This window comes from Motacilla alba, chromosome 6, assembly GCF_015832195.1.
Source record: "Motacilla alba alba isolate MOTALB_02 chromosome 6, Motacilla_alba_V1.0_pri, whole genome shotgun sequence".
Taxonomy (NCBI): Eukaryota; Metazoa; Chordata; class Aves; order Passeriformes; family Motacillidae; genus Motacilla; species Motacilla alba.
Window position 1 is genome coordinate 19,790,241 of NC_052021.1, and position 242,553 is coordinate 20,032,793.

At 38.4% G+C, this 242,553-nt stretch overlaps 5 protein-coding genes across 9 annotated transcripts; 2 read left to right on the forward strand and 3 right to left on the reverse strand.

Moving 5' to 3' along the window:
* Window positions 1-1,631: 1,631 nt before the first annotated feature.
* On the reverse strand, window positions 1,632-4,602 carry LOC119702881 (D(1)-like dopamine receptor). Its single transcript, XM_038141544.1, has one exon. The coding sequence runs from the start codon at window positions 4,452-4,454 to the stop codon at window positions 3,054-3,056; it is 1,401 nt and encodes a 466-aa protein (XP_037997472.1). The 5' UTR covers window positions 4,455-4,602; the 3' UTR covers window positions 1,632-3,053.
* A 10,140-nt stretch (window positions 4,603-14,742) lies between these two features.
* TBC1D12 (TBC1 domain family member 12) lies at window positions 14,743-56,136 on the forward strand. Of its 2 annotated transcripts, XM_038141651.1 has the most exons (14): window positions 14,743-15,726; window positions 31,777-31,900; window positions 38,410-38,466; window positions 43,274-43,389; window positions 45,102-45,184; window positions 46,777-46,894; window positions 47,232-47,338; window positions 47,935-48,015; window positions 49,542-49,636; window positions 50,349-50,420; window positions 52,271-52,399; window positions 52,721-52,830; window positions 53,950-54,208; window positions 54,468-56,136. In XM_038141651.1, exons 1-14 carry the CDS (start codon window positions 14,909-14,911, stop codon window positions 54,534-54,536), a joined length of 2,238 nt encoding a protein of 745 aa, XP_037997579.1. In that variant the 5' UTR covers window positions 14,743-14,908; the 3' UTR covers window positions 54,537-56,136. The 2 variants fall into 2 exon arrangements, with proteins under 2 accessions (XP_037997579.1, XP_037997580.1); XM_038141652.1 differs by lacking the exon at window positions 38,410-38,466.
* A 78-nt stretch (window positions 56,137-56,214) lies between these two features.
* On the forward strand, window positions 56,215-72,205 carry NOC3L (NOC3 like DNA replication regulator). Of its 3 annotated transcripts, none has more exons than XM_038141649.1 (21): window positions 56,215-56,293; window positions 57,499-57,706; window positions 58,091-58,217; window positions 59,897-60,054; window positions 60,166-60,222; window positions 61,197-61,327; window positions 61,779-61,940; window positions 62,672-62,765; window positions 62,955-63,130; window positions 63,349-63,477; window positions 63,861-63,992; window positions 64,357-64,437; window positions 64,997-65,097; window positions 65,565-65,637; window positions 65,710-65,773; window positions 65,861-65,932; window positions 66,940-67,121; window positions 67,367-67,495; window positions 68,074-68,171; window positions 69,926-70,010; window positions 71,069-72,205. In XM_038141649.1, exons 1-21 carry the CDS (start codon window positions 56,285-56,287, stop codon window positions 71,126-71,128), a joined length of 2,328 nt encoding a protein of 775 aa, XP_037997577.1. In that variant the 5' UTR covers window positions 56,215-56,284; the 3' UTR covers window positions 71,129-72,205. The 3 variants fall into 3 exon arrangements, with proteins under 3 accessions (XP_037997577.1, XP_037997575.1, XP_037997578.1); XM_038141647.1 differs by having other exon boundaries at window positions 56,285-56,293; window positions 71,681-72,205; XM_038141650.1 differs by lacking the exon at window positions 56,215-56,293 and adding an exon at window positions 56,415-56,813 and having other exon boundaries at window positions 71,681-71,812.
* A 524-nt stretch (window positions 72,206-72,729) lies between these two features.
* Window positions 72,730-208,924, reverse strand: PLCE1 (phospholipase C epsilon 1). 2 transcript variants are annotated; one of them, XM_038141645.1, is made up of 34 exons: window positions 208,753-208,924; window positions 185,920-187,518; window positions 148,572-148,863; window positions 123,625-123,941; window positions 115,280-115,425; window positions 113,247-113,505; window positions 112,352-112,560; window positions 109,758-109,799; window positions 107,504-108,170; window positions 106,823-107,005; window positions 105,836-105,953; window positions 105,291-105,450; window positions 102,069-102,191; window positions 101,850-101,986; window positions 100,724-100,962; window positions 99,655-99,716; window positions 99,335-99,500; window positions 97,442-97,549; window positions 96,922-97,038; window positions 96,631-96,789; window positions 95,499-95,622; window positions 93,252-93,376; window positions 92,484-92,601; window positions 88,082-88,213; window positions 86,673-86,963; window positions 85,712-85,875; window positions 84,556-84,817; window positions 83,555-83,673; window positions 82,264-82,392; window positions 81,326-81,535; window positions 79,579-79,740; window positions 79,206-79,424; window positions 78,253-78,455; window positions 72,730-77,191 (listed from the first exon to the last, which is right to left on the reverse strand). In XM_038141645.1, exons 2-33 carry the CDS (start codon window positions 187,171-187,173, stop codon window positions 78,285-78,287), a joined length of 6,984 nt encoding a protein of 2,327 aa, XP_037997573.1. In that variant the 5' UTR covers window positions 187,174-187,518; window positions 208,753-208,924; the 3' UTR covers window positions 72,730-77,191; window positions 78,253-78,284. The 2 variants fall into 2 exon arrangements, with proteins under 2 accessions (XP_037997573.1, XP_037997574.1); XM_038141646.1 differs by lacking the exon at window positions 109,758-109,799.
* Window positions 208,925-223,441: 14,517 nt separating this feature from the next.
* SLC35G1 (solute carrier family 35 member G1) lies at window positions 223,442-233,175 on the reverse strand. The gene is made up of 4 exons (XM_038140868.1): window positions 233,100-233,175; window positions 231,144-231,800; window positions 227,122-227,305; window positions 223,442-226,612 (listed from the first exon to the last, which is right to left on the reverse strand). Exons 1-4 carry the CDS (start codon window positions 233,173-233,175, stop codon window positions 225,853-225,855), a joined length of 1,677 nt encoding a protein of 558 aa, XP_037996796.1. The 3' UTR covers window positions 223,442-225,852.
* Between the last annotated feature and the right edge of the window lie 9,378 nt (window positions 233,176-242,553).

Below are 242,553 nucleotides of genomic sequence, written 5' to 3' on the forward strand. Positions count from 1 at the left end.
TGAGGAATACCCATAGATCTCCCTAAAAAAAAAAACCCTTTACTTTTACTTACTAAAAAAATACCTTTATTTTGCCCTGCCAAAACCAAGAAAGTTGAGGCCCAGAAATAGATAACAAAGCCCTGCCAAGTTTTTGCTTTGAAAGATACTTCTTTTGAGTGGCTGCAATAGTGTAAATAAGAAATAATTTTGCCTCTTAATTTCTGCTGAAGTAAACCTTGGCTTATTGTAATAATTTAAATATTTCTTATCACACTCGAACCTAACAGTATTAATTTAATCTTGTGTAATCTAACACAGGAGCTTGCCCTGTCATGAGAAAAATGTCAGTAAGAAATCAGTTAATCATTACAAAAAATATTAGGAAAAATGAGTCTTGCTCATTTGCTATTCACAGAAGTGGGTGATCTGTAGAATGCTTCCCAGTCTAGGAAAATAAAACTACATAGAGTGTCAATATTTATATGCTATTAAATCAGCAACAGCAGATGTAGTCTGAATAGCTATGTGGTGTAGTTTCGTATGAAGTACCTTCAGTAATGTGCTACTGAAAATGAGAATAAAGAGTTTATAATATGCAGTTTCTAAAATTTATTGCAGTATTGATCATTACACTGCACTTACTGCAGCAGACCTCACTACTGTAAACTACTGTAATGTGTATCATTTGCACATCAGTAATAATCATTAGCAATTAGCTATAACCAATTCCTTCCAACATCCCTTACAAAAAACAATTCCAAGTTGTCACTGTAAAAAGATGCAGTAAAGACCAGGAGTTTTTCTTCAGGAAAAATGTACATTTATTTTCAAGTACAATCTGACCTATTAATGAAGCATATTTAAACTCTGACCACAAGCACTGACACAAATAGCTTTTTCCATTCTTAACACAAATATAGTTTCATAGATTGAATCTGCCATGCATTTTTGTTTGTTCTTAAGAGAAAACATTATTCAAATATATCCATTGCTTAATTTCTGCTACCCAGTCTGCCCTTCACCATTTTCATCACCACTCTAAATAGCAAATCCAGCCTAATTCCTGGGTGAGACAGCTCCCATAGCAGGGCAAACCTTGGGAGAAGGTAAATCTTTCTCTTCCATTAATTAACATCTTTTATCACTAATAATGAGACTGTACACATGCTAAAAAAAATCCCTGCTGTGCATAATAATTTCATGTGTGGCCTCGACTGCCAGAGGAGTGCCTGCCCATGAGCTGGAAGGTGTGAGGGCAGAGACAGTTCCCTCTCTGAGGGATGGAGCCAGCTGAAGCTCATGCAACAGAAACAGAAGGGTAGCAGGCAGCTGGGAAGTCACACTTCAGGGTAGTATCTTGTCAGGTTTATCAGTATCTCCCCAGGATGGGTTTTAGTGTGGAGAGTGTGGAATGAGATGTCTCTTAGAGCTTGAATATATAAATTTGGTTGGTTGGTTGGTTGACTTTTTTTTTTAAGGAGTTAGACTCTGGCATTCTAATGTGTTTCTGGTTCAAGTCAGAAGAAAGAAATGTATCAAGGAAAATAAAAATTGAATCTTTTGACATTTAAATCCATGTACAGTTCATATATGATCACCTATAAACTAAGCAAAGGGAATCAAAACAGAAAAGAACCCCATCTTGTATCTTTAAGGCCACAGCAGGTTTATTTCAGGGTTGCTCTCCAGCAGAGGCACTAGGCATGCTGAATGATAGTTGTTAAATGCTCAGAAACATGGATAATCACAAAAAGAAAGGAAGAATACCAATGGCATCTCGAAGTTCTTGTCTGTATCTTTTTTGCCTTCAAGAAAATATCTAAGGATAGTTGCATGCAAAAAAAACCCACAGCCAAACATCTTAAGCTCAATGCTTCTTAAAGAGACACATTGTCATAGTGAAGCAGGACAGAGAGTATCTCAAGAGACCATTACTGTGTGCCTCTGCCCCAAGGCAGGATCAACATTGTCACTGTCATATCTGACAGAAGCTTACAGTCATTTTACTGAGAGAGATGCCATAATTACCTAGGCAATCTACTCCAGCGCCTAATTATCCTAATTCTTAGAAAATTTACAAATTCTTGCCTTGGTCTTACTTACAGCCCATTAGCTCTTGTCCTGCCAGTGTAGGCCATGAAGAACAGATACCAGTCACACCCAAAGTGTTCCCCAAGGACACATTCCTGAAAAGAGCGGAGTAGCATGAGCATATTTTCCCAAAAGAACTAATGATGGGGGAAAATGCATACAGGGATTTAAGAACTACACATTACTTAAAATCACAGGGAGCAGGATCATTGGGAGGAGTGTCTCTTTGCTGCTGCTGTCCTTTCAGCATAGATCACTGTTCTGAAAAGTATCATTTCTACCACCTATGAGACAATGCCCAAGAAAGCTCTTGCAGTGTAAGCATTCTTCATGTCTCTTTCTGGACAGTTGCATCTTCATCATCTTCCTGAGATAAATCAGAGCAAATCCATCATTGGTGGGAGAGAGAAAAAAATGGGACAAGGATGGTGGCGAGTGGAGCACCACCATGGTCAGCAGCAGAACCTTTGGACAGAGTAACAGAGGACAATGAGATGCCACTGTATTGCCTTAATGTCTGCTGAATCCTTCTACCCAGTTAGAAACAATCATAGTTTTCCCAGTATTCTCTCTCCTGCAAGCCATCCAACACCTATTTGCTCTGCTTTTTGTTGACCTTTATATTTACCAGCAGTGAAATGGGTTGACAGAGATGACCTGGCCACTCTTTATTTTGTGGATCATATTATATTTCTACTTTCTGAAGAGACTGGCTGCCTGAACGATGAGGTTTTTTTACTTTGATCTAATTATCTCACTATTCTTAATATATACCTCACATTTGATTGCAGAATGGGGATGAACAAATGAATGGGAGATGTCTAATGACTGTGAGAGTAAGGGGTGAAGGTGGCCATGGAAAGAGGTAAATGTGTGGCTGCTATGTGCTTTTGGAATGGACTCCATATACCTATCACCCCTGTGTGGTAAGAGCAGTGTTTTCCCATCCCTCTGGCATGGGACTTTTGTTGCTGGGGAGCTTACATGGAGACAGGGAGAGCTCTCCCTGTGTGGTGGCTGTGTGTGTGAGAAGTGAGCTCACACTGACCAAGTCCTGTGCAGGGGGCAGCAGTTTCCAGGGATGGCTTTGCCTTGCAATCCAATTGCAAAATAGCTGGCACTTGACCACTGCTGGGGCTGCTGCCAAGGGCAGTCTGTGTCTGAGAAGTCACAACCCTCTTCTCCATAGACATCTCCTCACTGCTGTGCTCTCCCTGGAGGTTTATGGCATGGGGCACGGGCTGCACCCAGGCAATGGTGGCAGCAGGAGGCACTGATGATGGGACAGCCCCTTCCTTCTGGCAGGTGGTGTCATGGTGATAGGAAACCAGCTCATTGCTGAAGTTGACCCTCTCCACAGGTGATTCGGGTGTGCCACAGCAGCAGCACCAGCGGCCCAAGAGATTGCTGAAAGCCCTCCTGAAGTCTGCATTGAAAGCATAGATCACTGGATTCACTGAAGAGTTGGCCCAGCCAAACCACACAAAGACGTTGAAGGTGGTTTGGCCAATACAGAGTGACTGTCCTGCAGGGTCCTCCTCGAGGCTGGGCTGGCAGAAAGGCAGCAGGCAGTTCAGCAGGAAGAAGGGCAGCCAGCAGCAAACAAAGACTCCCATTATGATAGAAAGGGTCTGCAGCACCCTGGTCTCCTTGTGCAAGGAACTCCGCAAAGAGGAGGCGGGCTCCTTGCCAGGAGCTGGCCATTGCCCCCCTGCTCTCTCAAGGGTGGAGATGCGGCGGATCTGGGCCTGGGCAATTCTGTAGATCCTGGTATAGGTGATGATCATTATGGCCACAGGGATGTAGAAGCTGATAAGGGACGAAGTGATGGCATAAGTGCGGTTCAACCTGACATCACAGCGGGGTGTCCCAGGTAGCCAGGAGCCTGGATCTCTACTGTCCTTGGCTTTATGCCAGTGTAGCTGCACGGGGATGAAGGAGATGAGGATGGAGAGAGCCCAGGCCATGGCTATCATGGCACAAGCAAGGCGCTGCGTCATCCTGCGCTCATAGCGGAAGGGGCTGGCGATGGCCCAGTACCGGTCCAGGCTGATGATGCAGAGGTGGAGGATGGAGGCGGTGGAGCACATGATGTCGAAAGCCACCCAGGTGTCACAAAAGTGGCGGCCAAAGAGCCAGGAGCCTCCAGCCACCTCAGTGACCGCCTTCCAGGGCATCACCAAAAGGGCCACGCAGAGGTCCGAGATGGCCAGCGACAGCACGAACCAGTTGGTGACCTTGTTGCGGAGGTGGCGGAAGCGCAGGACGGCGAGGCATACGAGCGCATTGCCCAGCAGCGTGCTCAGCACCAGGGCGCCCAGCAGGCACCCCGTCAGTGCCCGCAGCACCCACGGGCCGCCCCCCAGCGCCGCGTTCCCCATCGGGGGCGCTGCCCCGGCCCCTCCCGGCCGGTCCTGCCGGCGGGACAGCGCCCGAGGCGGCGGCGGGACCCCCCCGGCCAGCGCCGCCCGCGGCTGTGCGAGCGGCCGCCCGCGGGGGCATCTCCGCCCGCCGCCCTCGCTGTGCCCCGCGGCGGCTCGGGCTGTCCCGGGCTACTCACCCTCCGGCTGCCGGGCCTCGCCTCCCGCCTCCCGGCTCGCCGCCGCCGCTCCCGGGGGCCGGAGGGAGGGGCCGTCCCGCCGCGGCGCGGGGGCTCCGGGCGGCGCCGGCCCCTCGGCGGCGGAGCGGGGCCGCGCTGGGGCGCAGCGGAGCGGCAGCAGCCCCGGGCAGTGCCGGGGCCGTGCGGCTGCGGCCCCCGCGCTGCCGGACCGAGCGGGGGCCGCCCGGGAAGGGAGCGAGCGCTCTTCCCAGCCGCGCCGCGGGAGCTTTCCCCACAGCATGGCCCTGGGAAGAGCCCTTTGCCAGTCCTCAACCTGTACTTGTCCAAGTGTCCGGGGCGAGGCGGGACTCGGCGCTTTCCGAGCGTCTCGTTTTGGAGACAGCGATCACATAGCTTGGTTAGCGAGCAGGATGTCACTTCGTGTCGTTCACATCCACTAGGAATGCGCTCAGATCTGGCTGTCAGAATCTGTTTTCACCAAAATAGTATTGTGCCGTTTATTTTTTGGTTTGAAATTTTATGTAATGAAATCAAAAGCACAGAAACCTAAGATCTCTAGTTTGGATCTGCTGCACTTTGGCAATAAGTTGTTCAAAGCACCCAAACCCTGCCTCTTTATTTTTCAGCCAAAGGTGTCTTCTGATGTATTTCAACAGTCTTCTATTTGTTATTATAATAATATGCATATTGTCATATAAATGTATATAATTACAGCACATATTTACAGCCTACATTCAATAAAGTATCCTAATGCAAATAGGGCATAGTCCTTAATTTTCAAAGAATTTGTATGGTAATCATGTCATGAGAAAAAAGAGATTAGGACGTGAATAGAAAATATCAATTAATGCAATTAATTCAGATGGGAAGCAGGTATTTATTTTTACATTAGTTATTTTTTTACTTCTTTGCCTCTTAATTAAAACTACTCCAGCCACTAGTTCTAATACAAATGATTTTCAAGCAGTATCTGATTTCCATTGTATTCTTATGACATTTCTGGTAATTAGTAGAGAGAGTGGAAATTTTTAAAATAAACCTTGAACAGCATAGCTGGCAGCTTACCCTGTAAAAAAAATCAGCATATTTAAGCTCAACTAGTTGGATTGTACCATTTCATAACAGATTGTTAACACTTGGTCCTGTTTTTTAAGATCCTATTTTCTTTGTGACTTGGACATCACAGTCTTCATTAATCAGCCCACTGTGTTATTCCTGCTATGATACTGAAAATTGGAATACATTTCTTGTTAATATGTTTATCTGTAAGACTAACTCATAATTCAAACAACTGCTGGAGAATCTTCTCTAATTAAATATATTTTTTGTTAAAGCAGTAGGAGCTGTAAAAATAACATAGGCTGGCATATAAGAGCCAACTGCACTTTTGTCTTATTTGGAACCATCTGTAGTTCCATGTACATGGCTTTTGCCAACATCTGCAAACCACAGTAGGTCTCTGATGTTCATTCCAATAGTAAGGACTAAATCTTAGTTTCTAAGAATTATCTACACACTTGCTGATTTGACTTGATACATTTACTTTTCAGTAGCAATCAATAAAACCACCCCAAAGGACAGAATATATTTGTGAAGGATTGTAAGTGGGACAGTAGCTGGACCTGAGGCAATACAGCACTGAAAAGGAAAGAGCAATGCTTTTGCATATTCAGCAGACAGTAGTGCTGCAGGGCTCTGTAGCACAAGGTATCCAGCATTCTCCATATTAAAATGACTCTGTGTATCTCCTGTTCCCAGGATCACATTATGCTCTGTGGGTATCTCTGGCTCCTTTTTTGGCATGCATTATAAAGGAGAGTGTATATGATGATGCTGGTTTTTTGTGCACATCTGTGAGTGCCTCACCTCAAAATTTTGTGGCTGTTGGTTGAAGTAAAATCTGACTGACCAATCTCAAAAGACACATTTCTGATTGTTGCAATTAAAGTAGGCATCTAGGCTGCAGTCAGAACCCCTACTAATATCCTCACTGATAGGAAGGTTGTAGTGTGGACTCAACCCTTACTAAACATAATAGAATCTGCACTGAGAGAGACATTGTGAGTGCTCTTACCATGAAGAAAACATCAACAGACACATTCATCTTCTTAGATACCAGAGGATCCAAGTGGAAAATGTAAATGCTTAAGAAACTATACGGTGAGTCAGTGGCAAAGGCAGAAATAGAAACATTGGCCTGCTTTTATTCCTATATTGGGTTGGAAGGAGTGAAGTGTAAGCTTATGGGAGAGGGAGGAAAGAAAAACACAGGGGAAAACACAACACTGTGAAAATTAGTGTGTGAAGTGAGTTGCAAATGCTGTAAGCTTTGATTTTAACTATTTCTTGAATTTAACTTACTTGGGATAGAACAGGAAAGTTCTGGGCAAAATAATGGAAAAAATACTGATGGAATGGGTAAATCAGCCTCTCATGACTTCAGAAAATTTGCGAGCTTGTTCCATCTGTGAAAAATATAAACTTATCCAGAGAATATATGTAAGACATATTGCAATATGTATATAATAGCTTGATACTGTATGTATTTTAAATGCAATCACTGCATTTAAAATCTCTCTCCCTCCAATAAGAGATTTATATAAGAAACCAAAATCAGTTTCCTTCTTCTTCCTCTTTCTTTCTCCCTTTCTCCCTTATAAAATTACCTCATCCTAGACTAAGTGCTCATATGTTTTATAGCACATATGATTAAAAGGAGCCCCAATTCAGAAATTAAAACTGAGCCTTTCACAGTTTACTATGACTGCATTTGGAGCTCATTCCTCAGTCTAGCTCACTTACATGCTGGCTGGACAACCGAGGTTAAAACTCAGTGCTCAAACAGGATATGATAATTCAACCCAAGCCTCAAGGTGCCTCCTGGAAGGGCACTGCCTCTGTCATGACCTGTGCTGTGGTGCCACAGCTGCCTGGGGGGAATGGCAGGGTCTGCTTTCTGCAGGGTTAGTGCCAAGTGCCACTGATGCTGTGCGCAGGGGTAGTGCCAAGCGCCGCTGATGCTGTGTGTGCTCATACAGGCAGTGACTGGAGGCTGCAGCCACATTGATCCAGTGTCAGCATTTCTGCTTTGTCAAGTGGATGCAATACCAAAGTGGTTAATTAAATAGTTAATCCAATTTTGAGATCTTGTCCAAATGGGGAAGGATTATTACAAACTTTGGGAAGTGGTGTCAATTTTTAGTATGTGGTCAGAATTTCAGACAGCCACAACATTGTGTCTTGTTTTGTGTTCATTTATTTCAGAGATTAAGTGAAACAGAGCCTATGAGAAAGCTGGCTAGCTTTCTAGCACCTGGGACATGTGATAGGCTGAATTTGAGTGTCTCATAAGGAGCATTTCAGTCTCTCATCTTGTTACAAGGGTGCACACAGCCCGTGCCAGAACAGCTTTGACCGCACAGTCACACTGCATGAGCATGGAGCACAATTCCTTCCTGAAGCCTTACTGCCACTAGTAAGGCTTGGTGCTTGGAAAGCCTATGTTTGAGGATTAGCAGTGGTTCAGTACAGAGAATATGAGCAGGGCAGAAGTGATGCCGGGAGGCAGATAAAAGTCCTTTGAAGGGTTCACAGCCCTATATTCACTCTTCTTTCTCCGCAGATTTCGCATGCCCATAATCTATCCAACACATATTTTAGAGCAATCTTTGGATTCCTCTCACTCATTTGACAGCACAAATTTTCTCTTACCAAAGTTAGGGCATGAGCCCGTACTGGCAAGCCTAATTTACCCACTTAGGGCAAGCTCGTGGCTGGACCCAAGCACGTAAAGTAACTGGGCATTGACACTCAAGGACACTTACAGACTTGCAGGCACAACAGATAAGATTCCACAGCCTACACTTACTACTTTGGAAATTGATTCAGATTCAACTTCTTGTTCTTGATACGCAAACTAATCTGGATTTCCCCAGGCTTCATGCTGGTAAAGACCACAGAAAATGCTCACAGTAAAGATCACAGTATCTACCATAGTATATACCAATATATATACACCAGAGTATCTACCAGTATATACCAATAACTACTTGGTAATTATCCCTGGTCAGAAACAAACTCATCCTGCAGGAGTCCCTTGGTTACAATCTTTGCCCCAGAAGTTGCAACAGCTCACACACCTTGCCACCAAGTGCTCCATGTTCCTTCTCCAGCAAGGGCTGAGCAAATTTGTGTTTGAATAAAAAACAGATAACAAAAGCCCTTTTTTTTTAGTATATGCTTCTTTTCCTGTGGTAGAACATGGCAAATATCAGGTGCACTGGTTATAGCTTGATTGCATGATAGGTACTTTCCTGGAGACACTGGGAACAGGTCTCTTTCAGGTCTTCCTTGATGCTTCATCTATGGAAACAATTACACGGAGAAGTGGAGGCAGTGTGTATGATTGGTTCTTAAGACTGAGTCAGGATAAAATAAGTATAATGTACATAACGCCCTTGGAACTGAAAAATGAGAGAGTTCCACTGTCACACTGTTCAGCCACAGCCATCATCTAATAGCTCCATTTACAGCAGTGTTGGATTGGGACACTTCACTGATAAGAATAACATGAAAAACTTTATAGAATAATTCAGTAACACAAGCCCTCAGTGCTGTCTGGAAAATAGCTCAGGATATGTGTAGGATGCAACACTGCATAATTAGAAGGTGATATTTCTGTGTAGTAAATATACACCTCTTTTTTTTTCTCTCATTTCCCTCATTCCTGTCCATCCATGATGCCAAATGTTGCATATTGGTTTGTACAAATAGACAAACATTTCTCAGCAAATATAATTAAAAAATGTCCTTCATAAATAATACACTTTAAAAGTTTCTCCCCTTTTGCACTGCCTGTGATTAGTCCTACTCCTACTGGTTGTGCCTGGCTGCAGCATTTCCTGAGGGATTGTCTGCCAGTTAAGCGCAGCTTAAACACACACGCAGCAAATTGAACCTTACCCTTTCCAACTTTCCAACCACTCCCTCTTATTCTGTTTGCCCAAGATAAGGGAGACTTGGTTTTTTAAGGATAAACTCCTTTTGTACTATTATTTGGGACCTGGTTCAACAGTCACAAGCAGTGCTTTGTAAACTGAGGTAGGCAGCTCTTGCTTCCAGCTATTTATTCCTGTATCTGTATCTTCCAGCTTCATGTGCTGTGAAAGCAACAGAATTGCTAAGACAGTAATGTCAAAAAAAGGCAAAAAAATTAGCTTATTTTTCATCCATAAGACTAATTCATACCAATATTGTCACTGAAAACTGTTCACTCATTTATTTGCTCTTGCACATTCTGTAACAATTTCTTCAACTTTCTATGAAAGGTTTGAAAGCTTCTATGCTGGTCATATCTCAAGAAAATAATGTATAATAAAATCCAATTAAAAGTTTTCATCTGCAAATAGTCCTAAGCCCCTTTCAGTTCTCACTGAGTTCAGGAAGAAAGACTCAAGTTTCATTTTAGTGGACTTTTTTTCTTAGAGGACTTCTCCTGAGACTAAATTTATCAGACAGAATCCAAAAGCACCCAGGTCCTGATACTCAGTCTTGGCAACAATTTAGAATCATGCTGTATAATAATACACACCATCTGTAGGTTCAGGGCAAATTAAAATCAGATCAACTAAATTATTCCTAAATATTTAATGTGAATTTACCTTATGAAGAGGATGTGTTTGGAGAATGCAAAGACAGACTCCTGTTCTCATAGCCCCCAATGTGTATTACAACATAATTTAAAAATTTTATTACAGAGTATAAATGAAATATGACTTGGCAAAAAAAAAAAAAAAGAATAATTCCCATGTATTACTTTTCTTCCTGCTTTTGCTTTATCAGCCGTAGAAGTGATTTTATCTGTATTAATGACACAGTAAGCAAACAGCACAAGACTGAGACAGGAATTTGTTGTAATCACCACATGGGAGAACTAACAAATGTTTATTAACAACATATTAACTTTAGAAAAGTAAACACTCTCATTGCACGTGACCATATATGTTGGTAGAAAAAATGCAAAGTGAAATCCCTGCAGTTGAATGACCTCTCACAAAAAATAGGTACTGCTGTAGGCTAAGAACCAGGCTGCTATCCTGCCTAAAAACCAGAAAGTTTTTAAAACCTTCAAAACCAGTTGAGACTGAATATATGTGATTCAAAATTAGTGGATGAAATATGTGAGAGAATAATTGTTCTTGGTGCTCTAAACCCCTTAAAGAAACCCAAAAGAGGTAGGTGGAGAACAACTGGCCAAAATGTTCTCAGGGACAGGAGAAATGGGCTCAGATCTCCTCCTCATTATGGTGACCCCCTTTTCACTTCATCTCAAAAATATACCTCCCCTAACAACACAGAGCTACTGCCTGAGCGAGTGACAATCTCAGGCTGAGAACCATGAGGTCCTGTGTTTCCTGTTGACACTTGTTCCTTTTCTTCTGCTTCATCTGTGTCTGTCCTCTGCCATTTTTGTGCATCTCAAAGGGTGAATTTGTAACAAAAAGGAAGAGAAAACTTGATGTCTCTGTGAACACATCATGAGGTATCTGGCAGACATGGACAGAGACTGTGGATCAGGTGAGTAAATGTCTAATTGGTTAACTGGATAGAGAGAGGAAAGCAGAAGAGTTTTGGATCATAACAGAAGTGCATTTTAAATTTCTTTCATTAATATCTTCTCCACTGTTCAGAACCTGTGTGATTACAAATCTGTTTTGGATGTGGTTATAAGAACTTCTCTTTGTTTCTATTTTAACCTGGTTTCAGATAAGAGCGATGTCTAGGTAACTCTCTGTCCATATGGATTTAATGACATTTAAACCAGGAGCATTTGGATACATTGGAGTCTTTGGCTTTTCTGTATTTTGATGATGATAGCCAGAAGGAAACAGAAGTCTATATATAGGTATATAATCTAATTAGCCCTGTCTGGCCATGGGAAACATGGAGGTTACATGGAAGGAGAGTCTTCCAGTGACTGTCAATAACCTGGAAAGGCTCCTGGTGCCTAACAGAGCAATGACAACTACAGCTTAGCCCATAGCAGTGCTCAGGGTGTTTTTGGCACTTTTTGAACCACCACAAGCATAAACATACACAAGCAAAGTAATACAGACTGAACTGCCTTAATACAGGTATACGGAGTGTTTGATCCACAGGCAGTGTAATTTAATTCTAGGACTGCAGCAGGACTGGGAGTGTGCCAAGGAGAAGCTTTCAGTGTGCAGGAGTCTGCCAAACAACTTAATTAATTGTTAGTTACACTCTGCGATGAGATCTTGTCCAGAGGGCTTTGTATTAAAAGCGCAAACTGCTATTAGTGGGGTGCAAGATGTTCTATCCAAAGCAGCATTTCCAAAGAAGTGAAAGCCTTGGGAGTGAACTGCCAGAGATCACAACTATTTTGCAAATAGAAGAACATCTGATGTTTTGGGAGCCCTAGGGTAAGCTCTTCCTATACATTGATTTGAGGAAGTCATTCCATATTTTAATTACAGAAGTAATGAAACAGCTCTAAGAAACCATCAGCTGCATATTGGTTATGGTGTACCTGTTAAATGGGTATTTCAGTTAGCAGCATTGATTGCACAAGAGTTAGAGTAATATTTGAATCCTTGTTATGTTGTCCTTTTGATAATGAGAAGTTAATAATGGGCATTGGCTTATTAGTTATACAGTTTGTTGTTTGGGTTTTTTTACAGACTAGTGTTGTTTCTCAGTCTTTAGGAGAAATGATAAATTACAGTTTCCTCATTTATAATCTGCTATTTAGTCACACTTCTTCCCTGTGAATTGCTCACAACATTCTGCAGACTACCTGCTCATCCTTGCTCATTCAGATCAGACTAAGCTGAACTGGCTGAACATTTGCCTGATGATGGGAAGTGCTGAATTAATTCCCTGCTTTGTTTTGCTTGTGTGCACAGCTTTTGCTTTACCTGTTAAACTGTCTTTATCTCAACCTATGGATTTCCTCATTTTTACACACCCCCATCCCACGGGAAGACTGAATGAATGGCTGTGTGGGCCTTAGTTGCTGTCTGGGATCAAACCACAGCAGTCCTGGAGGTGGAAATCAATGCAAATCAAATGAACAAAGTGGTCTAATTTTGTGCAACACTATGTGCTATCCTTTGGAACCCCTGGCATAATTACCAGCTACTGGCTGAAATCGGTTCACCATAAGCCAGCCCGGCGTTACACCCTCAGGGCAGTCTCCATTCTGCTCAGCTTGTTCAACATCTGGTACGGCTTTGCTGCTGCTGCATTAATGAAATCACTGAGGTCTGTTCAAGGGTGCCATGGAGCATCCCAGGTAAACAACGAACACTGCTGAGAATGAGCACACACACTCTCTGGATCTGAGTGTTTCCTTAAAGCTGAACTTCTCCTTGGTAAAAGCAAGAGAGCCTCTGAAGCACCCAGGATGTATGTTCACTCAGCAGGCAGAGTGATCAGCCTCCACGTGTCTGAGATGACCCGAATCACAGTGGAGAACAAAAAGCCTACCATTTTAGTTACAGCAAAACCTTAATTAGAAAGCTTTAGCTAACAAAAGAGCTTAATTAGTTCATCTTTGTTAATGGTTTCTTTTGAGCGAAGTAGCACACAAAGTGTTCCCACAAGCAGTTCAGCTGGCATATTCAAAGGATAGGCAATCCTGGAGAGATTTATTGGGCATTTTTGCAAGCAGCTGAGGTCAACGCAATGGTCCTTTATATTTGGCACAGCTGCAGCTGGATGAAGCTGCATGCTTGCTATCAAGATAGTCAAATCAGATTTGAGATCCCAAATATTAGCCAGTTACTCAAGTCAAAAGAGGTGAGATCAGACTTCCTTGTTGCATGTGTAACACCAGTGTTGCACATCTGACCTCAAAAGTACAGTTACAAGATGACAAGAAAAAAAAGAAATCACTATTTTTTTAACTTGAGCAAAGCCCAGACTTTATATTGCAAATTGCTAAGAAGTCACAACACAATGAAATGGATCAACTTTTTATTTAGGCAGAGAATCCCAGTCTCAACCTTTCTTTCCAAAATGCTCACAATTTTTAAGGAAAAAAAAAAAAGAGAAAACTAAAGAGAGGTTGTTCCTTCCCCGTGGTGGGTCACGCCTCCCCCTGCCATGCTCCACTTGCCTGCCTTTAAAAGCAAGGCCCTCCACCACACTGGGGCACCTTAGAAGGTGGGGTTATTAAACGGAGAACTTCTTTAGCCAAGGATTTCCAGGGCAATGGCACTTGCCTTGCTACAAACTGTATTTACTGTGAGCTGGAATACCTAAGTAACCTGGTGGGTTGGGGCGGTTTTTGTGTTTGTCTAGGATGAGGGGTAGCCTACAAGAGCAAGCATGGGACCTTTTGCTGTTACTGCTTTTCCGGGCACTTGAAGCCCCTTTACCTCTGCTGTTGTATGTGATTTGTGGCCTTGCTCTCCTGCCAGGCCGAAGGGACTGTGGTAATTTGGTTTTCCTCTGAGAAATGTAGTGGGAAACATAGCTGATGTTTCCTGTACATGCTCTCCATCCGCCTCTCCAGCGTTAACCTGAGGAGTTATGACATCCCATCCCTGGCTCAGGAGAGGATTCACCCCAGGATTTCGAAGTGCCGATCTCACTTCCCTTTTCTCCCCGTCCCGTTTCCCCCAAAGCTCAGGTAGGTCCCGTCTCCTCCAACAAGCGACGCTGCCCTGCCCTGCCCTGCCCGTAGCTCCGCCGCCGCGGGGGCAGCGGTGCCGGGGCTCCCTGGGCCCTCCGCCGCGCCGCTCGGAGCCCGCCTGTGTGCAGCGTGTGTGGCCGGCTGCCGGCGAGCGGGGACGGTTCGCTCAATCCCAGCCCGGGCGGCTGTGGAGCAGGGACGGAGGGATGAGGCGGCCGGGCTGCGCTGGCGGAGCCGCGGCACAGCGGCGGGGCGCGGGACGTGCCGCGCGCCGCGAGCCTCTAGGTGGCGCGCGGCACCGGGGGGCGGGCGCGGCCCGCACAGCGCCGCCGGCGGCCCAGGGCCGGGCTGGGTGCCATCTCTATGGTTCCGGGTGCGGCCCTGCCGGGAGGGCGAGCGGGCGGGCGCTTCCTGCCCGGCCTCTCTATGGTGACTTTCCGGGGGGAAGGGCCGCCGCCGGCGCCGCGCGCCTGCGTGTGCCGGGCCCGCCCGCCCCCCGCCGAGGCCGCTGCCCGACGCGCGGAGCGGCGCCGGCTGCCAGCACTCGCGGCGCCGCCGGTGCGGAGGAAGGCGCACGCCCCGGCCCCCGCCGCGCCCCCGGGGCTCCGCGGCGGCAAATGGTGGGGCCGGACGATGCCGGAGCTCCGGGCGGCGCAGCCGTGTTTCCCGCGGGCCGGCAGGAGGCGGCGGAGGAGGAGGCGGCGGAGGAAGAGGAGGACGGGGAGCGGGATGGGAGCCGGGGCTCGAGCCGGCGGAGCGGCGGGCCGGGGCAGGAGCGGCTGCTGCAGCGGTACCTGGCGGCGCTCGGCCCCGCCGCGGCGGCGAGTGGGAAGCGCTGCCCGGAGAAGCCCGCGAACGGAGCCGCCTGCGCCGTGGGCCCCTGCGGGAGGATGACCAACGGGGACGTCGGCTTCCTGCTGCCGCCGCAGGAACCGCCGCCACCCCCTCGGGCAAGACGGGATGAGCCGGGGCCGGAGGAGGAGGAGGAGGAAGCGAAACTGCAGAACGGGGGCTTCCTCCCTTGCCCGGCGGGAGGCGTCCCCTTGGGAACCACCTTGGAAGAGCCGCTGAGGAGCTGCCGGCTGCGGAGCGAGGCGGAGCGGCGCGGGGGGGCGGCGGCCGAGAGTCCCTCGCCGCCCCGCAGCCCGGGGGGCGACGCCGGCAGCCGGGTGCTCGCTGCCCCCTGTGCGCGGACCTGCCGGGACCGGGCAGAGCCCGCTGCCCTGGCCCCGGCGCCCCTCGGCTTCACGGACGTGAACCTGAACTCCCGCAACACGTACGAGGTGAGCCGCCGCCGCAGCGCCCCGGAGCACCTGGCCCACGGAGGGACCGCGCCCGCCGAGCCGGCCCTGCCGCCGCAGGAGCCCGCGGAGAGGGCCCGGCACCGGGTGGGCATCGCCGGCGCCGGCAGCAGCTTCGCCGAGTTCTTCACCAGGTAAAGGAGCCGGCGGCGGGGCCCGTGAGGCCGTCCCCGGCAGAGCCTGGGGCGAGGGGGATGCGGGTCTGCCGGCCCGGGCCGCGGGCGCCCGAGGGCTGCTCCGCAGGAGCGGGTCTCGGGTCAGCAGGGTCTTACTGCGGGTCACACGGGGAAGAGCGGCTCCGACCCTGACGGGCTCTTTCGCTAGCAAGCAGATACTGTTAGGGCAGGATAGAGGCTTTGAACGTGACAGTAAGATGATAAAGGCCCTTTTACTACTACGGACTACATGGACTTCAAACTGGAATTTGCTTCCTGTATCAGGACATATCGCTGTCTGAACGATCACAGTGGTACTCATTAAACTGCTTGGAGAATAAAGTGAAAGTTGTTGGTGTTGGAAACGCCTTTCAAATCGTCGTGGAAGTTGCTAAGTGTTATAAAGCATTTCCTACTTGTTGACGGTGTAGATAGAGTTTACTTATTTAGTTCTAAGTGTGGTGTTGAAAACTTCAAGGACTGTGCTTTGTGCTTGAATTGACTTCTGTTAAGTTTCTAGCACAAAACCGAAAGCTGTGTCATCCAGCTTTGTCGCCTAGGATCTCTGTTGCATTACTCACACAGGAGGTGCATCTGGACTATAATAAATTTATAGCACTCTATACTTATAGCACCTTTATTATGTTTGAAGTGAGGAATTTAATTTCCAGCAGGTTTACGTCTGCCAAACCGAGAGGTTATAGTTGTTGTTCAAGTCACTCTGGTAGGACAGTAGGTCTCTAAGTGTTTTAAGATGACAGAATAAAATTAATCTATTAACTGAAGATTTGAGACGGGAGAGGTTTGATCTCAAAGTGGGATCCCAAATTGAGAAATGGGCTCCCTCTGCCAACTCTCAGCAGAGGGGGAGATGGATTCTTGAGGATAAGGATAGAAGCAGTTGAAGAATAAGTTTGGTGCATCCACTTTGTTTCAGGGATGGACTGAGAGATTCCTGCTATTCCATATTAGTGTTCTTCTGTCCCATGGTTTTTTTTTGGTTTTTTTTTTGTTTCTCATCATGTTATGTGGACTGCAGTATATTGTATGAGAGTAGCTCAGTTGGCTGGAGAACGGTGCTAATAAGGCCAAGGTTGTGAATTCAGTCCCTGTCTGAGCCATTCACTTTTGATGATCCTTGTGGGTCCCTTTCAAGTCAGAATATTCTGTGATATTACCTTCCTTTTTGCCTCCCTTCTTGAACACATCGACCAGTAACACTTGTATTGTTGCTTTTTGCCCCGGATCAATAATTGATTGAAATTCTGGAGCATTTTCCTCATAGATTCTGAGTTTAACCCCAGGCAGTAACTAAGCACTACACAGCTTCTTGTTTTCCACTCCCTTCACCCCTGGCCCCAGTGAAATGGGAAGGAGAATCAAAAGTAAAACTTGTAGGTCGAGATAAGAAAAATTTGGTAATTTAACCAAAGTAAAATATAATTATAATAGTAAAAATATAACGATAATATAAAGAAAAACCCAAGTGATGCACAACACAATTGCTCACCAGCCATTGATTAATGCCAGACCCTTTCCCCACACACTGATCAGCCCCTTCTGGGTAACTCCCCCAGTTTGTGTTCTGTGCATTAGGTTTTATAGTGTGGAATCCTTTTGGTTTGGATCACCTGTCCCAGCTATACTCCCTCTCAGCTTTTTGTGTACTTCCTCACTGGCAGAGCATGAGACACAGTCCTTGACTTAGGATAAGCACAACTTAGCAACAAACAAAACATCAATGTGTTATCAGCATTGTTCCGGTACTGAATCCAAAACAGAGCTCTGTACCGGCTACTGGGAAGAAATTAACTCTATCCCAGATAAAACCAGGACAATAGAAAAGTTTGAACTTGGTGTGCAATAGACGTTGTCAATATACATTGATATTTGCTGGTTTTAGTAAAGGCTTGGGTAATAGATGAAAAAGTGTAATTGCTTCTATCTTGACAAAAGCTATAGTACAGACACCTCAGTGGAAGAGTGGCTCTCAGGAAATCCTATTTCACAGTGCCTGACTGGCCCAGCTGGCTGTGCCTCTGGTGCATTTGGCCTGGTGAGCAATACCGGCTACCTTCAGTTCTGCCTATACATTAATAAAAGAGCCTTAGTTACAGCTGATTTAATCTCATGAGCCAAAATGAAATTGACTAATGAAAACTTCCAGTGATTTTCTTTAAAAACACATTCAAACTTGTCTTGCTTGATAGATTTGTCTCTAGATAAATAAATACTAGAGTGGGTAATATCCGTTACGAAAAGTGGTAATAAAATTTCTATAACTTTTTCAGTAGTTAGTTCTTGTCTTCTGAACCTGTATTTCAAAAGCTTAGACTTCTTACTTTTATTTTAAACTGTCCAGATTCATTCAAAGCTGACAGTTGCCAATGTAAGTGGGTTATCCTATAGTTCTTAAAAAGAGGATGTCAGTAATGAGAACTGATATGGTATAAAAAATTGTCCTGTGTTTGAATGTTTGTATCAATTCTGCTTCCTTGTGAAGTTCTCAGGAAAGGTTGCTTGTATTTTTGAATATGCACAGGCTCATAAATGATGTTGCTCCCTGAGTTTGAGTTGTACCAAGTGACTGTGTACTTGAGAGAGAGCAACTCATTTTTGTTTTGTCTGTGTGTAGCTGCTCCCACAATGTAAAAAAAAACCAAAAAAACAAAACAACCAAACCAAAAGATACTGGATATGCTACATATGTAGCCCAGCAACCTAGAGTATCTTATGTAGCATGTTTTGTGCTTGTAATGCTCTTTGTTGAGTTTACAAACTGTCTAAAATTTGGTATTTCCCATTGTGTTTTTCTAATAGCCATAATTATATGGAAATGATTCTAAAAGCTGGACATTTCTTGCAGATACTTAAAAAAGAGAAGGCAAAGGAAGTCCTGCTGCCTTCAGCTTTATTGTTGTAATTGCTGTGACCGAACAGTTTGATCAGACAGATCTGGGTTAGGAGGCTGCTGTTTCCCGCTGTTCCAGCTTGTTTCCAGCTCTTCAGTTATCAGATTGACCTGCTTCATAGTTCTTTGAAATAATCCATGGTAATTGTCTGTCTTCATTCACTGAACCAGAGATAAAATTGATGAGGTGAGGTGGGGGAAAAAGCAAGCAGCTGTCATCAGATGCATCTTATCCAAACTCTGTGACAGGGAGAGTGGCTGTGCCCTTGAGATTGTCATTAATAATTACTTTAAGATCCTGGGAAAGTTTGCATTGATGACTATGACCTTTTTTAAAGTATTAAGTATGATATACAGCCTTGGAATCTTAAGTTGTATTTGTGCCAAATCATTAAGCCTGTCAAATCAATACTCACAACTTATAACAGAAAAATAATTGGTTTTGCTGTACATCTTATTTCTCTTCACATGTGAAGTGGGATGTCACAAGTAGATTGGTATGTGGAGCAGAGTGTCATGGCGAGGAAAATTGCATGGCTATGGTCAACTTGTGTCCACTGTGCAACTGTTTTGGTCAGAGCAATAAATGGCTTCTTGGAAGTCACCTGTCACTGCTTTGTAGTCCTGCATATGATTCATAATGCAGTCATATACAGGCATTGTTCTTATGGTTTGTGGTCCTACACAGCAGCTTACAAGGGCAATGCTCTGCTCTTGGGTTACTGGATTGCTATTGGGTGTAGAATGCTTCAGTGAGCAGGAACATTGCATGGACAGTTGAATTAAAGCCATGATTATTACCTTGACTGCGCTATACTCTAAATGTGCTGCTTTGGGGGACAGAGCAAAACAGTAAACCAAAAAGGTCAAGCAGCAGCAGGTAATCCAGGGCTGAGATAAAGACTCGATTCTGAACCTCTTCTAAAGATGAGTTCTACTTCATAGTTCTATAGGTAGGTACCAGACATCTTTTCAGCATGTGTAGGTATTGTACCTTTCTGAATTGTGTATTTGCTAGACAAATTTAGGTATCTGGTAGTTGGTGAAGTTTCTTATACCTTGATTCAAAGCTTACTGTTGACAACAGTGATATTTGCTTTTTTAGTAGTAGAGCACCATTTTCCCAAGTACTTGTGTTCCAGCACTTGGAACACCTAAGATTCAAAATGAGATTAATTCTAACTGCCACTTCTTGTAGGTGTTTGGAGTGAGCTGTGAGAAATAGGTGCATGTATGGTTAGTTGGTGCACATATTCTTATGGAAAATGTCTTTAGGCTCATACTTACTTCCTTCATTGCCCAGAGTGATTGTGTTTGTTGTCCAGAAGTTTTGAAAAATATTCACTTGAGGAGATAATGGAGAGTTGAAAGAAGTCAGTATTTGTAGGCACAAAGCACTAAGAAATCACGTCTTTGTGATGCATTGAAGCTCACGTCTTTGTCTCCCTCATTGTAGACACAGCCTTGTGGTTCCATGAGGAGGTAGTCCTTCAAAAGCTGCTAATCTTGCCTTTACAGATGTCCTTGGCAGAGACTGGAGGGTTGCAGGGAGGTTCACTGAGTATTGTACTCAGTACACAGTCGTGTCTCTAGCTATGAAGTTTATATTTCAGTTTATTACTAATTACCACTTGCAGCTTCTTGCACTACCTAAGCATCTGCCTAGATGGGTCTTGTGAAGGTTTAGTACCAGAATCAACATTTCTCTTAGAGAAAAGCTCTGCATACATAAATCATCATGAAACTTCAGGGGATGTACTGTGCACCTATGGAGGAGAAATACGTTTAGTGGACTTTGATCAAAAATGAATCAAGGGGAATGGGCTGTCCTAGTTGTGACAGGTCTTCTAAACCTTACGTTCATGTAAAGATAAGAAAACAGATTGATGGGGTCACTTCACAGTGCCTAATTTCTATTCTGTTATTGCCCGTGCCTATATCTTGGTCAGATCTTACTGAAAAAAAACTTGTTTTATTTTTTATTTTGGTGTTGTTTTTACATTGTCCAGATTAAAACAAGTCAAATGAAAAAAAAAGTACAGCTATATTGTCAATATATTGGAAAGATAATTAGAGAGAAGAGTTAAGGGAATACATAGAAGCTTCCCTGAGAAACCATGAGGGCACCCTTCACCCTTCTGTTTTTGGGTGCAGTTGTTTCTGCTTTCTGTAAGTAATTTTGTAACCAAAGTGAAGAAATGGATACATATAATTGCTTTTAATTAAAGCTGACTGGAGAAAGTAAGCAAGAGTACCTAGACCCTAATCTGTGGGCGACTTCAAACAGTACTCTTTTTTTCCTGAGTTAGAGACATAAGTGACTTGATTAAAATAGGAAATGGCATTCATATTATCAAGTTAAGAAGCTCCTCTGTGGATTCTTCCTTGACGTTTGTGAAGAATGATTTGTTGTGATTTTGTTGAATGAATGTTGACGTTGTGTTGACATGTTGACCAGTTTCTGACTTTCAATGAGTGTTTCACCATAGATAAGATGCTGTGCTCCCATAGAATCAATTTGGTTAGGATGTCTGTTGACTAGCAAATCAAAGTGAAATTTCAGGAGCTAAAGCCGAAGAATGTTATGTTGATTTAATTCTGGATAGGTTTCAGAAGGCCACGTTGCTCCAGCTTCTGTCTGCAGCCAGTCTTTTCTCAGCTACCCCCTCAAGGAAAAAAAGCTGACTGAATAGATGTCAATTCTGAAACCTTAGATGTATAGTCTTCATCAATCTGTAATGCCTAAAGTATTGTTAGCAATTTTTCTACTCTCCTTGGACAATAGTGTAATGGACAGTGTTATATTCTACATTGGTACATATATTTGCACTAGGAGTTTTATAATCCTAGTATGAGTTTTCATGAAGTAAGTTCTCATTAAACTAATGCTGTAGGGTTTTTTTTTGGGGGGGGAGGGGCTGTGTGGGTTTTTTTAAAGCCAAACAGCTTAAATTGCTGTTTTGTGTGCAGCAAACTGTTGTAATCATAGCTTTTTTTGTTCAGGAGTGTTCTACAGAGGCATTTAAACTTAATCTGAAAGCATCTTCTCTTCTCCCCCCCCTTCATTTTGCAGAAGGCCTTTTCATTCATTGGTCTCATCTGCTTATTTTGGTCACAGGGTTTCTTACAGAGTATATTGAGAGTACTGACAAAGTGAATGGAACATCTCTTCTGAATAGGCTATGACTAAAAGAAGAATGTTTTACATAGGAAATAACAACCAAAGGAGATCACTTAAATCACAGCTGGCCTCTAAGAAAATGATAGTTTTATGTTTTTGCTCTCTTGGCTGTTCCAGTTATTCATTAGGTTATTTTGTCCTGATTGCTTTAGAATAAAAAAGGAGTTTAAGGGTTTTTGGTCACATTTCATTCACGTGAATGCAAAAATTGTTACTGCTCTCTTCAATTTCTTAGAACTACTGAGATGTTTACAATATAAACATCTGTCCTTTTTTATTTATCCTTTTATAATTGGTCTTCTTTGTTGTTCAGTTGGGAAGGGACTAGGTTTGTTGAAGTTGGTAGTTGGCATTGTTTTAAACTTTGCAGCCTCTGTGTGTGCATCTTTTTATTATTGCTTTCTAAGGAAGTGAAGCACAGTTTCTGCTTCATCTCTCTAGTACTGCAGCCTGCTTCTGAGGCTCAGTCAAACCTCTCAGAGTGTGAGAGAGCTCCAGCATAAAAATCCTACAGATTTTTGAATGAAGTCTGAACACAAGGAGAGCCTGCAAAAGAGACTGAGAATTTATTTGCCTCTGTATTTTTGGAAACCAGTCAGCTGTGCAAGCCACCTGCAGAGCATTTTGCTTCTGGCTCGATATTGGGGTAACAGTCTGAAGAAGAGCATGGCTGCTGTGTGGGTGAACTTATGACTTCAATTAGTAGAAAACTAGTTTTCATGGTCATAGATGAGTTTATTCTTTCAGAACTTCTGAAAGCCAAACACTGAGACTGGTGTTCTTCTGAACTCCTTTCCTGCTTTCTTATGGCCTGACTGAAAAGCTGTAGCCTAGAGGAGTACTTTCCTACAATTTTCTCCCTTCTCCAAGGTACTCCTTTATTAAGAAGAAGCCATGTTCAGTTTCCATTGTTATGTTGGGAAGTTTTATTTAATTTGCTCTTGGGTAAGTGAAAGAGTGTCTTTTGATCATGTAGAGTAATAAAAGCTTCCTTGTTGGATCCCCTTGCCTGTGACATTTGTTGGTCTAAACTTCCTGACGGCCAGCTATAGAAGAGGCAGTCTAAGCTTGGCTGTGGTCAGGCCTCAGACCTTGCAAAGCTCTCTCCTGTCTGCGTTGCTTCAGTTGTCTAATGCATTCATTAATGTAGGATCTTGTCTGTCTGCTGCTGGGCAGTAATGAAGCAGTTTGAATGCTGGTTGCTAGAATGCTTTAAAACTCCAGCAATCCACTTGCTATCAAAGGCATTTGTGTGGTTGGCATCTGCCTGCCTTAGGTAGCTGAGGGAACTGGAGTGGTTTGGACAACAGGAGGCTGAAGGGAGACCTTGTCACTCTACAAATACCTGAGGGGAGGTTGTAGTGACATGGGCGTGAGTTTCTTTTTCCACTTATCAAGTGATAGGATGAGAGGAAACAGCCTCAAGTTGTGGCAAGGGAGGTTTAGGTTGGATATTGGGAAAAGCATCATCACTGAAAGGCTAGTCAAGCATTGGAACAGGCTGCCCAAGGAAGTGGTTGAGTCACCACCCCTGGAGGTGTTTAAAAGTCATGTAGGTGTGACACTTGGGGGCATGGTTTAGTGGTGATCTTAACAGTGCTGGGTTAATTGTTGGACTCAACTATCTTAGTGGTCTTTTCCAACTTAAATGATTCTATTATTCTTGCTTTTTCTTGTTGTAAACTGTGTTTTGCAAATTGCTTGCTGTTCCTCAAATTCTGTAAGTAGTGGAGTGGTAGATTGGAAAATTTCTTCCTCATTTTTAGAAAAGTTGTCAGGCAAAACTGAATTAAATCAGTCCTCTGCCTTCTTATATCAGCTAATAGATAAAAAAATTAAGTCTTGTGTTTTGTAGTGTTTCTGCAATTGGTCACTGAAGCAATGACACAAAATATATTGTGACTTCTAGTTGCAGCTGAAACCCAATGCACTGAGTGACTGCAAAAGTGCTGCAGTGCTTGTAGTGCTACATTGTGCAATCAAGTGGTTGACAGGCACTCTGTCAGGCACCAGAAAGGAAAAATATTAACTGGGGCTTAACCAGGCTGGTCAGAGTTGCAATCGCCCCTGGGACAGTCTTCAAAATAAAACTCTGCCCTGTGTTTGAACTTCCAGTTCACAGACTTGTAGGCCATGTCAAAGACTGGAAATCTTTATCACCTTTGTTTTGAAAGTATACATTGTACAGAAACATTTGAACTATAGGTATAGTGACTGCCCTGATAAAGCTGGTGAGTTTTGCCTTAACTGAAAGTGAGTCACATCTAGAACAATTTCAGGTGTTTTGTTTAATTGATTTGCACTTTGTGAGATATCTTGGTGAGCTGACTGAAGAATTTGCTATTGTCAGGAAACAAAGGAAATGTTTCATCCCTGCTTCTGGTATTTATATGATCCTCTGTGAGCTGCTGTTGCTCATTAAGCTGGAGAGTGAAAAAGTGTTGATGGTTTTCTGCGGGACTAGTGAGTTGAATTGACTTGCAAGGTATAGAGGGTGGAAGCTGATGCAGCAGAAGGGATTGTAGGACATTACTTATGTAAGGAGGAAAAACGGGCTTCCCTATTATGTGGGTTCGTGGAAGGAAGGGCTCTTGTTCCTCTAGCACTGTTTTGCTTGGAGTATGTTGCTCATTAAGTAGCTGTGACTTTGATGGAGTAGATATTCTTGGCTGTACAAAAAATACCAGAGAATACAGATACACAAAATATCTGTAGTCAGCTGGTAAAAATTCTCCACTTCTCACAGCTTTGATCTAAGACTTTGTTTTAGATGCTGTGGGTAAGTGACCTTTGATCATTATTAGGGAAGATTGACCGTAGTGTTTGGTGTAGTGTCAAAATAGCCTTACAACTGCCTGATCAAATATGAAAATGATAGAACAGTCTGGCATAAAGCTCTGTTTTGCTACTTCACTCTGAAAAGTAAAGGCTGATTCTCTTCCTTTATTTGTATTAAACCAATCTGAAATTTAACCCCGTCAGTTACTTTGCTTATGTGTCTGCTTGTTTGTGTATGTTTCTGCATGCTTGAGCTGCTTCTAAAGCTGACCTGTGCAACAGCTCTTTGTTAGGAGTAGAATGAAGTCTGGTAAAATACAGTTTATCAGTGAGTGTTCTGTACAAAGTGTTCTGTAATACTGCTAAACACTTTCAACTCTTGAAACTTCCCAAGTGTTTGTGTACCTGTAGTAAAACTGTTCTGCCAGCAGAGTTTGTAAAGCCACTTTGGGACTGGTATCCACTAGGAGCTTGATAAGAGAGTTGATCTAATTTAGTCTCATCAGTGCAGCTCCATGATAGTTCTGTCAATCTTTGTCTTCTCCAAGGTGCCAGAAGCCACCTCCTTCCCAGCTTCTCAGTCCTTAGCAGCTAGTCCCTGATAGTTCATTATATTTCAGGTATACCTAACTGTAGCCAAGGCTTTAGTGGATCACTAATATAAATGGAGAAAACATATTTAATTTAAAAAATACTACAAGCTTGGTCTTGCTGAGGATGGTTGTTTTTCTGGGTAGGATTTTTTGTTTCCTTATATTATTTGTTTTTGTTGGAGGGTTGGGGAGGAGAGAGAGGCCAAAAGCTTGCTTTGTGTAGCATCTAAGACTGCATCTAAGCATCTAAGGTTTAGAATATTGCAAACACTGAAGTTCCTTTGGAGAGGGTAGTTTGGAATATTCTTTGAGTTGTCTTGGTGCAGAGACAAAGATGAGATCTTTACATCTAGAAGGTGCTAAAACTAGGAACCTGTAACTAATCTGTGGTTGGGGTAATAAAATTAAAAGAGAATCTTGTATCTAGCTGCTGCTTGTAGCAAAGTGGTGCAAAATGTAAACTGTAAAATTGGTTGCGTCACATCTCTTCCAATATAGGGCACAACTTTGGAACTTGTGCTTAGAGCAGTCACAAATGTGTTGGACCAAAATGGTCTGACACTTGAAGCTATTGAAATTAAAAATGTAGAATGCCTGTTGCTGTGCAGGCTTTGTAAGTGGCTAACCAAAAAGGTTTTATTTCCTTTCAATGATTCATTATTTACGCTTAGAGTTGAGTTACCTTTGTTTCTGCATGTAAATTATTGAAAAGTCTTGTTTAAAGCAGAGGGGCTAATTCTGCTTAATAAAGCAATGTTTTTTTTTGTCTGCTGTTATTTCCAAATTATTTCACATGAGAGCATAACAGAATGGCCAAGACTTGAGTATGGAGAAGAATTCTGCTGTGTTCTTAAGTAGCTTTTGTGTGTTATGCCTGGTAAAGAGATGCCCATATGAATGTAGCAGTTCTTGTTATGTGTTTAGCTATGGAATATTCCATATAGAATATGGAATTGCAGGCATGTAGAGGTTTCCAGAATTTGTTCTAAAAGTATGGTTTTAAGTAAAAGCAACTAATTTTACGGTTTTCTATCTGTGAAAATGTATCTGTAGCAATTCCTGGAACATGCCTCTTCTAACTCCTTACTGATAGAACTCTCTGGGTAAAGATTGTTGGGTAAATAAATAATTTCCTTATCAGCTCATCTTTCAGCTAATTCAAATTTCAACACGTTTCAAACATACACCTATTTTGTATGCCTATGAAGCTTATTAAGAAATTAGTATGGGGTGGAGCAAGAGCAGATGGCATGTACAAGCAGAACTCTGTTCTTTGTGGGGATGCAAAATCAGTTGTTTTGTAATACAAATGCAGTTTTTACAGAATTTTGCTACTTCATTCCTTTTACACGCTCTGAGGTTTTATTGGAATCAGTAGATTTTTAATGTTATTTCAGAGAAATTTAACTTCAGGGCTTTTAACTGTATTTTTGTAACTATTTTAAAAACACAAAGAAAATGTACTGGTTTTTTTTTGGTCCAACTTGGTGCTCATTTGTAGCATTACTTCTGTGCTGGACTTCCCTTCTATGCCTTTGTGATTAGGTAAGGAAAAGCTATGTATGATAAAGTGAGGATGTTCTTGATGGGATTCTGATTCCTTCCTGTTTGTATGTTGTTTCCCTGGATTTAAAATGGTGCAGTTGTCTTATGCAGTGTTTGCTAACAGGTACTAGGTGCTTAATCAAAAGGAAAATCTAATCAGCCCACATTTCCTCTGTCAGTTCTCGTGGCTTTCAAATCTTATTTTCTCAGCACAACAACTTCCCTGTTATCAAAGCTCTTGAAAGATGGATGCAATGAGAAGAAATGATTGATGATGGAAAATGGCAGTAAACCAGATTGTTGTGTGTAACGTAAAAGTCAGAAAAATATTTTGTCAGTTAGCTTTTTTTATCTAAAAAGAGTAACTTTTACTATGCTAGTATAACTTGAGGTCTCTTTTTGTAAATTAATGGGTAAACATTTTGAGCAAGCTCAAAGTTATCTTGTAAGATGAGAAATAGTATGAGAAAGAGAGTAGTAGTTTACCTTTCAGCATTGAGATATAAACACAGCATGAATTTATTGGGAAAATAATCCTAAATTATGAATATTTTATTTGGAAAGAGGATTTTTTTTGGTGTCTCACTGTACATTTGCCAAGGGTGCCCATAGTTTAGTGGTTTTGTTTTGGGTTTTTTTTGGTAGGTTGTTTTTTTTCTGGTTTTTTTTTGTTTGTGTTGGGTTTTTGTGTGTGTGTGTGTGTGTTTTTTGTGTTGTTTGGGTTTTTTTTGTCAAACGTAATGCAGCATTTCAAATTAAATTTATTTTTATATTAAAGTGAACTGTAAGGAAGTATACTTTCCTCATGTATAACAGTATTGATGATCACATGGTTTATGCTCTCCTCTGAGACCACTTGATTTTGCCATTTTTGTGTAGTGCAAGATAAATAAATTAAAGACCAGTAGTCTCATCTTTAGTATGCTTTATACTGATATTCATCCTAAAAGGCTCAGGTGTAACTCCAGCCTTCCTCTATGCCTGAAATCTGTGTATAGATTGTTAAAAGTATCAGAATAGGTGAAGCTTGAGCCTGTATTTGGAGTTCTAATGATTAAATGATTGGGAAGGAAAGCTGCTTAAGGTGTTGCTGGGATGCACAAAGCAGTGGAATACTGCTAGCCTGTTGTTTGTGGCACACAGTGGAGTTGTACAAAGGGAAGATCCATAGAAGTTATCTTTGTTGAAAGAACTGTAACAAAATGATGTGAAGCCTGAAAGGAGGTTAGTTTGACATTTTTGGTCAAACAAAAGATTTTTGTCAGACTCTTGTTCTTGTGGAGAGGTGACTCAATTATACCTAGAGGCAGAGTGCTGGAGATGGACCTACCCTGGATCCATTCCTACCTGCTGCTGCTCAAAGCACTTCAGCTTTATTTGAGTGGCTGCTGTGCAAATACAGCACTGTCTGGCTTTGGATAAAGTTTAAGATCAAGGTTGAAGTAATTGTCTCATATTTTCCAGTAAGTGCCTCTAAATCTTGGAAATCTGTCATCCTCTTGACCTGTAGCTACTTGGAAATCAAAAAGAAGTTTTTTGTGTTGAGATTTTTTTTGGGGGGGAGGGGAAGTCAAAACTCCAAAGTAAATTTAAAGAAATCACTAAAGTATCAAGTTCCACCTATCCCCTTCTGAGACTTAATTCTAATTGCATTTAGACTGCACTAATTAATCTTAAATAGCATCAAAAAAGTTATCTCAATAGCAAAAGTGGAATGGAAGCAAGCAATTTCATTAGTGAACATAGTGCTAATGTCACCTGTAGAAATGGTTAACAGTTTTGAATTGCTGTACCACCAGTATGGTGAAACTTGCATAGACTATCCTGGGCACAGGCAGGAATAGTTGAAGCATCACTGCTAAAAATAAGGGGGAAAACCACCAGTTATAGCTGTCATTACAGCTGTTGTAGTTGTGTGATCACAGCCCACAGGTTTTTGTTTAGTGTAATCCAAACCATGTTGGCAATAATGTCTTGGTCTGTCCCAATAACTTCTCATTCTGCGGCACTTCATTTAGCTTTCGAGCCCTTCAAGGCACCTACTGAAACATTGTGGAGTGTCATTTGAGGGTGTTAATATGTGTTATATAAAAGAAGCAGGGAAAAAAAACCCTTGCAACTTTCCCCTGGGCTTTTGTAAACCAGAGCTTAAATCGATGAACTAATTTAATACTTCTATCCCATGGGTCCTTGCAACAGAAAGAATTGTTCAGTTCAAAAGTGTAGGCTCTCTTTTAAGGAATATTGAGGTTTTCAAATGGATTTTGAGATTCTGTACCAAAATGCTATTGTCTTTTCAGCAATTTCAGTAGTTGACTCTTCCCGGGATCTGTGAGACTCATGAATATTCTAAGCAGCAACAAATACATCAAATCTAGTACACTTCCTGCAGTTCAGTGAATGCAACTTGTAAGCTTTTACAGATGCTGTTTCTTAACAAGGCTTTTGCAGGGCTTTTGTAAGGCTTTGCTGCTGTCAAGAACACCTCAGATGTGATACTGTTAGTTGCCAAAACAATGTATTAAGAAGTGTCCTTCCATCTTCAGCAAAGCTTATTTGTAATCTCTCATTAATTTCTTTCACATTAGAATTCCTGTGTGAAGTTTATTCTGACATGATACAAAGTTTTACCAGCTTTTAGCCTTCACAAGAAACAGACTTCATTGAATATGTGCTCAATAAAAGTAAAACTTCTTTCCTTCCAGACTACATTAAGGAAGGGGTTTTTTTTAATGTTTTGTTTGTTTAAAAAACCTGAAAAATTAAATCTTGTAAAAGCCATGAGCATGCCTAAATATTTTTGTAGTAATTAACAAAATCTGTATGTTTACACATTTTTTTCCTTTTAAAAATCTACCAGCTACCTGGTTAATAATGAACCAGCTTTTGATGCAGTGACATATTGCCATCAATATTAAATGCATCTTTCAGCTTCTACATATGCTAGAGGCAGTGGAGTTCAACTGCCAAGTAACCCTGGTGGTATTCCATAGTATGTACAGGGACTGGATGGTTATTGCTACCCATGAAATCAAGAAAGATACTCCAGAATGTACTTTCCTGCATACCTGCTTTTCAGGGAAAAAGTATTCTCTAATGAAGTTCAAATACAGCTGTTGCAGATTTAAGAGCAAGGCTGTGGGGCAGTGCAGAGTGACACGTTGTCTTTAGAAAACTTTTGTCTAGTTTTGTTGTTTATTCTTTGAATGCTCCTCCCTCCCTCCTGAAGACAATGTAAAGCACTGTGAAAAGTGTCCTTATGAAATGAGCCTTTGTTATTTATGTAAGCACACTTTTTTTTTTGTCTTACAGAGTGGATCTGTTTATTTCACTAAGAGTGTGCAGTCCTGGGATTGACTGAGGATGGTTTTTTGCAAAAGCATGGGTACCATGGCTAGTCTTTTCACTGTTCCTCCTTTCCAGGCTGTATATCAGAAACCAAAGTCTTGAAGCTTCTGAGCACTAACTTGGCTTCCACAGGGATGGATGAAGATATTGCAAGTTTAAATGCAGTCTTTTAAATTTTTTTTGACAAGCTGTTGATGATGGTAGTGTGTGGCAGTGGCCTCAAATGGAGTGGAGAGAGTCTTGGTGTTTTGGTTTCTTGATTTTTTCTGTGTTACACGGGACCACCAGTCTTGAGCTTACTAGCTTTTGGAAGGCTTCCATGTTCTACTATCAGCACCTACTTCTTCATCTCTCCAGCCTGCTGTTTGCTGGTGGCTAGACCCTCAACTACACACAAGTTCACAGGCTGTAGAGTTCATTCACACAAACGTGCACTAAAGGGATTTTTCACAGGCATTTGTTTGTTTCCCAGATAACAAAAAACATTCTGGGAACAAAAAAGATAGTTTGTGTATGAAGACCATGCAAGGTCTTACAAACAATAATAGTTCCTAATTGTAAAACTCTGCTGTCTGGCCAGAAACCCTGGCAGCACTGGAATTTAAGAGCCCTGAGCACTTTTCAGACAGATTGTGGTTGTTGAAGCATGCTCCTTTTATCTGGGCAAAGCGAAGAGACTGTTTGCTGTGTACAAACATGACTGCTTCCAATTTGAAAAGGAGTTGTATTTTAAAATACAGCAAATTCATTAAATGAAGAATAAATCTGGGGATCTCTTTCCAGAAGAAGAGTGTGAAGTTAGCTAGTTAACACTACAAAAACATCTTCCACCAAAAGTACTCCCATATTCTGCTCTCTGAGGTCAGCTGGTAGGCTTCCTGAGAAATAACCTTACAGGCTACTGAGCTTTTAATGCCTTTGTGTAAAGAGTTTCTGAAAAGTAACTTTCCAGTATTCAGAATAAATACACTTCTTTCATTTTTAAAGCACTTGTACATAACATGCTCAGTGGGAACTTGTGATTGGAGTCAAACAGTATAGCTGAGTATCTGACAAGTGGTCACTAACACAGTCTTGTGATGGTTGGCTTTCTAAGAAGTAAGAGCAATGCAGTCATCTGCCTCTTTGGGTGTAATTGCTTTAGGCACTGGGAAGCGTTGTCTGCGAAACTGGAGCTGTGTGATTGTTTCCTGGTTTTCTAGTCCATGCTGTGAAAGTTCAAGGTGTGAAGATGGGTAGAAGTAATAATTCACCTGTTCTTTTTTTCTTTTTTTAATCTCCTAAGTTACAGGGTGTTTTCCAGCTGTTGTCATTTCAGTCTCCAGATAAGTGAGGAAGAAACACTTTAAGCAAACCCAAAATAAAAATTTGAGAGTCTGCTGTGTGCTGTTTATATATAAGTGCCTGCCATTACTAAAAAAAGCTCTGATATTGCATAAAGTAAAGTTGAGTGTTAAGTACAAAGATTAGCATCAAAGCACTTGTAATGAAAGATGCTCCACTTCTAATTAATTATTTGAAAATAGAATGCACTATGCATTTGCTCAGCAGTAAATCTCTACAGTTCACCCAACTGGTAAACTGGTGGAGAAATGGAAGAAATGTGAGTAGGCACAATATACTTGGTTTGTATGCTTATAACAAACAAAACAAAATCCTTCCTCTCTTTTCAGAAACTTCTTCACTAAAAGGACAAAGGAGCTCAAACCTGCTGTCCAAAGCGCTCCTGGTTGGAAGTTGTTTGGAAAAGTCCCACCCAGAGAAAACCTCCCAAAAGATTCCAAAATTATTCAGCAGGTGAGTAAACATCACACAACTCAAGGTAGGAAAATTGTAAAAATAACACACAGGTACTGCATTTCTCTGCTCTTATATCCACATTGGTGTTCTATGACCATAGGGTACTCTGAGAACATTCTTTTGGGGCTTTGTTTAAGTAATAGTAGTTACTAAGGAATTTGAATTTTATGATTATTTTGTACATTCTTCAGTACATCTCAGTACTTATAAAAAGTACTTACAAAAAGGTGGTATGTGTTCAAAAAGCACTTAAGCTGTTTTTGTCAAGACATTAGAGTTTTAATCTCACTCACAATACTTTGTTGCAAATTAATACTGTAAATTAAACTTGGTTTTGAGCTACTGGAATTCTTCACAAAGATACCTCTGATTTCCTTCCTCTGTCACAAAATTGCACTTCCTGTGGAATCTGTCTTTGATAAAATAATACTTCTGATAAAAATAATACTAAAATGTCAGTCTTCAAAGGGGAGCAATTGGTAATGTATCATTAACATAATGTTAGTTTGCAAACCAGAAGCTGAAAGATTTGTTGACATAAGAAATACGAATGTCCCCTGTGTTGGTGAAAACAGTAACTTGAATCTCTTGAGGGCTGCTTTCTCTGTCTCCTTTCTTAAATTCCAAATAAGCTGATGTGTTTGGCAGGTGTAAATGGCTGTGCATGAGGCAGTGTTCAGTTGTCTCCTAGAAGGGCTTTGTGGCAAAGAGGGCCTTTTGGGAGCAACCAAAGTAAAAAATGAGAGGATCTTTTTGAAGGACTTTAATGCAATGTGACTTGTGACAATGTATTGAAACTATGTGACCTTTAAAGATCCCTTCCAACCCAAATTATTCTGTGCTTTGTACTGTGAAGTAAACGGAATGCTTTTTCTACATTTTCAAATACAATTTTCTTATTTAAGTGGTTTTCCTCTTTGGATGGGAGAGGGCAAGCATTCTTGCTTTGCTTGCAGGTGCATGCTGTTGGCCTTGTGCTGTGAAAATGCTGTGTTAGAATCCAGATGTCTCTTCCATCCTGAGAAATGGAGAATCTCCACAGTGTTACCTGTCATCTGCATACTGTTTTTTTAGTAATGAAGATATTTGGTTCTGGAGACCATGTTATAATAGAATTGTTTGGGTTGGAAGGGAGTCCTGCTCTCTCTGCTATGGGCAGACACCTTCCAATAGACCAGGTTGCTCAAAGCCCTGTCCAACCTGACTTTGAACACTTTAAAGGATGGGGCATCCACAACTTTCCTGGGCAACCTGTTAAAGATGATGATCTGAAGAAATAGTCCTACTTTCTTATTCTGTTTGCCCTCAGTGATTATGTTTGTTTTAAATGGTAGTGTTCCTATTTTTTAACTCCTCCAAAGTGTCAGGAAAGCAAATGTGTTACAACAATGTATTATCTTTAGCCATGATTGAGTTGTTCCTAATCATGTTGTTTGTGCTATAAAGTTTTCCAGATTAGAGTCACTGTTGGATATACATGATCTTGAGTAAAGTACCAGTAATAGCTAATAGTTATAGCTTCTATTTGGCTAAAGCATGCATGGTCTTTATCTAAAACCTCATGAGCTAAAAGATACAGTTACCAAAGAGGGAACCAGCTTGGCAGTGTGCTCTACACACAGTTAGAGCTACATACCTAAGGAAATTTGATTTTAAATTGTGAAATGACCCCAGTGTCTCCGTAATTAGCATATGTCAAATGTCTTGCATGTGTGTTTAAAATTTACTATATAGCTCCTTGTGCATATGCCTTTGAAGAAAAGCTGATGGTTTCTTTTCTCAAAAAATGTTCCAATTTGCTAAGCTGGTGTGATGGGTTAGAATGAATGTTGGCACACTTGGTTCTTGAAGATCAGTGGAGAATAGCATCTTCACTTCAAATGGCTGACTGTAGTCTCTAGACTAATTCCTCACTAGGCTGGAGATGTGAGTGAAAAGAATATAAGGCCTTCAAGAAGTTGACAGAAGTATGATTAAAGCTTAATGTGTTTTGTCCGCATGCAGTTCTGTGAATCTGTCAGGTTACTTCATAACCTACATGGAATGTTTCTCCAAACTTGCACTTTGACTTTTTACATCTGAGTGGAGGGATCAAATATGATTGAAACAGAAACCCCTTGTTTTCCCCCAATTTTTTAGCTCTTTGTGGCCGGAACCATGGTTATTCCTATTAGCCAGCTTTTGTAAAATGAACCTTAGGTGTAAGACTACAAGAAGGTAGGAAAGCTGCCTGTGAGGGAGTTTATAGTAGTTTATTATTAGCCACAAATCTTGCCATTCCTGAACATTATTTTTAATGGTTGGACACGGTCCTTTCACTTTACTAATGTCAGTGGTCAGCTTTGGGAGGGTGCAAATAAACCTTTGATTAAGGAAACTCAGTAATGAGTCAGCATCCTGCATGTAAAAGATGAGATCTTAAGAACCCCTGTTGCAAGAAAAATTAACTCACGACAGGAAAAACTTTGCAATTAATAGGTGGAGGAAGTCTTTTGGATAAGGATACATCAAAGTTTTATGGCAGTATCATGAAGCATGAAGTACTTTCCTATTAGTAAAACTGAGAAATACTGCATCATTGTAGATGTATAGCCAAAAGACTGGTAGGGCTTATGCACCCCTTTTCCATCCTGGCTGGGAGGAAGCCTCCTTTATTGTTTTTGTTATGGTAAGGATGATGTAGTAAATTGCTGATCACATTTAAATGAATTCTTGTGGCTCCCAGTCACTATCTATCAAGTAGACACTGCTATATGACAACTTCACTTCCAGAAAAGTCAGGTAGTGCTTGTAATATCTTGTATAACCTCCAAGAAAATCTGGAAACTTAATTGAGGATACTGTTTCAGACATTTTTCAGATGACGATGCCAGCCAGCTGTGCCTTCAGAGACTGCCTAATGAACATGATTGTAAATAATTTCTTTGCAAGCCTCTTAGGCCGTGTAGAAGATGATGAATGTTTCTGTGGCACGGCAGCCTGCGGGGTTTGCCGGCACCGTCCGTGCAGCTGCGCCGCCTCGGGCGAGATGCGCTCCCTCAAACTGGGTCAGAGGTTGAAAGTTCTTGGCAGCTGCACCTCCCCACTCGCAGCTGCTGGCACACTCATCTCTCCTTGGAATTTAGAGCTGCCCAAGCAGGATGTGATTGAGACCAACTCTTTTGCTGGACATCTCCTTCCTCTGGGCTTCTTTCCTTCACTGTTTTTTTGAAAAGGGAAAACAACTCCCCAGGACTGCAAATGTCAAATGCATTTGATGGTTTTAGGAAGTGTGCCTTTTTTCATGAACTGCTGCTAATAAAACTAGCTATTATAAGAAGCATGTTGTCATTAATGATCAGTTTGGTAAATTCTTTTTAGTCTGTACAGAAATCTGCTTTAAATTAGGCTGTTGAAATACTTTAAATGCAGAAGCATTTAAAGCAGAAACAGACTTGTGGGCTGATATATAACATTTTGGAATGTATTGACTAAAGTCCAGGTTCGGTTTAAAAATGCAAGCACAATTTCAGTTTTTGTGCTTACAGTTAAAGAGCTTTTAATCTACGATAACATATTTTCTGAATATCAAGTCATTAAGTTTACCTTATTTTATTAAGGCAGGCTTGCATACTTTTTATTAATGTGTTTAAAGCAGTATGGTGGATTTTTCATAATATGCCTGAATTAAAGTAAACTCAAAATATGCAATTACACATTGCAATATAAAAAACAAGCAAAACTTAGACCAAAATAGCTTTATCAGCAGTTTTAACAATGCTTCTCTCAATGCCAGCCTTAAATGAAGTGGAAAAACAAAAAGCTTCTTTTCTACTTAAATCTGCCACACCATTAAAAGCTTGCAGTGATTTTAGCAATGACTGCTTGTTCAGAAGTGAAGCCATCTTTTCCAATAGCTGTCACCTTGTGTACGAAATTGAAGGTTTTAATCTTTGACAGTCCATTAACTACTAGCTTTGACCGGGTCACTGTTGTACATCTAACCTCTGAAAATACGTTGAGGTGGCTCTGAAATATTTATAAAAAAGAAATACCTGAGGGCTAAAAAAATGTGTCTTCACTTGAATATTTTTCCAATGTTGTTATCTCCAGTCTGAGATCTAATGGAGAAATTGCAGTCATTGATTCGGCAGAATTCCCGTGGTCTCCCAGGGACAAGGGTTTTCAGAGGCTTCTCTTCAGAGGAACAGATGTGGTTTGAATCAGTTTTCATATGACTCAAACATTTTGGCTTGCAATATTAACTCTTCCCTCCAATCTTGGTTGTTAGAGTTTAAAAGTGCACAAAGCTCTTAATGCTTATAAAATGTGTATGTGTGTGTGTGTGTGTATGTGTGTTTGTAAACAAACCCAAGGACTGGCTATCTCAGAGAAGTTATTGAATGCTTTTTTACAGGAATGGTTCTTAAGCAGATTCAGATTGTTATTTAGAGGCCACATTGGCTCACCTTGCACTACTACAGGAGAAAGAAGAAAGGCAATGCTTCTGCCTGTTTGCCAGATTCAGGGCAGAAATACATGGGTAACAAACTGCCTTGAAATGAGGACTGATAATAAATTGGGCTGTTGGATCTTGCAAGGAACCTGTAACACCTGAATAACAATTTGCCCTACCAGAAGCAGTGGGAAGGCTGGGATGGTTTTCTTTGTAGATGCTGTAGCTGGTCAGATTCTCAAGAAATGTCCCTCATCATTCAATTATCACATCTGTAGTCAGTAAAATATCTATTCTAGAGGTAAACCATAGACATTCCCCAGTGTTTTAGATTTCTTCAGTGATTGTCTTGTCAGTAAAACGGTAGTGAAACTGGTAGGACCTCAGAGTGACAGATGCTTTCTTTTGTTTTGCATAAAGGCCATAAAATACAGTTCAGTTCCTACTGCCAGGATGTCCCAAGTTGCTTTGACAAGGGAAACTTGTTAAGGAGAACTTCTTACGATGTCAGTGCTATCTATGTTGGTGGCACAAATGCATCTTCAGGGGAGCACCTTACAAGGGGGGATGGGATCAGTGTTTTGAAAATAACATGGAAGTATTGACTCTGCTGATGTGAATTCTTCTCATTGCTGTTTTTTTAAAAAACAAAGTCTTTAAGAGCAGCTACAATGAGTATTAAAGCAACTGTTCTCTTCCTAAGGCTTGAAAAAGAAAGCGTAGGCATACACAGGTATGTATTTTCATTCTGTTCCTGAAAGTTGGTGGATTTGGAGGAAACAAATAATATAAATTGAGGTAATAAAAATTATAGAACTTATTTTACTTTGATATGGTGGGACATTATATTTTATTTTTTGGTCTTCTGGATTCTCTCTTTGTGGGTTCCCTCTCCTTCTATTGGGCCTTTGAATTTCTTTAGGCAAGCATGATATGTAGGATTTTTGCTTCTCTCAAAGAACTGAGCATTTGCAGGCTAAGCAGACATGCTGCTGAGCTTGAAGTGCTGAGGAAGCGAAATCATCATCTAAGCAGGCTGCATTGAATTCCAAAAGGATAGGTTCAGGTGGTAAATCTGCTGTCTTTCATGGACATTTATTTCAAGAGTGAGATTGTGGGGTTTTTTTGTTGGTTTGTTTTAATATAAATCTTATCCTTCCAAGGCTGCCATGGTACTTAAGTACGGAAAAGGAAAAATAGTATGGCAAGGGAGAAGAAAGCCTTTAAAATGGTTTCTATTATTCTGAACACTGCAGATAAGTTCTGTTGAATTAATGATAAATTCCTTCTTTTCCTTCTTCCAGGCACTGTAATTCAAGGCTTAAAAGCAGTGGGCTTTGTTTGTCACCTCCCCTACACCCCATCTTTTAGCTTGGCTTATCTTTCCATTATAAAACCAACTTTGACTTTTGGTTGGAAATGTGCAGAGCTGTGGTTGTACAGGGTCTCCTGTAGCTGGGCTTGCTTTTGTACCTGGTTGCCTTGCTGCTTGAGTGGTGCTTAGAATCTTATTTGTAATGGAAGTGACTGTTGCTTGAAGCATTACAAATACATCCTTGTTATCACCAGCAAGGCTGAGGTATAGCCCACTATTGAGCTTTCAGTTCAGAAATACCAGTGATAAATGGCAGGGGACAATGTTTTGTTTTTCCTTTCTAACAGCATGTACCTTCCAAGGCTGTGGTTAAGTCAGTCTAATGCCTGTGAGTGGTGTGTACTAGGGAAACACAGGGTGTATCAGGGACTGCCTTTGTCACGCATCTGAGAAGCACCATCGAAAAAAATCTCCCTTTGGGCAAAGGGGCTGATTATTGAAAATATAAAACATCAATTAAACCAGAAAAACAATCCAGTCGTTGTCTGTACAGATCTTGCACAAGTGGGAAGTCTTTGTATATATGTCTGTTTTGAGAGTTGGGAAAGGAAGAGGAACAGACACATCCATGTTTTTTCAAACATACAAGATAAATACTCTACATGTGAATTTAAATTTTGGATTGCATATTGCTGTTTTGTAATGGTCTTTTCCTTTATTTATTCACTAAGGCTCTGCTTCTGTTTTTCTTATTAGGATGACAGTTCTGGCAGTCTTGCGTCAATATCTGCTCTCAGTCTATTAAACACGGGGGTATGAAATTTAATATATACTTTTTGTAGTTGAATTTATGCCATGCATGGGACTGTGTAGCACTCATTAAAATAGTACAAACATCACATTTTCACAGTAGCATGAATATTTTATGGCACTAACCATCAACTCATTAAAAACCATTAGCAAAATAAACAAGTTTCACATGTGAATCTCACTAACAACATGAAGTGATAGAGAATTATTGTTTATTGTTTATATTGCATGTTCTTGGATAGCAAGAAATAGGTAATCATAGAGCTTGACAGTAATTTACTTTCTATGTTTGCTGTGCCTCATTGCTTAATGGTAAAAGTTTTTGAAAGGCTTAACTTGTAATATTTTTGAACGTCTTATTAAATTTGAAAATTTATGTATTAAAATCTTCTTTCTGTCTCTGAGCCACAGAAGCTATTAGCAGTGGCACTTCAGAACTCCAGATGCTTTTAATCACTATTTCCAATGTGAAATTGGAAAACTAGAAAAGTGTAGCTATCAAAACTTTTGTTACATTTTACATTATCTATTTGTGTGACTGGGATCCTTCTGAAATTGTGCATGCCCACTACTTTGTACACTTTTTATGTAATTCTGCACTCTGTGTTAACCACGAATAGTACGGATTGGCTTTTTAGTTCTGCGGAACTGTGAAACAGAGCAGTCATATAACTGCTGGTTGATTCTGGTGCCCGTGGTTCACATTACATGGCCTGGCCATTCTCTGCATGTCTTTATTGGGCTCAGGGCCGGTGGCTTCTTGTAAACAAAAGAAGATGAAACTAGATGCACCTTATTAAATATCCAATTGAGGAAAAAATACAGCAAACAAAGAATTGAAAATGAATGGTGTTAACTTTGGAAAATTGACTTAGAAACTCTTAAGTGTCTGTTTGGTTGTCCTTTTGTACTGTGTGAAGATTAGTATTTTCTTCTCCATGAATACATCTGTTCTTTCTGTTTCACCTGCAAATCAGGAGAGAATGTACTGTTCTGCCTGTCCTGACAGCATCTGGGATTCTTATTTCTGGGAAAATGTCTAGTTTATGACTCACAGGATTTTTAAGTGACATCTACTCTTGCTATAAACACTTCTTTGTTTATAATCACTTTATAGCCAGTGCTAGCTCAGCAATTTTAACATTTAACCTGGAGGCAACATGCATGGTGATGTAGGATTATTCATTAGCAGGAATTCTTCTTAGATGGATGCACTCCTAGGTGATTCTATTAATGCTTTTATTCTTGGATGAGCAGCCCTGATTCAAATGAAGGCGTGTAATCTTTCTGACGATATATCTAGTTAGCTGTACAACATAATGAAAATAATCAGATAGATGTTTCATAGACCCATCTCCTCCAGTCTTGTGTGTGTAGAAGGGAGAGTGGTTTAAAACCTTTTGCTCAATATCTGGCAATCCCCGTTCTGTTTTGTCAGCAGAAATCACAGTTGATTGAATAAAAACTGTTTTAGGATCAGACTTAGCATTAGAGAGGAGAAAGCATATTAGAGGAAACTGTCATAGTCAGGATGTTTAATTGGAGTATTAGTATGCCTTAACATCTACTTTAAATAGAGACAATCCTTAAGATAGGGGAAGTTTATTCAGTGTTGCATTCTTTAGTTGCATAAATTCTCTACACATCAGATGCCTTTCTCCTCCAGCATACCTACAGCATAACTGGATGTGTGGTGTTTTGTCTGTATAATTGGTACTGTGAGAACTTTCATAGTCCTTGTAACCAAAGGCTTTTATCACTCATTCCCAGGAGTTCAGCTTTTGTTGTTGGATCTTAAATAGATCAAACTTAATTCCAGATTCATGTTGAATTTTATGGTTGGTATTTATTCTTTTACAGCTGTATAGTTTGGGCTCTGTAGATGCAAGTTTGTCTTCTAACACTGAATCCCTGTGTTTCACACTTAGCTAAATACTTTATCCCCACAAGCATACCCTACTTCAGGTCTACTAATGCTTTTGGAATGCTGCAATGCAGCTGGTTTTCCTTTCTCTAAGGCTGTTGGCTTAAGTATTGGGAGAGGAAGCTATGAGCAGTTATTTCTTGTTGCACAGAGCAATCCAGTACTGTTTAGAGGTATTGAAAATAACTCTCAATGGTCTGACTGTCCTTTATGGTACTACAGCAGAAGGATGAATGAAACTTCAGCTTGCATGTTTTCCATGTAGATTACAAAAAGGTGCAAGCAATAAAGACCTCTGTGGGTTTTTTCTTTCTTTTATTATTATTTAGAATACCAGAGCATTTTTTTGGTGTTCTTTGTTGTTGTGGTGGTAGGGGGTGGGGTTTTTTGGGTTTCTGGTTTTGGGGTGGGGTTTTTTTGTTGTTTTAAGAAGAAACTATTTGAGATATCTTTATCTTCTTAAACAAATGCAGTTTATAAGCAAAAGATGTTTTCCCAGGCCCAGTTACCTGTCTGTAGTTTAATAGGCTTATCTGTATCTGTGCAGGAATAAATACCAGAAATGCAAGTCCCTCCACACATTGAAGCACTCTTAAGTATGTTGTCACAGTGCTTTTCAGGAAAAACATGCTTTTAGCTTCTTACTGAGTTAATTATTGGCAGTGGATAACAGGATGCCATTCCAGACTTAGTAAGAAGATAACTTTTTATTAAAGCTGAAATTTGTTTTTCTTTATTTTGGAATTAGAAAGTGTTTTGTAATTTTCAATAAATGCCTGATATATAAACATTTTTTTAAATAACCTTCTTGTGAAACCATACATGTGACGCTTCCAAAATAATTGTTTTGCATATACAGGTTTTACATAGTCTTGAATCTTAGCTGTCAACTGTTCTATCTTCTGGCTCATGCCCTGTATGTTAAGCATTTGACAAGACATTTGACTTTAAATTGTATTTTTACCTTACTGTGGGAGAATATTAGCTCACATCTTTCCAAGTGAAGTTTTATGTCAGTTCAGGCTTTTTAGATTCTGCATCAACTGCACAGTGAAGGAGATTGGATTCTTTACATGTAATCATATAAAGTATTCCAGAAAAAAATGGATACTTGATTTGCAGAAGTTCTCTACACATCTGATGGTTGTGGGATCTAATCTTCAAATGAGTTTCCTAGAGCACAGGCTTCTTAAGGAAAAAAGCATCTTTCTTTGGAAGGTTCTGATACTTTGGAATATATTTCAGTTTGGGTAATGTGCAGCCATGGTAGTTTGAGCCTGAGGCTATTTTGGTCTCTGTATTGACTCTTTCTAGTAACACTTATAGTTTTCCTTCTCTGCCCATGTGATCTCTTGTTACAAAACCCAACTGTCCATGATGTGTACTTTCAGAAACACAGTTGGATGATGAGTTCTGCCTTTTGTGAAAATCTCTGTTGAAGAATTTTTAATTTTTGTTTTTTTCTTTCTCTCAGTTGCCTTGGAAATAGTGTATCAGTTCTTAGAACAGGTGATAGCTGGAAGCACTAGCCATGTTCACATACATTGCTTGTGTTAAAAAATGGCTTAAGAGTGCCTTCATTTCTGATATACATCTTGCAGTGCTTTTTTAATCTTTTTTTTTCCCTTTTTTTTAAGCTTGCATACAAGTTAGATAGGTAGAGATGTTGAAAAGGTTGCTAATGTTTGAGCTTCCTCACCTCTGACCACTAAATGAACTTGGTTTGGTTACTCTTGTTACAAAGGAGAATATGGAAGTAAATCAGAACTCCTACCAAGAATAGGAGGGATGGCATTGCTCTTGTACTGCAGCCTGGATGCTGATCTCTGGGTTTTATCACAGGATGCATTCCTAATTTACAAATGTACTGGAGTGTCCTGAGGTACACAGCGTGACAGGAGTACTGATGTTGTTTCTATTTTTAAGTGGAATGAAATAAATTTTGGCTTGAGAGTATGTGTATTCATTCAAATGGTAAGCATTGATTTTTTGATTTTGCTCGTGTAAATTACAACAGAACTCTACCAATCCTGTGTCCAGTTGTTTAAGGTACTTGTATCAATGTGCTGAATGGTGTTGATGCATTTTATTCCATTAACTTGGCAGTGCATTTTTATTTACAGAGGTGAAAAAGAAGGGGATATGAGATTTGACGTTTTCATCTGGCTCTGTTTAGCTTTTTTCCTAAGGATTATATCATATTTTTGTTTTGTTGAGTTGCTGTTGTGGTCAAAGGATTAGAATTCTTTCCTTCTCAGAATCTTGCGTGTATTTGAGGCAGTTAAATATTTCTTTCTAAGTAGATTGCATGTATTAACCTCAGAAGAAGGAAATTATATGAAACAGACTTGTAGTGATAAATACTGGTATATTGTCACTGAGTGTAGTGTAGGTGGTTCTGGTTTATGTGGGTGTGATGGTGTTGTTCAAGGCCTCAGGAATGTGAGGTGTACTGGATCTTAAGGGGGGCTGGAATCAAGAGGAAGAAATGGAAAAACACACATGTTCTTGATTAGTGGTGGGTTTTTTTTATTGTCAACTTCACATGTTACTTAAATACACTTGTGCACTAGCTAGGCTGGGTAGATTATGCAGATTTCTCTACTACCTGATCCTGGGATGCTCAGTTGAAATATTGGACTAGAATATATCAAAGATTAAGTTGATACAAGAAACTGCTTTCTCATTCATCTTTACTTGGCAGTCCTGGAAAGCTGCACTGTTGCTATCAGCAATTTCAACTTGTAGTGTTTGCCACTTGCTGTCTTATTAAGTAATGTTAAAATATTTCATGTGAAATTATTTATGCATTTAGTAATATCATGCTTACTAATTTGGAGCGAGGCTGAAAGTTGAAATTTAATTTTTATCAATAATGTTGTTTAGGAATATGAAGCACGGACAGGAAGAATGTATAAACCTCCACCCCCATCAGCAAGACGTAAAAATATTGAGTTTGAACCACTTTCAACTACTGCTTTGATTCTGGAGGATCGACCGGCGTAAGTATGATTCTGCTGGGCAACTGAAGCACTGAATTTTAGATACATTTCTGATGGGCTAAAATTCCCAAGTCTTATGTGGAAGAATGGTTGGATTATTCTGTCCTAAATAACAGCCTAACAAACTTCCCGGAAGAGCCTTTAAGTGCATCACAGTCTATATGAGGAATTCTTTCTCACTGTAATGGAGCCACCAGTCTGTAATCTACTGTGTCTCACAGCAGTCTGTGACCATACTCTGGGCATCCTCAAAGTCTTCAGGAATTTTCTTGATTGATTTCTTCATTGCTTTCTCAGTGTGCACTTCCTTCTCCCTTATCCTCCCTTCCCCTATTTTGGAAACTTTAAAACATTTTAGGTAGGTAATTCCTAAAAGTGCAGCTGAAGGCAGGGAAGCAGCAGCTGAAGATGTAACAAAACCCACATAAAGTACAAATGAGAATAGTAATTAAAAATGGGTAATAAATTGGTCAGTATTTTCAGATATACAGTCTTCAGCAATTTGAAGGAAAGAGAAAGGACCTGGTGACTAAGAACATAAGCTTGAGGAAAACAAATGGAGCAACATTTTCAAATTGTGTCATGGAAAAGCTTGTGATGGCACTGTTAAATGTTTGCTCTAATCACTTTCTATTAGGAAATGGAAAATAGAACATATTAGTGTTTCTTTGGATATTCTCTCTGGGAGTATATAAACTCATTCCATGCTAAGAGAGAAATATTCTGAATGGAATTATGGATTACTATGAGTATTTGTTTTCATAAGTGCATTATTCCTTTTACTGTATGGTAGAGGGTAAGATATGCAACAACTGGATTGCTGATGTTTTTCTTTACTTTTATAGTATTAGAATTCACAAGCCATGATAAATATGCTTTTACAAATGACACTTGTTACAAATTGGAGTGCCATCCCAAGCACGTAGTGTGTTGCCACAGCCTAACCTTCAAAAATGCATTCTACTCTCACTTTCATTGAAAATATTAATAAGTGATTTTGTGTGCTTGTATGAGAGAGGAGACAGAAAATTTTTTAAATATTAAAATGACAAAACTGTCTTCTATTTATTTTGGATCAAAGTAAACTAGACATTAGATAAGAGGCTGAGACCAAACGCTGCGTTCTAATTTGCTTTGAAGTGAGTCTTCTTGGTCAAAAGGAAGTGTGTTTAGCAATTAGGGGATCATTATGCAGCCAAAAAACACATTTTTATCTGGTGAATTTTTAGACTGCACCAAGCTTCCTTAGCTTTAGCTCTGACATCAGTGGTTGATCTACCCTTTCTTCCTTTGGCAAACTTACCTTCTTTTGTGAAGAATTTTAAGGGGTTAACTACAATGAATACAAACCTTTACCTTTTATTGAAAATACAAAATCATAAATTTCATATGAACATATGATTAAAATACACATGGCCACAAATGCATTGGAATGAATAACTATATGGTATATCAGTATTTTCTTTTTGTCACTCACTTGAGCATCATTCCAGGTGTTCAACAGCTTTAATAACCTTACTTTGGGGGAAGCTCTAGGAGAACTAAAAAACAGGAGCAGCAAAACATCTAGTAGTTCTCTACAGCTCTTACTGGAACACTGGCAGTATGGCAGCCCCAAAGCTCACCTTTGACAGAAACCGAATTTAATCCTGTTCTGAAATGGTCCAGAATGTCATTTGTGTGTATTGAATTCAGGAACAACTTGTTTTCAGAAATCTTCCTGCCAAATCAGTGGAGGAGGCTTTACGTCATCGACAGGAGTACGACGAGATGGTGGCAGAAGCAAAAAAACGAGGTACGTCAACTGCCAACAATCACTGTGATTCCTCTCAACTCTGCTGCAAAAATAAAGCAAATCCTGGCTTGTAGGCAAGTGGGTACATTAAAGAACCTCTTGTTTTATGTCTGGGTTACTCTCTGGTGCATAGGGGCACAAAGTTTAAAACAGAACTCAGTTTTCAAATTGTTATTCTGCTGCAATGAACATAGCTAAGTTCAGAATGCAACTTAACCTTTCATTTACTTTTTAAGGAAAAACTTAATTTTTTTAAAGATACTTGTGTAGTAGAAACTTTCTGGATACTTTGACTCTTTTTGCAAGCTGTGTTTCTGCAGTTGCCACTACAAGCCAAAGTATAATAAAGCTGACTGCTTTAAGATCTAGTTTCCTAAGAATTTCAGATCAATTTCAATGTGAAGAGAGATGAAAACTTTGGGGTTATTTTCCAATCAGCTGTACCTGTGTGAATCTTCTTATTCCCACTAGGCATGATTAATTTAAAAAACAAATCTGTAGTATCTGGTACTGTGTCAATCTATGAATAGTTGTTGAAAGAACTTCTGTAGTCTTGTGCCTAGTATTCAGGGAATAAGCTATTTTAAGAATCTGTGCTGCATGTTTTACTTGGGCTATTGTCAGGGATACAAGCTTCTGAACTGATAGATCATCTGTGGATCCGTGGCAGCTTACTTTGAAAGATGCAATAACGAATCCACGGCATTTGACAATGCATTTCACTCTGCTCTTGTGGTGTGTTTCTTGTAAGTTGTGATCTGTGGTCTGTGTTCTTTAATAACAGCATTTTTGGAGGTTCAGCCGTGTGTGGTGTTTTCATGTGTGTGCCCTGGTTTATTAACTGTTGCTACACTCTCAAAGCTTCAGTGAAAACTTGATGAAGCTGGTCAGCCATATCTGTTTACCAGGGAGAGCATGTTTACTCTCTTGATGTGACCAGTGCATGCTGAAATAGAAAATGTCTTGCAATTTCACAGTGGTTCTAAGTGATGTCAGGAGAGCATTGGTCTGTCCTTCTTTTAGCCTTTTTGATAAGAGGAATCTGCAAATCATCTTTTTTTAACAGAAGGCAGGACATTGTTCTCTTGTTCAGCATTGTGACTTTGTCTTAGGTCTTTAGGTCCTGTTTCCAGAAAAGAAAATACAGAATCCTTTTGGGTGGAAGATTCAGTAAAATTTGAATAGTTTTAAAATGGATGTAGAATTGCACTTTTAAATAATAAAATTATCCATAAATATTGCTGATTAGTCTAATGAATGAATAAGGCTCAGATAAAATATGGTATGAAAATCGTGAGTGGAAAAAGAGCGCTGCTGATGTGCTTACTTTTTAGTTATCTTGTGTACTGCAGAAGAGAATTATCTGAGTTTTCTAGCCTGATTTTTGCTTGTCTAAATCACTGTATGTGAACAACTTAGCTTAAATTAAAAAAATGTCCAGAGAAATGCACCTACAATCAACAGAAATAGAACATGCAACAGTAATTTACCCTTGATCTTTCAGACATCTAAATACTTGGGTGGTAGCTGAATAATTTACCTAATAATTTGTATACACTAATACAGAATTATTAACATGTTATGCCTAACAGAAATTAAAGAAGCACATAAAAGGAAAAAAATAATGAGAGAGCGTTTCAAGCAAGAAGAGAATATCGCTAGTGCTATGGTGATTTGGGTCAATGAAATACTACCTAACTGGGAAGGCATGTAAGTAAAGTTCTGCTGTATAAATGAGGCAAGCGTGGCTTGTTTCTCCTCTGGAAACTGAGGACCCACATACCTTATTTTCCTTTTCTGTGTTGTCAAGAAGTCAGTTTTTGTTGCCATGGTATAGTGTGAGGTCATTACAGAGCAACATGAAATGTGCTTTCTGGGAGCTGAATGTTTGGGGGATTTTAATGGGGCTTTAGCATCACCAGAGATCTTTGAATATTGATTTGGTAAACAGTGTGTTATTTTGCTTGTAAATTGCCCAGTGATTTTAGAAAACAAGATGTGCAATATGTGCCTTTTTTTTTTTCTTCTCCCTGCTTCTGTATATTAGGCGTGCTACCCGAAGAGTTCGAGAGCTGTGGTGGCAGGGATTGCCCCCAAGTGTACGTGGGAAGGTTTGGAGTCTAGCTGTGGGAAATGAATTAAACATCACTCCTGGTATGTTCCTAAAAGATCACATGTTAATGCTAAATTAAGTTGATTATTTTCCATTGTTAAAAAAAAAAAAAATCAGGGTATATTTCTTTCTGAAGAAATGTATTTTACAAGGTTAGGAACAATTGTGTTTTACAAGTAGACATTGTAGCCTCAAATTATGGAAACAAGGTTCAAAACCTGCTTACAAAAACATTTAGGATTTTAAGAATTAAGGTAGTGCTTCCCCCGAGAAAATAATTTTTATGTTTAAAACTGAGAATTTGTAGCTTTGCTTTCTTAAGGGGGTGAAAAGGGGAATTGCTTTATTTTATAACTAATGATTGATGAATTGTAAGCATTTTATTCACAAAAATAAAAATCTGAATTATGTAAGGCATGATTTCCCATTCAAAATTTGCATGTTCACAGCAGAAATTACAATATGGTGCACACTATAAAACTGTGTGTAGTGGTAACCATCTAACAGACTCTTCTCCTGCCCCCAGTGATGAAACCAAGTAACTAGAGCTAAGAATGCTTAGCATGCTTTTGTCTGGGATGGGTGCTTTTCTTACTACTTCCCTTTTGGTTATTGGTTTTGTTTTGCTTTCTTGAAGAACTTTATGAAATCTTCTTGTCAAGAGCTAAGGAACGATGGAAAAGCTTCAGTGAGACAAGTACTGAGAATGACATAGAAGGTGAGATCTCCCGAGGGCTCAACAACCTCCTATTCACTTTTACAAACCCAGGAAGTATCACAAGTTCCTCTGCATTTTCAGCATTAAGAATACTTGTTAAAAGTTCTCAAAGTCTTCCCTACTTAAATGTTTGCTGTCTTATAACAAGTCAGTGAGTGAGGGGCTTGGCAGTACTTACTGTATCAATAAAAGACAGATTAAAATATTGCATGTGCTACTTTCAAATTAATGTTTCCTTTGACATATCAAGACCCAGCTCTCATGACAATATTAGATGAAATACAAAAAGAAGAAACAGGAAACTCAATTACAATACATGCTCTTGCTTAGCTCTTCTTAGATGGGTTCTCCTCAATTGGTATCACTTCCATGATTTTGGGAAAGAAAAAATAATATCTTCTATTTTTTGGTTCTGAAACTGAGAGGTGAAAAATACAAAACACGACACATTTCAGATCCCACTTGTATTTCCTTGCTTGCCCAGATGGCCTTTCCTTGCAGATTTATTAAGTGGGGATGTTAGCACTCTTTTGTCAAATGCAGTTTTTTCACTGGCATATTGCTGTCTCCTGTGGATGTTCTCTCTGTTAAAAATAGTATCAGTGATGTTTTTAATGTTGGATGTCTCCTTGTTATAAAGGTTAACTCTTTGTGCTGTTGACTGATAATTTTTATGATGCTGCTCTGTGATGGTGTCTTTTCCATTACTTTAGTTGTTTGTGCTTACCATAGCCAGTCCTGACTAATTGCCTACTTTGACTGTAAATTATTTGGGTATTCCTTAGGGATAGCCCTGTGACTCATCTGAAGGTTGTCTTGAGACAAACAATTTATAAAAAAATCTGTGTGTATATGACTGTAAATATGCTTACCCTTGGAAAACATGTTTGCAATGCCTCTTGGTCTGTGGAGTGGCAGTTTTCTTGGTTTTTTGTTGTGGGGGTGTGGGCTGTCTTTGGGGGAAAGCTTAGGTAATCTGGTTTTTTTTGAGAGGTAATAGTTCTGGATGGGAATGAAGGGAGACGGAGCTGTTTTAATTGTGCCAGATGTCCTGGGAAATGGAGTAATAAGGGAAAACTGAAGAGTGATAGAATTTTCATCTCTGAAAAGCAAGCAAGCTGACAGTGCTTATTACTAACTTTGGTAGCAAAGTCTGGAAGACCAACTATGATAGTTTTAGGAAGACTGGAATGAAATGCTGCTTTCCAAGCTTCAGCAGAGCAGGTTCTGTTTAGCCTGTTCATCAAATTGTCATCTTTGCTTTCCAGTTGAAAATCTTGTCTGATTTAAGCCCTCTGAAAGAGCTTTTCCCCCAAGTATTTACCTGTCTTTTTTCCCACATTATCACTAGTGTTTTTATCATGTCCCTGTGGAGAGGATTGGACAGAGATAATTCAAGGGCTAGCAAATTTCTTCTGGAAGTTTTTGGATGAATGTTGCCTTCCTTGTCTTTATGTTCCTACAGGAGTTTTGTTCTGAAGTTTGTCAAATTTATCAGCTTTAATAAGTGTTGGTTTTGCTTGCAGATGCAGGTGCATCTGTTGCTGATCGTGAGGCCAGTCTGGAGCTAATTAAGTTGGATATATCACGCACATTTCCATCCCTGTATATTTTCCAGAAGGTGAGATGCCTTTAACTTCAGTTACGACAGCTTTAAAATTCTGAATAGTTAAACAAGAAACATAACTGGCCAAATATGGAAGAGCTGAATAGTTTTTATAAGTTGTTTGGACTTCTTAAATGTTTTTAAATGAGAATAAAGTAGAAACACTTAGTGATAGACTATGAGGTTTTTTCCTCCTTGAAAAATTTTATGAGATTCCTATTAATGAGAGTCCTAATAATGAATTGATTATTAAATCCTTTTAATTATGAAACTACAGGCAGAAATGAGTATTTTTTCACTGCTACAGAAATCTTGATGCATTCTGGTGCACCTTTTCAGGCTTTATGATTTTTATGTAGCTATAATATGTGCATACATGTGTATAAAATAAGATGCAATATCGTTATGCAGTAACTTGTGCTACTAAGAATTGAAATATCCATTGTCTCTGAAAAGGAAAGACCAACCTTGAATCTGTACCAGATATCCTCATTTTCTATTATCTACTGATTTCTGTTGAATTATTTCATAGGATTATTGTTACTTTTCTTTTAACATCTCAAAAGCATTTGTGGTAATGCTTGGAGTAAAAAATGGCATTACTCTAAATATGAATAAAGCAACAATTCACTGGCTCACTTGCATTTTAAAATATCAGCTTGTTCCTTTCCTGTATTTCTTTGAAAATAAATACTTCTTTTCTCCATCTACCCTCTCCTCTTATTAGGGTGGTCCTTATCATGATCTCCTGCACAGTGTTTTGGGAGCATATACATGTTACAGACCAGACGTGGGATATGTAAGTATATGCTGTAAAATGTTTCTAACGTGACAAGCAAACTTAAGATGTCATGTATTAAAGTAAATTGAATAAATAGGTGTTCTAAACGTTATGCTGCAAGCACTTTAAAAATAATGAAACTTTGGCACTTATTTCGTAGCAGTCACAATGATGGTAGTTCTTAGAGACAGTTAAATAACTGAAAATGTACTGAATGTCAGTGTTGAGTATCTGGATTGCATGGAAAATTTTAAATGCGTGTGTTCATAAGACAGTTCTGACAGAGTATCCACAGGAAAAAACCCTATGAGGTGTTAGTGGACTTCCAGTTAGCACCTCACTTGTTTTGTCTTACTGTTGCTTCCCTTGTTGCCATTTCCATAGTGATACTCCCTGCTTCACTCCTGCACGTCCTAAAATCCAGAAATTCCATCTTAGTGTCTTGCTGACACAGAATAATCACTCCCTCTGAGTTCAGTGAAGATTAGACAGTTTTCAGCAAACATTACTGTGTTTAAAAACAAGCAAAAAATACCCCATTAATAAAACTGTCAAAAACCCCTGCACAAACCAACTAAACCCAATGCCTCTCTGAATGGTGTTAGCTTACAGAAGCATTTAAATAATGAACAGTGATGAAGAAAAGGTGTTTTTTTGTCTTTGTTCCTGGGGATATCTAGGAACATCTTTCACAAGCTCTAATGCTTCGGGGCTCAAAAACACTTGAAGAGTTTTAAGTCTCATTTATGCAACAAAGCATTATTTAGTACAGGGTGTGTCTTCCTCTCTAAATCAGATATGCTTGGGACTCTGCATAAATAACTAGTCGGTTTTTCATGTTCAAATGTTTTAAGGCCTGAATTCTGTCATCTGTGACCTCATTTTTGGAGTCTCTCCCATATTTTTAAAGTGAGATTACAAACCCTGTAGGTTCTGAGACTGCTTGTTCCCAGGGTGGAGTTTCAGAAGGCAAATAAGTAATTTTTTGTGGATAAGTCTTTTCTTTTCCATTAGAATTATAGCTAGTCTTGATATTTCTTATCACTTTTTTTTTATGTTAATATGGCAGTAAATGTAATGAAATCTTATTTCCACACCTATTTATCCCCCAGAAATGAAAGGCTGGTTGACTGTTTCTGGTGCATATCAATACTCTTTTGCCTAGTTGGTTAAAATGCTGACTGCATGGGGTTTTTTTATAATGAGAACAGGCAGCATGAATGTTTAGAGACAGTGGAATAAAGATGATTACAACTGAAATTGGTAAAATTATTGTATTAGCATAATGGGTATTCAGATCATCACTTAACTACAAGAATCATGCTCTTTACTTTTATTGCAGGCTAAAGTGTTTTTGGGAGAGTAATGGTGGAAAAATGTAAACTTGCACTGCAGCTAACCACCTAGAAGTAATTTTATATATGTGAAAAATTATGGTTTGGCAAGTGGAAAGGCATGTATTGACTGTTCTGAAACAGAATTTTGTCTCAGTTCCAACGTATCTGTCTGGGTCTAAACTGTCCCATATGTGAAGTTTTTCTCCATGACTGCTTTTCCCATAGTTTAACAATGAACTTGAGGCCAGGTTTTGTTTCTCATGAGCTCTGCATTCACTCTGTGTGGTTTTAACTTTATTGTATTTCAAGTCTTGAGGACTTGTGATCATGGGGCCTCCCAGAGCGTCTGAACTGCTGGAATCAAATTGATTGCATGCATAAAAATAATTTATCCACGTTGTTTCTATTCATCTGGAAATGTTATGCAATAGTACTTGATAAATTGCAAACTGTAAATATTTCCATTTCCAAAGATGTAAGATCTACTGAACCTACTCACCTTTATTTGCCCGATGCTTTTCCCACTTGAAGGTACAAGGGATGTCCTTCATTGCTGCTGTGCTCATTCTCAATCTGGAAGAGGCAGATGCTTTCATTGCCTTTGCTAACCTTCTAAACAAGCCATGCCAGCTGGCCTTTTTCCGTGTGGATCACAGCATGGTATGCACAGAGTTTTCTGGTTTTGGACCTTAACATTCTTTTGACTTGAAGCATAGTTGTTTTATTGATTTAGGACTTCCTTTTGTCCTATTGAATAATGGAGAACTTTAACCTGTGATTACAAAACTGAGAATACCAGGTACTAATCCATAGAACTCATTCTCATGTTTTGATTTCTCCTCTAGAAACATTTAATCATTTTACTTATCCTAAGGAGTCACATTGTGCTGTGTTGACATCAGTTCTTGGTGGGGTTTGTGTTGGTTTACAACCAAACATTTTTTTGATGACTGCTTATGATGTGCTTTACTATCCCTACAGATGCTGAAATACTTTGCAGCCTTTGAAGTATTTTTTGAAGAAAATCTTCCTAAATTGTTTCTTCATTTCAAATCATACAGTCTGACTCCAGACATATATTTGATAGACTGGTGAGTTCATAGAGCATAGAAAACCTAACCTTAGAACTGTTGCAACACTTTCTACTTTGCTATAGGTCTTTCAACTGGAAATAATTAAAAAAAAGGCATTCAGTAGGTCTTGTGAAATCACGATGAACTGTTTTGTGTAACTGCGGTTCCTCTGGCAGGCTTCAAACTTTATTAAAAGGGATGTATTCAGTTAAAAAATGAGACAAACAGGAGTTCTGTGTGTTCGTTTTCTTGTTGCTGCAGTTATGTGACAATAAGTAGGGGAGAGGAGGCTACTTGCACCTAGTAGTATGGTGTACTGTGATTTTAAGTGACTTGATGAAATGAGCATAGTCAGCTACTGAAGGAAGCATGACTGCAGGAGTAGAGACTTTAAAGCAGAGGGAGTATGAAATTTAAGACCTGGTTTGAAAAGGGATAAACTTGAAAATGCAGTGAACAATTTGAAGGAATGTTCTAAAGCAGATAGTAGCAAGCTCTGTGTGTGTCTGTAATGAAAGGTAGTGGTGCAGGCACCCCTGAAGTGTGGTAGTGCTGTCAAAACCAGAATAACTGTTTGTGTGCTTAAGGATGAGCTTCATCTAGAATTATTATTAGATTTTTGTGATTTTAACATGAAAAATTCAAAAATTTATCACAGAAATGTAGCTGTTGATTTATCATTAGTACATTATTGGGGTGTAGCCCTCTATTGAGATTAGTTGTGGCTTTAGATTTAGTTTAGGAAGCAAATGATGAAGAGAGCTGTTAAACTGTAGGGCTTAAATGGGAAAGGTTAAGTCACATAATTATGAACTTTGTTGCTTAAGTTCTTATATGTTTATTATACTCTGAGTATGAAGAGATTTATCACCTTTCTAGCCAGAGCTTTCTAAAGGAGATGGCATTAAAATGGAGGATTTCCTGTGGCCTCAAAAGAGATGGGTTTCAGAGTACAAGTTCTGACTTCAAGAACTGGAGACTTGTGGATCATTGAAATAGGGGGAAAAATGTGTATAAAATAACTTGTCATCTGCTTACTCTGAACTAATGTAACTGAGGTTTAAAGGAAGTTGTCTTTTCATTTCTCTGAAATAAGTTATAACTCTTCCTTTTTGTTTGTTTTTGACTCATTTGTAGGATTTTTACACTCTACAGCAAGTCATTACCACTTGATCTGGCCTGTCGTGTCTGGGATGTTTTCTGTAGAGATGGAGAAGAATTTTTGTTCAGGACAGGATTAGGAATCCTTCGGTTATATGAAGATATTCTCCTACAGATGGACTTTATTCATATAGCACAGTTTCTAACAAAACTTCCAGAAGATATTACATCAGAAAAGCTTTTTAGTTGTATTGCAGCTATTCAGATGCAGAATAGTAACAAGAAATGGGCACAGGTAAGTTTCTTGGAGATATATATTAAATCTGACATGTCAGCACATGAATATATGGGGGTACCTCTCTTCATGATTGTTTAAACTGCTTGTCTGACTCCTGAGCAATGGGTACTTCCTTTTTAGTGTATCATTCTAGAAATTAATCTCCATGCTAATATTAAACTCCTAATATTGATATTATTGTTATATATAACTGTTAATATTGATATTATTATAACACTGGCAGTCTTCCTATTCTTTAAATGATTTAATTTTCCAGGTGTTTGCCTCATTGATGAAGGACAACAAAGAAGGGGACAAGAACCATAGCCCAGCACCGAAAAGCTAATGTTGAGGTCCATTGGAGACGTGGAAAACCACTTGATGACAAGGAAGTCTTCACATCACTTCTATGTGAAAAAAGCACGATAGAAAATGTGAAAATGAGATGGAAAAAAGACACCGTTCTCAGTGGAGTAACGAACTGATGAAATCTTCACCCTTTTGCCAGTATTAGTTTTTGCCATGGGAAGATCTGATTTCACACAGAATACTAAAACCTATGAAACTGAGAAGCGAGGAGCTCATATTTAATACTTTAAAGAATCAGCTCAATGCAATAAACATTTGTAATAACTTCTGTTGGTACTTTAAACAAATTTTTGAGGCATAACTGTTTTTAAAAATACCACAAAGGCACTTTTTGGAGGGGATGAGGGAAATGCTAAATCTTAAGGCCCCAAAACTGCTATCCAAACCAAATGCTTTGGTACAAACATTACCTCCAAAATTAACAATTTGCAAGTATTGAGGACCAAATAAAGTGGTTTGGTATGTTTATGTGCAAGATGGTTAAGATTTGGGAAGGGGTATTTTCTTATTTACTTGTTGGGGTTTTTTTTTAAGTTGCAGCTTCATTCTTCAGTCTGGGCAAATGTAATTAACTCAGGAACTGTAGACATATTGTGCCCAAACCTAGAGCAAAAATAATCTGAATTTTAAACAGTGGTAAGAACAGGGCTGCTATTTTCACTGTACAGCTTTCAAAGCAATTGGTGTTTAAGCGTTTGTTTTGGTGTATTGATTGTGGAGTAAATGGAGTGGGTATTCTGTGAAAGGGTTTTGCCACCAGAAGTTTTATATTGTTGAGCCATTTCCAACTACAAAATACTTGTATGTAATGGTGAACACTAGAAAATGACGAGGCTATTTAAAGGCTTTTGTGTTCTCAAAGAAGCAGCCACTTTTAACACTTGGAAATAATGCAGACACAGAATTGTTTTTGAAATTGTCTTTTTATTAGTGTGCAATACTGAAATCCAAAAAGCATCTGTTAAGTGATAGTTCTCTAACACCTTTTAACTGTGAGACATAAGGTCATGTTCTATGTGTCACGGCAAATATTTTCAAACATTTCCTGTTCTTGAAGATGCTGTACAACAACCTGTGGTTGTAGGGGACAGAAATTTAAAATGGATAGCACTGCAGGTGCGGAACACTTGCACTCTCCTGATCCATTTTTTGCTAATATTTAATGTAAATAAATTCCTTACATGTGGGTTTTTGTAACTGGTCCCTCTGGAAATCACGTAAAAATTACCATTATGTATTTTAAAGTGCAGGAGGCTTCCAGTTGTCTGGTGTTTTAAAAGCAGAGTCTGCATAATCGGGGTAAAGATTTAGTGTGGTGTAACTTGCGTCGCTATCTGGTTTAAAATCTACATATATGCTACTCATAACATTACAATTTGAAATGTAAATGTCCGATTTTTCTTAACTTATGTATTCACTACTTTAATTGGATCCAATTTGTCTTATATTTTTGTGTTATCTTGTACAGTTTTCTTACTTTTCAACTATAAATCTGTATATAACTGTAAATAGAAGGATCGAGCCTTCCTTTAAGACCACTAGTACCAATTCCTGTGTAAATAAAACTTACAGCAGCCTGGGCCGTGTTCTTTCCGTTCCCGCGGGCCGCCGCCGCCCGGGCCGCTCCGCTCCCGCGGGGAGCGCCTCCGGCCTCCGCCGCCAGGGGCCGCTGTGGCCGCGCCGCGCGGGAGCGCTTCCGCCCGGGAGCACGCGCGGGCCGCCGCCATGAAGCCGGTAGGGGCCGTGAGGGGAGCGGGCCGGGCGGCGCGGGGAGGGGAGCCCGGGGCTAACGGGGCTCACGGGCGGGAGGGAGAGCCGTGGCCGGCAGCGGCCGGTGCCTCCGGGGCTCCGGGAAGGGCAGAGCAGTGCGGGTGTTTTGGGTGGGCGCCGGCGGCGCAGCGCAGGCTCGTCTCTCACCCCGAGACGAACGCTGACCTTTCAGCGGCCTCCCGATAATCCAGCACAGAAAGGGAAGCTAAAGTTGAGCTGACAAAAATTCCGGCTTCACAGATTCGCGGCATGTTCTCAGTTGGAAGGGGCCCGCAAGGATCGTGGAGCCCGTCTCTGAGCGGCCCGTACGGGCAGTGATCACAATCGCGCTGTTACGAGCACCATGCTGCAGCCATGAGCTAAGGGTCCGGGGAGCCCGCACTGATCCAGCCGCTTGTCCCCTTTGTAAAGGGACACATCATCCCTAGCAGCGCTTCGATGCCACTTTCTCTGCACAGCCTTGCCTTCCCATACCCCTCGTAAGGTGACTCCTGCCGTGTCCATTCCCATCCCGAGCACTCTTGGGAGTGTTTTGCGGGTTTGGCACGGGCCGCGTGGATTGACCCGAGCCTCCCGGTTTGCCCCGAGCCCGGTTTCTCACCCCCGGTGCCTCCCCGAGCTCTGGCCCCCGTAACCCTGTTGAGGTACAGCTGCTGTTGTGAGCCTTGCAGCAGGCAGCCTCGCCAGGTCCCTCAGCTGCTGGGCAGGGAGAGTGTCAGGCAGGAGAAAGCCCGAACTCAGCTTGGGGAGGTGTCCTGCAGGAGGACATTTGCCCGAGGCTGTGGCCTTGGACGTTAAAGTCCCCCGAGGTACTTTAGCATGAGCTGGTGAACAGCAGCACCCTGAGAAGAGAACAGAGTGCTTGGGAGCACACAGAGAACTGCGCCCTAACAAGCTGTGTACCATACCTTGAGTGTCTAAAAGGGATGGACATAGGGTTTGATAAAAAAGTTGTCAGAGGATGTTTCTGTAAAACATTTGTCATAGTGCTCTCCTCTTGAGGATGTGACACAGTTGTGTAAATTTGAGGCTAGTTGATGATACTGTTAGCAAGAAACAGATTGTTCAGTCCTAATAGAAATAGGAACTCGGAGATCTTAAACAGTGGAATAAATTTTGTGAAGACTGTTAACATGTCAGTGACTTGTAGCTTTCTGTTTGTTTTCTAGAGAAAAAACACAAAGCGAGTTCCAAGTTTTCGCAAGTTACTGAGAACTAGTCAAATAAAACTTGACAATAAATTAAAGAATAAACAGTTCAAGCAGAAGAGTGCTGCTAAGAAGTATCGTAAAGAACAAAAGAAGCTAAGGGAGGCTGTCAGAGATGCTATTTCTAGAAAGCCTTTTCCATTGGAGGAATGCAAGAAGAAACAAGTTGGTAAGTGTTTGTTCAGGTATGGGGTTACTGAATATCCTCCTGCTTCCTGTTGTAAAATTGGAGAACACAACATTTCATTTTCTGTATACAAATAACTGCTGTTCCTGTTGAAAGAACGAGAGACTTGTGAAAAATACAAAATGTGGCCATTCTGGCACCTAAAACTGTCAGTTAAAAATGGTAGAAATGTGTTTGCACTGATCATTATTGGATATCATAGTAAAGGGGCAGTTTTCTGGGATTAAAAAACCCACATGCATAAAGGTGAGTAGCTCCAGGTAGAAGTAAAGCATAAAATGTTCTCAAAAGTGTAGGCAGGGTTAGGTTTTCATGGGTGACTATACATATGGGATCTTAATCTGTGAACATCATCTTCTAAAATAGCTAAAAAATGGGAAGAAAAAGAAGAAGAAGATGCTCTTCCACTGGACATGATGGATGAAGATGACTTAAAATTAATGGAGGATCTGGCCCAAAAAGCATCCTTTTTAACCAGAGATCTTTCTTCTAAGTGAGTTGCAATGTCTCCTTTTCATACTAATTCAGCCTTGTGTGATTAATATGTAATTAATACGTAAAGTGATGCATTTCTCAGGAAGTCTCTTTCAGTCTGGTGTTTCTTTGCAGCTCTGGTTTAGTGTTTCCTCAGCCTGTCAGTACTTCAGTATTAATGTGTCAGTGTGTACCAGTGCATTCAGGTGCTCTGTGGTGCCTTCAGGATACTGTTTCTGCGGTGTTCCTTCCTGGGAGGTCCCTGGCTGTGAGATAAGTAGCATCCCTCAAATGAAAGAAATGGTTTAATCTGTAAGCAGAGTCTTTTTTCTATATGGAATGTTCAGGAAATTCCCTGAACTGTGGACCACCATATGTATTGCACTGCAAATTGCTGGAAAAAATTAAAAAGGGTTCTGTAAGCCATGTCTGTAAACAAATGCAACACCAAAATATTCATACAAAATATTTGTTACCAGTTTTGTGGACCAAGGCATTGGGTAGAGTTTACAGTGACATGTGTAGAAAGGTAGTGCTCCTAGTTGTAGAATAGTTTTTAGAAATATACTTCTGCAGAGTTGTCTGGTTACATGATTATTTGAAAATCTTAGCTTGCCTTTTTTTGATGGATGTGAAAAGACCTTCTATGCTGCTGTCGTGTGGTTTTAATTTGTTAAAGCTGATTCTGCTTAGTAATTAATTTTTTAGTCTAGTTTCAAAGGAAAGGCGTAAATGGCTTTTATGTACAAAGTTGCAGTTGTGCTGCATAGTCTCTTGTAGCCACACTGCAAGTTCTTGAATTAGAAGAATTTTGTTTTAAACCTTCCCCTTTCCCCAAATTAATTTGGTGTGACATAAGTTCAAAGTCTTGCAAAACTCAAAATTTATTGTGTGGTTTTATTTAGAGATATTTTGCAAAATGTAGTTCTACGTGTCTTACATGCATTGTGCCAGAATGTTTTTAGATTGGTAGGAGAACAGTGGAAGTGGTTGCTCTTTTACCTGTTTCACTGTTAGGGCTTTTAGTTCCTTTCAAAGTGTTCCCTTAAATTGGAGAACTTGTCTTTTCAATCTGCTTTACTCTGGTCATCTACAATCTGTCTTAAAAACTTGTCAGCTATTACAGCACTTGGAAATCGTGTGCTCATATTAGCACAGACGAAATACTTACCCTCTGGTACACTGAGGTGTAGCTCGGGAGCATTCCTGTGAGAGGCTGCCACAGGACGCCGGGTTATTGCTGTTGTCCTTGGAGAGGGGTGTGTGACACAGGCTTTGCCAGTGGGCAGAGCAGAAAAGTGATAGTGATAGTGATAGTGCTAAAAACAGCCATGGAGTGGGGAAGATAAAAATGGTCACTGACCCACTCCTTGTCATGTCCTGGAAGGTCAAGACACAGTGAGGGAGAGAGAGGCTGTGGGACGTGTCAAGGAAGGCTCTGGGCTGGTTGCCCAGCGGGAGGATCCTAGTCCTGCTGTTGCTGGTGGAGTCCTTCGTGGCAGGACTGCTTGGGGTGGTTTAACCCGTCTCAGCCATGCCAGGGCAGCCGCTCTGCTGTGGGGGAGCACAGAAGGGAAGGAAGGACAAGTGAAACAGCACCCTGGCCTGGGTGAGAGGCAGCCACTTAATCCAGCTGGTCAGGCATGGCTCTTGTCTAATTACATGGCTGGTTCATTTAGTTTGCCTTGTATTTTTCAGTGAACCTGTTCACGTCAAAAAACGAAAACATGAAAGTGTAATTGAGAAATATGAGAAGGTGCCAAGACGTTTGCAAACAGAGCCAGAAAAAGAACTCATCCATCTGCTCCCCATCAAAGACAAGAGTGGCATAATTCCTCAAGCTGTGGAAAAGCCAGGTAAGACACAGATTCTGGAACTGTTGTAGTAGCCAAGAAATATATAATTTATTGGTTTAAAATTTCACAGTGTTTATTATGTGCTTGACGCTAGATACTCTGTTTTTGCAGTTCTCAATGTTGCACATGATGAAGAAGAGGACACAGAAGATATGGAGGAAGCAGAGGGTAATAAAATATTTTGTTTGCTTTTTGTTGGTTTTTTTTTTCCAAATCACTTACATACCTGAAAAGTATTGTGCTGTTCCCCAAGGAAGTTTGCAATTGAAGTGTATTTTGTTCAGGATGTTTTTGAATATGTTCATTACCATGTTGCCATTATTCAAAGCTTGCACTCTTAGCTGTTAGAATCTCAGGAATGGATGACTTCACATTCTCTTTCTTCAAAATTATTTTGATTTTTCGCCTAGAACTGCTGCTTGCATGAAGTTCCTTTTATCCTTTGTGTCATAGTTGGCAGTAAGAAGGAAATACTGGTCTTACATAAAGAATATCTATATGGTTCTATTTTGAATACTCTGAAATAATTTTGAAATGCAGTTCAGGACACAGACTTTTGTAGGCTTTAAGTCCCTGTCTTTGTCTTTAATTTTTTTTACTTAAAACATCAATTCCAGGACACTGTGATTTTCATTTGCAGTTGACCATCGAGTTAATGGTCATTTTCAAGTAACTTTGTGACTTCTGGGTCCTTACTGTCTAAATATAAGCTGAAGTTGAGGAAGAAGATACTTGTAGCAAAATAATCCTCAGAAAACACAAACAAAACCAATTGTATTTTTAAGAGAAAAAGTGAATGGTGAATAATTTGATACAAATTGCAGAGCACTGCAGTTTCTTAGGGTGGTTGGGGTAATACATTGAGTTTATATGTTCCCGTTGTACTCAGAGAACACCATGGGCAGATTCAAAAACATTTAGTCCACTTATTTTTGCAAGCAAAAGATTTTGAAGTGGAGCAAAAATGAATCTGTGGGTTAATATAAGATCTAGCAAAGACATTCTTAAAGCTTCTTTGGCTGTGGAACTTCTTGTGTTGGTCTCAAGGGGCCTTACCAGGGTATCTGTTTGAAATGTAGTATCTGCAACTTGGTATTTGTTACGTGACTTCCCATCTTTTCTAACTCTCACATCTGTGCCAGACTTTAATGAGGAACCCCTGCCTGTTCTCACTCCCGAGGAAATGGCTGCTCAAAGGAGACAAAAGCTACAGGAGAGGAAGATGCACATAGCTGCCTTAGCATCTGCCATTCTCTCAGAGCCAGACAGCAATGTAGGTACATTTAATTAACCTGCATGTACAAGTGTGTGTGTTGTTCACTAAGTCAATAAACAAAGATCTGAATGAGCAAACAGTAGCAAAAGCACAAGAATATATGAGTAGAACAAGGAAAAGGTCAATGTTGTATCACTTTTGTTATTTTTCTTATTCCTTAAGCATGACCCTTGTGTAAGCTCTGATTTCAGCGTTGTATCTGATAGTTCTTAATGCTTCAGGATATACTAATAATTTTAATACTTTTCCTGTAATTCTGTGCAACTTTGTAATAGCAGGATATTTTGAACATTCCTGAGACTAAATTTTTGTTGGGATATCTATCATTTCCTGGCTCTTTATGCAGTGCTAAGTAGAGTCTGAGTAACTGCTGAGTTAATGTACGTTGTGCTTGTCCCTTGGTTTGCAGTTGATTTCCATCTGATGTCTGCCTGTTTTCTTCAATCAGATTAAGAAGCTGAAGGAGCTGCGTGCCATGCTGATGGAGCAGGATCCTAACGTGGCTGTGATTGTTAGGAAGCTGGTCATGGTGTCCTTGATGGAGATATTCAAAGATATTGCACCTTCGTACAAAATTCGGCCTCTGACTGAAGCAGAAAAGGCTACCAAGGTGAAATATCAAATCTATTTATAGTGAATGTGAGCAGTTAAGAATGTTTTCAGCTATGCCAGATACTAAGACTTATTTGTTTAATATGAATTTATGGTTTTGAGCAAAGGAGACAAAAACACAAATACTTGTGGAAGCTCTAAAGCTGTGACATTTTCAGGAAGAGAGGTTTTGGTTTTGAGCATTACATTCTTACATACTTCCTTCAATAAGTAGGTGACATGCAGGTGGTAATGGAGGGGAAAAGTAGTGTCTGAAAGTAGTATACAAAACCTGGGTGGCTTTGCTCATGAACCTTGGAATGAGGACCTGCACTAAAGAGAGTTAGAAAGAAAGCAAATTATGCAATGTTGTCACCTAACTGCCATAGATTTCTTTGAAATGTGTTCAACAATTTGCAGAGTAACTTGTTTTCTGGAGCTTGTTTTTAACCAATTTTTAGAAGGTTTTTTGGATACAGGTTTAGTGCAGTTTAGAGTCATGGTTTTAAAATAGCATCTAGTTGATAACACCAAACTCTATAAATGAAATAGGCCTAGTTGGAAAAAGCCCTCTGAACACATCTGTAGAAAAATGCAGATATGTTTTATTTTTAATAAATTTCTAGGAATGTCTGTCTAGAAGAAAAAACTACTTAGATATCTGATATTTGTTTTAAAACTTTTTTTCACCATTGGCTAATTTCCATATCTAGCTCTCCAAAGAAAATCTTATTTCAATTATTTTTACAGGTTAAAAAAGAAACTCAGAAACTGAGAGAATTTGAAGAAGGCCTTGTAAGCCAGTATAAATTTTACTTGGAAAATCTGGAGCAAACAATTAAAGGTACAGTTAACACTTCTCATTTTTCATAGTAAAGGCAAAATTGTTTGCAGCAGTTTCCCTCCTCTGAATGAATTGGTACCCTCTGTCTTTGAGATAGCACTTGCATGAAGTACACATGCAATCACTAAAAATTTAAATATTTGTAAGATCATCATCATTCTGAAGAGTAATCACTAATATTTTGTGCAGATTGGAAGCAAAGGAAATTGAAGAAAAGCAATGTCATCTCATTAAAGGCATATAAAGGTCTAGCAGAGGTAGCAGTGAAGTGTCTGTGTGAGCTGCTTGTGGCCCTACCCCACTTCAACTTCCACAATAACATTATTGTTCTCATTGTTCCACTCATGAATGATCCATCAAAAATGGTGAGTGATTTTCTGATTGGAGAAAGAGTTCTTGTTTTGTGTGAAAAATAATTATTTCTGAGCTTTATTCCACAATACCCAGATCTTTTGGCCATATCTGTTCACTATTTTACTGGCTGTGTGTACTTTGTAGTTAGTAAATATCATTATTATAATCTGTTGCTAGCTGCTGTAGTGGACTTGGCTTTACAGAACAATTTCTGTATTTTGCTTTTCAGATTTCTGAACTGTGTGTTGAGGCAGTTAAGAAGCTCTTTAAACAGGACAAGTTGGGCTATGCTTCACTTGGTGTAGTTAAAGTAATTTCTGGCCTTGTAAGGGGTAGAAATTATGATGTCAGACCTGAGGTAAGAGTCTTTCTGTTATACCTCACAATATTCTTCTGTCAAAAGTTTCAAAAACTCCCACATGTTAAAGTTACTGCAGCTGCTGGCTGCAGACAAGAAGAATTTCCTCACTCTGTCACACCACAGACAGTTCAGGATTAGGCTGAGCCAGAGAATTAGAGAGGTATGGGGCAAGGGAAGAAGACTGGAAGGTAGAGATCAGATTCTTCCAGAGATGTGGTTCAAGTCAGGCGGGGACACTTAAAGTGAGAGGCAAATGGAGGAATGGATAGAAATGGACAGTGCTGGGGAGGGAACTGGGAGCAAGGAATTCAGGATTTCTTACCCTAGTTCCTATCAGGTTGTAGATGACCTTTCATTGTATTAATTTTATTTTACAATAGGTGTTAAAAGTATTTCTTCACTTAAGAATTAAGGAAGTAGAATTACAAAAAGATTCTGAAGACATTGCACCAAAGAAAAAGTTCATGACTTACAAAGAGAAAAGAAAAAATCTTTCCAGAATGCAAAGAAAGGTAGGACATGTGCTTTCTCATGCTCTACTTTTGTTACTTTATGTAGCAATTTGTTCCAGCAATGATTGCACATCTGCTGTTGCCATTGTTAACTCTCAGTGATCAGTTTTTGCATTTTACTTGAAAATTTATGAGGTTGTTGAGGGAATTTAATTATCTTCCTATTTTTTCCTCTTTCCTGTGTTGATAATGCTTTTGATTGGTTGTTTCTGATAGGACAGGGGTTACCCTGTAGAATCACAGGGTGACTTAAGCAACTCACCAAGCATGGACAATTTATTCTCTGGGTATCTTTTCAACCTGGATATCCAGACTGGTTGAAAACATTGGATCTGTTGTCTTAAAATCAATTGTATATTTTCAGTGGAAGAAAGCAGAAGAGAAACTGGAACGAGAACTCCTGGAAGCAGAAGCATCAGAAAGTAAAGAAAAGAAACTGAAGTTGGTAAATAATTTAGACATTATTCCTCTATTTTAGCAGAGTGGCAGCTCCTAACCCTTTTGTAACTAGCGTCTTCCCTCCATCCCAACCTGGCACCATTCCACATCTCTAGATCATGCTGTCAGCTAACAAACACTTTGGCTGTGACAGAGATCTAGGTTTTAGTAAACCACACTCTCAGTTTAGCCAGGAAGGCCAATGTAGCCATTCCTATTCCCTTCTGCTGTCTGCTCAAAATGGTGTTGAATCCATTGACAAATGGCCTCCAGGTGCCCTCCAGGTGTCCTCCAGGTTCCACAGGACACTGTGCAGTGGTGTTACAGCCTCTCAGAGTGGCCTTTAGGCAAAGGAGGAGTGTGGCTGTAGCCAGGAGAGAGCCAGGAGCAGGGGAGCACTGGAGGACTCGAGCTTTTCATTGTAAGAAGAGCAGAGATGGCAGTGCCAGGACTGGTTGGGAAGGCCTGAGTGCAGGCTTGGACAGAGAAAAGCATTTCAGTTGCGTTTAAGTGAAATAGAAATGTCTATTTCACATGATTAAGTATTTTTGTTTTCTTTCCTTCAGCACACAGAGACCTTGAATATTGTATTTGTAACTTACTTCAGGATCTTGAAGAAAGCTCAGAAGTCTCCACTTTTGCCAGCTGTGCTAGAAGGTCTTGCAAAGTAAGAACAGACTACTTTCTTTTGTGTCGTTGGAAAAGACATAAAGCACTAAAGAAATTTTTGTCTCTGAAAGGGATTTAAGCAGTGAGAAAAGATAGTCCCTGACAAATTAGTTGAAATTCTTTTATTTCTCTGCTAAAGTTTTCTGCTGTTTCCAAAATCATTTCAGTGTGATTTGAAATTTCACATGATAGAATTGATGTGGTGCAAACGCCACAGGGTGTGATGTGATTCCATTCTTTTGACTGATGAAGTGCTAAAGGACACAAGCATGTCTTTAATGCTCTAGAAAAGCCATGAATAAATAGCATGTTGGGGGCTGAATTATTCCTTCTTGTGAAGATAGTAAATGTTCAGCATTTGATTTATCCTGCTTTTACGGTGTGGATCTTGGCAATTCAGAACACTTTGAACTGAGTTTAAAGATAATGTCTATAATTTGAAAATTAAAATCTCTTTGATTGCAGGTTTGCTCATCTCATAAATGTGGAATTTTTTGATGACCTATTGATTGTTCTTCATTCTCTTATTGAGTCGGGGGTAAGTTGAATTTTATTACAGTTTTCCTAAAATTACTTTCTTTTGGATACTTATTCAGTTTTGTATTCTTAGGATTTAAGCTATCGAGAGAGTCTTCATTGCGTTCTCAGTGCTTTTCATATACTCTCTGGTCAAGGTAGGAGATTTTTAAAAACAAACTTTTGTTTAATATTTCCTGATAAATCAATGGAGTAAATGTGTTTGTTTGGGATTATGTTTATAGGTGATGTTCTTAACATTGATCCAATGAAATTTTACACACATCTGTACAAGACACTGTTCAGCCTACATGCAGGTAATTCCAGATTCCTGTTGTCACTGTTCACCTAGATAATGTTTATTCTGTTTCCTTGGTATCAAAGCCTTTATGTAGCATTAATAAACTACACTTTTTAAAGATATCTGATTTCTGAGAAGATTATTGTCTGGTTTAACCTACTTTTTTTCTCGAGCTGCACATTGCATTACTGCAATACAAATACTTGAATCATTATTCCGATACATGGTAACAGGTTCTAATCATGTCATTTCATTAGGAAATGCCAAATATTTGATCTTGGCTAAGCCTTTAGTCTGTCCTCAGTTTTTTACTTCCTTATAATTATTTCTTTCAGTTGCAATTTAAAACTTCTTGTCTTGTTTCTCTACTCCTCTCTCCAATAAAGAAAAAACACCTGATTTTTTCCAGTATAATTCTAAAAATAATTTAAATTTATATTCTGCTTTTAAAAATTTTCTAGTATATATTTCTGATTTTTATGATGATAACATTTTTATGTTCTAATCCAAATTTTCCAGCAATTCTGAGAAATTGAAAAATTGATGAAAAAAAGATTTATAAAATTTGAAATTAACATAATTACCTTCAGAAATGTGGATTCACTAGGAATAAACTATTGAGAATAAACATTCTGCTGTTCTGGATGGATAAAAGACTAGATCTTTTCACTTGTTAATAGTTTATAGAAAATCATACAATGAATGCATTTAGGATTAAAACAGTATTTAATTCTAATAAACATCATTTATAACACTAATAAGCAGTGTTTAATGATTAGATACTTTTGATGGAACAAGTATTTTCTTAGAAAGGAGCACAGAAACAATGGTGCATTTTTTCTGTTCAAAGCTGGACTATTTTGACCAAAAAAGGCTGGATGCTTAATGTGTGTATCACATGAGAGGTGTCCGAGCCTCCAGCTTCCATGCTGTTCTCAGCTCCCGTGTCCAGCCCGTAGCAGGGTATACAATGTTTGTCCATGAGGTGGTTCTTTACTCTGTGTATGAAATTCTGCTTTTGAGGTGGCACCAACGAGGACATAGGGATTGTGCTGCAGTGCCTGGATGTCATGTTTGCCAAGAGGAGAAAGCAAGTCTCCCAGCAACGAGCTCTTGCTTTCCTAAAGCGACTTTCCATCCTCGCTCTTCATGTACTTCCAAATTCCAGCGTTGGGATCTTGGCAACAAACAGGGTATTCATGCAAGTAAGTTTTACTTGTTCAGATTTTTAGCTGAATGGCTAAAGGCTATGGAATTTTTTTGTTAAAATGATTTTGTGCAAAATTTTTTAAAGCATCTTTAACAAGAATGATGAAAACAGAGTATGCTTAAATGCTGCTGAAGCTTACTGAAGTGGAATGAATCCTGGAACTGACTCAACCATGTTATAATTGGGTGGGTAATATAAACAGCAGCTCAGTTTCTTTTTTTCCTTTTTTTTGTGTTGTAGACATTCCCAAGGATGGACCTCTTACTAGACAACGAATCTCAAGGCAGTGGAGTTTATCTCCCAGAATTAGATGAACCAGAGCATTGCAATGCACAGAACACAGCACTGTGGGAGCTGCATCTACTGCAGGTTTGTGAGTAACTCAGGGATTTGGGAAGTAACAGCAGTAAATAGTTGCTCAGTGTTTAGGTGCTTTACACAGATGTCAAATCTTGGCCCATATGAGCCTATTCCAACAGAGTGGAAGAGGAAGACCAGCACAGTGGTATGGAAGGATGAGCTCAAAAGAGGATGTTACACATCCCCTATTATAATACATCATTGGTTCTTACTGCAGGTTGCCTTATTAGATTCCTTTGGAGACTTTTCAGATCTGTTAAGTTCCTCTGCAGTCCAGCCCTTCTTCCAAGAAGAACTGACACCTTGATCTGTCATTCCAATCAGGGTTTGGAGAGAGCTTCCTCTGCCCTTTATCCCTGTTTTCTGGCAGTAGGAATTACCTAACTGTGGAGAGTCATGCTTACAGCATGATATGAGGGAATAAATGCATGACATTAATCCCACAAACTGACTGATTTTGAGGTACTCAGTTTCTAAAATAAAAGCAGACCTTCTGTCTTACGAATTGGAAATAAACATGAGATTCTATAGATAAATACATAATCCTTTACTGTCTGTCTACTGCCTTCATTCTTCCTTTCTTTCAGAGACATTATCATCCAACAGTGCAGAAATTTGCATCTCACCTTATTGCTGGTGCTCCAACTGAAGGCTCAGGAGCTCTTCCACTTGATTTGAGCCAAAGGTGAGTAATCAAAGAGTTCCTTTTTTCATAATAGGCCCTGAGAGGAAGCTGTTGCTTATACTATATTAAAGGAATTCCTAAAAATAACTAAGGACTCTGATCTTCAAACTCTTTCTTCTTCTGCCAGTACAGAATGCAGATTGCTGGCTGCCTTTTTTTTTCCCCTTTTTTTCCCCCTTTCTTTTCCTTTTTGAGACTTATTGCCAGGCTGTGACAAGGGTAAATATCTCAAAGTGCAGAGTGTTCTCTTCCCCCGGGAGCAAAATATCTTCAGCAGCAGCCCTGATCTGAATATGGATCAGGATCACTGAACTGGGGCTGCCCAATGGAAACTAGAACCCAAGCTGCAGTGTAAGGTTTGTAGTAGGTTAAAACAGGAGAACAGCCATCCAGGCTCAGACTAAGATCTAATGCAGCATCCTGTCTTTGGCCGTGGCTGGCAGCAGGTGCCTTGTGAAAGGTAAAACCAGGGCATACACGTGAAACATGCCCTGAGCAGGTTTCAGCCTGGTGGATTTCCTGGACCTTACACCATTTTCTGTTGATACCTCTCTCTTCATGGAGTTCTTTTCAAAACTGTTCAATGTCCTAGAGTGAATCAGAGCACACATTCTGCAAATGCAGCATTGTTTGGTAAGGGTTCTGTGAATCCACAGCTCCTTGTGGTAAGATCTGCTTGCTTTTGTTTTGAATCGGGTGCCAGTTTGCTACATTTGACAGCCCCTGGTTCTTTCTCTGGAGCTGAAGTGCACAGCCTGCCCCATCACTCTTCCTGTGCCTCACAGGACTTGGCAGACCTCAGTCATATCGTACCCCCATCTACTGTCTCTGCTGGATGGAGGGATCCATCCACCTCACACAGGAACTGTTCCATATTTTCCATACACTTTACTGTGTGTTCCTGAACATTTGCCAGTTTAAGCATTTCAAGATGAAATTGGAGACTCAGTTGCAATATTTGAGATGTGGATGATCTATGGATTTATACACTGATGTAACTAATTTCTGTTGTGTTCTGTTTCTTTTCAGCTCCAAACAGCACTAAAGTCACAATCCCATAAAAGTATCTGTCACAACAAGAAAATAATTTTTTCTCTAAGTGATAGTGGTCTGCTCAGAGCCTACTGTTTTTATGTAGGGTTGCTTTTTCCAGCACTAAATTTCATTTGCCACTTTACTGATAATCTCATACAGTCTGTCTACAGTAGCTCATTCTTACTACAAATAACTTCGGATTCTCCAGCCCTTTTTTGAGCATGAAGGTGCAAGTCCTGGAAAAAACCTTGTGGAAACCCAGTTCCTTGTGCCATTGCAAGAAATGACCACAGACTCCTTTTTTTCCTGTCTTTTAACCATATTTTTTCTGTGATGGTCCTCCCTGTTCTCCCATGGATTTTTTTTTTCATAAAACCCTTTGGCAAGGAACTGTTGGAAATTCTGGCAGATTGTGTCAGCTAAGACCATCTTTACCTACCCTTCCCCCCCTTTCAAATATGTACATATCAGAGCTCTGGGAAGACAACAGTTTCCTTGTGTGTATTTAGACACATTTTACTTAATTTGACTTGCCTTATTTCCCAGCCATTGGCTCCTGATCTTTTCCAGGTGACACTCATTACTCTGAGGAGCCCTCCTAAAGTGTGATGGAGGGGGAGAGTGGGGTTTTTGTGAGATGATGCTCTTGGATTGGTGGTAGATCAGCTGAAGTTGTATTTATCTAATGCCATTTTTCTCTCACTGTTTATTTACTGTAGGTCTGCTACAGAACTTTTTGAGACGTACTGTATGAAAGGAATGACCTTTAATCCTCCTGTGGCATCAGTAACACCCAGAAGAAAGGTACTGTTCTCATTGCTCTGTGTCCTTCTTTACCCATGTGACACACCAATATAACCTGTATCTGCTGGCTCACTGTGCAGTGCCCAGCCACTGGCACACTCTGTGTGGCTTTCTGGTTTCTGTACTTTTTGCATCAAGTACATTTTTTAAACTGGGATAAGATAGGACTGAGTATAAGGAAGGAAAAAATAGCTGTATAAATAGTCCTACCTCCCACAGCATCAGTTAACATGGCGAGATTAACACAGTAGCTGTTATTTTGCACTTTGCAGTGGTTCAGTGCAGATTTCTTGGCTCTTTTCTGTAATGATGAACTAATGTTTGTTCAAAAAGCAATAATAAAAAGCCAGCTCTTTCCCCGGGGTGGGTAGTTGCCAAGACAGCTGGATTTCCAGAGCATTTGATTCAGTGTGTTGAGGGATACTGATCCCTGTTAGTGTCACTACAGCTTTAAAGTGGAAATTTGAGGGGACAAAGGGTTAATGTAAAAAGAGGAGAAATAATGGAAGTGTGTTTATATCCTCAGTGCTGGATGTGTTCCAGATGCCAGCCTCCATTAAATGTGTAGTTAGTGGTGTGTCCTTTAAAAAGTGATCATTTTCCTTCTTTCTGATGTAAACATTATAACCTATTAACCTTGTCAGTGCTCCACTTTGTAACTCAGTAATGTCAGTTGAAGCCTTGAGAGTGCAATTTTTTTTTCCATTTTAGAGAAGCAACTTCTGAAAATGTGTTTGTACTTAACTTGCTCAGTTTTATAATGACTCCTTGATACGTGTGTCCTGCTGGGGAGTTACATGGGTAGCTCTGACAGAGCAAGGCTGAGAACAGCAGATGGGAGAAAAATAAGGATTGAATAAGGAAATGCACAAGTTCCTTTAGGGAGCAGAAACAATGGAACAACAAGATCACAAAGTGTCCATAGATGGCTATAATGGACCTAAGTGGGAACATTACCTTGGGGTCAGGCCTGCTCTGTGGCTGTTTGGCTCATTTCACAAATGTTGGCAGTTATCTGAGTTTCACCCTCTGTGTTCTGCGTGTCCTTTGTGTGCCAGGCTGCCAGCATCTCCCTGTTCTTGACAGAAGCTCCGAACTGGAGCCCTGTGCACCACTAAAGAGAGGCTCTCATTTCTCCACGAGTGCACAAAGAACTTGGCTCTGGAAATTTTAAGACTTTCACAGGGAAGTTTAAATCACGTGCATGATCATCATTCTTTATTTGAGCACCAGGAAAATGCAGAGCTCCAGGTGTGGCTGGGGGCAGAGGGGTCAGAGGATTCCTTTCTGACTCACAACCTGTGCTGTGAGCATTGTTGCCTTTTGGGCAGAGGTGCTTGATTTCTAATTGTGTGCTGTCACCAGGCTGTGCTTGATTTGTATTTGTAAGGTGTGTTTGACAGGAGGCAGTGTGTGAAACCCCCCTACCCCGAGCTGGAAGCCATGGCTGTGTGTAGTAGGTAATCTTCTAAAGCCCAGCTTAGCACAAACCAGAAAAGCCTCAGCAAACCCATGAGCTCATCAAGGACTGCCTGACACAGTGCTTGCCACTTGAACAGGTCTGGTCTAGATGAGTGGGAGCACGAGAGAGAAACAGGACTGCTAAACTAAGGTAGGCATGGAAAACATGGCCTTGTTCAGTAATAGAACTCATATTTTGTAATTTTCAGGATACCTTCTCGAAAATGGATTCATTTGTAGATGAAGAACTAAACAAACAGCTTCAACAACACATCAGTGAGACTGCTGCTCACAAACCCTTGGATTTCGCTAAGCACTTGAAGGAATCATCCTTGGCATAAATGTACCTATCAATCAAGTTCACTTGGATTCTTAATTATGGAGAAAGATTGGCTGAAAGAAATCACCAGTCATTATAAAAGGAATCCAAGCAGGCTTTGTGTGAATATAGAAACACGTGAAAATGTAACAGCAGTTTTTCACACAGTTACAGGCCCGTCCCCCTAACCACCAAGCCCCTGTTCAGGGGGCTGGGGAATCACAATGAACTGTCATGTCAGTGTTTTAAAAATATACAAACCCAAGTAATTTAAGAATTGTTTGCAACCATGCACAATTGTATTTTTGTTTATGTATTTTTCTAATTTTTATAACAGAATATAGACATACATGTTTCTGCAAACTCACTGGGTTGTGCTGATAACTTAATAAATATTTTGAAAATGTTAACATAATATTGACTTTTTGATGTCTAAGTTACATTTGGAATATGTATTGCATTTTTCCTGTTTTTCTTCTGATGTCTTCTAACCATTTATCTCATCTTGAAATGATTTTAAATTTGGTGGTTTTTTCCCCTCTGATGAATCTTGACACTGGCAAATTAACAGTATTGAATTTCAGTTCTAAGCTGTCATCATGACTGAATGCTCTACTGCAGTGTCTTCAATAAAGCATTCCTGTCAAGAATACTGGACCAATACAAGGTAAGAATGTTTGGATTGGTTTTTTGGGGTTTGTTTTGGTAGGTAATTCTCACCACATTCCCCAAATATTATTTACTGTCTGATTGTTTTAGAATCCATTTTCAGCTGCATGTTGGCTTTGCAAAGAGCAGGTGAAATATGTGAAATAATTTAAAGGTGAATATTGTCTTTATGTGAATTCCATTGTACAGGGGAATGTAGAGGGCTGTCCCTGGCTGACAGCTAATGCACTTCTGTAGTGCTTGATCTGTGATGTGATAATGGTGTGGGTGTAAGTTTTGCAAAGCTTTCCTTTAAGTCACAAAAGATCTTACTTTCTCTAGGGTATTTAGTCCTTTGTCCTGATTTATGGTTCTTAGATAGTTTTACAATTAATTTATTTCTCTTTTAATATGTTTTCAGTATTGATCACACTAGTTCACCAATTTCCAAGTAATTAAACATAAATTTACAACTATTTTTAGAACAGACATCTGTGTATTAAGGGATTAGAAAACACCTATGCATTATATTATACATATAAAATACCTATGTATTATATTTACTATGTGGACTACAAACCTGCATGCATAATACTGGTGGTTATACACGTGTCTGTCTGCTTAGGCTGTCATTCCTGTTCATTTTGAGTAGTTCTTTTTAGTTTAGTTGTTAAGTGTTTGCAAATACAGATGTGATCTAATTCTGCAACATTCCAAGGGGGCCGTTTGTCAGTACCTTTGTCAATTCAGGAAGGCAGAAACAAAGATTCAACATCTTAAACCATTTATTTTTTTACAACATATACAAATACAGTTTATTCAAGTCAGCAGAGAGAAAACAGTCCAGGTGGAAAAGTCACTTTAAAAATTGTTCATTTTACGTAGTTTCCAAACATATAAAGACTGGCACATAGTGATGTTGCATTGTCAGAGTATTTTGACATGCTTGAAGAGGCAGAGGAAGACAACTGTACAAGTCATTCTGAAAGAGCTTATACATCTACTGGAGCAAAATCTATTTACTGCTATTTATTTTTGTGTTTAATTTGCTAACTCTGCCAAATGTCTATCACTATTGAAGTTACAAAATGTTTATCACAGACATGAAAAAATTGCCACCATAGGTACATTTTGTGGGCTACCCTAAAAGTAAACTGAGTTTTACAGTGGAATAGTAACAGTCAGTGATTAAAAACCAGATGTTAATTGAAGCATTTCAAGAACAGAACAGACAGTTGAGTTTCAGAAGCTGCAGACTCAGCCTGTAAAGCTACCAGCAAAGTTTTCTCTTTTTGAAAATAAACTATGAATGTAAGAGAAAGTGTTCTTGAAAAATTTGGATATTTCTGTGTTGAAGTGTTCATCGAAAGCCTGTGAGTTCTAGAACAGACACCTTCCTAAAAGCAGCTACTCTGACACCTCACCTAGTAATATCTGTAAGCAAGGAAAGGAGTGTCACTAGGCTTAAAAACCCAGAAACTGAGACAGTATTTTTTAGTGGTCTGCCTGCTCTTCCTGGGGTCTGTAGGACAGAACCAGGAAGCCCTTTGGGCGGCAGAGGAAGCGGCTCCTGGAGCGCCCCAGTTCCTACAAGCAGGGAGCTCTGCAGGCACACAGGAGCTGGGACTGCCCAGCTTTTGGCCCTTACAGTCACATGCTGCAAGCACCACGCGCTGCACAGGAAAGGGTAAGGAAAGGAGCAGTTTTTAAGTCGTACAGAATAAAATACTTTTGTGGTTTTGCCAATAGGCAATGGAGCAGGAGAAGGAAGAGATTTCCACCTGAAAAGTGTGCAGTGCAAGGCCTGCTACCGCTCAGAGACTGCATGTTTCTGGAAGATGTTGATTATTTACATTCCTTTCTTTCAAACTTTATCCTGGAAGCTGCTTCCTGTAAATAGTTTGTAATGTAAAAATGAATGTATTTTCCTAATTGATGTCCATACTCAGCCAAAAGCATGGAAAAGGACAAAGTTATTTTGTCAGTTTTGTCATAGGAATGTGTGGACAGATTTCTGCAGAAATAAAATCTGTGGCTAAACAGAATAAACATTCCTATTAGCATAACAGCTTAGCACGTGAAAGCTCTTTAACTGGGCTTTCACAAAAGTTTACAACTCCCCCTTGCTCTTTAATGCTTCAAGTGGTATTGTATTTCCACTGCTCGGAACCAGCAAGAGGAAGGGCACTGCAATTCTTTCCCAAATTCACCCCAAAGTGTATCATGTTTCACCAAGAAAAGTTTACCTGGATATTTACCAATACCTAAACTTTAAATTAAGTGATGCATGTATTTTAATGAAAATACTGGAAGAGATTCATTAGTCTTACACAGTTCCAGATGTCTACAGGCCTACAAAGTCAGGGTTTTTAAATGAAAAGCCAAATATTTTGCTGTTCTCTGTCACTGTGATAAACAGTAGACAAAGGAGGTTTTGACTGTGATTGATGATGAAGATACTTATATTAATAAGTTATTCTCACAGCTAGAAAAATTGTGTTAGCAGAAATAGTACAAAACTGCTGATTTTAAACGTCCACAAGACTTCAGGCTAGTGTTAAGCCTGTGGTGCACAATATGACACGACTACTGATGTCCCCTTTGCTTCACCATTTTTTTTAAAATATCTATGTGACAGAAAAGCACTAGGGCAAGACAACATGGGTGTAAGAACTTTCTATGTCGAATCCAACTAATTAGCAAGGGTGTCTGCCAGCCTACTGTGATACTACAGGTGATATTAACAATTTTCAGAGCTGCTAAAGATAAACCCCCCAAAAAACCACACCAACAAAAAGAAAAAAGCTCAGCTGGTAAGGGCAAACTACAGGAGATTCAGCATTTTTAAAATGCCATAAAAACACCAAAAGGAAAAATTTCTCAGTGACATCAAACTGCTACTGTGTTAAAATAACAGAGAGAATGAAGTTAACATTAAAAAAATGGTTGCATTAGTTGAATTGTGCAGCAGGTTGATGTATTTCCCAGTAATTCCAAAGCAGACTATGCAGATAGAACTATGTGTAAATTGTCACTTCTTAACATTTTGCTCGGGCTCAGTCTTTTCCTTGGGCAGGGTGGGGAGGGAGCACATGTCCCTCCCAGGGGCTGCTGCTGTTGGACCTGGTAACGAGTGACAGGCTGAGCTGGCTGGGGGCTTGAGTTGGGTCATGTTGCTGATTGGTAAAATGCTGCTTCAGTACATAAGTTCAAAACTTAACTATTGTGAAAGATCAGCAGTGGGAAGTGCATGGCCTCTGTGGGGATATGCCACTGAGAAATTTGACTTTTTTGTATGTCTGTGGTTATTTTTTCTGAAAGCTGGAAGTGACCTCAAGAGGGCACTTTTTTGCTTTGGTAAATGGCTACTTTATAGGTGTTTTCTGTAGTGTACAGTGAAAGATTTCATAGTTCCTGGTGACAGAATGCAGGTTCTGTCTGCTTGTTTGTATGCCAGTTAATAATTTTGTTTTCTTTTTTTTCACTTTCTTATTCATGGCGGGGGGGGTTAGCTGTCATGAGACGGCTGCCTGTACCTTCTTTCCTCTGTTTAGGGTTTGCTCTAGTGAAACAAAAACACGTGCAGAGCAGTTTGTTCCCCACAGACACATTTCTTGGGGGAGATCAAAGGGATGGCTGATGGCAGCAGTTGTTTAATTTGTGCCCCTGTAATGGATTATTTTAAATAACTGAACACATCAGTAACTCCCATGGAGGGAAAAAAAAAAAAAGAGACTACCGTAACTAAGTTAGATAACAAAAGATGAAAAAAGATGAATTCAGCACACGTAAAACTTCACAACAGTGTTTCTATGTAAACAGAATTGTCAGGAGTTGGAGTGTAAAGTTCTTGACACTCTCTGGGTTTAACAGACAAGTAGAGAGACAGTTCCTGACTACATGGAAAAATGTGGTTTGAATTCAAAATTTTGAAATGTTAATTACACTTATCAATGCATTGTTTTGAATTTGGTCAGTACCGGGTATTAAACATCTTGTGCTGAAAAGAAAGAACCAGAAAAGTTCTAATATTTTTTTCCTCTAAATCCAGAGAAAGATAAAAAAATCTGCATTTTCTAAAAAGTAGTATATGATAAATATACTATACAATGGCATGTACTTTGAAACATGATAATAAATATTCTTTCTTTAAACACAAGCCTGGAAAACTAAAATTTATAAGAAGAAAATGTTGTTTCTTACCAAGGTCTCACTACCAGTAAGGTGTACTCAGCTATTGTACATTATTTTGTTAATGTAGATAAACCATAAATAATTTTGAGTGTTTTGTGTATATTCACCGAAGTTAAACAGATATGCAAAGGAAATTACAGTATATTTAAATCTCTTTACAATCACTTAACACAGTGTTTAACAGTAATCATCAGGTAAAAGTGCGTTATTTGAATATAATACACATAAAAGACCACTCTGGTTCTCTGCCCTCATTCCTTAGAGGCAACAAGCTAAAATTATCTTCTGTTTAAAAAAGGGGAGGGTGATGACACGTGTTTGTTTACAACATACAGTCCACGTAAACTTCTCCATCCGCCTGTGGAGACTCTGCAGATGTGAAGAAACAGGAAGAGAGGAATCTTCCGAGAGCCGACAGGCATCTTTCCCATCTACGGTATCCCATTTAGGATTCCCAGAGTCTGGATGTTAATCCAGCAGCATTGCCTGGATTAAGCATCTCTAGCACAGGGCACACAATTTCAACCAGTTCAGTCCGCAGGAGGATCCTTCAAAGGCACTGCAGAAGGAGTCAGTCATGTAAATTCCACATTTGGATTTCAGAAAAAAAAAAAGGAAAAAAACCCCAAGAAAACAAAACAAAACAAAACCCCAGCAAAACAAAAACCCAGCCAAATGCAGAAGAGGGAAAGTGACTGATTTTCCCACAATTTGCTTTCCTTGAATTCAGATTGTTTTAATGCATTAGGGGGTTTAGAGCAGCCTATCAAATTAATCCCTTCCTATTTGAAATACCTTGCAAACAAAAACAGTGCTTAAATTCTGTTAATTTAGTGACTGAGCAGCAGCATCACAGTGCATGTCAAATAATGCTTCAATAATTAGCTGTATACAGAAAAAAAATTATAATCTTAAATTGGCCATCTGTGACGTGGGATTACCAACACTGAAAGAGATTTCTTCATTTGCAATGAGCTGCAACTTTCCAGCTGCTGTAAGAGTGCTGGAGTAGCACTGTGCAAGTGTCTGGTTAGTGTACAGTGCTGGGCAAGTGGCACTTACTATCTCCATATAAATGGGACAGTCTTTGTTGTGTATTTCAGTCGTTTGAAGTCAAGCAAGATGGAAGAAATTGAAGAGATACAGAAAGGATAGTGTAAATGTTTAAACATTTCTGGCAAAATTTCCACACACAGAAATTAACACTATAAACTTGTTCTAGCTAAAAAAGAGATCACCAATCCTGCTGATTTTATTATCTGGACATAACATAAAACAGTAAAAGCTCTACTGCTCACTTCCATTTGCCGTGGCCCAGAGCATAAGAATAACAGAGCATGGCTATTTAAGCACAGTTGTTGAGAAAAACTGGGATGCAACATTTTGGATTAAATGGACAGAGAAAGTGGGTGAAACTCCACCGTTCTGGTTCACTCTGAGACCTTCCTGCTGTCATCATGCCTGTGCACACCAGAGTATGAGGCTTTTATGGATCATTCTGTCAGTCCCTGCACCTCACTGCACCCACTGAGCTGGTTTGCTCAGCTACAGCCTGGAAGCAGGAATCCCCTGAGAAAGCTGCACTGAAAGGCTGCCCAGAGCTGGGGTGGTGTCTCATACCTGAGCAGGCCCTGCCGTGGCAGCAGCCGGGACTATTCCACGATGTCACTGAAGGCCAAGGCGCAGGCGGCTCTCTCCTCCCTGCCCTGGGGGCTGTCCGCCAGGGCCGGCGACACGAAGCCCCGGTACTGCTTGCTCGACTTGGTCAGCTTCTTCAGTTCACTGGTGAAGGAGATGCCTCTTCTCTTGTCATCTCGTGCTGCCTGTAAAAATTAAAAAAGATCACAGAGGTGGTTTAACAGCTGCTTGTTCCCTGGGAAATAAGGAATGAATACGAAAACACCTGACATACTGCTGAGCAGGGCTCCCTTTAGGAATTCAGTACGGCTGTGCTTTCATCCAGGCACTTCCTTCTGATTGTTCTGAATAAATTAATTAAAAATTATGCATTGTTAAAGATATGTTTAGCAAATTTTGTTATCTGTGCTTATAATACAGTTACTTTAAAGCAACAGCAGCTGTGGATTGGTGGTGTTTGCTGGAAAGGAGAACGCAGCTCCTTCTCCCAGCAGGCATGTACTTCATTCCTGCCATTTTTTAAAGCCTGAGGTAAAGCAACAGAACAATTTTTTCACTGGCCAAGAATAAAGGGGACTTTATTCTAGTAGCTTTTAAGTTCTGCCCATTTGAATGGTCCTTTATTATGACAGGGAACATGTCATGCACAGCCAGAAGGTTTTGAGAAACCTTTTTGAGAAAGCTGGTAGCAGATACTAAGGTTGCTCTGGATGTGCAGGCTGTGAGGGAATTGTATTGCTGAATGTAACTGATGCAGTTTTGCACAGGAATAAGTAAGGGAGGTTCAGAGAAAAGAGGAAATTTGCTTTTTGCTGTAGTCTGTCCTCTCCACCTGCCCTCATGCCAGTTGTGTCTCCCTTGCATGGAAAGCAGGTTCCCATTAAGCTGATCACACACCATCTGTAACATCTGCTGCAGAGTATTGCATCTTTTACCTGAACCTGTTCTTTGAGCTTAAGGATAAATTTTCCCGCTCCCTTCCACTTGCTTTGGGCCTGAAACACACACTCCTGATCAGAGAGAATCCTCTGAGATGGTTTAGATGTTGAAGACTTTTTGTTTGCCGGCTCTTTAGTCACCTCTTCCAAGAGCACATAATCACTTGGGTTTGGATTGCTCAAAATGCTGTAGGAGTATTTGGCTTTGCAGAGAGTCTGTTTAAGAGCAGAAAAACAAAACAGAAAACAAGGCGTTCCCTCAGATTCAGGTTACTAAACCAATTCTTCAGCTAGGGCTGAGAACAAATCCCATCTTAGCTTGTGTGAAACCAACTTCCAGCCCACATGTTGAGGTGGCACACACCCTCACCTGCTGTATGACATCCTGAGCCGTGCTGAGGCGAGGAGCTTTGATCACGGTGCGTGGTTGCTCTGGGGAGACATCATGCACCTGAACAAAGAAGCTGTCATCCTCAGAGCTGATGGCTGCTTCTTCCTTAGCTGCTTGAAAGACATTTCTCTCATTTAAATTCTACAGAGAAAATAACAGACAAATTCATTTACTTAAGAGAGGTAACTAATAGCTGGTGGTCACACAAGGGTTTTATTACACGGAAATTGGAGACTGCGGCTGCCTCGGCTCCATTTTGTTAAATGCATTATAAGAGTGGTCTGACAAGCCACTATTGCTAATAAAAAATAATAATGATGCTAGTAAATACCCATGTTTTCTAAAATCAATATCTGAAATACTTTTCATATTAGGTGAGGAATGGAGATGTTTGCATAGCATCACATTTCACAAAAAATGGTCCCTTAACTCCTTCCCTTATGTATACAAAAATGATGTTTTGTCCTGTAATGGTGCCAGTATGATGGGAGATGGTGGAAAGGGTTCTTTTCTTTCCTGTCCCTGCACTAAAGTCAAAAGAATTCAGAGAGCCAGAATCTGAGTGAACATTTTCCTGTAGTGTGGAGCAAGAGGAAGGCTGCGTATTTCCCTCTCCCTTTTCAATGACTACTGCAGATTTTAGACAGAATTCCTCCTTGAACCTTCTCTCAGAGAATGCATTTCTGTCCAAGGCTTGGAACACAGCTTGGATTCATAAGCTGTAAATATGGGCTGTGTATTGCACCCTGTCACTGGACCTGCTCCTTGTTTTTCCAGTCAGATTTGCAGCTTCATTTCTAGCTCAAGCTCTGAGGTGCTGCTGTCTGCAGAAAGGCTCAAAATTATGGATAATGCTTTGAGGTACTCACATAACAGGACAGAACAACAGCATAACTTTCATAGGAGCTAAGGCAGATTTTTACCCATTTTTTTCAGTCTAAAGTATATCAGAGCACCTCTGTCATATATATATATATATATATATATATATATATATATATATATATATATGTAAAATCTGTGAAATAAGCAAGTGTTTTTATTTGCCTAACTGACCAAAGAAAGTGCCTCAGAAAATAGGATAATTAAGCAGTCTTTCTCCTGCTTTTTTTTTTTTTTTGTCTCTGTCTCACAAGCCTGGGCACTAGCATCTTTTAAGCTGTAGATGCTTTGCTCATAGTGTAAACTGAAGTAATCTTCCTCCTTTAAATTAAAAGAAATCACCTATTTAATTATTTTAGCCTATAATTGATAATTTCATCATCCTTTGAGGCTTTTAGATTTATTCTTTAATATTAAAATTATTTCTGTTTTTTCTAGGCAGATGATAAGTTGCTGCCATCTAAATTGAGGGTGGTTTTCTGGAGTTCTGCTATGATCCTTGGGTATTAACTATTATCTTTATAATAACTTCCTATCAAGGCATAATCTAGATTTGCATTAAATTAGAGCTTCACTCCAGAGTCACTGAACTGGTGACTGAGCCACAATGAATAAACGCCACGCAGCTGATACTGGAGCTCAGAGAGGTCCAGTTGGTGTCACACAGGTGTATAAAGTCCAGTCGTGCTTCTCACTCAAGAGTTAAATTTGTTTTTAAATAATGCACACAGCATTGACATGACTCACCAAGTAGTGAGACAAATACTGCACCCTTTTGTTTTGTAGTCCTAAGAGCTATTTTTAGCTACTTTTGTAAATAATAATTTATCTAAAACAGACTTACTTCCTCTCGAGTTTTCAAGATAATTCTTCCAACATATCCCTCTTCTGGGAACCAACTGTTTAAAAGCTGCACTAGCCCTTCTTCAGGACCAATCACTCTCTGGAATGGTGGTTTTCTGCATTCACTCTTTTCTTTTGATATAAAACTTTTCTCTTCCATCAGAAAATAGTCTGCAGCGCATGACTCGGTGCCTTTCATGGTAGCCAAGAGCTAAGACAGACAACACACAACAATCAGAATGCTAAATATAAACACTGCATAATCAGTAGTTATAAATGAGAATGAATAAGGAAGCTTTAAAAATCAGTAACTGTTCTGACAGTGCAGGCAGCATTTCTGATGTGCTATTTATTATTCAGATATTTTACTCCAGGGTAATGTCCTGTTCTCTTTAGCCCAGCCAAGCAGTCCAACTATTCCAGACAAGGCAGTACTGTTTAAGCTTATTTCGGTCCTTTTTGGCTGGCCAGAAAATTTATTCATAATCCCAGGACAGTACAGTCTTTTCCCACTGCTAGAATAACAATCCCTGCTGAGTTAACTGGTTTTTCTACTCATGAACTTAGCCCTCTAACTTTTACTCTCTGTTCCTACAGTGCCTCAGTTCAAAGAACTTTGCAGAAATGTTTGCCTTTCTTGTAAGGAGAACCCACTGCACCCATTGACTAGAGAGATTGTTTTGTTCATCTGAATATGCCCAAATATTAAAATACTAATAGGGAACATGTCCTAAGATTATAAACCCATTCTCTGAAGCCAAGATTGGGAAAACTCCACTGCCTATATTCTGTGTTTGCTGTGTAATTAATTCCACAGCAATGCATTTCTAACAGCACCCCTTGCTGGGATGGTGTGTGAGAAGTGCAGGGAGACAGAGGTCCAGCAGGAGGTTAGTGTGGATGGTGGCAGTGGAGAGTGCAATTCAGCAGGAAGCTCACCTGATGGAGCAGCTGTGCAGCCGTGGTCCCCGCACTCACACTGAAAACAGTGAAAGGCTCTGGGCCTGGAATTCCATGAACTGTCACTTTGTAAGTCACAGCAGCTTTCCTTTCTCCCGGGCTAAACAACTGTTCAGACAACATTCAACAGGTTACTGGACGTTTTTACACAGGCATGTTATTTCTAGGTTGCTTAAAAGAAACTGTACACACAAGTTGTGAGTGCCTTGACAAAGCAAAGCTGTTCTGTTCATACATGGCTCTTCCTTACATTACAGACTGAAGCAGCTAAAAAACCCCAACAAACCCTCCAAAAGCCTCCATCGTATCTTGAAGCTGAGAAAAAGAAGTTTTCCAGTCGGAATAGATAAACTACCACTGGACAAAGGGCCACCCTCCATCACTCATTCCTCATTCTAGCTGAGCTCAGATATCTGGATTCAGCATACAGATCACTGGATGAAAAGCAAAAGCTTTGTTTTAACCTCCTAACTATTTGTTCTTCCTTTCTAGCCTAGTAATTCACCAAGATACAATTTCAGCATGTATTCACAGGAGGTGATATCTGCAACACATCTGCTGCACACACAGGAGCTCAGAAGGTTTTATCTAACACTTTAGGAGTCAGCAAAATTTAAAATACATGTTCAAAGTTGCCAAAACACAAGTAACCCAGGTAATCTAACAGTAAAGGCTTTTAAACAAAAATCACATCTATGCATGCATATTTTTAGATATATAGATACCTGTACATATGGATACATATTTGCACATAAAAACATATAGATGTGCAGACATATATAAATCTGTATGTATTTATGGAACTACAGAGTTCATCTTTTCTTGTAACAGAAATCAATTTTATGCTCATTATTCTCATTATTTCTAAGTTGTTGGTAATTTGCATCTTCCTTTTTTTTTTTTTTTTTTTTGGTCTCAAACGCTTTGCTTACAGTTCATCAGTTCATGCACAAAGGGATGCATGAGGCTGCACTGAACCTGACTGCTCATCCACATTCCCCCAGTCGAGGAGCTCATTTCTTGTTCTATACCTAAATACAGCAGAGGAGGCAGACTTTGAAAAGATTTATCTCCCTACAGTTTTATCCAGGTGGGATAACCTTACTTACACCAAAACAAAAAAAAAAATAGCCATCAATGTATTCCTGAAGAATGTGTAGGTTTGAGGGCTAACATCTCTGAACACTTTGGCCCTATATATCTTCACATCATAATAGTTATTAAACCAAGAATACTGGTAATTCATGCACACAAACAAAAAATAAATTACCATAGATGCAGGCAGAGTGTTTCCAGAGGGACTTTCTTCCATTCTCCGACTGTTTATGAACAAACTGGAAATTTCTAATGTTTCATTGTGTAGGTTATGGAGCTGGACATGTCTGTAGCCTAAAGAGGAAAAATCCTTCTGTAAATACTTTGCCACATCCTAGGACACAGGTCTCATAAATGGAAAACTCAAATTTGCTGTTTTTATAGCTACACTTTGTCACACAGGAAGGATTTGAAGCACTCTAATAGCATTGCATTAACACTCTGTACAACAGGGTAACACAAATCCTACTGCAGAGTGGCTCATAGAGCAACTTGCCTTTGTTTTACCATAATATTCAATATAGTCATACATAAAATATCTAAATGTCAGAACACGAATGAAGCAAGGTGAAATTCTCATTGGAAAATGCGTGTGTATGGCCAAATCTCACACGCCAACCTGGACAGTTGTGTGACAATAAAGTGGCAAAAAGCAAATGTAAAAGAGCTACTGGCAACATGAAAACTCTCTCCCCCAGGTGTCACACAATTAGTGATGTTTCCTGATCTCTCACTTTTTTCACCCTTTCTCCGACTCCCCTCCAGCCACGGCTGTGAGAAGTGCAATTCCCCTCTGCACAGTGATCAGCTGTTGCAGCAGTTTCTTGGGCAAAGGACAAGGCAGGAGTGAAACCTCTCCAAGCTTCCTAAGGGAGCAGCCAGTCCCCTGGTGAACACATCCTCAGGAGCACGCTCAGGATGGGAGCAGGTGTGCCCCATGGCCCTGCCTCCACAACAGCACAGGATCAGACCTTTCACGAGCCCCTGGGGCGGCTGCCAGCTCCCTGGGAGTCTCAGAGCAGCGCTGCACTGCCAGGCCGTGGTGCGCTGTCTGGTATTTGCTCCCTGTCTCCTCTAGAAAAATGCAACTGATTAAAAATTTCCCTCTGGAAGGATTCAACCCAGGAATGGGCCGGACCATCTTGGCTTAGGGTGCCACCACAAGCTACACCGTACCTCTCTTCAGCGCTTTCAGGGGAATGATCCTCTGAGCTGTCACAGCCGAGCAGTTATTTTCAACAACCGCAAAGCGGAGAAAGACCAGGTCTTCGAAGTGAACCCGGAAGAGGAACTGCTCGTTCCACATGGGGTTGAGCGTGTTGCGGTGGATGGGCTTGGTGCGGAAGTGGCAGCTGTCCAGGGGCATGCCCAGCACGTCGATCTCGATGCAGGGGCTGCCCGTGCTGTTGCTGGGGCAAACATTCTGGCCAGACACGATCTGCAGCCGAGGAGCACAGACAACAATCAGTGGTGTGATCCCTCTGCTGCCACGATCCTGAGCCAAATACTGCTCAGCACAGCCCTAAGCACAGTTTTATAACGCTCACTTTTGTCATTGCCAGGGCAATAAGTTCAAAAGCAGAACTCCCTCAACCATTCCACCCCCAACACCACTGCTATGGTATCTCTCCTCTGAAAAAATACACTATACAACTGTTCAAGGCATCTGAACATTAATCCAGAATGAATGTACTAGTAATGCAGTCAAAAAGGATCACTCTTTGTTCTCCATTACTCTGGCGTGATGGCACTGAGCTCTGGCTTGCTTTGGCATACACGACACAAGAATTAAGTGTGCAATTACCACAGCTGGGAAAATTCTGATTCTTATGAATTTCACTTTTCTGACACATTTCCTGGAAAGGACTAGCTTCTGAGAGTACATTTTTTTGGCCTCAAATCCATGAATTATGTATCTTATTATGTGACTTACAAAAAATTTTTTTTTCAAGATTTGGTACAGCTTTTCATAATGGCTTTTTGTGCAGCTTTTCAAGTGTTCACAAATGTGTACAACATCAGGGCACATGTGCAATTTTACACAGTTGTGTAGTCCCAGGGAAAATGCTTTCAGGACTGAGTTTCAACACATACTGTGAAGGAAACAGGGGAAGTAACTACGGATACAAATCAGCAAATACAATTAAATAAAGACAAATCTTTGTTCCTTTCCTCTCCAATTTCTATTAGTTAGGCTGACCTTTGGAAGCAATATTTAAAGACTCAATCTTTTAATTTAGAAGCGTGACTGTAATGCTGGTTAAAGACTGTAGTTGCATATTGTCTACTTCTATCTGTTTGCCTGTATGAAATTCCCTTTTCATGTACTTACTGTTAAAGAATATATAGCTGGCTCCTTATTATCAAGGTCTCTTTCCAATGGAGAAAAATGCTGGTACATTGAACAGTTTTTATCCCACAGAACCGGAGGTTTCAGAACGTATCCACAGCCACCGTTAGCCTCAAACATTGCTGCGTTGAGTTGCAGAGGAAGATCTGCGAAATTAAGGCAGCCAAAACTGACAGAGAGCAATGGTAGAATGGAGAAACTGCAACAGTGAAGACAAAGTCATGTTTGAAGTATCTTTTTAAAAATTATTTTAGTTATGTACTATTCCTGGTTTTCAGAACTATCTGTGATTTATGTGTCCAATTTTTCCAATAATTACACAAAACTCTAAGAACAGTTCATTCTTTCCTTTCCATTGTCTTTATTGAACTGTAGGCCTTGGCTACAGCAGTTCTCTGGGAAGTTCCTAGGAATGTGCCCTGAACTGCATAATGAAAGAGCACTGTAGATGACCTAATGGATCCCCCATGGAAAATGTGAAGGAACATAAGATAGGATAGCAAATATTCAAAAAATGTTTTGAACAACATTAAACCAGCATTCAAGGCAGCACTTCCAAGTGAAAAATAGTTCAGTACATTTTTATGCTTGAAATTATCAGAAAGGGATAACAGTTACTTTAACTGGGAGAAAAAAACAACCTTCAGCAATAAAATAAATATAAAAATGCAAGTGTTGCTCTCCAGGCACTTGTGGGTTATCAGGGAACCTGGTGCACTGGCACAAAGCTTCTGGACTCTGAGGTCGCTGCTCTCAAGGACCAGACTCTCGTGGTATGAACCTGCTTGTGGCTGGGGTCCAGGTACAGGAAGGTCCCCTCGGGAGAGCAGGGAAAAGTAAACAGGGAGAGCAGGGAAAAGTAAACAGGGAAAATACAAATTCACGACTTAATATCTCCTATCACATTCCCAACGTATTAAAACCTGGTTTTGTGTAGCCTTACCGTCTGTTTGGTAGTTCAGAGCCACGAGCTGCACACCGTGGAGCCAGAAGATCAGGGGGTGGGGATTGGAGGAGTCGATGCGCGTGGCAGCGGGGTAGGTCCTCAGGAGCTGGCAGGTGGTGTGCTGGATCAGCTTCTGGGAATAGCGCCTGCAGAGCCGCTTGGCAGCGTTCTCGTTCAGGGACGAGATGTGGTAGCACTTGGGAGTCCTTATGATGGCACTGAGGGAGGCTGGAGAGTTGTAAGGAGAGCAAGGATCTTCCCAGCTCTGCCGCATCGCATCAAAAGGACCTGGAAAATAAACAGTGCCCTCAAGGTACAGCTGCAGGCCCAGAGGTTCCAAAAATTCAATTTTTCTAGTGGAGTATGAGTGTGTGCTTTGGTTACAGCAAAAAATGGTGATCCTGGAAAATGACACTGCTCAGGGCAAGTGTCATAGTCCTTCTCACACAGTAAGAACGATCCTTGAGAGGAAACACAACGTTCAAATATTGAAATAATACCATGATTAGATGTGCTAACAAGCACTTCCATAAATATATACCTAATTGGCATTTGCCTGAATAAATTAAGGAATAAAATTCCCTTCTTCTCATTAATACAATTCACATGAGGAAGAGAGGCAAGACTGAAAGCCATCTGCTAATTTTCCAAAAAGACAGTCTACAGAGACTGCAAAATTTGGGGAAAAAGGCAGCAAAGTACTTATATGCTTTAGAATGAGGCACCACACTTCTTCACTTTTAGGACACTGGCCTCTAGAAGGAAATCTCCTGTCTGCTACAGTCATGCCCTTGGGCTGCAAGAAATACAACCCTCCCTGAGCCAGAAAATGAGTTTAAAATATCTGTTTATGGCAATCACTTGAAAGAGATGGGATCCGGGTCTTACTCCTGCTCCAGAACCTTTCCTGTACTTTCTCTGTATTTCTTTACATCTGTTCATAGGCAGAGGCACAATTTCCTGGTTCACAAACTGAGTCACCTGCAGAGTCTAATTTGCACAATTACACATTTGGACTTGGCTGAATTTCAGGTGGCTAAATTCTATTTCAGACAATAAAAATTCTTTTCTGGACCAGCCCAACAGTCCTGGCTTTCATCTGTACTTTGAAAATATTCACTTATATCTTAAAAAATATAAACTTTAAGATACTTAAAATGTACATTAGTTTTGAATGTTTATGAATTAGGGTCATCATATTTCTGATCAAGCAATCCTAATATTCCACACTCACCACTTCAGTTGTAATAGTGGTACTGTAATAGCCGCTGTGCTAACAAAAAACCATTCCAAAGTTTAACATTTTACACATTGCAAAGTATTTGATCTTTAACAACTTGGTCTGGTACATGTGTTGGATTACAGTGTCATTCCACGTGACTGGTGAAAGAAGATGCTAACTTTACCTTTTCCAGATGCTTTGGCAAGAGCAGCTGACTCCCCAGGGCTCAGCCTGCCAGGATTGTTGCCAAAAATGGACTTCCTGCTTTTTCTTTCTTTTCCTCTGCTAGAGCCAGATGGGTTTAGAGTTGACAAGCCTGTTCCCATAAATGTAAAATAAATGAGCCAAAAAACATGACCAAGAGGGCATGACATTTTCCACCATATTTTACATTATTTTTGAAGGCATGAACACTCCTGTTATATAGCACACAGGACAAGCACTGTGTTTTTCTCCACAATTTAATTTTAACACCTTTAAATATATACACACTTTTATATATGTATATATTATGTATGGTTTTATATATAATGCATACATGTATGCATTTATATTATATATATAGAAACCCATATGAAACAATACAATACACAATTCTCTCTCTGTGATATAACTTTTCTCCATTTTACTTTTTGGCTTGAAGAAGGTAAAGGCTTTCTCTCAAATTACTAAATGGTCCAAACTGATTATAAAAAAATCTGCAGTAACAGTCCCAATTTATTCATCCTAGGAATAGTTTTAAAAAAATAAAAATCTTTTCTACAGCAGCAATAAATCTGTACAGTAGTGAATATCATGGAATTCATCTAGGTTATGATACCTACATAATTAAATAAATGCAATATTATGATTTAAAGATATAATATAATATAATATAATATAATATAATATAATATAATATAATATAATATAATATAATATAACATAACATTATATTATATTATATTATAATCACCAAATGCTGTTGGTTAAACAGTTTAACTTCAAAAAATGTTTTCAGAGTCCTCTTCTTCTGTTTATTTGTACTTCAGTGTTGGTAAATACAGTTAGGTGTGCAAAATCCATTACATACTTAATGGCCAGTACGTACTAGGAGTGGAGCTGGAAAGCCCTAGTATAGCTATAATTCAAACTTGTGCATTCTAGAAACATAATCATTAAAATTCATGACCTGAATCCTGGTGAAGTAAACAGACTTAATCCCACTTCAGGTCAATTTTTTTCTGTTGGCTTGGAGAGAGCACAAAGCAGATCAAAATTAAAGTGCACAATAATTATTCTGACACCCACAGCAGTGAGATGTGGGAAGCTCTCAGAAATCCAAGATGTATTTGTGATATAGAATGTAACAAAGCAAATACACTGTTACATGCCTAACTGTGACTCCTAAAAATTTCCACATTAATTCACACCTGCCTAAAGACAGTTCTGGATTTAATACTAATATTTCAAATACACATGTAAATGACACAGAGGATACACTGGCCTCTTCTGATTGAAGTCTGCCCACAGCTGCAAATTTTCAGCTCTCAATCTTTATGGCATGTGTACATGTACTTACTAAAATTATGCACACAGTTTCAGTGGAACTGCTTGGGTTAGTAAAATTCAGAACATACATAAATGTTTTCCACGTTGGAGATGTATTGTCTCTTTGGGCCAAAGCATACACATAAACCACAGAAGATGGTAGAAACTGGGATCAAGGAATATGAATTGACTAGAAGAATGAGGAGTTATGCACTGTGCGCTTCCAGCATTATTTAAACCCAGTTTTCAATGGATCAAATGGATTTGGCAAGATCCAGTTTCAAAGTCCTGTTGTGGAGACAGTCACTGAGGAAACAAACCAGCCTCATAAATCACCAGAGCGCGGTGCAGAGCCCTAGGGCTGACAGCCCAGCATGATGGTCACACTGCAGCTGGCAGCTTCCTTTCAGTCTCTCCCATGCTTTGCATGTTGCACATCTCTTCCCACACACAAGCTCCATTTTTCCCTCCAATTTGAACTTGACTTCAAAACTAAAGCTTTACCAATTCATAGAATCATCAAATCACAAAATAATTGACAGAGATATGGAAGTCATCTGCTCCAACTCTCTGGTCAAAGTAGGATCAGCTCAGATTCCACCATACTGTGCATAAATCCTATCCTACTACCACAGTGTCAGAGTAAATGTTTTGTTTCCCTACAACCCCCGTGCCATGTTCTTCAAGTTACAGAATTTAGTGCCCATCTCATGTGTTAGATATAAGCACAGTGCTTTACTGCTTCTGGACTTAATCCAGAGGATTGCAAGCTTCCCTGGCCTTCTCCCTCTCACCATACTAACGTAGCAGGTTCAACTGTAATTGCCACCTTCTCACCATGTGTTTCCAACCAACAGAAAGTCTGCAGGTCTGCAGACCTTAAAAGGGAATCTACAGCATTTTTATATGCACGGTGCCCCTTTTTCTGTTCATTTTAATTTCTTGAGAAGTGATACTATAGGGGCAGGTAATCTGATATGATGGAGATGGTGACTGAATTTCATGCTGGAGAGTGCAGGTGGCTCCCTGCTCCCTCCACTTGAGCGTGCAAATCCTGCTCTTATGTACTCAGTTTCTCTACTCATTGTGTAAGGATCTCAGCACTAAGGTGATGAGCCATGTGCCAGCAGCAGTGCTCAGGATGCTCCACTGCCCTCAACTTGGTTGACCCAAGAGAACAGACCTCCAGCCTCTCAGATAATGGTGTAATGATATCCAACACACTGGAATTCAAGTTAAGCAAAGACTGTAAGGTCAAAGAGCACAGAAGCAACAGGAGCCATGGTGGGTTCCTTGTTACCAGAGGTTTTATAAACAAGAAATGTTATTTTCTCCACATGATAAATTCTGTTTTGACCAGGGAACATTTAGGGAAGTCAGTGTTGCCCAGTAGGTTAGGGTAAGTGAACATTATGGTCCTTGTCCTTTTTTATAGTCACAAATCAGTGATTAACATTCAGGGATGTAGGCAAGTGTAAACACAGAACAAAATTATATGAAGACAGGAGAAATAAAGTATTTACACCATTGATCAGACACTGACATGAATTCTACCCTCCAAAACTCCTGCATTTTCTGAGCTGGTTAGGAGCACAGGCACTAAAGCTACATATTCATGGATATAGCAGCCTTGTTCCTTCCCATCATTCATGGGCAATACTGGGTAGGGCATTGCACCACATCTGCACCCTCCAGCTGAGCAGAACAATCCTATCAGTGGCATGGTGGCCATGGAAGCCTACATTACCTCAGAGGAGGCAGTATTTGTCTCAAAGGAGACAAAGTTTGTTGGAAAAGTAATTTCTACAGCTTTATGTGTTCATCTGTGAAAGGAGATAATCTTCTTAATTGTTCTATTCATGATCTCTTTAAAGCAAGAGGAAGAAATCTGAGAAGGAAAGCAGGTATTTCTTTAATAACCAGTGTTACATTAAAAATGAAATACTTTATATAGAACATCAGAACTTTTTATATGTCAAAATGCTTGGAACAACCCAAACTATCCCAAATTAATCTTGAATATCCTTCTTTAAAAGAAAATATTTTACTTGAAAGATATCTCATTGCAGATTTCATTAAAAAGAGTATCAGATTTGGATATTTAAAAGTCATTATTTTTATAAGTGACACCTACAATTTTTAAAGTTATAATAGATTATAAAAGAATGTCTGCCCATTTTTCAGCATGTTTATCTTGCCTATTTGACACTATTTTATGTTTGGTTAGCTTCTCTAATCTGATTATAGTTCTGTTTGTCTAAGATCATGATTTGGCAGAATTGCTAACTTTTCCACAGAGAATCATTCCACTAAAGAGCAGATTTTTCATTCAAAACATTAAACATATCAATAAAAAATAAATTCTCAATTTAAAAGTATTTATGTACATAGTATGAGCCAAAATATACCCAGCCTCATATTTCAGTACTGAACAAGTGCCTATCAGTGATCTGTTCAGTTACTCCCTCTCCTTTTCTCTGCAAAAGTTATTCTTCCTACTGTACAGAAGAAGATTTTCTGATTTCCATAACTGCTTCCATGAAGACTGAGTGAGAGTGTGCAAGCAGCTGCCCTGACCCACCCTATGAAAAGGTGCTTTACCCCTGCAAATGGCCCCTCTCCTGCCCACTTGGGAAAGAACAGAAAATGCAGCTGTAGGCAAAGGTGAAGCACACTAAACATAGGTCACTTGAAGAAATGTGACACACTCTACCTTCAAGGCCTTAAGAATATTTTCCTTCTTAATTCAGTAGGTCCTTACATGGAAACTCGGAGCTCTTAAGATAAAGCTTTCTGTCATCTGGCATTTGGCAGTGAAGCAGTTGTCTAAGTTGTGAAGACTGGCAAATTTCACTTTTGTAAACATTTTAGTATGACAAACAGTATGTAGTCACATAATTTATGAACACTACTCCTCAGCCAGGAGCTGCTGTTATGAAGACTACCAAATCATAAAGAACAAACCTCCTCGACTACTTCAAACTAATTCAAAGCATAAACATAACATCTCCAGGAATTAGAAAGCTTAAAGCAATACAACAGGGCAGTGTACTTACCCGGGAACTTTACAGCTTGACAGTAAATGACAAGATCTGACAGCTCTGGGGCTATCTGTCTGCTTTCCTTCTTATTCTGTGGAAGATAGAATTCTTCACCCAGCTCCATGTCGTAAACCTGAGTGATAATACCAAAAACATTTAAGGTTCTTTGTAGTATTACTAAATGTAGAAGAACTATTGCATATCTTACTTATGTCTTTGAAATATTTCATCTCTTTCTTCCTATATGTTTTCTATTCTCACCTAATAAATCTCCCTCTCGTGCACATTTCTATCAATATCTGTTACTGATTCTGAAGTAGTGTGTAAAGGCCTTATTCAGTCAGTTCTACAAACATTTAGACAAAACACATCCATGTTGAGAAGAATCTACAGTACACTAAACAGCAAGACACTGGTTCTTTTTTTCAGATGATTTAATAAGAGGTGCTGTGATTATCTGATAGCATAGAGCAGTATTTTAAACTTATTTTGAATCATAAAGATGCTGAAGATTCAGATAAACTCTTCAGTTCCATCAATATTAATTTTCAGCCAAGCAGCCTATACATATTATAACCTCTGAGGACTTTTCTTGAACAGTATGTTGAGCATTTGTTCTACTTTGGCTATTTTCTCTGGTGTTTTTCCATGCTTTCTCTTGTTGCTCTTCATTAAAGTGCATTTGCTATCTGATGTCTCAGTTACCTAAACTGTCCAAATCCTTTTGAACCTGGTTATATATAAAAGTGCAGCTGAGAAGAAAGAGGGAAAAAGCAGAACTACCTTTCCTTTATTATTGTAAGTAGCACAATCAGCCTTCTTTAGTCGTTTGGCAGTCTCTTCATTATATTCAAACTGCAGTTTATCACTTGATAATTTATTCTCAGGCCGATCTTCAAGAATATTATCTAAAAATTAACAGAATTTTAATAAACATAAAGCCAAACAATTTCAACTGGAAATTTAATTTGAATTAACAATATTTGTGGAGAGTGCTGTGAATCTTACATGAATAATTAGATGCTAAAATAATGCATTTACTGGTCAGAGCATCATTCTCTAGTAGTAACCTTCTCTTTAAAAATTTAATGCTTGGGTTTGGTTAAGACACTGCCTTTTCTTTAAAGCCCATCCTTTTGTGCTCAGAAGATCTTTAAAACCAAACCATCTAATGAATTAATTTGCCATCTGAAAACAACCAATATTCCTGAATGATGAAAAATGCCAAAGACCAAGCACAATTAACCCCATCAAATATGTAAACATATTGTACAGCGATTTTTGGCTTTTCTCTCCTTACTTTCACCATGCACAAGTAGTTTTTACATCTATAGAAGTACCTCTTCAAAGCTATGTATTTTTCAGAGAACAGCATGCCTAATAATGATGTGGTCCTTCTGGACCAAAACGTTGCAGCTGTCACAAAAGGAATGGTTTCAATTTATTCCTGATAATCCTGATGCTTTGACCATATTCTTTTTATGCATAACAAGTGTCACACATGCAGGCTTCTAACAGTTCCTGATCAGTTAACAACGCCATGTAAGAATATCTGCTTGCATTTATAATATGAAGTAGAAACTATATATTGACACTGTCACATCGCACAGGCTGAAGATGCAGTGCTGATTTCATGCAGTTAAAATGCCCAACCAAGTGGCTTTTACCTTCCTGGCTGTTAGGAGCAGGAGAAGCATTAAGGACATCAGCTACAGGGAAACGAGTCAGAGAGGGAATAAGAGTAAAGGGAATTAAGATTTAGAGCCAGAGAAATGAAAAGTAAGTGTCAGTTGTAAAACTATTAGCCTTACACAAAAAAAATGTATCAATGGGAAAAATAAAACTGAATCTCTTTTAGAAAGTTTACAGACCATTATTTAGATTAGTTTTAACAAAATATTAAGATAATTAAAGATTTCAAAGAACAATCATTGTAATAAAGTAGTAAACCATGCTGCAGATTTCTTCACATACTGGAAGGCGTAAATGTTTCTTGCTAGCTTCACATTTTTCAAACCTTCTCTTAACTACAACAGTGCTAAGAAGTCACTTACTGCAATAGTTTGCAAAATTTTCTTGGCAAACCTGTTAGCAAAGATTTGAGTTTTCACTGCAATTTACATCTACAGCATCACCCTGTTGCTCACAAAGAGTATGCTCAAGTAGCCAGCTAGGCCAACTTTCAGGCAAAATGCAACTGAAGGCAGCATTGACATCAAACTCATAAATGACATTACTATTCCACAAGCAGCGTCAAGTCTTGAACTGCATTTGTTAATTTTGTGACTATTTTTAGAAACACTAAACACAGGAGTAAGTAATGTAAACAAGAGACCACCTGGAAAGAAGTCCTGTGCTGCAGGACATGCTCGAGCCTTATACCTTCTCTGAACATGGCACCTAGAACTTAAATGGCTCCCCACCAGAATGAAAAGTGCAGTGAGTGAAGCACTGCCCTGTTCACTCAGGATGACATCCCCAGCTGTGTCAGACCCGTTGTCCATTTAGCCCAGTATTCTCTTTCTGATAGTGGAAACAGAGCAACCAGCCACTAATCAACACCCCAACAACCACAATCACTGAACAATAGGGATGTTGGACCAAATATTGCTACCAATAACAATTGCTTATACATCTCTTCAGGAATTTGTCCAATTCTTTTTTTAATATGCTGATGCCATTTGGCTCTGCAATTTCCCATGGCAGCACATTCCAGAAGTTTACTACCAGCTGCACAAACAAATATTTTACCTGTTTTAGACTGATCTTCCACTTGTTTTACTAAGCACTTGCTAAATCCAATGAGTAACATTCTGTGCTTCCCTTAATCCACCACTTCATGCCTTAGTAAACCTGCTTCCAATTCACCCCTCAGTCCTCTTCTCTACCAGCTGAAGAATTTCAGCCTTTTCAGACTCGTGCAAGGACACTGCTTACCCCTCTCATGCCTGAACCACAATATTCACATCTTATTACTACAGCTCTAACAAAAGCACTGTAACAAACAAACAAAGAAATAAATATAGTTACCATCAGAGAGAGATTCATAGTCATAGTCATATTCATCCTCTTCATCTTCTTCCTCTTCATTGGTAGGTGTGGGGTTGCTGGCACCATTGCTAGCCTGTGCTTGCAAATGTGCCAGCTGGTGAGCCTACAACAACAGAAACACTTACTACATCACTGCTGAGTACTTTTGAAGAGAAAAAGAGTTTTCACGTTTGTATCTTGTTTTGTTTCTATGAAAGCACTGAATATATTAAGTGAGAAATAAGTAAGATTTTAAAGATCATGCTAAAATACCACTTTGGGGTTTTGAACATAAAGAGAACTTGTATTCCAAGAAAAACACTTAATAAGACATGAAACCTAATTAATTATGGAAAAATGTCAAAGTTGCACATCATTCAAGACTGCCTTTTTCTAGCCTGAGATATGCTGTTTCAGAAACAGTAAAATACTTTTTCAAAAGATGGAGAATATCTATATAATGGTATCATCAGTGTGATTTACTCATCTGATAACATGAATTTAAGTCTAATGCAATTGTGTTTACATTTTGAGTAATAACAATTAGTTTTCAAGGATTCAATTGAAGTGCTGACTAACCATAGACATTATTTGATTGAGGCTACTTGAGATGCAGCCCTAAATTTTAGAAATCAAAAAAATTCTCACAAAACACTATTTGAGTAGCAGAGTCTCCCAGAAAAATTCAATTAAAAAATCAAGTATTTGACTGGCTTGAATTTGAAAAAAAAAAAAAACAAAGCAGAACTCTACCAAAAATTACTACATACTGTAAACACACACACACACTCAATGCATAGGACTACTTCTCAATAAACATGAATAGTAAATGTTAAAACCTCAGAGAAAAAGATTGATTTATGTTTGTTATACAGGGTATGTGGTCTTTATAATAGTATTATGAAGTTTTATAAAATTAATAGACACTAAAATTTAGTTAAGCTGTAGCTATAATTTACTATATGTGTCGTCTACTTATGTGAAAGCACCGCAATTCACTGTGAGTTATCCAAGCATGAATGTGCATTAGATTATTCTGCTGTACATTTGGATTAGCAAAAACTTCAAACACAAAGGAACTATTTGTAACAAGAGTTGGGTCTTGCTGCTTGCTGTTAAGGAAGGACTATACCTTTTGTTTCAGTATATCCACTGGTGTTTGATGGGCTTTCAGCTTCTTGTTTTTAAGCAGGATTTTTCTTCTCAGTTGGCCAGGGGAAGGCAGCATGGGATCATCAGAAAAGTCACTCTCAAATAAAAACTTTGTCACCAACTTATCTCCAAATACATTCTGAAATATCAAGAACAGCTGATATTATTATGGATTATTATTGTAATATTATTATGGATTATATTATCCATTAGCATCATGGAAAAGTCCAGGGCTTGTGCTGGGCATACCTGACTGCAGAGGACAGCCTACCTTGAAGATCTCGGCCATCTTGCGCTGCTGGGGCAGCGAGCAGTGGTTTTCTATGGAGATGATGACCGGCATGTCGGAGGTGATGAACGCGTTGCGATCGATGGCTTCCACCACCTCCTGCCAGAGAGACAGAGGCCATTGAAAGAACACGGCAGCATTCTGCAGCTCCCAGTTAACCTACTGTTAGCAGGGAGAGGTCTGCTTTCCTCTGTAAGAAGGAAGAGGCCACTGTGTGCTTTCAAAGCAAGTTGGCATCTTGTTACAACACAAGTGTTAATACCAACTTTTGTTACTTACGTAGCAACAAAAAGACAGAAAATTACACTACATATGCTACAAAAATTACCTTGAGCGCATATTAACTGCTGAGAATTTAATGTCTGACATAATCTATAGTTTATATTCAATTAGAATTTAGCCCATTAGAATTTGTATTTTTCTAGTAGGCAATTTTTTCCCCTTTGTTACACAAAAAATAATTTCTCATTTTTTTTGTTCCCACCTGAAATTACCAGCATACCTTAAAAGAGATCTTTGTAGTAAGAGTGTGCCCGTGATAAATGATAGGCATCCCATCATCACCATCCCAGCAGTCCAATTCTACGCTTCTGCAGCCTTGTAAAAGAACCTATAATGCAATTGAACAGTGTAAGCACATTACAGTATCATGCCATCAAAGCAGAAGACAGACATTGCAGAGCTGAATGAAAGCCCAGTGATTCAGCAAAATTGGTGGAAAGAGCAATCTCTGTGAACAGCCCATGGAATGTACAGTCCCCAGCTAACTACATTCCCTAACTGAATTCCTTATTTCCCATTGAAAAATACTGGGAAAACCAAGCAAAGCATGTATATTTTTGGGAGAATTACTATAAAGCTTTGAAATTCATGGTATCATACAGGACACATGGAATCTGTTTGCAGAAGGTGGTTCTTATTGTATACCTTAATTTTCTGAGAGAAAGAAACATTCCTATATTTCTACCTGCAAAAACAGCTATAAAGCAACATGGCAATTTATTTCAGGTTGCTCCTATGACCGCTCATGTGGAAAGCACCTGCAGTTTGTTTGCTGGGGTTTTTTTTGTTATTATTAGTTTTACAAAAGACAGTCTGAAAATGGAGTCTTAAGAAACTTCTGTGAAAATAGTTACAATGGAAATGTGCCAGGCCATGTTAATCAATTACATCAAACTATTTGCAGCCATCAATTCATTCACCAATTTTTAAATTATTCATTTATTTATTTTAGAAAGCCATTGCTAGAAAAGCCAAGGAAGCAAAGAGGAAGGATGAAGGAAGAGATCAGCTAACCCATCTTTTGGTAGCCCAGCTTATTACTGTGATCAATATTTAGCATGCCTGGCATCTGTACTGCAAGCTAATATTTTACTGAATAGAAAGATCACAAAAATTAAAACCATTTCCAGCAAAACCATTCACGAACAAAGAAAAAATTACTTCTACTCAAAACCCAAATAATTTTATTTCAGACAGTTGTGTCCATAGCTGGCACTCCACCACTTCTGTGAGAGCCAGACACACTGAGCCAAAACAAAGTGCCCCTTCAGCTGGCAACAAGTACTTGAGAGACAGGAAGAAGCTTTTCTTAATCATGCAAACTTTGAAGGCAGTTGATCTCTCTCTCACTTCCCATCTATTACCAACACAATACTAGGATCACTGTGCAGTGCTACTACAGGAACCTCTGCAATTGCATTACTCAGTGCATTTGTGTTATCCAGGATTTCCTAACACAGCCTCACCTCTCTGCCTACAGCCCCAGGTGAAGGAGCACATGGGACACCAGAGGAGTCCATTCTCAGTGGTGAGTCAGTAACTCTCAGCATAATGAAAACACTGCTGCCAGGACGTCTGATGCTTTCTCCAGCATTTTGTAAACACAGAAATATATATATATATATAAACAAATACAGAACTGAAAGCCCAAGGGAGAAATTGTTCCTTCCCTGATCAGCACCACTCAGGCATAAAGTCTAAAAACTGTAGAATATTCCTAGAAGTAGCGTTTTTAGAAGTTATAGTTCTATTTGAAATTAGTCTTTGCAGTGCAATGTACAGTATCTCAGTAGTGTTTCTGACATCTGAATGAACTAAAATGTTAGATCAGTCTTTCCTGTGGGAAAGTCTAATTTTAGTAGGTTGGGTCAGACCGACTGGTGTCTAAATGCTATGAATCTCAAACTGAACCCATTTTTTTTTGCTTTAGAAAAGGCATTTGAGCACAACTGTGCTTACAGGCAGCTTTCCCACACATCATGTTTTCCAACGTTTTGCAAGCAGGGGTTTAGGGCATTTAGATTTTCAAAGCAAAAAGGTCATGTTCCTGAAACTTGCCAGTAAAACAAACAAGTTCATGTTGAAAGCTACACAACAATCCAATCCTGCATACCTGGCTGTAGAGCTCCACTGAGGACTCCCCTTTAAGCTGATGACCAGTAAGGTAAGTATTGTGGGAGGATTCTATGTAGTAATATGAGAGTGGAAAGTGCAAATCCTCAGCATTCTCCTGTGATTCATCATTTTTGGAGGCAAAGTTGTCTTTATCCATCAAAAATCTAGAAGTGAGAAGATGAGATGTGAGGAAATTTTATGCTGTGATGAGCATCACACTGGTATCATCTTTTTACATATATACACAAACATATATATGTATATATATATATATATATATATATATATATATATAAAAAGTATGTAAGAAGTAATTACCTTGCAAATCCTTCAAATGATAGCAGCCCCTGCTGGCACATGTTCACACTAGGTTCAAATTTCTATGAGGAAAAAGAAATCAAAGATATATATATAATAACAATTCTTAGAAACGTGTCTTTGTCATGTTTTTATATGTAGTCTGCTCATAGCACTAAACAGTTAGTATTTAAACACAGTCTTTTTGTGGATAAAGTAATCAGGTGCCTGCAAAGTGTGTTTTACAAATGTCTACACAAGCATACTAAAATCATAATCATAAATCAAAGAACCATTCAGGTTGAAAGGGATGTTGGGAGATTGCCTAATCCAACCTCCTGTTCAAAGCTGAGATAGCAATTAAATTGAAATTAAGAAAGATTTATGAGCAGGTGTCCCACTCCTATCTAGTATGCTTAAATACAACATACCACCATCTCAACAAGAGTTGTGGTATTCCAACGTGAAGTTTCTTTAGAATTTCTGTCTTTTAAACTCTGCAATTCTATCTTACATGTTGATAGTTATATATAGTTTTTAACCTTTGTTAACTGTTAAACAGAGGCTAAGTTTTGGAGTTTATTAATTACTCATGGAGGAATTTGGAGGAGTAAAAACACGCTCTCTAAAATCTTCAGCCATGGTACATAAGGGAATAAAATGGCCATGTTTCCTCTGGAAAATTTTTTTACAATAAAACAAAAATATGTAGAAATAGTGCTTTTTAAAGTTCCAAAGTAAGATTATGCTCAACCAAATGTGGGCCCAGACAAAAAAAAAAAAAAAAAAAAGAATTGTCGTGAACACTTTTCCTAGGAGGTGACATCCCTTCCCTGCTAAAGTACACATTGCTAATAAAACGATTCATTTGCATTTTCAAATGGATATATTTATGGGCATCCATACATTTTTCTGGCCCAAAATAAAGATAGTATTAAATTTTAAATTCAAGTAAACTGTAGAGACAATACCAGTGTGAAAGGAGATACCCACACAGATGCTATTCTGAACAACATACAATGTTAATGGGGAAAATGGAAGTAACAGGAGTTCTAGTAAAAAGGAAATGCAAGATATTTGTATTACAGACCTGGATAATGCTGAGGATTTCATCATAGGTGCAGTGTTCTCCTTGGCAATTCACTAGGAAGTCGTTCAGCTGCTGGATTCCTACTCCAAATACTCCCAGTGATGTGCTTTCAACTCCAGTACCATTGGTTACAATGCTGGCAGCAGCAATAGCATCAGATATTTGCCTCTGGTTGTCTGATAGCTGCTGCCTGCTCTTAATGAACAAACCAAGGTCTGAAACATTTCTAGTCAACAAATCTTAAAAGAAAAATGAGGAAATAAAAGTATAAGCTAAACAATTATGTGTATTACATATCCTGTATAGAATATAATCTAGTATACAATACACACAAGTTTCTCAGTGGGTGCTTTAGCAGTAAATTAGAACAAAATAATCTTGTTTCTACCCACTAATAAAAAAGAGAGCATTAAGCATGCATGTGAGCAGACTACAAGCGTCCAATTACTCTAAACAAAATCCTGGAACCTTTAACATGGATCCACAGCCTTCTACACATCCAGGACTCTCCTGCTCCCTCTTACCACCACAAACAGCCTCAAAGCCTTTCCTTCACTGTGTGCAACCCCACACCCTTCCTGTTCAATCGCCCTTTTTCTTCCAGTTTCATATGCCAATTGTTCTGCACCCTCCCCACAAGCTGCTTGGCAGAAAGACTGTTTTCTTTACATGTGACCAAAGTCCCAGACTCAGATTATGGTAACTGAGGAATGTAAAGGGGGACAGAGGCTTCCTTCTCCTTTATCCCACATAAAGCAGATAAGAAAAAAACAGCCAAATGGGACACAGGGCACAGTCTCCTCATTTCTCCTCTCTGTATCTGCTCAGTGTTTTAGCCCTTCCAGGGCTCCTGCAGCCTGTACAGATTCCTGGGCTCAGCCATTCAGCAACAAGTTTTATTCCTCTGCCATTACCACTTACATATCTGGCTAATGGAAAGCTGGAATAGTTTTCCTTCTCTTCATTTTTGTCTTGCAGCCCACTAACTGGGTATTAGTGGAGGCATGGCAGCAGTCCTCTACCTAAACTTGTAACTGATAAGGAGACTGACTGAGACACATTTTATTAAGGGAAATAACTGAAGCTACTCAGCACTCTAACAATTGCATTTTTCTCTTAAACAAACCTAAATCAGGCTGGAATCCACTGCTATTTTCATCAATCTTCAAATTAGTATAAAGTGGAGCAGGCTCTAAGCCAGATCGGTTGCAAGGCACAGCGTAAACATCAAAAAGGTCTTTCAGATCCTTGCGGCTACGGACACTGCAAAAAGAACAGAAAATACCAATTTTTGCATCTTTTAGTGGATGAATGAAATTAGTACAGAAAAAAACACATCTTTTACCTGAAAGATTTGAAGAGCTCTACAAATTCCACAAAAGTCATGTTACTATCAGACACCATGAAGTTCTGAAATCCCTTCATTCCTCCTTTGACACGGCCATGCCAGCTACTGCTGCTCCACGTGCTAAATCAAAAAAAGACTGCTGTAGTTTAGTTACATTAAACTTCTACTTAACTGAAATATTATGCATTAGTGTATTTACAGTTTCTTTGTGCTCTCCTTAATGCATTTCTTACCATTTCTTATCTGGAAGAAGCAAATAAAGTACCATCTTATAATGATGTTTTTTTACCTTCTGGCTTTATAGCAACTATTTTTTTTCTTCAAGACAACTGCAAACTTTATCAGAATGAATAATGTATATTATGCAATTTAAAACTTTCATGTGGAAAAAGGCCTGATGCACATGGCACAAATGAAAGCACTTATTTTCCCTTTAAAGAAAACAATGCCAGTATTCTTGTAATGAAGGCTGTGTATAAAGTTCATTGAAGACCAAATAATAAAATAGATTGTTCTGTAACTGCAATCATTAATCTAAGTTGTGCAGCTGAACAACATTTTTGAAGTAGAACCAGCACATTTCCAAAAGTCACGTCCCAAAATCTTTAGGCTTCTAGGGGATTTATACTAGTAAGTACAGCTAGGCCTTACTTGAGCAGTATGAACAAGTCCTTAGTGAACTACACGGAGTAATTTGCAATGAGGGGCTGAGATCTTGAGCCCCTTCCTGGGCCTAAACACCAATGAACACACATTACAGGAATGGGATCTGCCAGCAACACCATCCTGAAAAGGGCAGGATCTAAGCAACAACACAAATATCAAGAACTATTTAGTTGCAACCATAATTAACTGCACAAGTTGCAGTATCTTCCTCAAAATATTAGACCACGTGTCAGATTTTATTGCTCTGTAATGTTCAAATATACAGATCCATTCTTCTACAAATTTTGCCATCAGGCTCAGTACAAATAGTTCAGACAGCTGTGATGGAAAAACAGGACCAGCTTGTTGTCCAGTATTCCTGAGGACATGCATGCAAGCAGGTGACTCTCTACACAAATAGACTGGACCAGACTCATGAGTTTACTCCTGGCATGGGTTGGATGCATGCAATTGAAAACAAAATGTGATTTAAAAGTATAAAAAATACCATCTACTTTAGTTGATAATATTCGATTTGTTTGACATCACTATGGAAAGTACTGACATACTTCATAAAACTTTTTTAGCTAAAATAATTCCCAGCATTCTTATAAGACAGGAAAAATAAACCATGATGAGGAAAGCCTCTAGATTCCAGAAAACAGATTGGAACTGCAGAGTACCAAATGGGAGACCAAGAGCAGAAGAAAATGCTCACCATTTCACTCAATCTGATCACTAAAGATTATCTTCCAGAGTAATGGGAAATCAATACAAACAAAAGTTTTTTTTAAAAAATGCCAAAATCCCCAAGAAAACTCCATCGTCACCAACAACCAAAACTGCAATAGTAGCAGTCTGGATTGACTGCTAAATGAGGAGGTTTACTCTCCCTTCCCAAAAAAGCCCTCATCTCTAGTTTTCCATATCCAGTGCTCTGTGTCCCAGTATCTTATCAAACATCCTCCTGCTTCCTCCACCTTACAAGCGGCACTAGATTTCCAAGGAACTTGGAAATTCATCAGATGCCCATCTGCTTTGTAGGAATGACAAAAGTAGCTGCAAGCTACTTGTGTGCAGAATAAAACTCTCTCCACTGCTCCAAATTTTTTAATGGCTCATTAAAACAGGGTCAAGATAATGGGTCAAACATGTAAATCTGTTCTAAGGAAGACACCTTCAGGACAAATGAAACAGCCATAAGGTACATTGTGAGCAAGTTCTATCAAGAAAGGTCATAGCAAACTTGGGACTGCTCTGCAGAGTGATGCTGCGGAAGAGCCAGACCGCTTTGCCAGGGAAAACCTGTGATAACTCGGGGAGGTCCACAGTGCTTAGCTACACACAGATCCATGCAGAAACCCAGGCCTGAGAGGATTTAAAGGAACATTAGCGATCCTTTTCCAGGGAATGCGAGTTCTCCATTGACCCTTTTAATCTAATTTAGAGACAACAACTATTTTGGCATAAAAGCAAAAAGCAGATTTGCAAAACAGAATAATTTTCCAGAGACTGTAAAGCCGTATTTCTTCAGTTCAATAGAAAAGAAAGCTGTTCTCACCCTTACAAAAAAAAAAAAAAAATTGCTTACCAAGACAAATCCAAGTTTGTGAATGACAGTGAAAAACAAAAGGAACACAGAGGCTCACAAAGTAGTGTTAACCCACCTGTTGCCAAATCCAACTATTTTAAGTATAAGTACAATCCCCAAGAAATACACAACTGAAACCATTGTACAAGACATGTCTCTACAAATATAATGTTCTATCAGCAGTGGTTATCTCTTCCATTGTTTACTGTTGCTCTCCTGGAACCCCCAAGATTCACACTCATAAAGATATTTCCAGAAAGGCACTGGAAAGCCTCTGTTGAGACTGTCTTCTTGTAGGTCATAAAGTACTGTCCACATCCCTGACATATTACTATTGTAATTACTACTACCATCACCATTATTATCTATAGCATTAATATAATAGTGCACTATGTTACTGCACATATTGCAACAGCATAACCTTTTACACTGCCTAAGTGGGGCAAAAAGGATGAATGTTCAAGAAAAAGAGGCCTGTAAGAGACAGATTCCAAGTCAGTTCCTCCATTCCCAAGACAGTACTACAGTCATCACCAGGAATGTCAGCAGAGGTTATCACTCCCTCAGGTAGAAATTATTTGTGCTGAGAAACCTAAGAACTTCAGTTCACACATCTATAACATTTCTGTTGATTTTCACTATACAGAAAATGCCCATAACCATGTTTTGGAGAAGAGCTGGAGAAAGAGTTAAACTCTGTATTTGTGTAGTTTTGGAACAGCATTCCAATCTGCTTCTGTAACAGATATAAACTGAAACATGCTGCTCAGGGACTTGCTACAAAGCCATCCTCAGATTCATGGCATTTCAGCTTAAATTCTTGTGTTCTTCTACAGTATGTTTTAGATGTCTACAAAAAGGCTAATGACATTTCTGGTGCTGTTTTTGTCAGATTTTGCCAGTTGGGCACAAACCCCACATTAGAGAATAAATAAGTAATAGTAGCTTCTTTTCTTTTTAAATCAAATGGATTTTGCCCTTACCTAGACTGACTTTTGCTTGATGATATTACAGGAGAGGAGACTGGTCTCGCTGGTGAAGATGATGTAGCTCCTAAGTTGGGAGATCCAGATGCCGTCAGAGAGTGAGCTCTTCTTGATGGCAGGTTGTTAGATGGAGAAGCATTAATAATAATATTTTGATCTAAGGAGAAAGCAAAAGTTTTCATCACAATTACAACATCTGGTGGCCCATAAAAATGCTTTTGTCCAGGAGACCGATATGAAAATTCATTAAAACATAGTAAGACACTAGCAGGATTCTAGCTTTGTCCCAAAACAGTTTAAAAAGTATGTATTGAACAACATTTATGAATGTATTTCATCTGAATAGAAAGAGAATGCTACTGAAACTAAATGAAAGAACAATCATGAACAAGTAAAGAAATTAATTTCAGAGTTCACAGATTTGGAGTTTCAACTACAAAAGTAGCTTTATAAGTTTATTTTTAACACTACAAAAATGTCTGCATAAAAAGGCTTTGAGCAAAACCCTGATCGATTTTTAAATACTGAAGAAATATATTTACCTGGTTCTTCTTGTTCATCAATATCTTGAGGATCTGAACCACTTCTATTACGATATTCCTTACAGCTTTTTGCCTTCCGAGTTGCCATTTCATCATCAGTGGCCTCTCCACTTTCACCCTACAAATAATGAGCAACATAATAAACATCCCAAACCCACTATTTCCATTTCATTTCGGTACAATCTGTAACAAAACCTTGAGACAAAACAGCTATTCCTTACGAAACAGACTCCTGAGAGGCCAATAACAGTAGAAAAGGGAGAACTTAAACAGATACTTAGTCAAGCATGGGACCATTAGGTGTTACCTCAGTTTGACACCACAGAGAAGATAATGATTGTGCCTCTCTCGAATGCTGCAGCTGGTTTTACACTATTTCACTGGTGCACTGGAGCCCTGAAGAGGATGGATCTCGTCATTTGAGAATCTTTCTACCTGCCCACTAGAAAATGTGGGTAGTGTAGAGGTGCTAGCCCTGCATTTTCCTCTCTCCTGCCTACTGTTGAAAGCAGTTTTGTCCAGGAAAAGAGAGGAGACTGCCAGACTAGGTCACGTTTCTGTCACTCACACAAGCTAATGCAATGTGGAATGCAATGTGGAATAACTATGGAGGTGTTTTTCAAAACATGAAAGCATAAAGGATTAAAAAAAATTACACCAACCTCCAGACACCACTTTGCATGTTAAGATTTTTATCACCACCAGTACTTTATCTTTATAAAAGATAGGTAGCTACTGAGGTAGCACCTAAAGGTTGCAAGAAGTTTCTGTCCCATTCTGCTAGCCCTGGCACCTACACATCCTAACAATGCTGCAGGCGTGAGAAAAGAAAAACTATTGGAAAATAATAATCTTCAAACCTGAAATGACAATAAACAGTTTTAAGATCATCATCATCATCATCATCAAACTTTTTTGTGGTTCAGAACACAGCTACACAGTGAGAGCAGGGAGGATACAAAACACATGAATAACAAAATATTCTACCCTGATGAGTACTTTCTTCTTTTTCTTAGCTGTGCTGATTCCCAGAGTGTTGTTTCTCTGCACATTGGGCTTCTCAGTGCTTTTGGTGAGAGATCCTGTGCCTGTGCTTCTTGCACTCCATCGTCTGCCTCCAAACAGCTCAACAGCCTGAGCCAAGGTTGGGCCTTCAAACCTTCCATCCTCCTACAAAGATTCTCAGCATTAACAAAACAAGGAGAATATGGACGCATTTTTAAAGCAGTAATATAGATCTCTGAGGAACCAATGAAAGAAACATCATGAGGAGACCATTTGTGATTACTGAGTGAATTCCACAGGGCTATTTTGTTTGCTGCTTTGGAAATGTTTTTGGCCCTAACTATTATCACTCATTATTTTGGTGCCCTTTTAAACTACAGTCATTGCTTTTTGCTTTTTTCTTTAATAAGATACTTATTTCAAAACTCCAAACATATGAAGAGCTTTGTAAGAAAATAAAATTTAACCTCAGAGTATTCAAAACTTGAAAGGTTTGACATAACCTTGTGTGGAGAATCAGATCTTGCTGCTTAATCCGTGTTACAAAATTGGAGATTTAGTGTTAATCTTTAATCTAATCTTACTTATGATGGAAACTAATTGTATCACATCAAGCTGTTGATATCTTTGAACTTTTTCATAGAGAATCACAGCATCTTTTACCTGGTAGAGGCTGACATACTGTTTCCGTAGCCACTGTAGTCTTTGATCAGGGAATCTCCTCATTTTTCTTACAGCTTTAGTCAATTCCAGCAATCCATCATACAGCATTCTGGCAGTGTATTTTGGAGCAACAAAGTGCAACAACTTATTATCAGTAGTCTGAAGTCCATAAAGTAGTGTTATACCATTTTCTTCAAGGGACATATTGCAAAGCTTATTCTGAACACACACAGTGTGCATATCAATGCCCGAGTGTCCCATATATACAGCCTTGGCTGAAAACAAGTCCAAAAAGCCTTCCACCAGCCCAGTATTACCAAGAAACTGGTATTTACCAAGCTCAGCAGTATTGCCCAGCACACTCAGTTTTGCCTTAGCATTTGCAGGGCAAACTGTTGTGGGTTTTGTCCAAGTCAAAGTACTATTGTCAGGCTGGAGCTGAAGAAAGCAACGAGCTGAGAGATGCGTCTCCTGGTCGTAATGAATGACGGTTGCCCCTTGCTGCATGAACTGATGGACGTCAGCCCTGATGGACAACACGTACCAGGGAATGAGCTCTATCCCGTGGCAGAAAGCCTTTTGCTGCTCTTCTGTAGAACTGGTGTCCCACTCTTTCAATTGCTCAAATATGTCGCTTTCAGAATCTGAAAGATCTCCGATGAGAAATCTGCATGTGAGCAAAGATGAGAGGTTTGTATTTAGTGATACATGTGCTGATTTATGCGATGCTTGATGAATATTTTTTCTGCTGTAGTTTAAATAAATAGAAAACTATCATCACTATACAATTGGGACGTATAAGAACTTATGCAGCTTTTGAAGTATTACAATTTATGTTATTGCAATTCTGCATCAGGTAAGAGATGCTGCTACAATTACTTATAACTCCTGAAACAATATGATTATATTTTCCTAGAACTTTCCAAATTTTGCATTAACAATAAAAAGTGTCTAATTGGTTCTAAAGGCCAAGAGATACCAGTTTCTAAATCCGCTGCATAAGATTGCTTCAGCTGAAATATTAAGTGCCATATGTGGAAACTGTTAGCAGGATGTAGTGCATTTCAGACAAGACTTCTAATCTCTGCTCTATTACTGATTTAATGTGCAGACCTTTCACATTATATAATATTCTGAATAACACTAGTAAAATACTGGTTAAAATACATACCTTCTTCATAAGAATGCATAAAGAATTTTATCAGATACTTTCCATGAGAAATTTTATTTTACTTAAGGAAAATAATAATGTAAAACTTGCATGCAGCAACCAAAGTTTCTGATATATTTTGCCAAAATTAGAAACGGTAGATACAGAGCAACAATATTGAGCTAATAGAAGAGGTAGTTAAAATGAAATTCTATGTACAACAGAACTAATGAAGCACATTTTCCTAAGGATATCCAGGCAATAAAATACAAACCATCTTCCTCTACACATCCTGCAAGATATCTTGTCTTAATACCCTCTTTGCTTCCCCTTCCTAGCACCACAGTTCTCCCAGTTCCTGCCCCTTACCCACCAACCAAGCTAAAGATGACTTATGTTGTATTTCCAAGTCACGTGCACCATCTCCCCCAGTGCTAAACAGCACAGATGACCATCAGCTTTTCCTCAAACTCTCCTCTGCCTGAATGACAAATTAATCTGATTTTTTTCTTTATTCCATAAAGCAATGATTCCTCTATGAATTTATTAATGGGTGAGATGTCTGTCTCTTCACCAAATTTATAAAAAAGTGGCAAATAAGTTGAGGTTTTATTGCCTGTGGTGAAGGGACTGACAAAATAACTGCACTGGTCTTAAGTGCAGCTTTGCTTCTTTAAGAAATATTGCTACAAATAACGGTCATGCTTTTTAACCGAGCTGATATAAATTGTCTAACTAGATTCTTACTAGACACACGTAAACTGAAATATTTATCTGTATTATATAAAATTACATTTTAAAATGAAACAAACAACTGAAGCAGTTCTTTTTCCCGTATGCCCTCAAAACAATGGAACAAGTCTCTGTAAAAATGCTATAACATGTATTTGGAGAGTAGCTGTGCATGGCTGGAAGAGTCTGTCACAGCAGAGACAGAAATGGCAGAGCTTTGTTTATGCCTTGTTTCACGTGTTGCAGGCTGCAGATTAGAATGTACAAGAAGCAGGTAAACCAAGCACACACACACATAAGCACACACAGAAATGGAGCCTCTGACACGAGCTGCCAAAAGCAACACCGCTGCCAACTCCTGAGAGCACTTACAGAGCCTGGGCTGGACCAGGGGCTTTCTTTACATGTGCAGCCCTGAGAGGCAAGGAAATCAAAACATAAAGGAAACAGTGACACAAACTGCAGTTTTAGAGGAGAAAGTTGCAAGGTATACACAGAGAAAAAAATGGAGCTTTTCCCCTACTATCTTTTACGTTATTTACTGTAATTGGAAAAGTTTAAATGTGACGATAACATCAGGCTAATGATGCAATGATTCAAAGTAAGGAGTATCTTCAGAGGTCACTCAGTAATTAACAATTCCATAAAAACTCTATTTCAAATTTGGTTGGGGTTTTTTTTTTTTGTTTTGTTTTCCAGCATACCTTTATTTTTAAAAATTGATTAATCGTCAGAACAGAGTTCTAAGAAAGATTAATGTTTGATATTTATCTGGCATGTACAGAAATCGAGGGCAATTAGATGGGTCACTGACTACAGAGTGACAGAGCTTATTTGCTAACGCAACTAGGAAAGTAATTATACCCACTGCCCACTGATTTTATTAGATGCCTTTCATTTTCTTCAAATCAAATTAACCTACCAGCTTTGGTGCATTCATGTTCCACAATACTAATCCAAATCATCAAAAGAAAAACTAATTGAAAATCTTTCTTACAATTATAAAGTAATGAGAAACATGCTATGCAGTGTATTTTTCTGCTTTTATGACCACAATGCTACAATTATCAGATAATGCATAATTATGGTATAATTTGGATTTTATAACACTGCATGCAAATATGACAGCTCTTACAAGAAAGAGGACTAAATTTCTTCCTTAGAACCCTTTAGCTGTTCACAGGAATAAAAATAAGCCAAACACAGCCTCCATACAAGTACAACAAAACGTGGCCCTTCTGCCTCTGTAGGAATTTGCTCCTGGGCCTCACCCAGTTCTCACCATGCCGAGGAAAGACAAGGCAAGTGAATGAATAAGCACTTTCCAAAGCCTGTGAGACACTTGAGTTAAATCAGTACTTTCAGAACTATTCTCCTACAAGTATTTTACTGTTAAAATCAGTATTTACTGCATCAGAAGTACAGACACTCATTACTGAGTAGGTAGCAGCCTGAACCAGGAAACACAGCTTTAATTACCTATCTGCAGTTTTCTTCATTTAAATTTTAAATTTTCATTTCAGATTCACACTGGGATTTTTAAAAAAATGAATTCCTACTTTAGTTTGGGGTGCAACTCATTAGATTGTATTTATGAATAAAGCATATTTACCAAGAAATTATTTCATAAAGACATAAAAAAGGAACTCAATTTAATTTCTATTTTGTCCATCCAAGTGAAGTGTTTATATGCCTCACTTATTCGCCATTTGAACTGTGATATGCAAGTTGATTTTGAAGCATATTAATTAACAAAAAATAATTCCTGGAAGAAAGAATTACTACTTGAAAGTATTACTTGAAGTAAGTCAAGAGATAGCATACGTGGGCAGAGAAGTGGGTCTGTCTTTCTTGGCTTAATCTAGTGCACCACTTCCCAGAAGCAACTAAAGCCAGATGTGAATAATTCTATTAGAAACCATCCTTTCAGGAAATAATGATTATTTATTTGAAATGAAATTTAGAATTACATGGTAATGAAAGAAATGCATTTTAAACAGGAAGATAGCAGTTGCCTCTCAGGCAGTCACTTATTAGATTTAATGTTTAAGTAGGTGAAGTAAGCTGGATAGTTCTGAATATATTGATATTTCTGACACACATTATCAGTAAAATAACTCAAGGAGTGACTTAAGCATGTTTTTATGAGGGCTCTCACATAATTTTACAGTTCTTCACCTCAGAGCAGTAAAGTTCTGTTACTTAATTTGAAGTTAGTCTAACACAGTTACTTAGTGGAAAGCTGACCTGACCCACCTATGTCTACATGGGCTTTGCAATGAAACCTCTCCACAAAGCAACATTCTAGAACATCATGTGATGTCCTAAACTTTGCCTTTCCTGTATTTCCTACTGGTGACTAGTACAGTCTTCAAGAGTGGTATTCAAAGTGAAATCAGATTACTGAACACTGGGCTTTTTTTACACAGGGCACAGTGAAGTAAACTTCTTTGCAAAATAGCAGGACTACAACAACCTGAAAATTCAAAATATGTACTCACACATGAATGTTTCCTGGATAAAACTGAAACCCCTCAAAGTAACATGTCCTTAAAAGACGAAGTCTTTTGAAGGATAATAAATAACTTTTTTTGAAGGGGCCAGAACACTGCCTGAGCATGCAGAATATAATGTTCTGAGCTCTGATAACAAACATGTCCTGGTGCTATTCCTGTCACTAGAGATCAAAATTGTAATTGTAACTGTGGATTTTTAAAGCTCTCTGTGTAAGACAAAAAGGATTTACCCTTATCATGAGTAATTACATCATGAGGGAAAATATAGCTATACAGAGAGTTTCCAAGCAGTTGAGTATCAGGGGAGAAAAGTTCTGAACTGGAAATGGATAAATACAAGGAAAGGTGTTAAACTTGCTCTTATTTCTAAAGGCAAGCCTTGGTAAAAGAAAATCAAAGACTAAAACCATGACATAGAGGGGTGATGATAGTAAATAAAATGAGACCTACTGGTAGCGGTTTTTGTCCTTCAAGGAGTTTTTCCTTGAGTTGCTCCCTTCACTGACATTATCTTCACCCTCTTCAGACTCCAAACTGCGATTGCAGCTCCGAATTGTTTGAAAGATATTGTTTGTTGTTGATTCTTTTTCTGGATTGTTTAAACCATCTTGGCCTACTCGTTGTAAGAAATTATCTTGTCCACTGTAATCTGAAACAAACTATAGAGATAGCTAAAAGATTAGTATAGCTACAAACAGAACGTTCTGTCATCTACTTCTCACTGTAGAAATTTTTACTATTAAGAATATTTAGTGTATATTTCCTAATTGCTTCCCATGGGATTTTGTACCTACTTGCAACACAAAACAGACCAAATAATTTCATAAATTATGTAACACAAGTTAAAGTAACTCCTGAAAACTTAAAAAAAAGCCTCAGTTTTTAATGTTTCATCTAACAGGAGCATTTTTCTTTTCAAACTACAATAATAGAACTCATAAGAATAGTTTCTTTCCACAGAGGAAAAGCTTGATCTGCTGAGCTTTTAAATTCTGTTTTTAAGAAACTGCAAACTTCCAATTCCCAGTGAATTAAGTTGAAGGTCAGAGTATTTAGCAGAAAATAATTACATATTTTGGGCTTTACATACTTACCTAATCCAAAGTATAAACAAGATCCTTTATTACTAATGCTGATTTCTCAGTACTCTGATATTGAACGAGGTAGAAACAACCAAATCTAAATTGCTAAGGAACTATGGGAATTAAATTGAGGTCCATGTAACTGGCCAGTCTAGTAACAGTCTGGTTTAGAAAACTTTAATTTGATGATGCCCGGGTATAAGATTATATAAAATAAAGCACTGGGTAAGAACATAACATCTTAGAATATTTGTCTCATTTACCTCTAATGTTTCCTCCTGGGAGTTATATCGTGGACAGAGTCTGATGAGGCTTGATGCTCCGTCCAAAACTTCACAGAGCTCTTTTAAAAATACACCACAGAAAGGAACAACTTTGCAGCCTGGAATATTGAGTGCCCGGTTGACCACTTTCCTGTATTCAGATGATGACTCATGTTGTGCCATAGCATCCTTCAGACTTCGCATGGTTTCAATATCAGACTGGTCCATAAATTGCCACATTTTTAAAACTTTTCTTGACCTATTGCAACAAGAGATTACAACATTTATAAAAAAATGCAAACAATTCACCTTCAAGTCCAACACCCGCAGCATATATGTAATAGAGGAAATTATAATTGCTCAGAAATGACTGAATGAAATCAAGGCCATTATTTTTATGAAAATTCCCCCCTTTGAATTCTCAAAAAACTAAACTGAAAATGAGAAACTAGAAGTCTGATCTACTGGAGCAGTATTTCACATTTTAATAAAAGCCCAGCTGCATAAAACATACCAGTAGGCTTTCTAACAATTTAATTGTGTCATTGCCTAAAATTTCTAAGGACCATAAAGAAATAAGAAAAGATTGAGGAAACAGTATAAAGATAAATCAGAGTGTTTCTTACAAATTCCTTCAGCTATATTATGAACAATCCATAAAGCAAGCAAGTTGGAGGGTTTCAATTAAATTTATTTTTAAAAATTTACATTGATTTCTTCCCCAATTTGCTTACAAATTATTTACTTTCACAGAAATAAGGAAGTTAGGATCATGTTCAAGCTCTCAGGCACCAGTGCAGAGCTGTAGCTGAAAAGAAATTCTGATTTCCAACAGAAATAGCTCCAAGGCCTATGAGTACCTCTGGGAGTTCTCTTACCTTCTGAGCTGTATGTCTGTGTAATCACACGGCCTTTCTTCCCATCCCTGGCCTCAGACATACCAAAAGATCCAAAGATACACTCACAGTAGACTGCCCTTAACCCCACTTTCCATCCCTCTACTGGAAATGCTGCTCATCAGCATCAGCCTTCCTCTCCTTTCTCTCCTGTGCTGTGCAGATGCATTAGAGACAAAATTAAGCCCTTTATTGGCCTTGCATTTTCCCTCATAACTTACATGGCTTAGAGATTGTGAATATATTCTGCTGAAATATACTCCCCATGCCTATGAGTATCCCAAAAGAGCTTTATATACCAAAACCACAAACATTTAGCTCAATGAGACCCTTACTAAACCACAAAGAACAGCAATGCAAACACTTTAGAGCTATGTTACACAAATGTTACACAACAAGGGTCAAAGCCAAGAGATGGGAAACTTGATCCTAACTCCTCCCTGTTCAGAGGCATTTGCTGCCCTCTGAACTGCCAGTGCTGAGGCACTGCCTTCCTGCTCCCCTGGCCCTACAGGAACCTGTCATTCCAGCAGAAAGAACAGTGAGCTGTCTCTGAGCCCCTACTCTCTCCTCCTTGAGATAATGCAGGTCCTTCTACAAAAGACTATGACAGCATGAGATCCCAACATCAGCCTGTGTAACTAATCAGAGGAGTTAAAAAACAGATTTGGCTGTTTGGTCTTTTTGGTTTTTTTTTTTTTTTTTTTTGTCATTTTTGGGTAGTTTCTTTTTTACACTTAAGACTGATCCTTTTAGAGCATCACCATGATCATGTTTCACTTATATTCTGGAGACTCCAAGTTACATTAGTTGTAGTACATTAGATAAACCACAACTGCTTTCACATCTTCTTTTTACATTTTAAAAAAATTCTGGGAAAAAAAGTTTTCTAATGCAACACATTCAACATGCACCAGGAAAATGGATGGAGTCCTCAGAGCATTTTGAGAAAAAAAGAAAGGGTTTAGAATGCTTCATTTTTCGAAAAGGGATTACAAGAAAGTCACAGCATGAGATAATGTGGCTTAGCCATGGATTTTTGTTTAGTTTCATTGTTCTCCAGAGACATCTGCTTAACAGAAGCTGCAACATAATCTATCACTGAAAAACCATTTAGAAAAAAAGAGTTGCCAGTACCTTAGCCCTGCCAGGAATTCCATTACAGCATTGTAGTTGCCCATATTCCAGCAGCATTTTGCCACATGTACTAAGTATGAGAAGACTTCCCGTTTCTCCTCCATAGAACCCGCAGTCAGGATCAACCAGGTAACCCACGAGCTCACCTGGTAAAACCAAACAGACAGTATGGTCAGCCAAAGCAATGTCCCTTGGAGCATTCCTGCATCCTTGACAGAAAACATGGGTTTGTTTGGTTTCTTCCATCAGGAGGGTATCAGCCAAAATTCCACTTACAGGCTCACAGCCACATCACATATGCATTGCAAACACAACCTACATAGTGACATTCACGTTACAACAGTTAAAACATTAACTGGGCTAGAAAAACTTCTATTAAAGAAAAAACTACTGCATGTTAATATAAGATATTCTGAATATGCATTGATGCCACAGAAGAAAATGGACAGCTTCAGCTAGGGCTGATTTCTAAAGCTGCTGGAGAGATCTGCAGTGTAATTTCTCATTAATATGGCTTAAAGATCTCAGTCCCACATAACCCTTGTTAACAATACGAACAGAGAAAGTTGATAAATTGCAATTTTTTGGTTTTGGCTAATTTCATAAAACTAGATGCATTTAATGCACAATTTTGCTAATTCCTATATGCACTGAACATTTCAGATATTTTGCATTATCCGTTTGCAAGATCACAAATGAAGTAAATAAAAAGAAAACCCATCTTCCAAAGTGTGGCCATACTACCAACTTCTCTTTGGTAATTAATTAATGCCGGAATCAGAAATCAACTTAGTACATAATTCTGTTTGTAGTTAAACAAATAAAAATCAACTCTTCATTTTATCAGTGTGCAGATTTTCTTTCCAGTTTATGTTCCCACAACATCCATAAAAAGTAGCTATATTTCACATGGAAAACTAATTTAAACCAACTGTTTCTTTTTACAATATGACTCCCGGGAGGCTTGATTTTTGTCATTGTATAAACACTTAGGAGGCAATAAACGTGATTTGTTTACTGACACTGTGTTCCATTCTTTGGTCCTGAAGGACTCAAGTGTTTACAGATAATAGCAGTGTGAAGAGAGGCTTATAAAAATTAGGAAATGCTAGTTCACCCCTCAGGGGTCATAGATTTTTATTTTAAAAACCAAGCATGTGAAATAAAATGTAAATGCATTAGTATTAACAGGAAAATAACCCCATTGCAAATACACAGGGCTTCTATTTATGCAAGTCTATCAGTGTTCTGAGCCACCCGCTCCTGAGGGAGGAAAATCAAAGACTACAAAGAATCTAAGTTACTATTTAACCTGTCTGAGGGCAACATCAATCAAGAACAATAAATGAGAAATGTCCATATGAGAAGAAAAGTCATACTCCCTATATAGAAAAAAAAATCACGCTTTTAGGACTGAATTCTTGAAGACTCATTCACTGGGGACACACTCAGGAGTGAGGACAGTGACTATGGGGATGCTGTAATAGGTTGTGTGCATCAGGGGCAGCACACTAACCACTGCAGCAGCTCAGAATGAGAATCTGTATTCAGCTAAAATTTTATTTGGTTTATTCACTAAGTAACTCCTAAAATATAAAAACTCAATCAACAAAGAAGTGCATACCTGAAGAACATGAAGGTATGGAAAACACAAACCACCACAGCACTGCATGGCACGGGGGTCAAATGAGGGCAAAACCAGAATAAAAGGTAATAAAACAAATCCACTAAAGACTGAGAAATTGTGAAACAGAACAATCAGATCTGTGGCACAGATTTTTGTATGCTGGAATAAAGTGAGATATTATTTTTGGACATTATTCTCATTTTCCAGAAATGGCTCTGTTAGGGAATGCAGCTGCTAAACAGGCAATCTCACCAAAAATTAATATTTGTTTGCTATGCAATACCAAATGTGGTAATGACTTGATTAATATAGTTTTATAAAATTTAAATAATCATATAATTTTAAACAGATATGTTTTAATCTACGGTAGTAAAGATGTAATGATCAGGAGAAAACAGTATCAAAATTAAGAAAGAATGTTTAAAAAGGCAACTGACTTCAGACTCTCCATTAAGAGGAAACCTTTAAACTAGGGCAGCCACTTGCTGAAATTCTATTTAATAGAGAGTTTAAGACCGCTATAAACAGCATGATGAACTTTTACAATCAGTAAACACAAACAAAAAACTATAAAGGGCAGCATGGGTGAGCCTTTGCAGACTTGAGACACCATATAACATGTAAGAGCAAAAAAAAAGAAGGGTACAAAAGGCACCATGAAGTTCATGCTCACTTCCTCCTGCAAGACAACAGAAGATTTTAAAAAATCTTTCACTAAACAAGAAAAAAAAAGTGTCTGAATATTTTCATTTTAAAATAGAGTAGGCAAAGGCAGATATAACAGATTGGGCAGAATCAGGGGACAGAAGTGAGCATCTAAAGACACAAACAACTCCTGAGAAATAATGAACGTGCCTGCATTAGAGATGTTGGTATTTTAATTTTTCCTGGAGATCAGGAACAGATGGTATTCAAGAAATAACAAACTTATCAAATTTTCATTGAAATGAGAGTTCAGAAGTGGGTTTCCTCAGATGCTGTCCATGTACAGCTGAGTTAGATGCACCTCACACAAAAGCAGAGAAGAACTCTAGAAGTACTTGTTTCTTGGTGGCTAAGGAATTCCCCTGGAAGCTGAATTCAGAATCCTGTTTTTCCTACTTTGGCAAGCAATTAGCACAGACAGTGTTTTGATGCGGCACAATTTCCCTCTCACTAAACCCAAGGGTTTTCTAGTGGGGGAAGAGAGCAAAGGGAAGCTCCACCCTGGCAAGCCCTGGCTTCTGGACACTCCAGCCAAGTGGATACAGAACAGCATCTCCTCTTGCAGCACTTCCTTCTTGGTTGTCTTGCAGAGCCACGTCCCCAGCTGCAGCACAGCACAGGAACACCTGACCTGAGCATGAAGCACCATCAGCTGCCTTGGTACCAAGCTGCCATGACATCAGCACGAGAGCTTCAGGGCTCAGGCAGTGCCTGAGCACACACAGCACATCCAGCCAAAGAGTGCACAGGAGCAGCCTTGCCAAGGAGATCAAAATACATTGCAAGTACTTGTCAGAAAGAGCAGTAAAGCTTTTTGGACTAAGTTTTTGTGTTGGACAGCACTTTAACATCATATCATGATCTCTATTTCAACACAGTAATCATTATTTCCTTAGTTTACTTTTTTTTCACACTTGACTTACATAGTTCTGTTTATGTAACTCATTTTAAGCTCCCTTCAGAACACAAATCATCGCAGCAAACCTATAATTAGATTTCCGCTGCACTGATGATGAGTCTGAAAAGCATGAGAAACTGTATCCTGGCTTCGTTACGGTAACCCACACGATTGCAAGACACAAGAAAAGTAATAAATTAACACACGCTCCACTTAAACAAGTTGATAATAACATCAGTCTTTTCATTCAGATGTATAAAAATTAGTGCATTTCAGGATTACTGGACACTAATATTAAGTACTAAGCAAGCAAAATTTAATAGATGTTTGCTTAAGATTTAAATATTTTCTGGTGCCCTAATGGAAGTACTAACAACACTGAGCCAGATAAAGTTCAGATACATAGGAAGTAGCCTAATTTGCAAAGTTTAAGAGATATAGCAATCTCCTTCAAATCTGAATCTGAGCACACAGGACCTGTACCTGATGTCTTGGCAATGAAAGCCATACTGAGCAATACGTACTACAATTTGTAGTACAAAAAGATCTGTACAGTTTCAGGTTTTCTGAAATTATGTTTTTATATCACCTGTACTATTTTAACTGCACCAAAATCTGTTGAATTCAATAACTAATTCTTTAGAAGTTTTTTTGCCTTATCTTTCTTTGATCAAAGACTTCAAGTAAATTCAGGTTAGCTACTGCTAATGCATTTGGGAAAGGAATATTTTTACTCAGTGTTAATTTTTTTCTACTTTTAAACATGGGAAATATACATCAGTCACTAAAAATGTAAAATGAGCCTATGTTTTTGATTAGCTTACTATTGAACTGTGGCTGATTTCAAGATAAATCTATATGCAGGCAAAAATCTACCAATTTGCCAGGGGCAGGATATAGCTTATTACTGAGGGTCAGCTGCTTTTACCAATAAAACATGAAGGACATGAAAGAGACACTCCTGATGGAACTTGATCCTCAAGTTATGGTACATGACCTTAAATCACTGTACAAGTGCACCCTACAGGACTGTTTATCATTCACTCTATGGGAACCTCACTCCATGTAGTACACAGGAAGAAACAGCATTTAATGCATGCTGAATTATTAACTGTATTCCTAAATTTGCCATGGATTTTCTTCACTCATTCTCTTATTTCAGTCTACTAATACTCAAGATTTAGATTTTTCACATATATATATATATATATATATATATATATATAAATTCTTTACCATCCTCTATATAGCTCCCAGAAAATGCACTATGTGATTTTTTTTTTTAATGGGAATTAACTTATTTTTTAAGTTTAATATAATTAACTTAATCTTGTATTTTATGAGAATGTAAATGTAGTGGTGCTTTGAGGGAGGAAATTATTAACAATTTCCAGTTGCAATGTGCAGTGTTTTATCATGTGTAGTGTTTTACAGTCATTTCATAAGCACTTCAGTCTGTAAAACTTTTACAGCAATTCCCAAGCTACATACTTCAGTGGATGATGCTACATGGAAGAAATGATGTCTTCTATATTTATATTACATTTTTAGGAACTTCATAATACTTGAGAGATGCAGCTTTCAGAGGTGAAATTCCCAAACACAGCTGCCTGCCTGAAGTTTAGCAATTACTAGCAAGTAAAACAAAATCTTCTGGTTTACCACAAGGTAAGATTACAGTACATACCTTCTTTAACTCCTACCCTAAATTAGCCATGGATATCTTTCCATAACAAATTGTAGCTGATTTAAATACTGCCTAAACTGGAGCAAGAAAGAAAGAAACTTTAATACTGACAAAATAAAGTATGTGTATGAAAAGTCTCTGCATACAAAACAAGAAGATTATTTTTAAGGTATCCAAAGGATAAGCATGGCAATCTATGACCCATTTAAGCAAGTCATTCTGGTTTCAGTAATTTTGTTTGATAAAAATTAAGAAATTTGAGTAAAATCTGAAGAACATGAATAATAATCTTCATCAGATATCATATGGTAACCATGGCAAGATGGAAAAACATTACTTTGTTTAAAAGCAGAATTCTTAGTGTACCAGGATAGTCCAATTTCTCCCTTTTAAAACAATAATTAAAAACACTAGCAGTATGCAGCATGAGCTCTAATAGCTGGCTGAAGTGAGTTCCTCTGCACTGTTAACTGTGCGCAAACCTGTCAGTGCATATTGATGAATATCTATGTATATATTTATATACAGTTATGTATATAAAACAGAACTGGAATTTTTTACATGGTTTCACTGAGGTTTAATTATTAAATTTTTTGGCTCTTGGCATCATAAGCAAGATAATTTTCAGAAGCATTTTTAATATCCTAATATTTCAAATTGTACATCTTATTAATAGATGGTTTACTTTACACGCTTGTGTGAAATTATATAACATTACAGAGAACATTTACCATTTAAAATCTGATTAAACACTATTCCAAACAAGGACTGGAAAGAGTTTGATATTTGTACAAACACAATCTTTTAAAAAGCATTATGCAAACCCATTTAGGCATTGCAAAAAAATGCTGAACTAAGAGACAGACTGTAATATTTATTTACATTCCATTATTTCAGTAAAATGATATGTCTCTGTTTTGCTAGTGAGGTTTAAATTTGTATTTTGAATGAACAATGAAAAAAACCTTACAAAATTAAAAATAAAACTAACATCACTAAGTGTCCTAAGTAACCATATTTTAATTAACTTTATTGATTTTAAGAATGATTTAGTGAGTGATGAACCCACTCAAGTAGCAGGGCTATACTAACACTGTTCAAACTTTTTTACCTTTTTATCTTATTTTTTGGCAACCATATCTTTCAAAAAAATCACCCTTATGCATTTGACTTCTGATTTTGCATTTTCAGTTCAGCCATGGGACTAACTTCAGCCAGCTGTCTGAATGATCTTCTAATCTGGTGCAACTTTCAATCCACACAAAAGAACCCACAATTCTCTGGTTGCATATGTCTGCATGGAAAATTAAATGTTTCAGTTTGTTTAAAGTTTTATTGGTTTTCTTTTACTTGAAGCTTAAGCCAGAAACATCAAGTTACAAGAGAGTCTTTTCATGTTTATACAAAGCAATGACTGAAATTATTTTAAATGTTTACATACACATAAATGTTTACAACATGCACATTGTGCTTGTGTCTCTGTGGTCGCTTTGCTGGCAACAGGCAGAAGAGTGGTTGGGAGTCAGTCACAAAGGTGCAAGAGCCTGGTGGGGTAAAGAGACAGAAAAAGAAACAGAATCCCAGGAAGACCATGGCACATGACATTGAGGGATGAGCACATGTCACTCCATGCAAAGAAGCAGGGTGAACTCACGTCATACAAGAATCAGAGAAAAGAACTGAATCAAGAAGAGAGGCGCAGTAGGCAAAAAGGAGAGATGGCAAAAACGTATGTTACAGTTGTTGCGGTCCTAAAACACTCTTAGGTACCGTTTTCCTAACTTCCCAGCTGCCAGGGCTCTGCTAACTCTGCAGAATCTCAACAGCTTCTTCCTACAGTTTTACATCCTTGAAAACTAAACTTCTTATAGACAGAGCTCCATCAGAACAGAAAAATATATTGCTACTATTATTGAGTGCACAGTCTTAGAGACTTAGAGCCAATAGTTTTGTAAAGGTAGATGTTACTGTGTGTCACTCTAATCCTCCTACACTAGCCACTAATTCAGAATCAGCTTTTAATTACATTTTATAACAGGAAAGAATATCTTGTCTTTAGCTTGGTCTACAGTCTTGCTCTGACGAGACTCTAAGATCAATTGGATATTATTAGCAGCAAATGAAGTATGAGCTGTGTCTCACCGATGAGTACGTGTTGCGCCCAAGGCTCCACAATTATGCAATTACATTTTTTAATCAAAACTTAAAAGACTACAGGCTTTATTTATAGCTGGTGATACTGAATGCACGTAGCCCAAAATCTTCAGGATTGACTGTCATTTTACACAAGTTTTATAGAGTGTTCCTCCTTAATCTGTATTGTCGGAAAAAAATATTAAAAATATACTGCTTTATGAAAAATACTCTAAATAATATAATTATTATTTAACAGAAAAATGACATGGAATTGTTTTTCCCCATCACGTATCAGAAGCCTGTCATCCTAAAAGTAATTTTGGCTCCCACATTATAAATACACTTCAGCATTTCTATAGGGAATGCCAAAAAAATCAGCAAGTGCTCACTGAGTTTTGCCAACAAAATCATGACTCTTTGTACAAGAATTTTCTTTCCATTTATAAACAAAGACATTTTGAGAGTTCACCCTCATGATTGGCTATGGCAACTGATATACTCCACTGTAAGATAAAGCATATAGCAAACCAGTGATTTATTAAAAGCAGTAAATATTTTCACCCCCAATGCCCCAAAAAAAGAACAAACTGTTCCATGTTTCTGCACCTAAAACATGAGTTTTTATTTAGGTGGTTTGATTTTTGATTTGGGTTGGGGTTTTGGGTGGATTTTTTTTACCATTTTCTCAATCCTTAATCAGTTTTCTATTAAACTCATCAGAAGAACACCTTCCTGAAAACAAAATAAAATCTTACCAAAGAACTCAACATTTGGCTTGTGAAAATGTCACGCCAAGTGATGCTTCTTTGTATAACAATGCTCAAGACACACACAGTGATTAAATAAATAGTGCAGATTAGTGTAGTTATATTACAGAAAAGACAGAAAATTCTAGTTTATAATACTTCTGTGCTGACTCCTAAGATCATGCTTAGTCTACAAGAATCCAAAACAAATAAATAGAACTCCAGCACCTAAACAAAATAATAAACTCACTGAAACTGCAGGCCATACTGTCAGTATAAATACGAAGAATTAGAAGTCTGTAATTTTTTCTTCATGTTTACTTTACAATGTGCAAGTAGAAGGTAGGCCACTGTTTCCCAGCCTCACTGAGCAAATCGATCACATAGCTCCCTATTAAATTCAGTGCAAGCTATTTAGCTAAATAACTGATCGTCTTAACTTACATTTTAAAAAGTTGTTGTTACAGCTAAATTTGGCTCAGCGATAAAGATAACTAACCCACAAATCAGGTAATAACTCTTACAAAAAGCAATTAAAAGTTTTACCTCATTAAACCTTGTCACAAGGTCTTCTACAGCATTATGTTCTCCACTGGGAGAAGAAAGAATAGTAGCAGATATGGATGCCTTAATAGATGGCAGCTTGCTTTGACACTCAGCACTACCCAAATCCCTGGTGAGAAAGCAGAGGTAGTCGATGGGTAAGACTCTGCGGTAGAGCTCCTGCTCCTGCTCGGTCAGAATGCTGGCAACCTCCTCTGGGAACTGGATGAGGTGCTGCAGCTCGATCAGCTCCTTGCTGATACCGGCCACACTGGAGGGAAGGACGCTGGAGCCAGCCATGGATGTACACGCTTGGCGTTCTAAAACAAAACAAGTAAAAAATTCATTAGGCTTTGCCTTGAACTCTTGGACCATGATGTGCAAAACAAGACAACTTGGTATTTTGGTTTTGTTAAACTGTTCATTCATTCACTCAGCAAGACACTATATTCTAAATACTTTCTTTCTATTTAAACAACCTAATATGTTCTTTTATGTGGGGTTTTCCTGCACGTCTTTATACCTGGTGTTGGCTAGATAGAGGGCAACTAGAGTTAGGAGATTGTAAAGCCACCCGCCAAAACACACTTGCTTTCAGAAACATCCAAACACCTTCTTCCAGCACCCGTGGCCTTGCCACAGCCTGAAACAAAGGGCTCATCTGACAGAGCCATGTAACAGCCACAGTGCAAAGCAGTTTGAGGCCTTGACGGGGGCACTGAGACCCAACTCCCACAAGAAATAATGTATAATGATAATTGAAAACCCATGTGGGTCAGCATTTTTCTTCATAATCCACTTGCTATAAGATAAATTGTAGCTGAGCTTGCTGCATCGTGAAACCAATGTCCAAGGCTACAAAATATTTTTCATTCCTCTCAGAAAATGCATATATTTGGGAGCATTCATGTTTTATCCGTTAATACAAAACATTCATGGTAGTTTTATAATATTCCAGCAGTGATATCTCTCGAAAAATAAAACTTTTCCTAAGAAGGAAGAAGGCAAGCTTTCTAAGATCGTGTGGGAAGCATGAAATATCAACACAATGATTCCAAAACAGTGAGTGAATCTTCTTACTAGATAAGTTTAGAATGGGTTCTCCGAAAAATTTTTCAGTAATTACTTAAATGTAAAAACATTCATAGCCATATATTACATACTCTTCATCATTCTCAGAAAAAGGAGTTTCTTTTTTTGCATTGCTTCATGAAATATCTTCAGAGATTTTTTCAAACATAATGGAATTACACCCTAGATCTATCTCTTACCCAGTATTTTTAATATATCTATAAGCTCTCAAGTGATAAAGGGGGATTTTTTTTCCTCTGAGAAAGAAAAAAACAAGTTCATAATGACTGATTAAAATTCAGTCCCTTATAATAAACATAAAATATGCTACATGAGTTTTCCACTCTAAGTCATTTTGTGCAAACTATTATTAATCAGAGGGAAGTTAAGAAGACAGAAAATTGGCTTTTCTTAATATAGTCTACCTTAAGTCAAATGATAAATTGCAGTAGCCCTAAATAAAGTCTTTGGGCTAACAGAACCTGTTGAGAAATGTTCAAATACAATAGAAACTTCTGAAAGAACAAAGACAAATTGTTTGTCTAGCAAGCAAAAAAAGTAATGGGCTTAATTTGCAACAAGCAGTATCTTGGTTATATAGCTGGGAACATATGTAACTTCAGTGATAATGAAGAAGTGCTGCACAGCATCTGCAGATATTGAGAAATCTCTGTCATTAAAACACCTGCTGCAAAGACTGAGGGAGAAAAGCCCATTAATAACACCACTGATATGTCACTGTTGGTTTGGGCATCAGGTGCAGTGCAGTGAGCTTCTGGGCTCCCTTTCAGTTGGCTTTGCTCCAATTCTACGCGAGACTTCAGTTCTGTTTCCTGCCTCAACCTGTACAGAACTATTCTGAGAGGTTTCATAATAAAAAGCACTAAAAGCTCATGTGCACTATTCCTGACTTTGCCACAGAACACAAGCTTATGCCTAAATAAAAACAATGCAAAATACAATGTTCACTTTCTATTAGAAGGATTATGTATTTACACATGCTTTACATATATGGACTGAACTGTCACTGTCACAACCAGCATTATCACAGGAAGAGGATGATATGGAAGGCGTGACAAAACACCCACCAACACCTATTTGCTCCCTAGAAGTTACAATGCCTCACTGACTCCACGTGCATGAAAGCCCTTCCCACACAAGGCAGAGAAAGTACAGCCTGCACCAGCCTCCCCTGTATCTCAGCATTGAAATGGAGGGGGTTTGGTTGTGTCTATAATGTACATTTATTTTAGATTACAAGTGGACTTCTGAAGTGAATCTCCCAAGCATCCTCACTTACTGTGTGTTACTTTAGTCTTAGTGCAAAATAAAAAAGTATTTTTTTCAGCCAAAACTGCACCAGAAGATGCACTCCCAGAAGGCAACTAACACATCCCAACTGGTAAAAAGCTGTAGCTGTCAGAAACATCCAGTCTCTGGAACAAGCACCGAGGCCAGGAAAGGACAGTTGGGCCAGGCAGTTCAGATGATGGCTTGGCTGTAGGTGATCATGTACTGCAGGAGAAGACAGCAAGTACTATGGACAGTGCAATGCCACAGCGATACTGGTGCTTTGCAAATCCAACATTATTTGGTAAGTACAGTTGTGAATACCTTATAGCTGTCAATATGGCAGGAAAGGAAGCTGTAACTCTATAAGGAGTGCCAGTGACTGAGGAAAGAGGAAAGAGAGGTAACATAAGAGTGAAGATGAGCTGCTGTGCAACACACTGCTTGCTGATGAGGTTTAAAGGTGCATTCTTAATAATTCACCTTCTCCATCACGGTACCAACTACACTACGCACAAAGACCTCAAAATCCGGCACAAGTTGACACTGAATTTGCAATAGGGTAGACCACGGATCACAATCCTTTGCAGATTACCTTGCCTAAGTATAATCACCCTTCAGGCTCCACTTAGCACAACCTCTCACATCTCAGAACAAGGCTCAACACCTCGAAAGGGACCACAGCTAAGGCTGGCTCTAAAGCATATCTCTATACTGCCAGAAACCTCCAGGAATAAATATCTCATTAGAACTGGATTTCACTAGACTGACTGCCCATTGATCAAATCCAGCAGAGAGCTAGTTCAGGGACTTTGAATGCCTTTAACAAAACTACCTTTAATGGAACTATCATCTTTCATAATGAAATCTTCACAACCCAGCTTCACTCTTACAAAAAAATGAAGCTGTCAAAAAGAAAATCTTTTCATGGAAGCGAAGCCAAGATGACTCAAGAGCAGCCACTAGTATTGCTGGATTTGAAAGAAGATTGAGAATAAATAAAACACTTCCTGATTCAAAACACTGAATTTCAAACTAGCATTTCTCAATTCTTCTGTTAATAAAACTAGAACTTCATGTAAATTCTCTCTGTAATGTGAGAGCACATGGAACAGGCTGCTGCAGCAAAAATGCAGCTGATATCCAAGGAGAAGAACACTGGCTAAACAGAACTCTAAAGGCACACAGCTCATGGCTAAAGTATGGCTATAAATACTGAAGAAATAGAAATAACTTATTTAAGTAAGTAGAATAACTTATTTCTATTGACTTTTTCTACACCTATAAATATTCAATTCTTCCATAATTCACATCTTTCTAAGTCTTGGTTGTAGGCATAATTTACCTCTCCAGATTCAGATATCTTATCTTTCCTCATTCCACTCTTCTGTGTTTTATCATGGAAAATCCAGGATCCTTATTCTCAGCTTCATCACCTCCCGTGATTTACACTCTGCATGAAAGTCTATTTTCTGTCTCTTTGCCTGTATTAAGCTAGTTTTTTCCCCTGGACTATTTTTTTGTCTTTTTGTGTATGTATGTTACAGACTTCCACCATTTTTCACTCCAGGAATGGATCTGCTTCTGCTATAAAACTCTTTATCCAGTCTCATAGGCAAATCCTCCAGCTTTTTGTTGTCAGCTTGTGTTCTTCAGGAAACAGACAGTATCTTTCTGCATTTCAGAGAATGGCCAGGTCCTTAGAGTAACTTGCAGAACGGAACTGCTTTCAGACCAAAATCACAGTAGTTTTTTTTACAGTTAAGGCAAGATACAATCCTCACTAAAATTAGCTGCTGCTGCAGTAAATGATACTGTTTTTTGTGCTTTACAACATCAAGTTAATGCTAAAAACACTACAAGAAAAGGAGGACCCAGACTATTCATTTGCGAGTTGCTTAAAGCCGAAATGGATAGCTTTGCTTATCCTGCTGATAAACAGCTGAAGCAGATAATCTTTAACACAGCAAGTATTGCTTTTATTAATCAAAACAAGATAACCTCTGCTTAGCTTTAACAAAGGACTCTTGGACCGACTTAATCATTGCTGATGCTCGTGGGAACAAAGAGGTCTCTTCTTCTCTAACAAAAGAATAATCTCTTTAAGAATGGGAGAAATATACTGAGTGCAGGGGAAAAGTCACTGCATTTTTTAAATGAGTGCCATCTAAAAAGAGTAAGCCTGCCTAGAATACAAAAATCTACTTTCAGCAAAGTTTGATGAACTGAAAGAGTCAATAACTGGATTTCTGTCTTAGTTTTATTTCTAGGTCCTTTTCTTTCTACACTTACTTTGATTAAAAAAAAAAAAAAGTATTCTATCTCTACATTCAAAAAACAGCTTCAAAGCAGTAAATTGAAAATTTTAGTCCCTAACAACATGCTCACTCTCCAGAAGGCTACTGGCAAAGATCTTGGGATTATGACAAACTGTGCTCAAGAGCAAAATACGGATTTCAATAGCTGTAAGAATAAAAGTAATTACTCAACCTATTATAATATCTTTTAATTTAGACAGTTTTTTGATAATAGACTTTGCTTCTATGACATTATACTAATCTAACTGAAAGTATAGAAAAATCTTAAGAGGATTATTCTTCTCTGCTGATATTAAAATGTGTACAATGAATGGATTCTAAGAGAAGCCTTTTTAGTAAGCTATGTACAGATATCCTCCAAATTGTTCATATGCTTTAAGGGAACATATGGATTATGTGTAGAGTGAGAAAATAAAAACTGACCACAGCAAAAAAAAAAAAAAAAAAAAAAAAAAAAAAAAAAAAAGAACTGTTCTGTTCAAAAAAGAGGAAAAACACAATAAAAGCTCCCCCAAGCAGAAGACACCTATGCAATATACAGCAGTTTAATTGAACACCAGCTTCCAGTACAGATCAGCACAACTGGGATAACATTGTTTTGCTGTCCCTTGGATGCAACATATCTCGATACCGTAATAACCAAACCAACAAGCATTTGTTAATTTCCTGTTCCTCTTCTATCTAATCAAAAATATCTCTCTCTCCCTTAATGAACATGAATTCACCATTATCAATTTTGACTGCAAACAACTCACTCCAGTATTAAAGAGCCTGATATTTAACTTAGTGGGAAGCTTGACACAGAACAGGATCAAGTTCAACTTCAATTTCACTGCAGAAACCACTGAAATCAACAGATCCATTTTGTCTTCAAATTTACTTATGAGTCAAGTAATCAAAGAATTAGAAGACACTCAGGTTCTCTGTCCATATACCTAAATCTAGCAATATGGGCTACCTCTTGAAACTGCCTCTCAGCACGGACTGGAAATTATTATTAGCAGGGAAGCTCTGATCTACAGTGTACTTGTACTCTGATCTACAGGTACTAAATAAAACTGGAGTTCATTAGGACCTAAGCATCAGCAAGCAGAAGACATAGAGATAGCCTGAAGAAAAGAAGATGAGCTAGGGTCTGCAGATTTTTTTTTTTTATTAGACCAAGTAAGATTACTGATATGCTCTGAGGGCATAGGATCCTTTTCAGGTTTGGAGCAGAAACAGCAAACTTCACAGCTAGTTCAAGAATGCCTGCTTTGAGTTTAATTCAGTCATAGTAATAGCAGGACATTAGAGAAGGTGATCTCTTGCAGAGCAGCAGCAACTAAGCAGAGTTACCACTTGGGCCAGGTGAAAAAAGCAATAGATTCTATACTACAAAGAGAAAAAGGTAAAAATCACATGTAGAAAAGAATTTTGCTGGAAATAGAACACCCTGAAACTATAATAAACACATATTTCTATTGAGACTGAGATTTTATTGCTGAACAGATTTACGAAACTTCTGGAGAGGATTTTTTAAAAAGGCAACTAGCATGGTGAAGTATAACTGAATTAAATTGTATTATATATCACAAAATCCTGACTCATTAACTGACGGAGTAGTGGAATTCGGCAAAAAGAAAGATACGGAGTAATTGTAGCAACAGTCACTAACTCCTAAAATCACTTCTTGTTTTAGGAACTGGCAAAGAGTTCGGTTTTGAAAACCAGACTCTGAACACACTTTTAAAATTTTCCAATTATAGCATCAATCACGTGAAATCCCAGAAAAAAAAAACATATGAATGTACCGTATTGTTAAGAGATACAACCTGCCTATATAATTTCTGACTTGAAACAAAATTAAGTTGTATAAAAAAATGACATAATTACTAGGACAGTTGAGATGCACATGCATGGGAAAGAATTTTTTTCTTTAACCACAAAAGCTGGGTAAACATTTTCACAGGGTAAAACCTATGCACAACAAAACATTCATTCAGATTGCAAAGTTGATTTAAAGATGATCAGCATGAAGTATTTATTAATATATTAACTTTGAGTTAACAACTACATAGCAGTCCTTACATTTTTCAGAAGTTCCTACCCGTAAGTATGAGCTTGAAAACCTATTTAAACTCTGCTTATGGCTGGATTAGAAGATCCTGGTTCTAAACTAGATATTCTGATATTAGCTCATTTGGCTGGAGCATGTGCTAATAACACCAAAGCCATGTGTTCAATCCCTGTATGGGCCATTCACTTAAGTGCCGGACTCAGTGATCCTTCCGGGTCCCTTCCAACCCATAATATCCTGTGAAATCTCTGTGAAATACGAGCACTGACATCATACATGAAAGGAATTCAAAGCATCACCATGATTTCACCGCACCTGAACTGCCATGCCTGCCTCCCATCATCCTCAGTGTACAGCTACACGGCCGTGTGTAATTACAGCCACTCTGCTGCTCAGATTTCTGGAAGTGTATCCAAGGGCTTTTACCACTCCACTAGCCTGAGTCATTCATGGAAATATTTTGCAGCGTACAGGAGAACTTGGCTGCTTGTCTCTGAATTACCATATATTGTTAACACATTTAACCAACCATTTCCCCTTTGTATGCAGGTTGGCTGGTACTGACTGACAAAAACAATCACAGACTTGTCCATAATAAATAGATCCACTGGGTTTTCTTCTGGCTGTAAACTCTCAAGAAAAAAAGATGCAATGAGTAGCAGTGTAACATTAATTTTGACTTGTCAAAATCAGAAGATCTCAGGACAAAATTGATCCAATTTGATGCTGATTTTCCAATTTCTTTCCATTTTCAGGGCAGGTAGCAAAAAGCTGAGACTGCATCCTCATGCAGAAAAGTACAACTAGCAATGGCTCCAGAATATATGCATAAGAATCAATGCGGTTTATGTGTGTTAATGCCAGCCAGTAAAACATTTCTTCTGCACCTGAAATAATGGGCTTTGAAGGCAGTGCCTGTTACAAATGACCCTGAGGCTAACAGGGTAGCAAATGGATACTTCAAAGGGCACCCTGCGTTACACAGGGTTTGCTGAACACAGACATACTAATAGGTATTATGGAGATGAATCAGCAGGGCTGCCAGAAGTCTGAAGAGATCCACCATGTACATGTTTAGTCAGAAAGCAGCTTTATTGCTTCCACTCTACATGTATGGCAATGGGCCACCTGAGACCTGCTATTTTAGGGGACCTTCACCTACTACTGTAACTCATGAAACTATATCCTGATTTCAGAACACCTGCCAGAAGAAGGTTTAATTATAATTTGGTAGATAGACTCTGAATGTCTGGTTGAAAATTAGCTCTCAAAAGCTCTTTGATGCCAACATGCCATCTGTCTTGCTGTGGCATGCTGCAGCATGCACTGTGCAAGACCAGACACAAGATTTCATTGCTTCAGAGGCAACTATCACCAGGAAGGCTGGATGAAGGGATTCTGGGCTATAATGACTGATTTTTTTAAATCTACACCTTTATACGACAGTGTAACAGATATGCGAAAAGGCTGGAAAGAGGTTATTATGACACCACCATACTTGCTGTTCAAGTGGTTTTGGGTTTGTTTTTTTTTTTCCTGCAATGAAATTCCATCTAATGGATCTCCTCTTCTGCAAAACTCCTGAATGATTTCAGAAATATTCCACTTTCACATACATTTCAAAAATATTTCTCCTAAAGGCTGTCACAGTGGTAGACTAATAGGATTTTGACTTGAGCAACACACACCAGCAGGAGAATGCTACACATTCTCTGTGCAGCATCTGTATTCAAGACCTTTTAAGATCTGGATATAAATACAGCATAGCATATGGAATGTTAAGTTCAAATGCTAAACAAATGTACATGTAAATTACCAGATAAATTCCAGCCCATAAGAACAAAATGGTCAAAAGGGAGGATTTACGAGTTTACTTTGGAAGAAAAGAGTATTGTAGAAAAAGAATGTATAATTCTCACTGCAAAATGAACTCGTTACTTCTTGAGTTAAAGCAGAACTCAAGGTTTAACCTCACCTCCCAAAAGTGATACAAAGCATGTCCAAAATCAAAGCAGGAGCTGCTGTTCAAAATTAAATTAAAATGCATACAACTTTCAGTTAATGCTGCAATGGAGAAATATCCAGTGATTAGACAGAGTGCAAGAATCTCAAGTCAGGTTCCAGTATTTGAGTATTTTAATCAAGAAAGTAAAAATTAATCTTACTTTGGTTTTTTTTCTCTTTATGTAATGGAGAAACTTTTCAATTTTATGAATTAAAGAACACCGTTATAAATCAGTGAGTATGGGAGAAAATGCAAACAAAAATGTAGTTTGAGAATATATATACACACACCTATGGAAAAGAAAGATGTTAAAAATAAGATGTATATAAAGTTAGGTACCCATTAAAGCAAGGGCTTATGATACTGATTTTCTATATTTTCTTTTTTGATGTTGTTTTAGGAACTTTTTAATTTTAAAAGACTATACAAACTGTAGCTGCAGCAAAATATAGCATTCATAATGTAAATAACTGTAAAACTGCAACAGGCAGGTTCAGTGCCTCAGCCTTGAGACATTTCTTTCTAGCCTGAGTGCACTGGACTTAGACATCAATAATCCCTGCATTTAATTAACGACCGCTGAAGTTTGCACCTTTCTGCACAAATTTATAAATTACTATAAACTCAAATTAAAACTCATTTTTTGCCTTAAGATCCTTAGAAATATATTTTGTAAAAAGCATAGTCTTCCTTGCTTTGGTCTTATCCTAAAGACCAGATTATATGCAACAGTGATCCTTCAAGGAGAGGTGGGAAAGAGGAATGGTCTGCTCCCATCTGGTCCAGTTTCCTAAATACTGTACAGGAATGCCCAAGTTCAAATAACTATCCAAATGAAAACTGTTTCAATTTGGAAAACAATCATTAAGTATAGTCCTTCAAGGCAAAAATAATAAGAATGTTTCCTATGGCTTCAGTGTCATAGCAAGTGAAGCAAACACTAAAACTGCCATTGGTGTTAGGGATACAAGATGAACACTAGATGCCAATCTGAGAACTTAATTTTAATCATGTCAAGGAATAACATGAGAATTAAGTAAGATCTGATAAGTGTTCAACACTTACAACTAATTTTTCTTGCCTTTTGAATATCCAAAGGAAAGACAATCTGGTGCATGAGACAGGCTACCAGATTTTCCACATAGACCAAAGGGCAGGCAAATCTGCTGCATAAGGTGTTTTGGTTATTATTCTTACTGATTATTGGAACAGAATTAATCCAAGCCCCATCCAGTAAAAACAACACTTGATTAGATGTTCCCGATTTAAGCCCTGAAGCTTAGTAGTGAAAGAATTTTAAAAGAATGGAATACACTTGAAAAATGCTCAATCAGTTCAGAGTTTTCATCATTCTGGCCTGCTTTCAGTATTTCCCTAAATAGAATCTGTTCCTAACACTTGTTTATTTGAGACCTGTCCTGTACATAACTATTTCACAGAAACTGGATAGAGATTAAAACCACTAACAGCAGATACTGTTGATTGTGCACCTGTGTACAAAATGTCTTTGTATGATCTGCTAAGGAAACTTTTTCACTTATTTTATATTACACTTGGAATTATACAAATTCAACCTCTACATAACTGAAGCACCTACAAAATCTACTCCTTCACCACTTAGTTTTGGTGACTGTTCAATATTGTGTGCTATAAATATTCCCTGATAAAGAGAACATTTTGTGAATAGGATATTTATTGTAGCAGCTCTAATTTAGTTTGAGATCCAAGATTTTTAGATTTCTAACAAAAACAAAATCCAGGAAATATACCTGTATTTAAACAAAAACATACACGTGGAAATGCCCTAAGACACATCAGAGAAAACTGCACTATTAAGGCATTAGTCAAAAACTTGTAATGGAACACCACAAAACTATTGTGATAGTAGTTTTTTGTCAACAGTGTACAGCAGGAAGAACCTAATAAGAACAATATGGCCTTTCAAAGTGCTGTTAAAGATAGTGCATTAATTTATAAAGATACTTAACAAAAAGTTAATAAGAACAGTGAGTTCTATGCTGCTAAAAAGAAATACTGCAGTAATTCTACCTCCTAGTTCAAAATTCACAATGTAGAGGAAAATATGAAATATTCTCTCACACAAGAATAAATGACCAAGGACACTAATTGAAAAAGATGCCAAAAATGGAGAAAAAATATGAACTGGAAATAAATTGATGGACTACATAATAGGGTGAAGGGCAAAGCTAATATTCATAATATGAGCACTCAAACTCAGCACTCACACTTCATTATTAAAGAAATGGCTTAAAAGTATTTTAAGACATACTAAGAGTATTCACTGAAACTGGTCAAAAAGAGAGGGAGATGTTTAAGACGAATATGTCATTAACTGATGATGACCCAATCAGTAACCCGCAGCCACTGGGAATGCTGTGGAGCAAATCCACGGCTCTTCTCGCATGTCCTGCCGAGCACTGTCACAGGCGTCAGGCACCTCCACTCCACCCCAACACAGCCAGAGCCGTGCTGCTCCTCCTTAGATGTCTACCTACTAAATACCATTTGGTCTGTGTTTACACTGCACAGAAACACAGAGGTAAAATCACAGCTGATGCCCTTGCTGTAATCCTTGTGTATATTCCTGGATAAACACAATCTCCTAAATTTTAGTTTAAAAGAATTAAGGCTAGCTACCGCAGGCGGACTAGATGATCTGTAGGTCCCTTCTAATTGAACTATTTTGGACTACTGTATTCTACATATTATTGACATTTTTTCCTTGTGGTTGGAATTAAAGGTGGGCTATCTTCAAAGCTAGTGTTAATAGCCATTTCTAAGAAATACAGTATTATGGGCTAAGTATCCTGGGTTGAGTGCTCTCAGGACAAAAGGAATGTTACTTAACAGACAATTTAAAGGAAGGAAAACCAACATGCAAACAACATGCAAAGGGGTCCATGCAGGCAAAACATAGATGGCTTTCCCAATACATGTTTATTATTTATTTTAGCGTGGATTAGTTTATCTTCTTTTTCTCTTCCCCCAGACACAGTCTTTTCTCAAGCTCATTGGTCAATATATATTGTAAACGTACAATATGTCAAATTAGCATTTTTCCTGTAGGGTTAAAATACAACTGAGGAAGGCAGCCTGAAAAAAGGGAAAGTTTGTAACTACAAAGGAATAAAGTAAAATTATTGCCATACTGTTGGCTTTTTTTTTTTTTTTCAGAAGGGAAGTAATTCAGCTCCTTTCTCCTGTAAACTACTTCCTCTCGTAATTCAGGAAGAGTAAAACCAATCTCTCTACCTAGAATAGTAACAATTCTCTTAGTCTCACATTTTTTCCTTATTTGCAATTTGAATGCAAGTTTCCAGTGTTGTACAATACTTGTTTGGAAAAGTCCAATTACTATTGCTAAATTCACTGAGTGAAGAAAAAGATTCTGTAATGAGTTTACAGAATTAAATGAAAGAAGCTATTCCTTACTCTAGAATTCTAAATTTCCAAATTCTAAAAGGTAATTTTGAAAGGTATCTTTCAATGCAAACACCAAATTATGCCAATTACTAGAAAAATTTCAAAAGAGTTCAAACAGCTTGCATCCTTAACAAGCTGATTTTTCTCATGAAGAAGCTGATGGGAAGCTAAGAAAAATTCATACACTATTTTTATAAGGGATTAACATGAATTTACAACTTCCCATCATAGTAAGTCACGTTCATGATATTATGTAAGTATTATATCACGCCAGTTTTTCTTTTAAGAAAGTATTGCTACTAGCCAGCTATTCTTAGCAAGGTTTCTGGAATCACAAAGGCTGTGCCAGAGGCACAACTCAAAGGATGCTGAGAGGCATTTAAAAGTGGAAAAGAGAAATACACAGCAAAACTCAGGTCAATATAATCAAAGTCCTTTCACACACATACAGAACACATCAAATGCACAGTCACATACTTTCAGGAGCTATACCAAGGACTGAAGGACCAATGGCATCATGGGCCACCTCACCACTTCAGAGAGAGCCATGACTGCTATGCAGTAGACATGGCCAGGAGAGCTACCAGTGGAAATGCTGATATGCTTAATAAAACTCTGAAGTCCAAGAAAAGTTCTGCAGTACTGAGATAGCGAAAATATTATCTAGCTTAACAAAAAAAAACTCATCACAATAACAAGAATTGCCAAAAAGTTAAAGCTTTAAAGATTTTGATTCTTTCTTTTATATGTTTTTAAATTACAGAGGGGAGCAGCCTGTGTGATTTAGCCTTAGAACTGAAACTGTTGTACGACGCAGGAGTTTGAGCCAGAGGGGGATTAGTGGAATACAGCAGACAGCAGAGAACAGGGCAGGCACATGTCTGGAAGCCAGAAGAAGTAAAACAATAGACTACACAAAGTATTAAATCAACCTTAACTTAATAATAGAGATCTAAACAATCTCACAATCTATGACTTGCCTCAGTATTACTTATTTCTTCCTACCTCAAATATAAATGCTCTAAGTACTTACTTATCCTTGCAAGCCTTTCTACAACTTCACTAGTAAATTGTTATAGATCTACTTAGACTAAACCCTGCTATAACCAACTATACAAGCAACTATTTTCTGTAATTGTTTTTGTTTATTTTATGTCCTTTGGGGATCATGAGGTAAATTTAAAAAGATACATTTATACAAGATTGTGTTCAAACAGAGTACAGCTCTACGTATTATACTGCTGAAATGAGATATCTTGTAAAAAAATGAAAGTATTTACTACATTTAGCTTTCACAGGATTAATACACTTGCTACATAAAAGCTGTTCTACACAGTCACAAGACTCCTTAATGAATTGTGTCTTTGTCATTAAGCTTTAGCAGATTATACTAGAAAGGGTGTTTGCAGTCCTTTCCTAACAGGAAACTTTCAAAGCCAGTGATTTTACCATCTGAAAACAAACTCAAAACTAGTACCTTCCTCAGATTTTTAGAAATCTCCCTTAACCTGATGACTTCAAATGCAATTAATTCCTTCTGTAAAAGTACATACCAAAAATTAACACTCCTCTTCCTTCCTTGTGGTGCTACTGCTATTGCAGTTAGGATTTTAAAGACATTTAGGGCCAACCATGACAACAATATTGTTTATATAGCAAGAAAATAAAACAACTTTTATATTTTATTTTAAACTTTTATTTAAACTTTTATTTTAAAATAAAGTACATTTGTCTTTAAGACCAGCACAGTCCCTTCCAATCCAAATTCTTCCAGGACTGTTATATGGCAGTTAACCATTTTACTTTACAAACCTGACTTTAACAGAAAAGCAAGTACTCAGGCTAGTGTACACATTATATATCTATTGGAAATAGGAAGTATTCTAGACACAAGAACTGCAAATCCTGTGTATGGAAAGGAATTTTGCTTTTCTAAGGTTAACAGCTCTGAAGATGTAAGATGGGACCCTAAAACCAAATTTTGTCTATGAGCTTTTAGGAGGTGGTGCTGGCAAAACCAGGTCCCCCTGCATAAATTATGGATGACACCAGTAATAAACAGTCATCTTCTCTGTATTTTTTAAAGATAGAGACAAACCACAGAGTATCCAAAGAGAGCTATAAAATTATTCCAGGCTTGAAAAATGAGACCCAGAGAAAGATATTTAGATCAGAAATGTGCAACTTTAGTTCAAAAAAGTAAAGTCTTCTCTACTCTGAGAGGAGACTTGACTGTAGCAGAATCTGTAAGCACCTTCCAACAGGGGAAATATATCAGATTTGAAATAATTAAATCCAGCAGAAAAAATGCATAACAAGAACAAATGGCTGGTCCTTGATGACAGACAAATTCAAGTGCCACCCTTCCTTGTCTTGGAGTGTCAATGACCACTGGGAAAAGCTGTGCATGTGGATAATAGTTCTCAGGCTTCTTCAGAAGGCTGCACAGTCACACAGTTGCCTTTTGACTACCGAGGTGAGTATAGAGACAACTTAGAAGGATGTCAGACCAGATAAATGTCTCCACTGACATTAGGCTTTGCAATTCTGTGAGCTTTCTTACTTTCCCAAACAACATGCTGTTACTGCCCTCCTGTTTTCAAATTTGATGTACCATCATCCATGCAATTACTAAACCTTTTTTTCCTTCTCAAGCTTTCTGAAATATTTTCCACTATTTGATGTTCAAAAAAAAGTTTTAATTTTTGAAGGATCTCTTTCTTTTGAACAAAAGAAAGTATAATATTTTGGTGGCTTGGAAGCAAACAGAAATCCTAGTTACTGACACAGTTCTAGTTCTATTTTTGTGAACAAGAATTCAAAATATATTCCCATTTTCCCTCTTGATGTCTTTTTTAGAGACATTCATTCTATATATGGTTATGGAAAATACCTGAAGACTTTTCTCCCAAACACTGACCTTGTATGCAAATCCTACCACCATCTTCAAGACAACAAGTACCTGAAGCAGCACCTCTTCTTTTTTGTGCTCAATACATATTTAAAAGTTTTGTTAGTAGATATTAGGAGGTTTTATATTCAAATATGGTACCTATGAGATAGACATGAACTATATGATTTCATTTGATTCCTTCTACTACATGAATTACATAACTGCATATTATGAACACCTAAAGACTAGAAGAAAAGTCTACTTGTAAGGTTCTTTTTTTTCAAATTTAAGGCACTTAAATAATAACAAAACTATTTCATGGTGCTTTAAAGTAAAATACCACAAATAAGTTCCTAAAATATTATTAACATTTTATCAGCCAAGTGCCTACACAAACACAAGAACAGAACTAACTCTTCTAAGCAAATATCGCAGAAGTATTCTATTTAGGTATAGCTATTTTCATAATCAAGCCCCAAAGATTAATGACATTTCCAATCAGAATTATTCTGAATTCCAACTTGAAACTTCTAGAAATTAACAAGAAGTGCAGTTTATTTGAAAAAATGGTATAATCATTTTTAGAATAAATTACCAATATTTATGATACTTCAATAACTTCTCTGCTTTTAAAAGGCAATATCCATGTTAAAGTAATTTTTCACAGAATCGCAGAACATGCTGAGTTGGAAAGGACCACAAGGATCATCCAGTCCAACTCCTGGCCCTCCACAGGACCTGTGTTTCTCTGTGTTTCTCTGTGGAGCTTTGCAATTTAAATTTGAACAAGCAAATACACGTGAACAACTCCAGACAAAATGTTCTCTAAAGCTAACAGTAACACAATAAAAGGCATTTGAAGCAATAGCTTTTCCAGATTGAGAATTCTTTTTCCCCCCTCAAAGAAAAATGCTCTTAGGAGACACCACTCCAGCCTGTGGATGGGGGCAAAGAGAGGAGACATAATGCAACAGCATCAGATCTATCCCCTTCCTAGAAGATCTCAACACTTACAAAGAAACATGAAATTGCGCGTGAAATCTGTCCCACTAAGTCCATGGGAAATGTAGACAAAAAGATGTAATTACTGTAGAGCTGTGCAAAGCCCTTAAAATTAAGCTCAAGAAAAAAGTTAAAGGTACTTTTAGCATCAAATTATATTCTAGTTCTTCTACTATTGCTTTGAAACATTTTCAATTCGCATTTGATAAATCTTCCTGGCAAATTACTTATTTCAGAATTACTAAAATACGTAGCAATGCTTTAATATACATAACTAATATTTCAAAAGCAAATACCTAAACATTCAAAAACTATGTCAATATGAATCCTTTTAAATAAAAGCTAAACCAATTATGCCCTAAGAAAAATCTTCATATTAGCCTAATTTTTAGAAAAATGCTTACACCATTCCGCCTCAAATCAATGCTAAAAACATTTCAAAACAGCCAAAGGGAATGGTCTGAGCTGAAATTAACTACAATAAATTTCACTCATTTTTTTGTAATACTTCTAGTTATCTCAGAGTTGTTATCACTGACTGAATAGACACATCAAAACCACCATTGTTTGGCAATTAATACAGATACACTTGATATCAGGGTGCTTTTTTTCTGTGCTGTCTAAATCACTGAGGTGAGAATAACGGTGCTGACAACCAAGACAACCTTCCTATTGCAATGGGGTACTATCACTTCGAATGGTGAATGCTTGTCATAGCCTTTAAATAACAGCCAGATTAGGGAAACAGGAGAGTTAGCACATAAAGGACATTCCTTTCACAGAGTAAAATATTGTGAACCTTCACTCAAGTTACAAATGCCACTTTTAAAAAAGCATGCAAATGGAGGTGTATCTTTATGACCAGTTAGGAGCAAACATTGCTAGTACATGCTGCTATGTGTATATGTCATTCAGAAAGAAAAAAAAAAGTAAACTCCCTTAAGCAACCATGAAACAAAAACTGCTTGCAAGTTATAAACTTGTATACTGAAGATCCAGAAAGAAAAACTCACTAAGGAAAAAGAAGCAGTGCTTCTTGACACTTGCTTTTTTGTAGAATAAGAAACAAAGGAATGTCCCATAACATAATTTAATATTGAAATGGTTGCAATGTGAACCAAATGAATGCAAAGCAATTTTCCTAAATTACTTGAAATATTGCATTCCATTTCAAACAAGCTGAAATACAAAATACACAGTTAAGACATTATTTCATATTGCTTATATTAAATCCTTACTTCATTTTCCACCTAGAAACAGTTTTGTGTCCTAACAGCACTATTATTAAATGCAGGCATTACAGATCTAAAATAAGATTAGAAAACCGTCACCCCATTTACTTCTCTGGAAATAAAACTATCACTTTGATTTAACTCCCTGTATGTAATCAGAACTGGGTATTACGGGCCACAGAAGAGCAAATCTTACCAGCAAATGTGCCTTCCATTGAATCTTAGATTCCTCCTAAAATGCCAGAAGAGCAGGTACTTCAGTGCCACAAAAAGTCTCCACGCTGCACTTGTCCAAACTAACAGTGAGGCAACAGCTGCTCAGTTTAAAGCTACAAACTGTGGCAAAATGCATAACTGACATGCCTTGTGTAAGCCATGAAGAAGACATGCATTTGGCTGGCTCACTGAAAGGTCAGGTTTCCCACCTCCCCAGATAAAAGCTGAAACACTAGCATTGAAATGGAAGGAAGTTTAGAAATTAAGGATGAGCATACATCCTGCTAAGACTAAAAGCATTTGATTTTGACAGCAGAGTTATAAACAAGAGTGATTTTAATTCTGCTGGATTTTTGTCTTTAAATATATTAAGAAATAAGTTACCCTACACTCAGGCTTTTGTACAAGTTATATTTATATCAATGTTGTTTAAACAGGCCAAAAGTAATAAATGGAATTACTTTTGTTTTAGGAAACTTCATCTGAAGCATTACAAAAACCACAACATGTGTTTCTTTATTAGCAAATGCCCTACCTTTACAGCTATTATGCTCTCTGCATTAACAACTCTAGTAAAAGGCAATAGCATTAACTTTAATGGGACAAAGGCTTAGGCAACCATCCAAAAAAGTTTATTTGAGAGGGAAAGCTGAGGAAAACCTCCTTGAGGCTTCCAGAAATGTGATTAACCTTGAAGAAATTACAAATAGGAGGAATTAAAAAGACAGCATAGCCCTCAGATTGCATCTATGTTCAGAAAGTAAGTAGAAACCAAACCCCTGCCTTCATCCCATAGTCAGTATCTGGCTCTGGCTCTTTTATCACTTCTTTTCCTCATTCTAACCTTACCCTTGTCTACACACAGTTTACACCACTTTTACAAGCAGCAGGACTAGATCACTGAAAAGTTAGTTATGAAATTTGCTAGAGTACACAAGACTGAAAACCAATATGCTGCCACAAGAAAGCTTTCTCCATTTCCCCAGGAAGTCTGAGAGAGGTCTGTGCAGAGCTGGAATGTGAGCAGTACACTCAGAGACACTTTGTTTATACGGTGAATAGACGTCTTGAAATATCTCCACTGAAGGAATGACCATGGGACCTGGCCAACACACCATTATTTTTTCATTAACAACACAAGCATATTCTTTTTTAATTGGAAGAATGACAATTTAGTGTTGTTTCCAACTTCCAGACGGAAACTGGGAAACTTACATTTTCAAAAAAAATCATGGTATATATGAAAACATAAGGAGGCCCATGGAGATGCAATAGAAATCTTTAAAATTAATTTTATTTATAAATATAAATTTTATTAATGCTAATTAATGCATTAATTTTATTAATGTGTTATTAATGCTATAAATTTTATTAATTTACAAATATATAAAATGAACCATCAAATTAGGCATTTCTCATCATTATAAGGTCAATACTAAAGTATTTTTCACTAGTTATAAAAGCAAATATCTGAAAGCCTAAAGGAAAAAAACCTGAATGTCTTTGATCTGCTAAGTAAACTGTACATTGTTTCTTGGAATTTAGCAAAAAAAATCTGTCTGGAGAAATAAAACAGCATTATCCTACAAAACTGAATTTTCTCTCCTAGTTTATTTCCTAAAACCAAAGTTTGAAGAGATGACTTTTGAGTCATCTTGTTGCTTGAGTCCTTGGGGTTTTCTGCTCATGATTGACATGCTAACATAAACATACCGACAAAGTTCCATTCTACACTTTAAAAGTTCCCATGGACACTACTTTTACAAGGTCCATTCAAACAAATTTTCAGACCTTTGAAATAATAAACAATAATAAGCAGTTCAGGCATTAACTATCTGCACTCAGAATCCCTTTTCCTTGTTTTCTGACGAGTAGTTGTCATAAAAAAATAATAAATTTGATTTTAAAACTAACTTCTGCTCTTTCAGCTTTCATCCACAGACATCAGCATGTCCTTTATTACCTTCCTCACAACAAACAACAAACCTCTAACTACACAGACTCATTCTATGCATTTAAGCTCTTTTTTTTTTTGTGGAAATAACAGCTATAGACTCCCAACAAAAACATTGCCATAAGCTGAGACTCAGACACACAGGTTACAGGATCAACAGCATATCCAAACTGTCACACAGTATTATTGAAACCAAAATCTATGAAAAAATAGCTGAAACTCAGTTGTTTCTTAACGGCTTAGCCCTGTACACAGGTTAGGATATCCAGATGCATACAGACATGTACCAGGAGTATGATACCTATTACATCCAAAGGTGCAATTTTACAGATGGAAATATTTTAAATTCTTTTTATAAGATTACTTACACTGGTTAACTTCAATCCTCTGCCTGGTTCAATTATGTGTCATCTTGCAGTACTATGCTTTATTGACCCTGGAAAGAGGACTTTAAGGATAAGACAAGCTATGCTGGCAGAACTTAAATTTTTGTGCCTATAATGTATTAGACAGGTTGGATTGAAGGAAGTTTTTGTTAAATTAATGTTGTCAAGGATCCTCGTTAAGTCCTTCTCCCACTACCCTTTGTGTGTCCCTTTGACTGCAGCCCAATCTGGCTGCAGCTAAGGCTGGCCAGAGGGTGACAGGTCCAGGAGACTGCCCTCAGTGATCCTTCCCTTCTGCCAGTTTGCAGGGACAATCATTGTAGCCAGCTCTAGATGGTCCCATGTGTCCCTAGACTTACAGCTGTCCTCCAAAATCTTTCTCCTCCTTCTCTGATGTCTCAGCCTTGATCTGTGCTTCCTGCCATGTCACTCTTCTTTCTGTTCCTAACCAGATGACCTGCACTTGTTCCTGCTATTCCTAACCTACATCCTGGAGGCAACACAGCAGGCATGAAATCCTTGTTTCCTGACTCACACCCTTGCTTCAGGCCACATTATCTACATACAGACTGACCAGTCTCCAGTATCTGATTTCCTCTTCTGTAGTGCATTGCCTGATGCATCTCACCACAGACTGTCACCCTAAGACTGTTTTTGTCTTTTCAGGTCTCAATTTCAGCTCGTTTGGCTTTATCTCTCATTCTATATGGTCTTAAACTTTGGGCACAAGCATACACAAACACACACACACACAACCTACCAGCTAAATTATGCTGGCCTTTCTAAATCTATGCGCATCAAGCTTGTTATCACCCATGACTGACAAAGCTATCAGACAACTGCCCCAGCTTCAGGGATCCTGGAATTTTCCCAATATTGAAACAATACACTTTGTGCAAAGGGTACAAGAAATAGCAGTGGGAAAAGCTACAGAGACTTGGGCACCTGTTTACTGTCCAGTCTTGCAGATGACAAAGTCTGATTACAAAAAAAGGGTAATCACTGAATTCTGTAGGATGAATGACGCAGGTTTTCTTAAGATCAATACAGTCTGCCTCCACATTCATGACAAATTACTCTCCTTATGTTCTTGGTCAAAACCTTCTATTGTCTGTCTAACAAGTCCTATCAAGCTTTCTCTAGAAGATGTAGTCTGATTTATATCACAGAGAGTAGCATCAGACTTACCCATTTTAGAAGATGCTAAAGCGAAAATAATACCGATACAAAATGTTTGCAGTCTGCTCCATCTTCAGACATGTCTTTCTAACTTTCCTTCCCTTTATCTTAGATTACAAAACAGAACTAAATTGGGGGAGGGGGAAGAGTACATGTTTCTTTCAAATGATAACTCTATCAAATGTAAAGTACAAACATTTTCACATACTCTAGTTCCTTCTCTAAAAAAGACACAACTTTTTTTTTCACTTTCTGCATAAAAATGTCAACACCATATGAATTGTGACAATGATGGCCCTTCAAATATGATTCCAGTGGAAGTTCTGGCCCATTCACAACTATGAGCAAACTTTTGTAACAATCAATTTGTAAGAAACAGAACAGGCTGAGAAGCAGGATTTCCTCTCTACGGGAAAAAAAAAACCAAACTGGCTTCAATCCAAATCCCATTGAAAGAAACACTTAAATACTAACCAAAACCTCTGAGTTACATACAGAGGTACTAAAACAGTGCAGCCTAAATGTCTTCAGTGTTCATATGTGAAAATTATGTTCTCTGTAGCAACAAAGACGCTGACAAGGATGTGAAAGTCACTGAGCAGCTGTGGGAACTCCAGGCATCTGTGGTTCCCGGGAGCCCAGTCTCAGACTATCCCTGTGCTACCGGGAGCAGAGTGGCAGCCCTTCAGTCGGGAGCCTGAGAGCCCTGTGAGCCATGTGAGAGCGGGGCTTGCAGGAGCCCTGCTCCAGGCCCGAGACATGACTCTCCTACACAGCAGGCTCTACTTGAGCTTCTGAAAACTCTCAGTCTCAGATCCATGTGACTGGGAATTCTGGCTTAGAGGGTCTGGTATGCTTGGAAGCCTTCTGTGGAACTAACAACAGTGGCTGATCTGCCCACAAAACCATCCCAGCCCTGGGGACTCAGAGCATTTAAGGTCCTTAGCTACCAAGCAAAACCTTAGAAAGTATTCCCTGGAGTTGGACTGCTTGTGACTGCAAGGTTCATTGCTCAGGTCACTAAGTAACCCCTGAAAGACTGAACACAGAGAACGGATGAAGTGCTTGGTGCTAGGGAGACACAAACCCAGGAGGCTATCCCAGTATTAGGGACTTCCTGTTTGCAGGAGCCCTATTTCCAGGGCAGATATTACATAAAAGCCCTAACTTAAGAGAGAAATAATTTTTTGAGAAGTCCTCCTATTGAATCATGAACGCACTCCCCATTAAAGTAATGGGCTCCTCTTTAAACACACTGTGTAAGAGAGCGCTGAACTTTGTCTCCAAAAATTGCAAACATTTTGGAAGTAGTGGAATGATGTCTAGTCCAGAAAAGGTTCTCCAAACACAAATTCAACAGCCCTTGAGATCTTTTCAAGACTTCCTGATATAGACTGGTTCTATTAAACAAATTTACTTCTGCTTTGGAAGCTTTTTAAGAACTGTCTTGAAAATCACGTGAAGTGCAGTAATATTTACTCTTTAGTTGACAACCAATTTGGAGGTACAGTGCCTGTCTTCCCAAGAAGTCATTACATGTGACAGAGCCCTACTTTCATGGAAAGGGCTAAACATCTGCCTGCTGACTGCAGGTATTGAATTACTTCTTTATTTTGCTTTGCTTGCACATAGCTTTTACTTTATCTATTTAACTCTCTTCAACTGAATTTTTCAATGAATTTTTGCACTGTTACCCTTCTGATTCTCTTCCCATCTCATTCTAGAGGAGTGAGTGGCAGCAAGGTGCTACCTACCAAGGTTAAACACCAGCAGCTATTAAACCACAACAGGACCAATATATTCCCTTTTTGATATTTTTCAATGCAAGCAACTACTGAGTGAAGCATTCCCATGACATTCTGTACCCTGCGATAAATCCTCCATCGCATTTGATGACAGAGTTATTGATGTGAATTAAAATTTCTCAGGTTTAGATAAGGTTAGATTATTGAGGTTAAATCCAGCCATAGAGAGGATGCTGGACAGATGAAAATTACCTTCTTATCAATCTGTATAGATAGGACAATTTCTTATAAGGTACACACCCATGAATGATGACCAGAGCTCTGAATTCAGAATACAGCTGGGTTCCTTGCTAATGCAAATGACTTGTTCACATCACCAGGTAACACTCCATATAAATGCTTTAGAGAAGACTCTTATAATTTCTCAGATATAATACATCATCACAATATAAATGAAGAGGAAGCTTCCACATCCAGAAAATTTCAATATCCTAAAGCTGCAGCACACCTCTTCCTCACCAGACACCAGCACAGTAAATCATGCCTAAACCACTACAGTAAATCCTGTCTCTACTATCCACACAGGCTATCAGTGGAATTGCAAACTGAGTTCAAAATCTTGGCTTTTTTTAAATGTCTTACATTTTTTGGCTCATAATCCAACAACATACACCACATAATACTGTCACCATAGATACTCCCAAACTAGTGCAAAGTGTGCTGGTACATGGAGTACACAGAGCACACAAGTGCACTCACTAGCTCAGGCTCCATAAAAAGATGTAGCTGTATCAGCATCTGAAGCACATGGCTCAGTTCTCCTAATCTTGATTTCCAAGCTTTTGCAGGCCTGTCCCTGTTTATTTTTCTAAAGAACTCGTCTCCCCAGAACAAATAAAACCAAACAAAATAAAATGGAAAACCCTACCAAAATTGGGCGCTATACTGTACATATCTGTCTCTCACAGACAATGACGGTATGTGAAGCTTAGTAATGTTCCTCAAGGTACTACTGAAATTCATTCACATGCTACAAGTTTGCCATCTGTACCTGTTATTCTTAGAATATTTTAGTGCTTCTCTCTACCCTTTGATTCCCCTACAGAGAAACTAATTAAAACAAGAAAGGACCACTTCTTGGGATAAAAATGAGACAGCCATATATGAGCATAAACTATACCATTATTTGTCTGTTAAAAATGAAGTCAGTATCTGCCTTAGTTAATGAACCACACTGGTTTTGCACTTATTTTGTCATATTTCTGTAAAATTTTGGGCAAGCCATAATATCCACATGCATCACTTCTACCATGGTATGATGGAGATTCTACATCCTTTTGTTATGGTTTATCAGACGATGACAGATCTCCAGTTACTCTTCTTGAGTAACTTATGAAATATTCTAGGCATGAATTAAAAACTAACCGATAATGTAAGTACTGTTCTGTACAAAATTGTATTTTAAAGCACAGAATTTGTACCAAGAAGGCTTTGTTTAGCTTCCAAAACAGACAAAACTAAAACACATTAAGCATATTATTACATACAAAGATGATCAGCATGGAAGTTTAGTATGCAACATCCATTTTCCAACAGGCACTTTCCATACAGACAGTACCCGTGTTATTTGAAAGATCCAATACTACAAAGATGATGGACCCAGGAGAAGACCAAATATGAATCAGTATTGAAGCATACATGCTTCACAATACAGTGCTATGCTGACAGCTACTTGTATAATGACAACAATAATAACCAAGTAGAGCACATACTCCTCTCTCTAGCTCTGAACCAAGTCAGCCCATGAGCAGGAGCACTTGGTAAATGAGAAATACTACACATGGGAATGCCCTAAAAACAACGGCTTCGACATTAAATTTGGATGCAGGCAGAAAAGATTCGAACAAGAAAAAAACCTGAAATGTTTTGTAATACAAGTCTTTTCAGTTTAGTTGTGTTTTTACTTTATTAAACTAAGATAGCTATTCATTATGACACATAATGACTACAAAGGAAAAGATCTGAAAACATAAAACCTTTTTTATCTGTTAACTTCATGGATGAATATATAAACTACAGAATACTACACAGTATTCATAATTTTGCAACTCATTCTATACTTTAAGTGGACAGAGATAAAAGAAAATCTTCATTACCTTTAAGCATTGTTCTTCCAGTTGATCCTCCGAAGATACTTAAAAGACCACTTCTTGCTCCTAATGATGTAGTTGCTTCTAGCAAAGCACCAGATATATAGTTAGAAAGTGCAGTCCTCTGTAAAGTGGCACGATATTGACAGTAAGCACCTGTCACACATGGTTTTACACAAAAACCATCCCCTTTGTATATAGAGTCTGTAACAGATGTTGGGAGCTTCTTCAGAAGATGAGGAATAAATTCAGAAATATCTTCTGCTCCTTCCTCTTCTTCTCTCACTGTACTGAAGATCTGTGGAGAATGCAAAAGCATGGACTGTTAGTTCATTTGCTTAGGATAACATCCTGAATATAAAACAATTCCAAATGACCGCAACTTCTTGTGAAGTTCAATGACCTGCAATATCTACTTATCCAAAACTGGTTTGTTAGGATTTTGGGTCAGACTCTCAGACAGGATAGTTAAGTAAGAAGTCATTCTGGCTTTCAATCTATGTTTAAAAGCACTCTAAAGATAACCATTAGACTAAAAAAAACCCACATCAATATACCTCATCAACATTTAAAATACAGAATATGAATAAAATTGTTTATAATTCTTATTAGATCTGTTGTACTTCCAGAAAACCTTAGAGATACCAGTAGCAGAAAAAACCAGATCAACTCAGGGTTGGCACTTTTTCTTGCTGAGTGGGTGGGGTTTTGCAAACAGAAATGGTTTTAATCACTCTGAACCCTCTTTCAAAATGTTCCGGTGTCACGTTTATTGCATTACTTCCAGCCTATGCACAGGTCCTCTATCTTATATTGGTTTAGTACTCTTTTTCCAATATTTGTGATAACACACTAATGAACTTCAGTCTGTGGCTTAGCAACTAAGTAATGTTTGCTTATTTCAATTTAAAAGAGTCTAATGATCAAAGCAGGAATCTGGAAGAAATCTCTTCATTTAGTATACAAGGGGAGACTTGATTCTTTGCATTTTTGCATGCTGACTTACTGACTAACATTAATAATTTGTTTCAATGATCTGTGCTTCTTAAGTACAAAGTGTAAACTAAAAATTAACACAGGGAAAGGTCAGTATAACTGTCACCAGGACAGGTGCTGAGACAATTTTCATGAGGTTGTTTCCCACCAGTCTTAGATGGGCAGAAGAAACAAGCTGATGGCTTCATGACAGTTTTTTTCAATTAACACCTTGTGTCTTGCTGCCATCCTTTCCCACATATAAACAAAATACAGCTATCCATCAACATGGCAGAAACTGCAGCCAGTCCTACAAAGCAAGCACACATGTGCTCAGTCAAATGATAAGAACCTGTTTGCACAGCCTCTGCACACCACATGTCAGAGGCAGCAACACCCTGCCCACGGGACACACGTGCCCAGCCACGGATCCAGGGAGGGAAGTGGCTTCCTCCCTGGCACAGGGATCTCACACACATCCACTTCTGCCCTGAGCCCGGCATTTACCCTGCCAGGTCAGTGAGGAGGGATCCAACTCCCTGCTCCATGAGGGATCTGACCCTCCACTAACAGAAGAGGTGAACAATGATGTGGTTCCTTCATCCATGTAAACAAATTGAAGAAAATCAAATACAATCTAATATATTAAGTAGGTATTTGTTATCTTAGCTTTAATTTTTGTAATAACCATGTTTGGGGGAAAACAGTAAAAGTTTATATTAAAAACATAATAATTCATTAACTAGTATTGTAATTCAGTGATCTGAAAAAGAACACTGACATATTTATTAACATAAAAAAATAAAGTTTCACATGTTGACTATGGTTATATATAACTCAATCCCTTTAAAAGATAGCTTCTGTGATGCACTACACTACTCATGCACTACACTACAGCAAAAAATGCTGTGGCATCTATCTTTTTTCCCCCTCTCCCTGCAGATTTTACAAAATTTATTTGGTCTGAGATTTCTAGAAATATTACACCTGCATCTTTTATCTTCTTTTCTTTGCTATCTGGCAGTTTCACAGACTTTAGGACGGTCAGTATAGACACATCAGCACTTTAATTCAGAAAGAAAATGTGCTTTGATGGGATGAAGGTGTGTAGACCTTTTATTTAGCTGACTGTCTGCAAGTACCTTTTCAAAAGGTGTACTGTGAAATAGTAAACCTTTGGACTACGAGTGTGTTACACACAGCAGACATACTTAGTCTTTTTAGTTTGTTTAAAAAAAATATTTAGTTACTGAATATAATTTAACTTCTCAAAACTGCAGCTACCATCCAAAATATTTTTAAAATTGAGTTCTGCAACTTATAAAAGCATGTTCCGTTGCCTACACAACTAAAATTTCTTTCAGCTGCCAAAGCAAAGAAGCCATTTGTTGACAGAAATAGGCGACAGTGTTTTGCTGGAGAGATTATACATAGAATAATGGTGTTACTCTCTTCTGTGTAAAGTAGACTTCGGGGCACTAGCTGTCTCCAAAGACTTTGCACATCACATAACATTTTCAAATGCTGTTTGTTTTGATGTGGTAAAGTTCTGAGCATGTTACTTCTGCTGCACACAGATGAGGTTATGAAAAAATACAGACTTAAAATGTGTATACTTGTCAGCCCCTGAAAAGAACTGAAACAATCAGAATAGCGACAAATCCCTCAGGTAACTGATAGGGGAAACCACCTTTCAGAGAGATTGCACCAGACAATTGGAAAACTTAATCTTGCCTGGGAGACAAAGAAGTTTATTCCAAGCCAGAGTTTACAGTTCATCCTGGCAGAATCCAGATCCTATTGATCCATGCCACTACCAAAGAATGACTAATGTAATTAAAAATGAATGTGAACCAAAAAGAGTAAGATGCAGCACTAAACTGAAAGCTACCCATCAAGAAACAAAGCCTCGCTTTTGCCTTACATATCAAATTAAAGATCTCAAAACCATCTGCAGTCGGATGTTGCCATGTCTCACTTAATGCATATAAAGCAGTAACTCACAAGAAACTCAGGACAGTATCTGACTCTGAAAGTGTTGCAATACCAAACATTCTCTAATGAATACACAACACTTTTAAAATAAGAAACGAGATGAAACAAGAAACTCCATATACTAATACATCAGTATTCCAATAAAAGTATACTATGGCTTCAATAGATTTTTACTTTATTTTCTTTTTTAAGGAGATTTTAATGGAAAGTAAAAGGAAAATAAAAATTAATTGCAACATACAATATTTCTGATTTCTACAGGAGAAAATTGTCCTCCAATACAAAAATGAAAATTAGCATTAAAATAAAGAATAAATTCAGACAGAATACCATCCTAGCAGCTTTACAACCAAGTCCATACTTGGAAAATGCATGGAAACAAAATAATTATTCACCCCTTAATAATGTATGCAATAAATCATCAAAACTTTACTTTTAAATGCTCCTCAGTTTTGCTTCTAGTAACTTTAAATGGTATCTTCAGGTTAACTTATTGATAACCTTCAGGCAATAAAACTTTCTTACAGTGACAACAGATGTATTTTGCCAAGATATTAAAAATATCTTTAAAAATAACTATAAGAACAAGCAACTTATGCTAGCCTTGAAACGATTCCTTAGTTTTCTCTTGCAGTCTTTTTTTCAGTTTAATCATCTTGGAATCGCAAATTGCAATATGTCCTTTTCTCCACAACATCACTACAGCTTTACCGTATAGAAATGGCAGAGACCTAAATACCGCAGCCATTTACTGCCCAGTTTATGACACATATTCCCCCAAAATGAAGCTGGAGTTCACAGGTACTTCTGTACTGGAAATATCAGATACAGCAGTTAATAAAAAATAATTGTGATTTCTTACTTAAACTTACATGTATCTCTTACTGTAGTCTTTTTTTTTTTGTTTCTCCTTTCATATTTTTTCTGCCTCAGGTATTCATCTTAGAACTTGCAGGCATGTTATCATATTGCCAAATATCTAGCTGCTGGTGTGCTTTTGAAACCCAGAAAATGGAATTATGAACTGACTAAAAATGTCACATTTATTAGGCAGCAGAATATGTACAGAAGAATATGTGTACCCAAGAATTAAATTGCAAAGAATAATAATGAAAATTTATGCTTATTGCTACTACACTGTAAAAATAGGAGACAAAAGGGTAATGAGGTTTTAATACTTCACTGCATCTGCTCAAACACTCTCTAAACACATCTATCAAGAGATCCTGAATGATCAAGATGAAATACTGAAATGTTGGACGTGTGTGCATGTGTTCAGTTGGTACGGCACATTTCAGTGTGATTTCCTGGCTGTTCACCTACAGAGCACTTCTCCGATGGAGGGCTGCTGACAGTAGCCTGCCTTCATTTGTGGCACGCTTTTAAAGCATTTTCAAATGCCTGTAAGCCACAGTGGTATATTAACAAGAAATAACTCTCAGGACAGTATGTGTTGATGATCATTTAAACATCTCCTTTGAAAACACAAAGGTTTTACAGACCACACAAGCCTAAACACAATTAACAGCACAGGAAATGCAGTTCTTTTCCAATTTGTTCCGTTTCAAGAAAAATTACATTAAAGTGAGGAAATTCTGTGGATGATTTTTCATTTTGGCCTTGCAGGTTTTTCAGAAGAAAACTCTTAATAAAATTGATCAAATGAAGCTAACAGTGATCTCTTGGAAGTTTTACATGTATTTATTCTATCATTTAATTCAAATATCTATAGCATGGAATACAAGCACAGTCTGCTATGAAAAAAACACCTTTGCCAGAAAGAAACTAATATGCAAGGTGAACTTGGGTGAATGAGGAGGCATTAATGCACAATTGGTCAATATTTCAGTTTTATGTCTTCCAGAATGGTACTCCAGCATAACACTTCAGAGAATATATTAGTAAAAAATGTAAAAATAGGTACTGCCGATAGTTAATTTTCTGAAGTACGCTGGATTTTCTCAGTTTTATCTCATTAATACTCATTTATCTCTCAGTTTTATCCAGTCTCAGCTTTATCTCATTCATATCCCCACTGATTAGTTCATGACATTTCAAGATCATTGCTAAAATACAAATCTTTAATTAAAGGTCTTTCTAAAATATGAATGTCTTGTAACAATTTCTGATTATATATCAATTATAAGAACTGAAATACATTAAACACTGCATTTTTTGTTATCCCTAGAATAGTGTATATGTTTGTCTTTCTTCCTACTGTGTACAAGACATTCTCAAGAGGACATGCCAGAGCCCATATCTCAAACAGCTGTGCAGGTTGTTCAAAGCCAAGGGATTTTACTGTGTTTGACAAAGAGGATGCTGTCAACAGCTGAAAGGACTATTGTCCTCTGTCAGGACTATTTCTCAGCTCTGTTCACTGGCAAGTCTTGTTCACTTCAGCAATTGAATAGGTGAGGTCTTCAGAAATCCCTTCAAGAAATTGGACATTTTGGTAAGTGTTTTTCAGTGTTTGGAGTACAAAAGCCAGACATTTAGACTGTTAGAACATTAACTTCTTTGTGGTACTCAGCAGCCTGTAACCAAATAAGCACACACCAAGACAGCTGATGAAATTATTGGCTTATATGTCTTACTGAGTTCTGGTATTTACAAGAAGAAGTAGGGCAAGGTTTATGATAAAAGTTGTGGTCAACTAAATTCCACTACCAACTTACTATTCCAGATGATGTGGATGAATGCGAACACTCAACTGTAAGGTTTTCTAAATTGTAGCACCACTGAAATTTGTGAGAGACTCCTGACTGTCCAGCTCAGCAGGAGATGAAACATCATTCCCATTCCAATTCCCCTGTAACAGCTACTAAGAAGAAAGCTCTACCCTACCTGAAACCAGCACAACTACCTCTCCCAAGCTTCTCTGATCTCTTGTTTGTCGTGACACTCTGTTGCAGTTTCTCCCTGTGGCAAACATGAAGACAACTATCTGGCAGTTTTGCAAGCTGGCATCAAACTCACAGATCCTCTCCCAGCATCTCATGATCCAACATTTTTGGCTAACACGCAACATTCTCAAAGTATACACAGCCATCCCAGATTAAAATAAAACAAAATGCAATCAAATAAAGGGTTACATATTATGATGTCTTTCTTCATACTCAACAGCTTTTGGAGATGTATTTGAATGTCACCCTTCAGGTGGCTTTGTGAGCCAACAACTGCCCCGCCAAACAGAACTGACAGCAGATTCTGCAATGACACTTGCCACATGGCCTGCCTGCAGCTTTACCAACAGGAGAACAAGAACCACCCCCACCTGAAACACAGCCATTTGGTGCAAGTTTGCATTTGTGCTCAAGAAATAGCAGTAAAGGGCTATTTTGACAACTAATCAGCAAGAAAGCTGGAGCTAGAAACACATATTCACAGTGAAATATATGCAATTCAGCAAAAACTGAAAGAATGGCAGGGATTAACAGTGTTCTCTATATATTAACTTGTTCATATCTTGCTTTCTGTGTTTTTTCACATGGTGCTGAAATGTAATAACTTGCCTGCCGAGATGGTACTTTTTGTAATGGAAAAGTTCCTTAAAATATCCCTAGATTGCTGAAACACTGTACTGTATTTTTAAAAATAAGAAAGAAAATAAGAGGATACAGAGGATACAGCCATGGTATAATCTGAAGTGTATTTCATAACATACAAGGAATGCCATGTTGTCTTGGGGAGTAGGGGGCATAGGCAGGGAGAAAGCATTTCTCGAAATACACACACACACAGTAATCAGTACCACTACAGTTTCACTCAGTACTTGACAAATGTGTCATTTAATTATAAAGCATGTGCAGGGTAGTGCTGCTCACAGGTGTTCTTCATCTTTTGTCTGGGACACTATAAAGAAAAAAACAGGAACTGCTTTGAGAATGCAAAATCAGCAAGGTTTGTTTGCTGCAGCAGCACCCTGCATCATTTGCAATTGCAGCAGTGAGTAAATGCAAATAACATACTTTATGCCCTCAGTGCCCAGGAACTAGTGAGAGGTGGGAGGAGTGGACATGATGCCAAGATACAGCCTAGCATATCCTACCACCTTCTCCTTATAGCAGGAGTAAATCTCCCAATTCAAACAGAAGCTGCCCTCCCTAGGTTAGGGCACATACAACTCGCAGAGGAGGTGCATGCATTGGAGCCTGTCCAGTCCCCTTACACACCTGAAGGAAAGAACACATCACAGGAAAGAAAAAAACTGCTTCAGGCATCTCTTTGCCATAGGAGTCAATGCTTTTTCCAGCATACTCAAATAGCTTTTCTAACATCCAGTGATGCAGTCACTGTGGGAGACCCAGATATTTCGCTTTTCTGCAAATGATCTTCAGGTTCCAGCAATTTAGAAGAAACATTGTGGATACCTTTCCAGCAGCAGTGTTGCCAATATCCTTTTTGCAATGTCTGCTCTCAAAATCCTTTTCAACTTTTGTGGTCTCTTCAAGGATGAGGAAGAAGTAGATAGAATGTCAGCACAGAGCTCAAGACAAGAGTATCATGCTGCAGAGCAACAATGCTCACTTACTCAACAGCAAGTTTTGCTGAGTATTCAGTTCTACACAGTAAGTTGTAAATGGGTAATGTGGCCCAGAGCAGCAGAGGACACACAGAAAACAGATGAGTTGACCCTGGGAACATGGAAATCAGTGTCCATGGCAGCTGGAAGGCTGCCAAAAGAGCGATCAAGCACAGATGTGCCCAAACACTGATATTCATTAAGTGATGTTCTGTGAACTTTCTACAGCTTCAATTGCATTTACAGAATGTGCATTACCTCACCAGCCAATATTTCTTATGAATTGCATCCTGTTAAGGATGAGATGATTTCAAGTACAGAAACAGAATTTAATGAGGATCAAACCATCTTGCACAGGCGATCCTTAAATACAGTTCAACATTCTTCAGAAATATTATAAGCCATTCCTATTCAGTTCTGGTATCTGAAAAGTGCCTTTAGTGGAGAATTTTTTCATTAGTTATCATCAGGAAATGATGACACAGTTTTTTAAAAAATTAATTTGATATTTGGATTTATGACCAGAAATTGTAACAGCAAATCGAAACTTCCAACAAGTCATCATTTTTACTTTTGATAAAAACTTGGTTGCTATTACTTACTTATTTTCCATTTCTGTAAAGTAACAGTATTAGCCATTTCCAAAGGAAAGATGAACTTCACAGATTTAGAAGACGGAAAGCAGTGTGACCTAATTAGGATACAGATTTAAAACTGTACCTCCACACTGAGAAAGTCCTGCTTTTCATGGCGGGCATTATACTTTAGATTAAAATAACTACTAAGAAGAATCAACTTAAGATATAAAACAGAGGCTGATAAAAGGCATTAATTGTCATTTGAAAGTTTTTTCATAAACACTTGAAATTTCAAGTTGATTACAGAGAAAATGAAAGGATGACACAGAACACAAAAAAGGGCTCTTCACATCACTTTTCAGCAACATGAAACAATGCCCTTGCCAGTGAGAGAAACCTCGGTAGTCTTAGCTAGAAAAGGCTAAAAATATCACTTTCAGCTGGGTCAGTTATTTATACCCCTGTTGGTACAAGTGTGTATGTGAAAAAATTTATAGTTATTAATTATTTTATTACTAAGTTCACTTGCTAACTTAGTTTTAAGTATTTTTAAATCTTTTTCTAGTACTTTGCAACTTATAACTTTTAGATGTTTACTGTCCTACCATTGTGAATCCTACATGCAGCCAGTATTCTTTTTATTTCCTGAGTGTTTATTTACTTCTTCCAAACTTTCACCAACAATATAATTTACGAACAATTTGCTGCCTTAGTAACTAAATAAATTAAATTACTCTTTTAAATAAACATCTGTGTAATCTCCACCGAACTAATGCACACATCGGGGTCTTTTTAGTGAAAAGCTACTAGCTTTACTAGTCTGAAGTGGTCATGTCTTCGAACATCTGATCATGTGGACTGGAATTTCTTGAGTTATCAGCTTTCAAAATTACCTACTATGTTCTTAACATAAAAGTATAGGTACTACACACATAACCACTTTTCAAAAGTATATTTTAATAATGACTTTTGATACACCTTAATGATGAAAAAAAAGCATTCATATGAAACTTCACAGGTGTGTTATAAAAAGTATTTAAAACAGGAAGATGACTAGCAGGCTGAATTTTTGATTCAGAAGTTTTAGTGTAGCTATGTACATTATCTAAAATAGGCTAATTAGGCTTAAAACTCTCAGAAAGACTGAAATAATTCACTCAAACCACTTAGATGTTAGAATATTAAATGTGTCACGATGAAACAATTTCAATTCAAGAGAGATTAATATTTTTATTTTAAATTCCTCCCTTCATCATAGGACAAAGGTCTTTGGTACACCAAACTGTAATGGGATGCTACTATTACAATGGATCGCTGAAACTTCCCAATGCAAGTAAGAAATGGTAAGGAATTCTAACAGAAGCCACTGAAAACTCTATTTAATACATCCTTGAAAGCTTGCTTTCTTCAAAGGTAGAAAAGAAATTAATTTAATTAGTTCACTGAAGGCTTCAAACAGGCATCACGTTCATATTTCTCATGTCCGAAATACTGACATGTGATGGGTGCATTCAAAACAGGTGAACACCGAGCACTCAAAGCAGGGGAACCCAACAGCCCCCTTCCCACATCTTTTTTTTACCTATTATTCTGTATGTGGAGCAATAGCAAGTCTAGATTTTCTCTGAAAAACAAACAAAAACCCCAGACACGCATCACATACAGGCAGAAATCTGTATGGGTTTGTATCTTGGTATCAACTGTATTCTTCCCATTTGAGGAAAGGCTTCCACAGAACTCACACATTTAAAAATAGCTGCATTCCCACTCACGTGAAGTGATTATTTAAACAACTTTGAAAGATGAGCTTAGTTGCATATTCCTGAACTATAAACTGACAATAAGGTTTAGGGGTAACATACAGTACAGAAAAAAAACCTCTAAAGAGATCTCCTGTCAACATGATCATCTTAGAACCAAACAGAAAAACCTAAAAATTATGGCTGTTGAAGACCATATCTCACCAGCCCTTACAAGTTCGGTTTCTCATCCTCTTTCTACAATCTCATCTATTTGTCAAAGGTCACTACAGCTGCTTATGCCGAACTCTGGCCTTAAGTGTTCTTTAAAAATATTTTGTTAATATGTATACTTATAAGTGATTCAGAAAGCACACAGTCTGTTCCATTCCCATGTCTCTCATATTAAAATTCATAAGATAGTCAGTGGCAAGGGTTAAAGGTCATAGAACTGGCTAATTCTGTTTTCACACAGTCTAATGCTGCATCCCTGCAAGTAGAGAAACTGCTCAGAATTGCTTAAGAAGATCTCAAGCTCAGAGTAAATGTGCCAAAGCTCAGACACAAAGTACACGTAATAAAACTGTCTTTCTAACAATACAATCACCATTTTTATTCGTATCAAAAAAGGTTTATAATGGGATTTTATTGTACTTTACATTCTGGACTAACATTGAAAGGTGGATCTTAGCCAATCTATCAGAAACAGTCTGTAGTTCAGATCTGTAGACAGAAATCTAAGGATTGAATAAATGTAAAGTGCAACAGAACCTTGCTGTATCCCAAAATACTTTCATTTGTAACCAATTTTAACTGATATTACAGTAAAAGATTGGTAGGCAGATTACTACAGCTGTGAAATTTATGCATCCTACCCATGGCATACAGCTAATAAAAGAGCAAGTTTTCCTTAGCACAGGAAATCTAGTTCTCATTTTCTAATTTTACAGACACTGAATCCATGCCTATTTGTTTGCTTGTACTTCAGCTGTTGGGTTCATAGGGTCACATGAATAATTATAAGATTATTTTGGATACTACTTAGGGGCCAGGAAATTCTCAGAGTTTTCATGACTGAATTGTTTGATAGACTTTTAGGTCAGGATACAGAACATGATTTCATGAAATAAAATAACTCTGTTCTATAAAGAGGCATTTTCCACTTTAAGGTTTTTTTTTAAATTACCCAGAAATAGAAAAGGCAAAATTCCTTGCCCAAAGTCACAAAAGAATATTGATACTTTGAATTTAGCTTTCAAATTACATGTTTAATCATAATTTACTGATAAAAAGTGAATCTTCATTCATCAATGTTCACAATGAACATTTAATAACAACCCTACAAAAAGATAAGAATAAAAAAGAGCTATCTTGTAAAATTTTAGAGTAAAAATTTCAGCTAAAACTGAGCGATCACAATAATCCGTTACGGTACAATGAAGCAATTTTCCTTATGTTGCTTTCTTGGAGCAAGAACATAGTACCTTCAACACTATTCACCTTCCCTGGTCATCAGCTGCTAAGGAAGACTGTGCTGAATCTGTAAGTACAGAAAAGCTAAACATGTGAAGACATTGTGAACAACTAATACACAACCTAAAAAAATAACTTCCTGTTTTCCTTGTTTCCAGCTGGGGTGTTCACCTGCTGCTTTTAAATAACTGTTCTGCAGAACACCAAACATTCAATTTTCATACCATATTTCTATTTTATGACACAACTTTTATGATAGATACCTAATATACACTAATAGCCATACTTACATTAAGACAGCTGTATACTGGAATCAAACTGAATCTACGGAAGTAATCGTCACTGAAAGAGTTTTTCATTTTCATCCCAATTTGCTAAAATGATGAAAGGATGGTAACATAATAATTAAGTTAAAACTGATGCTGTCTACAAATGGAGCTTTGAAAGCCAAGTCCAAGATCTGAACAAGGGGCATTGATTCATTAATTATATTTCCAGTTCAGTTTAACTTGACTGAAAATCACAAAATAGATAATCTAATGTTTTGCAATTTTTAAAAGTTCTAATTCCTTCATCACATTTAAAACATGTTTTTTAAGGTAAGTATGCTTGTTTTAAGAGAATCAGTATGAATGAAAAAATAGAGTGACTGAACAAGGGAGAAGGAATAAGAAGGAATAAGAGCACAGTAGTTCAGTATTTAAATTACACTTTTTAATTGCTGATAAAGTAAGTTTCTGCAGGACCAGAGTATATGTTCTCCTTTCTTTTCCCATTGGAGTGGAATGTCACTGGAGGCTTGATTTTCAGAATTTAAAGCATCTGGCTTAAGACCAGATGAACAAAAATATTTTAAATTAACTTTCCTTATTCTCTGGGGATTGTTACAGACTCAGGGACTAGAGTTTAGTCATCCATGAGATTTATTTTGTTTTACCATTAGCTTCAACTAAACTTTGTGTATACAACAGCTTCCTTACCAAAATTCATAGCCACTCTGCTCAGTGTAATCATTTTTATAAACTGCAATTATATTACACCAAATTACATGCAGAAGTGACCTGTGTGTATGCTCAGCCTCACAAAATGAAGGATAAAACCTAGATTCCTATTACAAGCTACTCTTTCATACTATCACACCAGTTCTGAAAACATTTTGACTTATTTATCTATAAATGCATGTGCCAAATTTAGAATTCTTTAAACTTCAAAAGCTTCACCTTAATGAGAAATAGTGCTCTTTAACAGCTTTGAGAGAGCTGAGTACAGATTTGTTTTGAATTTACTGCAGCAAGTTTTCATGTACATAACAAACTATTCACATACTTGAGGGAGAAAAATTTGTAATGGATGTTTCAATTAACTATTAAGCAAAAATGGTTGTTTGTTCTTGTTTTAAATAATTATCATAGAAAAATGAAAAAACGTTGAAAGCATTGTATGTTTCCATGAAACTCTAGCAGTAGCTTAACATTTTACTCAAGTTCCAAATTCTTTCAATTTGACAAGTACATTCTTAAGATCTTTAAAGGGCAGTTTTGTCACAGCATCATCATTCTGAGAATAAGCGGGAAGACTTGTTCAAAGAGTGCTACGATGAAAACTTAAGGTGACATCAGGGAAAAAAAACCCAGAAAATCAGTACTTTATAAAGATTAGATAGATCTAAGGGATCTTTACTGTAGAACACAATAAACAAGCAGAGATAATTTCCAGGCTCCTATCTTCTCAGAACCACATCAAGGACAATCTATTCCATTGAAGGAAAAGTTTACATATGCTTTTTATAACAGAAATCTCATCAAATGCCAAATCTACATGAAATATATAAAGCTGTTGCAATACTGGCACTGAAAAGGGCAACTGCATGGTGCAAAAAGTAATTTCCATCTGAGACACGTACTTCTAAAACCTGTTTTCAACCTCAGTCTTTATATTCCATAAGTTACTCTACAAACTGTACTAACACATTTTTCTATAATGAAATCTGCTTATGAGATGTAAAGACCACATGAAAACAAAACGATGCAATGATGGAGGTCTAGTTACTTATGAAAACATAAGATATAAAGCTTGGGCACTAGTTTGGTTTTATTAACATGACTGATACAAAAAAAGACACTGGCTGAGAGTCATGTCCCCTCTCTAATAGAGAGGCAAGAACAAAAAAAGACGGCAACAAATACAATTCCATAAACTAAGAATGTGTTTGATAACTGCTCCTTCAATATGTGCTTGACACATGTGTGACTTTAAGTAACATTTTGTCTAGTCATTCTTTTTTTTAATCTTCTGACTGGCTGACTGTGTATTTTATTCATTTACAGGACATTAATGCCCTGGACTTACTAATATATCAGCAAAAGCCCACATTCACATGCTACTTAGCAATATGGGCATTTAGTAAAATGTCTTATCTGTATAATCCACAAATGTCTTTTTTATCACTGTGTACACACTTTAAAACAGGAACTCTTATTTTCCTATGCATTTATTCTGCTTCTTGGAGAGTAAGTCCCACAACCTAATGCTGCCAAACATTATCATAGCATATACGACTTAACATATTTGTAACGTATCAACCTTTAGTTCCTCTTTGTGTTATGATTTTGTAGCAGCACAAAGAAAAAAATCAGTATTTGGACCCTTTACTAAAAACCTCAAAGCTTTGTCATAATGTTCCCGCGTCATTTGATTTGAACATAATAAAGCTAACCAAACTAAAAAGGTATCAGAAAGGTAAAACTCCTGCTATTTAAGTGAAAGTAAGAAAAGTTGTCACAGAGATAAAGAGTTTGTGTTCATGAAGTGCAACCATCACAACTTATTCTTACTAATCATGAGAGTCCATGCACAAAAAAGAACAGTAGTGTTATTTTCTACAAGTAGGTACTTGTATCCCTCATTAACCAACCTACACAATAAATTGCTTGCGTCAAGTCAAAAGCACGGTTCAGTTCAAATTCCTGAAACACATTGCTTTACTGGAAGACTTTAAACCAGAGTATATGTTCTTTTAAACATTAGACAATTTCCAAGTTTTTTAGACTATTTAAAAGTACAACATGTGTTTGAGAAAATGAAACAATTCTCTATCATCTCTAGTGGGTAGTGTAATTTTAGCTTCACTTGCACATGATGAGAAAGTAAGATGAAGCCAAATTTTTAGCATTTATAAAAATACACATAATAATCAAATGTCATCCTGATTGCATTTCTACTGAACAGTTTTGTATTGATTACACTGGGTGAAGCGATAGCTACAGAATTTTTTTCCATTTATATTCTACTGCATATTCAAAAAAGCAAGTCTTATATTTTGCTTATGATTTCAATATACTTTACTAAAAAATATCAAGTGTTTTCTATAAATCCTTGCTGTACATGCAATATTTCTTCATCAAGTAAGAGTCAGAAATTCATTGGGAGGTTTAATGTCAACTTCATTAACTGCATCTAAGTATTTTATCAAAACAATAAAGTAAGAAAAATCAAAGTCTGTAATTAATGTTTACATTATTTATAGACTTAGAAGCCAATACTAAGCAAAAAAGTAGACTTTATAACTTTATGTGCTAAAATTCTGTAAGTGCCTTTTCAATCAATTAAACACAATAAGTTAGTAAACATTCACATTTAGTATGCCTATTTTAAATAAAAAGGAAACAACATAGATTTTTCAAAGTTACTAATTATTTACAACAGCATAAGTATTGACTGAAAAGAAAGTTGTTCCAGAGAGAAATACCTTGCTTAATAAAGCAAGAATATATTTTTCTCCGGCACTACATTCTTCTTTCTGATGAAGGAAAGCTTTCTGATTATCCCTGCAGTAAGAAAAACTTTTAAACATTTTATATTACATGAACCATACCTTTTTCCCTTGTGTTTCACCATATCCATATCATATCAACTGGCAGGAGAAATGACAAAACTTAGAGAGATTGAAACAAGCCAACACAAGCAGAAAGTGCAGGTTGGCTGTCAGCAGCACACGATGACAGTCTGTTCCCGTCTACAGAGACTGCCTGAGAGCCTGCAGAGAAAGGAACTGTGTTGCCAAATCTTAATCCCGTCGCTGCGCTGCACATGAGGCTGCCTCACCTCTGCAGCTCCTACAAGTCTACTTCCCAACAGTCTGTGGAAATTTGTTCCCTGTAAAAACTCCATGAGCATTTCAATGTGATCACAGACACACAGATAATAAAATCTGATACACTTAATGTTTAATTTTGCAGGCTTACTGGAGTTTGTGTTTACATTACTGCAAATGAAATGATGCAATGCTAAATTTATCTGAAAGCACCGCCTTGTGCTTGGTATTGTAGGAATTTATAGAAAAAATTAATTTACAATGCCAGCCATTAAGCAATTTCTAAAACGTATTTATAAATACAGGAAATAAGGTCACTGGCATGATATAAACTCACTGTAAGTAAAATGATTCTTCCCACATTAGATGTCTCATCTCTAAGCTACTAATGCAATTATATTACTACAGAAAATGTACAGATTAATAGGAAAAAAACTTTGAGACAAATTATACGAACAGAAGAGAATTATTTCTAATTACAGTTCTCTAGAAGCAGTTCCCAAGCACACGGCTGAGGCTGCCACACACTGCTCTGCGCTCATGCCTTCCTACTGACCCACAATATTTCTTCACAAGGGGGCACAATTTATAAAGGAAAGGCCTGGTTCACAAGTCATTTTTGCAAGCCTAAAATTCCAAGGACAGCTGTATTCTACTTTAAGAGAGTCACAGAGGAACTCAAAGTGGATGAAGGAGAATTTTTGCTAGCGCAGGAACTGAAATAAGTAGCTTTACAAATTCTTTTTTTTTGGTAGTTAAAGATACACGATGGAGCCAACATGAAAGTACTGCAGCACACTGGGTATTTTGTGGCTTTCTTCAGAAAGGGTCCTAAAAGTGGGTGACACTTCAAATAAACATGAATAATTCCATATCTGGTAACCTGGGTAACTTTATCTCAGAAGTGGGCCTTGTTACTATCTAGTTAACCCTCAAATACTGCTCTTCAGTAACTTGGTCTCTGAACAAACACTGACTAAAAAAAGATTATAGGTGAAAATAATGAGTTATGGAAGGGAGGAAAAAAAGAAGTATGTGATAAAGGTAATGATGACAAAGGTAAAAGTAGGAAAACCACTAACTAGCAGGAGTTTTGAAGAATCCTGAGTAGCAGAAAGTGTGACATAAATGTGAGAGTTGCTTATCTTCTGAATTCTCTTTAAATAACATGGCACACCACTTACTGTCTTTAAGATACCTTTCTTTACAGTTATGGAAACACACAGAAGAAAATCTCTTAAAGATATGTTACAGTTGCATGCTAGGATGCTGGGACAGTAAAAAGCATGCAAAACGTCCAACTATTAGTAAAACATGATAGCTTCATTCAGTATTCTCTTACAATAATTAACAGACAGCAACAAGTACCTAAAAAAGCACATGGCAGAGAGCATTATGTTCAAAGAAAACAGATATAATGACTTCTGGAAAAAAAAAAACCCCTATAACAAATATTTTAATACTATTGTATTTATCAGGACTAATAATTTTAAATACAACATCATCTAGGCAAGTAATGCAAAAATAGTAGGAAGTAGCCTAAACCTATACAAAAAAAATTTTATAAAACTTCTTAACACCTTGTCATTAAACACCCCAAAGATCAGTACCTTAAAACCATTTAAAGTACTTAGGCTCTGGCATTACAATAGAGTTTTCTCACTCTTCCAAAACTGAAGCAAGAACCATCTCACATGCATGCTTTTGTTGAATAAGGCTTTCTAGGATTCATACAATAAACTTTTCTACAGAATCTTTCCTTTCTCTAATAATAACGAAATATCATAAAATAACTACATGTGAAGGACTTTTCTTTAGAAAAAAATAATTTATTTAGCTCTAATAACTGATCCCCTGGTATTGCTTTGATATTATAACACATGTTTTAGTATCCAAACTCCTTAATACCAATATGCAGTTTATTTTCTCAAGTGCTAGAAGCTGGAAGAAATATTTTAGTTGGTTACATTCAGGGAAAATGCACTTTTGATTGACAAGGCACGGAGTCTTTAGGATCTTCTAAAATTTGGTTCATTGTTCCCATATGGATTTGTGTCTAGAAGACAACCCCTTGGAATTCCCAAGCATGAAAAGAACTGGGTAAACACCTCTGCCATATATTCCAATTTCATTGTAACTTTTGGAGTCAGAGATGGATCAATTACTTTTGAGCAAAAGGACAACAGTAAAACAACATGGGAAGGAGAGTCCATATGGGTAATGAGTGAGAGGAATAGCTGTAGTCTCTTCTTGCCTATTTTGTGCCCAATAATGAGTGTTTCTACACAGAACGACAACATAGGAGGTACACACTCAGCCTTCCGCTTTCTTGCTCATGATTAACTCTTGTTGAAATGCATCTGTCAAAATCTACAGTCTTTAATAGAGACATATCATATAAATATTTTAAGATACCTCTCCTACAGGGAACATGTTGGATAGACTTCTAACCATGCTGAGGCTCGCAACACAGATTAGCTTCTCAAAGAAATCCCCCACCATTATTACACGTTTTGAAACTACAAGTCACAAAACCCAGCTATTGTCCTTTAGCAGGCCTGCCAAATGTTATACTGGAAACAGAGAGAAATGTCAACAGATGTTCTATCTGCTAATATTTTAAATAATGGACATCTCAGATGACAATCCTGTTCCTTCATTTCAACAAAAACACTTTCTGCATAACAAGTGGCCCTACTTTTACTGGGAGATTATCAATGAAAAGATGCTCATCTTTACTATATTCATTCCAGTCTCAGTGGCAGCTTCTACTTCCACTGTAAAGTAGTAGAAAATTATTGTTCTGAATGAAAAAAACTTAATATAATGAATGATTATGATAAATATCAGACAAATAGTTGTAATTGTTTTTCTTAATTACAAGAACATTTATTCCAATATAAACCTGAAGTTTGCTGGAAGGCATCTATGGGCATTCAGTTCATAATGTATTGACATTTTCAAGTATATGGACATTTTAAAGGAGTCATTAATGATTTCTTAGCAAAACAGTTTTGAAAGAAGGTAACTGAAAAAATTCTATAAATATGCCATGGATTTAGCAAAGCAGCTCTAGAATCTGTAGCTTTACCTATATATACTGTGTGCTGCTAATGTTCACAGCCCTTTACAGCTACTGCTCCACAAATTCTGCAGAAATGTTCTTTGAGAATTTAGAACAAATCACCTAGAACATCTTTAGAACAAAAGGTGTAATTTGAACTCAAAATTCCTAACTCCTGCTATCCATAATAAACTCTTCATTCTAAGTGCCTACAACCACATCATTATCCAAAGTGTGAACCCTGATACCATCTAGTACAGAAACTGCTTTCTTCTTTTAAGCTTCTTTAATGTGCAGCATGATCCACTATGCAAAAAAATACTTCAAGAGAGCCAATCCGTTCTTGGCAGTCCCAACAAAACAACAATCTAACAGATTTATTCAAATACAATTTAAGTGCACTTCTGGCAGATAAACAATGAAATTCTCTCCTTCTTTTGGGGACTTAGGGTTTGTGTAGAAAAACATAATGCTATCTAAATTCCATGTATAGTCTGGTAATGCTCTCTATCAGTTGAATTTAGGATCACCATGTCCCTATGGTCTGGAACATATTATTTTCTACACAAGTAGGCTTGTCAATCTAACTAATCTGACAGCACTCTGAAGCATGTCCCTGTACATACACACACACACACACACACACACACACAAAAATAGGAAGTCAGAGGAGACAGCTGACAAGTCTACATTCATTACATTCATTTAAGTTGTCAGTTCTGCGTTGTTTCTAAGCTCTCATCAGGAACTCCAGTATCACGTGAAGGACATGAGGCCAAGTACTGACATGACTAACACAGTCAGGAGTCAGGCACCGGTACACATCCTTGCTCTCTTCATCTCAGCACAGGGCCAGCAAGAAAACCAAACGCTTTTCCTGTCAAATACATTTTGTATGTATTTTTCAGTCTCAGAACATATGGATCTAATAGCATTTACAAGAGGTTCCATTCATCTGTGGAATCCAACAGATGAACAACACTGTTCCCTCCAACCCACATCAAGAGCTTTTTTGGGGTTTGTTGTTCTTTCAGTCCGAGGAAGAAAAGCAATGTTTTCTCAACAATGTCATGGAATTTTAGGTAAACAAACCACTACAAATGCCTGAGGGATGAGAGTTAGATTTTGTTGTGCCAGCACAAGTCATAAATGGTGTGACACGTTTTCAGAGAAGGTGATGTTGTCCCCAGCTGTGGGATTTTCTTGACAAAGAGGTGAAGGTGCTCTATTACTCAACTTTGTTTTCCTTCCAAAGAGAACAATCCATCTCTGCAGAAGACTGACTATTTGACCTCTTAATTAAGAGCAGTCAATTCTAATATAGCTTTAATTTCACAGTGACCTTCTTTGACATTGCAAAGAGCAGAAACTTTGTGCTATGGAACAGAGGCAAACTCTATATTTCCTACAAATCTTTAAATCCATAATTCATTAGCTTTCTGCTTCTCTGTCTGAATGGAACTGGAGAGAGTGCGTATCTGCAAGGAATTGTACTACAGTATACACTCTGGGAAAGGAAAAAAAAAGGAAGACAACAGCCAACATGTTCCCTTTGATCTGCTTGCCAAGTCTGTCCCCTAGCTGAAAACCCCAGATGCAGAATTCTGGTGTTACAAGTTCTCCCACATACCTTTCATGAATTTGTCTGTGTAGGTTGCTCCCAGAAGGCTTCAGTTTTTCAAACATTTTGGAACCTGTGTCCATACCATGTCCAAGACATGCATTTCCAATACATAAAACACCCCAGTCCTTTCACTGAGAAAGTGTGAGCTGCATTTTGAGCTCCAGTAAATCATGCTTTTCATCACAAATATTCTGTATGATTTGATCCAAACCATCCTGGAAAGCTTGTCCTCGGTGAAAGGAGAAAAACATTCCCATGAAAAATTATTTCCTCCTAGAACATACATGGGAACTCTCCAGCACACAAAATTACAGTAAAGAAGGACGAAAGGCAAGAATGCAGGAGACCATTCTAGCAGAATTTAAAAAAAAAAAAAAAAAATGAAGCCTAACTTGCACTTTTTATACCTGCCAAAGACAAGCTAGAAAATCTGCATTGTCCATCACTAAAGACCTTAACATTTTCTTTCTTGTATAATTTCTAATTTCTGAAGTTTATTGAAAAGTTTTACAAGTACTGGGTGGGTGAATATTTTCACTCACTTTCCAAAACACTCAGGAGGAAAAAAACGATACCCCAAAATCAGTACATAAGAGTACCATAGATTTACAAATACAGAACCCATGGAAAAAATGAGTATGTAAATAACATTTTCAAAGTGAAAACAGAGAAAGAATCAGAAGGAAAATCTGTAACATCTAACTTCAGCATCTTGCTCTTTGCTGAACAACTCTCCCTCAACTGCCACGAATACAAGGCTGGACAAACCTTTTTCTCCTGCTTGAGCTTTCCAAAGGATTCCACACCTCTTTCAATCAGCTGGGTGAAGGTAAACTGGTGTATGAATCACTCTTAGACTGAATCAGTCACTCTGTTGTGCACAAACTCAGATTTTTCAGAAGAGATATATGCGACAACCGTGTTACTTTAATTATACATAAAACTAAGAGTTAACACTGCCAAAACTTTATACACACTTTTTTTCATCTGGATCAGAAAATACACCTACACTCTGTTTAATAATTAAGATTTTCATCTGATTCCACCTACTGGTAGGAAAATTGTTTACTATAGCCTTGATAATGATATAAACAAGAAAAAAGCTTTGCCCACAATGTTATTCAAGATACAGAGAGTAAAAGGGACAATTGTTTTATTAAACAAGGAATCTAAATTTAAAAGGTCCTAGTAAAGAGCTGAAGGAGTGACATTCCATTTTTCTTAAATTCACAGGCTGTATTGAGGCTTGACTAACTTTAAAGCCTAAACTTGTCTGAAATAAATAGCATTGAAGACTGAAAAAAATATATTTTTAAATTGTTCTTTTATACAATCTATTCTATTTAGTGTTTGTACAGTTCTTTAAATGAAAAAATGTTTCTTTTCATCCTTTTGCCAAGAGCAACATTTTACTAGACACAGATTTTTAAATGTTTTTAAATACATATATGAACACAAGGACATTTTAATGACCAACACAAAGCAAACAGAATGAATTTTTTATATTAAGATAATTTGCTCAAAATAAAACTTCTTTTTGTTTATATTCATATAAACATAAGTGTCACGGCATAAGACTATCCAAGAGAAAATATCATCTCTGTTCAAGCCATATAAGCACAAAAAGCAAGGAAGGTTGGCTCCATGATGGGCAAATTTACCTCAGGAAAAGATTATTTTGTCTGGTTTGTAGAAAAAAATCCAGCAAAACACTAAAACCAAACCTTAACCATTTTCTGAGGATTCTCAAGCTGGTAATGTGATGGATCTCAGAAAACTAAGGTTTGATATATACATCATAGACCTAATTATCCTAAATAAAACATGGGATCTAGGCCAACTGACCTACATGACAAAGCCTGTGAAAAGACTGGCTTCTCTAACTGCACTCTTAAGTTGGAAGAGTGGAGGAAGGCTTCATCACAAATCACCTAAAGGAATCATTGAATACCCTTTAAATATCATAAAAAACACTCTCCCCAACAATCATTAGGAAAATATACCTATTCGTGAGCCCTTTTTTTTAATGATCTCTTTTTGGGCTCCTCCTTTGGCTGACCATCACTCAACCAGGATGGGAAAAATCCTTTTTTTTTTTTTTAAATATGATAGAAGTCATTCAGAATTTCAGGGGAAGAATACAGCAGCATGTGGAAAATGCTTAAAAGTTTATGGGAAAGGGTCTTTTAAAAGCAACTTTTGACACCAGCGTTTGTTGAACCTTTTGAAGTGTTGTGGCCTTTCTGAGGGTAAATAATCATACAAAACATTTTAGACACAGTAAGACTCATAGCACAAACCAGAGAATTTACTCCTAGTATAGCATACATATGTTTCCTGCAAGAGTGCAGACCATGTGAAGTATAAGCCTGTCAACATTTGAGCAGTGTCCTACTGAGTGTTTCCTGACCAGTGAAACAGTTAAAAGGCAGTTAAGACTGTAAATGCTCCTTCTTCACTAAATATTCAACACAAAAAAGGGCCAAAGCAGCTTAGCTCAGAAAGTAGCCCTTATATACCACAGTGCAAATAACATTTCAACTCTAATTTTTGCAAATAAGCTGAACACTTGTTCTACTGTATTTTTAAACATTATTTATCTTTGAATGTTGAGAAATAATTCAGTTTCAAGAAGAATAAAAACTCCATGAAATCTGGAGTCACATACAGTAAGTCTGTTGAGGCTACCCTAAGCAAGTTTAATGTCAAGAAGAAGCTTTTAAAATATTTCTAAAGTAGTCAGTTACTTTCAGTAATAAAACACACCATGAATGCTTCCATGCGCAATTAAATCTCCCTCTTGAGCCCCATGACTGAACTAATAAACCTCCAGACACCTGAGCTAGTGTGAATTAGGGAAATCAGGAGCATGTGGAAGCAATAGCATTACTTGTTTTTTCCATTGTATTGTATTTCAGCTCTTTCCTTGCCTTTTCATTAGCTAGTGGAACAATGACATAATATGGTGATGACAATTCCATTTCACACATGCATTGATTGCAATGTATTTGGATAAACTGTTCTTTTTCAGACTATAAGCACAAACTTGCTTTTATTAGATCAAATCTGTAGTAAATCACAGTATGAAAGACATTATGAAGTACTTCCATTATTTTCTAATATGCTAATAGTAAGTTTTGAAAAAATTAATTTTAGATCTTTTTAATTTCAGATATTTGGTCAATCTGAAGAAAAAACAAGGGAGCTGTACTATCAGTCTTCCAGTAGATAACAGGATGTTACATTCCTTCATGTCCATAAAAGAGCAAAGAATAAAAACTATTCATCAACATAACAGAAATTCTCTATCAACCGACATCGACTGTTCCACTTGTTATCCCATACTATGTCTATTCCAAAAACCATCCAGAGATGTGTGTCATGAAGTCATGCCCCCATGTAGCACTGTGTGCAAAGAGAAGTATTTAATAGTGGCCATACTCTTTACTGTATCTGTCTAATCTAGGCTTCTTAAATAGTCAAGTCACCTTTGCAGTCACACCAACTAGCAATCCAACATTTTTAGAAGCACGGCTTTCTGCAGAAAATGGCATTTAATGCAACTGTGCTCCAAATGGGTGGAAAAATGGAATTCTGAGCTGTAGGCAAAGGCACCTGAACGCTGCTGTAGGACATGGGTGTATGGGCTCAGAAAGGCTGCCACAGCCTCACTTGCTGTGTCAGTGCAGACACAGAGCAACAGCCAATCTGCCTGTAATGATCATGGCAAGCACCTCATAATCTGCAATAAGCCAGAGCCTGGAGAAAGGTCTATCAGGTATGATCTTTGACTAGTTGGTATGCAATTTTACACCTTTAGAAGTAATATTTGAAGTGGAAGAAAATTTCAAATGGTTTTCAAATGGGGAAATGGTTTCATTACCATTTGGGCTTTGGAGCTTTTCTTTCAAGCATCCAGTTGTCTAATCAAACACCAGCACCACATTTGGAATTCCATTTTGACTCAAATTCAGTTTTCAGATTTCTTCCCTTTACTTCTGACTGAAGAAATACCCATTAAAAGTGATAATGCAGCAGACAAAATATATCAAGATTTGCAGTAAAACTGTATGAATTATTCTATCCACCAGATGGCATATACCTCACACTTTACTTCAAATGTACTACAATTTCAATGACAGGTGCAAAGATCAGATTTTCCTATTTTTTTCTCCTAATGTACAAATTTTGATTATATTTTAGTATTCACAAATTTTCAACAAATGAAAATACATGTTCTGTAACCACGGTATGGAAAAATGAGATAATTTCCACACTTAAAATACACACAGTTCATCTGTGAGCTGTTTTGAAACCTTAGCCTTTGCTCTCCTAGTAAGGAGATGCTAACACAGCTCTGTTAGGAAAGTTACACCTGTAAAACTATCCTTGCAGAGATCTGGGTCAGCATAAATATAGTATAAGGATTCTTATCTAATGAAGCCTTATTGTCAAAAGGACTGAAGAAAGACAAATATTTTATCATCATGGGTATCATACCACATACTCACAGTTACTCCTGATTATATATGTATGTACATGTATATATATAACCAAAGCAGGTCTAAGTGGAAATCAGTGATGACAGTGATACAGCAGCCCTGTCGATTTCAAAGAGTGTTTCACTTAGGCCTAAATTTTCAAACTGGACTCCTAAAAAATCAAACCTGTAAATCCCTAAGGCTTCTAACTGTAGCTGGTCTGATTATGAGGAACACAGGGCATTCAGCATCTTGTAAATCATGGCAGTTTTACCAGTGGACTAATTAGGAAATTTGTATGTCTAACTTAAACACGCAGTTTCTGCTGCAATTTTTTCTGAATAGCACCAAAGTGTGAAGTCTAACTTCAGAAAAGTATAATGAGAATTACTGTATAAACAAAGCTTTCTCAGATCATCTCCCTCTTGTTTTTGGGACTCAACTCTGACAAACAGTTCAAACTTTCATGCTTTCATTGGCTGATGTCAGTCAGACCAATTGCATCTGTCCATGGTATTAGGCTAAGTTAAAAGCACTGTCTTGGACCACATGACAACAGCTGGCTGGAGAGGAGCAACTTGCAACAATTAGCAAAACGCAAATAGTCTTTGAACCAGGGATTTACAAAATCTAATGGTCCTAGAGCCATTTGATCCAAGCAAATCCTATGACCAAACTTGATTCAGGCAGGACACACAAAATATAATTTCTTTTATGCCCTTCATTCTTACCTAAGTCATATGTCAATAAATGCAGAGCATCAACTACTGGACCACATGTTAATGGACATACTAATAATGAGATCCTCTAACTACTGATCATATAGAAGAGAAAATTGGGTAAAGTATGTTAATAAGCACTTCTCTCCTGTGCTAGAGAAAAAAACTGGTACCAGTGGTTTGCCTCTGGTACTTGCTTGCATAAAGAAGTTAAAAATTAGAAAAGTACAAAAAATTAAAAGTGCAGCTGCAGAATGCTCACTGGCAACAACACTGCCGTCTTTCAAAAACAGTGTGGTTTCAAATTTCCAGTTAACATTTTGTCAATGCCTAATCAATTTTATGAATGTTTCCTAATGAAAAAAAAATCACAATGAGGCAAATATCTAGAAGAAAATATAGTACGGTTTTCCACCACACAAAATAACAAATAATCTGTTCTAGTAAAACATGCCCCAAACACTTTGTTATCCTACAATGGTAATCTGGCAAGTCATTAAGAAGTTTTTTCCCCAGTCTTAATGGGTCTTCAAGACTTCAATTATCTTAACATCTTGGCCTAACAACACAGCAAGGTTTTTATAAAAAATATTTGTAAACCCTGAAACTTGTTTTACAGTCCTGCAGACATGCTGTGCTATTGAGCCCCTGCTCACCTAGCAGCTGCTCCAGGTCCCTGGTACAGCTGTGGGACTCCGTCCCAAGCAGCTGTAACTGACACAGGCACAAAGATAAGCTCTATGATGTGATTCAGGACAAGCCTAAGAGGTAAGGGATGCTAATAGACTGTTCTCCAAACATGGAAACAAGTTATGGTCTAGACTGTCTTTATGGGGCCCGACATAGTATTTATCCACAGAATATAAAGCAAATAATGTCATTTCAGTAAAAAATTTCAAAATTTGATCCAACAAAGTCATGGACTCAGTCATGGGTTTCCAAGCTGTGGTGCACATACTATTAATGACACACAAATGTCAGCTAAGCAACCAAAAACCTCGTCTTGTCTGCGCACAAGTACTGCTGGTAGTGTGGCAATGGTAATATATGAACAAGGAGAGGTGGGAGCTCTGCTCCTTGTCTCTGGGAGAAAGGTGGAAGTCTACAAGTTTCTGAAAGCACAGAGACTCAAACTAGCAGCAGCAGTGTTAAATATTTTGATATGCCTCATCTTAGTCTTCTAGGAAACTTTGTTATTCTAAGCTTTCCAAAATTATGTGTCATTCTATTTCATTATTTAATTTTATTTGTTGACCAGGTAAGCATTTGAAACCAATTTTTATCAAACTTGAGACTCTAACTCTTCTTGAAGATCTGCCTTTTTTAAGCTAAAAACCATTTTTTAAAAAGCAGGTCAGTTTATCAAATATTTTCCATAGCAGAAATGTTGTTGAGAAAAAAACCCTATTAAATATCATCTAATTAAAAACCCAAGAAGGTACTAAAATTGCCCAACTACTGAGCCTTGCCACACATGCTTGGCCTTGTCACATCAAGCCTTGCCAAGTGTCTCAATTCACAATGATTTAAAAATCAAATGATGACTGGTAATCTCTCTCCAAATTCTATTAATTTTCTTTATACTTCTACTTGAAAGTACAAACTCTGTACATAACTATCAAGACAGCATTAGCTCTGGTTTACATATGTCTTAGTTCCACAGAAAACCAGCAAACCTCTTAGTTCTGGTTAGGTTTTTGCTCTCTACATTTTTCAAGTCCCAAAACTCAAAGGATGCTTTGTCAACTATCTCTTTTATTTTCCTTCCAAGTTTTTCATAGAACACTGGCTCCTTTTCATTAGTTCTTTCAGTTAACTACCTTTCATATCCCATTAGCAAGTTCGCGCACTACTGTTAAACCAATTTCCATGTCTTTTACTTAATGAAAAAAGGGGTTTTAAAGTTTTTGTTCTCTTAGATCCACTGAGTCACAACCACATGGGTATGTCCTGTGAATCTGCTTTCATCTTGGCTGTTGTTTTCCTTGTGGTTTTTTGCAGACTGGTGGAATTTAAATTCAGCAAGGCTTAGAAGAATCTGGTCATCAATGCCTAATATAAATATTAATTAGCAGATACTTATTATATCCTGATGAGTACAGTAGGAAAAAAACCCTTACAAATGCACTGTGTTCTATCATAGTTTGATTTAACTTTGGCCAAAAACACCAGCTCTTTAGAAAGGAAATTGCAGTCTTAAAGTGTAATAGTACAACCATTTGCATATCAATCACCCAATGTAAAGTTTGAATGCTGTTTACTAACCTTCACATTAAAAAAAATAAACCCTAAAAAGAATATGGAAAAAAAGAGGACAAGATAAAATTTTAAACTGAAATGTAATAGCTAAAAATGGGACAGATGCCACATGGGAATTTGAGCTCCACAAAGCTGGACTTATATCAGCAGGAATGCCCATTAAGACTACGCAATTTCACGAAGAAGGAATTGCAGCTTTAAGTACGAGACTTGGCCGAATGTAGATTGCGAATATTACAAAAAAGTACTACCTAATAATAGAGACCTAAAGAAAAATATATTGGAAAATTGATTCCCTCTATAAAGAAAATGAATAAAGGAGACTTCATCAAGACCACCAGAGTAGGGAATAGTAAGCATGTTGAATGTAAGCTCAAGAATGGCACTAGAGGACAAGATCAGAAAACTATTTGATAGGCTTGATGTTAAAACAGCAAAGCTAGTTAGGAGGAGTTTTAAATAACTAGAATTTTCAAGGGGGAGAGGAAAATGCTTCCTCCTTCCTATCACTGAATTTAATGAGAATTCCCATGGAGACTTCCAAGGTCAGGAAGCCTTGAAAGAGAGATCAGCTCTTGGAGTCAGCCACCGAAAGGAACCTGAGGAGAAGGAGCCTGGAAAAGCCCGAGAGAAATGAAGAGAGTGCAAACTGCAGTGGTGAACTTTTTCGAATGGCAAGAGCTGGACTTTATCCTGAAGTAAATGCTGTTAAGGCTGGCATGTGTAGAAGACTGCAGAGCCCTTGAAATGGGAAAGGAATAAGGCCTACAAATGGGTAAATAAAATAGTTGAGGTACCTTGTCCAAAGGAGAAAATGCATGCCCTGAGGTTCTGGAGCTGGGACCTTCACTACAGACCCAGCACTTCCTCTGTTACTCACTGATAAGAAACTCAGTGACCTAACAGTAAAGAATATTTAAAGCCCTCAATCCAGGGGACTGACCATGGGAGAAGACATGTTACCAACTGTCTCTGTGTGTTTTCTATCTTGCCAGAGGGTGCAGACTAAATAAAATCTAACTACTCAGCTTTCCAGGGAGGACTAAAACAGCACAAGGGACAGGTGCAGCTGGATGCCACAGAACAGCCTGCTACTCTAGAACAAAAAAACACTGGGGCAACAGGTGATCCTTCCACAATCCTACACAGAAATTACCTCAAATCTGAAGATAAGGAGCAATGTTTTCATTATTATCTATATAAACACCTTTTGGGTTAATAACTAAGTCATTCAAAGGTCCTGAAGAAAGATGTCTGAAGCAAGGACAAAACACAGCTGCTCTCTATGTGGATATGGACTCAGTTCACCATGAACAAAACAGAAACAAAATGTACTGAACAAGCCAGTTCTAATAGGCAGGTAATATACCAACTATTCCCTGTCTTCCCTGATACACCAGCCCTGCTTTATTCTGAAAAGATATATATAACTCAGTTTTAAAATTCCAAAGTTATTTGTATAATTACAAAAATGAACCTATTATCTATCCAAAGCAGTCCAAAACCTGGAGGGTGGCAGAACAGGACAAATATGATGTAGTGGTCAGGTAATTATGTAGATCATATATCAGATAAATCAAAATATCCTCATGCAAACACAAAAACTTGGAACTGCTTGAAAAATTCCATCACGCACACTAAAAATTCCCTACACAAAGCTTTACCCTGGTGTTTCCGATGCTGGATTAATTCTTCTGTATCAAGTGAGTAGCAAAAGCCCTGTATGGAACACCTAGGTATAACAAACAGTACTTCATCTCTTGAATTTCAGCATAACTTCATACTTGTAATGGTGTCCATCATATTTGTTGCACTCTTCCATCGTTTAATAAAGGTAATTGAATTCTGAAACAAACCATTGATGCATTTATCTCCTCAGCAGCTGAACCACTGGGAGGAAAAACAGGAAACAGCTGGTCAAAACCAACGTGTGATGAGAAATTTATTCAAAACTAGAAAAAGTATTACTCAAAAGTGATCATCATTTACAAAGGCTGGATTTGCAGTTTTTACAAACGAATTGCAAAGAATCACTGTGCAAGCTAAATTACATATGCAATGATTCACAAATGCCTGCTAAAGATGAAAGAACTTTGTTGCTCAAATGCATTCAAACTATAATAAATGTCCATCCACAATCTGTTGGTTAAGAAAAACAATTAAAAAAAAAAAGAAACAAAACCCCTCTATTTCTGTACTTACAGAAAATAAGAAAATTAATACACTGCTGTTAAAAAAGGTTCATGTTATACTTCATGCTTATAGATAACCTTTGTCTTTTCTGCAGCCCCACCCTACTGAGTGACTTGGTGTGAACAGACCAAAAATTCCTTTATGCTGAGAGCAAATCACTATGTCTCAATGAAATGTTCACATGGCAAAAGGTTTCACACTCTTATAGTTCCCCTTGACTGTATTTTAAGTAAGGTAAGTTTCAAAAAGACATATAGGTAACCCAGAATACAAATTACTTTCCTGAACGGGAAATATTCTGAATGCTCATGAAATAACATGTTTTCCTTTGAAAATAGATACATTGACATACACAAGCCACCAATGCAATCCCAAGATTGCAAACAACAGACAGGAAGTCCAATGTTACAGCTCCCATGACAACAGGAATGTGCTTATATAAAGTAAAAAAAAATCTCACATATGCAAGGGTCAGAACTATAATGGCCTCAAGCATGCTGCAGGATGCTCTAAGTCTGCAAAGTTACTCAATATAAACTCCTAATTTAAAACAGGAGATTGAATACAGTTTGCTCTCTGGAGCAATTTTCTTGATCCAACACAAAATCATATTTAGAACAATTCTCCAGGCCTCAGATATATTCTTATGTTTTTGCTGAAAGACAAACCATTCAGAACTACCATTCAGACTTTTATTCAGCCTAGAGGTAGTTCACAGTTGATTGGTTATATACATTTTTGTTAAAAACTTGGGTTTTTTTCTTTGCTTTTATGCTCATAACTCTAAAATTCCCTAATATTGATATTAATAACTGCAAGGTAAATTTGAAGGTGAGTTTCCATCCCGTCCCCTTCACTGGAAACTTACAGGATATGTCTTTTCTGCAGACTACAGTGCAGCACACAGCTACTGAGCTTGCTGAGGATAAAAGGAAATCTAGCCGCAGCATATGGACAGTGTTTGGGAGAAGTTTATCTTCAAACTCTGAGTGAGCTCACTAACAACTAACTGCCTCTAAGTCTAGAGAACAGATGAGATCATCACTTGTTTGTAAAACAGCTAGGACACAGATTCGAGTCCAGAAGCAGGGCTTCCAAACAGTGTGATAACATGAATAGTAAAAAACAGCATAAGCAACTGATAGGGACTGAGTGAACTTTTATTAAGTTAATGATCCCACCTGAATTATATTACAATGCATTACACATATTTATATAGGGAATATTTTTAGTTTAAAACCATAGTTTTAAAAGTGCTTAATCTAAGCTTATCTGTCATCTTGGCCCATGTCTGTCTCTTAAAACATTTGACATAAAACTATGGTTCACATGAACCCAATAGCTTCACTCTGCACATGCTTCTTTTTCTCCCTCCAAGTAACATTATCCCAACAGGAGATTTTAAACAGATTACAGTATGACCAGGATTTCACCCATTCTCTAATACTTGAAGGGAATTCCTAAACACTCTAAGAACTATGACTGCTGTAATATGAAACTAGAGCAGCTAATAATACATCCTTTGTTTTGTCCACTATTTACTAATGAAGGTCTGTATCCATTCTGATTGCTCGAAAACAATATTTACAGTGTTGAGAGACTAGCACGAAAAAAACCAGTACATAACAATCACTTTTAATCACCTTAAAAGAAGATTACATTATTTTACTGGGGATTCAAAGTCCAAATGGTAGCAACACTCAACAGGCATTACAATTACTGGAAAAGCTAAGAGAAAAAGAAACTCCTACTTTCATGAGAGTTCTTTAGAATATTCAGAGTCCTGCAACAAGTGCAGGTGCTGATTTCAAGACAAAAATAAACCTTTTCATTGCTTTTGCATGCTTCTGTGCTATCACAGCAACCTTCTCTTTAAGTCTCCATCTTCCAGTATTTTCTACACTAAAAGCAAGTCTTCAATCTCAGTTCAAAAATTAATGTATCTGGTTACAGCTGAAAATATTAAAGAAATTTTTACTTTCACACGATTTGCAGGACAACAGAAGCACTGTCTGATACGTGTGTTTTACAGGTAAATAATAGTGTCTAATTATATCATTGTCTAGTGAAATTATTAGGACAACAAAAACTAAGAAAAACAAAAGAAAATTAAAAAAGTGGCTACAAATGCCAGGGCTACATGTTTGTTTCCAGCACTGCCCCACTTGTGGCATTCCTGGTGAAGGCTGCGTGCTGTCACACTGCCCTGAGTCACCCTGGTTCCAGTGCTGCCCTGGTGTCATTAACTCTGACTGGTGAGGGAGCACCCTCAGAGCCCCTGTCACTTGGCAGTCCAGCCAAGTGGACATACTTGGACAGTGCTTAATGGCTGTATTATGTTCAATCGCTATTTTGACTTTTAGGTTGCCACTAGTCCATACTCTCAAGAAAATTTCATGACCAGAGGGCTCATAATTGTACATTATACAATCACTTTTCACCCACAGAAGAACCAAATAGCCTCATATCTCATGGAGGATGCCTTAGATATTGTGGCAAGTAAAATTTTCCAGTAGACATTTTTCCTCTAAGTTGTTCTTGAAATATCATACTGGTAAAGTATATGCCTACCAATTACTGTCAAGCCAAGCTTATTTTATTTTTCAATTTTTTTTTAAGATTCTGAAAGATTGTAGAAAAGCAAGATAAATTGAAATGTATATGAGATCTCATAAATTCCGATTTTCATTATTCACTCACCAACAGAGTCATGTTTATAGGGCACAGTTTTTATTAGCTTACACCAGAGTAAACAACCCAGCTTTTCAACAGTTCATACAGGTAATGGAGATAACTTAGTTTCAACTGAGAAAGAATTTAGAAAAGTGTCCAACTCTAACACTCTAAAATGAACCCTTTAATGTGCTGCAGGGAGATTTTCTAAACCAGACCTTCATGCCTCTTTACAGTTAATGAACAGTCACTAGAAGGAAAGTCAGAAAATGTGGAAAAACTGAAAGCATAATATAATCCTCTTGCCAAGACTCCCACACTATTGGCTCTAAATACCTAAGTGTGGTCACAGCTAAAACTTATTGTTCATAATTTGGCCCAATGTTGTTAAAGGTATAAGGCAACTGTAAAATAATAGAAAATATTAAGCAATTTAGCTCAAACCCTATCACATTATGGGGTAAAATGACTTCTACAGACAGAAGTAAAATTTTCTGGTTTTAAAGCTAGCCTTTAAAGCTGGAGTAACTCAACCCAAAGCAAACAGAAGTATAGAGCTTCATTTTTAAAAGTTCAATTTATTTTTACAGAACTTACTGAAGGGAAAACATAATTTCATGCCTATTTGGCTCTTCTCCTGCTTCCCTGATTTTTTTCCAAATAGTCAATTCTGCTCATTAACTTTTTTCTTCAAACAAAGAAATGAGAAATACTGGGTCCAGGTAGAATAAAAACCTGTTTTTCCTTACCTACCAATTACTTTACCATAAGTAAATAAACCTTTATGTCTAAAAAGCACAATGGCATTTTAACAGGCAAAATACTCATACACAGTCAGATAAAAAAATTATTGTTAGAGTGGAGAAACACTCCAACCACTTGCAGATCATTTGCTTTATGTCATTATTTCCTGTAAATTCCTTTCAGCATGCTAGACTAGAAATTTTATTTCAAAATGGAAAACCGAAAAATCTCAAATCCGCCTGTAGTTCTCACCACAGAATCACAAACTAGCCTCTAGCCTTTTTTTATTAAATACAAGTACAAGTACAAGATAAATGTTAGCATGAAGAGCAATGTTACATTTCAGGGAAAACTGTGAGGGAAGGAGTAAAAGTCCATTTAAAGAATTCTATCTTTTAAAATATGTAGCAAGAAGCAAAAAACTGTGGGAAAAGCACGTAATTCTAACAGAAAGATGGTATGACAGCAAAACCAGACCTGAAATTCCTACAGAAACAATTAAAGTGAAAGTCAGTAATAATTTAATTTTTTTAGACTACTTATGGGTTGTGAATCTCACACAGTTTGGCAGAATAACTTTACTAATAAGACTCGTGTCCAGGTGATTTCATGTGGACACTCCACAAGGTTTCTGTCTAATAGATCAGTCATGTGACTGAAACACAGCACATAAACACAGACTCTTATGCTGCTTATTAATACTAGCACAGAGGGCAATCTAATGCTTTCAAATTTTTCTTTCACTTTTTAAGAATCAATATGGGCTTCTTCCTTATATAAATGATGTTTTGAATACATTGGAAAAGTGTATCTTCCAAAATACTACTAGATATAAAAGAGGGTTACACTCTTCATTCTGACAAAACATTGACAACTAAAGGTTGCAATTAACTCAACACCTGAGAAAAACAACCAAGAAATGTTCTTACACACAGAGAGCATTACTAACACTTCCTTTGTTCATGTGTTAGCATTTGCAGTAACAAGCTCCTGCATTTGGTTAATGCAACTGCAGTTGAAATAGCCTAAGCAGACATTATTGCCATGACTGACAGCGAAATAATCTATCTGTATTTTCAAAAGCATGCACTGACTAGAATTGCTGATACAGCTCTGGAAGTGAGGAGGACAGCAGAGCGAGGGAACTGAGATCTCTCTACAGGTTCAAAATTAAAATCAATATTTATATTAATTACAAAATGTTTACTGTAATTAAGAATCTATTAAGCATTAAAAATCAATTATAAACAACAAATAAAATACTATCTATTAAATATAAACCAACTTGTGCTTAGCTCTATTTTTTAAAAAACATTATCGAAGATGACTATTTTAGATTCCACATTAATAAAAATTTTTAAATATAGATTTTTATTAAATTTCTACCAAAAAAAAAAATTTATCTCCAAATCTTTTTTTGTCCTGAGCTTTTTGTTAACAAACACCACCAACTGATTATAGCTCAACTATAAAAAATTAAATAACTCTTAACACACAACTCCTTACATTAGCCATGCATATCACAAATCCTTGCATTACATTCATTTAACATGGGAGTTGTAAAAACACCATTGACACTACAGGGAAAAAAACCAAAACCTGATGCTAACAAATGCTGAACTACTATACCAAATCATTACACGAATTATGAAGAACTCCCACAAGATAAATCTACTATAGAATCACTATTCTCCATGGGAACAGACATGGAGCAATTAATATTTTCTTTAATTGTTGCCTAATTAGTATTTGGCATTTTAGTAACTTAGCAACTATGAAGAACATCAGGTATATTAGAGTGCTAACTTCCATCTGAGCAGAGTTGAGCAAGGCAGCAGAGTTCTTGCTTCTTAAAGCTCAAACTACTGGCACCAGGAATGTAATGACACAGCAGAGATAGTACTGACGCCTACAAAATAAGCTTAACTAAAAAATTTAGCTATTATGCACTGCAACTATGTTGTTGCAGCTGCCATCTGCAGATCTTGAGGTCACTTACATAGCTTGAGAAAATCACTCTGTGAAAGTCTAGTGAGCTGCCCAGATTTCTTATCTTAGTCAATGGTGGACAGGTTTACTTTTGTCACATTACTTTATCACCATGGCAAAACCACCATCATATCAGCAAAAAACAAAGTGTATTTCAGCTCTATGAACCTTACATCTCACAGATCCCAGAAACTCTGACGCTGGGAATTAGTCAGATTGCGAACACAGTGCAGCTGAGCTGAACCCAAGCAGTGGATCCCTGCTCAAGCACAGTCAACACCAGAGCCTGCACTCTCAGGATCCGTTTTATGGCAAACTCTTTGCACTTGTGACTCCCTTAATATGTACTGATGTGAGGGGCTTGCACTGTTGCAACACAGACAAGCAGATGTCTTCTGAACAGATACAACAGCCACATTACACACACCCATCTGATAAGGGTTAATGCTGCACTGTATTTAGCTACAAAAACAAAGTGCAAAAATTAGAAAAAAATATTCAAGATAAAGATCTTCTCTCTTCATACAACACATACATTAAATCCAGAGGTGTCTAAGTCTGCATATGAAATACCAATCAACAGTAATAATATGCTACATGAAGAAAAATGTAACATCATGTATTTTCTGTATAGTGCAAATCCTTAGGCCCCCCCTCCCTATGTAGAGGGAAAAAAAGAAAAAAATCACTTAACCAAACGAAAGTTCAGTGCATTTCCTTTATTAGAGCTAGAATTTTTATGTAAGGGATATGCACAAATGAGACCCACATTTTCCTACTTTAAAATATAAAGGTCTCTATTGTTCCATGTTACACCAGTACTGCTATGAAAACTTAATTTCTCCAACTTTTTTTTCCTCTTGAAGAACAGAACTACTGTTCACTTAGCTGTTCCAAACAGAATGCATGCTCAAAGGGTGAGATAAGGGGAAAGGAAGAACAAATTACCACATTCATTTACTACTTTTTCCTTCTTCCTTTGATTATTAGCATTAAAGATTCCTACAAATGCCCATAATTCATTTAATTATTTTAACCCAGTTCATATGTTCAATAGGTCCATATTTTTGCCACATCCATTAAGTTAATTTCTATGTTTGTGTAAATCCATCTATAATGCTAATAATATAAGCCATAAACACATACAAATATTATTGCAGAAACAATATATGACAGTGAAATAACAAGAAAACAATGCTAAGAGAACTTGATGCATGTTGTACATAAGGAGATCATATGCAAAGGTTGATAAGAAGAAAAACAATTTTAGTGTCCATTTGGATGAAGAAAGACTTAGAAACATGTGGTTTTAAGCTTTTTCTGACCATGTGTCATGGTCAGAAAACTGAGGAGAACATTCTGTGCATTATATTTCTGCAAAGTGCTTTACAGTGCCTGTTTATCTTTTTCTGACTTGGAGACAGAACTTCTTATATTTAAATAATTATTCAGTGAATACTTATTACTTTTGTTTCTGAGTTCATATATTTAGACTACAAAAAATCTTCAAATTAAAGCTCTCCCATGCCAAAATGCTGTATGTTCTGTATTATACAGTGGTGGAAAGTGGTTAAACAGGCAAGCATGATAAAAGCTAAGGAACTCACGTCAAATTGGAAAAGTCAAATTGAAAAAATATAAACACACCCTCAGCTACCTCGGCTACAAAACACTGTCCCATCTCTCCCCCATAAAACTTATAATGATTCTTAAATATACCATGCACACGCCATGTTAAGTAAACCCAGAGAAATATATTCACCCCTTTGTGGGACAGTGATCACTGCATCTGCTGTCCCAGCAAGTTTGTACTTCCAATGACCAGTGTGGTGAATTTCACAACAATCAACAGTACCACAAAGCTCTGCAACCTGGTAAAAAACCTGACATACACATGTTTATAGAACTCTTCAACTAACTATTTAAATGGAAAAATACTAATTTCTAGAAGGACATGAGGATATTGCAGGAGTGCACAACTGTCATGGAGTCAGAGTCCTCTCTTCCCTTATCACTGACAAAATTTCATATTTGTTTGTTTGATGGCAATACATTTTTCTGAGAAGCAGTGCTCAGCATAAGGTTGTTCAGTGGGGGTAAGTGAAATATCCCATTCAGTGTTACTAAGTATTTACTAGTTGAAGTCACTTTTTAAATGGAAAGTTCATCATGTTAGCAAAACAAACAAGGAAACAAAAAAACCTCAAAAAAAACACTATGAAAAGCTTACCTCATACCATAAAGACTTCTCAGGACAGGAATTAAATTTCCATTTTATTAGGGACTCAATTATAGTTAGCTGTTCTGTTGTAATCCTAGAAAGCTTCATGCCACTGTTGTTTCTCCTTTGCTCAACATAATTCCAAGCAACAGTTCCTATGTGCCCTGATGGTAAAGTCCTAAAAATTGCTCTTGTTCCAGTATAAACTGATTTTTTGACCTCTTTATCATTTTTACAGAAACGTCTTATTAATAGCGTAGAACGTTCCTTTTTGTTTCTAAAAAAATCCTCTTCCAGCTCTTCTTCACAGTTATCATTGCAGTCCTCAAAATGGCTCAGAAAGGGCTTTGAGGGCATTCTTCCAGTAAAGTTATTTCCACAGAGGCTGTGACCTGAGCACGCCACTTTAACCTTTCGTGGTGCTCTTTCCAGACATAAGTACTTATCCCTTAAAGCATCTTCATACAACTGCTGCCCATTTTTATTCTCACAATTATTTGTCAGCTGCATTATGCTGCAAGTGCAGGGTGGGGAACCAGTGGTGTTACCATCACCATCACTCATGGGCTGCAAGCAGTCATCCAAAAGGAAGCTGTTGTGTAAACCACACAAAGCCTTTGATATATTCCTTTCACTAGCACAATGTAAGTGAAAAAAGGCCACTTTATCAGGATCATTGCTGTCATTCTTATTTACTGCTGTCTGGCTTCTTAATGAAGGTCCATTCATTTTCAACTGAATTTCAGCAAGCATGGCTCTTTCCAGCGAAACAGGAATTCCAGTTTCCAGGCATGCCTCTTCCCCTGCTAGAGGAGCACAAGACTGATACAACTGGCTGCAGGAGATATTGCTCTTGTAGTTTTTCTGTACAATGTTACAGTTAATGTTAAGAAATTCCACTGAATCAGAGATGGAGCTGTTCCTCTCCCAGAAGTGTTCATTACTCTTGTCGTTAGCCAGTTGTTCTTTGGCCAGAGGGAATATTTTGGGCACTGAGCCCTGAAGACTTTCTTCTTCAAGTCTGTGTAAGTAAGACAGATTGTGTGTGGTTTGCCTTCCTGAACTGGCTGTATGTCTTATAACGCCGGTGTCCAAAGCATTTTCAGTATTTTCATCTCCAGCTGACTGGGCAGCTATCACTTTACCCTGTACCACAGAGAGGAGAACAGACGCTGTCATCTCCTCAGAGGTCATCTTGACACAGTCTCTGGTTGCTGGATGTGTGCTGGGGATGGGGGGAGGACCTTCTCCACCACTCCTCATACCACGATTTCAGTGTAATGAAAGATTCAGTGTTAAAGAATCAGGGAACACCTGGTAAAATATGTATCACCTGCTTGTTCTTTTTGCACCGACGTTTACAACAAATTAATTGTTTTTACTGTTGAGCTGCTAGGCTTTCCCAAACTTGGATAACTGGCATGAGACACTAACATTTTTAAACCAGTTCTTTATTATTACGTAGTAGTCCATTCAGCTGGACTCTCTCCACAATTAATTCTTCTGTCATATATAGCCCACACACTGTTGCCTCAGATTGCAGATGACCAAACACATACTCCATGTCACAGATGCATCTCCCCACAGGGCATCCACAAAGTTGTTTTTCTGTAAAGAAAAAACATGTATAGATATATTGAACAGCATCCATGGCACAAAATCCACCATCACAACTACAAACACAACAATGCAAGATAATTGTACTGAGACCTAGAGAATTCCAAAATACACATTTAAATCTGTCTTAAAATTTCACAGAATAATTTTGGAACATCACTGTCATGTTTTACATACTTAAAAAATAGCTTTCTCCACTTCACTACGGAAAGCCACATGACTGCAGAAAACTAATTATTCTGCAGCTGTAACAATGAAATTGAACACATAAATAAAAAAGAAAAAAAGAAAATGTATTTTCCATATTTTTTCTGACTCATAGCCAGGATAAAACATTTTGAAGAACACAATCAATTTTAAATCTGCACTGTCTTTTAAAATAATTTTTTTCCTGTTTAGAACTACAACTACAATTGTTTTGGTGTTACATGGTTTTTGCTTTCCTATGCTGTTACCATGAAATCATAAAGAAAACAGTATTTTTGCCACAAGTTTGCAACTTGTGCAAAAAAGCATGAAGAAAGATTAGAGTAAAACTGAAATAGAAATAATCTTTTGACTCCTTTACTTGTACGCCTTAAGCTAAAAAGCTAACCTGCCTTTCAACATTGTCATTAATTCTCAGCTACCTTCCTGCAAGCAGCACAGTAGAAATAAATCTTGGAATCAGAAAATATGAAGTTACAGACAGCTCAACAAAGGAAACAGAAGACTAAAAGAGACATGCCAAGATAAATAAACAAATGCATTTATACTTCAACTTATCACATTTACCACTGAAGACATATGAAAAACATAACATGTATCATTAAAACTATGGAAAATGTAGGCAGTTATATTAAGGCTTACATTTACTAGAACAGCCCTAATTCAATAGAAACAAGCAAGAGGAAAAAAAAAACCCTTTAAATTTAACAGCAAAAAATAGCAGAGAACTAAGGCAAATGATGAAATCAGTGTTTCAGATACACATAATAATTAAATCATCCATAGTGGATAGAATTAGAAATTATGGGGGGCATAAAAAGCAGGAAAGCTCAATGATTAATTTGAAGTGTAAAATCTATTTTGATATTCTTCTCAAGTAATTATGATTAACTATTTTATTTTAATCCATTTTAGAGTGTCAGCTTTCATTTTTTGTTGATTACTAACCTTCATCCAATAGCAGTCTGGCACAAATCAAAAGGTAAACACACTCATTAGTTCAGGGGATATTTGACATCCCATTTTCCCAACCAAATTAAACTTATAAGTGTAACTAAATGTATCATTTTTGCTACGGTGGACGGAGGGTCACAAAAAAATAAAAAAAGGAAAAACAAATTTAAGAGAAGTTACATTTTGCTACAAATCTGTGGCTTAAAAGTTTGCTAGGCCAGGAACAGGACTGTTTCTTCATACAATAACTACCACAAGTACATGGAAAAAAATGCAAATTCATACTTCAATCAAGATTTCAATTTTACTGGTTTAACAACAGGGAGGGTCACAAAGGAAAGGGACAGAGAGAACAAAGAGCCACAAGTTTTACATTCTCCACCCATTACGAAGCGCACATGCATGCCAGATCAGAGTCCAGGTGGTAAATTCAGATCCTGTACTAGAGAGATTTAGCACCAGAAAGGAAAACAACAGCCCCAGTTCATAGAAAAGTTGTGCAGAAAAAAAAGCGGTAGTTCAATGGAGTGGCGAGCTTGGGTCTTACGACAGAGTCATGTTACCAACACTGATTTGCTTCTGTAAGTAGAAATTTACTAGAACCAGAAGCCCATTTATATCCCTGACTATCCAAAAAGCCCATTCACAGACTAGGACTGAGCTTTCACAGTCCTCCTTCCTACTACATAATTTTCCCATCTCTCTCCCACTTGTGGAAACACCAAGTGTTTGTACACCCTCCCCACACCCCCTCTGAGACCTTTTTCTTTTCTCTAGAAATTATCTCAAATCTCCCTCAACACTGGTTCTGTTGGTCACCTCTCTCCTCAACTGCTGAGGCCATACACCTCTCCATTCTCTCCTCGTCCATTCTCTCTACCATTATCAGTCTTCTCTATCTGTGCCTGTTTGAAATCCAATTCATCAAGAATAATGTCTGCATAAGAAGCTCCCACTGCATGTCCAGCTGTTCCCATCCTCTTGTGATCACTGCAATGTGACTGCTATGCAAATGTGATCTATCTCAAGAATCTTTTTACTCAAGTTACTTCAGCTAAAATATTTTCCTAATCTAATTCGTAGTATAGTTGTACTAATGTGCTACAATAGTGCAAGGGAGAAAATGAGCAGCATAAGGAATGGAAGAAAATGCTTCCTAATGTGGTTTACACATTTCTGCAATTTGCAAACATAATTTGATGTTTCAGCTATGTCAATCTAGCAGCTAGCTACCACCAATACTGGCAGACCTAGTCTTCTCCTCACTCTTCTCTTTTTGTCCCCACTCCCTCCACCTCACTCATTTGGAGATCGTGAATCCACAGAGTTAAACTGATTCACCTGGTTGATAAGTCAAAAAATTATTCTTTTCAAAGAATAATTATCTCAAACAATATTCCAATATTGTTTGCAATATTTCTTATTCCAAACAAACTGACTCACTCTGTAGCCACATGATCATGACATTCCATGAAAAGAAAATATTAGGAATGACTGGTAGGGACCACACATCTCTGGAGAAGCTTCAGTTTAGATGATGTTTGGTAGGATGCCTAAATGCACCCTGAAATTTCTCTAAGTCTGGTATGTCTAGTGTATGATGCAAAACCTCATGAGATAGCAAGTTAATACCACATTGGCAGAGCCTCTGATCTACAGACAACTGCAAAAATATCTGAAGTTGTGGCTCTGCTGAACAGATGACAGGGGTTTCATGTGTCCTCAGTTATACTCTTCTCAGTGTCTGCTTTCCACTGCAATCAACAGATTTCAATTCGGTGTGCACAGCAAATTCCTGAAATTGATGGAATTCATTACACATGCTACGAAGTGTGTTAACACAGTGTTATAAATGCTATCAAGTAAAAACCTCACAAGCTCAACCAATAAAACCGTATTTCATATCTTACTGTAGAATTGCAGAATTATCACTCCCTGCAGCTTCCTTTATTTGCCTGTCTGCACATGGGTGGCCAAAGCCTAGATCTTCATATAAAATTCTCAAACAAACACATACATGCACTAGCATGTAAAAAAGCTGAAATTATTCAAAAACATACTCTTCCTTTCGTACATCCACACTGATGTAGTTTACAGTTAAATCTGAACATAAAAGCACATGAAGTAGACAGCAAAGCCTGCACTGTATTCAATACATGTTAGCATTTTCTAAAGCCACTAGATTAGCTGACAAAATCCATTAATAATGACACTGGTTCATTTTACAAGGCCTAAGTTATGTCAGAAATGTAATGCGCTCCTTCTATCAGTAAAGGAAAGTAAAAATATAAGAAATTAGATCCAGCATTAGTGAATCATTGTGGATGCAGAGGTCAGCCAACAAAGACAAATGAGTAATTAAAATAAACAACCTGGCAACTATTCAGCACACATATTCTCAGAATGTATTAAGTCTGAAAACATGTGACACAAAAGTAATTTGTCTACTTCTTTTTTTTCATTTACACTGACTGCGTACACTTTAAGACTTCAAGTACAAGCTGGTTCTAATTATATTAATAACAATTAATATCAACATTTAATGATTTCCTAATCGCCAGATATCTGGACCTGAAGTCTACAACAGTCTAGGTACAACAATCAACATAATCAAAGACCACAAAATGGTATTAATTTACTATCAGTTTAACCTGTAGCCTGAAGTTAGCCAGAATCTGAAGTTAGCCAAAATTCTGCTTCAGTGAAAACAAACTATAGTAAATTGAACTTAGAGCATTATTTAGTCTAATAAAAGGCATATGAAGGACCAGAACCATCACACAATGCGGTTAAGTTAGAAAGCCCTTCAATTCTAGGCTGTCAAAGGAAAAGATGCTCATGGAAATATTTGAGGATGCTGTTTGGACTGTGGGAACAAGTAGCAACTGCATGAGGGGTAAGTAAGGGATGGGTGTCAAGGTGCAGACGGGGATTGTTTAGAGAAGCTGGGTGCTGTCAGTGATGCCAAATGCAATTCTGCATGTGCGATATCATGGAAGCTGCACAGGAAATTCTGTGAATGCCTGGTAGGGCCAGGATTATGAGTGCAGAGAATAAGGGGGACTGAAACAGATACATGACATTACTAAACACAGACTGTGGTTTCCATGGACTAACTGCTATTGGACTGCGACAGATAGTAATTCAAAACAGCTAAAGGGAAGTGCAACAACCCTGACAATCCTCCCCTCCACCCTGGCCACACTGGGACATTTACAACTATTTCTTCAACATTCACCCTACATGCTATGTACACAAGGTAACTATCTATCCTAAGCAAAAGACATTTCAGCATACAAAACACCCACCAACAACCAAGTGATTTTATTAATTATTTCAAATTACTATTATTTACATAGTATCTAAGGCATAAGCAATCAGTTAGTGAGATTCTTGGGAAATTCCAGAAAATAGTTCAGCATAGTAAGGGGATATTGGTCATCATTGTTACATCATCCCAACAACTATGTTTGACAACTATAATCCCACTTCAAGCTCTTAAGGAGAAAACTGATTTATAAGGAAAATGTTTTGTTTATTAGAACTATCCATTTACAATTAAAAAAGAAAAATTAACTTTGTTTTTTAGTAGATAAGCTACAGTTTGTTCCAAACCAATTCCTTGAACAGAATAAGAAACCACATTTATTGAGACCTCTTTAATTTATGCTGTATCATGCGCACTATTAGTTTTTCATTACAGTGTTTTATGTCAGAAACAAGCAGGAGATACTATCACAATAACAGGGCACCAACATGTCATCACCATTTTCAAAACCACACTTCTCCCTACGGGACTATGGGCAAACAGTAAGGAGGAAATAGCTAGACCCTTAAGAATCACTCAAGATGTGCACAAATCCTATTTGAACAGTTGGAAGCAAGTTATAACAACATTTGATTTGGCAAAGAGCATCATTCAGAACTTCAGATTTACCACCAGCATCTGTGTTTCAACAACAAAAAAATCTCAAAGAACTACAGTATTTATATGTCCTGTCAAGTTAGAGTCTTTTTTCTAATTTCTAGAATACCTATCTAAACATAATTGTGTATTAGATATCTCAAATTATGCAAATGTCTGCCAGATGGTGAACCCTCTCAATTGCCTCATCATTCATCACTCCATCACAGAGAATGTGAAGCTTCTGCCAGATACTAGCTCCACTCTTCATTTCTTTACAGGAATTCCTTTTCTGCCAAGGAGATGCACAGAAAGAAGCCAAAACTGCCTTTATCTTACTGTCAGAATCAGTTCTGTTTTTCTTTCTAGATCTGACCTGCAATAAACTGTTTAAATAAACTTTCTGTTTAGTGGTTACTTGAATTTCATGCTAAGTGACCTTATCTGGAAGCTGTAATTCCATCATTGACACTTGGACGAATAAGCCCTTCTACCTGAGATGCACAACTCCAGCCATTAAAGGCAGAATAATTCTTCTCCATCTCTGAAAAAGTACTTCTGGAATAACTTTTCTTAATCTTTTCAGGAACGTGAAAACAGTCTCAAATGCATAAAAAAGATTTTCAAGCACTGAGTCACTCACAGGAAAACAAAGTGCAGTACAATTAAAAACAAAAATCTTCAAGGCACAGAATTCAACACACTTGTCACTGGTAAGAAGATCTCTTAGAAAGCTTAGACAAAATACAAAGGAAAAGAAAATTACTGACAATTAATAAACTATATTACACAAAATAAAATGATAAATAATGCTTATACAGGAGAAAATAAGAAATACAGTGAGAAATACAAATTTTTTTAAAGTACATAAAAAACAAGTGCACTAGTGCATCAGAATTTATTTTAAGATCTCAGAATTTTAAAAGTAATCATACAAACCATGCAAAAAATTAAACACAATTAAAAATGAGGTTTGAGTTTTAAGCCAATCGACTGGCATGCTCTAGCCAAAATAGCTGTTCCCCATCACTCTCAATGATGTATCTCCTGAACAGGAGCTCCTGCAGGGAGAAGAATCAACTAACCCAGAGGAAAACAAACCGAGAATGGAAGAGAGTCTTCAGGCAGAACTACCTGATGCTGCTCACGATTCAGTCCTGTAAATCGACAGAGACAGCATAAGCATAAAGCTGGGTGGAGACTAAGGGAGAATCCAAGGCCAAAGTAGAAATGCATCTGCAGCATCTTGCATTGAGACACCTTAATAGGTAATGAAATTCATTCTGAAAACTGATCTATAGGATTAGAGGCATGTAAGTATAAAAATCTGAGAGCATAAAACAACACAAGTTCCAACTAAAAAATAAAACAAACCAAAGCAAATCAAAGACCATAAGGCAAGCTCCATCACTTAAATGTAGTAAGAAACAGTAAGATTGGAACTAGTTGAAATGATAAACCATTTTTCAAAATTCAGACGTTATTCTCTGCTTCACTGGAACTATTCACATAATCTGCAGTGGACAGCAAGAAACACATTCACAACCCTGCCCACACATTGAGTGCGTGTTTGAGTACCAATAATCAGTCATTCAGATCCTTTGAAGCACCTAGAGCTTCAGACTTGAAAATAATTCATCCATCATCCTATTTCAAGGTGTTGTCTGCCTTTGAAAACTTTATGGTTCCCCTGAATTCAATGCCATCATTCATTTCTTCATCTTACCCTTTAAAAAATCCTCGAGTTCTACACATACACCCCCCTTCATTTGCATGGTTTCACTTTAGTCAAATTATGCCATTTCTCCTCAGTTGATAAAGCACAGTAAGTCCCCTCATTAAGGCCACCCAGTACTAAACATCTTGAAAAATAACAGGAGACTTTTCTACTGATCAAGGCTCTAAGTCCATCAAACGGAAGTGAAGAAGAAGAATTGAAAGTGTTTTGTGCACAACATATCTTGATTTCAAATTATTTTTAAAATATTTCAAATTGTGTTTCTGTTAAAATATTAACGAAAGTAATTGCAGTCATCAAAATAAGATTAATAAATATGGGGGAAATGATAATATGTACTTATCAATCGGTGGCCTTAAAACTAATACAAAATGGAAGGCTTACAGAAAAACACTACTGTGCTGAGAATTTGGTTATCACATTTAAAATCTGCCACTTGGAAATATTAAGTAAGTATGACTCTAAAGAGTCAACAGTAACCTGAGACTGCATACTAATGTAGTAGTAATTTGCAAACATGGCATACCACATCCATCCTAGTTTTTATCAAACTCTCTCTTCAAAGAGTTATTAGTAGAAATAAATGAAGTACATGAGCAGGAAAAATTACAGGAAGCCAGATGAAAGCCAGATGAGTTCTTAGATGAGAAGGGAAAGTAAGCAGGAAACAGATTGCTGGCCTTCACTTGTAAAAAACATCCAATCACAGATTCACAATGGCACACCAGTGACAGAACTGGGTGTTTCATGCTCTGATCCCAGTATCTTTTGGAGATGTTGCCTTAACCAGAGGATAACATTTGTCAGAGTCGGTTGCTCCAAGACTTCAGAGGTCAGCCAGCCATGGGCCAAGCCCTACAGTATCACAGCATGCCAGCCACACTCCACACCCTGCCTGGGGTACCACCTATGCCTCCCAGCAAAGTTTCACCCCCTCTACTGGGATCCACACTTCAGCAGTGATAGAAACCAGCACATCAGTTTCTACAGCAGCAGGTTTATTTGCCTGGACACTGGCAACACAGTGACAGTTCAGCCCTGAGGAAAAGAACCATTTACCAAATATGCAAACACCATTAACTCTCATTCTCGTTTTTCCTAAGGCCATGCCAGAGAGGTTCACATCACAAAGCAAAACCCCACGTCCAGGGGGGACAGCGCAGCAATCTCTAGCCCTGGCAATCCTCTTTATTATCTAATTCTGCTTAACAGCAAAGTGCCACTGATAGCAGTCTTCCCATGTGAGCTCACTCATTTCTACCCAATGTGAAGCCATGCCTTCAAGGGACTTAATGTGCCACACTGACAAATATTTCAATAAACAGCAACTGCACTTTGTCATAAGAACCTGTCACCCCGCTGAAGTTATAAAATTACTCCAATCCAGGTGTGACACAATAAGCAACAAGAACACTTCAGTTTCCTAGTCTTGTTTATTTTTCCTTACAGCATTTTTCTCGTGTGAGCACCCAAGTCTTCTCTCATTTCCCTCTCTCTTGCTGTCCTGCATTAACTGTAATTCAAGCCACACTGGTGAGAACAGAACTAACCTGCAATAAAAATATTTCTGAGACTAAGATGTCTGAGGGTATGTTAAAGGCACATATATCACTACAGTCTGTCTTCTGTAAACCCAAGCTAAGACTTTTACTCACAGTATGTTAAGCCACAGTAGTCCTATTTAAAACATTACTTGAGGAATAACTTTGATGTTACTGTTCAGCTGTCATAACTACAAGAAGATTGAGTTTGAAACCCTGGTATATGTTTCAAATAAAAATTAAATGCTTATTTGTAGGAGAACAAAAGTTCAGTCATTTGTCAATTTATGCGTTTACATTTTAGTTAAAGAAAATCAAAGAAAAATATTTCAAATGCTGAAAACTGACATTATCAAATTACTGCACAATCCCCCTTTCTCAAAATAGATTTTCTTTGTATACCACTCTGGATCTATTCATGCCATTCATTCAGAAATCTTAATATTTAACTTCTTACTCTTTCTCTTTTGAACATCTGCTATGTCCTGTGCATATTACTATGCCTAAGAGAGAATATAAGAGTAAAAAACAGGGTAAAAGCAAAACAAGGAAAGAGCAAACAACCTGTTTGCTTAGATTGTAATTAATTATCTTCTTTAAAACCGTGGAATTTTCAGAAGACTATTGATTCAGCAGCCCTGAAAATACATTAAACTATTTCTATATTATCATTACTATTCTACTATTTCTAGATATTTAGCACTGTGACACTGAAAACAGCACTACTCATGTTTTTTTTATAATATACTGTCACATCTTCCAATATAATGGAGTCAAACACAGAAAATACACAACAAATTCCATGTTTCTTAAGTTCCAGTTGCATTTCTTTAACAACTTAACCTATTTGAAGAAGAAATATGCCTGAAGATTAACATAGCATATCTTTGTTAATGACTGTGACATATTTAGGTGATCTTTCATTTGAGAACCTTTAAAATCATTGTAATGAACACTTACATCCTTGCTGAGGAGATATTTAATTGCTTTTCCTGGTTATCTTTCAGACACTTTAAGAAAGTAGTCCATTAAGTATTTCTTACTACTTGTACTTACAACCTGTGGCTTAAAATGTGCATTTGTACTTCACCCATAATTTTAGGATAAAAAGACAACCTTCACCTAGTATTCAATTTAAGTTCAGTCTTCATAAAACAGGTCACTCATGGGTAGTACCGTCAAGCTCCTTGCTTCAAGAATAGTAAGAATATAGAATTCTAAACATGAAAATCTGCTCCCTTGATGAGATGGGACTTTTTGCTAGATTTTAGTCTACTTCAGTCCACACACTATAGTTAATTAGGTTAAGAATTTGTGGCAAAAGCTAATTCTATATTATCTAACACAAACAATCACTTGTTCAAAGCTTCTTATATTTCTTAAAAGTTTTTGTACTTTCAGCTGAATAGACGGAATTTTAACCCAATGAAGTTGTTGGTAAAATCAATGGACAACTATCTCAGAGGATATTTAAGGTTCATGTAGAGTAGCTAAAAGTACAATCTAAAACAAGAGAATGCACAATAATCAAGCATTATATACCTGAGTTACTCCTAAAAGAAATGAATTTGAAATAACTGTGACACCACTTCCAACTAAAGCTTTTCTTAGAGCTGCAGTATTAGTATTATTAAGGACTTTCTCCTATACAGACCCTCAACTAATGTGCAACTTCTTCACAGCCAAAATGATTTACAGAACTTCTCTTCTATATCTGAGTAACATCTGCATGAAATTTATTGAGTCCAGCATTTTCGAGACCTGCACTTTGTAATAAACCCAGTTGCTAGAGGCCAAGTTAAAAGTTGGAAGAAAATATGTGCAGACACACAGTGTGCCTTTACAAAGTCATTTCCATAAGAAACTAGGCTAAAAACTGCAGTCATAATTTGGAAAATGACACTTCCTTCTCCAGAACACCTTTTTTTCTATTTTGACTTAACTGGCAATATGTGCCAGAGAGTCTGCTAGTATCCAAATAAAACTGTTTCATTAAAATCTGAAAATGTTGCTAGGAAATCATCTTGGTTCCTTTACCCTAGGATACATTCTTATATTACTATAACTCTGTAATAACATATTACATAAAAATGGGTGTTACATATATACTTTCTCAGTCAAGCAGAAAGATTTGTTTGCATCCATTTGATTGTGCAGCCCTGCTGCCAACACATTAACTCAATACAACTCTACTCCTTGAATTTAGGTCAAAAAGGTCCTAGAAGGGAGGAGGCGTGCACATATGCCTGATCAATGCTCTAAACTTGAGCAGAGAAGGGACAGCACCACAGAGGAAGCAGTTGGTGCCACAATTAAACCAAATTAAGCCAAAGAATACAACCACAAAAGAACTGTAAAAGATAACGAGCCAGCAGACGCATGTTGAAACGCTCAAGGTTATTTCTGCTGTAACAGTTTAAGATCAAACCACTCTGTTTTCTGTAACATACTTGGGCACGATAACAACGAACGAATGCTACAAGCAGCACAGCATTCCATGATGTCAACCCAGGACAGGATCAATGTGGGTATTTATCAGAGGCACTGTCAAGGCTCTGAGAACACCAAGTCCTCCAACGCCATCAGCAGCCACACCTGCAGCCCCCACAGCAGGCCTAGGAGCCATTTCAGCTCAGGACTGCCCCAGCTCTGGCTGAGCTATGACGTTGACATCTCTGGGCTCAGGCCCACTCTCTGCTGCTCCTGACCATTTGATCAGATTCATATGATCAGAATCAGGACCCAGCTCACCCACTGGTGCCTTTCTTGACCCAGGTGGACTGCAGCCGAGTCTCAGCCCTGGGCTTGTCCTCCCTGGGCTTCCCTCAACTTCTTTTTATCATTTGTGGTTGTGCCTGATGGTGAGACCAATGACCCCTCCTGCAACTCCCCAGCACGAGGTCATTGGTCTCACCATCAGGCACAACCACAAATGATAAAAAGAAGTTGAGGGAAATCAATTATCAAGTAACACTTGAGCAGCAGTATGAATATGGACTTTTCAATGTTGCCAAGAACAGGGATGAGGAGGTTACTCTGAAATGCTGAATCAAACACTATCAGGCCAGTACTGAAGCAGCAAACTGAAAGATAAGGAGCAGTCCAAGGCCTTGTAATCAGACTTCTCTTGGGCAAGATGACAACAGTGACTTCATCCTGCTGAGGGGAAAACCCTGCAGACCAGTGCAGGAGGAGGCTCACCTGCAGGACAGACCGTTCAAGCAGTGTTGACCCCAGCAGGCAGCTGAGTGCATTATGAAGTAATAACTGGCACGAGAAAAGATCCCTGAAGGGAGGCAAAGCAGCAAGTTAAAATAATGGCCTACGCAGTCTACACAGCTCTGAACAAAACAACGGCTGATGCTGGCAACAGTGCTCTGCAACAAAAACCTATGTAATGTTTCAGAACAGTGCTAAACAAAAATCTGCTTCAAGACAGTTTGCAAGGTGATGCCTTTCAGTGACGGGCCACAACTGGTCAAGTTCATTGACGATATGAAGAGAAAGTCTTTACAAATGGTAGCTCAGTGAGGGTACCACCTGTTCCAGCACTCACAAGGTGCAACAGGCAAACTGTAGCTCTCCCTTTTCCCAATCAATATCTTGCATAAGATCTTTGTTTAAATAGTAATAGTTTCTAATGTGGATGCTACTGCTTTCCTCTCTGGTACTTTCTGGTCAATAGAAAACCAACAAGGAAAAGTCAATTTCTCACAAGATTGTGTGAGAAATGTGGAGATGACATATAAAGATATAGTACCTGTACATCTAGAATAAAGTTCATGGATAACAGTAGATGACCTCTGAAGAAAGAGCATATAAAACCAGCATACGTAAATGAATGCAGACTAACCTGTCCTTTGAGATTTCAAATTAAATATTGTTCATCTGTCTTCTCAGGCATGCTACTGCCACACCTCAAAACAGTTAGCAGCTCCTGTAAATCTTTTTAATTTCCATCTTTTCCTTCAAGTTCTAGACCAATTTTTTTCTTGATTCTTTAATTTTTTATCAGTAGTCTTCTTATTTTATTACGAGCTTATCTTGCAATCTTGTAAGTACCTCCTTATAGATCTGTTCCTAATAATTTAGTGGGGACTGTGTCACACTCAGACCCACTGTATTCAAGACACCTCATTGATTTCCAAAACTATCTGCTTCCCCTTTTTACCTACTTTTAAGAAAAAAAAAAATCAGTACAGTTGAATTTAGTTTAGGAAAGGCAAGCTCTACCTTCAAACACAAAATCTACCTTAGACCTCACAAAGCATTTGAGGAACTTTGAACACTTCATGAGAGTAATCTAAGAACAAATTAAATTAGAAACAGACAGCACTCTCCTCACACTGAAGTATTCAAGGATTTTGTATAGTTTTCTGGTGTATTACCAAGTACTAGAAATGCCCACACACAAACATGCAATAAATAGTACAATAGCTATGCTTTTTTAATTACACACTCATATGTACATCAAATATTGAAAAAGTAAGCAATTAGGTCTTTTGATTTAGTAGCATGAGAGACAAACCACATGCAAAAAAACTCCCGTAATTCTGTAGACATGGAATTAATTGTTGATATTTAGGACTGCAACTAGAAGGAAAAAAAAGTACCACCAAACTGATAATCAGAGAAAAAAGCCCAGGTTAATCTATACAAGTTCATTATAGATAAGAGATCATTTCTAGGGGGCTTTAGGCCACATCAAGCAAACAAGAGACAGACAAGTCACACCAATAATATGTCAAGGACTCAATACTTCCAAAAATCTGTATGCAGAAAAATCAGAGCTTCCCTTTCTCTCTGACAGAGGAGGGGCCCCAGCTTTCATGCTTTTCTGGCAAATAGAGGGAACATGGCCAACTTTCTTTGCATTTGCTGGCCAAAAGCTGAGACAGTCTCTGTCTCAATTCAAACTCTAAAACCTTTATTGGGATGCATATGGTTGCTCACAGAATAGAGCTTTATTGTAAGCAAAATGGCTAAGGCGGGAAAACCAGAACACAAAGGCTTTTTTTTTTTTTAATTGTCCACTGATTTCTTTGACTCAAATGCACAGAAAATATATGGGAGAGTTTTGCTAACTGTAAATTCAAGCAAGAACAAGAAAGTGAAGGTTGGTTTTTCTCTTTTGTCCAGGGCTTTCCATTCTTCTCAACAGCAACCTCAGAGCTCCAATGCTGTCATACCAAACAATTTTCTTTGCTTTAAATCTGTGCACACACCTTCATCAAATATTTTTACAGCTCTCCCACTAGCTCCTAAGTCAATTCTATGCAGCTTTCTGTAAAGCACCACAGTTGAAATGAAGTTCAGGGGTGCACTGAAGCTGTTATAAAGGATAACACTATGCTGTACTGTTGTAACTGTGGTACAGTATCTTTTGAGGCTAAAATCAGAAATTTTAGCCTCAAAACCAGCTTTCTGTACCTAGCCAAAAAGATAACTGACTGTTAAGGATAAACATCTTCATTATCAACTTGCATAACAGAATAAAGAGTATGCGTAACAAAACGAGGGGATGACACAAACACGAAGTTAAGCTTTGGGCAAAGCAGAATGATATTCACAAATTTTAAGAGAATATACACAAACTTGCCTCTTCTGGGAGGGTGGAAGTGAAGATCTCCAGGAAACCCATTACTGTCTGTGAATCTCTAACATTCCTACACCTATCAGGTAACAAAACTCCAAACAAATGCTATGATCTGAATCCTGAAAGAGAATTCAGACAGGCATAGTAGTCTAATACTAAACAGACATTTGAAAGATGTTACTGCATATTTTAACACTGACCTGTTTTATAGCCTGCTGTCTAGGGAACTGTTTATTTCTACACACCACTACTGAACCTGGCTTGCAAATCTAGAATCACAGTTCACAAAGTATAAAGAATTAATTTCTGAAAGGGATTCCCAGTATTGCCAATTCTTACAGTGATGTACTCAGAGAGGCACTGTTATTCCAGAAGCCCTAGTTGTACTATTATGTAATTACTAGTTGTACTAGTAATATAATTATTCATAATCTGAACCTTAAAAACAGAACCTTTATTTATAAAAAACAAAATGAAAATGGGAACAATAATGGTTTAACAATTCTAAGACAAAAAGGAAGGATCCATGGAAGGAAAATGAGATTTTGGAATTTGATGATCTAAACAGTGCTGACAGCATATTTTTCATAATAAAATCAGTTTGTTGGTATGTCCCCTGAATGGATCAGAATGATGAGACAAAACAGTGAAAATACATCTCAATTGCAAATATTATACATTTATTAATATCATAAATTACCCCATTATTTTTCTAATGCCCCCAAAGTTAACCTAAAATTTTAGTATTTCCTCATCTTGGTAAAGCAGGAGGACCATTTAAAACCCAAAATGTTGCTGACTTTCAAGGTATTCATATTGCTTTATACAAATGAAACTACAACATTTTAAACAAGACTCTATTTTCCCTGATCCCTGAAGTCCTTATATCTCCTACTACAAAGAAATAAGAAGTTTTAAGACAGAGTTCCAGAATTTCCTGCACGAACATAATCAGAGCAAGCAAAACATTCTTCCAAAAAGTGTTCATAGTGCGTGACACAGGGATCCAGCAAAAAACACTTGCCATAGCTCAGAATTTGCTGGAACAAGAAAAAATTTCAGCTGACCACTAAGAACAAAAAAAAGGCATTGAATAATTTAAGACACTCATAAATGGCTTCTCAGTCATGGGCCTAAACTAACACTTTACAAGAATATTCTTTCTTTATTGCAAATCCAAAATGTTTCCATAACTATACAGAAATAAATTCAATCTGCACAAATAGATTGGTAGTTGACAATATCTGCCTTACACAAACAAGAACGAACAGTATTAAAATTATACTCTTTTTCCACAGTGAAACTGGCTGCTAAAGCTAGATTTTTAATGATCACAGCATTCCTATACCAGGGTACTACGTATACATTTAACTTTTATCTTCTTTTAGAAAAATTACATGAGATAGGTAAATGAAAAATAGTCAACTTTATACTTTTATCTACAAATGTTTTCTGCTTAAGTAGCAAGAAGGCTAGTTTGGCTTAGGTAAATAAAAACACCTTCTTCAACCTGACACATCTAAAAAAAAATTAAAGAATTAATAAACAATTCTGTTTCATACTGCAAGTTAGTTTAACCATGTATTGCAGTCCTACAGTCTCTGAAATCTGTTTTAACTAGGGGGACAAAAGCATAACAAGTACCACAATGAAAACAACAGCACCCAATGCTACATGGACTTGACCTAAGCTAATATAATTTCACGAGACAACGGAATACTGATAGCTACTTTCTAAATCCATCCAACAAAAAAACAAAATTAAAAAACCCTACAATTGTACTTAAATACTTAAATTACCCAGTCTAATATAAGGAATGCCTCTAAGTGGTATTGTCAAGGAGGTTTTAGTAAATGACACACATATGAAACCATCTATTTTTATGTTCTTGTTTCTCCCTATTTCATTTCTAAGTCTACTAAGTGAACACCACTGCTGAAGTTGAACTTCTTGCTTATACTTTTCTGAATAAAAGCACAGAATGAGAAGACATGTATATTCAAATAATGACAGCAACATTCTGAGTGGCTCTTAAGACAAAAATATTTCCAGCAGATGTCCAACTGTTTGATTTTATTGTTTCTATTTTTGTTATCTATTCCATAAATTGGTTATTAAGAAAAACACAAACCAAAAAAGGTGCATTCATAACAAAACAAAGGTAATTATGCAAGATTCTTCCCTTTTTGTATGTTGTTTGGAGGTAAAAATGCAAACAACAGACTATTCAGGCTACACTGAAAATCTTCAAGGGCTCTAAAGGAGCCATATTAAAAAATATTCTTCACCTAAAAAATGCAGAAGTACCATAACACAATAGATTTCAAAAAGCATTATCTGCCTGGTCTTGACACCACTGCCACTGAATATGTTACAAACCATGGGCTGTGGCACAGCTAAGGAGTGAATGTGAACTCCAGACCCAAGCGGGGAATCAGCCTGTTTGCCAGCCCCTCCTGCAGTCAGAAACCCAGGGGCTTCCAGCCTTGCAGAGATACTCCTCTGTGTTTACTGCTTCCCATAAGTGTCCTGAACTAAAATGGGTGCACACTGAGCGATCAGAATACCTGCATGGAGGTTATTTTCCCACTGCTTTCAGCAGAAACAATGCACGTACTCACAGAACATCTGACACACTTGAAAGTCACCAGAAGTGTGACTCTAGAAAAAGTTAGAAATTACTAACCAATTATTAGAAATTGCCCACCAATGGGCAACAATCTGATATAAATGCATTTTAATATACTTGTCCTCATTGAACAATAGCTAACTGGTTGAAAATACATCTTTGAAAAATGTCAGAGTGTGAAAATTACCTAGAATTAGAACAGAAGCAGAATACCTTTTTCAAAACGCAAACCAGCCCAGGTATCACAACACTGAGTTTTCTTTTTTCCTTGCAATTTAGAACATAGCTAAAAATCCAAAACCCTGAAGGAATTAAAAAGGAGGTATTCACATCAAGAAAGTTCCTTGAGAAGAAATCTACAGGTTGTTCTTTGATGTGAAACTGCCTGTAGTGCACAGAGCAGTAGCTGGTCTGGTGCGATCCCTTTTTATCTTGCTAAATTCCAAAGGCAAACCAAGTTGGTTTTCCCCAAAACACTGCTGAAAGGTATTTGTACCACTACAGAAAGAAATTAACCTAATCCAAGCAACAGAGTTTTGTACTTCGAGTAAAGGAATGCATTATGAAAATGTTTGAAAGAAGATGCAGTGTAACAAAAACCTCAAATACCAAAGATCACTGCAGCAGCATTCTTGCTGTATGCTGTAGCAGACAGAGAAAAATACTGTGGGAGGAGAGATCTCACATCAGAGCATTGTCTGAAACAGCAGACAGCAAGGTCCTACTACACAAGGCAAGGTCAACGCAACTGGAGAGTCATCTGTTTAAGAAAACACACTATTATTAGATGCAAGTTATGCAGCACTTGTGCATACTAACAGAATAAAACCATTACCCCACAAATATTTTCAAATGGTAGCTTCAGCTTTGCTCTTATTGTTTCTACTTTTTTGTGTCTCATTTAAAACATTGAAATAAGTAACATAAAGAACACTGAAAATGCCTGAGCATTTAATTTTTTAATTACTTATGAAATGTTACAACTGCAAACACAATAGTATACTCAATTTTTTTTAATGAGGAGGCACCACTGAAAATGTAGTAACAAGTTATTAAATATTACTTACTGATAGCAATGTAGAATAAAAAGTATCCCACAGTGGACAGCCTATTTAAACCCTAATGATATGCCTTAGAATACTGTAAAATGTCACAGTATCTATACTGGCCCACAGAGTACACTTCCTCCTAAAGGACTCAAGCCTGCACCGTCTCTACCCCCAATGCTAAGCCAAGTACACATGAGTTTCAGATGTAAAGAATGCAGGAGGCAGCTCCGTGGGGCATGTCACATACTCCACAAGGTTGGCGTCTCTGCTGTTCTAAATCATTTACTGAAAGAGCTGGTATTACACTGACACTTGATAAATTGGAGCAATGTAGTGGGCTCTGGAAGAAGGATAATTCTGGTGGGGAGTTGAGCTCGCTCCTCTCAGCTCTTATTACCAGGTTTCAGTAAGTGCTGCCACATCGAACTCTTGCTTGAACATGTTGGATTATTTATGAATGACTGGGCAGTCAAGAAGAAAGTATTGTGGATGGCCTGGTTTAAAATCAGTGACATTAATTATGTCTTGCACAGAGATGTCAGCATGACAGAGTACGAGAAACCAGGAAATTCATAGAAGGTCTGTCAGCACTTTATCCTCAGCTCTTAAACACAAGTCTTGTTTCAGCAGATAGATGTTTTGCTCAAAAAAATCAAGGAGCGAAATATGACCAATATCTGGCAGTACCATGACTATAGAAAACCCTACCCATAAGCAGATATATATATATATATATATATATATATATATATATATATATATATATATATATATATATGTTTGCCAAGACAAATAAAGCAGTATGCAGAGTAAGCCAGACTGCTCTCACACAGTATGTACTCAGTCATGTAGGTCCTCAAGTACATGAGCAACACCTCTCTTCTAAACGATTAAGAAGGCTCAGGAAGGGACAAAATTAAGGCAAACATGGATTTAATGCTAGCATGCTAACAGCTTCCTAAGAGAGACATGATGAAAAGTGTTACTTACAAATGAATCAGACTGCATATTAAAGGTACAGACAGCTGTTAACCTGCTGTCTGCACAATCAAATGATTGCCATTGCTCAATGAAACCATCAATGGCTGCATTGTGAACAGGCGTGAGAGTAAGTCTGTCCACACTGGAGCTGAATGATTTATTCCAACTTTTCAGTTACTGGTATTTTCAAGAAGTATATAAAACAAAAAAAAAAAACCCAAACAAAAAAAGATGTGAATTATTGCTAATAACACGTATCATTGTCATTGATAAAATTTAAGTCATAGTCATGACCCAAAACAAAATCTGTTTTGTGCTAAGCGCTGTAGAAACAGGAAACGAAATTGCAGCCCATGTTCTGAAGTGTGGCCATCAGTGTTTCAAAAGAAAACACTCCTAAAGCAATGCTTTTGTAAATATGCACATAAAGATGATCATTAAAATAACCTTAGTTTAATGTTTAATAAAAAATCCCTATGCAAATCATGGCCTTCTAATGAAATAATAAATTACTTTTTGCCTCCTTAATAACTGAAGTTTTCCTTTAACAAATTCTCATTTCAAATCCAAGAACCATTGCTAAATTATAGCTGCTTTTCTCCAAAAGAGAAGGAAGAGCTGCTAACTTAAGCAAAATATTTCCACTGGTTATAAATCTACAATCTTTCATGAACAGTCACAGCTGTCACTTTTGAATATGTGCCTTGCTCCTATATTGGATTTCTATGCAGGTTCTAGTCACTAGTGAATCTTAACATCCATATTTTTCTTACGTAAAACAGCCCTTTGATAAAAGAAATACTTCTATGGATACTTACAAATAGTGCTCAAATTGTTTCATTACATTTTTTTGAATAACCTAAATAGAGAGATTTTTTTTCTCATGTTACAAATCTCCCAAATCTGAAATTACCTTATCATCTCAATGAACTTGCTCTGTGATCTTCAGTTAACACAGTTTGGAGAAATTCTTTAGTCTGCAGTACAGCTTTCATGTTTCTTGATCTGAAAGTTTTACCTTGTGGTATTTCTTTTCCTTCTTAATGTCTTGGAATTCTGGTTTGAACATCACACTTTTATTGCATAAAATGCATCACATTGAATTAATGTTAACTGAGAAGACAGGAACTGCACTGCCTCGTCTACAGTCACAAAGTCTTAACAACTAACTTTTTACCATGTATGAAAACACAAATGAACTCATTACAGTATCTGAGATTACTACCTCAACACGGCAAGAGTGAATTCTATTTAGATGACTAAGAAAGCAAGACTTTAAGAAATTCTCTGCAAATTTGTGCAGATGGGCATACACGTCCATTATGTCTTTGGGAATTTCTCTTGAGCACTTCCTACTACACGTGTCTGTTTCTGGTTTCACCTTGTATGTTTCACTGCTCACATATTTGTTGCAGTGCTTTTGTAATGATCACAAACATTGGTTGTTTGCCATTGACTTTTAAAGGGATGTGACAGCACAGATCAAAGATGATTATTGTAGCTGGAAAAACATGAGTTCTTAAACTACAAAACAGTCATTGCTCTGCAAAGATTACTAAGAGGCTGCTTCATAATTGGCATGTTCTCTGATCTTCTTTCAAATATAAAAATGTAAAGGACAGAAATATTTAGCAAACTTTTGTCATACAAACGTAGGGGATGGAAATATTTGGAAAACCTTTTTATCAAACTTTTAGCATAATTAATACAACAAGAAAGCAATTTTGCTCCTCACTATGAAACAAATCATTTTACTGTTCCTTGAAGTACAGTCGATCCTTCAGGCATTTCTCTACCACTCTTAATCCAGCTCTTTCATTTCCTTTATCAAAAGAAGCCCAGTTCACAGTCACCTGCATAGGCTCTTCCCTTTATCACCTGTGCTGGTGGCATCCCAAGAGGGTGCACCACAACAGATAAGCACCACATCCAGACACTTTGGTCCTGGTCCTACAAACACTTCAGTGAAACTACTTCTTAAGTGTTTGCAGACTTTGAGTCTTTCTAACTCAACAACACTTCAGCAAGTGGGGCAAAGAGAAGTCTGGAGCTGGGAGGAATGCACTGCCCCTTCACTCCTGGGTGTCAGGGCCTGCAGCACCCCCAAGGAGCAGAGACCCACTGCGGGGGCAGAGAGTACCCCTTGTCGCTTAGAGCCACAGGCTCCCTCCAACGCCGTATCTCCGATGGGCTGCACCAATCTGGGGCTAAATTTTACCAGACTTTAACGTAAAAATTACAACTGATTGTACAATCGCAGTGGAAGAGAGAAAGCGAGGGATGAATTTAGAACAATTTCTAGCATGTGAGAGAAAGGCAGCCCACCCCAATTTTCATTTGCGTTTGGGTTTTCTTGAACCCTGCCAGAAGAAGAGGGAGAACCCGTAAGCCGAGGGTCAGGCGGGGAGGGCGCGGGCACGGGGGCAGCGGAACATGGCCGAAAGCGGAGCCCCCGCCCGCCCCCGGGCACGGCCGCAGCGGGCGGGCAGCCCTCGGCAACCCCCGGGGCTACGAGAGCCGTGGGGGCCGGGACCCGGCCCCAGAGAGCCCCCAGAGGAGAGCCAACCACGCTCGGGAGTCAGGGAAAGAGCCCGTGAGAGCGGGCGGGGGTGTGCAGGGGACGCACCTTTCAGCGTCTCCCCGGTATCTCGTCCTCCTCCTCGGGTCGGCGGTGACTCCAGCGGCGGCGGGCCCGCGGCGGCGGAGCGCTCTGCGGGACGGGGCCGCCCCCGCCTCGCCAGGGCTCCACGGCCGCCGCTGCCCGGGGCGGCGGAGCGAGCGAGGCGCCTTCCCCAGCGGGCCGGGGGCGGGGGCTGCGGGCGCGCACCGCCCCGCCGGGCCCGGGAGGGACGGGGAGAGCTGGGGAGGGGCCGCGGGGCAGCGCCGCCGGCTCAGTCAGCCGCGGGCAGAAGGCGCGGGGCCGCCCGAGAGGGGTGTCCCGGGACCGCCCCTCCTCGCTGGTGGAGAGCGCGTTTCTCCCACCGGATGGCTGCGCTCGGGACGGGTCGCTAGGATCATCCCCTGCACGCGAGGCAGATGGGATGCGGCTGCTCCTCCTCGTCCTGCCCGGGACAGCCCCGCGCTCCCACGGGCACGGTGGAGCACTCCGCAAGTGCGGCAGCGGGAACCGCTGGCCCCGGCCCCGCGCGCGCGGCTGCTCCTGTGGGACCAGGCGGCTCCCGCTGAGGGGACTCCCGGAGCCAGAGAGCGCGCCCCGGCTCCCGTCCTGCTGCTGGGAGCTGCCAGCTGGAGCCGCCCGCGGAAGAGCTTCCTCCTACCTCCCGCGAACGGGCGCCGTCGGCCAAGCGCCCCAGCGCCGCGCCTCCGCACCGCGGAGCAGCGGCGCCGTCCCGCGCGGCTGGACCCGGTCCAGCGCCATCGCCGTGCGCGCCCTGCGAGCGGGGGCCGGGCCGGGGGCGGGCCGGGCCGCGGCTGCCTCAGCGCATCGGAATGCGGGCCCGCGCCCCCCGCCCGCAGCGCCCCGGGCGCGCCGCGCAGCGCGGGAAGCGCGGCCGCGCTCCGGAGCCGCTCGGGGAGCGCAGCCCCGGGCCCGTGCCTCGCCCCGCAGCATCTGGGGAGGGCAGCGGAACGCGGCGTGGCTTCGTCGTCGCTGCGGGACAACGCGGTTTGGTGAAGGCAGCAGTGCACCTCCGCCTGAGATTTTTTTCCGTACGAAGTACAAGAAGGAAAAGAGTCTCGTAAAGTTCTAGTTTAAAGGAACCATTCTCAATTTTTAAACTGGGGAGAGTCGGCTATAAGCTAACACGGGTTTGTTTAGGACGTTTTTATGTGAAGGGCACCGATTCTCATAACAAAGGTATGCGGGGATTGTATCCCGGTGTGGGACAATGAACTTACAGTTCATTTCTGTCATTCTCTTTGAAAGCAAGGAACTCGTCATACCATTTTACATTATACTATTTACATTATACTACCACTTGAAAATCAGACCTATCCCTATGCATTCTACTTTGTTACCTGAGCAAACACACATCACTTCATTGCAATAATAATCTTGTGAGCATAATACAAGAGTATTGATGTCCTGTAGATGGTAATAACAGTGGGGGAAGTCTGTTAGCAAATACTCTATTCAACAAATACATCAAAAAAGCCAGTGAAGTTACCCCCTGGTAAGTTACATATTTTCAAACAGGTTTTATGTTGTTGTTTGGATTTTTAAAACAAATTAGGTCAGGTATAGTGTGTTATATAGTTGTTTATTCTGAGTCTTTCCATGGCTTATAGGTTCTGGTTATTAGAACAGAGAAGAAAATACATCCACCATAGTAGAGCACCTTGATCTTTTCAGCAGCATACCATCTAAATAATTTATTGTTTAGGAGACATAACACATGGTCAGTCTGAACTAATTTAGGTAATTAACTTGTAATATTGATCGTTCTATACTGAAATATAGTACATATTGGATAAAATCCAGGTCCTGTGGAAAATTTAACATTGCCTTTGCCTCCAGCGTGGGCTGGATTTCATTCACTGCATATAGTATCCAAAAAATGCCACAAGACAATATTTTGCAAAAACTGAAATTTGAGTAGTGAATCTTTTCCAACTCCTGTTCTGTGTGATCTGTGTATTTTTCAGTACTTTCATATATTTAGAGCCTGAATATTGGCTCAAAAGAGACCAAATTCTAGTGTACACTACAGCTTGGGTCAGTTGCTTCATAGCAAGTCATGCAATGTGTTTTCAGCTCTACAATAGTGACAATGAATTATCCTCTAAACACAGAGGCAACAGCAACCAACCTTTCCACAGAAGCTTTTTCCAGTTTCTCTCTGCTTTTCCATTTGTTTTAAAGAGTGCAGGAAAGTTGCTACCACATTATTCCAGGGGAAAATATATATAACTGTTCCTTTACAATGTGTTTGCACTTTTTTTCCAACTTCCAAAACTCCAACAATAAAAGATATCCTATACTGAAAAGGTAGTGTTACATTTTACTGAATGGAAAATTTGGAGAAATCACCATATCCCTGACCTGCCAAAAAGACATCTGTCTGCAGGCACATATCAATGGGCCAACTTAGCATGCTGGGGATCAATAGCAAGCTCCAGCAATTTGTTGTATTAAGGATTTTATTCTTGAGATCCAGCTCCCCACCTGTAAATTCAAGACTTCTCATTTCATCAGGATACTGGATGATAATTTAATAACAGTAAGATTTTTGAATACTGTGAAAGCTACACTACAGACACAACAGTGAGAGGTGCTCTCTACAAAGTAATTAGATGCTCATTTTCTCCAGGACAACATATGCTTCTCTGAAACTGTAGGAAAGAAGTAATTATGAATATCAAAAAGCTGCAGGACTGCTCTTTTCCTAGAATGTATTTATGCAATTACCAGTTCAGAAATTGCATCCCTGCTATCAAGCATTGCAGGATGAGAAAAAATTGACTATGAAGAAATAATGGTGTCTAGATATATGAAATCAAGTTGCTGCAAGCAGACCTACTTGAGAAGAAGCTCATTTCCTTGGTGACAAGTTGGAAAGCTGCTGTTAGGATTGTTAGCCAGGACATCTCTTCCTGGTTGTACACACAATGGAAGTGACTCCTCTCAAAAAAAGTTACCTCCCTTTCTTCAAATTTGTTCCCATGGTGGGTGAACTCTGCAGGCAGCCAGAATTCCACTTTCTCTGGGGGAATCCCATATCTGAGCTTTGCAGAAGTGAATTTTGAGCTGCCTGGCAACCTCAATGTTATACAGATGAAGAAAGTTTTTTTTTTTTGCTGGACTTGACTCATGGGTTGTGGTTTCTTTTCAACATTCTCAGCCAAGCAGAGAGTGCTTTGAGAATGCTTCAGTTTTCTCTCTCATTGTACATCAGTGTCTACCCTGTTCTCATGAGAACTTTCTGTTAGTCATCACATTATACCCTACTGCTCCATCAGGCTTGATGATATAGAAAGACAACACATCCAGCTCAAATACAGTATTTATAGGTAGAGAAAAATACAGTACTTCCAGAAAATATTGGTGTGTCTCACAGTCTTCTACCAGCCATGCATTTTGGAGTTTGGGTTACAGAATTGATTTAGAGATGAACTTCAAAATGATGCCTAAATACTACATTCCACACATTCCTGTAAGATGGTAAGTATTATTCACATTATACAGATGGGGAAACTAAAGCAATGTGAGTTTACTTGGGCAATTTTCCCATCAGGAAAAAAAGTACAGTGGTAGCATCAGTACTCAAGAATACCTGGCTTTTTTTCTGTACTCAGTCTGAACTATGAATCACTTGCCTAAGCCCTGCAGTATAATGTATAAAGGAATATTTTGTTTTTAATCGTGGTATTATATAGCAATATTTTCAAACAATTTATTTAACAAATTACATAAAATACTTAAAATATGCTTTTAATTTAAAAAAAAATAGCCAAAAGGTTTTTCCTTGGGCTTTGCTCCAAAACTCACCCTTCAGCTAGGACTAAAGAAAAGCACGCACACTTGCACAAACGCAAACAGAAATTCTAAAAGAAAATTAGAAACACATGAAAGTAAGGACTGAGAATGTTTTCTTAACTGCACTCTGGTTTCAGTACAGCAAAATTTTCATTGATTTACTAATGGATAGGCAGTTTTCTTGTGAAGAAACACACAGGCTTTATCTGCAGTTAATTCCTTGCTTCCAAGAAACGCATTATCATTCTACAGAAGTAGAGCCCACAGAGGCAGGGTGGCAACTGCTCTGTCAGGGCATCTCAGCTCTCTGTAGAGCACAACCCTGCTTCAGTCATAAAGGGATTCTGCCCCATGAAAATAGTTCTCACAGAAAGGCAGTTTCACTTAAGACAATTATTTTACTAAGAGAGCTATTTTGAAGCTGTTTGTGATTGCTAGATAAATAATCCCAACCAGTACAACTTCTATACTGTTTCAAAATAAATAAATAATATATCAATAATTAATAAATAAATAAGACAAACTACTTGAATTTCAGAAATTGTTTTTACATCATTAACTCTGGACTGAAGGTTTCTTACGAAGTCTGCTATTCTACAAATGTTCCAGAAGCTTTGTAACTATATTCCAAACTCAATGTTACTTTATGCGATGTGAGGTCAGTTTTGCCTGGCTATTACAAACATCAGCAGTCATGGAGGCAATTCTGCAAGTCTACTGCACTTGCTTAAAGACTTTCTGACATTTCAATTAGGAAAAAAATATAGCTAGATTTTTAGAAATAACAGTTAAAAAAAAAAAGCTGAAACAATGAGCTTTGGAATTGACATCCGCTGTTGGACTTTCAAATTATTAATAAAGTCATCCCCCAGTTAGTCTTTGGAAGAGCTACAAAAGGTTTCACAGTAAACTTGAAAAAAGTTCACACACTTTTTTCAAATATCTCTAGGAGAGAACATATCTGCTAAGGATAATTAACTGTAAATATGGAATTACTGTATTATCATTTTTTGGCTACACAAGTTTTAGTCTGAGAAATTTCATATTTCAATGAAGTAGCTCCTGATGTAGATCAAAGAAAGCCTTTTATGCCTTAACTGAATTCCCATTGTATAACCTAGCTATGTTTTTAGAATGCCATTATTTTCTGATGGTTTTTAAAGTTAGAGACTACATTAAAATACAGGTCCTCAAAACATTGGAGTGATAACTCTTGTTTATTTAATATCACATTTCAGGGACAATGGAAGTCAAAGTATTAATACCAATTGAATAAAGTTAATAAATTTGTACAAAATTGAATACCATACCGTAATTTTCTACTAATTCTCCGTAAAAAAACCCAGAAGACAGAAAATACATAGCTATTAATTGACTAATCTATGAGACTTTGGGGGTCAATAACAGACATAAATATTAGTCATTTTAAAGTGGCAAGTGACTAGCACTTTCATTCGACATCAAATTATACAGTCATGTTGAAAATGTATTGAGAAGCCTGCTTTATTACTTTCCTCATATAAAGTTCCTCAAATACACAGTAAAATCCTTAATACATTTATAATGATAAAGTGTGTTGTTTCTTGCATAAAATTACAAGACTTGCCTGGTAAGCACATCAATGCTTTTCTGAAATCTATAATAGGTAAGTAAACAATAATCTAGTGTTTTCTACAAAGTCTGGCTGACTGATTAGGTGTTGAATGTATGAGAGCATGGGAATGCTTGTGGTTAATAGTTCTTAAGAAATGAGCATTTATGACCAGGACTTTCCACAGAAGAAGCCAGACAATCAGACTGCAAAAAGGGTAATCACTATTTTGCTCTTTGCTCATGAAATTAAAAAAAGGATATTAACTTTGCAATATCTGTTATAGTCTTCTCCTCCAAAAAGGAACATTATTAAATTTAAATTCTAAAAATACGTATTTTACAATCCACTTGTAAAGTTCTAGTACTAAATATTTAAAGGAGAAACAATTGCCTTGTTCCATTGTCACATCAGTGCACATAGTTTCACAGCTAGTCCTGAACAACACAATTTTATGTAACCTAAATACAACAGAGCTTTAGTAAAATGTTTTTTCTTTTATAATAAAACCAAAATAAACTTCAGCTTCTGTTTTATATGCCAGTTGAGATTCCTTGCAATAATTTCTTCCACATCTGCTCTGCAGCCTTCAGGTTTATAAAAGCAGCATCTCCCAATTTCCTTTCATCAAGACATCCATATGCTGTGTTTTATAGACATGTTGGTGCAGTTTAACATGGAGTCACTAATTACAACTTGGAATCATATATATGCTAAGGTTAAGAAAATAAATACATGTGGTTATGAGGCATTTAATACTGAAAATCCCAGACAACCTAGTCAAAAATTCTTCAAAGTGTGATAACATACCAATAAAAGTACATCTGAAATTATCACGAAAGTCATAAAAACAAAATTGACACTTAAAGGAAAAAAGTAAATAATAAAACTATACATAAGCACCACCAGATTCTAAACCAATGACCTACAATCATCTGCAGAAAAGTTACCAAGAAGATTGTGACAGCAAAACTGCTGCTAAAGAACCAAATTGTTTGTGAATGGGGCTGGTGAAACATCTTCATAAAATATTTGTCCAAAACAAATTTCTAGGATTCCTGAAGACAGTACAGTGTTGATATCTGCTGGTTTCAAGTCTCTCCGTTGCCAGTGTACTGTAAATGTCATCGGCTTTCCAGTGAACAGTCCATTGATGGCAGCATTTGAGGGGAGAGAGAGCACAAGATGACCTCAAACCACATGAATCTTCACCATATGCAGGATTAGAGTTTCGCAGTCCTGACTGATCTGTAGAGCTGTACTCCCTTTCCTGAGCACCCTCACTGCACACCCAGTCTGCCTGTCCCCTGAGAGTACAGCCATAACAGCTCCCATTGATTCCACCTCTGAGAGATGACAGTGTGAGCACAACAGAAAGTAGCTGCTGTTCTTTACAGCAAATTGTAAGCATGTAATGATCTCTATAAAAATTTGGGGGCCTAAACATAGCCATTAAGCTCCAGAGAAAGACATCTAGGCTGCAGTTTTAGCAAGTGCAATGTAACCCTTCATGCTTCTGTCCAGAAGTTCCTAATGCTTTAAAAACATTTAAATGGGAGAAATGAAATGTGAATAATGAGTTTTCATTAATTATCTACCTGGAACATATTTCCAACTGTGCATGTGAAAGAGGAAATCTGTCTTGTCACAAAAAAAGATCTGTAAAGACTGCAAAAATGCTTTCAATCCTGAAATGAAGTTCTAAATATCCAGGGAGACAAAAGGCAAATTAGAAAAACATGCTACAAAAATATCTGTGGGCATCAGAGAATTTGGAAAGACCAGAATCCTACAGAAAATTTTAAACAGCAGAATCAAACTGGCAAATATCTTTTTCTTGAGGAAAACAGTATTTAAGTTTCTTGATCAAAACTGACATCTGGAGAGCTACAGGCTAAATTAAAGTAGTGTCCATCACCTTAAGCCCAAGGTTTCCAGGATAAAAAAAAGGCAGAGTAAAGAAATAGAAATGTGGGTATCACTCTAGTTTTCCTATTTTTTTCCATGCTAATCATGGGATACAAGCTGTAATCTGAAGCAAGCAACATGCTGTCAAGGGTATTCTTATATAATCAGCAGAGAACAAACTGTTCCTTCTCTTCCTTAAATCTGTACCCAATCACACAGTCAGGCTTCAGTGGGACAGCTTTGCTACAGAGAACTTGCCAGTGAGAGAACAAAGATTTTGCCCCAGACTTTTCCTTTCCCTTTTCTCCCCCTTCCTTTGCCCTCTTAAGAGAACAGGAGACACAAGAGGCTGTTCTGTAAAGCTGTGTCAAGATGATTTATTACAGACATTGTAATTAAAATTTACAAGTCTTGTTGATGCAAAAAATATGGTTAATCCCTAAAGTTTCTAGCTTGTCTTAATATATGTGTATGTGTATGTGTATGTGTACGTGTGTATTTCACACCTTCCTTCCTTTAAAAAAACCACATAACTGTGCTGGTTAGAAATTCAGAAAAAATCAGAAATTCAAATTAGCCACCTTTTGTGCAAATTAAGAAGTAACAAACTGCAAGGGAAATACAGCTACATGGTTCTGGCAGGTAAAGCAGAAAAGGGAGATAAATCACATAAGCAAATGAGGCTTCTGGGGAAGAAAAGGGTGTCTTGCAGTCCTCCCATTAAAGATTTCAGATTGTATTTTTTTATCACTCTGCATTTTTATAATGAAAAAAATGTTTTGTCACATGGCAAGAATAAAGAACATCAGCTAAGTGTTTTCATATGGACTCCCTACATACGTTACTGCAAATAGCAGAACATAGGGTCTTACTCATATTACATAAAGATGATGTTTAATGAAGATATTTACATCTTTTACAAGGCATGGATTGACATGTAAAATAATGTGAAATAATTCTGGCATTAAAAAAAACATGTGAAATAATTCTGGCAAAGTGAAAAAAAAATAATCAGGTTTACTTTTCAAAAGCAAACAGCTTTTTCCTTCACTTCCTGATCAAAACTTATTAGTGACTGAACAATTTTATGGTAATATAAAGGAATATTTGTTTTATGTAATAAAGTACTAATGGGACAACAATAAAGTAAATATTGATATCTGGTTCACAGTGCACTGTATTTTTAAAAAATAAAATGGATTTGCCACGTGGCCTTTCCAAATAATATTAAAAAGGTTTTTCTCTCCTTTAACATTACTCAGCTTCCCAAAAACTGTCCAGTACTTCCTATGAAGTAGAACAACACCTAACAGTGCCAGTTAACACCAGCAAAACTACTCCATCCAACCTTCCAATGGAAAACATGTTGACAAGTACTTTTTCTAGCTCACTGTAGTACTTAGCCATGTCACCTCCTCCCGTTCTAATATTTCTCTGCCTCAATTTAAGTTGGTACAAGCTTTCCCAACTCTACCAGGCTTCAGACACAGTTTGGTGCATCTATGCTCAAAAGCTTGCACAACTTCCTTATTTAATCAGCTGCTCTGCCAGAAGAGGCTCTTCCAGCACACCTGCTCCTGTCATAGCCCTGTGCTGCAGCAGTTACTGGGAAACCCTAGCACTGGAAATATTTGGCAGTAGGGCCTGGGGATGAGGTACTAGATGATGTAAAAGGCCTCCCTGCCTCAGCACCTGCATCAAAAACCCCCAGCCCCAAAATAAAAATTAAGAGTGGGACAGAAATATTTTTTAAACTCCCTGGCTGAACAGGAGAAAAACAGAGCAAAAAGGTCAACTGCTCAGACAGCATATGTGCTCTGTTTCTGTGCAACCTTAGAACCAGTAGCCTAAATTCATTATAGCCCACCACAAACAGCCACAAATTTTTTAGCAGTGAGAATGTACTTGTTATCCCTCCCTGTTTATTTTTTTTAATAATAAGAAGAATGTTTAGGACATATGCTATATATCCAGACTGCATCATACCCAGTACCATCATTGCTGGTAAGATGTCCAATCTCTACAAGATCCCTGCCAACCACTGATGTTCACATGAAGGGAAGCAGACCCTCTCTCCTTGCTCCTTAGAATTTTAGACAGAGCCTTGCCAAAGTCGTCCAGCACCAAGATCTAGAATCTTTTGCTAAAAACATCAGAGAAAAGAGTTTAAGAAATTATTCAAGGGTCTGCTGAGCAGTATTCTGTGTAGTCAACAAAATGCTTCAATAGCATTTTGAATCCCACTTAAATTTAATATTTAAACTGAATACATTATTGTACTGAAACTTTTAATGTCTAGATCTGTGGATTTGGATTTTTAAGAGGATTTACTCTTACACCCTAAAGAATAAATTTAGAAAGACAGCCCCACCTGCCGACAGAACAGTCACAGTACAGAGGGAAAATGAACTTGCTAGCCAGGAAACAAGTTTTACTTCCACCTCTTTTATACAGACCCCCAAAACACCTCATACCAGCATTGCAAGGTAACTCAAATACTTTTACCTTTGCTCAGCATGTAAACTCAGCTGACAAATCAGTTTTTCATCCTTTGTGGAATCCGCTGCTCCTTGACAGGGTAATGTATGAACTATATTCAGTAGTGTCAGAAAACACAGTTCCATAAAAGCCAATTGAAGAACAACCAACTGAAATGTATTTAAAGGGTTCATCTGCATATTTTATCTCACATACTACTTCCTGTGCTCAGGACTGTAAGAACACTTTATCAAATCAATAAAGTGCAGTGCTCGTAAATATTTTGCAACTTCAGTGAAGTTTGTTTTCCAATAATGAGAATGCATTTTAATTTGAAATCCTTTGATCTCTTTTCCTTTTGGCTTTTTGGCGGTTTTTTTGGTTTGTTTTGTTGGTTTTTTGTTGATTTTTTGTCTGGTTTTGGGGTTTTTTTTGTGTGTGAATAGCATAATTGTGTAATTTTGTTTCAAGAGTTTTATCATCTAGTAATAGTCTTTGTCTCTTATGCTATGTCACTAATAATTTCTAGAGAAAGATTTTAATAGTCACCAAAAAAGTTCTTTTCCTTCCCCCTTCCCTCAAAGCTTAAACTTCTATTAGATTAGCTGTTCCAAAGAACACACAGAACTGCCAAAAGAAAGTGGCAAAGTTTCTTTCACAAATAATCTTCCCTTGCTTATGCCTGGCAGGGTTAGATCTCTTGACAATACCTTGCTTTTCCTTTATTTTAAAGCATGTGAAACAGTGACGAGTTGTCCTACAATGAGTTAATTTTTGAGCATACAAAGTGAAGACAATGCTGGATAGACAGGCCAATGCTGCCAGTAACTCCCCACGATGTAACTCATAGTCCCTCTTCTATTTTTCCCTAAGTTACACCCAGAAAAAAACATCTGTCACCTCCTCTCAAAGCTCTCGAGCGCAAGCTTGAGAAGTTCACTACTGATATCTTCTGCTCTTAAAAGAACTGACAACACTGCAGGAAGCAGCACTGCTGTAAGGACAATAAAAATTAGCAATATTTTTATAATACTTAGCAAATATGAATTTTGTTCCTCTTTAGTGAAAAATTAATTATTAACACACTAGATAATGGGAAGCACACGGATGAATTAAGTATCACCTTGTGACAAGTGGGACAAGAGGTGAATTCCAATCATGATGTATAGTAATAAAACAGAACAAAAAAATCCCCAGAAACAGACTGCCACTTGGACACAGGAAAATTTAACATCACTGATCTGTCAATGCTACAGTGTTTCCAGTTAAGAAATTAATGTATGGAAATTGATGAAGCTTCATTTTGTCACTAACTTGTTTCAAGGCATAAAAAATGATGCAGCATGATAATATTAGCAGAATTTGAAGCCCATGTTCATGTTTACCAGGGACTGTTTGATTAACAGTTCTTTCATTAAGTTTTTCAATTAATGCATTCAGTTATATTCCACTAATCAATGCAAAACCAGAGATTAATTCTTCAGAATCATTTTATTAGCAATGAGGAATATAAATCTCTTATGAAAATATTCTTAACATTTCAATATATAAGAATTGTCTATAAAAATATACTACTACATAACAAAGCCAGTAACTTCTACAAAACATATAATTCAACATATATTTAACAATATATAGAACATAGCAAAAATCCTTTAATTAATGCTGAGGGTATTTTACCCCCTTTTTGTCAAACAGTAAATAACATAGGAAATTACACATTCTGATCTACAGAAGTTATCACCATAGAACTCTGTGTGTGTTCCCCCCTGAAGTCACCTGCATCTGCAGGAACATAAAGCCACAACTTTTCTTTGGATGTACAGGCAGTTATGACCCCAAGAACACTCTGCTGGTAGCTGCACGGTCCTGCTGAAGTCAGTGATCGTATCTGCTGCCAGCACTGCCAACACTGAATCCATGCAGGGACACAGACAATGTTTTTATTACCCTTGTGGGCTGATGCCACGGATGAGCCTGCCACAGTAATCATGGTAAGAGAACTAAAAAAGACTCTTCCTGGGTAACTACTGCTAGTTAGCAAGGAAATAACTTCCAAAGAGGCAGCCTCCCTAGAAATAAACCCTCCAACAGACAGCTCTCAAACAAAAGCTCAAGGAAGAGAAAATACCATGGGAGTAGTTGTTATTTTTAAAATTATGATCAAGGGAAGTACGATCCATTTTGTCATTACTAATTACAGGAAGCATCATCTTGGACCACTTTTTGGAATTGGGAAACTGTTTTCAGAATAAAAATTACATATTTAAGTAGTAATATCACCAATGCTGTTACGTTGAGGTTATTTCATGCCTGGTCTTAGACAGATGCCAGAAATCCATTTTAATTATATAGACCACTCTTGTCTACTGCAATGAGCTTGTCGAATTCTTGGTGTAGACTTATTTAAAAGCCTTTATTTAAAGGGCTTTTAGAGCATGCTTTAAACAACCAACTGAACCTGAAAGAAATTGGCTGCTGCACAGTGATAGTACAAAGCCATGAGCTTTCTACAGAAGAGTTGGGTACATAAGGCATTAAGGCTACAAAGTCTCACTGAAAACCACCAGCAATTACAGAGTCTTGCATAGTAAAGAACATAAGAACCAAACTTACGTTGCATCAGTAACAATTCAATCTTTTTATCCCTGTGTTTCTGTGCAAAATAACCAGTAATTAATTATTACTTCTTCTATTCAGAATCCAGTGAAATCAGAAATTGAATGAATACGTTGAAATTCAAGAGAAACTTAACATTATAACAAAGCAATTGCAATGCAATAATATTCCATCATATTACATAGGAAGGAGTTGCTATTAGAATGGCATATTTATAAAGTAAAGATCACAGCAGGACACTACAGACAATGAACATCAATATATTTCTGACTCAAAGCTCAGAAAAATAACTTTTGACCCTGAGAAACTTGCTGTATTAAAAAGCTAAAGAAGATCAAAATCTAAAAGAATCAAGGCTCAACCAGTTTCATTTCAGATTCTCAAACTGTTAGTTTTTGAAGAAAAGTTTTACCATCCCAACAGAAATTTTAAGAAATATTTTCAATTTAAAACCCCCAGCATTTCATGGTATCCATACTTTTCATTATCTTTAAGGCTTGCAACTAATATTTAGGCTTTCAGCCTATATTTGACAGGAAGAAAAATTTTAATATTGAGGTGGTTGAAGAACTTAAAGCTTAAATGTCTTTCATTCCCAACATCATCTAGAAAAACCAATTACAGAAACTAGCTTGTCATGCTTTATGGACAGAGAAGCCTTCATTCTCATTCCAGTTAAAGAGCTCCCTAAAAGACTGATCAAAATCAAAACAATGTTCCAAAACGTACATCTGCCAACATAGGATATGGTTTAGATTATTATTTTAACAACTTAAATATTTAGCAAGGTTTAAGAACAGCAAGAGGAAATAAGCAGATGAAGCCATAAGGAAACCCTGTATGTTTGAACAAAGAAAAAACCAATCATCTGGGGGTTTTGGCACGAGAAATGTATTGAAAGAGTTTCTGCTAGAACTTGAGACAAAAATTACAAACCACTATACCTAGATGTTGATTTCTGGTCATGTAGCATATTTTCTACATTTACTTGTGTGTTAAAGGCAAGAAAACAATCCTTTTTTCAGTAACCTGTTCTTCTCTACTATGTGTAAACAAGATTCATTGACATCACACAGACTAAAGATGTTTTTTAATGTAAGCTTCCACATAATTTTTATTTTGTACTGACAAAGCAGCATTCATATTATGTAATTTAAACTACTACTGAATTCTACTTCCTGAAGTTTTTTTACTGTCATCAGTTTTAGGCTGCTCCAGTTTGCCCTCTCCAACACCCTTACTAAGAAGATATGTACTGGATCTGCTCCCAGGGGTAGCTCATCACGTAACCACATAAGCATTGAGCCAAGAGGAGAGAGCAGGGCTAGCTGACAATCCAAGTTTGCATCAATCTGAACAGCTTTGGAACCACACCTTTTTAAGTGGCAATTCAAACACATGCATATTACACACGAAGTGAAGCAGTAAAAAATGCAGTCTGTCTTCCTACCCTCCCCTGAAAGCTGCTCTCAAGGGCAGTGATGGTTAAGCAGCAGAAAAACAATCCCAGTTCACAGTTTCAAGTATTAAGCAAAAAAGGGTGCCAAACGGGAATTTTATTATTATGTGAGGCTTTTAAGAGATAATAAAGCAGTTTCCTGACCTTGTCAGCACTAGCTGAGCTTCAGTGTTCAGGAAAAGCAGAGAACAGACAGCTGTAAGCAGGAACTGATTCCACCACTTAAGTGGAATCTTCTCATACCCATAAAGACATTCAGATTCAGGGTGCAGGTTTTACCTACAGAAACTCAGACAATGACAGCTCCTCATGTCCCGATACATGGAAAAGGTTTTTCTGTGAGGTAATGAAAAACACCTGGAGGACACCTCAATCACTGGTCCCAGCCAGCACGGCTTCATGAATGGCAAGTCTTGATTGTCAAATCTTCCACCAAAGGGTAGCCCACCCAGTCAATCTAGGAAAGCCAGTACACATAATCTTTTTGGACTTCAGCAGAGCTTTTGGTACTGTCACAGCATCCTTCTGGACAAAATGTCCAGCACACAGCTGGATAACTGTGTTACACGGCGGGTGAGCAACTGGCTCACGGGTCAGGCACAAAGAGTGACAGAGAATGGGGTGACATCAGGCGTCCAGTCTCTGATGGGCTCTAGCCTCAGCCCAGTTCTCTTCAACATCTTCATTAATGACTTGGATGCAGGACTCCAAGGAATATCAAGTTTGTAGATGACACTAACCTGGGAGGAGCTGCTAACTCCCTCAAATGCAGGGAGGCCCTGCAGATACCTCGATAAAGGTAGGGCTGAGCAATCACCAAACATACGAAGTTTAACAAGGTCAAGTGACAGATTCTGCACCTGGGGTGGGACAACAGACAGACTGGGGAATGAGAGGCTGGAGAGCAGCACCACAGAAAGGGATCTGGAGAGGCCTGGTGGATGGCAAGGTAAGAGTCAGCAGTGCCCTGGCAGCCAGGAGGGCCAAGCGTGTCCTGGGGGCACTGGGCACAGCATGGCCAGCTGGGCGAGGGAGGGGATTGTCCAGCTCTGCTTTGCACTGGGTGTTGCACTGCGTGCTGAGGGCTGTTTTGGGTGCCATAAGGTAAGAAAGACATTAAGCTCTTAGAGAGCTTAATGGAGGGCCACGAAGATGGTGAAGGGTCTGCAGGGGAAAACTTATGAGGAGCTGCTAAGGTCACTTGGTCTGTTCACCCTGGAGAAGAAGAGACTGAGGAGACACCTCACAGAGGTCTTCAACATCCTCATAAAGGGAAGTGGAGGGGCAGGTGCTGATCTCTTTTCCCTGTAGTCAGTAACAAAACTCAAGTAAATGCCCTGAAGCTGAGTTAGGAGAGGTTTAGGCTGGATATCAGGAAGTGATTCTTCACCCAGAGGATATCTGGGGACTGGAACAAGGTCCCCAGGGAAGCAGTCATAGCACCAAGCCTGTCTGATTCAAGGAACGTTTGGACAATCCTCTCAAGCACATGGTGTGACTCTTGGGGTGTCCTGTGCAGGGCCAGGAGCTGGACTCAATGACTCTGACAGGCCCTTTCTGACTGAGTACATTATGATACTCTGACCCTAAAGTATTATTTGTATTCCGTGCCTTTGGGATTGAAGTCCCTGGATCTGCCTTCACAGGATGCAATGCTTATTGGCAAAGGAAAAGACATGTGACCAGACAGCTATAAATCAAAGAAAATGCCCACCACCTTTAGTGATTTAGAAAAATCTCTCAAGTGTACAGAACACAGCATTCTCTTTTAGAAAAACACTAGACTGAGCTAATAACTGAAAACCTCCTCAAGATACAAAGGACCAAATAAAGATTCCGATGAAAATTTTCTTTAAACATTACTGAGACAAGACCCAAAAGTTTCAACTTGGGAAAAATTCCACTTCCTGTTACTAAATGTTTAGTCCTCCTGAAATGTGAAGAACACCAAGATCAGTAATAAAAGTATTTTTCTTTAGTATTTGTTGCATTCAAGATAAAGCCTACAAAAGTGAGAAGATGTGCAAGAGAAGTGATAAATACAGACTTAAAAGAGCCAGCATGAGAAGTGGGACTGAAGCTGCCCACTAGGACTGTCTGATGCAGTGTGGATGCCTGAATGGGATGTGTATGCATACTGTCACCCTTCCACCAAACTTTCCTCAAACCTCTTCTGTAGAATGTCTGTATGACCCTGGCCAACCTGCATTTTCTGTGAAACTGCAACTACATTGCACTCCTGTACATTCTTAGGAAAGAGGCAAAAGCTTTAATGTAAATCCTTCTAAGTTTACAAAGGCAAAGGAGACTCAAACTTGGTCTTATAAAGAACTTTTGTATAGAAGGATCTGAAAAGGGTCATAAGCAGCATTAAATATAACCTATATCAAATACCTAAAAAATATAATCTTTTGCATAGAATAAAGAAAAGTGCAGCTACAGCGCAGCAGTCCATACCAGAAGAAAGGGCTAATTTAAGTGTGGTATAGAATTAACTGCTGTCTCTTAAAACTGAGACTACAGCAACTAAAGACATGTTTACAGGGAAAATCACTTTTGAAAAAAAATAGGTGATTAGGTTATTTCACTACGTCTGTGAAGTGCAAACACTTAAAACTACTTTTTTTTTTTTTTAAAGAAAAGCTGATAGGTAATTTTCACAAGTTAATTTTTCCTTGATATTACTTGGAAAAATGAAATCACTTTTTGTTTTTTTAGAATCTGAATTAAATCCGCATTTGGCATCTGTTTGTGCAAAATAATAATTAGAAAGCTTATAGAAGTACAAGCTTTATCTGTTCTATAAAAGCTGGTTGTTTAAGGATTATCAACTCTTCATTCCTTTCCAACTTTTGTACTGCAATCCCTGTGGTAATCAAGCACAGAATATTATTAAGTCTGGGAGACTTATTACCAGTGCTCTGAAAAATAGAGTCTAAGTGGAGAGTCAGGAACTTTAGGAAAATAAATATTATACACTTTTGAAAGGAAGCAACATCTTTGAAGTATCTCTCTACTGCCCATATTAGCATGCCTAAATATAAGAAAGAAAAGTATATACCTCATCAGCTCTAAAACATCTTCAATTTCGGTTAAAAAAAAAGTCAACTTATTTTACTGGATATAATTTGGTACTACAATTTGGTAAATTGGATATTTAAATAAATAAAAATAAATATTGTATTTATATATCTTTCAAGATTGCTTGTTTTGTAGTGAATTGGTGTCTATACTGTTAGATTGCCCTCTGTTTAGCTTTTTTCACACTGTGTCTCCACTTACGAATGGCGGTTCCGGAACTACTGGCTACCACACAAAGGGCACCACCCACAGTCCACCAAGTTGGTATGTGATTGAGAAAAAGAACTTGTAAAATAAAAGCAAACACCACATCCATTGTTCTCATTATTGCTACAGGTCCAGCTTTCTCTATCTGCAATGCTTTTGTGAGAAATATCTGACCCCCCAACCCTAACAAGCCTATTAATATTAGAAAAAACCTATCTTTACCACAATGTGGTAAACGCCATTCATTCAAAACAAACAATGCTATAACACATCCAATTAATCCAATGACTGCATAATACCAAATTGACAAAAAATAATGCACAGACTTTCCCACCTTCCTTAGTATAACAATAGTGGAAGCTGCAGAAAATGTGCTTGCAATCGCTGCTATAATTCCTTTGAGGTGGTCTGAGTAACTTCCTTCAATCCCTGTAACGTGTGAGCCAAACAGAAATGGTGGTCTGGCAATAAGAATCACTCCAGCGACTGCAAAGAGAGTAAACAGAAGATCCCAAAGGCTGTATTTCTCTTTGAGAAAGATCCATGCCAGGAATGATGTAAAAACAGGACTGGTAAAAGTTATAACAGTGGCATCAGCTAGTGGCATGACTTGGTAAGCGTAGTAGAGAAGAATCATAGCAGTAGAGCCAAGGAATCCTCGGAAGAAAAGAAAAATTCTTTTACCTTTTGGTCCCAAAAACCCTGTTCTGAAAAACAGAAATGTCACATTAATGTCACTACCTTGCTTATTTAATGACTAACATCCAAACATATTTAAGTGTGGTACACACCTTTCTAGACAAGGGAGTTTAACACCCAAATATTCTTAACTGTCTGATCACAGACCACTTTATTTCCATCATGACCCTGAATCACATTCAGAGCCCAGAACCTGTTCTTCTAGTGATTATTTTTTCACTTGCAAAATAACCCAACAGTATCTACAAATTACCCTCTGTTCTTTTAAGATCACCCCTTTGTGGAAATCAAAGCATTTGATACAATAATCCGAGTAGAAGCCTCTACCATTTAGGGAGTCAAAGATTTTCTGTTTTCTGAATCATATTAAGAAATGACCAACTAATCTAAAATAATGTAGTTATGCAACTGAAGTCCAAACCAAAATAACAATGCATTGCAATTGCATTTACGTGAGTGATAATTCTAGATCTAGTTTTAAGAAATAACTTGAAATCTAAACATTTTTTACACTTACTTGTAGTATATTAAACCAGGAAGAACAAATGCCATTTGGAAAACACATCGAAATGCACTCACTTCCACTGAATGTATATCTTCTATTTTTTTAAGAAATAAAGAGGCCACTGAGAAAAGGAAGGCAGACAGTATGGTATAAAACAGACCAAGTCCTGGGCACTTTGCAGCTTTCTTCTTTGCTCCTACAAGAGATAAACTACAGTTAATAAGGATCTATTAGAAGACTTCTCTGATCAGACAGCTCTGCACACTGCAGTGCTCCACGTATCTGCAATGATTTTTGTGATGGAGAAAAGGGGAACCAAAGAAACAAATGCAAATATTACATGTATTTACCAAACCTACCATGAAAATACTTTTTACTGACCATCATGGGTCTTTTTTGTTTCTTAAAACAGTAAGAGATGAACTCTAACACTTGGGATACAAAACATTGCAGTTCTACATGAGTTAGTAAACTTAACTTCTTGACGGTATCAGACTAGTATGGGTGATTTACTATAGGGACAACTCCCAATTCTGCCCAGGAACCAACAAATGTAACTGACTACAAAACAGTCCATAGTCAGATTCTGAAACTATTATCTTGAGAACCAGCTGCTTAGTTAGCCAAGGTTCCTAAGCAAAAGTTAATTTCCTTTCTCACAAATACACTATATAAAATCTCTGTACAGAAGTTCATTTTTGTTATACCTCCTGTTTATTTTGCAGCTAAATCACCCTAAATTTGACCAAGACCGATAACATTTTATCTTGCTGTAAGAATCCAAGTATTTTCTTCAAATAGGCATCAAATACAGATTTTTAAGCAGAGTAAATTTAAGTAACTGATGTTAGAACATCAAAGGCCTGATATCTATCACAATTCCATGAAGACCTTAGTTTATGCTTATTTATCAGACTTCCCCTTCCTGAAAGTTTCCCAAGTCTAATGTTTCTATTCAAGTTTCCTCACTGCCTCAGGCTCTCTTCAACAACATACTCTTCCTCGTTCCACTCATTTTCTCCACACTGAACTATTAAAAAAAAAAAAAAAAAGAAGAAAGGAAGCAAGGAGAGGGAGAACTGTGAGACAGAGAACTGTGTTGAAATCAGCAGCAGCTATCTCCAAGGAAATCAGCCTTTTTTGTTATTGCTTTGGTGCATAAAGGGAACAGTACTTCCACTGAACCTGGAGGTGAACACCAATGAAAACAGACCATCTAAAAATCTGAGTGGGATGTCACCTCACTATCTTTTTCTTTTTCCCTACTTGCATAAAACATTGGGAGCTACCTTCTGTGACTCCCTCTAAAGATAGGAGCAAGAACTCCATGTCCCAGAGGCAGTGTTTTGATAAAAGGGTGCCTCATCTCACATTAGTGTGGCAGCCGGTGAGCCTTATGGATCCTCTAAAACATCATCAGCTGGGTAATGCTGCGAGTTGCTTAGCAACTAAGTATGGGTTTGAGAGGTTTTTTTTTTTTTAAATTAACAAAACTTGTCACAAACCATTTTGATCCTCCTTGAGATCAGCACTCAGGGCTGAGAAACTGCATCTCACTTACTGCCTAGAAGGGGAGACTGCAGGCTGACAGTCCTAGGGACTTGGGCTTTACAACAGCAACCACAACCTGAAGTAGGCAAAAGGTTTGCTTCTCAAGGAATCCTGCCACATTGCAGCTGAGAGTTACAGCTTCTACTTGAAATATTTCTGTTTAGCAACAGCCTCTTACATAAAACTGACTATAAAAACTACCACAAACCAACACTGGACCAGGACACCTACCAACTATTAAACAAAGTGGATTTAAAAAATGTTCATGAACTACGTAATGCCTTAATCCACACAGTCACGTAACAGAACTACAAAATTAACAGTCTCTAATATTGAAACAAGAGGAATCAGACTGGCTTATAACTGAAATGGGAAATCCAAACCTAGGCTGGCTTATGGATGAACACAGCACAAACAGAACTATTAACTTTTATCTCAGGCATGATAGCTTCTCTGATTATTGCAGAATGAAGCCAACCTAAATAAAGGAAGCGTTGAAATGGAAAACCAATCAAATTAAAGCAAAATACACTGAAAGGATCTTATATCCAGAACTAAACTTTGGATTGTAAGGAACAAACAAAAATCAGAAGGAACTATTTCTGTAAGCTACCCAATAGACCAAGCCTATTAAAAACACAATATTCAGAATCTTGTAATACTAGAATTTAAACCATCAACATCTTGAATTGCCAAAGCATGTACTTAGTGCAATAAGAAAGTGATTTATTTCCTTTTAAAAATAAAATGGTCCAAGTTCTTCCACCAAAAACAAGAACTGCAATTCTGAGGAGTACTTATTTCAAAGTAAGTTTTAGGGAGAAGTTACATTAGGATAACATTCCCACCCCACAAAATATTAAGCCTCAAAATACCAGCCTAACACCATCAAAACAGTCAAGCACTCATGCTTTTTTCAAAGAATGTAGCAGCCTGAAAATCAAAAGATTTCAAGCAGTACCCAAGTCCTCTTTTTTGAGTGGCTACAGATTTAGTTTTCCAGTTTTATTTCCTGGCCATCTCCACACGTAATGCTTTCAAACAATCTTCCACTCCTGTTTTAAGCCATAGGTAAATGCCTCTCACTGCGAATTGTTTTTGGTGTAAATTCTAATTGAGTTTTTAATGTTGTACTTTGTTCCAAACAGTTTTTACACTTGCAAAATGCATGCAATGAAAAAAAAAATCACACTTCTCACATACAAGCATCTCAAGAACAGCAGGAGAGGCAGAGGAGTACTGGCTATGGGAAAGATAGTCAGTGAGAAGATGATTCTCCCAGACCTTCAGGAAAGGCAGAAGATTCCCCACGTTATAAAAAGCAGAAGAGCTCTCTTTGACTTCTGTAAAGTGTTAGGAGCACAACAGCCTGCAATGGAACTAATCATGGTCATGCAGACAAGATCTAGCAGTGATTCATAGTCTTCAGTCATCAACTCATTCAACAATTTTGCGAGGCAGACAACTCAAAACCGAAGTACTCTTTCTAGTTAATTAATCAAAGTTTCTCAGGATTTCAAACACTGGGGGTTTTTTCCCCCAAGCTTTGCTTTAGAAGTGACACTAATGTGAATTTCACTGATGAAGGACTCTGGCCTCTCCACAGCTCACCAACAAATCTATTTTCTGCTGGAAAGTCAACTACAGTCATTTTAATGACAAACACATTTTCACTGAAGTAGTTTTAAAAAAAGTACTCCAGATAACTTCAGAAATTATTTTAAGATGGCATTTATGTTTTAAGAGAACTTCACTTTAAACCTACATGTTCCATATTTCCCAATGCGTTTGTGGCTTTATCACTTTGTGGCTCTATCAGGAAGTCACAGTCCCAAGGACGTGGACTAACTAAAGCGCACTCTTAAACGCATTTATAGTGCCAGAAGTTCACAGGCAGAAGGCACCTCTATTTACCCAAACCTGTCAAGTCTTTACAACTTTAAAAACAGGAAGTACTGTTTTTCCTGAGGAAAAATCGCTCCCGAGATTCTCACAAAGGCGACAGAGCCGCCCGGCCCTGGGGGTGAGCGGTGCCGGCGCCCTGCCCGCTCCCGGGGCGGGGGGCACCGGGCACCCGGCCCAGCCGCGCCCGGCGCAGGGCACAGGGCGGAGGGGCGCGGAGCAGGTCGTGCTGCCGGCCCGCTGATTCCTCCACCGGGGCCCGCTTGTCCGGTCAAGAGGAGGAGGAGGAAGAGGGCGAGGCCGAGCCCGCTCACAGGTGACCCGCGGGCACCAGGTGCGAGCCGCCGCCGGCGGGGACGGCTCGGAAGTGGCGAGGCGGCTCCTGCCGCCGGCGGGGCGGGCACCGATGCCGGGCGCCCTCTGCAGCCGCCCGAGCCCGCTCCCCGCCCCGCCGCCACGTGCGGACGCCCGATGCCCTCGGGCCGCTTCCTCACCGCCGCGGACCGGCAATGTCACCCCGAGAGCGGGCAGCCGGGACGACGCTGCCCCCCTGCCCCGCCTGCCGAACTCCCCCTCCTCACCCGGCGCCTCGCAGCAGAATGGCCAGGACATGCCCGAGCAGCAGCCACAAGCGCGGCGCTCCTCGGCACCCGCCGCCTCGACGCCGGGCGCCGGGCACGGCTGCACCGCACTCGGCCCGTCCTCCTGGCCCGGCGGCACCTCCGGCTCCTGCCCGCCCGCTGCCGGAGCAGCGTCGCCCTCTCCGCCCTGACACAGCACCATGTGGACGCGGAGCTGCCACGATGCTGCCGGCGGCTCCTCGGCTGCCGGCGACACCTGCCCTCCTGCGCATGCGGTGCGGCCGCCCAGCGCCGCCCGCCGCCTTCCCTCCGCCCGCCCGCAGCGCCGAGCACCCGCGGGGGAGGCTACACCGGGTCCCGGCCCCGCCACCCCCCGCCAGGCCCCGCCTGGAACCGCGGGAGGACGGGCGGCCCGTCCCTCCCGCGGCGGGTACCTGCCTGCGAGCCCGGCGGCAGCGGAGCGCCCCTGCCGGGACGGGAGGCAGCGCCCGCCGCTTCCTTCCTGGCGGCCCCCGGAGAGAGACCCGGCGGGGGCAGCGGGAGCGGTGCCGGGGAGCAGCGAGGCCGCGGTGCCTCGGGAGGGGGAGCTCTGACCCCGCCGGAGAGCGGAGGGGGCTGCGCAGGCCGCGGCTGTTTCCGAGCAGAAGAGATAAAACGCTGGGAAAAGGTGACGCGAAGTTATTTTAGGGGCGTTGTTGCGTCATTTGCGCGCCCAAAGTGAAAGCAGCGCTGTGTGTGCCCGCGGCACTGACGCCCCTCAGCTCAGCCTGGCCGTGCTCATCGGCCCGGCCACTGCCCCGAGATAACTGCCCCGAGACAGCTGCCCCGAGATAACTGCCCCAGGTACTGCACCCGCCGCAGCCTCATCTGGCCGGGCTGTCACGGTGGGAGCTCCCGCTGGACCGGGCTCCGCGCCCCGTGGAAGAGCCGGGATGGCCCCGGTGCGCCTGTCAGCGTTGCTGTGGCAGTGAGCAGGGGCAGCGCATCGCCCCCTGCCTGCTCCGGCTGCACGCCTGGGTCAAAATGGAGATGGGAACCTGGTGGGCAATTCAGTCAGGATTGCTAGTAAAGTACAGAAATGTAGCCACCTCCTCGTGTGTTTTCCCTAAGAAAACAATGCTGCCAATGCCCTTGGGCAGGGGAATCCGAAAGGGTAGAGAGAAAAACAGGAGTAGCCCATTTTCCTCATCCGTGAAAAAGTGCAGAGTAAAAGAAGCAGAATAAATCTAAAATGCTATTTTTTCCCCTTTTGAGCAAGTTGAACTGTTATCAATAATTAAAATGGATGGGATTTCTATTAAAAGGAAAGATTTATGCTCACATTAATCACTTAGCTGCATAAATTAATCTCTGTTTATTTCTTTATTCTTAACAAAGGGAAATGAAATCTACAGCTTTAGCAAAATGAATGCCAAATGGTAGATAAAAGCTATTTCCTACAAACGATTTTAAGTTTTCCCTCAAGCTACCTCATAAAAGCTATTTCAAGCTTTTGCTGTCTCTAATTTAGCACATTTTATAGTCCATGCTAACCCACCAGAGGCTGTAAGTATTTCATTATCTTGGAGCCAGGAGTTGATTAATATGACCAGAATTGTTTCACAAATGGTTCTTAACTAAAAATTAGATGTGCTATATCAATTATTAAAATAAGAGAAATAAATTAATAAGGTTGTGTTGAAATCAGAATTATTTCTAAATATTTACATTATCTGAACTTCTGTTGCTATAAACCAAGAAAATAATTAAATATATGCTGCAGTATTTATAAACAACTTGTGTTACAGTTCCTATCAACACAGCTCTCTACAAAGTCTATACTGAAAATTTACTAAATCTTTCCTCTGGAGATACAAAATTTCCCAAATTTCTCTTAATTAAGAAGTTACTTTTTCTTAATGCTCTTCTCTATTAATCAGAGTTTGGTTTAATTTAGAGAGAAAGGTGCAAATAAACCTGGCAGCCTGCTGCTTTCTGAAGAAACTTCCACTTCTCTGCACTCCAAGGCAGCTTTCACAGGCCACTGTTCCATGAATCGCCAACACAAAGTTAGAGCTGACCTTCCCCGGACAAGTTTTGGTGAAAGGGCAGCGGGGATTGTGTCTCAGCAGCCATCCCAGGCTGCTGATCCCACAGGTGTCTCAGGGGAAGACCGGGCACATCCCCTGGGCAGAGGGGGTGCAGCAGAGCTCACCCACCCCAGTTCTTGTGACTGTCTGCACAGGCACTCGGTGAGTGGCCTTTGGAGTCAGTAACAGCAGAAGTAGCTGGCTAACTCATCTTCAGTGAACAAAACCAGAGCCCAAACATGGTCCACAGTACAGACAGAGAACAAATTGTAATGAGTTCTTACAATTTCTGGCTATTTGTTAAAATATGCAGATTATATATTTATTTTATAATAGTAGATTTTTTTAAGTGCTGAGCTGTAGAGAGTTTCAAAGAGACTGCAACAACCCCCTCCGTATCCCTCCGTGTCTGGTTTTGAAAGGGAACATCTGAGGGCAGTGTTTGTTTATGCCAAGATACATGAAGTGTTCTGTTTGCTCCTGGTCAAACTGCCAGGTTTGTCTCAGCTTGAGAGCTTCCAAGTTCTCCTTGTAAAGTACAACCCTCTGTTCTCTGAACAAGGAAACAGAGCAGTTGCAGCTGCCCAAACTAGCCAGCAGGCAAATGTAATTTGCAGGCATGCTGCCCTAGATTGGAAAATGAAGTACCTGCATAAATGTGCAGGTCAATGTTTTATGCAGCTTTTACAAGTACAGATTAAGTCTCATCTGTGTGATACTGTGCCCAGAACTAGCTGTTCCTTTCTCCAGCACATCACCTATAATGTCTTTGCTGAGTGCAAACTCCATAAGAAAAGGCTTTAGTAAGCGTGGGCAATTTGATCATTGAAATTAAACTGCAGCACCAGCTGGAATGGCATTTATTTGGTTTCCATAATATGATAAGTGCAGAAAGCGAGCCATCTCCTGCACAGCCACCACTCTCCACACACAGAGCTTTCTTTGGTTGCTCTTTCCAAAGGAAGAATATTACCATCCTCATCCAGAATTCAGGCACGGGTTTTGTCATAAATGCCAGGAACAATCCAGTACTTCACTGCAGGTTGGGGTACAGGCCTGACAGGTACTTGGAAGTCCTGTAATGAGTCACTGGTCTCAGTCTGTGTGCCTCGAAAGGGACCCCTTGGTTTCCATCTCCCCCCCTGCAAATGCTGTTTCTGACTCCTCAGAGTGGCTTTCCAGAAACACTTAACAAGCACAAATGACAAAGCAATTAAGTAAGTTTTGTGGAGAACCGTGGGACTTTTCTAAGAGATTATAAGAACTTTATCCACTATCACATAACTTCTTTTATCCACCACTGATATATTCTAATAAGCTTTTTGGAACACTGCTGCTCTTGGAGGTTTAGTGAGAACTAAATAATATAAACTGAGAGAGCCCTGGAATGACCTGGCCCTTACCTCACCTAAGGGCAGTACTAAGAGCTCTGCAGAGCTCCAGCAGGAAAGACATCTGGATTCCTGGTACGTGGAACACCCTGGTGACATCTATCCCAGTTTCGTCTGAACATAGCAGTGTCAGCACTGTTAGGTACTGCTTAAGCTATAAAAGTAGTAGATTTAAATCAAAACAGTAGTCTATATCAATGGCTTTTATTCTGTAAAAATGCCAGTTCTGTAAGACATTTTTTTTAAAGTTTAGCTTGTTAAGCAAAAAGTTCTTCCAAATAAATACAGAGTAAAGTGAAGTAAAAAAATAAATAATGAACTTGCATGGTTTCCTTTCCTTCTGAAAAGGTTTAACAAAAAAAACCAGATAAGAATTACTTTCTCAGCTTCTGAAATGGATCCAACTCTTAAGTGCATTGTAATAACCATTTACCTCTGCACCCAAGTGCCATAAAACAGATGATTATTGCAGCACCAAGGAGTTTCATTGTCCTGGTCATTCATTCAAACTTCTGTCCAACCCAGAGCTGTTTGGGAATCAGAATAGCTGAGGTCGATGGGCACATCTGACCCTGAGAGGTCATCTACTCCCCCCTCCCCTGCTCAAAGCAGGGTCACCTAGAGTTCAAGACTCTCTCCTGGGATTTTGAATATCTCCAAGGATGGAGAGTGCACCACCTCCCTGGGCAACATGCTCCTGTGTTCAACCACACATTAAAAAAAAATTAAAAACAAAAGTTACGTTTAAAATGAATGAACACTTGCAGTCTTGCAGCCCAGTGAAAATGTGGTCCATATGAGCTCCTGCCTCCCCATCAAAATTCCAGTCTGTCTTAGTGGGTTTTATGTCCACCTCGGGTGTTATTTAGAAGAGACCTGTATTTTTCAGCTTGCCTGTTAAGGTGGATGGTGAATGATTCCAGGTTTTGCCATCACCACAAATTGCTTCTGCATATACATACAGGACTGTTGTATACACATTTTAATCTTGTGTCACAATATATTCCAAGTATCACAGTTTTCTTCTTTATGAGTTGGTGGTTGTAATGAATAGTATTACAAAACAGGAGATGGGGTGGAACATTGATATTATAGGGAATCCTGCAATTATGGTCAATATAAAGAGATATTCTGAGGTTCTTTTTAACTGTATTTTCCAGATTGCACTACTAGCAGTTGCTCTTCAGGAGACTGGAAGTATTGAGATAGGTAAATTCAGTAGAAGTAAGAAGTAACAAAATTCTGTGGTCTCCAGGATGAAAGATTTTATTTTCTTTACTTCTGAAGAATTGAAAAATAATGGATAAGCAGGACAGTATTAAAATTCTGCTTCTATACTTGTTAGGGTGTTTTCAATCCAGTATTGAAGGTATACTGCTTAGCTGATTTTGGTCACATAAAGGTCATGCTTCTGTCCTCAGATGGCTTAACTGCACTGCTTGCTAAGCAATCAAGTCTCTGTAGCTAGTATTCCTGGAAGGATAAATTAAAAATAATTTTCTACGTACTCTGAAGACCACAGTGTTTTCATTCTTGTATTTCACATAAACGTCTGGAGAGCTTATGCAAATTTAGATGGTGATCCTTAAATTTAAAAAGTAATATAATTTTTTTATTATCTATAAGCACATGGAAAAGGCTGTTATTCCAACACATCTTGGACAAAAACATACTTTCTTTTATTCACCTAATGAAAAATCTGTTTGATTCCTCCTTTTTCTTTCTCTATAACTTTATTTCCACTGAAGAACATAAACATCTAAGCAAAGCAACAGAGTGAACTGTAGTAACTCACTGTTAGAAAAGCAAATGAACAGTAGTACTGGTTTTCTGGATCATTTTTATTTGCCACAGGCCAAAACCCTGTAAGTTTTGGAAAGCACAGTGGTGGGTGGCATTCAGGCCTTGGCCTGGTACTCTGAGGAAGCAGCAGCACTTGCTGTCGTACTGCAGTGAAGTTTTATAGATTGTTAGGTAACAAGTATATCATGCTAATGTCAGTGCAAGGAGTTTTTGACAATAAATGTGTATTTACACAGCATGTGTGCCTCTCAGGTGTAACTCCTTCGTGTCAGGTGCATACACATACACAGGTATGTTCTTCATTTATGCTGTGATGCAGTGCAGGTAATGAACAGAATTCCTAATGTTTCAAACCAGCAGTGCTTGATAAAACATGTACAAGGCTATTATTTCTACTTCTTTAGGAGAATCTATATTTTTAATATAAACTTGGCAAGGAAACCAGTGTGAAAGTCTGAATTCGGAAAAGTCTCTTTTCTGGCAAAATAATTGTGGGTGGGGTTTTATTCAGGCATATTGTCTCATTTGGTTGGTTGAAGGTATCTGAGTACTCACTATACATAAAAACTTCCAGGAAAGTGGTTTGTTTTTTTTTTTTTTTTAATGCTAGAGGAATATGGATTCACTGGTGCACAGGACCTCTTACAATTCCAGTTGTTTATTGCAGCCATTTATGTAGTGAGTGCAATCTTGGCATGTTCCCTTTCCCTCACTGCATTTCCTGATGTGTCAGTACTATTTTTAGTTATGAGTTATCAGATTAGCCATAAAACCGAGTAAAGCTCTGTTCCCTTTGAGTAAGTTGTTACTCATTAAGATCAGTCAGTGTATACAGAGATGCACAGTGGGAAAAAAAAGAAGGAAAATGCAAGAAACTTTAAAAGGAAGCCAGAAAAACATCAAAAATTGATGGCATATGATTATGAAAAAGAAGAAATGAGCATGCTAGAATTTATGCATGCATTGCCCTGGATAGGTGCTTCTTCTGGTAACCATCTCCTCCCAGTAGTTGCTTAAATTTAGATATTTCCAAAATACAGTGCTTCATTTTGAAGTATGTAAATTTGGTGTTTCAACAATATAAGTCCCAAACATATTTTTCATTTAAAATTCTTTCCCAAATCTATCCCAATTTCTGGATCTTTCAAAAAGCCATGTTTGGGAATTTTGGTAACTCTTTTTTGGTAGCTCTTCTTTTTTCTACCTCTCCTTTGGAGAGGTTCTTGGAAATCTTGGAAATCATTTTTCCTGTTATTTAGTTGCCACTATGTATAACTGAAATTACTACAAAAGCTTGTTCAACACAGCTACTAAAGCCAAAGGGCTTGAAAGAGGGAAGGGCAGATATTCTTTGAAATACAGATAGAAAAAACAGCAGTAGGCAGAAGGTTATCAGCTACCATTCTGCAACCTGCTGGAGCAGAAATGATGTAATCATTAAATACATACTCCTTTTAAGTTACTCAGTTAGAGAATTAGTAGTAGATAAGAGGGAGTATTTCTTTCTTCTTCATAGCACGAAGCACCATGGAGAGGAAAAAACAAAGGAGATATAAAATATTATGTAACTTTAAAGTTTGTGGTGGTGACTTTCCAGAGATTTCTGGCAGGCAGTAGAGTACAAAAATCAGAAAACAGAAGTACAGCTTGAGTGCCATTGAGGGTCAGAGCTCCCTTGGAGGAGTGGAGGAAAGTGGAAATTGCTCATAGCTGCCATTTTTGCTTGTCTTCTTTTGTTCTGTTCTATAATGCCCTTTGTGACTTTGAAAAGAAGATAATTTGTTCAGTTATATTTTGTCACTGTCACTTTAACTGACTTTTTACAGCAGTAGAAATGACTGAATGTATAGTTTCTCTTCGTGGAAAGGGAGAGAACTATTTCGATTAGCTGCATTTCTTGGCACTTACACAGTATGTTTCCTATTCTGTAAGCTATCTGCCTGGGGCTGCTCTGCAGGGCAAGAAGGGGGATGCTTCCTTTCTTGCAACTCCTATGAATTATTAACCAATTGTTTATATGCCTTACTTGAAGGAGATTATTCTTCATTAGCGTCTACTTTTCCCCAGAACAAAAATTACATAAAATGTAAATAAGCTTGTCACAGGTGATGGGTCAGTATTAGTGTATTGGGACTCTGTAATACATTTATATATATTTTATATACGTGAATGATTTATTATATTGTTACATTATTATATAAAGCATATTTATTTTGGTATTTATATATAGACATATGATAAATATATGAAACACTAACATCATTCAGCCTGTGCACCTCACGTTATTCCAACAAGCTGGTGCAATGCTCACTCCTGTCAGTTTGCTTGTACCAGTATGTTCAAAGGGGAGTGATCTGAAATGCAACTCCAGCTTTTGTTAAGGAAAGAAAACCTTGCAACACAGATTTGAAAGCCCCTTCCTTTTGTCAGAGTCACAGACATAAGTGGGGTCTTTTTTTTTTTTCATTATTTTTTAATTGAGTCAGTGCTCCTTCATTACCTCCAGGAGCCGCAATGCAGAAGAGTGTTCCTCATTAGAGCAAAAACCCTGCTGCTGCCTTGCATGAGGGATGTACCTATTCTGGGCATTTGCTGTCCACAAGAACACCTCCTTAAGGAAAGAAGCAGGGTTTCTTTTCCTTTCTTGCAGGAGGCTGAGAGGGTATACTTGGAAATCATAGGGCTGTAATTCCATATTGTTGGGTTTTCTAATAAGCATCACTTCTGGCCAAGCAGGCAGGATACTGAAGCACACAAGCCCGGGTCTAACTCCAAATGGTTATTTTTATGTCCCTGTAACCTCAGCTAGCTCAGATCCTGTGAACAGTGCCAGAGTAGCAGCCCCCTAGGAATGGGCTGACCAAGCTTTTGCGGCGTGTGCTGACCTCTGCAATCTGTTCCTGGCTCCCAGCAAGTGGACGCTAAGTGAGCTCGGGTTTGATGACACACACAGGCTGATTACTCCCTCTGAAATACCAGCAAAACTGGGAATGTTCTGACATGCACGAGCTGGTGCCCTTAAGACCTTGCTGAGTTGTCCTTGTCACTGAGAGGAAAGCCTCTGGTCTGTGGCTGTACTTCAAGGAAATAGTTTCTGTTGAGGCATGATTGGAGCTCGTTCTCTTCTTCCAAGGGCAGCTTCTGGGCTGCCTGCTCTGTGTGCAGGAGCAAGGAGGGCTATAAGGTATTCTCAGAAAAGGAAGGACCTTTGCAATTTACTGGTTCAAGGGAGCTCTGGCTGTGTAGAGTGATATTGCTATGACATAACTTATTTGTAATAGTCTTGCCAGGTACACTTTGCAGTTCATATCATTCTTTAAGTGATTATTTTGCTATTGTACTTAATTGCATTTATACAATGCAATTTGTATAAATTTTGGATGAAGTAGCAACCACACCCATAAGATTTTTTGATAAGCAGTAGAAATTAGCTTCCTGTTTTCTTAATCTTAGATTCTCTGATTGCATCACTGCTCTCAAAATGATTTAACAGAAATTCTGCAATAAGTTGTAATTTTGGAACAAACATTCATTTCCAATTCGGTTCAAGCTAATAAAATATGATTATCATAGTGCTGTTGCAGTTTGATATAGTCCAGAACCCTGCATAAAAAGGCAAAGCTTTTCTAGCAGCTGTTATACGAGATATTTTTTCTTGGTCTCAGCCTTGAAGTGAGTTTAGTTTTAAGGACTCATTGTTATCCTAAATAATGCTAAGAAAAAGTTAATTATAAGATTTAAGACTGGACTTATGTCAGTGCATACGAATTATTTAGAAGTAGAGGATTTTTTAATTTGTGTTTGCAATCTATAATCCAGGCAGCTAATGCCTTCAAGTGTAAACATTAAAAGGATGCTCTCTTTTTAGTAGTAATCTGTATATCAGAAAATTTAGATATTCACTTGTGCAATTAAACTTTCTTGCCCAGATTTATCATTTTTCTTGCTTTGTTTCACACTTTGGAGCAACATATGCATGGTGCTTTTCCTGAATGGGCAGTATCTTTCTGTTATTGTATATGGGGGACAAAAGGGAACAGGATAAGGGTTTCAAATTATACAGTTATTTGGAAATGGTGACAATGGGAATTGTTTGTTTGTTTTTTCAAAAATTGTTGATCTGTTCCTGTGGTTTAGAAATTGCTCCTTCACAGGACAATGCTATTACCTGCTTAATCATGAGGTACTTTGCTACTAAAATTTCTACAGCTGTAATATTCAAAGCTGAATAATAAGCTTATAAAAAGCTGAGTTCTGTTCTTCCCATGGGAATCTACTTCTGTCATGACTTACATAGCTGAAGTCAGCCTAAGTTGTGCAATTACATTCTCAAGTGCTTGCAAATTGTTTGCCAAAATTTTTTTAATGTTGACATAATTTCAAGGAATTATGTTGCTGTTATTTTACAGATTTTTTCAATGTTCACATTCTCAGTATTGTAAGTGCTTCTGAATGGCTGTGTCATATGTAAATCTTATATATTTTGTTATGTGGACCTCAGCAACAAAGTTGAGCTAATTTCTGAGCACTATGTCTCAAGAACTGAAAATAGAAAATGCAATACTGGAGGACATTCATTATCCAGCTGCTTGGCTTTTCATCCCAAATGGTTACAACCAGATGTTTCTCACAGAAGTGCAAAGACTCTTCTCTTCCTTAATAAAGAACAATTTTGTTCAGTACTAAAGTGACAGAATTTTTTTTTTGGTGTAATTTATCCATGTTTGACTTTCTGGATGCTGTATTATTGTCACCTATGTCACTGCTTATGATAGTGAATGCCACAGTTTAATTTGTGGGCGAAGGTATTTTGGTTTATGGCTTGGAATTTGATAGTGTCAAGTGCCATCTTGTTCCACACCTTTAATAAATTTTTCCACATCTCTGTGAGTCCTTAATTACTTTGCAGAGTTTTTTGAGATGGCTCCATTAGTACTGCATGCAGTATCTCAAATAAGGCAACAGCAGTGATTTGCCATGACATGTAGGGTTGTAGTCTCCCTATTATCCTGCACACGCGGTAGCATTATTTGTTCTTTCCTGTTGCTGTACATTGAGATCAGTATCTTTCTGCGTTGTTTACAACGTTGATTTTCTCTACTGCTAATTTTAAACTTTGTGAGCATTTCTTTCCTATGCTTAGTATTTTGCCTTTCTGGACCCTCAATTTCACTAGTCATCCTGTCCCACTTGCTTAGTTACCGAATTTCTCCTGAAATTTTACACTTCCATTTTAATTTATAATTTCAAATAAATGTGGATCTTACTGGTCTGAAATCCCACTGGTTATTTATCCCATTAACTTTTTAGAAAAATAGGTGTAATATTTGTTACTTCTAGTTCTTTTGCTCTTAAATGGTTTTTAATGAAGGACTGTGTATTCTTAGCAGATCAGCCTGTTTATTCTGAAGCTCTTTCAGCATTTTTGGATGCTCACCATGTGGGCAGGTTGACAACTTGCTAACATACTGGTGTCGCTATCCAGGCCTTCGAACAGGAAGGGAGAATGGGTCAGAAAGTCCTTTTTCAATTGAAATAATTCAGTAGGAAGAATAAAGTAAGGCTGAGTTGAAAACAACTTTTGAGAACTCAGAAATTGATTTGATGAATGGGAGATTGGGAACAGTAACATAATTATGGCTATCATCCATTTCCGTTTATTTGGAGTATAAATAAACAATTATGTGAATATAAATATGCATATTTAGGGACAAATTGCTTTCTACTGTAACAAATTTGAAGACAGAAGTATTACACTACCATAACTAATTGGAACGATTCAAAGTCTCAAAGCACAAATACAACACCACTTCTGTATAGCACACTGGAGGTCTTTGTAGTTACAGTTCATTTCAGGAAAATTCCTGAATAGAAATAGGGTTAGGTTTGCCTCTGAGCACTTTGTTTAAGTGAACTATAAACAGAGACATGCCTGTAACAGCAGCCATTAGAATTCAGAGTCATCAGTAAGGAAGAAAAGTTGCCATTAGCAGTAAGTCAGGCAGTGTGCCGCAGATCGGTCTGGAGGAGTTGAACTCCCCAAGACCTCGACATTTATCAGTGAGTTCCCAGCCACAAGAACACATTCAGCCTTTCTAATCAATAGGAGTCTAAATCACAGCTTTACTGCCACGCTTAGGGCTCCAG

What these genes read in the sequence shown, in the direction of transcription:
- LOC119702881 (XM_038141544.1), bottom strand. Translation starts at nt 4,454, where the DNA reads ATGGGGAACGCGGCGCTGGGGGGCGGCCCGTGGGTGCTGCGGGCACTG.
- TBC1D12 (XM_038141651.1), top strand. Translation starts at nt 14,909, where the DNA reads ATGGTGGGGCCGGACGATGCCGGAGCTCCGGGCGGCGCAGCCGTGTTT. An exon ending in TCAGTCTATTAAACACGGGG is followed by an intron (nt 38,467 to 43,273) that starts GTATGAAATTTA and finishes AATGTTGTTTAG; the next exon opens with GAATATGAAGCACGGACAGG. An exon ending in GGCAGAAGCAAAAAAACGAG is followed by an intron (nt 45,185 to 46,776) that starts GTACGTCAACTG and finishes TATGCCTAACAG; the next exon opens with AAATTAAAGAAGCACATAAA.
- NOC3L (XM_038141647.1), top strand. An exon ending in TGAATGATCCATCAAAAATG is followed by an intron (nt 63,131 to 63,348) that starts GTGAGTGATTTT and finishes TTTGCTTTTCAG; the next exon opens with ATTTCTGAACTGTGTGTTGA. An exon ending in GTGCTAGAAGGTCTTGCAAA is followed by an intron (nt 65,098 to 65,564) that starts GTAAGAACAGAC and finishes CTTTGATTGCAG; the next exon opens with GTTTGCTCATCTCATAAATG.
- PLCE1 (XM_038141645.1), bottom strand. Translation starts at nt 187,173, where the DNA reads ATGAGGAGTGGTGGAGAAGGTCCTCCCCCCATCCCCAGCACACATCCA. An exon ending in AGAAGTCTTTATGGTATGAG is followed by an intron (nt 148,864 to 185,919) that starts GTAAGCTTTTCA and finishes CATTCTCCACAG; the next exon opens with ATCTTCAGTACAGTGAGAGA. An exon ending in TTGTGACAAGGTTTAATGAG is followed by an intron (nt 115,426 to 123,624) that starts GTAAAACTTTTA and finishes TGGTTTTACCAG; the next exon opens with GTGAGCTCGTGGGTTACCTG.
- SLC35G1 (XM_038140868.1), bottom strand. Translation starts at nt 233,175, where the DNA reads ATGGAACAGTGGCCTGTGAAAGCTGCCTTGGAGTGCAGAGAAGTGGAA. An exon ending in ATTCTGCTGCGAGGCGCCGG is followed by an intron (nt 227,306 to 231,143) that starts GTGAGGAGGGGG and finishes TATCTCTTGTAG; the next exon opens with GAGCAAAGAAGAAAGCTGCA. An exon ending in CCTGGTTTAATATACTACAA is followed by an intron (nt 226,613 to 227,121) that starts GTAAGTGTAAAA and finishes TCTGTTTTTCAG; the next exon opens with AACAGGGTTTTTGGGACCAA.